The sequence below is a fragment of the Struthio camelus genome, chromosome Z (assembly GCF_040807025.1).
Source record: "Struthio camelus isolate bStrCam1 chromosome Z, bStrCam1.hap1, whole genome shotgun sequence".
Classification (NCBI taxonomy): domain Eukaryota; kingdom Metazoa; phylum Chordata; class Aves; order Struthioniformes; family Struthionidae; genus Struthio; species Struthio camelus.
Window position 1 is genome coordinate 70,304,445 of NC_090982.1, and position 288,358 is coordinate 70,592,802.

The 288,358-nt window shown below is 36.9% G+C and overlaps 2 protein-coding genes and 2 long non-coding RNA genes across 6 annotated transcripts; 1 reads left to right on the top strand and 3 right to left on the bottom strand.

Moving 5' to 3' along the window:
* Window positions 1–872: 872 nt before the first annotated feature.
* Window positions 873–73,032, bottom strand: LOC138064448 (integrin alpha-1-like). 2 transcript variants are annotated; one of them, XM_068927047.1, is made up of 30 exons: window positions 72,867–73,032; window positions 44,160–44,280; window positions 42,374–42,486; window positions 41,336–41,424; window positions 41,131–41,245; window positions 40,337–40,464; window positions 33,845–33,993; window positions 31,592–31,742; window positions 29,661–29,826; window positions 25,470–25,543; window positions 23,790–23,934; window positions 22,621–22,763; window positions 21,129–21,272; window positions 19,386–19,640; window positions 18,829–18,959; window positions 15,735–15,898; window positions 15,409–15,545; window positions 14,309–14,419; window positions 13,677–13,762; window positions 13,339–13,474; window positions 12,231–12,311; window positions 11,553–11,629; window positions 10,775–10,864; window positions 9,658–9,760; window positions 8,008–8,121; window positions 6,059–6,163; window positions 4,818–4,922; window positions 3,572–3,664; window positions 2,877–2,993; window positions 873–2,117 (listed from the first exon to the last, which is right to left on the bottom strand). In XM_068927047.1, exons 1-30 carry the CDS (start codon window positions 72,892–72,894, stop codon window positions 2,073–2,075), a joined length of 3,516 nt encoding a protein of 1,171 aa, XP_068783148.1. In that variant the 5' UTR covers window positions 72,895–73,032; the 3' UTR covers window positions 873–2,072. The 2 variants fall into 2 exon arrangements, with proteins under 2 accessions (XP_068783148.1, XP_068783149.1); XM_068927048.1 differs by lacking the exons at window positions 41,336–41,424; window positions 72,867–73,032 and having other exon boundaries at window positions 41,131–41,285.
* LOC138064449 (protein pelota homolog) lies at window positions 63,380–67,091 on the bottom strand. The gene is made up of 2 exons (XM_068927050.1): window positions 66,259–67,091; window positions 63,380–65,073 (listed from the first exon to the last, which is right to left on the bottom strand). Exons 1-2 carry the CDS (start codon window positions 66,982–66,984, stop codon window positions 64,642–64,644), a joined length of 1,158 nt encoding a protein of 385 aa, XP_068783151.1. The 5' UTR covers window positions 66,985–67,091; the 3' UTR covers window positions 63,380–64,641.
* Window positions 73,033–86,591: 13,559 nt separating the features above from the next.
* On the top strand, window positions 86,592–207,467 carry LOC138064749 (uncharacterized). Of its 2 annotated transcripts, none has more exons than XR_011138006.1 (3): window positions 86,592–86,757; window positions 149,533–149,741; window positions 207,283–207,467. It is a non-coding gene; the product is annotated as an uncharacterized lncRNA (long non-coding RNA). The 2 variants fall into 2 exon arrangements; XR_011138005.1 differs by lacking the exon at window positions 207,283–207,467 and adding an exon at window positions 158,531–158,680.
* Window positions 176,422–220,265, bottom strand: LOC138064748 (uncharacterized). Its single transcript, XR_011138004.1, has 6 exons — window positions 220,084–220,265; window positions 213,995–214,127; window positions 201,424–201,524; window positions 197,929–198,001; window positions 177,432–177,549; window positions 176,422–176,887 (listed from the first exon to the last, which is right to left on the bottom strand). It is a non-coding gene; the product is annotated as an uncharacterized lncRNA (long non-coding RNA).
* Window positions 220,266–288,358: the final 68,093 nt, after the last annotated feature.

The window sequence follows — 288,358 nt, forward strand, 5'->3', positions numbered from 1 at the left end:
AAGTTGTCATTCTGTGCTCAGAACCACGTTAACACGTCTTCCAGATCGCTTCAGATCAGGTACGCTTTCAGATGTGCAGACGAGCACATCAGGCAAGTTTATTGACTCTGGTGACTTCACCGCGACTCTCACAGGCCCTGCAAGGCACAGCTACCCGCAGAGTTCCCACTGAGGGCTTTGCCCTCTGCTCTGAGTCACCCTACTTTATGCAAACTGTTATTAAAAGCCACCTTCCCACAGATGCAAGAACAAGTTACAAACGATTTCAAACATAGTCATACTTGCTGCATTCACATAAGTTTCAGCCTTTCTCAGTAATCTCTAATTCAGGAACTAGATAAAAGGGACTTAAGAGTGATAGCATCTTTTAAATACTAAAGCATTTTCTGGCACATTTTCAGAGTTGTACTTGCCAGCACGTATAATGCAACCTATGGTCTATTTTTAAAGAAAAAAAATCTTCATAAAATATATTACTTTTTAAGCTATTACCAAAAACCAGTGGAGCCTATCAATGAGTTACAACCTCTGCAAAGATTTTTTTCGTATCAGTGAGAATTGTACCAAAAAAAAAGGAATAAATTATGCTGGCTTCTTCAGCAAGACAAAGGCTTTTCCACAAATTATAAAGGCACTCCTCAACCTTTTTTGATCAATTGGCAATCTTGTATCATGCTGATGCAACATCGCACCTTGCCTACTCGCTTCCACTTTCTTCTGCTAATTTTGTGTTGCTGCAAGGAACGTGGGAAGGTCTCAAGGACAAGATACAGCCCATGAACCCTTGTTGTAGAAGGAAAACAAGTGTGTGAAAGAAAGGAGGAAGTTTCCTGTTAAACTGAATATTCTAAATAGGTTTAAAGAAGTACATTGCTATCTACATTTCAGTGTATTCTTATATAAATTTTTAGTCTTTGACACAAAATAAACATCATTTGTTAAGTGCTTATCTAATATGCAAATTCTTCATCACTTCTTAAACTCATAAGTAACAAAGATGAAGTGTGACTGATAATACTAGAAGAAGCTTGCCAGTGCTAAGTTTCCTATCTGTGCTCTTTTGTTAATTATCACTTTGTACACTTTAAACTTATTGGATTAAATAGCTACACAATAAATTTACAGTGATAGTTTATGAAGCACCCTCCTAGCTACTCCAAGATATACAGCAAGAGTCAAACTTCCAGGGTACCTCTAAACATTTTTGCTATAAATATGGACACTTCATTTTGCAGATACAATTGTGCCTCTGCTTATTTAAGTACAGTGTGCAATCAGATGGGCTTGCATATGTTTTGTGCATACATTTTTAGGCCTGCAAAAACTTGTTTCAAGTTCAAACAGTTATGTGATTTAATAGATCAATCCTTAATCGTCCTTTTGACAATAAAAATCTCTTTCTTGGGGTATTCTGGGTATATCTGGACACACCAAAATGAGCAGAAAGAGAGGTCCATGGAATTTCAGTATTTTTTTCACCCACAATCCGGTAGGTGCTTTTATCTTCTGAATTATAATAGCATCAATATACCTTACAGTGTTCAGTGCATTCTCAAAGTCTGAATTTTCTGCTTCACAAACTGGCAGTCCATTATAAGATGGAAATTTGAACATGGTACTTTTTCCTCTCAAAAATCATGCAATGTGATAAAGAGATTGGGATTGCTACATACAAGCTGATTTGTTACATCATTTGGGATAAAAATGATTCCACACACACACACACACATGTGTATATATGTATGTGGGTGTATATATATATATAAAAATATGAATAGGCATTTTTCCCTATTAAAAAACCTTAGACTCTTTGAACTGAGTTACTCTCCAAAAATGAGTAACACTTACAAGTTATGTCCTCGAGTATTACAAAATACGATAAGGATATTTCTTCTTCCTTTGCATAATTCACCTGTGTGTTCAATTTGTTTGCTTGGAGTTGTTCTGCTTCTTTTTTTTAAATGCACTGGAGTTTAGAAAACATTGTGACCACTGCTTGTATATTTGAGTTTGTAATTTTACAGTCACATATTTGAGGCAGACCTGAGAAAAATTTCTGTAATTTTTTTTCTTCATTTCTCCATTTTCTTCTTTAGTGGTCTTTTGAAAAATCCAGCCTACAGAATAGAAAAGAATTATTTAATAAATAGGATGCTGAAAGCATACAACTCATATTGGTAGCATTCACATGCTGGTTCTTATTAGTATTTTAATGTTTATGGATAAAGTAAAAAGTCCTTTCATTCTTTATCTGTGAAGTACAACATTGTTTTTCCTGGAACGGAAAAGCTAAAGAGACATCTCATGAGAGCAGACAAATTGAGTATAGTTAATACACAGTGAGTGACTGCTGAATCATTGTTATGCTCACAAAATGTCAGAGACTAACAAGCTTAACTATAGTTGATACTCAGTTGAATAAATAATACTTAATTTTATAGCTGTCAAATTTTTCAGGAGAGTAGGCATATTGAAATTTATAAGATGTAACATTCTAACTTGAGCATCAACTGTATATTTAGCTTGGAGAAGACTGCCCACTTGTGGCAATGCTTAAAGCACAAGCTTAGTATCTAGTGAAAAGAGAAAATGGCCAGATTAATAAATGCCACAGCTGAAGTTAAAACAAAAAACCTTTGGAGCACTAAAATCTATTTATATTTGTCTTTTCATAACATACTGGCACTACAGATGGCAGCTGGTGAGCTTTGCACGTTACACTTGGGAAAAAATGCAGTTTTATTAATTTACCTTTTCTACAAGATCTCATTCTGCTTAAATAGATAATATCTATGCAGTTCTAGTTAGAGGAAGAACAAGGCAGAGAATTTAAGCATAATCGTTTATTTTCATGAAGATGAGAATGTGCAGCTTACCTTCCACAAAGCAAATATAAGCAGTGCAAGAATCAGGAGTCCAGCAAAGACACTGAGGAGGATAACCCATAAGGGGACGGTACCCGGTTGCAGTTCTTTGGAAATCTTAATCATGGTCTGTGAAGTGTTAAGAATGTAAAAAATAAATAGTATTTCCCTCTAAAGTGTCAACAGAGCAGCATAATCAGTAGGCACTGATTTTCCAGAGTGCCATTTCATTTTAAATACAGGAATTTGTAGGAGGGAATTGTGAAAAAAATCTCCAATATCAAACTTTGTACTTACATATCTCACAAGGTGTATTAATTTAATTAGTAGTGGCCCTGCTGCTCGTCAGTAATCATTGCTATAAAGGATTTAGGGAAGAGTACCAAAAATATGAGCAGTAAAAGTGGATGTTAGGGATTTTCTTTAGTAGAGTCTTTATCACTCACTGCCTGCCTCCCTGAAAGATGGCAGTGATTAACAAAGCCTCTAAACCAATTAAATTAAATTAATACAAAAGGTTGTGTGGATACTAATTTAATTCTAAACCAGGTTTATCTGATGTAAACGAAACTGAAATAAGGAACATTTAGACCAGGACCGTAGCTTATAACAGGTAGCAATCAGTTCACTAGTAATGAATGATTATGGATGATTCAGTAGCAGAGTAAAGCCTGGAAGAGTAAATCCATGAATTATCCTGTGCTTACCTCTAGTTTTTGATGGTCTTTTCTCAGAATCAGCGATGAGTTTTCACTCCTAAGTAATGCTTTCACAACAAGAGTTAAGCTGTGAATACTTGCCTAGAACAAAAGAGAAATGTCTATGGTTTATACTCGATATTTTGAAGTAGATGGCTTTGTAGAAATAAGAAGGGTGAAAGAAAACTTAAGAATAAAGCATAAAGTTCTGTGATGGATTCATACATAAGGGGGCATCTTTGTTGGCATTGTTAAATAAAATTGGGTAGAACAGTAGTTTTACTATTGAAACTAGAAGAGTGCTTAAACAGTACATTAATCCTGCCTGTGATGCTAAATTCTGTCCATTTTCAAATAGTGAGACTAACAAACAGCATACAGGGATCTCTAGCCCCCCCGGACAAATTGCCCAGAATCCTCAGCACCTGCCAGGATGAACCTCAGGAAGGGCTCAAATTCTGGGACTGAAATAAAAAGCCTACAATTACACCTGGGAGAACTCATGCGGCTGCTGCTGAAAAATGTGTATGTATAAAAGTCAGTGAAGGTGCTCATGTGTGCCACCCTTAGCACATGCTGCAAGACAGCAATATCATTTTAAAAAAGCAAAGATCAGTATCTCAGAGATCTCTAACTAATCTTGACTACTTTGACCACAGAGACAGGCTTTTAAAAATTCTGCTGTGTGGAGGTTCCCCTCCCCTCCCATCCTGTTATTTTCTAGAAAAAGGCAAAGCTATAGAGCAGAAATTTGGTGTTAAAGACTCCTCAACTGAGCAAAATAAACAACAGCCTCATGATTATCATTACCACCAGGCAACACTGAGGTGTGCTCTGAGATCTACTCTCTCTCCTCTGCTCATTTTGATCATAAATCCTTTCTAGACCTGAGAAATCTTTCCAGATTCAAACTTAATAAAAAATGACAGGTTTCCATGTACCCCCCTTACTTCTGATGAATTAGAATTTTGGAGGCATAGCTAATAAACAAAAAAATGATCAGCATTACAGAACAAGCAAGGGTTAGTTTTTCTAATGTGTTTTGAATTTCCTGTTAAGTTCTAGGTACCTACTTTAAAGATAACAAAATGCATGCAAATTAATTTTGAGGAGATTTACAAAATAGCAAGAGAAACAATTTCAAGTCCTAGAGGACTACTGAGACTGAAGATAATTAAAGATATAATTTCAAAAGACACTACAAACAATTTTTTCAAACTCAAGAGTATTATAAATGCAAACGGAATTTACTTACTTTTATGATGGTAGGTTTCCAGACTCTTAACGAAACATTCACTTGAGTTACATCAGATGAGACCAGGGCACAATTTATAGATGCACAGCTGAATGTATCACAGTCCTGTTTAAAAGTTACTAGCATGAATTAATACTAAAATATTTTTCATTTTATTAGAATAAAAACATTTAAACACACTATGTAGAAATCATAGACATGCTGTGACATCAACACCAAGTTGATACGAAATACTGGGGCTTTTCAGATGAAAACTACATTGCAGGAAATTACACGAGTTTTGATTTTTACTCTGTGGTGGAAAGGTCCCAGTTTTTACAGCATAAGGGCATCAGCAGAGCTCCTTAGAGGAGGCATAGCCTGCACCGCAAGAAGTGCTTTTCTGTCAAAACAGCTGTGGATTGTTTGGAGTGTTTCTTAACCTTTCGAAATGCTTAACCTTTCAGATGGGGGAAAAAAGCTAGGTATCTTACTGCCCCGTGTAATTTGCCAGTCTGGAGGGTAAGAGAAGTTCAATACTTCAGAAATATCTGCTAGGCTCCGATTACTTTCAATGTCCTGATGACTAGCACTCTGCAGCCTGTATGCTGAGACACCTAGACCTATTGTTACCTCTGTGAAGGACGTATGATAGCATGGCTAAATCCTCTTGGCATAGCTTAATCCACACCAGAAATTCAGCCTGTACAACTACGCCAGATAGGATGGTTTCCCCCGACTTACCAACATAACTATGTCAGCAAAATTATATTTTGCAATCGTCTATCTCAGCTAGTGTTAAATGAGAGAGGCCAGTCCTTTTCAACTGGGTTGTCAATTATATTTCTACCAGTTGTCTAGAAAATCTCTCAGATCAGTGTGGTAATACTTGAAAGCATTTTTAACTGGATGTCTCAAAAAGTTTAAAGGGAGATGAGAAACCTTCAAAATATTATTATTTGTTAATTACAACAGGAATACAGAAGGTGAAGATTTACTCATCTATCAAATGTGCTACCATGATTTACACATTTGCTAAGAATTGGTCCAAAATAACACTCCTCCTACAGTTCTGTAGCCAGAAATAATAAAAACATATAGTCAAGTCCTATGTAAAGATACCTTTTCAGGATATGAAGACAAACAAAGTCATTTTCCATGCAGTTTGAGAGACATTTTTATACACTTATTGCAGAAATACTCAGCTCAAAGATCTGGGTTAATATCTATAAGTGATATATATATACTTTATATAGGCTTACCATAATTGTATCTTTTGTAGGTTCTTTTATTTTTTGCAACACAAATGGTTTTCCAGAGCTGATCTTTAAAGGGTCTACAGGATGACTAGTTTGGCAGATAGCATTCTGTTAGAAGAAATACAAATATTATTCTTACTGACTGAATATCCAGTCTTTAAAAAAAAAAAAAAACCCAAACCAAAAAAAACTCTTTCCTGTAAAATCTAAAAGTTCTGGAGACAAGATAACATTAATAATATTTACTAACTGTACTAAGTAGCTAAATGCAATAAAACTGCACATTGCGAGAATGCAGAAGAGCAAATTCAGATGGCATAGCTACTGGAGTACCATTTTTCAAATAAGTGAACTTTTTATGAGATAATTTAACCTAAACTCTGCCCAGCTACTTAAACATCTGCTATAGAAGCAAACATGAGCTTCCTGTAAGATGACTGCAATACGAACCAGTAAGAGCTGGCTATTAAGAGAGCTGAACAGCTTTTGGACAGGAATAAGCTTTCAGATGTAGTCTGAAATCTTCTACAATCTGCCTTTTTTTGTGTTTCCTTTATGTAGATTGTTTTGAGCTATGAGTGAAGAGATGAGTCCCCTGAAAGATAAAGGACTTCCTAATCCCTAATATTTACTAGAGCATTTATGTTAGGCTAGATCTGCTTAACTGCAGCAAACAAGCTGTTGGATCCTGCCTCAGTCCTGCTGCCTGGGGAGGAGAGGGTGCGGGGGCACGGCTGCCTGTCCCTGCCTCCTTCAAAGCAGCTGGTAAATCCTTATGTCTTCAGTAGGAGGGGAACAGTGTTTTTTTGGTCCCTTTGGTTTTTTGGTCCTGGTCCTTTACTTTCACAACGCTAGCAGGAAGAGGGGTAGTGAATTCCCTGCAGTGAACTTTGTCACAATACTCTAACTAGGGTGTAGCTACAGGCAGGTGAATTATACCTGAAGAAAAAAGCAGACTTGTAAAATTATGTATAAACTTAGTTCTAATATGGTGATGGGCTAGGAATGAAAATAAGGGGGGGAAAGGAATTTAGGAACAGACATAATTTCTTTGCATTCTAAACATGAAATATTTTTGTTTTAAAATGAATTTTGAACCTTCATTTTAACCCTTTGTTCTGTTTTAAGTGGTGCAATACCTCAAAACTAAATGAAATATTTGGGGGGGGTGGTGGAGGTATTTCTGAGTGAAAAATAACAAAAAAAAAAAAAGAGCTTCAGGTCACCACTTAGTGATATTTGAGTTGTTCAATCACCCCCTTATTCGTGCAGTTCTAGTTTTAATATCTACAGCTCTGGAACCATGGAACTTGCTGGAATTGAGATCTCCTCCAGCTGCTCTGGAGGAGTGAAATGGAAGAACTAATCACTTTTGAAAGATGGCTGCAGTGAAGAGCATTGGAAAGACATGACCTACCACACCTTCAAGATGTATCAGTGCCTCAGCCTAGGAAGAAGTCAGAAGATTGCTAGTTCTGGAGAGCAGCTGTACAGGAAGGCTACTTTCAGGAACAGAAGAGTACTGAACAGGAGACTGTGATCTAGATTTAAACAGCAGGACTAGAGAATTCTCAGTAAGAACTGCTAACAAAGGAGATATAATCACAGGCTCAGTAGGCAAAACGAAGTAAGAAATCTCCCTCTCTGATATCCCAGCCTGGACCTCTTGTCACTTGCCAATATATCAAATTAATCTCATTTTCTTCAAATTAACACTCAGTGCTCTTTTAAGTTTGCTTGTTTCCTTTTGAGAAACTTTATGTTTTTGCCTTCCTATGCACACCTTTACCTTCTATTAAAGCGCTAGCATCTTGTCTTTTAGAATTAAATCAAGATTCACCTTGAAGGTATGCATAAATCCAAGTATTTGCAGTTTGCAATTCCTTGCAACAAACCAAAAAACTTTTCCACATTTAAAACATCAATAATTAAAACATAAATTCCTGGCTTACGCTGGAATGTGACAATGCAGTAAGGTAAAGAAGAGTGTTCTTGACTGATGTTTCATTAGGAAATAAGATCTGCAGTGTGAGGTTTGGCATTGGGAAGTGTTCTCCTTTTTCAATCTGTAAGAAACAAGAAAAATATGGTTTGGGGGTTTAGATTAGTACTTTCCTTGTTTTATTGGTATATGATTGTGGGCTTTTCCTTTTCTGTGGTGTTTTTTATTTTTCTTTCGTGGTTTTTTCCCTCTCCACCATCAGTCACGGCAAAAGTGAGTGTGATGAACACTATTACCTTTTCCCCAAAAGCAGCCTGTTCTGAATTAGCAGATGCATTCTCTTGTGGTTTTTGTAATAAAATGTTTTACTGAAGGAAGCTAAGAGAACAGGAGGAAAGGGGTATTTTGACATCAATTCCTTCTTTTCATCTTGTTTTATTGTATCTACTCACCATCTGCAACTTCTGTCTAAGCTAATTTCATTATAATTTTTAAATAAAGCCCCCAAAATGCTTTAACATAGCAGAGGAGCCGCCGCTGAGAAGAGCGGTGACTCCTTGTGGTTCCTCCCCAGGTGTGCTTAGGCAACAGCCTTCCTGCATATCCACTCCCTCCCCCTCTTTCCCCTAAGAAGACATGCATTCCCCACATCACAGGATATAATTATAAACTGCAGCTCCTTCAGAATAGGCCTTCTATGGCAGGGGATGGAGAAAAGGCATCAGTGGAATTCTTGGCAGGCAAATTGGTGATCATGTCTCAGAAGCAGATGAGCTTAATAAATACTCAAGATCCCTCTCAATTTTTTCTTCTGCCTGCTTGTTTATGATAAGCTGCTTGCAGAGATCAGTTACTCTTAGTAGATCCTAAATGATACGCTCTGCAGTCCAACAGCTCCCTTCTATATTCAGAAAGGTAAGATTTAGAAATCAGATGAATAATGTCTTAAACATCCACCAAAAGCCTTGGAATTACTGGATTTAGACTTTTTAGCTAAAAAGAGAAGCCAAGTAAACACTGTAGGTCGGCTAAGATATACAACAAAACCTTTGACATTGCTGTATAGAGAGAGCTAGACCCTTCCATCACCCATTTTTTATAGACAGAAAGTTGATGATATAGAGACTTTTATTCTTTGAATAGGGGACCCTTGTTCAGCTTTGGACACGACACTGGGAAATAGGGATGCTTTCAAAAGAACTAAGTTCAGTCCTACTAACCCTTGAGACTGGCCTTCTGGTCCACCAAATATCTTTTCCATTCTGAGTGATTTTAGTTGCAATGTTCTTGCAATTAGGAAGGCAATGTTCTTAGAGCATGGTATTTCTCTTTTTCAAAACTGATAGGTTTTTGGAAATACGTGTTCCAAACTGTAATGAATTTAGGTCAACTAATTTACTAGCACATGCTTTCCCTCTCCTGCTAAAGGCAGCAGCCCTAAAGCCCACTGGAATTATTCCACAGACGATGGACCACACTGACTCGCGTTATTCCTAAGCAAGACAGCAAAAAAAAGAGTTAAGCACAAAACACTCATATAGAAGGTTTAATGTATTGCATACCCGCTACTTAAGTAATAGGTTATCACATTAAGTGAGTCAAACTAGGTGAAAAGATTGGAAGCCAGCACCTGTACCACGTAGTTTGAATTGTTTCTTACCCTGTAAAGTAGAGTAACCTCATCCCCAATATTCTCAGTTGTGTTAATAGCAGTAGGGATGGTATCGTTTGCTGCAATTATAACATGGTACTCTTTGGGAACACTGCAGGTTAAAGAACAAACAAACAATAAGCAAAAAAACCCCAATAAACTCTACTAATTAATTATATAGATCTTTTCATTATTTTATTAATTCTCCGAGACTAGTTTTGCCACTAAAGTACAATTCATCCATTTTCTGAGTAGCACTGTTTAATTTTAAACTAATATGTATATTTCAAATGTTTTCAGTTAAAACTAGAAATAGGCAAATATTGCTCCCACAAATGATGCTTCAGGGCCTGGCTATGCCATCCTCCTTCTAGCTACGCTGTTCCTTATTCTAGTACTGCCTTGTGAAACAGCAAGATTCCTAAAAAAGAGAGAACAAAGAAAAAGCAGAGCAAAACCAGCTAAGCTCAACCTTGTCCCATATGGGACAAATGAAGGCTGGATTTGAACTCTGAAATGCATCCAAAATGAATTTAACGTAATTATTCACACTCACACACCATGCACTGTATTCTATTGACATTATTTATACATACTATACCTGTTTTTCAGACAGAATTTAACTGAATTCCAGTTATTCCTGAAAACAGTGTACTACAAGACCTGCATTAAAATCTGTGTCTGAACTAATAAAAAACCCTCAAAGAAACTAAAATTACGGATAATTTTTGAAGCTGGAAAGAAAACAGCATACCATGCATTACCACAGTGATAAAAATTCCTAGCTGCCGGGAAGCTGGAAGTATGCTTTCTTATGTGTCTGAAATACTCCGAACAAATGGACCAAAGTATGAGAGAGTCAACAAAAGCTGCTGTTGTAGTCGTAAACTGTAGATCAAATTTAAGTAGATAAGAAGAAGCTACAGCCTGACAGGGACAGTGACTGCTCCATTATTTCGTACAGCTACTGTTTCAATTAAGTCTGTGCTTCCTGTTCAAGAGACTAGAGGCTGTCATATCTAGACACTTAATCAAGCACAGCTCAACAGCAAAATAATATTACATTATCTTTGAACACCTGCTATTTTCTATGCTAGCAATTAGAAGCATGGAGAAGCATGAATACCTTACAAATATTAATCCTACTTCGTATTTTACTGGAATTGTAACGTGTCCTCTGTTGTCAGTCAAGGTCTCAGGTGGTTCTTCACTGTCACTGAAACAAAACATGTGCCACTTGGATCAGATTATGGTATTCATCTGCACACACACAGTAGGACTACCGGAGAGACTGAAATACTTACAGTTCTGCATACAAAAACACACTACTCACTTCCAGTTAATTCTTAGATACTAAAAATAAATTTGAAAGGCTATTTCCAGCAACTAAAAAGGTAAGTCCTGCATGAGCCCCAGCTCAGGGACGCATCTTTGTTAAAAAGAGAATACAGACCGTAGCTGACTGAATGACAATGGATCACATCCCGGCCGCTACTCTCACACCACCCCTAGATTTTCCAGGAACAGCAAACACTGAGGGCCAGCGTGTTCCACTGACCCACCCAGGTCTATCAAGGCAAACTTGTGCAGTGCTGGTGCTGTTTAAGGGCTGGGCCCTTCCATAGCATAGACCGCAATTTATGCTAAAATCTGTAGTAATTTTGTAAGTGATTAAAACTTTTCTGAAGCTAAAACTCCTGTGAATTCTGATTCATTTGCGACTCACAGGTGCTGGAGGCAAACAGCTGTTTAGTCCGCTTGACCTACTGCTTGTTACTCTTTAGCACCTCTCTAAAGCTGCCTGCTCTACAGATTATTTAACCTCTTCTGAGTTTAGAAAAGTAATCCCTGTTTTACTACAAAACACAAAGAGCACAAGATAAAAAGCAACAACTGCAACTAACCTTGTTGCATATACATGAACTGTAGCATTTTCCAGGAGATAAGACGCATTGAACTGGAATGATATTTTGAAGGAAATCTGTTTGAAGAAATAAATTACACATTTTTAAAGGCAATAAAGGAAATAAAAGCACAGTAATAAGGTTTCATCTGATGAAAAGTGAGCTAGATTTTGGTACTCGTATCTGTGGAATCATTATGCACATTTTAATCCTTTTCTATGAAGGAATCTACTTTTTTGATTTTGCCCCAAACAAGAAGGAAATCTAATAGTCACCACTTTATTAACAATAGCTTCAAATTTTCAGAACTGAGAAATCTCAGTAAAACTTCTTACATACTGTATTAGAAATACATAGCTAAATGTTTCTTAATAGAAATCGGATGATCTTGCAAGCTATTACCAAAACCATTTTTTTCTCCACTGTCTGGAGAAGGAACTAAATGCCAAAGCTTGGTAACCACAGTGGAGATGACTTGCCTAGAGAAGGCTGCTGGAATTTCACTTACAGTGTATTGTAAAACACCTAAAGTACTGAGCAAAACTGTTTATAGTATAAAGAAATTACTACTAGGTCTCACAAAATTTCCTTACTCATTATAACTAAGGCCAAGGTGGGCTATCTCGGCCTTAGAACAGCAGAGAGCAGGGAAAACTTCCACGCATGAGAACATTTTACCTCTTGCGCAGGTTTTAGAAATGGATATCCCACTTTACAGGTGATGTTGTGATTAGACTCACAACTATCTTTCTGAATATCCTAAACAGAAAAGAAAGTGAAATCAGTTTTTTGTAGTTTGAGCATGTGCAAACACTTGTTAAATTTTGACCAGGCAAATAAATCATCAACAGTTTATCAAACCTATATATCACTGTCACTTTTCATCATCAGAACATTTTAAGAGTTAAAGTCTTAGCTGAACTGGAACTAAAATAGGAAGCTACAACATCTGCAAAACAGTTCCCACCTGTGGACATCCACATCGGTTAATTGCCATTATTACCTTCCAGTGAAAGTGTTTGCAATGTTAGCATTTATTATATGCAAACTGGGCATCATGTAAATTAGTCACAGGGCCTAACAGTATACAGTATTTATGTGTAATTTTGGAAACTGTGTACCTAACTTGGGAACAAAAATGACATTCATGCTTCATAAATTATGGCCACAGGGTCACAAACAGTGCTATGGACCCTTGATTTCTCATAATATTCTTCAGGTAACAGCAGGTTTGTTGACCGAAAACAAACTTCTCAAATGTTTACCACCTGAGCTGGGGTGAATTCTTAGCCTACATATTGAGCCAGGCCCTTCTGTGAAGGTAGGCAGAAAAACAGTTACTTTGGAAAAGATCTCTGAGGCAGGGATGAGGCAGGCACTGAGCTGTGCTGCCTTTCCAAGACAATGCTTTTCCTGTACATATGCAAAAGGAGAATTCAAGGAGCACAGGAACTGTACTGAAGACTAATGAGGCACATCTGGGTCTATAGATGTACAAAGGATTTGCGATTTTGGTATTCATCTCTTAGATGCAGGCGTTTACTTTCCGTCTTAGTGCCATTGTAAAACTTGTGTCTGTCATTAAGGGAGGAGAAGCCATAGTCCACCCAGGTCAAAATAAATACGCTGTCTTAGATGTATAAGTGAGGATGGCACTCCCAATGCCAGCTCTTCCAATCAACTGAGAGGATGCCAGAGCAGTAAAGTTCAGGCCTTAATATAAAGGATTCCTCAGATCTCCCTAGCAATATAGATTATGATAAAGAGAAAAGTAAAAAATTCCTACCTCAATTCCAGCAAAAATAATATTTGGAGAATACTGAACCAAAACTCTGGTATTATAGGCACTGTCTTTTTTGTTCTTGACAGATAGTTGGATGGTGAACTTATCATTGCGTGACTTCACAATGAATGGAGAAGAGCTGTAAAATAAAATAAGTTTGTTGGACATCTTAACTTTAAATCTATTTTTAAAATAAAAAGGAAATTCTTTCTGTGGCCAGACTATTTTGTTTCTGATTTGGAAACTATGCCATAGCGTTATCTTATTTGAGCATAGAATTTATAATTTACATAGAAATTTTGTACAGATATCAAGTGATACAATAAATCCAGTGTGGTTACCTGTCTCCAGCTATGCTCGCTTTTACATTCAGAACAAGATCTGAAATGCATTTATTTTTGGCTCCGCAATCTTTTGTGAAAGGAATCTGCAACAATAGTAATTTCTCAATTTTATTACATTATTATCAAAATTAAATACTTACATTTAATTCATTATCTTATTTTACATAAAAAGGTCTTCTGTCTGACCGTCAAAGAAGTCTTTTCTAATACTAATCAGTACATGTAAAATGTGCAGGTGAAACATAACCTCACTACTCACTCCCTTAGAAGTTACAAACATGTAGGTTACAAAAAGAGTCAATAGTAAAAGTATGAACAATGCCTAGCACTACCCAAAGTATATGACTAACATTCCCCTGCTCTATCCACATAAAACAGACAGTAAAATGGCTTGTACTGTCTTTTATCTCCTGTTAACTTTGGACAGCTTTAAAACCCAGTGCTGGTTCCCCAAGGTCATTGAACTGAGCTCTTCACTCCTGCAGACTTGTTTGGAGCAAACACCTTCCGGACAGGCTCAGCCACCCTTCCTCTAAAGCCAGTCTACGGATAATACATTCAGATCTTGTGTGGGCTATGAACTCTACCTTAAACACTTTGGTTATTAATACAGACTCTTACTGACTTACATATTCATATATTGAATTTGGAAAGTTGCTATCAAGAACAGGTCCACTCTCTGGGTCAGAAAAATTGAATTCCAGCAAAACCTTTACAGAGTCCTGAAAATCAGGCTTGTCCTAGCAGATAAAGAAATTGAAATTACTGTTATGGACATTCACTTTAATATCTAAGAGACTGAAAGAGGATAAAAAAACCCACAGAATGCTGAAACAAAATATTTTCCAGTCACACTGTTGCCATCTTTACTGTGCTAAGAAAGCATTCAAATGCCTGCAACTGATGACAAAGCATTTAGTGCATAAGCCAAACCTTATAAATACCTGCTGATGTTTTTGTGTGTCTCATCTCATCATAAAAATGTCACACAGCCCAAGCATTTCCAACACAGATTTATTTAAGAATGTCTCAGAAATGTCAGCTTGACCTTTTCTTTTTTTATTGTGCTTAAAGGATCAGTAAGATGAACAGGAGCAGCAGCATCTTGTGTGAGGTCAAAATTAGGAAATGTATTGCATATTCAAGCAAATACTAGGTAACATTTATCATTGGTCTTGAATTCGGCTACAACTGTAAAACTGCTAAGTGTTTTAAATGTAGGCAGCTTATAATATACATCTCTGTTCACTTTGCACATTAGTTATAATCTGGGCAATCTCATACCTGCAGTTGCTAATCACATTCCTGTTTTACAGTGTATTAGTATTATTTATCCCAAACCTACTTTGAGGGTTTTTTGATTATATCATTTCACTAGAAGGAATTGCACCAATATGCAAACTACCCTTTCAGCCCCCATGCTCCTGCTGAGTATTGAATGCATCTAATCTACTAACCACTATGGCTGCTGAATTCACCTAAATGTGTCATGCTCTTTCTAAAGAGAGATACACAACAGAGACAACAGTAAATAGACTGTACATATAAATAGTTTATAACTATACACATACACAAATATACAAATCCTAAATAGTAAAAAATTCCAGGTACACTTAAATATAATTCTAGATGCAGAATTTTCATCCAGTTTATAAATAATACAAAATATTTAAGGCCTATTACAATATCAACATGAGAAAAACATAGCCACTTTAAATGATTTACTTGCCAACATGTAGAAGTTATGTTTAATACACTCTGACCCTTTGATGGTAATATTTTTTTGCATTTTCCTCTCATGGCTCTCTGTGAACAAGCTTCGAGATATTTGTCTTTGTGAGTCAAGAGTAATCCAATACTGTAGACCTGCAAAGGAAGTTCAGATCAGTGTTACGACCAAATTTGCCTCCACACATTCTTTTTTGCCAATTTTGTAAATGCACTTTGAATACTGAACTTAAAAAAGAGTTACATTCCGCTTTTTGAGAAGTAAACTAATGTGAACGTAACAGTTTTATATGCAAAGATTCCTTTGCTTAGTGCTTGTCTACTTACTGGATTCAAACGTATCTTCCTTAGATTTTAGTCTGGCTTTAAAACAAATTGTGGCATTTATGCATACTGTTTTCCTTTTATTTATCTGACAGTTTTGCTGTTGGATATTGATGCTTCTGGGTGTAAATTGCATGGAAACATTTACTTCAGCCACATCACGAGACCTTAACAAAAAGACAAAAAGGGAAAGAATCCCCTGAACATAACAGCAATAACTTTTATAACTTTAAAAAAATGAACTTATAAAATGTGCAATCCTGGACATTAAAATACACATATTTGATGATGTAGACAGGTATTTAATGACATAGTCTATACATACTACTAGCAAACTATATATTAAAGACAAAATGGTCACAGAGTTTCTCTACAGTGCTGTGCTGCTTACAGAACAGATACGAGATTAAAGGAAAGATTTTCAAAAGTGTTTAAGCAATTATAGAGCCAGTTCTGTTTCAAAACACATTTTGACATTTCAAAAAGCTCCATTTCTGAAGACTCAGACCCTTTCTCAAGAGTAGCCACAGAGGAAGAAATTACTTCCCATGGAGGACAGCATATCAGCTCTTAGACTATGATAAACAAGCTGAGACTCACTAGCAACCTGCACCACTTTAGCTCCCCTTTGCCCTTCACTCCTGTGCCCGCAATGCGTTACTTTGCTCTGGCTCAGTTCCTTGTCTGAGCTCAATACACACTATCCCAGCATGCTAAATCAGCCGAAAAGCAGCTGGCAAAGTATCTTTCTTCAGCTCTGTGACTCAAGCAGCACAGGGAGGGGGCAGGTGAGCCCTGGCCGCAGGCACTGGTGGCTGGCAGGGAGAAGGACAGGAGCTGTGGCGGCAGGTCGCCGACCCAGCCGCTTCCTGAAGCAGCTTGAGCAGTTTTTGCTCTTGCTGTTATCCCCTCCCTTAACTTAAATGGATGAATGTTTTGATGCTGCTGCATGGTGGCCAGACTGAGCATCAGGTCAAAGTTAAAAAATGACTTGAAAACAGCATGCGGAAGGGGACGGGGTGATCTTTGTTCGAGCTCAATGCCCCAGCTCCCTGCACGGCTGCACAAGCTTTTGGAAAGAGCGCGAGGATTGGGAGGGACTGCTTAGCCAGCCCTGTCCCTGGCAGACGCGAATGCCAGGCTTTTCTGAATGACGTACGCCTATGTCCATAGCAAATACGAAGCAGTAGGCATTAACTTCAACTTCCATGAAAGAATTTCAAGCAAAAGCATTTTACTTCCCACTTAAGACGGTCAGCTAACACACAGTGACTCGCCAAGCTACACTAACCCGACCGTAGAGCCTTTAAACACCCTGGATCCCAAATCTCATCAAGAATCAGTGGGATTTGCGCTGTGTCCCCAGTCGGTAAATATATTATTTAGAGATTCAGATCTTTAGAAAGAAACACCCAAAATTTTTGTTACTTTTGATGCTTCCAACATATAAACTGGCAAACTCAATCCACGCTTCAGGGACAATAAATTATATTAATGTAAAGGATCAAAAGCTGCTGTAAGCACTACATACAGCTGGCCAGAAAAATGATTCTTTTACTCTTCTGAAGACTTACTACAGATCAGACATCCACTGAATCAAGTAGTAGCAAATTTGCAGAAAACATCAATTCCCCCCAGAAAAGCCCTTGAAAGTCTTATTCTAAACAGTGAGTAGTTTGCTTAACATTCTAGAGGTCATCAGTAATGGAGGATTCTCAGCTTTCATAAAAATAAAGAAATAATCTATCTTGTCATTATTTTAGAAAAGAGTTTGTAAATGTCATCAAAATTGAGGGTTGAAGATATAAACCAGGAAATCCCTAACCTTTTATTATGATATTAAAATACAAGTAATGTTTTCTTTCTGTGAGGATTGTGGGTCACAACTTTTAAAAGTCTGGAGTCAGCAACATTGAGTTTCCTTCCAAATCATCTTACAGTCTTAGAACCTGATCCTACAGAGACTTTGAAGCATTCTTCTCTGTGCTGAGAGCTGTCCTACTAATTTTGTGGAGATGAAGTCCTAAAAGGCAAAACATCTGGGAAAGGCAAAGCAATGGGCTAGAAGGGTAAAAGATGAAAAGACTATAACACAATGCAACAGGATATATTTAAAAAGGATTAATACTTTGTGTGACACTTTTGTTAGGCGGTAAGAGCTAAAAGTCAGGAAAATAAAACAGAAATATGGCTTTGCTAGGGAGTTTTCTGTAAGCTGTGAAATGGGAGAAGCTCCCTGAAAATCTCCTGTTTGCAGGAGAACAGTATTAGTCTTTAACTTCTTACGCATTTTTGCTAAGAGATGAACTAGCAGAAAAAGTGAGCAAAGCTGCAGTCTACTGATGCACAGGGCTTCTAGAAAGATAAGTTAGCAGATCAAGGTGAGGAGCAGCTGGCAACTTGAGACAGGCCTTGCTATCCAGCAAGACCTGACAAACCAAATGGTGAGTTTGGTGTAACTGCACAACAGTGAAAGCAATCAGCTGGCTTAGCAACTGCTTTACCAGGGAGAGAATTGTGAAATAGAAAGCTATTAAGTTTTGCTTTAGGAATGAGGGATTACATGTTATCATGTTTGTTTATCTTACTGGTATTTTTTTCTTCTCCCTTTAATAATATATTGTTCGTTAAACCATCTGAATTGTGTTTTGGTAAAGAAAATGAATTCGCTCTTCACCAGAATGTTTAGTGTAATATTTCCAAGTTTCTCAGTAGGGAGCCAAAGTAGAGTTTTCTTAGTAACCCCTTTATATTTGAACCTGCCGTTGGTATTGCTAGGAAGATAATATGCAATACAGTGTAATAAAAAGAATAAATGTGTTTTCTTTCTGTTATACTTTGTTCCACAAATGGAATAAGTTTCTATTTTGAAAATGATCTAGGAGACGATCTTCATACTTGGCTAACAAGGTTCCTAAAATATTTCTGTATGTGTTATTATTATCCATTAAATTTTATACTGCTTCCTCCAGAGAGACATTAAAATATTACGATTCACAGCTAGTGTCAAAGTATGAGATGAAATCTGATATTAATCATAGGCATCACATGATACATTATTATCTTCTACCCTGACAGATACTGTTAGCATCCATACCAGAAGAGGGCAGCACCACCAAGGCCTCCAATAGTGACATCAATCAGCCCGTCATCGTTTAAATCCATTTCTCCATGCACAGACTGGCCAAAAAATTTCACTTTTTCCCCATCTCCACCTGATGCAATACGCTGTGAAAAGCATTAACGGGTTTATGCAGTGTATATTGAGGAATATTATAAAAACCTTCAAGATGCATTTGTTTGCACTTAAGGGCTTTTAAACTCTTCAAATATATTACGTTTTCATTACGGTACTTCTGAAAGGGTTACTATGGTGATGAACACACTATAAATTTTCAGAATTACAAAATACCTAATTTTCTGGTTGTACAGAACATTTTAGATGGTTTCTAATGAAAACATGGAAATATATTTTATAACAATATTAGAGTCAAATTTGGTTAAACCAGACTGAGTTGAAAAGTATAGAGCATTTTAAAAAAGAAGCTGTCATGACAGGTGAAGTCAGTTTGATGCTGTGTTGGAAAGACAAAGAAAAATGAGGATTGTACTACATACACTTATAGCAGCTGTCAATCCTTTTTTACTCCATACCTGTGTATATTTTTTACTGATCGTGTTGCCATGACCATGATAAATATAAACAGCTCCCCGATGATCATCCTCTAAGGGTGATCCTATTACAATGTCATTATATCCATCAAGGTTGAGATCCTTTACTGCAGCAATCGCAGTCCCAAAGCGTGCACCACAAGGCTCATTCTTGAGAATTTTGCAGGTGTCATGTTTTAATGGCGAGCAGCACGTTTGCTTTACAGGTTCGAGACTCATCTGATATTCAAACTTTGTCTGTGGAAGAATAAATTCAGAGTTTGTGGATTTCCATCAACATTTCAGCAATGAAGGTTTTTAAAAGCTCCTGCACAGAAGACAAACTGATGAATTAAATGAAAAATTACATCACATTCATAATGGCAGCATGCTGGAAAAGCTGTGATTCTGGAACTATAATTCAAATGTTCTTTTTAAGAAGCTAATGGGAAAGATTCTCACGTGCTCTCTCTCTCTTCCCCCCTCCCCCTTCCCCCTCCCGGATTTAGATGTTTATATACATTTCTTGAAGTTGCAGGTTCACATGAAAGCATAGTATCATAACAGTATTTGAATGATATTATAATTAAATCACTTAATTCTTAAGCTGGTGTACAAATTTTTTCCACAGGCGGTCTCTTAGTCTGAGAAGCAAGCCAAATTTATGATGGATCACAGATGGCAGTACTGTAATTCCAGAACAAAGCCAGCATTTCTTTTACAGAGGCTGAATTCTGTCCTCAGTACGCACACACACTCAGTACATACATGTTCCATGTCCTTACATATGTATTCTGGCCAGCAGTGTCCAATGTGCATGAATCCTAAATCAAAACGCCAAATACGGTATGCTATGTATCCAGTCTTTCCAAGAAAGAGTTTGTCCCCGTGGGTTCCATGTTAGAAATGAGCAGCAGCAAAAAGTTGCTTCATCTCCTTTGTTTGGAGATGGATAAAAGGAAAACAGATTTCAAACCCTCGCATCATTAAAGGACGTGGAATTCTTGTTTTCTTGCCAGCCCTATTTGCCAGCAAGTTGTTGTTAGCAACATGCATGTAGAGACTGGAACCGTTCCTTGTCAAATAGATCCAGTCCCCTCAGGCCTTTTTCCTGCAATAGCATTTTAGGATACCAGTGCTTCTAAGACCTACCTTCATAATGGTTATAGCAGTCCTTGGTACTACACCAAAAGAAGAAAGAAAGAAGAAAGAAAAAGCACTCATAGACATCGAGAAGGAGAAACTTATCTATGCACAGTCTCTGAAGTAGAAGTGATGTACAGAACGCTCAAATTCCCTTCAGGGACTGTAATAGAAAAGAGATTTAATACTGAAAAGCAGGGAGGGGGAGTGTGACACTAACTTATGGCTATATACAGGAAAGACACAGGCAGAAGCTAAGTGCAGTTATCACATACATATACCAGTCTGACACAACTGAGTTAACTGGAAGAGCTCCCTAATGTGTGAAAGCAAAAAGAAAACGTGGATAGAAAATTAACCCTATAAATCTGCATTTATGCCACATTGCAGTTTGCAAGACATACTGCTTGTCTACATAAAATACTATATTAGAAAAAAGGTGAGAAAACAAAAGTTTGAGAAAATTTTCCAAAAAATAACCTGTATTATACTCTCCTAATTGTCAGAATTATGTTTCTTCATTTTCAGCAGGCCGTCTCCTTCAGCTCACACTATCATATTTGCTTAAAATGTCTGTTCCTGGCCAGTAAATGTCATCCTTACCTTGTTCAGAGCATACACATACACTTTCCCTTGCTCCTCTTTTTCAGTTCCCATATACATAGGAGCTCCAACAAGAAGAAGGTCTGTAAATGAGTCCCTGTTGATGTCAATTGTGGTAATAACACCCCCAAAATATGACCCAATCTGCAGGAAGATATAAGGTATAAATCAGAGGCACAGTCAGCAGCATCATGCAAGATTTCCTATTCAGAGACCTGTTTTACAGTTGCTTCCTGCAATGTCAAATTTTAACCGTGAAGGCTGAAATTTTCTTTGCTACTTATCAATTTTTTTGTTTGTTTGCCTTTGAAGCTTGGTTTTTGTTTTGAGGTCTGTTGTTGTTGGATTTATTTAAGCACAATCCAAAAAAACTTTTAACTTTCTTGAGTCTGAAAGGTGCAAATAGTATCTCCTACCTGATAAGGGGAGTGGGACTTCTCATGTTGTATTTAGAAATGGAATAGAAATGTCTTTGGGATGCTAATTTCTCTTCAATCCCAACAATAATTCATAGAAGAAATAGGAACACAGAGGGAACAAAATCAATGCTTTTAGGCTGGCCAGGGAAAAGGGTAGGGGGATAGATAAAATGCCCTAAGACAACACAATGCAGACAGTCTCCAAAATTCCCAAGTCACCACTGAATGCAGAGGAACAGGAGCTACTCAAAGACCTAGAGACATACACAGATCGGGCACAAGGTGTGGGATTCATCTGATTACTTTCAGCTGACAGCTAAGCTAGTCACGCTGGATTTGCTTTGTAGTCAGCGTAAAAGACAGTCCCTTCTAGCGCATGATGCTTCTTGTCCCAGAGAAGGGCTTTACATAGGCCAGATCACTTAAACCTTAAAAAGGCATACTTTCCTAATTTTCTGCCTGTTCTAACGGGATCTAAGAATGATTAGGTGAGCTGTACACACCAACTCTAGAGGTTGAAAATTAGGTAACCTGAATTCTACTGAAGGAATACTGGACTGCAACCTGAGGAGACTTGAACAGAAAGGTCTTTCAACCCTCTTGTGTATAATATTATACTACCATCTTTAATTATGTGATTACATGTGATTTTTTTCCTGCAGGAACAGCTCTCAGTGAGTTGCTACTCAGTACATCAAGCAGCTATTCAATATTTTGTGCTATCCCAGTTGATGATCCTCCATGAAACCCTCCATATCACACCCATTTCCCACCCATGATATACCCCTTCCATTCAAAGCATAGAGAAAACTAGGAGTGCAGAGATTGCAGTAACCACTTTGATATCAGCAAAGGTCTACCCCACATAGAGAAAATTTCCAAGGGACTCTGACTACTCTAAGTCCACTTACCATTCTATATTCGATCAGAGCATCTACTTAACCTTTGTTTCTGGTCTTGCTTACAACTTACAGTTTCATTTGCTCTTCTGATACAGAGTTCTCATTTGAAATCACTACTTCTGCTTCTCATGCCATATTTCTCTTATATGTTAATCATAAATGCATACTCACTTGTTCTCCATTTAACCTCTGAAGTACTTGTACCTCTTTTCCTTCCATTTTATAAATGATAACTTGGCCAGTGTGATTGTATCGAGGTTGCCCTGCTATGTATAGTACGCCTCCAGGCGTCAATGCTGAGTTCACAGTATATCCTAGGAAACAAAAGAATTCAAGATGCAGTACACATAGCACACGTCAGAAATACTTGCTGTGATACAGAGCTTTTTTAAGGCTTGACTCTACAATTAGATGTTTAGCAATACTTATTCTAGAGAATGCTAGTTAAGTCAAATAAAAGGGCTGGATGCGTATTTACCTACAGTCTCACAGAGGCATGAGCACCATTGAGTCATTAAACCCGTTGACGGGATGATATGTCCTAACTTCAGCAGTTTTTGACACTGTTCACTTTGCCATTCTTACATACTCTATGATGATGATGGTACTGATGAAATAACTGGTAAATAGCTAGTTGAAAAGCTTCTTCCAAAGAACAGTTGTCACTGACTCTGTTGTCCCTGTCAAACTGATAGAGCCTTCCAAGCATGATTCTGGGGGCATTTTGAACCTACTTCTACTTAATATTGTCACTAACAATTTGGATGATGGAAGACTTATGAAATTTGCAGATGAAATAAAATGGGGTGGGGTGGGGTGGGGTGTATAAAGCCTCTCCTAGAGGACAGAGTAAGGCCACTGAGTTGCTTTTCTACAGTAAAGGCTGAGAGGAAAACAGTAGTCTGCCATTACGCAAAACACACAGAAGGAGGTTTGTGGTAAACTGTTGTTCTTGTCCACTGAGTGAAAGACAGAAAGAAAGAAACTTCATTTTCAGCAAAGAAGTTTAAGATTCACTATCGTATGAACATTTTCTAGCTACGAAGGCAGAGAAAACCTTGAGAAGAATTCTAGGGAAATCCTCCGCCCTGAACAAATTAGATAGCTCTACTGAGGACAGTCTAGATATGCTTAAGGCTGTACGCATTCTTACTAGTCTTTTGCTTGCAGAAGTAATGCTTTTTTTTACTTTTAAACAGCAAAATATTATACAGATGACACATCCATACATTATACATTTTCCTAGACTCCTAGAAAATAGGATAATCTTTATTAATGAGATTTGAGAGAGGACTTGTAGAATTTGTTGAGAAGTGTTATGAGATACATATTTCTCTTACCTAGATAGGCTGCAAGGGGTTCATTTTTTTCTGAGCGCCTGTCACGAAAAGTGTCATTAGTTGGCATTGAAATACTGCTGTCCTTCACCATGAGCACTGTGCCATTCCAGTCATATGCTCCAACTGCTCCAAGCATGACCCAATCCTTTTGCAGAGAAAAACAAAACACCCTGTTCTTTACATGAACCAACTCGAGATCTGCATTAGTCACGATGTTCATGTCTAGTTAATGCTTCCTATATGTATGCAAGGTTTAGCCCTACTTTTTCTACTATAGTATGGTGCCCCACAGTCTTGGTATATCTCCCCCTCTTTATTAAAATCAAACACAACTAAAAAAGCATTGGCCAATCAGGAAAAGCAGCACAGTGAAACATGACTCCTGCGATTTCAGTCCACCATTTCATGCAAAATAGAAAGACAAAGAGGAAGCAGCAAAGCTCATTAGAGAATACAAAACTTAAATGCATTCCTCAGGTAAACTTTTAGAAAATTGAACCTTTCTCTGTGGAACCTGTGAGGACTGAAAGAGAGCCTCTTGTCAATGATGTCAATCGTTTGCTGACCTTTTTTACATAAAGCCATGAATATAGCCTTCTAAATAAGAAAGTCACCAGACACCCTGCACCTATCAAAGTCCCAACAACTGAAGACTCACTTCTGAAGTGAGACTCTGACGGTAGCAAGATAGTTCCTTGGTATCTTCAAGCATCTGCTCTACCGAATAGACTATTTTGCAAATCTTCCTTGGGCTCTCTATAAGGATAATAGCTCTTTCTAGGGTCTGGTACACTGGCTGAATCATAATGTAGAATTTCAAAGTTCAGAGAGTGAAAATGGATGGAGAGTATTTCTGTTAAGTATTTATGTTAAATCATACTGAATAAGGTTTTTTATTCTCTGTTTCACCAGTGATATGCTGACCTGTATACAAAGCCATGTTAAAGGTCTTTTACACGTGAGTCAGTTTGTCTTGCATTGCTCAGTGTTTGCTCAGTTCAGTGACTCTCCTATCGTGTTCTTTTCCACTGTCACTACTTTTTAATATCTCTAAAGCATAAATTTTTCCAGTCCTTTTGATCTCATTTATAATTTCCATTTCAATTGCATACACTGAGCAGATAAACATAATGGGTACTTTTTATTTTTCAAAAATAAACAAATATTTTCTGCCTTAAAAATTCCAAAGGATTTTTGCATCCCAGTTTAATAAATATTTACCCCTTGAAAACTGAGACATTCAATGTATTAATGGAACCAATAATATGTTGTGTCGCTAAAAATGCAGTCATATCTATTACAGAAACTATCCATTGTATACATCTTCTGTTTACATTTCAACAACTCAATACAATAACTACACAGTAATATTTATATAGAATAGTTACAACGCTATTAGCATTTTACATAATATTTCACTGATAAGAAAATGCTATGTGCACATAAAATTTAAAGTTAATGTGAACGAGGTACTTATTCTCTTAAGAACTCATTGTTTATAATTATTCTTTATATATATTCACAAAGACTAACTGAATTACAGGAAGATCCAAAACTTCCGACAGCAAACAAGTAACAGAACTATACAAAGAATTCTGAAATAACTCATTCCAAATTCATGTTATTGCCAATAAAAATCTACACTGAAAAAGAATTTCTATTTTTAAACAGTTTGTTTACCTGAGAATAATGAGCACTGAAACCAGCTTGAGACATCTCCATTTCAAATGAGGCTGCCTGCTGGTCTGTTGTTGCTATTAAACAGAAATAAAAATAAAAAATAAAAAGTTTTAAAAATAATGAAATTCAATTTGAAAAAACTTCTGAATAGCGTAACGAAATGTTGATATGACAGTAAGGGATAACATAATTAACCAGAATATTCAGATAACATATTAACCAGAGTATAATTTGCTACAGAATTTTACAATATATACAGAAAGTGCATTGCATATTAAATACCACCATTAAGTATGAGAAGCTGTTTCCATTTTAAGGCCATGTATTACAACTTGTCCAACAAATATTTCTGGACTGAAACTGACCAGATCTGACCTCAGGCCGATGGTAAATATGTTTGGAATGTTTGATTAAGATGGTTAAGCCATTTTCCACTTGAGCTAAGTGAAAAATAAAACACCATCCATGTAACTCTGGCCTTGTATTCACGTAACTAAAAATTTGTAGGCAGCTGGTAAAATTTAAATGAAAAACATTTGATGTTTAGATTGTATGAACCTCCGTAAAAAACAATGTAGGAAAATTTCAGCTGTCCAAAATTCATAAGCTTCAGGGAGGGGCTTGGGAACTGTAATCCTTCTCAGAAAGTTGCATGAAAATCTTCCTGTTTCTCTTATGTGACTTGGAATAAAAAAAGGAGTCAAGTGGTTTAGCATTACTGTCACTATTTTTTCAGGTAGTCATATGCCACACATTAAACTCCAAAGGGACTTCAAGTTTCTTTGTCCTCAGGTACACAGGAAATATCTTCAGGGATGAGAAAGGTTTGTCTTTTCCTCTACTTAGAAGCAATACCCAATGACTACTTCGCCACGATAAATGCTGAAGTAGGTTAACTATATTCTGCATATTGATTCCTCCCTGAGAGCAACACATGGTAACAGGAAGAGGAGGGGAACTAGGAAATCTGTTCTGAGGCTCATCCAGGAAGAATTCACAATCTGGTACCAGCCGAGTAACGAGGCAAACTTCCAACTTCCAACAGCGGGCAGGAAACTGACGTGCAGCACGCCACGGCTGCGCCAAGTTCAGGCAGCAAGACTACCAAATAAAACTGAACTGAACTTGTGAAACTCGGCAGCTGAACCACACAGGTTGTCCACTTGGACGTGGTGTCTTTGCCAACTGTGGAGATTTATGACCAGCCATGGAAGGGAGGGAGACATGATCTCAAACACAAAACGTTTGACATGCAAACACAGACCATCAAATTTCACAAGATGTAACTGCTTTGCTAAGTCTGAAAAAATTATAGTCCTTTTTAAGTATTGCATTCCTAAGCTGTGTATTTGCTGATAATTAATATTTTTCAGTGATAGCATTAATCATTCAATAAAGGATGCTCTTGAACGATCTGAGAAAGACAGGACTCCTCTAATTTCAGGCAGAGGACAATGCTGCTACTGTTAATATATGCAGTTCTGAATGCTGCTTAGATAACAGCCCGCACTCTTGACTTTCCATTGAGTTTCAGACTGCCAAGCATTCTACAAAGAATGTTTTGTCAAAAATATTTGTGCCAGCCTACAGACTGGATAAAACATAAAACTGCTGTTAAAACCAGAAGTCCATGCCCTTAGACACAGAGGCATATGAAAAAGATTATGTGTAAAAATGCACTGGTTGTCAAGTGTGGGTTTTTGTTGGATTTGATTTTTAAACTCTCTCTCATTTTTCCTTTGCTGATTTTTTTAAAGATCAAAACCAAAAAGGAAACAAGAAATCCAGGAGAAAATCAATGTACTATTACATTAGTAGGAGGCTATTCAGATTGAAAACTTAAACGCATTCAGATACAGAATTCCAAGAATCAAGTTTCCTGTGACATCCCTGTCGTGTACAGAAGTTAACTCAGCTACATCGTATACAGTTAATTAATCTTTTCCAAATTGCACACATCCAATAAACTGGATTTGTCACAAGAAATCTGGGTGGGACAGAATTAATCTATTTTTCTCCAGCATAATGGAGACAGTTGCCAATCTAGAATATCTCCTGAAGTGCTTTGGGTGGGACAGGAAACCACGGCTGAAGAATCAACAGAAATGGATTTAATCAGCATCTTATAGTTCCAGCTTTACTAACCCTGGGTACAACTCAGCCTCCCTAGGTTTTGACATAAAGCTAAGATCCCATATTTCAGTTTCCATTCCGATTTCCCATCTTGCCATTTCTGTGAATTCCACAGGTAGAGTAGTGGGCATAATTTCTTGTCTTGTATAACAGATATCTTATGTAGAAATCTTAGCGTAGACTCTGATTTCCTAGCATAGATCTAAAAAGGGAAAACTAAGAATCCAAGGAGTGTGGTGAAATTAACTAGCTCCTCTTAAAATTTTTTGTTTTGAATACATATTTTTTGTAATACAACCACGTCTATCTAAAATAAAACTATTTCTACAATTTAACAAATCAGTTTCATCATCTCCAACACAACATTTGTTTGGATATTTTATTAAGCTATATAAATTGTTCAGTGATCAAATGCCTTCTCATTTTTTCTTCTGCTTAGAGGAACAAATTACTATCATCAGTGAGAGGGTTAGAGCTCATAATATAAAGCATCATCCATCAACAGGGAGTTGAAGTCAGCATAGTTCACTTCACTATTTGGGCAGGTTGGGGTCCTATGTGACAGCTAAGCCTATCCAACGGCTACCTACTGCCGAAAAGTGGAAAGGCAGAGGTGTGATGAAGTGAGACTGTCTCTCTCAGTGGCATCTAACTGTTCTACAGGTTTAGCTGTAACATGAAACCTAAGTCTGAGCGCACACCGCTGTGCTGATGTCAAGAAATTCAATCACTTCAGATTTTATAATCTTATCCTTAGTCCGTTGTCCTGGACTAGTAAAGCAGTTGGTTAAGTTTTTATTACATATCTAATATATTGAATGGGTACAACTAACATATTTTTAACATAATAAAAGACAATGAGTTTTCTCACTTTTCTAGCAGTACAAAGCACAAACTGAAGACTAACTTTTCAATATTTTGTCCCCTTATGTTTGAAATATTATCTCTAACTTTCAACCAACTAGTTTTTCACTGAAATTTTATTCTTCCTATTGAACAGGGGCTTAACAAAAGAGCCCCTATTCAATAAACTTGAAAGTACTTAATGAGCTTAAGTGGGCTAAACTTTGGTCTTTAGAGAGATTAAGTTCTCTACAAATAAATTTGTTTTGCAAGTGAGGAAACAAAATATTTCATGAAAGGAAAAGGAAAAGTAAAAGAACATATAAACCGGACAAATGTCTATTAATAACCCATTGAAAATAGTAATATTTGATCAAACTATCAAGATATCTAAATATGTCCAAGAAGCATAATTCCAATTTAAAATGGATTAAAATAATCTGGCATAGCTGAATTATTTACTGACATTCAAATCAACATTATCCTTTGTTCCAGCTATAAACTACACTATGCCAACTACTTGGAAAGTTGAGATGTTGAAAAAAATAAGTCCGAACAGATATTTTCCTTGTATGACACTAATTCTTTCAGAGAGGGCCAGTATAATTTATAATTAATAAACGTAGTCTTTCGTTATTAGTACCGTACTTGAAACAAAAAAGTCGGACAATGTTGCCTAATTTGGATGGAGAATGTAAGCAGACATTATGACATGGTGACTTTTCCCTACTAAAACCTGGAGATCAGGAAAACTTCCAAAGTAAAAATACATGCTGCTAACTCTATACATGAAGTGCATGTTAACTTGTATATCAAAGTAGTACATTGTAATTAATAACTAACCAAAAAGAGAACTTAGAAGTGTTGGAAGATGAAAATATGATCATGGAGTAATCTAGGATATGCTCTTGCAATGCTCCTTCACCTAGCGAAAGGCAACCCTTTATTTAACCTGGGCTAAAATGGCAATGGTTACGATAGTGACCCTTCTTCTCCTTCTAGGCTGCTGTCTCCACCTATTCTAATCCATCGGAACATATTTCACATCATTATCTACCTTTTTTGATATCTATTGTTAAATATCTTTATGATCAGCATGATAAAAATATACATCTTATGCAGCACAATACATAACAAAGAAGATAAGAGCAAGTGGTCTAGTATTTACTTCAGCTGTAATGCAGGCATGAAGTAAAATGTAAAGAAATGTCATACCTTCCAAGGCAAATATTCTCTCTCCTAGTGCTTCAACAATAGTTATAAGAGCTAATTCATCTGAGACGTTGAAGAAATGTTTTTCAGTAGGCTCACTGGCAATTGATTTTATTTCCTCCACAAATTTCTCCGTACTTAAATTTCCTCTGCTGTAGCTGCCAAGAATCTGAAAAGAATTTAAAAAAAGTCAAGGATACATTTTATACCTTAAAGATAAGTTTGAGGCAGGCTGTCAGAGAATATTAGGAAATCATTCTTCACCTTAATTTGTTCTATTAAAACCTCCCTCAAATTTCTAGTCTACATTGATTTAAAGCCATTCTTTTCCAGTGAGAACAGAAGTGTATGAGGTCTTATTTTTTTTTCTGAAAACACCTACCATAGCAACCAAAGCAACTGTATGGTGTAATGTCTGCTATCCTCAGCTGTCCTTTTTTCCCCTTTCCTTATAAAATTCTAATGACTTGTTCAAGTAGACCTTAGTTTAGAAAAAAAAAAAAAACAAAAAAACCTCAAAAAAACAGAATACACAATTGCAGTGGCTTCTGCATAGGTGCTACCAGTTCTCCTTATAATGCAGTATGTGGACAATTAATGACACGCCTAATTAGGCACAGGATAGTTGCTCTTTGTTCCATGCAAAACTATAGCCCTATAAATACATATAACACCACCACTTCCATTCAGTGTTAATGACTCCATTGGGGTAAAAGACTTCAGACTTAGTTCCCAGCTTTAACGTTACTGCCATAAAAACTCAGCGTGCCTCAGAACAAAATGGCTCACTTCTTTAATTCCCAGACTGAGGAATACTTAACTGAATTTCATAGAAAAACTTGCTCTATACACTTACTAGCTTTGAGAAGGGAATCAAAAACAAAGTTCCACGTCCTAGCATTCCCAGGCACTGGAGCAACTGAAATTTGGTTCTAGGCAGGAATTTTATTGCCAAAAATTACTGAGTTTCAGTGAGGAATTTTTATTTAATGATCTCTAGCTTTACAAAGAAAACTACTGAAAATTTGTGTGCTACTGCAGTCAACTTTAGTTTCATGCTTTTTTTTTTATTTAAAGACTACCTCTTTTTTGAAAATGTTTGGTTCCAAACCACCCCTTTGTAGCCAGTAGCCTCAAGCTGCTTGAGCATCTTATAACAATGCTTCCAGAGGTTAAAGGTACGAAGAGGAAAAGGAAAACTTACACTATGTCATTTGGTTTTACAGTTGGAAATTATTTGCTCTGCATTCAAAACTATGGAGCATTGTAAGACAGGTGTTCTTGTTAGAAAACATAAAGAGACATATGAGCATAGGAAAAGAAACAATTCCAATATACTATAAAAATCAACCAGAGAAAACAGATGATTCCTAAATACAACACAGTAAAGTAGAGAGTTCACACAAAATCTGTCCTTAATGTCTTCATATTTGTCTGTATGAGTTAACCTCCACCATGCTCATCCTCCCACTGAGCTATTGAGTTCGCTTAACATGAAAACAAAAACTTTAGAATCCCAGCACACAGAACAGCTGTGAATAAACCTGTTTTTTTGTTGCCGGTTTATTTCTTTAAAACATAGCGGGTAATACGTTTTTAGCAAATGCTCAGAAGATTCAAACTAATCCACTCCGTTCACTCTTGCTGCTAGCAAAAAAGACTACATTTTATAGGCCCCTCAATCTCTTTCTCCTTTTCTTCACACACACACACCTGCCTCCACCAGGAAGACAGATAGATTGCGTTTTCTTATGTGTTATAAAATCAGGAAGCAAATTTTAAATTTGTTAAGCTTTTCACCTCTTCTTTTTTACCTCTCTCAAATGATTATACTTCCATAAAGATTATGCGAAACAAACTTTTTAACAGATATTACATTTGCAAGATGAAACATGCTTTTAAGATTCATATTTTTCACATTACATTTCACTTACAGCAATAGCAAATCTCTGAATGTTTTCATCTTCACAATTATCAATCACTTCTTTTAATCTGTAGTTGTCATGTGATTCCCCGTCAGTCACAATAACCATTACTTTTTGTACCCCTCTTCGTGCTCCATGAGCCTCAGTAAAAGCCTCTTTCCTAAAGAGAGTATAAAAGGTTTGGAGAAGGTCAAAGCCAGCAGTTAGCGCATACATCATTTTACATAATCAACCACAAACTAAAAGAAATAATATTAACCAGGAAGCTGGAAAAGGAAACAAATATTAACCATGAACAAATACAAACAACAACAATTGGAACTTGTATTACAGTTTGCACCCAAAGAGCTTCACAAGTATTAATTCATTACTCACACATTTGTGACTGATGGTATAAAACAACGGCAGGCGGTGAAGAATTCTTCTCCTACCCAGATAAACTTTCGTCACCTTAAAAAATATCCTGCTTCCCTTCCCCCAAATCTACACAAAGTATTTCCACCCTATAGCAGCACTTCAAGTGTTCAGAGTATTTTATTCACCTGCCAGCACCTCCCCACATCTACAAGGCAAAATTTGATGCTGTGGATGTGGCAGAAGCAGGTTGCAAAAGAGTGGAGGCAGACAGGGGCGACCTGCTGACTTCTACAGCTGTAGCTGGGGGAAAGGGACACTGATGTTTTTGCAGTGCTTTTCTCACAGGCCTGGGAAAGGCTCTAGTTATACAGGGGACCAGAAAAAGTGAGGCTGGCTTAGGGATCTGGAGGAGAAGCTGAGTTTCCTCTTAGAAAAATCTCACAGAACTCTTCTATCTGACACTGCCCACATGGGTAAAAGCATAAAAGCAAAGATCCTCCTTTGACAATGGCCTAAAGTGGATGTGTAGTAAGAGTGCAAGAACAGAGGAAGCTTTCACTCATACTTCCCCGATATACAAGCCCGCAACAGTCTGTGGTGCTCAGAGACTTTTTGAACCACGTGTGGCTTCCGTATATTTAGTAATTCTCAACTGGCTCTGCTTTCATGAACTTGATCAGTCTCCTTTAAGCCTCTACTTGAATTTAAATAAAACAGCTGCTAAATATGTAGGAATTTCATTAGATTAAGTAGTAATATTAACAAAACTTGGGTCAGATAATCAGAATAGTTTATCAAAAAATGCTGCATGTTTCAAGTATATGTTTTTTTGGAAAGGGAGAACGTATTCTTTTTTGGAATAAAGTCATGCTGTCATGCCAGAAAAAAAAAGAGAGAGAGAGAGAGAAAAGAAAAGAAGAAAAGTGGAAAAGAGAAAAGACATAAAATGTTTAACAATGCAGATCATTGCTATATTCATGTACGGCAGTGAGTCGGTCTATTTTTAGGTAACCTTTTGTTCTAATACTATCACTACGAGCGTTTTAAATGACTCTGGAAACAGTTTTCTTGAAATGGACAACAAATAGCAAATTTCCACTGCCCATTTTAGCAAACAGTAGAAACTACTGATTTCAGTGAGCACAGAATCAGGTCAACACTGTGTGGTTTTGAAAGTGTCCCTCACTTTCTTGTTTTCTAATTGTACTCTGACTCCTTATCTTTCTCCTACTCCATAACCGGGTCTGATGAGCTAGAAGTGGGAACAGACAGCTGCCTGTATCACTCATCTGGGAGTTTGATTTTGTATTTACCGTCTATTCTGCAAAAGTCAAAAAGGATTTCATTTTGCTTATGAAGGAAGCATTCCTAAGTAATACTATTGATGCAACAGCTCTTTAATTTGCCAATACTCAGAAGCTTCACAGATTTGAAATATAATGTTTCTAGACTTGCTGACAACTATGCTTTCAAACCCCACAGTAATCTCGGCCTCAGCAGGAAGATAAATTAGCACTAACAAGTTCTATTTTTTTTCCTATAGAATTCTCCTCTGCAAGACTTGATTTCCTCTATCCCTCTGCACTTACACAATTCCTACCTGCTCCGTGAGAACATCAAAAATTTTCAACACTTTACTTAGGACTACAAGCATGTTCTGTGTCTTTCTCTTTCCCTGTTTCATCCATTCAAGAGAGAGCTGCCTTTTCAAGGGGCTACGCACAACTTCTGTAGAGACTGGACAGTCTGTCTATCCACTGTCCTCCTAAAATTGGTTTGCTTAGCTAAAACAAAGTTAGATGCCAGCCACATCTTATTTCTGATGTATAAAATCCAAACTATCACCATATCTGCTTATATTTGTTTCTATCTTATCCAAGACTTCATAATATTTTACGAACATACCTTGCTGTATCTATTCCAAGGGCTGTCATAGTCTGTGTACCACCCCTCTGGACTATTCTTGTGGCTGCAGCCATCACATCTTCTGTTGTTGAGTATGTATTAAGGAAAAACTCATGGACTACAGTTTGCCCATACTGAACAACTCCAACCTGAAACATATAATTCATGTTAAAAATCAGCCACCCTTAAAGAAAACATCTGTGCCTCGTCAGCCTCCTTCAGTGGGGAAAATGCCCTTCTGTACATAAAGCCAGGAAAATTGTGTGTTTCCCCCCAAGAATAAACAGCAAGACTGACTAATGCAATTTAATCTCATGAAACGTTCTGAAGTCTCTGAATTTTTTATTAAAAATAGGAACAAAGGAAGAAGCGAGCTCAACTCCTTGCTGTTCTCGACTTGCAGTAATCTGACATGCAGCTCTGCTCTCCTCTAGGCCATGGCAGACCAACGCCCTAACCACCAATTTCAAATTTCCAAAATAGTTTTCCATATAGCATACAAGGCCATGTTTCACTCATACTCTTGTCCTACATCCAACAGGCTATTTGGACCCTAAACCTAGACTAGAAATAGCACTGCAATGACAAATTTAGGCCCTTAGAGTGAGAAGAAGACCACTGTGACCTTCTTTTGATGAAGACAACAGGACACTAGAGGATGTGGCCCTCCTCCCAGCAGGAGGTAAGCCAAAGTAAGAAGCTTGACAAGTGCTTGAATAAAATGATGGCTCCTGGAATGGAGGAATGAGGTAAAAGCTCAAGATGACCTCAGCAGGACAAGTCTTTGTATGAAAGATCAACACATGGGATTGGAACCAAACCACAAGTGCATGAGGGAACCTACTGCAAATATGAATGTAAACTAAAAGGAAGATAAGCAATATTCTTAAATATCAATTAATTTCTGTCATTCATCTCAGTCTGCTTTAATGCTCTGGCAGGATCTTGACAGCTTTTACTGAGAAGAATCCACACAACGTTCCATTAGCATATTTCAATTTTATGTTACGCTTGGCAATTTATAGGTGTTATTTAGGATAATGTAGTATTATATGGCATATTTATGTCTCACTCATCTATTATTAAAAGCACTCTAGCATTTAGGTATTGAAGATCAATAAGACCTGTGATGTTTATGCAGTCATTTTATTTTACAGGTGGCTTAGTACGTACTTGGCAATTGCTTTATAGGTGGTTTTTGAGGTATACTTTTATATATTGTGCAGGTTGTGCACAATGCTCATTTGGAGACCTTCATTGCTTGTATTTAAACCAAAAGGGTGACTTGTAAAAGTGTTACAGTTGGATAAACATCTCATACTCAATACTGATACCATCGTTATTATAAAAAGATAACTACATGAGATTATGGATATAATAGTATGTCGTAGCAAAATCTATCCTGCTTGATTTCTGTATCCTTTGGAAAATACAATCAAATTGCAAGAACAGATGTAAGTCCAAATTTACGACATGTTGCATCCTTTTAAAATATTTTGATTCTCTCTCAGAGACAGGCCCTTATCCACCTATAACTGAGAATGCTCAGAGGCTGTTATGTTCCTGTGGATGGCAGCATATTGATTCCGCCCAGTGTGTATCTCTTGCTCAGTTTACACAAAAGGCTGGGGCACACAACAGTGTCATTGCTCCTAGGAGTGGTTCTGTCTGTATCCGAAGCTGAAAATAAAAATCTTAACCCTTTGCCTTCAAGGCATCTATTTTGTGGCATATATGTAAAATGCGAGAAACACTCTGAGCATACTCACTGCGATCATTTCTGTTCTGCAGATTAAGTCCATGACAGAGTTTTCTCTCTCTTCTTTTCCATTTCATGTGGTAGCAGCTAGCAAATTATTTTTAACCTGTCGTTATCTCTTTTGTACAAAAAATCTGAACAAGATACTTTTGGTCATTTAAAGAGATCACCATTAATTGGTGATAAATGACAGGTTTTCATTACTCTTGCTCTGTTGGGAATAGGAAGAGTGCTTAATGTGTTCTAGGAACATGCACAAGTGTAGCCAGGGAGTGGTGTATGCCTGCAAACCATACGTGTGCATTCTCGGACTCCTATTCTGCAGCTTTGAGGATTTTATTGGTACCAATGATTAAATTAACTGTTGGCTGCTGCCAGGATTGGAGTGGAAAGTGTCTGCCCGTCTTTCATGATACTGGGAACCCATGTAAGATCTTGTCTTTTTCCTAAAAGAAGGATTAAAGGCTGAGACACTGAGTTGTACCATTTCCTGTTTGAAAGGAAACACTGTCCATGATCACAGCAAGTAAGCATTTTGAGCATTTCCTTCTCAGGAAGTGAATAGGAAGAACATCTGAATCTGAAAACTGCATTATGCTGCATAGCTTGTAAATCAGGAAGGAAGTGGGGGGGGAGGGGCATGCAGTTATCTCATGGGATACAATTGTTCCGCGGGACCCTTTCCTAGGACTATGTTTGAAAACACTGATCATCATGTTCTGCATATTTCATGGCATCAAAGATAAGTCATTCCTCACAAGGGGTAGCGTAAGACTTCCCGGAAATGGCAAAATATGACTAGGTTGTATGTCCCAGTCTCCTGAAAGATGATAGAATGAAGCCCACCTTTTAAAATTAAAATTACATTCTAATAGATAGCAATGATGGTTTGGGCTTTTGCAGCCTTTTCATCTAATGAAAAACTATAAGTGACACAGATCTCTGTGATGTAAATGTGCCTTTATGGCACAATAAGCTTGTTCAAACTCCATAACTTTAGCAAGACCCAAAGATTGATACTTACAGGTATTGTAAATCTTGATTTGCTTGGTTTAATTTAAATCTAGAAAATGCAATAGTATTACACAGAAAGACGTAAGTCGGTTCTGTTCCAGGACACCTAATATTTCTCCCAGCATTACTGACCACAATCTATTGAACATCTTTTTAATTCCTAAGTGTATGTTCCCTTCCCTAGCATTTCATGGATTTTATATTACACAAGGGAATAATTCTTTAATTGTCTCAAGTTCCTGTGAAAAAAGTGTTGTAGGAGAGAACAGGCAAGTGGAGGATTGCTCTACTTTGAGACAAAACATTTTTGAGGGCAATTACTTATTGCTGCTCTTTCTATTTGCGAACACAATCCCTTATTTGGAAAGTATATTCTGGCTTTCCCAATAAAATATGAAACAATTCTATTCATTAAAAAAAAAAAAAGAAAGGAAAACCGTTCAGTATGAGACAATGATATGCTAGGATTTTCCCCACTGGGATGTGGAGGAGAATGAGAAACCTTTCTGGCTATAGACCACTTAAATCATAGTTAGGGTAAAAGAATACCAGAGCAGCCTTGGAAAACACTAAAGGACAATACATCACATTGTATGGGGAGCTTGCTAAAAATTCCTGAAACAAAGCAAAGTTGAGTTAATTCCATTACGTTTTGTTTGGTCTATAACGGTCTATAACTCGGACAGAAATTACCTTTAAACCATTCTAAAAGCCTTTTTTCATGCTGAATCTTTTTTAATATCTCTTTTATGCATTTCCATTCTTCTGGAGATAAAAGCAATTATAAGATCTAAGCTGCATGATCTAAGTGGCATGATTTATTAGTCTATTGATACAGTCCCTTTCGAGATATAATAAGGTACAGGCCAAACACCTGTAGCTGCCTATTTCATATATTAATGGATCAATAAAATATGTCTGAAAATTTCTGAATGCCATTCCAATATAGCTCTAAAGATGGAATTAAACATATTTAAGTACTCTATTTTCTCTTTTGATAGTCCTCTACCACAGAAGGTTGCTATATATATCCTATATATAGGATTAAAAATACACCCTCATATTAAAAGGACAATTATCTTTTTAGAAGTTAAAAGATGGGGAGAAAAGTGAAAGTGATCTTGCTTTGCAGTTATATTAAAATGGGGAATACAGCTGAGAGAAACATTTTGTTCCTCTTTTTTGTTCAATTTTTTCTCATTTCCTTCCTTCTTTTCCTTTCATTTCCATTTCTCTGTCTTTACTTTTCTTTTAATTCTCTTATCTCTGCTTCAGAATAAGTATCTTAACCAGTAACAGAGTTCTGTGGGTTTTTTTGGAGAACAGCAGGAGGAAGAGAAAGAAGTACTTCTGGAAAAAAAAAAACCAGCAAACTTTTTTTGCATCTGAATCTTCTGGCTTTCACTTTCCAATTTTCCAAACCTGGTGTGTTTCTAAACTGAGGTGTTCTCCTCTGACTTGCCGCAAACATAATGACCTTTGTTCATGGAAGGGGTAAACAAGAGTGGAGAAAAAAATTTTCCAAGCCTCTAATCAAAACATGGTTTTGAACAAGTCACACCCAAGCTGCTACAGAGTTATCCTGTAATCATCTCATTCCCTTCCCATGCAAGAAAACACAGTCTGAAGTCAGTGGAAATCCACTTAATTTCAGCATGCTCAAAAACACCAAGAGGATGAACATGGTAAAAATCATTTCAAACAGACAGAAAGTAAACAACTATTCCTTTATTTCTACCTCACTGTTCCCAGAGGGGAGTGACAAACCTGCTCTGTCTTTTCTCCTCCTGCCTATTTAATAGTCCTCTAAACACAGTTTGTGAGAAAGCAGGTGGACTCAGTATAAACTTCTCGTCACTACCTTTGGCTATGCCAATTTTCTCAAACAGGGTGTGAGGAGAAAGCAGAGGGGCCAGGGTGTACTTGTATTCTGGAGAGGGGGAAAGATAAGAAGTCTCAAGAAAATTCCATGTAGCTTTTGCCTTCTATTTCTACTTTTTCAATCTTGCTCTCCCCTTCCCTTTGCCATTCTTATTTACTTCTCAAAAGTTTGTCTTTAGCAACCAGTTGCCAAAGCTTGACTTGTGCTTCAGTGAGGGAATAAGCGTTATGTTTGAGAAGAGGGGTAGCTTTGGGGTGCAGGTCAGCAAGTGGACCTTTGGTGTGTGAGCCGCACAGACAAGACAGGATTCCAGAAATAAAAATGAGAGAGGTGTGGCAATGTAAAAATTTGAGAACTGCAGGGTGAGGAAAAGGGTGAGAGTGCAAGAGTTGATTGCCCTGTGTACTATTCACATGAAGCCCTTTGGGCATAAGGCAGTGATGACTTCCATGCAGCCGCTGCCCTGTGCTGGGAAGTTCAGTTTGAAATATCTTCCCAAGATGCCACATGTTTCAGTAATCACCAACTTTATGGACCAGGAAGAATTTTTTCTCCCTTTCTGGTAAATTTGACAAAATGCTTTTCCCTCTTCCTCACAATATGTGGAAGAAAAGTGTGTTTAGAATAACAGGACACAATTGTAAAGCTGAGAGTTTATAAGCAAGCTGATAAAATTTTATCAGCTAGTGTTCAGTATAGCCAACAGGAGAGTTGGGTGTTAACTTCAAAACCTTTTAGCTTCGAAAATGAAGGGGATACTCTCTGCCAACGGAGTTTACAGAGTCTTTACATCTACACACATTCTCCTTTGTGGAGGCAGTCTGAGGAGATTCAGATAAGAACTGGAAATTTGGAGTGAACCTGAAGTAGACACAACCCTAAATACCAGCCTGCAGCATGTGAAATATCATAGAGGATCCCGGAAAATCATTGATTTTGGGCGGGAGGAATGGGAGAAGTGAAAGGAAGGCCTAGTTTCTTCCATTACTGTTAATAAAGCTCTCCGTGTTAAAACACATCCCCATGTCTGTTACCCTCTTCTTTGAGTTTCGTTCAGATTGCTATTTACATACTCTGTTCAGCAGACTGTGAAACATATGTCAGCTCCTCAGCTGGGGTAATTGGTTGTAGCTCCATTAATTCTGATGGAACTGTGCTGATTTATAGCAGCTGGGAATTTGGCCTGCTCCATTTATTATATAAATGCAACTTCTGCCATTAATAACAAAGACATGCAGCTTTACAGTCACTCATTAATTATGATTTCAAATGTTTAAAAGCTATATGCTTAGAAGCATATAATTAAGTACATATTAAGCTATATTAATTAAGCATATATTTTATATATTTATCTTAATTAAGCACATATTAAGCTGTATGCTTAAAAGCTATATGCTTAGCGCTCCCTGTTACAAAATTTTGAGCACTGCTTCAAAGATCTTGTAATCCAAGACTATTTGAACCACGTATGTGTGCCTTTGAGGAGCAGTAATGACCTTTGTGCTTTGAAGAAGAGAGGCAAGAAACGGTTGTGGAAAGGAAGGAAATGGGGAAGGACAATGTTCAAACTACCTCACTTTATACACTTAACTTTTGTCTGCAGATTAGAAACTGAGTTTCTCCAAACTGCCTGAACCGTTAGGGAGAGAAAAAACTTCCCTGACACAGTTACTTAGAGTAAGAGACTGACGTAGTTGTGATTCCAGCTACTCTGTTTCAGTATCCCACTGCCATAACCTCTTATAATTGAAGAGTTTCACAGATGACGCTCTCATCCCATTTCCTTTAAATCCTATTTTTCTGCAAATTAAACAGAGTAAAATACCCATCATTTTACCTGTGTTTGCTGGGGACCTATATCCATGTTTTTCAGGAGGCTGTTTAGGAAGGCTGTGACACTCTCCCATGGATAAATGCTGTTGGAACCATCAAGGACTATGACGATATCCAACTGGGTCTTACACTCTGCAACACAAATTGCCACATAAGAATTGACACTCACAAGGATCAAATCTATATTCACTCACAGCTCCAGTTTCTGTTGTGATTAGTAACAGAAATACATCCTTTTATAGTGGAGATGAAATGTCCTGTTTCACACAAACTGTAATTCACCAAATTTGTATCGTATTTTACAAGACTTGGCATTCCCTTTATCAGCAAGGCACCTTCTTGTAGGCAGAAATTTAAGAATGGGATTACACAGTCACATAATTGGAGTATTCATCAGTAACCTCTGCCTTCTTCAATTTCACACTCTTCCTGCTCGATTTTCCAGTAGACCAGGTCTTTCAGCTTTTATCTATATTACTAGATTGGGTATTAGATCTTGAAAACATACCGTCATTACTGGAAAGGAGCCTTTTGGCCATAAGTAAAAAACATAAGCAACTATTTTTAGCTATTATGTTTGGATGTTACATAGCTCTCTAATGATTGTTTATACTGAGACAAATTCCAAAAGTAGCAAGAATTTAGGTTATATACGGACAATGAAAACATTTACTTAACTTGGTAATGCTGGTAGCTAAGGAAAGTAGTTCATGCTTTTTGGTATGCCTGTATGTATACATTTGTCTTGCTTGGCACTTTGCATTTTCAGACACATAAGAATTCCTGCGGCATGCATACCTTGCACAGACGGAGCAATGGCCTCGACAGTTTCAAAAGTGGAGCTGACATTAGAGCAAACTCCAGTTGTGTAATGCAGACGCCCACACTTATAAGCATAAAGAGGTCCACATGCCTTTAAAAGATGAAAAAGGATGAAATGTTTGGTATGGTACCTGGGGAAAATACAGACTTGTTTTAAAGTTGGCAATAACTCCTTTCTTACCAGAAAGCCTCCTTTTGGGTTAGTCACTAAGGTTGTTCCAAGAGTCATGTTTTCTTTTACTTCCATGACGTTAGGAACTGAAGTAGCAGCTATAAATAGATTAAAATGTTAAGTATTTGAGAACGTGAAAACAGAATGTTAAAGTATATATCCGCTAGCATAGAGCTTCCAGCTTCTAAAATAAAACACAGACTGACATTGGTTCCATCAAGTATTTTAGCACCCTTCCTCCTCCTCCTTCAATTGCAAAGAACAAGAAAAAATTCTAAGACTGGCTTTTATCCCAGAAAACTTGTCTGGGTCACTGTCTCAAATAGTTTTCTTGAACCGCAAAAAAGAAAAAAGTAAAAATAACAGCACAATGAAAGGAAGAGATTACTGGTCACAAAGTTTTGTTAATTAGAATAAAAACACTCATTTTTTTATCCTGTCCTGATATATATGAATTACAACTTTCATGTTTGCTATTTTTATTTTATATTACTGACATTTAAGTTTTCGAAGGAAAAGAGGAGCTAGAAAATAATGAGACAAATATTTAGTGGAATTCATATTTGCAGGAAGTCTCTTCTTGTCTACATCCAGTATGACTTGACATGAGCCAAAGAATGATGATTATTTACCTGAACCACATTAAGGTGCTTCAGCCTTGTTCTGGCTAGTTAGGTTCTCATCAAAAGCCTGCTGATGGCATTACAGAGGCTCTTGGCTTCAAAAAGCCTTGGAAAGGATAACCCATTAAACTGTACTCCACAACCTTTCTGCTAGGACTGCTGACCACAGTCAGCTAATGCCAATCCTAACAATGTTTTGGTAACAGAGCCAACTGCCCATTCTAACATTATCAGCATGTTTCCCAAAGGGCAATGAGATGCCTTTAATGGAAATAGTTTTGATGTTTACAAACACAGCTTCCTTCACATTTAGCTCAGGAGTCCTAAACAAATTTTTGCTACAGAAACATTTTTTTAGTCAAAAATCTCCCTTATTTGACCTCTACTATTCTTCCACATGACACAGCTTTATTTTCTTTCATACCTGGTAAGTTCAGCTTTATGCAGGGTGATTGGCTGTCCTTTCCTACAGGGCATTTGTATACATCTCCTGTTCTTTTCTCAGGTTGGCCAACTAATGGAGAACCAATAAGTACCCTGAAAATGAAATACGTTATCTGAATTTTCTTTATTCTTAACAGGCAGGAAAGCTAGCAAATAAAACTTGCAGAGAGCACAGCTACAGCAAGCTCTGCATGAAGAGTATAGGATATAGCAAGAAAAGCATCCATTATGTAAGTTGAGGTACAAGGAGAAGCAGCCATTCTGTTTCCTCTGTAACAAAGGACACCGAAAGGAAGTGTGCCTATGTACCGAACCGTACAGCAGAATAACACGAAAAAAAAATACCACTGGAAAATAAAAGGAGTACTGGTTGATGAAAAGTACTACAAGTAACAAAGGAAATATCTGCTTTATTTAATACCTCCTTGATCTTTAATGTGTTTCAGAAAATAATGTATTTTTAATGCTAAGGAGAGACCAAATGCCAAAGCAGATACTTACAGGTACCCAAAAGAAGAGTTTAGTCTTAAATAACGTAATTGTATGTACTTTTCACAATAACACTTTAGAAGCAAGCACCACGCTCTTTTAAGCATCCCTGACTTCCGTTTAACTGCAGAGAAGCTGAGTGTGCTTGACAGCCCATGGGAGATGATCAGTGCTCAGCAGGACTATGCTCCCATGCTGCTTTTTTCTCAGAAAGAAAGAGCAAACCCCGTGAACAGATAGAAGTGGTCTGAAACGCTATTTTGTTTGTTTGCACTGGGGTTTTTTTTAGGGGACTCCGGTTTGCTTGAGAAAACATGCCGGCCAGACTGCCAGAGGCCAACAGGCCCAGCACTCACCGAGCGGATTAGCTCAGGCACTGCACGACGGTCCGACCCGCAGCCAAGCAGCCACACGCGCCTACTCACAGGCTGCCTGGGGGGATCATAGGGTTTATTGAGAACATCAGAATAGCGGGGCAACCCTTGGAAAAACAGAGAAATCTGCATAGAGCGATGTCTCAGGATTCCCCAAAGCTTTTATCATTCAGTCGTTAATTCAGTCCTCCAGCCAGTCGATAACCTGTGAAATTCTGTCTGTTTGTTCTTAAGAGGGAAAATCCTTTGTAGCTGCTTACCGAAAGACTGAGAAGCAATGGTATTAGTGAGCACATCAAAATGCAACTTTTGCATTTGGAAAGCTCCAAGTGCCAATGCCAAGTAAAAGACATTATTAGTCATCTAAAGGGGAAGATAGAGCACTGTATTACTAAATATTCTTGACACAGAAATCTTCCTATTACTTTAAAAAAACTCGTTGCAGATAATCACTGACAGAAACCATTAGAAAAAATATATAATACAGATTAGTTAAGTAAAGCGGAAGCAATTTCACTGGTGATACATTAATATAGGAAAAGATAGACAATTTTATTCAGCAAACTGAAAAAAACTGGACTCAGACACAGCATAAAACTTTCTAATCTACAGCAGGGCAGTGATTTACCTGCTTTGGGTATCCAGTTATGTCTTTGAGAAAATGAATAAAGAATTGAACTTTGCATCGGTCAGTCCTTTAGTCTCTGCAAGTTTCTTTGGGACTGCCAATCAGTTTAAGAAATATGATTAAGACTGACAGAAACCAACCCTCACTTACGGGGAATACTTACCAATAATAGCAAATAAATACTAGTATAATACTACCAATAATAGTATATAAATAATGGCATCTGAGTCACTGCACATCTGCTAATTTGGAGTTTACACTTAAAAATAACTTACCATTTTCCTTCCTCATTTTCATACTGTTGAACTGTGTAGCCAAACATGTCTTCCACAGGCCCACTGAAGGTCATTGCATTTTTCACATCAACGTTGGAAGAGCCGATGAGCTGAAAGAGAGCTTTAAAAAAAAATATGTAGCAATACGCAAAAAACCCAAGATTTTTAAGAAAGCAAGGTTTACAATAATAGCAACCAAAATAACATTAACATTAGTAGTAAGTAAAATGACATTTTAGTTATTTTTACTCATTTTATCTCCATGCATTTCTAATGTGAACAATTCACCAAAAAATGTTCCTTCCCTTACTCAAGGTAGTAGTTCTCAAGTTCTGATGAATCTGAGAATTAACTAACTTATTTTCAATAGTTGCATAAGATACACATAGCAAAAGAACATGGAAAAGCTTCAGACATATTTAATTTTACTCTATATTGGAGGAAAAATAGTTTTTTTCTTAATTCTATTTTAGAGTGCCAATAAAACTTCCATATTTGGAAGACAGCACAGGAAATTTTTCATATAAGCAGATGTTGTTATCTCAAAAGTACTCCTATGCGACTACATACAGAAATCTACCGTTTACCCCGTTAAGGAAGGTCACTCTAAAACAGTGTTGTTGGACTACAATAAGATCCGTCATGAGAGGGTCTCTTCGGATTGATTTCCCATACACTAATACTCAGTGACAATCATTGAGGAAAATACTGCAAAAATATGACTACACAGTGAACTTCAGAAAGACAAAGTGCACAGTGCAAACATCCCAGCTTGAAGTGATAATCATATCCCAATGTGAAGCTCATTAAGAAACCAAAATTGATGTTTATTCATAAAACTAGGATTATTTAGCTTTTCTTCATTGTATTTTTTTCCTGGAGTGATCTCTCCACTCTTGTGCTGTTGAAGTCAATTTCAAAAACAACCACTGACTTCCCTGCTGCAGAGCTGTGCATTTAATCCTCAAGAGTCAAAAAGTAGCTGCAGTTGCAGAATGACCTCCACTTGTTATAAACACAACTTTCATTTCATTTCAGAGAAGCATTTCATGATCATTTGCTGACATTTAACAGCTACATAAAAAGATCAAAATCCATGATACTTGCTGCATGTTGAAACATCTAAATACTGTCCAGATACTAAAACACACTAGTGTTATTCACCACTGAGACGACGATATTCGCATAGAGCTTGTTACTATAATTAGGGTCCCAAATGTTCAATGCTAATCTGTCTCTCTTAATATCTTATTTCCTGTGCAATGTCGTACAATTATCACAAAAGACTATTTATCAGTGAGTAGGTATTTCCGGTTTCACTGGACAGCAAAAAAAAAAAACAAAACCATAACAACAAAAATTCTTTTGTGTTATTTTAGCTTTTCTCCCTCCAACCAGAGCCAGGAAATACAAATAAGTGGACCAATTGAAACAGAGTTTACTTTTATTCCTTAGAAAAGATTCACTGCAAACAATAAGAAAAGTTTAAAGGTTAACTGACTGAGGGAAATAATTTGCTGGAAAAGTAATTCATGCATCTATTGTCTAAACTTCTTAAAAGTTTTCCGTTAAACAAATTCTGGTATGCCTGCTTGTGTACAATAGGTGTTTCCCTCAGCTACTTTCTGTCATCAAAGTATAAATGAAGTGACAAAATCTGCCTTTTGAAAATTCAGTAGAGTTAACATTGGTTCCAAGCTATTCTGTTAAACCTCAGGGTAAAAATAATTGCTACTGTTGATTTTCACACTGCGTTGGGATTTAGGCTGCTTCACTAAAGACTCCCAAGTTGCCTCTTTGACAGTGAAACAGTTCTAATGAAATATTCTGCTAAAGCAAGAATCTAAGTTCCTTATTTAGTCAAAGAAGAAAAGGGGATGCTAAGTGTCGCCTTGCCTCTTAAAGACCTCCAGAAGCCTGCTCACTTTAATCCCTGAAAAAGATAGAAGAATCTCCTCCTAGAGGTCTCCAAAGACATGTTTCCTCACCCTTGCTCACCTTACAATAACATGTAAAATGTATTTTAACAGGAAACACTAAAGGCCACAAATTCCAGCTCATCTCTGCAAATATAGTCTCCTAAAGCTACCAAAGGTTACACGGGCATTCTGTGCATGACTGTGTATGACTCCATCACGATTCCGTCATCTGCTGACAGACAGGGAATTTCTTCACAAAAATGAAGCATTGACAACTACTGTGATTTTTACAGTGTACTCACTGTACCAAATGCTTGTGAAGTTTCATGAATCTATGTTAATGCAGCATTTTCAAATCTGATAATTTTAAAAGAATACATTTCTAACCTTAACAGCTACAAGGAAAAGTTTAAAAATGTGAAAAGCGAAAACAAAAAAACTAGAAGATAAAGAAAAAATGCCAGCCGTTTGCTACTAGCCCCCAAGTCCTCATGATTCTGAGTGAGGTCAAATTAGAACTGGCTACAATGGTAAAGAGTCTCCCCAGCTAAAGGAGCCAGGAGGGGCCACACTGATCACAGACGAGAGGAGGTGACTCTCCACACAGCAGGAACTAGCTCTGTAGAAGCCGCAGGCAAAAGATGTTATGTAGATTCAAGGGGTAACTGAGCGACTCTATGAAAGAGAAAACTACTGCAGGTTACAAACCACACAAAAAGCACATCTGGCTCAGGAAATCCCCTCAGCTGGAAACATTCGGAAGCTGGAAGAATGCACAAGAGGAATATTGCATATGCTTGTCTAGGTCTCTTTCCTCTAGGTTATCTACTTACATTCACTGCTAGAGACATACTGGACTAAATGCAGTCTTGATCTGATCCAGTATGGCTACCCTTACGCTCTCTCAAATTCTTGTTCTATTTTAGCCAGGAATCAGGTGCTTTAAAGTCTGCTTTGGTATACAAATCAAGTTTTAATATGCAAACGTATTATTATATGACCTTCTGTGGATTCCAGGGGCTATGCAACAGCATGAACTTACTGTTTTTGAATAAAAGTGTCATGATCAGCAGCGTAAGATTAAATTATAAATAATTAATAAATGTAAAGATATCTTATTTCATTTTCCACAGATTCTATAGAAGGAAATCTTACTAAGACACGTTCAAATCTGCAGAGGGTAAATGGAGAATGGAGTTATGGTGACCCCCATTACATGGTCAACTGATAATAATTTACATCCCTCACTTAGAGCAACCTAGCACTCACGATTTATTTCATTTTCAGTGAAAAGAATATTGCACAACATAAGCTGATGATTCACAACATGCAAAAACATTGATGAGCATGACTGCAAAAATCATTTTTTATATTAATAACACTATTTAGCTTCTACTCTTCCAAACTTCCAATTTCTGTCTGATATGTACACAATCTCATCTGCGTCTAGCAAAGTTGTGTAGATTAAGTGAAAAGACTATTGGCAGAAGCAGTGGAAAATGCTGAGCTACAGGGAAGTTGAAGAGAATTCTTTTGAGATTTATGTGGATTAAGGAGAAAAAAACATTTTTGTGAGGCATGCACTATTTGACTACACACTTGATGGCAATTACTACAGCTAAATTAAGTTATCAGGATTTTAAAATACTTCACGTCATGTTAACAGAATCAGTAAAATAAAATGCAGATCAAAGGACTAATCAGATCTGCTGAAAACGAATATCAAGAGATAAAACTCACATCCCAGTTTTTACACCCTTGTTCAGTAAAAAACTGGGCAGCACAGAAGACCTAGGACAACCTCCCTCTCACTGCCAATTTGAACTGCATTAGAAAACTATCTGGTGCATGAGGCGTTCTTTGCCGAGCACAGTTTGTATCTACACATCAAAGGTTAACACTCAGTCACCCAGACAACAACCCAAATATTATTTCTATTACAAACCTAAAGTAGTAGCACATACTTGTCCAGTAGCAACTAATACAAGTTTTTCAGTTATGGGATCTTTTAACCAGCCTTTCATGCTGAGTCTGCCTGGCTCTTCTGCCTCTAAACTGTTTGTGCAAAAATGCTTAAAATTGAATTCCCTGGAACCTGTCTGTACGCATATTGCCTGGCCACTCTAAACTCTAGCAGAGAACTACAGATTAAGTACTTCTGTTTTCCCAGAATAGACGGATATAAACACAACCAGAACAGTAGCACGAAGTCTAACACTTGGCTCTTTTCTGAAGATCACCACAAATCACCCACAATAAATGACATCATGTTTACTGACTGAACGCAGAGAAGAAAATAAATTCGGGATAGGATATTTTATCTGTGTACAGTCAGGAGCAACTAACCATTGCATGCTCCATTAGTGGTGGTTATTCTGAGAAATGCTTGTGTTTGGCAAAACTTCGAAAAGAAAAAATTGTGTTTTGTATTCAGCAGAGGTTACATGTTCACAGCGGTTAAACCACACACTACTCTTCACCATCATGTAGTCAAAGTGTTACTTTTGTTCCATTTCACATTTACTAATATAGCATTTCAGATGCCTTTACTATTTCCTCTGCCTTTTGCAAGAAAAGACTGAAACAAAGCAGGTCTGAGTGCAATAAAGAAGGAGAACAAAACAAGTAGAAATTTCTTGCAAAGTAGGTATAACTGGAAAAATATTGGGAAACTCCAAAAAAAAGCTTTTAGGAGAAAAAAATCAGACTACATCTATCCTGGGCAATAAAGGAGCACAGAGAAATTTAAGATGAAGATTAAAATATTTTATGGAGTTCTCTTATTTAGGGACCTCTTATAAAATAAAATACTGCTATAATGTCTTGTATAGCACATAGTACATCAACTGACACTGTAAGCATATTTTAAAGACCTGAAAACGTAGAGAAGTGCATCTGATAAAACTGTACTGATAGCATAATAATATTAGGAAAGATGTCCTAGTTTAGAAGTCAATTATTGAGTGCCTTCTTACAGTATTTTATGCTGATAAAGAAGCAAGACTACAGCATTGCAAAAGTCTGCCCAGCTCAGTTGTGCTTTTGTGAAATACATGAAGCAAATCGCATAAAATCAAGTATCTAGGTTGTTGATGAGATATTCAGTGAAGGGAGCAGGACTGGGCATACTGGTTCAGCCTCCCACAAAAGCTTAATGAGGTGAAGGTGTCAAATAATATCATCCTTTGCATTTAGAAAACTCTTTCCCTTGAGGAAACTGATAACGTTTTCAGTGTGTGGTCTTTTGTAGGCACGTGCAGGCTTGTACTGCTTGCTGCTCCCAGCTAGCTGGAACCAAGCCAGTTATAGAAAAGAAGCGGTAGCGATGTCCTTCGGGAAGTGCAGCACGGAGCCCGGGCAAATGAATTCTCCTGGCATTTAGGTCTTCTAGCTCCAGCAACATTACACTGTGGATTTAGGTTAGAGCTGGACTGCATCTGGCTGGTAGCATAGGAAGATTCAACATGCACCTGCTTGTAAAGACATAGCTATAAAAATACTACTTGTGAAATGATGGGTCAAACACGTGAAAGTGGATTCTTTGCTAGTGCAGTAAGGGGAAGAATCTTCACATTTTATTTTTTGGTTCATATGCGAAAATGCCACTACTGGATTATATAGTCTTGTCTTATGAAAAAGAGTTATAGTTACAGATTTTCCAAGTGGAAGAAAATACGGATGTGTGGCACAATTGCCGTCTGTGAGCTCTGAGGCCAGAGTACTTTGGCCTTACTGCAGAAGGCCAAGGCGGCTGTGGTACGAGTTCATGCTGCATTCAATTCTGGCTGGCTAAATATCAGGGTATTTCAAATAAAGCTGTGTATTTTTTAAAAACTGTTCAACTTGTCAATCTTTTTTCAGTAGAGCTTAAATCAAGCCTTTTATTTTTCAGGGCTACAAAAGAACTTTTGTATAATTTTGCCTGCAGCATTTTTTCTTTAATCTTTAACCTTTGAAGAGCAAAAGATTGGCTGTCTGGAATAAATTCAAACAATTGGAATTGAAAAAAAAAAATTAAGTAGATAAATATCCAAAAAAGACAAATATATATTTGAAAGTGGTTCCAGATTCAGTAGCCACAAGCTTTCAAACCCAGTTAGATGTTTTGTACAACCTGTTAAATAAAGTTTCCTTTCCTGGCTTTGGACCAAATAATTTGTACTGGAGAGAGCTTTAATGCCTGAAAATGTACTGAATCAAAGCTTTGTAATGTGGTCCTAGATGAGTAATACAAAATAAAAGACAAAACTTTTAGAAATATAATAGCAGAGTCCAGGAATATGTGCTCTGCTCAACTGACTGTCAACCGAATAAAACCATTTTGTTTAAAAGCTTGTAAGAAATCCTCTCCTCAGGACATTTCTTAGCACTTTACAATTTCTCACAGAAGGGCTAGAAAGCCTTAAAGATATGCAGTCACATATGGAAAACTGTGTCTTAGACTGGTTCAGATGTATGCAAAGAGGCTTAGAAGTCTAGAAGGTTACTGAAGGCCAAAGGGCAACTCCTAGACAATGCTTCATCTCCTATGATCTCTAGTCCATCTAGAGCCCTTCCATCATCACTTCACTCCATTCAGTTCCCTACAATCTTAGTGTACCTCTTTAGGCCATCCTCCTTTGCTCATTTCCTCTTGAACATCCCACTATAACTTCTGTGTCTTACCATCTAGCTTTATCTACAATCCCCCAGGACCCTTTATCTCGACTTTTTTTTTTTTTTTTTTAATATAACACTATATTTATAGTCATCTATAACTAACTAAAACTTCACATAGAAAGTCTAGTTAAAATGATTGTGTAGTTATTTTCCTGGAATAAAATCCAGGAGCTTAAAAAGGAATAACAGATTAATTTCATGCAAAAGGTTAAGTGAATAAGCATGGGTACTTTAACTTACAGAAAAATGTATTGTTCACAACCCTCTCCAAAACTGCTCATGGACCATTCATTTGGAGGTTTTCCTCTGCAACAAATTTCTCTAGGTTGATAGGAAGAGTCAAGTATGATGTGTCAGATTGTTCTATACAAGCTTTCTACTTGCTCAGGTATGGTGAATCTCAGTTTTGCTGGCTGCTGTGCTGCTGCTGTAAGCTTTCCAATCTGCAGCCTCGTCTCAACCAGCCTGGTAAACCGGGTACAGCTGTCCCTGTGGGATGCACGATCTAATCCTCGGCAAACCCCAAGCTGGTAGCTCTTCTCCCATAGTGATTTCTTCATCTGACTCCACACTGTTAACAGGACTGCTTTTCCTACACTAAAAAGCATAGTTCTTTAAGTATTCTGATTAATTTTATTACTGTTACCCTAAATGAATAGGCTAAATAGGTTCAATAAGAATCTTATGTTTTATCGTGAACAAAAACTAGTAAGATGCTACCTGAGTATCCAAAGCCTTATTATTTCTACAGTGCTATAAAATTTCTAAATATGTCTAAATAATCTTTTCAGATTCCCTGAGAAATTAACTTCTTTAACACTAGCTTAACTGGAGGAAGTAAACCCAACATTTTCATTCTGAAATAAGCAACCTCCATACCTTCTCTAACTTATATAATAACAGAAATCATCTCAAGCAATAGTTTCTTCAGCATTATGCCTGTGATTCAGCCCAAGATGTAGCTAGGTTGTGCAATAGGTAGCACAACTAGCAATAGGTAGCACAACTAGTTAGGGAGGTCAACCCAATCACTACTTGCTAAAAGTATAACTTTCCTTACGCAGCACCCCTCCACTATGGCTAACAATCAGTTAACGTAAATGCATCTTTAAATTAGGGAAGTGTTTTACAATTGCAGAGCTGAAGTTCATGATAAAAGCACATGAAAGCTTGCAGGAATATATCAGAAATTCTGAGGCAGAGATGTTTAAGGGATATATATTCAACTGTATGTTTTATGCCTATCCTCTACCCAAAGGAAAATTAATTTTGATAAGATAGAGAACGACGACTTTCGTCATTGTGGAACATGCTCCTGAGCTTTCATGATCTTGAGAATACTACTATAGCATGAAGGAAAGAAAGCACTGAATACTCATCACACTGTGGCCAAACCTGTGAGCTGGAGTAGATTACTACCTGTCAATTTTCAAATGTGAATTGCAAATGCCATTTTCTACATATTTTTAAGCTTCTTTTGAATCTGTGCTTTGTACTTATGCTTTCTCTTGCCAGCTAGCATGCAATCTTTGAAAAATGAAATAAAAATACTCTGTCAAAAGTTCAGGGAAAACTGCCAAACATTGCAGTCAAATTAATATACTTCTAAGGATGGATATATTGCCACTATGCTGATTTTTAATGTACAAAAAATATAGTTCTGTTAATACAGCATGAATGTGAACCATGGCACAAAAAAGGCTCATGAGTCTATCCAAATGAACTTAAAGTCAACTACCTTTAAAACTCCCCAGGAGGAGAGAAATGATCACGGTTCCTTTTGAACATTCCAGGAAACATAATGAGCACATAACTGATGTAAAAATAATGCCTGGTTGAAAATTCACGTTACTGTCTCCCCACCAGGACCGAGGGCACTTTTGTTTTTGCCTTTCTGACCTATTACCATTATTTGTTAATTAATTTCCCCAATTGCTTTCATGGATTTCTGGGTAGATTTGCTCAAAGATTAGCAGTCTTTGGGCAAATACCAGAGCAGAAGTGCTCTGGTGATAATAAAACCTTTCTGAAACCTTTCTGAAAAGCAGCAACTTTTTCCCTTTCTTTACTTCACAATGGCTACAAATTCATGTCTTTCATTGCCTTATGCCCAGCATAATCACTGGCTCGCTCTCAGCTGAATCAGTAAAAGCTTCAGGAAGAGGAGTCCTCCAGAAGGAAGTGTAAATATCCTAACGTGACCCTCTCACACCCGTCTAGCCAAAGCACTACAAAACTTAAATTCAAGCCAGTTATTATACAGTACAACAAAAACACATGCAGTCAGCACGCAGGCTAAAAGCCATTAGTCCATAGACTGTGTTTATTTGATGTCTCTGAAAAGCATCAATATCAATTCAGCTGTCATCCAAGAAACCTGTAATAGGTGTGGTGGAATGGACAAGATGGAAGGCCATAAATATCTATCTCTTCCTTTGGCCCTACACACCTCTTCTGTAGTGGAAAAATTACCAAAAAGCAAAAAGAGAGCTTGACCAACTTAAAATTGAAGAGCCCAGTGGGAATACAGACACTTCACAGTTAAATCTCAGATGCGCATATTAACAACAAAATAAAAAAATCAACTTGCAAAGTACAATCAAGGTGCATACAGAATGTCTTTCTTAATATTTCTAATAACAGAACTATGATAATTTTCACTGGAATGTAGCAGAATAGTCATTTTCTTATTTAAGTCAACTTCTACTAGAGTAAGAGGGGGTCATTATGCTACTTCATCTTCATATGACTACATAGAAAAAAAAAATCATTTTTTCCTCTACATTGACAATATTTACTTCCTTACTTTAATAGTGACCTGAAAACTCCTACCTTTTTAGCATAAAGAGTTTTACATTATTTTCAGAAGAACTTCGTATATAAAGTGCAGCTAACAACAAGTTGCAGCAAAATGTAAATCAAAATGGTTTTTACAAACTGAACTCCAATTGAACTGCACAGAGAGACACTACCACAGCCTATAACAGAAAGTAAAGAGGTAAACATTCTAGTTAAGTTTAAACCGGTGTTTGTAAATTTAAATAATGACACTTGCAGTTTTCTGAGAGCTGGAGAGTAAGGGATGAAATTTGCTGTTGCTAAAACAAATTTTGAAAAATTAAAAAATTCTTGACATTGAGTTTAGACAGAAAAAAGAGGACCATCATACAAACAGTTCCGATTTTCTGTTGCTTTCAATTCTTTGCAAGTATTCTTTTGCTGTATCATCAATAATATTGTTCAAGATGTTGTTTTAAACATTTTCTCACACCAGTAACTAGAAGTCATGACTACAGTGGGAATATATTTGCTAAGACTTTGCTACAGGCAGTAATGGAAAAGAAAGTCATTATTTGTTGCAATGTTGGAATTCTACCAAGAAAGGGCCCCAGATGCCAGCATTTCTCATATCATGAGGTCAAATGGAAGCGCCTCTTCATCCCCAAACGTACAGCAGATAAATTCCAACATGGAATAGTCTGTTCTGTTGTCTGAGAACGCTGCAGAGCAGATGCTGTCTGTTTAAACATATCAGTATTAACCTACTCAGTAGCAAGATCTGGGCTGTTCTTAACTGTACATTAGCATGGATAATCACAGTACCAGCTATCTACAAGACTTCTAGAGGTATTCTGGTTTGCACCTTTCTCCTGTCCATTGGGGAAAGGGAAGATAATCCTCAGCCAGCCTCTTTCCTTACTCCCCTCTTCAGTTTGTGCTCCCGAACCTATGAATCGTTAACTGTACTAAGAACTCTTTGCTTGCTCCGCATAATTTAAAAAATATGGCTCAGTGACAACACACATTATACATTTTTAACTGAGAAACCCAAGTAGTTAGGAATGTGGGACTGCAAGTGACCACAGTGGTCATTAAATCCTACCTTCTAAGAGCATAAGCAGCCATAAAATAGCTGCCTAATCTAGAAATAGCCATAAAAACCACTTCCACATACCACAAGTCACAAAAGACATTGCACTCTAAGAAAAAACTTAAGAGTAGCAATACAAAGTTAGTTCATTGTTCTACACTCCACTTTGACAGTTGAACAGAAAATGACACAAGAACAACTGGGATTGCACTAGGCAATTCATAAATTGCAGATACCTAAGCAGCTTTACTCATCTCATGGCCTAAAAAAAGCACAACAAAGACTTTTACAGGCTCCTCATTTTCTATATTAGTGTCTCATCTCCAGTTTACCTTCAAAGTGAACATAATCTACAGGCAAGAGACAAAAGCTAGCTTTTATGTGAATGAATCAATGTACCAGTAATTCATGGCATGGCATATGTTAGAAACTTATTCTCTGAAATTCTCACGTGTAACATCTTTGATGTGAAATATACTCAAGATATGTGCCCCTACCATTGTCATTTCACAGTGCATTTTGGGAAATAAAGTCACCGGAAAAAAAAAAAAAACATTAACAGTTTATAAGGAATTTAATATATTTCTTTCTATGTTATATTTTTATAAATATATTTTGTTTTTAATTTCAAAATTCAATACATTCTCCAAAAGCTAGAATGACATCATAAATTATCACTATTGAATAGTAGCATATGGATAACTTAAGCGTAATAATACGCATAATCAACCACATCTACTAAGTCTGAAAGGGAAATGGAAGCAGACACTCTTGCAAGAACAAGAGCACATACACCGCCTTTGCTGTACTGTTGGAAGGATTTTATCTGGAAGCCAGCTGAAAGCATTACAGAATTAATCTCAGGTCTTTTTACTGCAAATGTGCTTTTTCACTGGTCAATAAACAATTCAGGGAAATCTGGAACTAGCCATGAACAGAATATAAGAGGAAGGTTTGTTTCTCCCCCAAAATTAATGTCCGACTGTGGAGGGAGAAAAACATCCTGTTTTTTAGATGCAGTTTAAGATAGAGCTTTCTACATGAATTACCGGTGCTAATACCTTACGTTTCCCACCCACAGCACATGAAGTACATCTGTGATTTTAAGATATCTGTCCAGCTCAGTTCTGTTCAGAAAAAGTTTCTAGAGCTAACAACAGTTCAAGAAAGAATCGGTTGTTCTTTCGAAGATCTGTGTCAACTTCACAGAAGTACTATGGAAGTTTAACTGCGAGGAAATGTTATTTTCTTGTGTAGACATCATTTGTCCAAGGTAAATAGAAGTCTGAGAAGCTAAGGTCAGCTATTCCATTTTTGGTGATATTTAACCATGAATGAATTTTCCAAAGTCAACAGGAGCTGCAAGTATTCAGCAGTTTTTTAAAAAGGACCTTTTAAAAACGGCAAAGAGAGTCATGTACCACTAACCTGTATCTCAATATTCCTAGAACTTTTGCAAGTCTGCGCTTCCATAGCAAAGATCTGCCACCAGCTTTACATAAGTAACATCTGAACTACAGTTTCAGCTGTAGTAAAAGAGCAGCAACTGATCGCTTTCAGTCAGCTAAAGTTTGAAAAACAATCCCTGCTAACCCAGTCCTGACATGAGGTCTGTGTTGCCTTGCAAATTGGCCTGTCTTTTGAGACTCGGTGTGACCATATGCACTAAGAATTGAACTGACACAGGGCGAACTCAGCACTCCACTAAATCAACAACAGTGACAAACTCTCTGTTTCTGTTCAGAGCACAGGGTACAGAACTGCTGAGTTGATACCTACCTATTGCTGGCAGCTACAGCATATTCTTCAGGGTAAACAAGCTCCATACTAAAGAGACCTTTTGCTCTGATTATTCTTACTGGAAGGCTATTCCCACTTCTCATTTTTCCGGTACTAGAAATTTTCTATGTTCCAGCATACATTTATTCCTGGTCAGTTCTTGTGTCAAAATGAAAGTATTTAGCCTAGAGAACGAATTAGTTTTGCAAGTGTCTTAGAAGTAAGAGTGAAAACATTCAATATCAAAACCCTACTGACTAAAGCTCTAAACATTTGCAGTGACAATTTCAGTAAATGTCCCCCCCTTGAAAAAAAAAAAAAGACTATTCTAAGCTTTTATAATCTATCGAGACTAGAAGGACAGGTCTTCAAAGTTAGGAAGGGTTAGATTTGCAGCTGTCAGTGAAACATTAATTTGATTCTTTCTGAACACCTTCTTGATTCTTTCTCGATACTTTCTGAACACAAAAGAGGATTTTTGTATCATAATGAAAACAGCACATGATCGTGCAAATAAAGACTTGCATAAAACACATGTAGACAACTTGCAATGGCTTAAGCAATCATAAATCTGTTGTTTACCAAGATCAGAATGCTTGACTGGGCAACTCAATGACTGTCTGTCAGCAGATTTTTAATAACTAACTTTTGAGACTTTTAAGAGAAAGAAGGCATAAAAACTTGTCATCAGAATGGCTTGACTAGTAGTCTGATTAATTTAGAAAACAATGTTTCAGTTCAAATGTAACCTGAAACATTCGTTAAAATAAAAAAATAATTAAAATCTTTCAACATGATCTTTTTTTTTTTCTGGCTTCCTCTTACTGTTTCTTTTCACTAAACTCCTGTTCAAAAACTCTGTGCAGGGTTTATTTCAATCATCTTTGATTGATTTTCTATGTCTCATTAGAAAGTTTTCCTTTGCCTATCAAGCTGATTGCCACCACAGCACATCTGCCTGTTTCATGAAGCACTACATACTAATTTTGTAAAAGAAAAAAGAAAGAAAAAAAGCTGCATTCACAGACAGGTACAAAGCGAAAAAAAGAAAAGGGCACTCTTTCACAATCCATAGGTGTATCAGTGACTCCACATGTAACGTTTCTGCCGCAGCCCCATCAGAAATTATAGCGACTACACAGTGACAAGATTAGCAAGCTCTCTTGAGCTCTCAATATCTCAATTTCAAGTCTCACGCTCAAGGCTTCTCTACCTGGGGTACCAGCTTAATCCCATTAGCTGGTACCTTCTCGTTGCCCTAAACTGAAGATGAGTTGTTAGAATCAAGTGCAAATATTTGAAACATCCACTGCTGCTCTCTTCAGGGAAGAGGTCTTGTGCCTAGCACAATGTCTCCTCTTTTCCACAGAGCCATAACCTTTTTTGTCTTTCCACACTGCCCTGGACACGGGAAGAACTCCCTCACTGAGCAGCCGCTCCTCTTCTCCCTCCTACCACCACCGCACTGGCACTTCCCAGGTTATCACCTCGCAGCAAAGGCAGCCACAGCACCAGAGCGCTCAGCCGTCCTGCCAGACACTGACACTCGTGCAGGAACATACTTAAAGAAAGTCTATTTAAGTGTCACCTATTTAAGCTTCTCGTATCTGTACCCTACAGCGGTTCAGCAATTTCCATTCAGGAGAGGAATAACCTGCACAGGATAATGCAGTGACCTTTACCTAAGGGAGCAGAAGTGTTCTTAGGGCAACTATTTGGGTAAGATGAATAAACGTAACTAATACTCTCACAGCTAAATGAATATATTTATACTAGTATCAAACACTTGAAGAAGTCACTAGACTAAACATTGCAGATCAAAGATGATACAATTCTCTTTAGCAAAACCTGCTGCAGCTTACAGAGTATAGAAACCTTTGAGGGAAAAGTTCATGATCATTTGTTTGATAACCAACTGTCAGACATCCTAAATGTTGTAGTTGCTACCAAGCTCCTCCAACTGTAAACAGTTCTTGGGGTCTGAAGATATAGACCAAGCCTGCATCCTAAATCATTCCTTCAACTACAAGCTAAGAGTCAAGTTAGGGTATTTTTTAAAATTTATTAAGTTACTATGTTCTTTGGGAACTCTTTATTTCCTCCTTCCTTCCTTTTTCTCCCTCTCTTCACATACATTTTTTGTCTCATTTCCTGGATTTTAAGTCCTTCAAGTAAAAATTCCTCTATAAAAACTTGTCCTAAGTGCCTTAAACTTCTAAGGATTTGCACTGAAGCCATATGGGAAATTATCTGCCTGCTTTTGAAAGGTGATTTGTTTGACTGCCATCAAATTCAAAACCTTTTTGAAACATGGACCTCTATCCAGGACTCTTCTGACACATGAAGATCATGGTTGTAGCATATTAGGCAGGAACAGTCCCAACTTTAAATCACTTTCCTGTCTTGTTCAGATCAGAAATCTGAAAATCATCTCCCACATACCAAGACATATCCCACCTGAGTGGGACAGACAGTTGTGGTTCAGCTGTCTCAGCCAAAATAAATTTAGTTATCTATACAGCGTGGAACAGTACTTACTTAAGAGACCAACAGAAGCGGGAGCATCTTTAGTCTCATGCTAACAATGAATCAGAGAACCATCTAAGGCTTCGTGTCTTTTGTCCCATATGACTCCCTGAACTCTAGACTCTTTGCTATTCTAAGGTTGGCTTTAATTAGAAATTCCATTTTGGACTGGAGGGAAAGAAAACCTGTCAAGTCTGGTATGTACATTCCTAAAAAGATGGACTGGTTTCAACTAACTAAGATTCTTTAACGAAAAGCTATTCTGTCAGAGGATTCCTTATCAGCTCTAAGTTGAATTCTAAGTAATTATCAGAGCAGCATGACAGTAATTACACTGTCTGTGAACACTGCATTTCCAGAATTGAGAACAATAAATTAGAGATCAATATAGAAAAATTTGACAGGAGCTGGCAGTGCTCAAGAACTGCTGCTTAATGTTGCATTTCCCAGAAGACGTTGACTTGGAAGCAGTGTGGCTCTGATATCAGCTCCCCTGTTTCTTGTACAGCCCTCAAGTGGGACAAAAGGAAGAATTATTTTCAGACAGCCGAATAAACAAAAATGATTTCAGAGACCCTTTCCTCACACTCCATTTCAGGCTGAGACACCTTAGGAGACAATTTCTGCCAGAAAAACTATACTGTATTTCTAATACAGTCAAGTTGAGAAGTTTGGAGAGAATAGATGCTACAGTTTGGTTGTTATAATGGAGACATTTCTTTCCCTTATATTCTATATCATGCAAGCAGGGAACTTCAAATCAGTGTCACCATACTATGTGAGTCAAGTAGAAAAAATCTGGCTCGACCAAGCATTATGTTTATTAAGTCACACAACAACTCAACAGCCTATGTTTACTCTTTCCACTGCTGAAAAAGCCCAGACTTAGCCCATGTCAGAGCTTAAATTAAAAATGGTAATATAATCACAAGATCCAAGTGCTTAGGCATTTGCTTAAATCCAAATTAGCAGAATTGTAAGTTCATAGAATACGGTTTTCTTACACAAAATCTGAATACAACAGTCTTTTAATGTAAGTTGTGGCTGTTATAAGAGAATCACAGATGCTTGAAAATCAGATAGCGTAACATCTTCGCTCTCTTCCATTACCACCATAAGCAAATCAAACTAAAATTGAAAAATCATAAGCCCCAACAGCATACAGCATTATTATTTAATGATGTCATAAAAATTTGCAGCTGCATATCTAACAAGAACTGAGGTGGGAGAATAGCTATCAGAGCTGTATCCTCCCCCACTTTAGCATAGTTCTATGAAGAAGAAACTGGTTCTTTTCCCCCAACAATCAGTCTGAAACACTGCAGATCCACCTGCCTTTGCATTTTAAGAACTTCATTCCATAATAAGTATTTTAACTGCATATTAAAAAAAAAGAGGATTCATAAAAGCAACCAGTATATCAGAAAGCAAGAAAAAAATTAAAGTCTGAAGTTTTGCCTTATCTAAAAAGTATGGAGATAAACAGATTTCTGAAGTCATTCCCTTTTTTTTAATTATTAATCTTGAAGGGACTCCAGTTTTTTGTTATAAACAAAGATTCTTAATTGCAGGCCTTCAAATTGCAGTTTCATATTTTGCAAATTGCTTTCCTAGATCCTGTGTAGAAGAAATAGATCAGACTGCACAGAAGTGACTTGCAATAAAACAGCATAAAATTTTTGAGAACATGTTTTTCCTACCACACTAGACATTTCGTTTATGAAACAGACTCATTTTCTTTAAAAAAAATTAGACATGTGAAAACTTCAGAAAAAAGAAAAGTTTCGGCCAACAAAAAAAGATCAAAGGCACATAGTTTTACCTCCCACCTTGCCTTTATAGAACCAAACACAATTACCAGATGGAAGATGCAGCTTCCAGACAGAAATTAAAATAGCTCAAACTGTAAATAAGTTAACTGAGAAGGTAGCTATAATATAATTCCACAGAAAAAGGCAAACCAAGGTCAGCAGCTTAGAAGTTAAATTCAGTAACTCTTCAAAGGGGAAAGACTGATTTTACTTTCAGGGCTACTTCACCTTTAAGAAAATAGTAGCAAACGGTCAAAATTACTTCTGACATGTACATGGCTTTAAAAAAAAAACATGCGGGTTACATCACAAATTGAGCACAACTGCTATGGCCTGTGTTACACAGCTGGTCAGAAAACAGTTAGAAGGATTCCTCTTGCAAGATCATTTATTATCAGCATTTTACTCAAGTAGTCCACACTGGGGAAGGCAGGAAGGAAAGAGATGGGGAACTCCCCAGGTCACGTAAAGTGGTTTATAACTTCACTAAGAGATTTATGTTTTATTTTGCTTTATACTTAATAGGATTCTTTAGTCTATTGCTGGTGGCGACCTTCTGTTTTGCACCAAACTTTATCCTATAAAAATCCACAAAAAACTGATATAATCACAACTAGATTTAAATGCCAAAGGTGACACAACTAACAAACTTGGGTCTGCTCCAAGGTATGAGTTTGCAAGAGAGGCTCTGTGACCTAAATCAATGAAATTATTTGCATCTCTGGAGCTAACTGTAGATCAGGCTTCAGGATCAAGCAAACTTTGTCATTTTTAAAGTTTCCTTCCTACAAAACTTAATAAGTATTAAAAAGTGTTAAAAATAAATGGTTACACACTGTAAACTACTTTATTATTTTGTTACTAATTCACAGAATTACATCACAATCAATTAGGAACAAAAATTAGGATATTGTTTGAAATTACTAAATACTTTAGGCTTAAGAGAACAATTTCTAGTTTATGGACAGATTTTAGCTTTTATATATATATATGTGTATATATATTTCCAAAGAAAGGATAAAAAAAATGTTTTCCCATGGCTATAGCACTTACTGATTTAAACTGCAGATAATGTGCATCTCCTTTGTAAGTGCTATTATGAACAGAAGTTAAGGTCTTTGTTAAGCAAGTATCTTCACCAATATGGACTTTACAACCATTCAAAGTTCCCTTAAATGTAAAAGACACTAACATCCCTGGAATTCTGCCAGGTAAAGCATCTGCACTACTGAGCATAGTCTGCTTTCAAAACCAAGCCCTTAAACTGTTTCCTGAAACAGGATGCACTTGTCTACATAATGACTGTGTATCTATTTTACTACAAAAGTGTTTAAAAATAAAAAAAAAAAAATCCCACCCTTCCATGTTTTGGACAACTAGATATATTTCTTTCAGAGACTTAATGCTATGATAACAGTAGCTATAAAAGGAAAAGATACTATTCCTAAATTATAAAGTTGGTGCAGAGTTTTAACTCTAAATATAAATTTACAAAGAATCACTATGAACACATTTTCTTACCAAATGCTTCCTGTTATGCCTTAAAGTAAACAACAAACAGGTTGCATTTTTTCTTAGTGAAAAACTACTACAAGACACAAGTAAAGACTTGCAGAATTGCCACTGTAACCTTCCTACAATCTACAGCAAAAAATCTTCACCATTTCTTTTTTAAATGGAGTAACTTGGCTCAAGTTGGTTCAAAAGAAGAGCAAACCATTTGACAGTCTAAGAATAGTTTGAGTCCAAATAAATTATATTAAAGTGTTTTAGATCTCTTTTAGTTTTCTAAGAATTAAATTAAGAATTTCCTACTGTAATATAATCTTAAGTACCGTGAGCTTACAATGGCAACAAATTGTCAATACTTATAAGCACAGAAATATTAATATACTAGCCTTTCCTAGAAAGATAAATTAATGACTCATTAGACAGCATGAGACTGCTTAATGCAAGCAATCATTTGTTAAATAATATTTATTGAAGTAGTCTGATTCTTCCAAGTGCTGAATACATTCTTTACACTTAACCTAGTACATAGCACAAATTCACGTGCTTGCTAGCGGGCCAAGTGTTTAGGCAGCTTAGGCAGACTTTTATAAGAACGAACATCATTTTTAAATTAACCAGTTCTAATAGTTGAAAGAAATCTAGTTAAGGATTCTGGGATAGAGGGCATTCAACACCACTCAGGATAAAACTAAGGCTCAAATAACACTGTTGTTGTGTACTCTAAAAGAACTGCTTTAAGGGCTTGTCTTCATTGACAGAAGAATCAACATTCACACAGTCTAAAAAGTGCATGAAGAGAATGCATATTAGAGCCGTACTTTATTAACATGATGTGAAAGACAGGATGGCAGAGGGCTTTTAATGCACACAGACTTCCTCATCAATAGGTCTAGGCTAAAGTTTCAGTTGGTAAAACTTTGCAATAGATTAATATTATCAAAATCACAGAGCTAGCATACAACAGCATTTTAAAGGTTAAAAAAAAAAAAAAGGAAAAAAAATCAATAATTTTCTGAAGTTACTCTGCCTAGACTGAAAGTGGGTTTTGTTTGTTTGTTTTTAATTTTCACTCCTCAATCATTATGTCCCTATCTGTATTTCAGAAGTCTCTGGTACGTTTTCTTAAATTTTATTCTCATTTTTGGCAAGTCTTTCCCATCTTCTCCCATTTACAAAAACGCACCCCCACACAGACACCACTCACACACATAAAGCAAAAGCTTACTTACACACCAACCTTAGGTTTAAGTTAAACAATCCCCTTGCAGGGGATCTTGTCAGAATATGAAAGTAGTTTGTTTCCTCAGCCTAAGATATAATGTTTAATGGAAATAAAACTCATTGTAGTTCTGATAGTACTGTTGTACTGAACAACTGGAAAAACACCATTGATTTTTACAGTTATCAGTATCTCAGGCTGCAGCTATGCTTATAAAATTGTAATTTATATGTACAAGCTATAAATTGGAAATAAATGTTTTTAAACGGGTACACTGGTAGTGAAATAACAGATTATGAAATTATCAGAACTATTAATACTCAAAAGATTCCCAACAGAAACCAGGGATCTGTTTCTGTAAGCCACACTTATATTGATAAGGTTCTGCAGAACTAGGCATGAAATAATTCCAATGCTAATTCATTAGAAAACAGTCAATTGCAAAATACATCATTCCCCTTGTTAGCCCTCGGAACAATCTTCCAAGAAAACATCATTTAAGAGATACCTCAAATGGACTTACTGAGCTCCACAATCTGTCCTACGTCTGCTATTACATCAGGGAGGAAATAACTTAAAAGGTCTAGTTTCTGAAAGATTGCTTCAGATATTTCCAAAATTATGCAAGTGTACAAGTATATCCATACAAGAAAGCTCCTAACAGCTGACATTCATCCCACTCCTCTACCCTTCTTCCTAAGATGTGGAAAGTGAGTACCTAAGAAGATCAAGCTCAGTTTGGAAAGGTCTTATCTGAAGAAGTTTTTAAGACTTATTTTGTAATACTGTTTTCAAGCACTTAAAAACAGAAATAAAGACAGTCTGGCATGTTTCTCCCTCTTAATTTATTATCTTTGAATACACACTCCAAAATATTAAGCTGCCAGTCTGCACGAATATGCAAAAAGAACTGCTTTTGGGAGTGAAATCAGTTTCTTGTACTGCTGAAAGTACAGAGTATAACTTGCAAAAACAATCAGCTCCAATCCACAGTATACCCATAACTGTAATCATAGAACAGATATCCGTTAAGAGTGCTGATCACAGCTTTATATTGTAAGAAATGCTATCAAAAACTTAAATTACATGCCATGGCACATCTGCACATAGTCTTTAGGAAGAGAAGGTGTTTGTTGTCTTTTCAAAGTGAACTGGGAAAAGAAAGGGTGGAATGAAGTCACCATGATCAGTCTTCTTCAGAGCTAGATTCATCTTCCTGGTCAGAGAGCTCAGCAACAGGAAAGCGCAGGATGGCTGCCACCCCTGTCAGCTGCCCAAGCTGCTCCCCAGACACATGAAGGCTGGAGAAGATGCGCACTGTGCCCATGTTCTCCCGTACACTATCTACCAACTTAACGTATCGAGCACGCGTAGCCACATCCTGGTGCCGGAAGAGCTCATCACTGATCAGCAGCGTGTCAATGGCCATGGCTTCATTGGCCTTCTCCACATGTTTTAGACCGTAAAAAGCCCGGTCTGGCTCATGCTGCAGCATTTTATAGAAGTCATCTAAGGCTTTGACCTCACCAGCTGCCTTAGTGTCAGAGAGACGGCTAGTTACAGCTGGGTCACAAAGGGCCTCCTTCAACGCGTATTTATGTCCTGAGGAAGAGTGGACCTACAATAAACACAGTTAAAGATACATTTATTTAAAAAAAAAAAAAAAAAGACCATTTTCTTGATTAACCAAGCACAAACATAGTTTCCACTATACATAATATTTATCTCACTATTTATGCGTTTAGCTTGGGTTTACTTAAAACTTAAATGATTCCTTTTCTAGCAGAGTTCCTCTCCTGCAGTGCCAATTCTAGCCCAAATCCCTCAAACTTTGTATTTTAGGAAGTGTCGGAAAGATGCTTCTCTTATCCAGACTGCTTTTTATAAGCAAGGTATTGTACAAAGCTCTAAGGTAGAGCCATGTGGTTCTACTGAGAAACTAGGTCTTCTTCAGCCTTTAAAGTATTTAAGAAGAGGAAGACCTCTTAAAGTTGCAAGGATATAGTGCAAAAGCATCAAGCCTTGCTTTTGAGGTTTGCAGACATACTAGCTACACAGTTGAGTACATTAAAGCCTTTCATGCTTTCTGTCATTGCTTTGCTATAAATGCAGAAATAGGCTTCTATGTGCAATTTAAGACTCCTAAACTTTGTGCCCATTAAATACTGGGACCCCCAATAGTTTTGAAGGCCTAGACTACAGCCCTGCTATAATTCAGAAGTGATACTATGAAACTTCTTTTTTGTGCTGCTTTTGCCTTCTTTAGTGAATGGAAAATAAGACACTGAAGCAAAGAAATAGCTAAGGAACAGTAAAAAAGTTCGCATAATTTTTACCTTATCGTGGCTGCATAATCTTTACCTATTTGCTACAAAACTAACAGCAACATTAAGTAACCTACGCTACACTCAGGTACTTCAATATTTTTATTTTTAAAAAAAATCTTTAGAAAGTTGTTATTAAACATATATGCCACACAGTATGGCAGATTAACAGCACAGTTGAACCATTTTCCAGCTTGTACTTCAGTCTTAATGAGGCAAAAAATATGGGCTTTAAGGTGGTTTCAAGTATTAAGTATTTTCTCTACTCCCCTTTAAGCTGTCCTAGGAAAGAAACATCCCTGTCCTGCATAACTAGCCTATAATTTCAGAGGCACCACAATAACTTCCTCATGATAAGACAAAGTTATGTTCTCTAGAGAGTGAATTACTTCCCACCACTCTCTTAACTCTCTTCCATCACCACAAGCAGCTCTCAAACCTCTGTAATCACCCACTGTGGAAGTAGTTTAGCCCCTTACCTGCAGGAACTTGGACCTGTTCTCCAGCAGGAGCTTGTTGTCGGTCTTGACTGCCTGCTGAAACATGTAGTCGCAAAACTGCTCCCGTACGAAGCCTGGGCTGGCCACCAGCACACACTTCACCACCTCGAAGTTGATGTGCCGCTGGATCGCCTGCACCACCTGCTCATAAAACCTCTCCAGAGCGCGGTCATGCTGAGAGCAGTTCCCTTTCCGCTTGCGAGGGATGTTCACCTCCACCTTGGCACGCGTGAGGGTCATGCTAGGGGTGACCAGGCAGACGTGAGCCAACCCCTCCTGCATAACCACAGCCGCCACATCAGCGCTCCAGGCCGGGTCGCAGGCCTGCTCGATGCGCTCCAGCACCACACTGTCCCACTGCTTCTTGGCCAGGGTGAACTGCCGGTTGGGCTCCAGCTCGATGGTGTGGTAGGCCCCCATCTTGACGTATTCGTTCTCCTGGATGTTGGTGCCCTTGACCCGCAGCTGGCAGGCCTGCGAGTCGAAGTCAATGGCCTCCACGCAGAGGGTGAGGGTGGTGCGGATGCGGTTGCTGCCCACGCTGCCCGTGGCCGACTCGGTCTGCACCTTGCGGATGGTGGAGGCCCGCAGGCTGTCGCCCACCTGCAGCAGGTTGTAGGTGTGCCACATGTCCTCGGGCTCCTCGGGGATCAGCGTCACCTGCCCCGCGTTATCTTTCTCCAGGTCCTTCCGCACCAGCTTCATCTCGGCGGCCCCCGGCGCCGCCGCGCCCTCGGCTTCCCTTCGGCTGCGCCGGCCTCAGCCCGGGCCCCGCGCGCCCTCGCCGCGGGCCCTGCGCGCTCCCGGGCAGCCCCCCGACCCCGGCGGCGGACACCCGGCCCCAGCCCACGGTGGCGAGGCCTGCGCTCAACCCCGGCCGCGACGTGCCGGCTCCTCTAAACAGGGCTACCGGTCCCTCGCCACGCTCCCTGCGCATGCGCCGCCAGCCCACAGGGGCGCCCCTCCCCCACGCATGCGCACACTCCGTCCGGAAAAGGCGCCGACGAGACCCGCGACTCCCCCGCACGCATGCGCAACTTAGCCGCCGGCGCAGCTGCGTCCAGAGCTGGCGCGCGCGCGCGCAGACGTCGAGCGCGGAACCGGCTCCCAACCGTCAGCGACAGCGGTGAGGGCCGCGGTGTCGCTGCCCGCCCCCGCCCCCTGCCCGCCGGGAGGCGGCTAGGACGGTCGGGAGAGGAGGGGGAGTCGCGGCAAGCCCTGGCCAAGCAGGCTGCAGGGATCCCCGAAGGAAAACCTTTTCGGCGCAATGCACCTCCGTGCTGCGAGGCAGGAGGGGGCCGGGGCCTTCGCTGGCCCTTTCCCCTTTAGCTCTTTACGTTTTGATGCTGTCTTGTGCTGTGTGTGCATGTAGCGCTTCAACTCGTTTCGACAAGAGGTTATTCAGACTTCCAAAAACCTTTAACACACTGCCTCACAGATTAAAGTCAGAGAGCTACATAGATGTACAACTAAGGAGATGTGGAAGGGTACTGTTACAGAGCGAGGAAGAGGCAATAAAGAAGTAGGGCTAAATAGCCAGTTTTAATCGGGGTAATAAGTGAATGCCATATAGTACTTCAGGGTCACGGACTACAGCCAGTACTATCTAACATCTGTAGATGTGGAAAGGAGGCCACTAGTTTCTAGTTTGATCATGTTTACAGAGTGGAATAAAAACCACTCCCAGACCGGATCAGAACCTCAACAGTTATTTTGGCATTGCACTTAAACTCATAACTGAACTTCAGCCTGAAGTGTATGGTTAAACTTACAATAAATATCCTTTTATGCATCCTAGCTTCAGTTACACTTGAACCTATACTGAAACAATTAAAAACTTGACCAGCTTCCTGAAACTATGAGTTATTTCAATCAGACAGTTTTGAGAGACACTTCAGAGACAGCTAAGCACATTAAGTTTGAGGTTGATAAAAGTAACTCATTGGAAAAACCTGTAAGTGATCATTAAAATATAATTAGTTCATTGCATAGAAAAGGGACATGAATAACAATATGCAGCTCAATGTGCAGCCTAGCAGAAAAAAAAATTGCCTAGAGAGCAGGATTAAAAAAAAGTTATAGTGCCATTATATAGATCAACAATGCTGTTTCTTCTGAAACCAGTGTATGATACTGGACACTCCTTTTCGAAAAGAATGCTGCAGATTTAGAAAGAGGAAAAGCAAATGAATAGAAAAAATTATTGCATGAAGGAAGACTGAAAATACTTAATTCATAAAGTATACAAGCTGATGTGCCAAAATATATGTATGTAGAATGGCAGCTGGAATAGAGGAGGTAAGTCTGGAGTGTCTGTATACTCAGTCTACTAATAGAAAAGCAAATTAAAAACTTTTTAACAGAAAAGTTTTTGGATTTTTTTTTTTTTTTGAAAAAACACAGTGTGGACTGGCATGGGATAGCTTTGAGGTCAAGGACCGAATGAGATACAAGACTACTGTAAGCAAAGATTGTCCCATATCTCCCACTGTGATGTATATATAAATTTCAATTATCTAGCATAGGTCACCGATTGGGACAGGACACTGACCACAGGTCAGGTCCAGTGATGTGTGTTCTGTGTTTCTAAGCTTGATACTGATGTAAAAAGACCTTTATCAGATACTACATAGCAGGATTTATTTATGAGACCTCACAAACTCTTTTCCTGTGAACACATGTGCTTAACTGTGTTCGCATGAATAGTTTTACAGAAGGAAACAGGACCACCCGAGGGAATATAATGTAAACACATGCATAATTGTTTGTTAAATTTGCGCTTGCATTATGCTTGTTATTTTGTGTCAATATTTTGTGACTTAGGCAGAGGTGAATGTTTTGTGGCTTCAGCTTTTCTTTAAAAGTTCCTTTCACTTTTGTAAGTGATGCTTGGTGAATTTTCTTCTTTATAATTTTAAAATTACAAAGATAAACCTCATGTTATTCGCTCAAGTAAAATTAGCTCTAGTGCATATTAACCTTTCAAACAATATTTATATGTTTGTACATATTTTTACTATCCATTTACAAAGTTTTCTCTGATAATTCGTTCTAGTCTTCTAATTCTGACATGCAGCTTAACATTTCTTGTGATGCTACATATTTCAAATAAAGGTTTCAAGTTGGCATCCAGTCCAAAAGACAATAAAGATTCAGCTCATGCAAGCATGAAACTTGCTGCCAAGGATAAATAGAGTTGCTGCATTAAAAACAAACAAACAAACAAACCCACCTTGAAACAAGGTTAAAACTCAACATATTAAATTGTCTCTTGTTGCAGAAAAAGACATTTTAAGATGCACTGGAGCCCTTTCTCAAACAAAGAACCATGAGATTTTATGCAGTTACAAAAAATGACCTGCAGATATGTTGTAGCAACCTTAAACTTGAATGATGCTACCACAATTAGCAAGACCACTGTTGATTTACAGAGGAAAACATTTTTTAGATGATGATGATACTTTGCCTGCTCAGGTAAAAAGTAGCTTCTGGTTGTTGTTATTCATTTGAATGCTAAAGAATGAGCAGCAGAAGAAAAATTACATGTCTAAAAATTTAGGAACTGTATAACCATAAGTTTGTAAGTTCATGCTAATTTTGATAAGGTCAAGGAGCGATATGCTTTTGATTTCCGTAGCGCCAAAACAAACGGATAGTCTGCATACAATTTTAACACAGAAGTTCAAAATTACATGTTCTGTTCCTGTATTGGTAAAAGAATAAGACTAGATGCAGAACCCGGGAGTTCTTGCACTTTATCACTTTTTAAAAATGAATTTTTGACATACCAATACTCAGCAATTTGGCATCTCTTTTCAGACTTTCTTAAGCACAGTACAAGACAAGATAAAATAGCATATATTCACAGGATTTTCAGAGCTGTGCTCTTTTTGCAAGATTGTTGTTTTGAAAACATGAGAGACAGTGCCCTGCATCTTCAAGTGTCTTAGACCTCCTTTGTGGTCCGATAGTCTTGATCAGCTGCTTTACAAAGAAGAGTTTTATACGCATTTTAGGCGAGATAAATTTTAATATGAGTCCCCCACCCCTTGTTAAAGCCATTGCAACTAGAATTCATGCAGAGATACCTGAGTCCAGGATAAGAAAAACTAGCGGGAAAGTGTCTCATGCATGGGGGGGGGAATCTGCTGGAAAATGCTGAAAGTTACTCTTGCAAGAGCAAAGGAAGATAAAAGAAATAAAAGGGTACAGATTAAACTCAGAAACTTTTGTATTTTCACCCCTTCCCCACATTGTGCTCCTCTCCTGCCTGTGCAGATTCTGGACAGAAACTGTTTTCTTTTCTGCCTGCAGTTCTGTTTGTATGGCAACTGGCCTTTTCTATGACACAGATGAGTACCCTTGATTAGTACCAACAACAAGATTGTCATCACCAGGAGGGAGAAGGCTGATAATAAAACCAAGGAAGTGAAGAGGAGTTAAAAGTTTAACGGAACGTTTGAGTTGATTTCTTTCTTCCTGTCTGTTGAAATGTAGGGCTGTGAGATATTTCAGCAGATCCCTAGTTCAACCAGGTGAGATGAAATAAACCTCAGCCATCCCTGACAGATGTTTATCCAACTTCATAAAAACTTTTAGCCAAGGAGATTATGCAGTATTTGTAGGTAGCCCCAGTTCCAGTGATTCATTACCTGAAGAGTAAGAAAGTTCTACTGAATATTCCCTAAGCCTTGTGCATAGCAAATTAGGTAGATTTTCACTTGTCCTTTGATGGACAAAGGGAATCAACTATTCATCAGACTTTTTATAAGCCAACATAGGCAATACAGAAAAAAAAAAAATCACAAATGAATACTCTCACCAAAGCAAGTAAGTATTGACTTGAAATAACATTCTTATGGTAGTAATACTTCAGTAAAGATGCGTATTTGCAATGCTCAGTACTCTCTGTCTTTAGATTTCTCTTTTCTAGATAAACCTAATTCCTTCAGCCTTTCTTCATAGACTATATCCTCAACTTTTATCAGGCTTGTCACTCATCTGTGCACCTCTTCAGTTTGTCAGCATCTTTTATTAGTCTTCCTGTACTCTGGACTGTCAGAGGCCTCACCAACACCAAGTTGAATAGAACATTAAATCAGTATAAATACACAAACACACACTTCTATGCACCTCCTGTATAGTACTGTTCATGCATGCAGAATGAGATTTGCCTTTTTTTCCTCCCCCTCTTTCACCAAGAGGAGCAAATGACCAATTTCTATTTTATATTTGGATCCACTGTAATTCTTAAATTCCTTGTCTTTATTTTTATGACATTTTCATCTTGTTTATTTAGGACTATTTGTCTTATTTATCTGAGACAATTTGAATCCCATTCCTGTCCTCTGTAGTGTCTCCTCATATTTTCTAAGTGTATTCTAGGTGTATTTCTAAGTGTAGCAAGTTTTAGAAGAAGAAGAAAGAAGAGGCAAGATTTGGATAGGACCCCCTTGAGATGTCTCCCTGTCTGACAATAAAACTTTTTACTGATGAATCATCTGTTGGTAATACCAGCGGTAACACTGGAAGTCTGAAAGGAAATTTTGGCATGCTCAATTGTTGCTGCTGTACAAAGCCCCCTCTGTAAAGGAACACAAACAAAAGCATATTTTGGGGAGAATGTCATCATGTAATAAAAGTAGTAAAGATATCTATGAACAAGGGCTGAGTACAGACAGCCAAAATACCATGTTAAGACTTTTTTCACATGCTCCCCTATCTGTTCTTTCATGACAAGCATAAGGTAAAAGGGAAAAAAACCCTACCTAATCTTGCCTTTTCCACACTCACTGCCGCTTGCGTTTTGATGATTCTTATAAAATTGATTTCTTCCTCTGTACTGCCTCACTGGTGGAGCTCAGACTGCCTCAGGTTCACCGTTTGTGTGCTAGTTGCTAGCTCAAGGGCTGTTGGGGAGCTCAGTGTCAATGTTTCAAAGCACACGAGTTTCAGCATTGCCTTAACCTTTTTCCCACTTCTTGGAATGCCCTGATTTCAGATCCAAAATGTTACCACTAGCTAGGGAGGGTGTTACTTGCAGTGTTTGGATTGCTGTTTTGCTAAACAAGAAAATAAGTCTCTAAGAATAAATACAACCCTAAAAGGAAATATTACATGTTTGATCTCCGGATCTTTCTGAAGTTAGTTTGGTGCAGTTAACCACTTCCTAACTTCTCCTTTTACCGCTCAGAACATCTGCGGACTAAAGGGAGGAAAATAAACAGCTGCCCTAATTAAAAAAAAAAAGTTGCCAGCTGCACTTCTTTTCCCCAAGAAGTTTCAATTACAGTATTTCTTCTCACCCATTCATTATCATCTCGCAGCCTCCCCCCCCCCCCACCCCGACTGTAAGATTATTTGAGGAATCAAAGCCGCAGTGAGAAACAACCCCAAGCAGTCTCTTAAGAGCTCCTGCTCGCTCGGACAGGGCGTTCCCAGGGCAGGGAGAGATCAAGGGAACGCCGAGGGGGGATACTGCCTCTGGGGGTGCCAGCCCCCGACACACTCATCCCCCTCCTGAGGGCAGGGGATCTCCTTTCGGCGCCTGGGTCTTCCAAGAAGAGAGAAAGGGTTTATTTCCTCACCTGTCAGCATCCAGTAGGAGGCGGCCATGCCTGGGCTCCTGCGGGCCGGGGGCCGGGAGCCCGGGCCGGGGGCAGGGGCGGCGGGAGCGGTGCGGCCGCCGGCGCGCCCGGCGGTGCCTGCGCTGCGACTGGAGTTCAGCGCTCTGCGCCTCCCCTCGCAGCCCAGTTAGGCATTTCCTGTTTGTTATTCGGTCTTTATATTTTTAATTCGCATCAAGAAGAATTTAGCTTCTCCCCCCACCCCAACACACAGTTTCCCTCCCACCCGCCCCCCTAGCCCCAAAGACCTCTGAACTTTGGAAACCCCCCCCCCCCCAATAGAGCAATCCCAGCACTGAGATGTACAAATAAAGTCAGATCTTCCCCCCCCAAACCTCCCGCTGCAGCCTGCGGGAGCTGAGCAGACCTTAAAGGGGCATCTGCCCGCTCCTAATTAATTAAAAGGTGTCTCCCGCCGACCAGCTCTATTCCCGGCGGGCAGGAGGAAGTTGAGCTTGCCAGATGGCTACCTCTCTCTCACTCGTCAGCAGGAGAAACACATCGCTAAGGTAGGGGATGTGTTTGGCTGGTCAAGTTTTATTTCTCTTACATCACCCCTTAAAAACACACTCTAAGGCTGGTCATTTGCCTGCAGGAGGAAGCCACCTACCCACCCCCTCCCCGTTCTCAGTGGCGCTGGGGTTGCAGTAACTCTTAAGAGAGAGGATGATTTTGCCAAGGCTTTGTTACTTCCTGGGCTTTACTGTGCTACTAAAATACTAGACAACTGCCTTTGCCCTCATCTACCCAATGTTTGTGTGGCATGCTTCCTCTGCTTTCCTGCCCACAGAATGACTGCACTAATAAATCACTGAATAAATCACAAAGGTAATAATCAGCCAGGTTCAGGCCCATAAGCAGAGGTTTTCAGGGTTCATTAAACACACAGTGAAAGAGCAGCTTGCAAGACTTTCTGTATTTACCATAGTGATGCTCAGGTGGGGTGACATTCCTTCAGCAGTGTCTTGAGTTCTCACACTGGACATGTTGAAAAATCATTTTGTTGTTTTATAAAAAAGAGACTCCAAGATCCCTAAAACAACAAAAAGAGAGATCAAAATACTGCTAAGCATTTGTGGATCTTGATGCTATTAGAAAAAACACCTATTTTCTTTGAACTGGAGCAAAGGATGTAGTGAATGATTGGAAGTTCTTAGAATTTTTATCAGTTCCTCTGAGGCTACAGCTAGCTAATCATCACTACAATAGTTAAATAAATTTTCCAACTTCTGTTGTGCATTTTATGAGAACACGCTGGGTACACTTTTACTTGTAGACTCTGGAAATGCAGATTTCAGAAAACAGTGCACAATTTCAAAGCTGATTTTAAGAGTAAAGGTCCTGATCCAGCAATAATTTATGCCCATGTTTGACTTTACACGTTATAAAACGTATCTAATTACCACAGTGGGACTAGTCAAAGTTGATGAAATTAAGCACATGTGTAAGTTATGCAGAATGGAGATTTTAGCTGTATTGGTACTGATTTAAGAGACTAAACACGTTTTTTCCATTTAAAAGTGTTATGCATAAAATTAAAGCAAGCCGAAGTTGTATTCAAGCAAAAAGACGACTGAGATTTTGGAAAAATCTGTAATTTCTTTTTTTCTTCCGAGTGAATTTTATTAGTACTGCTAGTTTTACTCCAGCTTCAGAGGGGGCAATGGTTTCCCATGTTGCTTTTTTAAAAACAAATCTTTGTATTCCCTTTGTTTCACTATATTTAACTAAATGTACAAGGAGGAGCCAAGCTCCCTTTCAAATTGCAGTTGAAGGATTTCTTTTTGTGATGAAGGATTTCTTTTTGTGAAACAACTAATTACTCTGAAGGAAAAAAGAGAAATAGCCATGGACTGAGCTAGTCAGTCCAAAAATCTTTGAACTATCTGTGATGTTTGGTACGTAGGTGGGGAATGTACATTCCCCATGTACCCTGATGTATACTCATCATGGTGAAGAATAAGATTTCTTGATATTAAAAAAAAAAAAAAATTCTTGGCATATGATTATTCCTAATTTCTTCAGAAGTATTCTTGCGCTTATTATTACTTTATTCGTTTATTTTTTGTGGTAATGTCCTATGCATCTTGTATCAGGGTAACGTCAAAAGGAAGATACTAGAATAGATGAATCACTGGGCTGATCTAGCATGTCTTATTACCACAAACAAGTAAAACACATCACAGACCATTACTTATTTTGGAATGCCAAACTAATTCAGACAAAGCAAACCCCTATTCATTGCTTGTAGAATAGCCATTCTGCATCATTTCAGTCTTTATTGTTTTGAGTTCATTCGTTCAGGCAACTGCATAGCTAAGTACTCGTTTGAATTTAAGATTTTATACACTAGTAGTAATGAATATGTGTATATTAAGCAGGCATCTCCAGATGAGAAATGCTCAGGCCCAAAAATAGTAAAGATTTTGAGTAATTTCAGTGTCTACACAACAAATAGTTTCAGTAGATATAATAATACAGAAAATCATTACCTATAGTGATGGATAAAATAAAAAGGTGAAATTAATTTCAAGAATGTAACTGTTATACACGTTCTTATATGCCTCTCTAAAATAACACAGAATGATGAGGAAGGATTATTTTCTGGTGCTATAAATTAAGCATGATTTGCCTTTTTGGACTCTGCTTCCGAATTTAATTCCAGCAAAGTACTTCAGAATATGCATAATAAGTACATGAGTAGTTCCATGGAATCTGATGGAAATATTTGTGATTAAAGGTTAATTTAAAGGCTTTGAAGGATTGGACCCTGCAAAGATGACCAAAATTTAAAATTTCAGAGACTAATTCTTCTCCTTTTCAGTCAGGATTTTTCCTACAGAAAACAGTGGAAATGCATTTTGTTCCAAAGGCAAAGTGATGAAAGAACAGGAACCAAGGCTTTTAAAATATTTTCAAAGGCAAGGCAGTCTTCTGAATAGAGTGACTACGGTGTACATGGAACTCATTTTCCATTGAACCTGTTTTTCCATTCTTACTGAGGATATGAACAATTGTGATTCCTTTCATTTGTTAGGTAAAAGGATCTCTAACCTGTAGCACACAGTGAGGAATGGAAGACTGTGGCTTCAAATGGCCAGAAGCATACTTAACTTGCTTCTATTAAAGGAATAGTATGACGTCAATAGTTGTAAGAGACGCAATGCAATATTTGCTGTTTTTATTACACTATATTATGTAGTGCTAAGAAAGCACTACAGAACTTGCTCCTATAGTTTCTAAGTGAAATTTTGTCATTGAAAGCCTGTATTATCATCACTGGTGGTTTACACTGTGCTGTAGATTTAGATATTTACATTTAAATTTTTTCTTACACTTGCTTATGTGTGGTCTCCAAGATGTCCTTCACCTTGATTGCTATGTTGTTCATTTTCATAGTCTCCATTTTTTCCTATCTGATTCCAGGACCATGTTAGAATTCACTTGGCAGAACTTGTGGGGCTGTAGTCTTATTTTTATTATGTCTGAGATGCTCAAGGGCTCCTTCTTGAAGTATCAGAACTAAGACCTTGCAGGATTTGGTATTGTTCCAGCAATACTGTATGCATAAATCTTTTCATGTTTTACAGCTCAGCTTTTAGCTGATACTTGATATTCTTGGAGAATGCCCATGTTCCTGCTCCATCTCTATTAACCAGAGGTACAAATGTGCCAAAAAACCTTTTTACTGTAGAAAGGGATCTTCATAAAAAAATTGTTTTGCAGCTTGTACTAGTCTAATTAAAGTTAGTAGGAATCATGATGGAAAATGCCCTTCATGTTTTGTGTTAAATTTATTCTCCACCAATATCTTTTATGTCTTCTTAGTTTGTCTTTTCTTGTCTATGATAGAGTATTCCTGAATCAAATTAATATACATTCTGTATCCTTACTAAAATAAAATAGTCTAATTTTCCTCTTTAATAGATTGTAAGTATCTCGCATCCTTAGTGAGGATGCTGCTTTTCTTTTCCACATTTTCTCAGGACACTTTCTTTTCAAAATTTTTGCTAAGTTTATAGAGCTTATCGTGATTAAAACTGGCTGTATCACAAAAATACAATCATCTAGAATTCTCTCTAACTTTTTATTCATTTGACCTATTTGTATTTGTGATGACCTTAGAGCTGGAAGAGATGAGTTTGTATGGTGTTATTTACTGTTATAAATCTGCCTCCAACCTCTATTGTATGAGTATCATTTTAGTTTCATGTAGAAGGATTTCTATATGAAATAGCATCTAAGATTCTTACAGAAGATAATTCTACATTTTCATCGTATCATGTACTATTTCTATTTCCATTGCATTGAATCAGCTTCTTACAATGAAAACATTTTATTTAAATCTTGATTCAGTTTTCTCTTGCAACATAGCTTTAACTTTCTGCTTGCTTATTTACTTGATTATATATTATGACAACAATATGTCTTTGACCTTTCTGATGTATTACCCAACAGTAACATGAAATATGTTTCTTAAAAATGTAAGCTACAGATAGGAAAGCACAAGCTGGTTAGCTGTTCAAGTGGAATGAGGTTAAAATCATACTGATCTCTCTGACCGGGGTATTTCAGCCTTTTGTTGTGCTGAAGCACTTTTCTGCAACACTAAAGCCACTGGAGCTCTGGCATTCGTTCTGAGGGGAACGGAGCTGGTAACTTAAAGTTGGGGGGAGATGAGAGGAACAAATTTAGATTTGATTGTACAAAACCAGAGGGCCGAACTAGAAATTGCAATCTATATTTATAAGGCTTTTGAATAAAGATGCAGGTAACATACCAGCTAATGTTGGCCCATCAGTGCTCTAGCTCTGCCTCAATATACGGATGAAATTTTATGAAATTAGGCCAGAATTTAGAGACAGAATTAATTTATTGTTATTGTCATCGTGGGCTTTCTGCACTCCACCTGTGTTTCCTTTTATTAAAGCATTTTAATCGTTACAGTTTTTCTTTCAAGTGGCTACTCCTGGTATGTTGCACAGTATTATTTATTCTTCAGGTATATTACAGTTATGAAACTATGTAAAGGGATCATTCTTACTTCTGAGAGGGTCTTATGAGACCTTTGAAGGGAGACTAACTAATAAATGACAGTAATTTCCCAAAATAATAAGACAGTCTAACGGCTTCTTTAAGATTTTTACCTTGCATTGCATTGCATGCATTCACAGCTGGGCTGCATAATATAGTTACTTACTACTGTTTAGTTACAGAAAAAAGGTAGCTGTGACTGCAATAATCATATTGAAAAACCTTGCTTTGTTCACTTTTCTTTCTTCCTATCCCAGTATAGTTAAAAATTTTGACTCCCATCTTTTTCCCTGATGCATTCACACATTCCTCTTTCATTTCTGTCATTTTGCTTTGTAACAGCTAATGCAAAAGCAACATTTAAATACAGAGCACTGCTCAAGTTTTCCTTTAATCTTTGTGATCAGGAGAAAAATCTTGCTTTTACAGCAACATAAGCCTGGTAATGATGCCCATATGTATTTTATGGCATACATTAAAAAAAACCCAACCCCCCCCCCACCCCATGCACACAAGGAAAATATCCCTGCAGTGCAGAAATTTCACCTTTTGCAATGGTGACATTTTTATTTTTTAACTATGTGCCAAATTATGAATCAACAAATTATGAATATGCCGCAGTCTCTCTATAAGGGGCATCATGTCACTTATGCATATCATGCCTTTTAGATACGTCATGTGTGTGTGATGTCATGAAAACGTGAAGAAAAAGGGGATGCCAGGCCCTCAAGAAAGAGGGTGGCAAGAGATAAGGCTGTCAGGACAATTTATTTAGTAGGCTGCCTGCTCTATGGCCATGTTCAAGCAGCCTTTAGGCAGCCAGGAGGATGGACTAAATGTGAGTAAGTTATCCTTGTGGTCTGGATCCATTCAGTCAGTATAGGTTAGTTAACTCACATTAAGTGTCCTGAGCATCACATAGAGTGAATACTCCTAGGAGAAGAAATTGGAGATCATGACTGTATCATCACTACAATGAGAATGTAACCATCTTGCCCAAGGATTCCAAACTGGGGCATTTTCCTTGGGGTACAAGATGTGGCTGTGAATGTGCCCAAGCTGAGAAGAAAGTGAATTCAAGTCTCCCAATTTCTAGATGAATGCTGTAATCATTAAGTTGTTACAAAGAAGGTAGACACAGCCTCTCCTTCTGGCCATGCCTTAAAAGAGGTGGTGGCAACTGCATTTTGTGAGCAGACCAATCCTGTCAGTTTGTGCTAGGCATGCTCTAAATGTGCCTAGAAGGTCTGACCGTCTAGGAAAATTGAGGGAAAGAATATCTGGTCTGGAGATCTGATCCAGACACCAAAGTGCTTTTGAAGCACAATTCTCAAACTGCTTTGGAAGCAGCACGCTAGCCATACATAACCAAAACGCTAAATGCCTGGAGAACAGACTCAAATAGGCTAGCACTCAGAGTAGGTACCTCTAGATTTAGACAAGAGGTGAGGAAGAATTTTTAGATCAGTTTTGGATGCAAGCACTTCAATTTCAGTTAGGAGCTATTTCAAAAAGCATCATTGGATCTGGATCTTGTGTCAAGCACAACCTCAGCCTTAACATATAGAGAGAAGTCTTACAATATACAAACTGCTGATCTGCTGGAAAGCAGCTCTGCAGAGAAGGATCTGGGAGTCCTGGTGGACAACAAGTTAAGCATGAGCCAGCAATGTGCCCTTGTGGCCAAGAAGGCCAATGGTCTCCTGGGGTACATGAGGCAGAGTGTTGCCAGCAGGTCGAGGGAGGTGATCCTCCCCCTCTACTCAGCCCTGGTGAGGCCTCACCTGGAGTCCTGTGTCCAGTTCTGAGCTCCCCAGTCCAAGAGAGACATGGCACTACTGGGGCGACTCCATCGAAGGGCTACAAAGATGATGAGGGGACTGGAGCATCTCTCCTGTGAAGAAAGGCTGCGAGAGCTGGGCCTGTTCGGTGTGAAGAAGAGAAGACTGAGAGGGGATCTCATCCATGTGTACAAGTATCTGAAGGGAGGGTGTCAGCAGGATGGGGCCAGACTCTTCTCCGTGGTGCCAAGTGAGAGGAGGAGAGGCAACGGGCATAAACTGAAGCACGGGAAGTTCCATCTGAACATGAGGAAAAACTTCTTTCCTGTGAGGGTGCCAGAGCACTGGCAGAGGTTGCCCAGAGAGGTAGTGGAGTCTTCTTCGCTGGAGATATTCAAAACCCATCTGGATGTGATCCTGTGCAATATGCTCTAGAGGACCCTGCCTGAGCAGGGAGGTTGGACTAGATGATCTCCAGAGGTCCCTTCCAACCTCAACCATTCTGAGATTCTGTGAAAATTTAATCAAATGGTGGCAATCTTTCCTGAAACAAAAAATAAGCAGCTGTGTTCCATTTCTGTAAAATGATCCTTGGATGTAACAAATATAACTTAGGACTTCCTAGAAATTGTTTAAAATATATAGTCACAATGAAAGAGGAAGTTCTGCTCTGACAAGACAATAGGAGTTTGTGATCAATAGCTTTTTCTTAGTCTGAAAATTCATCTTCTGTGAAATACAAGAAGGTTACTTTTGCTCTATTCTTCTTCTTTTTAGCTTATTGGCAATTGAGCTATAAATTAATAAGAATTGTACTATGTGTATGTCATCATTACACCATTTGTCTGGTGTCTTTAAACATTTTCTGTTCATGTAAAATATTATTTGAAAAAAGGGAGATGCAGACATGTCTTCCAGCTGTCAGGAACTTATGACAGATTTTAGAGTCCAGAACTATCTCAATACTTAAGGAGCAAGGAGAAAGTTATCCCTTAGGTGGAAATGTTCAGATCTGATGGTTATCACTATCATAAAAGAGGAATCCTTAGGAAAGATATGTAGTGTAATTACCCTGTAGAGTAATGTTGACTCACGATACAACATTTGTAGAAATATCTCCAGAATGACCTGTTTTTTGTACACAAACGGAAGGCAAAAAAGTCCTTATTTTCTATATACATTTGTAAGGCCTAAGGAAACAATTTTTTTCATCTGCCGGTTGTTCCCTAGTGCAACAAGCATGAAGAAATCAATCTGTTCCTCCAGACTATGTCACAAACTTTCTTTTTAAAGAAATTGTGACGCCCCTTGTCAAAGATGGTTTATTAGAGTATAACTGAGTCCAAAATTTGAGTGACCCCAATAGGGTTGTGGTCACTGCCAGAGGCAGAATTAATTTTATTAATAATACTATGCTTATCGGTGAGTCTGTGGATATGACTGGATTAATTTGTGCTTACTGTCTATGGAAATCATGTTTCTCTAGTTGGGCTGGGCTTAGAGCCAAGACCTTGGTTCAGGTCAGCACCCTTTGCAGAGGCTTTAAAGCTAGCTCAGCAATTCAAATAACTCCCTGTGGAGCAATTCAGGAGAACATTCCCCCAAACTCTGCAGCCAAATTAGCCTTTTTGACCTTGGTCAGAACTATTACATGTTGCAGCTTCTTGATTAACTCAGTCTGGCACCATTATCAAATACCTGTGCACCTGACAGGCATCTCTCTGCTTGGGATCTTCAACTTTTTTAGAAGCTTTCCAGGCTCTAGTGTAAGGTCTTGTGTCTCCAGGACATAGTTTAACTGTGAATGCTAGAAGAACGGCATTTGTTTGTTTTCATGAGTGCTCATTGAGTGCTCTTACTATAGTAACATGAATGGTTATACCCTTGATCATGTTTGTTCTTGTTCCCATTTCCTCTCCTGCTTAGAGGCTCATGGCCTTTCTGAAAGTATTTTACCCAGACAGAGAGGAACACATATGTCACAGATGTCAGAACTTTATTTTTTCTAGGAAGCTATTGTCTCAGTTCTCAGCTAAATAATTGTGGCTATTACAAAGCTCATTGAAAAAGTCAGAAGAAAAATATTTTTGTAGGTCTTTGCTGAGATGTTGAAGTGTTCTGTGGAGACGAGATATTTTTCTAGGGATGGTCCAAAGCTGGCTTCTTACCAGCTTGCCTACCTGACGTCTGCCACTTGATAGGCTGTTACGGGGCTAGCCATCAGGAAGCCGTAGCAGTCATGCTTTGTAGATTCAGAGCACCTCATCAGACATGGTTCCTGAGCTCCTGGATTATTGGTCTGACAGGGAGCTGAAAGCGTGAATCCCAGCTTCCAGGCTTATCATTTCTTGAATGCCATGGAAATTGGTGTGTATAGATCCAAAGTAGCCTGCTAGGTAGACTGTACTAGTCTGGAAAGTGAGGCCTGTGGCGCTATGGTGAGATGAGCTGGTCTACATGAAGGATTTCACTCACTTCACGGAGGAGGTTAAGAACTTGGTGGTGTTCTGAATTTGAATGAAAACAAGTTACACAGGATAAAAATCACCTTTTCCAATTCAGCTGCTGAAATTACACTGGCAGTCATTCCTGTAACTTGTATAGTCACACTTGCGCTATTTCATAGCTAGTTTTATAGCTTTATTTAAACTAGCTATATGGTTGAGCCATGAAGCCAGCTACTACTCAGAGCAGCACGCAGACTATCCTGCGTGGCAGGATAAAGAAAGTGGTGCAGCAAGAGGAGAATTTAGACCACAAGGATCACCACAGCGCTGCGGCTTGTAGCTCACAATGCTTAATTTAAGGTAAGACAGCTATCTTAGGTGTAGCTATGGCAATGAGATTCACTGTAGTGATTAGGATGCTGAATCAGCATTTTGTGTGTTTCAGATAGGAAACACCATAGCTATAGAGAAGAGAGGGCCTTGAAAAGTCACTGAGCTGAAAAAATGAAATCCTCTCAAACTGAAGAGGAAGAAATTTTAATTAGAGATCAATTTCTTTTAACCATTATTAGCCATATGAACTGCATCAAAGAAATTTAGGCATCTAGGTATAGGTGCCATAGTAAGATTTTCTAAAATGATTGAGCAAATTAAGAACCTTCCAATTAATGAAATCTGATTTGCTCATTTGAAATTTTGTGCAAGGTATTGGTATGCATTTGTACCTGAACAGATAAATTTATGAATTAATGTCAAGACCATTCTGAACTTAGTGATTTTTTTTTAGTTTTTTTTTAGTTTTTTTTTTAGTTTTTTTTTTAGTTTTTTTTTAGTTTTTTTTTAGTTTTTTTTTAGTTTTTTTTTTAGTTTTTTTTTAGTTTTTTTTTTAGTTTTTTTTTTAGTTTTTTTTTAGTTTTTTTTTTAGTTTTTTTTTTAGTTTTTTTTTTAGTTTTTTTTTTAGTTTTTTTTTTAGTTTTTTTTTTAGTTTTTTTTTTTTGACTTTTCTGTAATTTATCTGCATACAAAGCTTGACTGGCAAATTAGTAAGGCATTGGTTTATAGATCAGGTTGATAGTGAATTCATTCATTTATTAGAATAAAATTAGAATAAGTGGTATAATGATATAAGTAATATAATGACATAAGTATTGTAATGATAACATATGGTAAAACGGGCTTATAATTTGGTGTAACCCTTCTTGATACATGGCATTACCTTTATGCTGCATTTATTGTGTATATATTGTTAATACTGTTTGGTTTTTAGGGACTATTTTCATGGAGAAAAAAGCTTATCCATTCAGAGGAATGCTTTATTTTGTGCTTTATTTAAGCATTCAAAATCCAATAGAGAATATAATATTAGAGTAATCCAGGTCATTCAATCAATTTGATTTTTTTTTAATATCGTGCTGTCTTTACCCTCCTGAGATGCTTTTATGTTATGTCAAATAAGTAATTATTTGGATGTTTCAAAACATATTTTATTGACTTTTGTCAAATCCTTAGGCCTGTGAAATGCGTAAGAAAATCTGTCACAGGGGAAGAATTGTATTTTCAGTGAGATGGCCAAAAATCTATTTCAGGTTGAACAGATTTTAATGCTAAGGGAATTATTATAGCTGTTTAGTTTGACCTGTCATAGAACACAGAGTTCTGGTTTAATTTACTGTTTTGGTTAGAAAAAAATATGAAACACATTTTTGTATAATATTAGATTACACACAATTACATCACAGTTTAATAGATACATTTTATTTCCTTTATTTCAGTTCTGTCTGACTGTTTAGTTATTGCCTTTTCCACCAGAGCTGAGAATTGTCAACTTCCTTTGAGCCAGTAGGACTGGAGGAGAAATTAGGAAACTAAAAAAAGAACAGAATTAGAATTGAAAAGATACTATGCTGTGGAGCTCTGATATCTCTCTGTTAAAATTCTTGTTCTGAACTTTGCCAAAAACATTTGTCTAACCAGGTATTGGGCAAGCTTGACTATTTTTCAACTTCTTCCTAGACTTTGGAAGATAAGCATCAGCCAGTTTATGAATGTAAATATGTGCTTAGAAGTATAATAGGGCAAGACTTGTTCCTGTTAAGATGCAGCTTTTCGCATGAAAATATTCCCATCAGTCCATAAGCTAGCTAGGCATGTTTCATGGTATTAAAAATTGAGTTCAATCATGACTGTGTTTTGACTGGTTTTAGGACATGTGATGCAGAATCAAAATTTACAGATGTAGTGAAAGCACACATTCTATTATGGACTACAGGTGTAAGTTGATTGGATTGGAGTAGATCTCGGGGATTTCAAGAAGGAAAGAGAGAGGGGCTTAACAGACAAGTTTTGTAATATCTTCAAAGCATAAAGAACATTGTGAAGGAAAGGACAAGGTCGTATAATCTTAAATGGCAGGAGATAAAGATTTAAGCTATAAATAGTAACATCATCAGCCTTATGTTTATTTTAAACTCAACCTAGTTTCCTATTAACAAATGGTTTTCTCTCCACTGCCTGGTCTAAACAGTACTCTAGCATACTAGTAAAAAGAAAAGAAAATTAAAAAACAGAAAACCCCAGAACTGTAAAAATTAACTTAATGTTAATGAATGTTTGTCAGAGTTCCACATATAAAAGAATCCTATTAAAGGATTTGATGACCTAGGTTAGCAAACGTGTATATAAAAGATAGCGAATACTTCTGGACATTTTTTACTGTTAATGCATCTCAGAACAAGTTCTTAAAAACAGAGTCCAAACATTTCCATAGCCACAGACTCTAACAGAAAGGATCTTTCTTAGTCCCTGTAAACTAGAGTTCCGTTTACAAGCTATGTTTTTTTTTCTTTATTAGTTATTTTGCATGACGAGTTTTACTTAGGAATGACAGTTAAAATGATGCTATAAGAGAAAAACTGTGGCCATTTTACCTAAAAAAGGGAAATACAGCTTTGAAGAAGTATACACTGTAAGTGATAGATGCCACCTGTAGTCCGTAAAGAACTGCCTACTATGTATTGGCTGTCCTTGCCTCTAGCTGAACTAGATCATGTAAGGTTTTTATGACTGAATGGAAATATTTTTACCTGAACTAGTCACTTTAGGTTTTCCTTATAATCAGTGAAGAGAAACAGGCTTTCCAAATGTGTGAAAGATGTAGGAAGTCTAAAACAGATTAGATGACTCATGACCCGAAGCACCCTTTTTTCCTTCATTGCCTGAAAGGCACTCTGGTGATAGCCAAGATGTGTAAGTCTGCACTGTAGACATGTAAACTAAGGAGCTGAATCTAGCCTGGGAATGAAATCCTTAGTTTAGAAAACTCTATTACAAAACTCCTAATGACTTCATTAGGGACAAAATATCAACGTGTATTCTAAAAAGGACTTGCGTACTGTATAGAAGGTAACTAAGATTGGAAAGACGTTTTTTCTGCTACTAACTTTCCACCTATGCAATTGATGTAGCTCCAAGAAGTTTTTTTTATATGCTCATTTTTTGGGAGAGAAACTTTCTGTTATATTACAGCCCACGTAATAGATATGTGGAGATTTTGTTCCTCAAAGGATTATGAGAAGATTTAAGAGCGAAACCACTTCTGGCGTTATTTATTCAAAGAATTCCAGTGGAAGTTTTCGGGAAGAGAAATGAGTCAGAGTTAAAATGTGCTCGATGTGCATCTATAGTAGTTGCCAATCTTTTGTACATATGTTGATGACGAAGGAAGATTCAGTACTATAATTAGGAGGGGAAAAAAATACAGTTACTTTAAGGTAGCCTGCAACAAATACTGTTTTCACATATCTTTGTGATGGCTGATACCTATCAATGTTCATTGTCTAAAATACATTACACAAATATTGGGCCACACATTACGTTTTGCAGTGAGCTGCCCTATCGTAGAGAAAAAAAAGGATGAATAATGAAGCAGGGCAAAAGGTGTCACAATATGAATAAGGCTCTGGAAATCCATCAGATAGATTTTCTTTTCAGTTTCTCGGAAATATTTGTTTTGGTCCATGTTGTTAGACTGGAAGTGGCATATATAGAATTCAAAGTCATAGTGCCTAGTCTGTCATATTCCTTAAAGGAGATTTTTTTCTCTTTTCATTCTTTTTGTCCTTACAAGGGCCCTGGTGAAATGTAAAAAAAAAAAAAAAAAAAAAAAAAAAAACCAAAACAATTCTGAGTAACTGTAGTGCCTCATTTGGTCAAGAAAATAGTGTTTTCCAACAGTGACAAAATTATTCCTTTTTTAGCTTTTGATTTTCTGGCTTTATTTTTATCCTCCCTTCTTGAGTCAGGGATTGTGCAATTATGCTGTCAGTTTATCAGTTTGATTGCATATCTGTCATTTCCCCCAGTAATCTTTGAACCTAGCAGTGAATTTCAGCTGATTCCATTTGAGGGAGAAGCAGAGAGAGGACTCAGAGATAAGTATGGTCTCAAAAGTCTGGGAAATATTGGTCATTACTTAGAGGACTGAGAGCAAGCTAGAGCCTCATCTCATCCACTGGTTTCCCTGAAAGGTGATGTCAGAGCCTCTGTTTGGCTGTACACATCTAATCAAGCAATACAACTTCTACTGGATAGGTAATTATTGTGCTCCTAAGTTCAGTCTAGCACCAGCACCGTTGTCTCTTGTTTGTGTGTGACTGGGGAAAGATGTGTGTTAGATGTGGGCAAAGGGAAAGAAGGAGAAGTTGAGAATGTTGCAGTAGAGGAAGAGGTTTATGAGACAAATTCAAAGGAAAAAAAACCCAGTGTCCATTAGTTTTATTATTCACAGCACATTTTGTTTTTAAGATTACAAATAATTCACTTCATTTACATTTAAAAGTTTGATGCAAAAATACTAAACCTTTTTTATCTTAAATCAACTTTCAGTTAGATTTGAAAGTGAAAGAATTCTCTCTATTAGAAACAATAAAAGACGGAAACTTTTGGACTGTTTATTGGAATTCTGTGGCAATATCTGGGAACCAGTTGGGCAAATGTATCTGTTTAAAGTTACCAAACAGTTTACATGGCTAATGAAAAAAAGATATTCTGACTTTCCAGCCCCTGTTTTGGAAAATAAGAATATATTTAAAATTGTTAAGAGATCTTGACTTCCGGGTTTTTGTACATATAACATTGAACAAAAATTAGCTATTTTGTATGCTTAAGTCTATCGAATAGCATTTTAAAGAAACTGTTTTGACATAACAGCCATTACATGATACATAATATTTTCCTTTTTTTTTCCTCTATTGAATTTTCTCACTGTGAAGCAGAGGGCTAAAAAGTCATAAAATACAAGAGAGAATCTTGAATTAAAATAGCAGGATTACTGTTCAAAATAAATTATGGTTTGTTTTTAATTTTGAAATAATTAGCAATTTGAATTTGCTGTACTGTTGGAGTACAGCATCTCACATTAGAGCTTTAACTGTAATATGTATTTTTAGTTACTGAGTAAAATAAATAGGAACATAATGTGAAGAGTTGCACTGCATTTTTAAACTGTTTACTTACTATTTACTTATCAATTGTTAATAAAATGAGCTGATAAGTAGATTTGTAAAGTTCATTTTCAGATCCAGCATAACAGCTTGTTTCTGCAGTAACTTGCACATAAACAAACAGCTTTGCTCCTATATCTTTCTGCAGTGGGACTGTACCAGTTGTGCTGTGACACAGACCATTCAGGACTGTAGAGAATCTAACACAATAGCAAGAAAGCAAGGATGTTATTTATATTTTTTATCACCAACATTATTGGGTCACTTGTTGTCTATTTCCTGTCACAGAGGTCAGTATAAAAACAGCTGGTATAACAATTAATAGATGTTATTTTCACATCGATGAACAACAAGGCAAATTTTCACATCAACTTAAGTTCTAGTATCGAGAACAGATACTTTTGAGTGAAAACTATGTACTATACTATGCTAATGGGGAAGCAAAAATGTATGAAGATGTATATTCCCAAGTGAACAGAAATTCAGAAGTAATAACAGAAGTAATAAGAAGTGGGATGGATTTAGAAGCTTTACAACAAAGCAAATTCCTTGTAAACATAGTTTTCAGGAAATTTCGTATGCAAGCTATCCACGCCTTTTCCTGACAATGCATTGTATGATATCTCTGAAACCACAGTTCTTTATCCCATGTCTAATACTTACAAGGATTTTAGTTATCTTAAACAAATGGAGGGTCAAGGCTTAGTCTTTTTGTTTTAAATAAAAAGTGCTGAGGAGTTTTACGTGAAAGAATAGGTGCTTTTTCAAATAATGTGTAGATGTCAGTGCAGAGACTGTCTTCAAGTTTTCTGGAATTTGTTTTCTTAAACTAATCATAGAATAATCATATTTGTGTCACATGCTCCTCAGATCTACTGGCTAGTTCAAGCCTTTCATAGTGCTAGAAATATAAAATCTAGTTTTCTAAGTTAAGTTTGTACTAATCAGTCTAGTGAAATTTCCCTGGCTTTGTTTTTTATTGTCTCAGATAACAATTTTTATCTTATTCCCCCAAAATTACAATTTAACTTTTAAAAATCCTCATTCCATTGAATGGCTAACTTATTCTTTACCCTTTAAGAAACAATTAGCTGTAAAACGTGCACTACTTGATTGCTATAATGTCTAATCTATGTTAATTTTTACCTTACATAATAAAATTATTTGACAAAAGCAGAATTCTTATGTGAAACCTGATGGAATAGAAATATGATCCTTTGAAGACTGGAAAAGGGGCATAAAATCTGAAAGACAGCCACAAATAAATCAGATTCAGCCTTGGATAAAATCTATTACCAGTACAGTGCATATCAGACATAGGGATTACAATCATTGTTTCCGTTACAGTTCTGAACAGCCCTGACCCTGAAAGTCAGTACTGTGGACGATTCCTCAGTAAGTCACTCAATCTGTGGTGAGATTCGTCTTTCCCACATAAAACCTCACTGTCTAATCTAAGCCATTTGTCAAGGCTTGTCTTGCAGTCAATGAAAAGAAGAAAATATGCCCATAAGCAGATCTAGTGTACTTTTCTTGAAACAGCTACAGATCTTCTATACCTTCTTTCTCCATCAACTCTACAGGGAGCCTACCTGCTGTCTTTGGCCAAGAGTTTAACATTTAGATGGCTTAAGATAGCGGAGCTGAAGTCTACCTTTTCTTAAATTTCTACACATGTCTATATTCCCCATTGTTATTAATAGGAAAATATCCATTAGTACAACTGGATCATGATTTGATATAAATGGGCATTTTATTTTATTGCTTGTTTCCTCCTCCTCCAGTTTTCCAGCTTTGGAGTATTTTATTTTCCCTCTTCAAAACCTTTTTTCATCATAAAAATTTGATTAATGTTTTCTTGGAAATTGTTCATAATTTTGGGTGTGTTTCTTTTTGTTCAAGTTAATTAAATTGGAAGTGAAAGTAGCTAAACAATTCATGACCTTGAATAAACTTACGTGATTTTAACACAATGTGAGTGAACCTCACATCCAAAATAAACAATATGGCAAGTTCCTGAAATGATACAACACATGCTGTTAACCATTAGAAAAGCACTGTGTGAGTAACTGCACATCTGAGCTTTCAGGATGCAAATGATTCACACCTTTTCCCACATGCTTCAACATTCAGGCGTACAAAAAGACATTCCATTGCTTGTCTTCCAGCAGGAGGGCTGCAATGATTTATAAAATGAAGACAGAGCTCTTATTTACTGTCAGGTTTCAAGCTGGACAAATAGGCTGAAGATAAGAAGAGATGACAATTATATCTACTGAGGTTTTGCCTTCAACCAAAAGTTAATCCATGGGTGGACAGAAGCTGTATTACCGTAGGATGATGTACTGTAGGACAGCTTGAAGAGTTTCAAGCAGCTATATAGAAGGTCTAATCCTGACAGGAATTTAAGGGAATTCCTCATTTAACCCCAAGAATGTGGAATATTGTCTTTTCTTTTTCAGTTCTTAGCTAGCTCTGAATTAATATTTCTGACATCGATATGTTAAAAATACTACACTCTTTAACTGTCAGTTTTGTTCAGCCTCAAACTGACTCAAGGGTTCTATATTTTGCCAAAAGTAGGATTAATTATATCTAGTCTTTGACATCCAAAAGAGAATTTTAAGATAATTGCTTAAGCTTCTGTTGTAGTTAAAGAAGGAGAGTTTCTTCAAGAGCTGATTGCTCCTGTCTTAAAATAGTTGTTATGAACCGCTCTCTATAGAAGCTCTCTCTTTGAAGTGTGTGTAGAAGGAGCCTACACAGTGCATTTATACTAGCCATCTAACTTATAGATGGCTAAGCCTAGTAATATGAATCACACCCCAAAGGTATATAACCTATTATAGCTTGACAATAAATTTGAATCTTTGCCTTCAGGAAATGAGCCTGAGTTTCACTTGTAAATACTGTCCCCAAACTAACCCAGCTCTTTAGAGGAGTCTTACTCAAAGAAAACAGAACCTTATAAGGAACAGTTGTGTCCAGTCGTCTTCCTTGGAAATTGCCAGCAGCTTTGCTACAATGTTGTTTTCAGATTGGTAAGTCTTTTCCCTCTATGAATAGTTCCAGGGGCAATTACTTACTACCGAACTCCTTTTAATGTGTTTATCATGTTACTGTCTGACTGGAGTATGGGGCTGTGTTCATGGCCAACACATGGATCATTCCAATCTCTGACAGATTTTTGGCAATCAGTGTGGATGACTGAAAAAAATGCATATTTCATAAATGAAATATCAGTTTGTGAAGGTTCTCACCTAACAGAGCTGAAAACTATGGTCCCTGAAAGCTGATTTCAGAGAAACCTCTACTTTCATCTTAAAATGAGTAAGGATTCAGGACTGACATCGTGGTCAATATTTCTTTCAGTAAGTCAAGATCTGACTTTCATTCTGGCAATCACATGTGGGCTGTGCCTCGTATTTGGGAGCTGTCTCACTTTCTGTGATGAAAAATATGGCAAATAAGGATGTGCATTAGGTTTTACTTCAGGATCAGCATTGACTGTCCCAGTTTCAGGTGGACTTCCTTATAAAACTGGAGGAAAAGGCTGCTGGCTTTGTTACAGTTTGGCTGATAATTACCTGATGATTTCCTTTGAGACTTGATAGGAAACTCCAATGGTTGTAAAGATGACTGCAATACAAAAAATGTTTATTTGACTGTCTGAGGTGAAAAAGAAGATGCTTGAGGAGCAAAAGGGTTTTAATAGATTCCCTCCCCCCCCAAACTTCAAGAAGTATCTTTGCTCTTTCTGCCAGTATCACAACAGATCTGAACCTTAAAAGCTGGGGGTCCGTCAGGCATCAATCTTCATATTTAGTCACATCCTTAGGGGTATGGATATGCTAATAAGCAGGGACAATTAGTTTTGTCTCATTTTTGTTTTCCCCCTCTAAATGGAGAAGACTTATACAAAGCTCTTTTATGCTAGAGAATTTTGATAATCATTTGATGATATATTTCTGCATATAGTCAAAAATGATGGGATTCTACAAAAATAAAAATTTGAAATAGCATGTGAACTTTTAGAGCAACAAGAACATTTAGCTAACTGCTGACTACAGTGGCATAATCCTTTCTGCTGAGTCAAGTAACGACCTGTAGTTCCTTTTTAAAGGGAAAGTTCATAACAGATCAAGGTAATTATTACAATGCTCATGTGGACAAGGCCATTTGGCTTTCAACCTTGCAACAACAGTATACTTCCTTGTCCTTTCTATTGTGTAATTAACCTTTATTTTCTTTATATGTTCACAGAGCATGTATACTTGGAAGAAGTGCTTCTTGCCTATGCAAGCAGTCCTATCAAACTAATTGCGTTTATTCACATGAATATATGTGGCTTTCATAATCAAAGACTGCAGGACTGAACTCCAAATCTAAAATGTTTTATTTCTTAGTTTGGATGTATATAGGATATAAATTAATGATTAAGTTAAGATTATTGGAGCAACCTAACATTTTAGAATTTCTTGATTTTTTTTTTGAAGCAGATTTTCTCATATTCCTGTGTTAATATTTATGCATTTGTTACAGAGGTGTTCATGTCCTGTTGCTTTCATCCAAAAGAAACAAGGATATTTACAATGTGACTTGATTCCTATTCAATTCACCCTACAAAATTATATTCATACTTACCGTAGGGTTAATGGCAACATATAAGCAATGGGATAAATCTTAACTTGGCTCTTAACTCTTAACTCTTTTCTCCACTTGGCTATAAAGACCTCAGCAAAAAGTCTCTCACACTGAGTGAAATATAGATTTATGTGGTGCTTAGCTATTAGCACAAAGATTAATTTCATTGACTGTAAATTGCATAGAGAAGCTTATGAAGGAGCAAAGCTGTAACCGAATACTTTAATAAATCTCTGTTTAAGGTGCTACACTGTTTTCTAGATTGGCTTAAATTCATGTCCTGTTTCATGATTTGAGTATATATGAAGCCTGGACTTTTCCTTACCCCATGACAGCTTATTTGATACATTACCCATAAGCAACACTTCTGTTTGCACTACTTTTATCCCACTTCTTTGCGAGTACGTACATGCAGAAATGTTTTACTTTTCTTTGATTCTGGCTATCCTCCACCTCAGTCCTATTAACGAACAGTGGGATTCAACAATGCTGACAACTGTGCACTGCTGCTCAGATGGAGCTGAAGTCTGAGCTCCAGGACAGTGCACACAAGGAAGCTGCATTTCCCAAGTGCTTTTCATGATCTCAGCTGGATTCAAAGTAAGAATCTGTCAAGAGTGTTTGGATAGAAAGTCTTTTTTAGGAACATATGGAATTTTGTGGTCTAATTTAAATAGTGTAGTTTGAAGTTATTATGGATTTGGATCAATGCAGGCCCTTCATTGGGAAGAAAGCCGAAGGCAATAATGAGCACCGTGGAGTCAAGAAGGAGCCCTTCTCCTACCATAAGTAGCAGTTCTGTTTCGGAGAGCAATGTCACACTGCAGTACACCAGATCTTCTGTGAGGAAGACTGTGGAGCACTCTCTACCTGAGGCTGGTTTTCGTTTGCTTGGGAATACTGAAGAAAACTAGAATGAAAAGCATCTGCAGTAGAACAGTCAGAATGAGATCTAGAAAAGAGACAGGAGGAGAGCGCGTGGGAGCCAGGTACCTTACAAAAGATGCCCAGAATCCATACAGTAGCCTGACTGCCACAACACCAGATAAAAAAGATACTTCTGTGGACTCATTCTTCCTTTTCAATTATTTCTTTTAGCTGCTTTATGGTAGTTATTTCTTGCGAAACTTTTTTGGTGAGAGCATGCTTCCAACCAAGGTGCCTTATAGACTGAACTTTGTCAGTCATGACTTACACTGTTTCCTGCAGCTCCCTAGTCACCTCTGCTGTAATGGCCAATTCATTCAATATCACATTGGAGGGAGGAAGTGGAGCCACGGATGTTCTTGGCTAACTCAAAGCACACTGCTTCTCTGTGAGTAAAGGACTGTCAGCCAGTTAGCCTGAGCTAAGAACTATCCAAATAGCAGGGGTCACTCTTGAACTGTGATGCTCATGTCAACTTTCTGACCCCAAATGAGCCAGGAATGAAGTGAGGGGGGGAACAGAGATTGCCAGACTCTGAGTGATCAAATCACTTTTTTCAATGCTCATTGCCATGCTTATTTTATGCTCCTTCAAGCACAGAGAGCTTAGGGGCAATCTTCAAATGTACTCTATCCTCTCCTTCAGTTCTTCCTACTCTGGTGGTCTTCCCATGGTAGCATGATTCAGCTTTGGCCTTAGGATTAGAGCTGCTGGCTATGGGCAGCCATATACTGGACTAAGGATTTATAGACTCTTAAGGACTGACAAACTCGTTATCTTCTTTCCAGGTTACTTGGATACAGCCACTTCCAGATTGTGTTTTCTGATCTCGCCAGCCTAGAACCCGTAGAAACCAGGGAATGCCAGAGAGCAGATACAGACAGGTCAAGAGTAGTATGTGGACTTGGAGTAAGAGTAGGCTGCTCCAGCTTACCCACCAAGACCATGCCTGCTGCAGGTACAAGAACTAGACAAAGGAGTATTACTTCGGATACAGATTTATTGAGTAGAGTATATCTACTGGAGGGATACTTAGAGATACCTAGTGTGAGGGATGAGATAATGGAAATGGCTGTTTCCTTTGGGAAGTATTTGTTCAATCCTGAGCCTCGAGCTTGATGGCTTGTTGCAGGCAGTGTCAACAAGGAGGGTTCAGCAGGGGATGAGCAGAGATAGTGACTCCTCCAAGGGACAGGTCTGCCTGATTTTCCTGGCTGAGCAATCCTGACCAAACTTGTACTGACAAGTGGCATAGTAATGTACAGAACTGATTTAACAGCTGTTTGAGTATTGCCTGAGTTGATGTCACCATGTGCTGACTGAGGGATATATACCAAAAAACTGCACGAGTCTCTCATCTGTCTTTAAAAATTAGCTGCTGGAAAAAGAACAGAGAAAGTAAGCTTGCTGGAGTTCTCTGTAGGCGGCAAGCTTGTTATGCAGCATGCTGATTCCTCTTTGTTTATTCTGAGAGTAATGTACTTGCTAGTTTTTATGACAAGTTTGCTTCATTGGTAATGGCATTTGCTGCTTTAACGCACAGCTTTGTTTCTGGCAGGACACTAGCCGAAATAACACAGCAGCAGCTGGAATGATGGAAGCTGTTATTAAAAGTGTTTATGAACTGCAAGGGCAGGCAGTATCATCTTGGTGAAGAATACATATATTCAATTAAGAAATATGGAAAATGCCATTTATATTTGCTTCTCAAGGCAGGGTGGTAAATTTCAACATAGTAGTAATCCCTGTCTTCCCCATCTCCTTCTCATAGGATTGTAACATTTTTCAGACATGGATACACAGTCTAGATATTACTCTAGATATTAGTAATAAAAAACAGAGGGACATTCTAATGAGAAGAAATCATAGATCTAGGATTTAGCTGCCAAGCTAGGAGCTAAGGGAGCTGAAGGACAGCCAGGCCAATTCTGTTTTGGCTAGCTCTAATAGAAGACAAAAATGTAGTGCTGTTGTGCCCTTTGTGTAATGCTGCCTGTGTCCTTTGCTAAATGTGACCAAAAGTCTGTCAAGAAAACACAACTCTGAATAGAGAAGGGAGTGTTTTGCCTCCCATAAGGAACTGTGCAGGTACCAAGCCTGAGAAGACCCTCTGTGCCGATACTGGTGGAAGCTTGAGTTCCAGTCCTTTGGGTGGCGTATGAGTTGCATGGCTAGAATTTATGCCATATTTTAGACAGGGATGTTAGAAAGCCTATTTGTGTCTTCTTTTCTTCAGCTCGGAGATGATTCTTGGTTCCTTTGTCTTTTAGCCTAACATAACCTGTCATGGCTTAAGAACACTGACGTGGATCTCTGTTTGATGTTGTGAAACAAACAGTGACATTAAGAAGTGTGCTATAAACCGACAAGGCTGTTATATGTGCCTACAGAGATCAATCATTAAGCCTTGTAATTACCTGTTCTAGAGGAAGTGCTTTAGGACAATAGAAGGCTGAAGCTTTGGTGAACTAGGCTAACCATGTTTCCCAGCAAAGATACTCTTGTAGAATGGAAAATTACCGAGTCAGGCAGAAGATAATAAAGGGCTGATGTAAGGCTTTCTGAACCAGAAACTTGTTGGGTCAGCAGTGACTCTCTGATGCACACTACATGCTTTGGTCAGGAAACGGAAGAGATGGGCATGGTGTATGATGTAAATGTGCAGGAGAAGTTCCTGTTTAACAGATGGAGAACTGAGGAAGTACAAGTGGGAGCGGGATCCAGAATTCTGAAGAAATGCCATACGGATGGTGACATCCTGACCACCTCAGATCATTCATCTTTTTTGCTTTATTTCAATTTATTTTTAGCATGATGTGGAAAGAAGACAGGGAAATGGGTTTAGGTGGGATTTTTTGTTATACAGAGCTGTGTAAATTGACTTGTAGAATCCTAAACAAAGTTTTTTCTATACCTACCGCATTTCCCTGCTTATTAAATTGCACTGACATGGTAGGCAGTCTGAGAAAGAGCATATTTCATTTAACTAGGGAGTGGGAGGCCAGCACTGTCTGAGGGCTGAGAGGAGTCGTGGCTCTGTGAAGAGAGATGTACCAGACTCCTAGGAGAAAGAGTGTTGCTGCCTGACGAGGCCAAAGGAAATCTCAGAGACCTCATAAACCAGAACCAGAAAACAGTGTGTGAATTGTGTAGCAGGAGACACGTGACAAGAGCTGTAATCTGTCAAAAAGACAAGACTTCTTAATCTGAGCAAAACCATTGTGCCCAGCAAAAGGAAGGACATCTCAGGTAAGCCGTGACAGCAGGATTAAATACTGAATGTTGACCTTTTTTGAAAATAGATGTATCTCTCTGCTTTTAACAATTTTAAAACATATATGTGCTACTTTGGTATGATGACACATAATCTCATTTAAAATATAGATGCAGATGAAGCAGAGTGTTAAGGGACAAAAAACCATTAAATAAATTGATAAAAATGACTCTATTATTCATTACTATCAGAATAACAGTAGTGTCTATAGCATGTCAGGTATTTTTGACACATCTAGGTGGTGTTGGGCCAGATTCCTAGACAATGTTAATAAGCCCGTCAGCAGTGACATTAATAGGGTTATATTGATTGATATATGGAAAATACCATTTATATTTGCTTCCCAAGGCAGGGTGGTAAATTGCAACATAGTAGTAATCCCTGTCTTCCCCATCTCCTTCTCATAGGATTGTAACATTTTTCAGACCCTGCGAGGGTCTGGCCCTCTCCAGTTCTGCTCTGCAAATCAGAGTAATGGCTCAAGGTAAATCAACAATTTGGCCAAACTTCTATTCCTTTCTGTATTTCTTCTTCACTTTCTGTTGTCGGTATAACTTCCAGAAAAACAAAACAATACTGTGGGCCTGATACTAAGATTGCTGATCTCTAGGGAATCTGTCCTCCTTCTCCCACCCCTTCACCCCCCAACTTGGCTTCTGGATCAAACCTATTACTTAGGAGAGGAATACAATGTGAGTACCTGCTGAGTTGTAATAACTTTTGTTTTGATTGCTAGCAGGAGACTTGACTTTTCTAAACAAAGATATTTTGTAATTAGTTTTCTTCATTTCCCCATACAGCTTCTTTTTCCTCTTTTAGCCTCAGTTTGAAAATTTAGAAGTTGCTATGCTTGCTTGCTAGATAGTCTGTGTTTAATTCCAGGATGAACAACAGATTTGTTAGGAAAACAGTCAGGAAACTTCTTAAAAACCGACACTTGTTTCAGTGCATTATCACTCATAATAATATATTAGTTAATTCACCACTTTTTTGAGGAAAGTGGCCTTCACAGAAAGATAAGTCTTCTGAAGAAATTGTTTTCAACAAGATTTTCTGAAATACTAATCATACAGAATAGTACTTAGCCAGGACAAGGGGAGTTTGTCAGCCTTTAGAAGAAATTGTTCACATTGAGATTGTAAGCTCGTTGTTAATTCATCATATAGATAGTTCCTTCTGCCTGCTTATTGGTATTAATGAGGAAAACTGGGCTTGGTTCTCCACATCACTCTGACAAAATTTCAAAAGGCTTTACTGAGGATCTTCCTTGAGACAAGATTTATAGACAAATCCCTGAATCTGATTTTTTTTCTGCTGAACTGTACTGCCCTTCTGAAGTGAACACAATTTTGTAGCTCAACTTGATTGCAGCAGGACTGGGTGGCAGAATCCTAGGGGGAACTGGGAATAACAGAAGGGCTGAAATTCTGATCTTGTCAAAATCAGAGACAAAATTCCTATTTCCAAATGAGGGAACGAAATTCTTAGGGAAACATTTTTCAAACTTCTACATTTGTTCTATCTCCCTTCTTAACATTCTATGTTAAGAATATCATAATTATATAAAATTTATTAAGAGCCAGGGCTGGCATCAGACAGAGGTGAAGCAGCATCCATTTAGGGAAACAAGATGCTGGGATAGCCAGGACTTTGCATGTGCTGAAGAAGATAGGGATTTGATCTCTACTCCTTTCCTGCTCAACTTTTTTCCTGATGAGGGAAGGATTGAGGCATAGGTGAATGACACTGAACCCCTAATGATGCCTGCAGTGTTCTCTGAAGCACCTAATGAAACCTGCACGTTTCTCTGAAATTCCCATCCACTTATTTCCAACTCACTTCCCCATCGTCCTGCTTACTGCCCCTTATCAATCCTGACTACTCATGAACTCCCCCAAGCCTTCCCAGCCCTTTTCTTTACCCTGACCTTCACTGAACCATTCTAGCCTGCTGAAACTCCTACTGACGTTTTCCAGGCTCCATCCCACCTGCAGAACTTCTTGGACCCTTCCCAGCCACTGCACAAAATTCCTCCCATGTTTGTGACACCTCAATGGCAACTTTGAAGTGACAACTTTTTCCTATGCTGCTGAGCATGGGATTGGCTCTGTTCAGGCAGACCATTACCGAGTTTTAAACAGTAATATCCTGGAATGTAAAGCTTGGATTCAGTACCAGTTCTCAGACTGCAAGAAATGCTATATTTTTAATAAGGTCTCCTGGAGTTTCATTAACTGGAAAGTGCAAGATGAAGAAGTTCTCTCGGAAGTTGCAACCACTACTGCCACACCCCAAATCTGAAAAATAGAATTTGTTTTAAGATTCATTGGAATGTATACATTTCTCTGCACTAGTAAAGAATCTTTACTTAAAAGTGCATAGTCAGAATCACTAAAGGAAGAGCAGTCAATACATGTATGTTCTTGAAAATATCTAGTTTAAGAAGCAATCCCTTTGGGTCAGATCTCCCATCCCTGATGTGATTGCATAAAGGAACTACAGAGCTGCTTCAAGATTAAATGTTAAGAATTCTTCCTGATATGAGAGAGCGCTGGCTATCAGAGAGCCCATGAGCTCATTCTAGATATTGTCTGCTCCACAACTTGCTGGGGTGAGCTACTAATAAGAGCTCCATCTTACATTCAGTTGGCTTTTTGTGGGACTGATGCAGATACTGGAACACTCATAGACTTTCCCTGGAAGACAATCATTTGCATCCTAGAGAGAATGGAAAAAGAAGAAAAAATATGAGGATGATAGGAAGCTATTCCTCAGTCGGACAGTAAAGCCTTTTAAACAGCTGGGCATTAAATATTGTTCTTAATAAAGGCATTTTTTGGAGACACAATATCAGCTCAGTCTTCAAGAAATATACCAGGGATAAAATCAGCCCTTTTTGACTTAAGTAGATAAAGCCATTAAAATATTAAACTATTAAAACAGAGATTTCTAGATAAGGAGATGAATAGTAAAGACTTTATTTAAACTAACTTGCTTTTTAAACTAGCTTCAGTGATGAGGAAATTACTCCTTCATATATTCCTCTCCCTGTAATACTTTGCTAATTGAGGGGTAGGGCATGATCAGGTTACCACAGCTTAACAAGTTGTTTTATATTACTGAGGCTTAAGACTATCTATTTTACTTCCCATTTGCCTTGTTTATGAACATTCACATAGTCAAGTGCTGCATTCCTTATGGCATTAAACCACAAAAATTAGATTGTATAGAGATAAATCTGATCAAATATATTTCCTCAAAATGCTTAGAAGCAAGAGTGTTGTTAAGATAACATTCACACCTTGTGCATGCATGAAGTTGTCAGACTTCATAGTGTGCTATTCTTACAGTGTCACTTTCAGCTATGATGAGCCTGGAGTAGTGAGGCAGACGTTGAAAGAACTTTGACAAGTACCTCAAAATGCAAAGTCTCAGGTCGGAACTGCTGGTGTTATTTTAAATAATTTATTGTGGATTATTATTTTTGCATGGAAAGACTAGAGTTTTACTAACATTTATTCATGGTTTGCTATTTGAGATAATAAACCACTCCAACATAAATATGATTGGCTTTGCCACGTAGAAGCACATCAGTCAGAATAAGCAAGCAAAGTTGTTTTGAATCCCTTTCTACCTTTTGGAATGCATTATGTATAGATATTAGACAAGTGTATATGGACACAGTTGATCAATGTTATCTGAGTCCTGAACAGAGAAATGCAGAGGCTGAACTTTCTACCATGATGAACCCAAAGACTGTGTGCTTATATTTAAAAAATGAGAAGGAAGGACAGAGAGAAGTAATGCTATGAGAAGGGAGGCAATGTGTACTATGGAAGTTTGGGATTACTCGCTTGTAATGAATTCTAAATAAAGGTCAGTGTGAAGAAGGATAGAAGAGAAGTGTGAGATAACAAATGAATACCGTCCTATTGGGCATTTCCAATCAAGGAGGAGGAACAAAATTAGCAGACTACTGCTAAAGTTACTTGGATGAATATTTTGCCTATAATTCATGCATATATGTTATTTTAATGTTATTATTCCATCTAAATTTGTTCTACTTTAGAGATAGACTCAGTGCTTGTAAGGGACAATGTATTTTGTATTTCTTCTTTTCCACCATACATATATGGTGTTTAGAGAGTATCTGTACAGGGGCTTAAACCAATATTTCCTGATACTGTAAAAAGGACTCCTAGGCTGCTTGAAACTGGCCCTTATTGCTGTCGACTAGACCTATACTCCGTCAAGACATATATTTGTCACCAGCATGCCTTCTTTCTACTATAAAAATCTATAAGGACCTTTCTTATAGTTGCTGATACAAACTATGCCACATTGCCTTCAACATTTTTATGAAAGTTAGACAGAATGATGTCTGTAGGAAAAAGAAAATATTCTCCAGAACTTCCAGAAAAAGATGAGATCAACATTTTCAGATGGACTGTGCAGAGCAACCTTTCTTACAGTCTGCATGTTTCCAGATTTTTAGAGGATTCTGCAGGAGAGAATTCTGCAGGAAGTGGAAACTGTGGGCTTGATTCTCCATAGGCAGCAGAAACAAACCAAGTTTGGTCTCCTATGAATGTCCAATTGATGCAGGGGTAGGGCACATCCCTACATGGTATATATGACTGGGAGTGCAGAATGGTCCTAGTTTCAGGCATACTTCAACAGGATAGCGGAGCAGATCAAGTGTGTACCTTGTGTGATAAATAGAAAGGGAGTGTGCCCTTCAGTGTTTGGCTCCTTTCCCCTCTTACTGCCTTGTCAAAGCGCACAGTAACAGTACATCCCACCCTGCCATATCCCAATCCAGCTATGTCACGGCTATCTTAGCATGATCCTCCAAAGGTGCTGGTAGTTTTATTGTCAGCTATTGCAGTGGTCCTAAAGTTGGCTGGCAAAGGCTGGCAGCAAAACTTACGACCACTCCCCTTCCCCTTTTGGAAATCTCCTTTTCCAAATCTCCTTCCCTGTTGACATCAAGCCTAGTTTCTTTGTTCTTATCCCAAATCAGTTTTGATTTATGGCCTCTTTCATTTGGCTTGAATTTGGCAAGCAGTATGGTATGTATTTAAAGTCTTTTCTTGGCTTTGTGTGTACTACATACTATATTGTAAGAAGTAATTTTTAACAATTCTTTCGAGAAAAAAGATCTCTAGCCTCTAACTTGACGTGTTTCTTATAGATAGATCTACAGTATCCTACAGGGACTTTGCCTCGCAAATCAATAATATAGAAGACAAAACTTTGTAACAGGCATTTATTTCAAATAGCCTCCACTACTTTTTGGCAGTTTTAAAGGTTCAGGTCACCACAGACAGAAAAATTAACTACATACAACAGCTCCATATTGCCTGTTCACAAATAAGAACTAAGAATTTAGAACAAGTAGCAAATTGAATACAGAGGGGTCTAATCATCACTAAATAACTCCATTATTGATAACAATGAGGCATGTGGCATGCTGTTTCTATAAGAGGTCCAATTACTTCCTTGCACATAAAGCTGTTCTCTCGAGCTTCATTCTTGCTGAGCTCTGACACTGTATGAACGTGAGATATCCATTTTCTGCTTTCTAGAGTGAAAATAAGGATTCTGTGAGGATATTTCATTTAATCTTTAGCAGAAGCTAAGTAGGATGTGGAATAAGAGAAATCTGAAGAAGAAGCTTTATCATGAAACACACATATGATGAAAAGAGAATTTTTTTTCAGCTATGGGTTCAGCTATTCCTGTTCCAGAGAAACTGAGTTATTTTGTCTGTCTTTAGCATTGTTGAGTAGCATTGTTTCCTGGAAGCCTGACTGTCACTGTTAGATTCTTAGAAATCTGGATTGGCAGCAAGTAGTACACAGTCTAAATACCAAATCTTTCTATATGTGAAAAGGAAAATGAATTGCACCAGTCTAAAGGACATCACAATGCTAAGTTAAGGTGGCATTTCTGGTATTTGGAATGATATCCATTTTATTTAGGCAATGCCCTATCCTCATTCCTGTCTTTGAAATTTACCTTACTAAAATAGACAGAAATTTGTGATATTTTGTGAAGCTTTCTTCACTGCAGCCATGTCAAGCTATGTCTCCTTGAGAAATGAACTCCAATATAATAAAAAGAGGAAGAGCTTTATTATAAGTAGGCAGGCCTAGTTAGTTCATTTTATCTCAGTTCCTCTACAATCTATAGCAGAAAACAGTATGGTGAAAACTATGTTTATTGTTCACTGATTTTATTCCATACTTTACATCAGGGAAACAGACTACAATTACAGTAGTCCTCCATCTTCTTCAGTTTGTGCTTCTTCCTCTTTATCTGTTGCAAGACACATTCTGGATTGTGAATTGAAACAAAACAAAACAAAACAAAAAGCAGAGTGGTGCTTCAATGGTGTTGCATTACCGTGGAATGGAAGTGGGGGAACTAGGGTCTATCCTAAAATCTGATTTGTGTGTATATTAACTTGTGTATATCAGCCTTGCTAACTCAGTATTCTGGCCTTGTTTTTAAACAAGGTATTTTTACATTTTTTTGTGTTTTTCTGTTTGAAAACACATCACGTGCCTTGCGTGCAAGAAGGTGCTTAGACATGAATTCAAGTTTCGTTGTCTGAGAGTGAGAATGCAAAGTAGAAGAATAGTGAGATGGATTTTCCTTTCACTTATAAATGCCTTTCTTTATTAGTGTATCCTTACAAATATATGGGGAACATCAGTGTTTGTGAGGGAATAATCCTTTGGATTCTATTTTTTGCACAAAACATGACTTAGACTCCTTGCTGTTGTACTTGTTCTTATATGCTGAGCAGCTGATGCAAATCATGTGCAGCACCAGGATTTTTAGACTTGAAAACACAGTAGCCTACTTGCTATAGGATAAGTACTGCTGTGTAACAGTTCGCATGATTTTCTTTTCTTTTCTTTTATATTTTATTTACAGAAATAATATATTCAGGAATCACGCTCAGCTTTTCTTCTTGAAGTTGTCAACTCAGGAAATGACAGATATGACTCAATTATTTTCTAGTTTTTCAACTTTAAATGGCTGTCTAGTTACTAGCAATTTTGAACAGAGAATAGAATTACATCTTGACTATAGAAACAACCAAGGCAACAATTAAATATACCTAGGCTTCATATCAATGCACAGTGTATATCTAAAAGACTTAATGTAGTGAAATTGTTGTTAAAGACCCTGCAGTGGTCCTTATTCAGACTGACATCAGTTTCAACATGGATTTTTTTGGATAAAGGTTATAGAATCCAGCCAAAAATACCTCTTGCTAGTGCTAGACTATTGCCATTAAGTATGTGGTTGTTTTTCTCACGTATTTTTTAATTTGTCCTGAAATATCCTAATAGTTCGTAGATTCTGAATCTCTTATACACAAGAATCATGTTCTAAAAGGAAAATGACACTAATGCAGTTATTTTTGAAGTGTCAGAAGGGGCTCTGATTTGCCATGTCATACGTCATTGTGTCTGCTCTTACCTAGATACCCAGAAACTTTTTTACAATTTTATTCTCAGTATTTGCATAACCCACGAAAATGGTCTTGGGAAGCATCATACTGAATCAGAGCAGTTCTCCACTGAAAACACAACATCTTCCTATCTGTAACCAAGACTAACTGGTTCAGAGTAGGCTACACAAATCCTATAGAAGATTGGTGATTAATTCTGTCCTCATCTTCTGGACTGCTATTTAGGTTTGATAGCACCTTAAAACTCATTAAATGCTAATTTTACTAGTCTGTGCTTTACATCTGAAAGCTGAATTTCAGACACTCACTATCGGTAAAGCACTAGTTTCTTACTCCAATAGTCATTAAAAAGAAAATTAGAATTGAAGCGGTGAGGAAAAAAAGATGGTATTCAGTTTATTGTGTTTTGTCTAGAACTAGGAAATCATTAGTTAACATGTACAAATCCTCTTAGGACCAGTAAAATGTTCTAGACTATCCCTCAGATCAGTAGACAGTGAAAAGCTGTGATAAGTTTCTGAGAAAACATATTTTTTGCTGATTGTGGTTAAGTGCCATCTAGCAATAGTGCTTTAGCTGACTTACCGAATTAGATATGTAATTGGTTTTGTTAAGGTTTTACTAAGTTGATATGGGATACAAACTTACAAGAACATACACAAGATTTTGAGTAGAACTTGTAAAAGTTAGTTTTTGTGGCCTATTTAAATGGCAACTGTTTGAAAAGCCATGTACATGACATGCCTTTTTATATCACAACGGCACAAAATAACTTGTCCAGCTGCACTGCAGTTAACATTACTGGTCACTCTGAGATGGCATGCCAGCTCTTGCTAGCTCAGAAGGTAATTCACGTATCTCCAAGGAATGCACTTGAAAATCAAATCAAGGTTGTTTATTTCCTCAGATACAAAGGTCCATGTCATATCTCCAATGACTAAGATACAGCTAATACAGATGCTTATTTTGCCATCTGCTGGTTCTATTTTTACTTAGGAACAACAAAAATATAGATTTTTTTTCTGTACATTTTCTATATAATAATTTTCAGAAGTTGTAAGCAGAAAATAGTTGCCTACTCTAACTGTACCTGTAATGGTTGTTTGATCTGGGCTTTAAGATTTTGTGACATTTTATTTTTAGTTACTCTGTTATTGATAACTATAACATAGCCCTGCTAGTGAATTAAACGTTAACTTTTTTCTTTCCTATATGTGCGCTACAAGTACTTCCTACATATCTTTAAAAGGTTGTGATTTTGGAAACATTGCCATGCTCTTTCATAGCAGAAATAGGATCAGCAGTACAAGTATCTGAAGGGGGAGTGTCAAGAGGATGAGGCCAGCCCCTTCTCCGTGGTGCCCAGCAACAGGACAAGAGGCAATGGGCACAAACTGAACCACAGGAAGTTCCATCTGAACCTGAGAAAAAACTTCTTCACCGTGAGGGTGACAGAGCATTGGAACAGGTTGCCCAGAGAGGTGGTGGAGTCTCCTTCCCTGGAGATATTCAAAAGCCGTCTGGATGTGATCCTGGGCAATATGCTCTAGGTGACCCTGCTTGAGCAGGGAGGTTGGACTAGATGATCTCCAGAGGTCCCTTCCAACCTAAACGATTCTGTGATTCTGTGAAACCTGCTTTCCAACCTGGCTGAAATAATAATTTATGCAGTCTTCTGACCGTATCAATAGGCCTAAAAAGAGGGAGAAAGAAGGAGAGAGGAGGGAGAGAAGAAAACCAAAGCCTATTCTGAACATCAAACACTAATTGCAGCTGTCTGTACCTGAATTTCAGGACAAGTACCTGAATTTCTGCCACAAAGGGAGAATAGTGTTGCCAGGAGCATTGCAAAGGCCATTTGGCATTTCTGCTGTCGGCCCTGCAGCATATAATCACAGGGTGTATTTAAGTTCTCCAGCAATTGCAAGTCTACTAAAAATGTAGTATTCTGACATCCATCAAGCTGAAGGAGTGACAGGTAAAAAATATATCTGAATATAAATTGCATTCTTCCTGAAAGTGCTTTTTGTATAAAATTGATTGAACTCATATTTGAGTAAGGTTTTTCTTTTTTCTTCTTCTTCTTTGCAATTATTGAACTCACTTGGTAACAATAACACAGTGTAATTGTTTTACGAAGCTATTATGAGTATTTAGCTTTGTAACGACTACCTGTGCACTAGTCAGAGAGAAATTTTTCACTGCTGCAGTTCTGAGAGTCTCAGAGCCTTTGAAAAGTGCATGTTATTCCCCTAGGCATGTCAGACAGTTTTAGGGACTGGTGTGGGGGATTTTGAAACCACAGCTGTCCTTCTGCCCTGCCCCTTTTGAAGCTATGTGAATTAAGAGCAATAATCTCTGCTTCCTTCCTGTGATGACATTTCTAGAAGAAATGTCTTTTATCCCTTCTGTACTGCAATGCAGTGGCTTCTAGGATATAGAACATAAAAGTCACTGAGTGGCCTATGTGGCAAAACTTAAAATGAAATGAAATGCCAGCATGTGTGCGACACGGGAGAAATGCCATATCATAGGCAAATAGCAGTTAAGCCCCTACTTACCGCTATTGTTGGGCTTAAGGCTCATCTTCAAGAGCTAAATGATTAAGGTCTCAATCCAACATAGCATTGACACATAGTGTTAATGTTAACTGTACTGGTAATTCTACTGCAGTCGACAATATTCTTCATGTTATACAAGAGCTTTCCAGTTAGGATCTGAAATACGCAGTTATACAGGAAGAATTTTGAAGAACAGAAAAAGAAGCATAGTGTTAAGTCACTAAAGCAGTAACATTATTCCATTGTATACTGAAACATGACTTTTGTTCCTCTTCCGGAAATACCTTCTTTAAAAACTATTTTCCTTAGCTCTGTCTCAGTAGTGGCACAGGGGCAAGACTGAAGGTCAGACAAAACAAAGTAAAAATCCCCCAAGTCTGGATAAAAAATCAACTTGGGTCCTATCATTATAGGAGTCTAGGAAGTCGAAGCACTTAGTTAAAAAATTAAAAGTATGACTTAAACCTGGAAGATGATTTTGTTGTGACATTAGAATGGAAAGAATCTGTGTCTGTCTTTGGCATATGAGGTATGAGGATAGGTGTTTTTGGAGTCTTCTGAATCAGACACTTATTGCTCAGCTTTCTGCAACTGCAAGAATTTGAACTTCATGATTCAAGGCAGTCCCTTTCAGCCCAGTGTCCCATACTCCAGAAAAACCTTTATTTGAATGGCTACAAAATAGAACAGAAAAAGAACAAAGATGTCTTTCAAGTCAATCTCCAGTTTTGGACCATTGTGGACATACCTAAGCATCAATATTTGAAGCATTCTAAACGTATTAATGTGCTTGTCCTTTCAGACTGAATTATACCCTGCACAAGATAACTTGAGTATTTCTGCATGGCACTTTGTCGGGTCTTGGAGATGTAGTTATTTCCCTATTAATTTTGTTGGAAGTTATGTCCAAAAAATGACACAAAACCAAACTTTTTTGATTTTTTTTTGAGTTTTACCCTGTTATGAAGTGTTAGTAATGCATCCTGATTGTTCACCCAATCCAAAAACCCCCAAATTCCACGCTGTTGCAAGCATGGTCCAATGTTACAACCATTTACCAGAGTTTACAAACAAATGTAAGGCTAAAATAATGTTACTGTGCTAAACCACTGCTGTAAGCATTATGAGAGACTATTCTGCATCAAGAGATGCCAAAATGATGTCTCATGGCCGTTCACTGTAACACTTCTTGAATAGCAAGCAGCTAGTGAAAGTGCTCAGTCTGCACTATGCGCTGTAAGATTTGTCTAATGACAGGAGCACTTGAAGGCTCAAAGGATTTTAGGATTAAGTACGCCATGAATATAGGAAGAGACATTTTGTGTCCCGACGTACGTAGAAAGTAGAGCTTGAGAGCAGTCACAGCTACCTCGGAGTTGGACTGAAGCCAGGCTCTGGGCTTGGTTAAGGTAGGAGATGTATTAGTTAAATGGGGCAATTAGGAAGCCTCTACAAGCAAGGCTGCAATGGAGACATAAAAGGAATTTAAAGCTACTTCTCTGATAAAAAAAAAATGGAGCAAAGAAAGATGATATTAAACGCAGGACAAGAGGCCACATTCAGTTGCATAGCTGAATATTCCTAAGGGAGAAGGGAGGAAGGAAAACAGGCCTACATGAAGAGATGCAGTGAAATTAGTCTTGGAGCAAAAATCTTTGGTGATGGCTGATCTAAGATGGTTTATTCCCTATCTCTAGCTGTTAAGTTTACAGATCTCAGCTGGATCCATTTGGTATTTATCCTTTCTCTAGGGAGAGAAGGGAAAAAACAGTCTACAGACTTCCCACTCTTTGAAAGCCCAAAATACTAGCTGTTACACTTCACATTGGCTGACCTCTGCAAGTGAGGACATGCCTCCAACTGGTTCAGCTATTTTCTCAGTAGAGATGTCACTGCACACAGTCCATGTTACTGGAGGAAACTTCAGGCACATCTTAATAAGGACTCTAATGAAAGCAGCTTTCATTTTCATGAGAAGATTCCTTCCAAACTGCACCTGACAAATTAAGATTTATCTTGGACTCTACTGTGTTTAGATTGTGTGACACTGCTAAACCTGACAAATGGCATTACTTCATAAACTAAGCATACATTTTTTTGAAGTAATGCATAAAAAAATGATGCTCTGAGATAGTTCTTTAGATAACTCTGCAGGAACAATAAAACAATGACTTCAAAATGTGAAAGCATAAGAAAGACTGCTCTTTGCAGCCTGTGTTATAGCCTTTATGATCAGGATTTTAACTGTATGTGGTTTAGCCATTTTCCTTGAACTTCAGAACTGTGACAATAAATGTGGCTTAAAAACGAAGATGGATTTTGATTGTGAGAGTATGGAACCTCTGACTGTCTAAGAACTCTTCTCTCCTTGATAGCGCATCAGCTAGTATAATCATGCTATAACTGCATAAGGTTCTGTCATAAAATAGGGAGGAAAAAAAGCATGATAAAAATAAAACTAGCTTCAAAAGAAAAGTACTTGTTACTCCAAAATGCTCCACTGCCTGGACCTTGAAAAGGCCTCAAGATAAAAGGAGGACAAATGAAGGTAATAAAAGGCTTTTTCTTCTGTTCATGAGGCCAGAATAGAATGTCTTACTATTTAGATCAGCAACATTTCAGGAAAAGAAAAGAAAGCTCTGAAAACTATCTGGAGCACCTAAACTTGTGGGTGGATTCCAAGGGGGAGGTTGGAAAAGCAATACCCAGTACTGCCTTAGTGGTAGATTATGTTTAGGACCCATTTTATAAGAATTTAAGAGAGTATTGAAAGCTCCATTTATGTTTGTATCTGGTGTAGCTGGACTCTAGATAAAAGTGCTGGGAACAGACTGAATGAAGAGGAGGCTTGGGGACGTGGGGGATCAGTCTTCTATACTTATTGGTCTGAAGCATTAATCTAGAGCATGTCTATTGTAGTCTGCAGCTGCCGTATGGCCACCTCATATACATTTCCAAGTCCTGATAGCAACTGGTATGAGGTTAAAAATTACTTTTATTCAAGACTGTGTGTATTGCAATTGAGAATTTAGTGGGTGCTGAATCCTTTCAGTTCCAACCAAACGCACAGATGTTGAAAGCATGCAGGTTGGACCTTCTGAAGATACCATTTGAACATCTTGTGGGAAAACTGTACTGCATGATCATCCTGCTCCCTGTATTACGCATCTTGGAAACATAAGATTAATGTTGTGCAGGAAGTGCTCTAACAGGTCAGAAAACTAAACAAACAGCAGTCATGCTCCACTCTCAGGCATTTCTTCAACTTTTCAATTTGATTAAAAACAGAAGTGAGTCCAAGCACCCCTTCTACAGCAAAACCTGCAGTGCAGCATAATGGGGAAGGAAACCTCTGCAAACTCTATTAGAGAGATCTTCTCAATCGTTTCAAGTGGGGAGGGGAGGAGGCAAGGTTTGCCTTCCTGTAAAGGGACACAGTTCCTGTGGATATCAGCAACAAACTGACGTCAGAGTCATCCTGGGCAATCAGCCGCTGATCAAAACTATTCTGCCATGGAGGTATCTAACAAACTTTTTCACAAAAGAAAATCCCCAGGGAGAAGCCTCACAAATAATAAAGCACAGAATCCTATTATGAAAGAAGTCCCTTGTAATCATTAAAGGTTGCATGACATCAAGGCCCTCCCAAAATAAAAACAAAATAGATCATCAGGGAGATTGTTTCTGCTTGTTAGAAGATCAGAACAGAGTTACCAGTTCAAACACTCTAAAGAACGTTTGTCTGAAAATCCATATGCTGCAATTCATTGGACAATGGCCTGCACATGCATCAAGCTGCTACCTCGCTGCTAATATTGGGGGCATGAGAGGGAAAGAAAAGAATTGTTATGGAAAAAACAGTGATGAGACTGCAGACAGAACATACAGCAAATGAGCTAAACTTTTGTGGATCTGTGATTCACAAAAAAAAATAGATGGTGTGTATGGATTCCTAAGATCTGTTAGAATTTCGTATGACACCTCTGCACTGAGACTACTTCATAGGTTACTGAGTGTGGACAGTTGTTGCGATATTCCTAACCAAATCATGGTTTGTTTTTTCCTGAGCACAATAAAGTTGGATGTCTTTAGAAAGAAACAAAAAATGCTGTAGTGTGACAGTGGGTTCAAAAAGAAAGAAAAGCATAAGAATGCTTCCCTAGAAAGGGTAGACATGAGAAATAATCGAACAATCTGTGAAACAAATGAAGAGAATGTATTCTGCTGAAGGAAAAGACTATCTACAACCTGAAGACTTGTCCATTCACAGCATGCAACCTGCGAAGGGAAAAAATGGCCTGCAATTATAACTGAGCTGGAGTTTGTAAATCAGAAATTAGTGGTAAGCCTCATATTATGACTGTGATAAACCAGTCTTGTTTGTCGTTGTTGTTTCTGCCTTTCTGATATATGCCATAAATTTATATACAACTGAGTTCTTCAAGTTGTGGCATAACACTTGACATTTAATTTTGAAAGTATGGATATGGGACATGTAAACTGTCAACAGTGTATCACCTTAACTTACTTAATTAGCACTTACATCCTCTGGAAGAAAAGCTAGAGCGTTTAAGTTGGTCATCAGACTTTTGAGTTTCTTCTGTTAGAACGATCCACCTGCAATGCCTTATAGCAATTTATCCATTCTTTTATCTATTCTGCTTTTGAGGTGCTTCCACCTGGTTGCTGCAGGATTTTAACCTCCATTATCTCATTGTTAGCTTTTCAGACAAACGCTGTTAGATCTTCTCTTAATCTGCCGATTGTGTTTCAAAGGAGATTCCCACAATAAGAATACCTCTATCTCCTGCAAATCCCATCTTATTTTTTTCCCTGTGCTGCCTACACAAACCATTGCCTATTATGTTAAGATAGTATCATCATTGCCTGAACTGCTTAATCTGGCTGTATCCATTGGTTGATTTCTGTAGGCTGTGAGGCCTTTTCAGCCAGGATCATGATTTTCCTTTATGTTTGTCCAGGGATTCTGGGACAGAAGTAGCACTCTTAAGTGCCCTGGAAAACAGCACCAGCACCAAACAACAACAAAGTATTGCATATGGTAGGAATACTTTGGCTGGATGACTATATAAATATATATAAATAGAGAAGAAAGTAATTTTTTTAAACATTTTTTAGATTTTAAGGAAACTAGTGACATTACCAACATGCGTAAGTCAGCCCAACTACACTGAAAGGATTTATGGCCAATTTCATGTCATATTCATGAAGTCTGGGAGTCTTTTGGATTATTTTGAAGGAAATAGCTAAATGGAAATGGTAGTTTTTGTAATTAATGAACTGATATCTGGGATCAGTGCAGGTAGCCCTTATTGAATGAGAAAGGAAGTGAAGATGCCAGGGGGTAATGTATACAAAGAGTGAACAAAGGAAGGAAGAATTGTTTAAAGTAAGCAAATAGTTGACAGAAAGGAAATTATATTAAGTAGTGAAACAGACAGAAGCAGGAAGAAAGAAAAAAAGAGAGAGGCATATTGAGGGGGAAACAATCAGGAAAAAGGCGCTGAACAGCAAGAGAATCAGTTGAAAATGTTTAAAAGATGTGTGTCTTATTGAAACAAAACACTGAAGTTATGGGACATGAAATTAAATAAATTAAACATGGAATATTTTGGCAACCAGGCCAAAATCCAATAGAATTAAAGTAATATTGACGGAGATGTTTTAAAATAAAACATTAAGAAGCAAGTTTGCAAAGAAAGTAGTTGGAAAACATTAAAGAAGATTCAACCCAATATCTGTGTAGTATGGTATTAAAAAGAAAAGAAGCAAACTGATCATGTTTTTCAGTATTGTAAATTGGAACAACATATTAAGCAGCTAAATTTAAAAGATGTACAAATTATAAACTACCAGCAGTAGCAGGAGCCCACTACCCAAATATAAATTGTTTTACACAGAGGACTATTTTTCAAGCTACAAAACCATACCCACCATATCCATGTGTGCACCAAAGATATGTGGTGCACACATCTTAAGATGCAGTTATTCAAACACCCTTTGAAAGATTGAATTCAGGATGTGATTGAGCACTTCTGTGAATGATCTTCGTATACAGAGAACGGTAACAAGAGAGCTGATGTTCTGCATCCAGCCCATAGTCTGTGTAACTCAGAACTCTCCGACTGGCCTTCAAAGGTGATTTAGTTGAAGAATATTAGAACTAAAGCAAGTACTGAACATTAATTTCTCTGTATGGATACACATAGTTTTATTTGGGGGCGTAAATCTGCTTCTGTTCTCCATTTGTTAGACAGCCAATCATTGAATAATATTTTCAGAGAATTTGCCTTAGTGACTTTCTTTTCTGACCAGTAATAGCTAATTCAAAGGCCATCTTTATGTTTTTGTACTTGAACCCAACTATGTTTTCCTGGATATCCACAGGAAGAATTGGGCAATGGACAGTCCCACAGGAATGCCTATCATTTCCTCCAATAGCTTTGTGCATATTCTCCTAGAATGCTCCCAGCTGTTTTTTGGGAAGCCTTGTTAAAAGAAAATTTGTGGTAAAGGCTGCCAAAAAACAGGAATGAATCCAGCCAGCCTTACTGCATGTAAGGTGTGCTGTGTGTGGCACAGTGCTGATATTACGGTGAAGTACCCCAAAATGAATAATTATAGTATTCTGCTGATTTGTATCACGAGAAAGACAGAAAAGAAGAATTTGTGAAGTTGCCTACTATGATCTACCATGCAGTGCCAATTCTTGTTTTCTGGAGGAAAGAGGTAGGGAGGACATGCTGCGAAGAGTTTTGCTCTCTTCCCCTGAATTTTCCAGCTAAAAAGGACAAGTGAGCCTTTAGAAAGGGCAGTCACAGACACAAAGAAAATAGAGATCTAAAGCCAGAGTAATTAGTACATGTGTGCAGGGTTAAGTTCTGCTCTCCGTTATAGCCATGACACAACCTTGTTGATTCTGTTCACACTACCCAAGGGTCAAATTAGCATGAGGTTGAGTTGGTCCCTTCTTTTCTGAATAATATGATCATTTGGAGAGGCAGCTGTAGGGCAGTTTTTAAAAAGAGGTTAATTATCTAGCTTTGTTTCTTTTAGGGCTAACAAAACTGTAGCATTTGACTGTGATGAATTATGGAAGAAGACAGTAAATCCTATGTGGAATAGTAAAGAGAAGAAGATAAAGTCAAGCTTATTACAATTACTAAGGATCACTGAGATGACACTTGGTAGCTAATGATCAATTTACTGCAAGGGAAACTGGAACAGCTACAGTCAGTAGAAAAGAAATATAACGAAGTAAATAAGAAGCATGTTGGATATAAGTATGAAGCAACAAATACAGAAGATAATAAGATCAAGCATAAAGAATTATGATGCAATCAAGAAAGATATGTATATGAAATAAGTCCCAGCTAAATCAAAACTCTTCTCATTACATAAGGAATAAAGATCAGTTAAAAAGATAACAGGGCGTAGAATGTGATTTACTGACAGAAAGAAGCAGACACAGCTAGACTTATAAAAACTTGTTTAACTGAGGACTCCCAAAGATGGTAAAAATAGTTATTTACCAAGGGAAGAAGAAGAAATACTGAAGAAAATGAAGCACTTGCTAACAATGATCAGGGAATTAAAATGTCTGTGGCCTGTGAAAACGTCAGGACAGACAGATCCACTGCAGACCTCCCAGAGAAGTAGCAGGAGAGATAAGAAAAGTTTTAGGAGATAAATAGTAGGCAAAGCCTTTCTAAAGGAGAAAGAGAATGAAGTATTGCCTTTACTTAATATTTCAGAAGATGTATGGAAGATTAGAGTGACAACTGACCTCTGCAGTTAAATCAGCAGACGGTACCTCTGGAAGGCAGCACTGACCAAGATAAAAAGCATGGTGGGTGTTCACGAGTCTCAGAGTTATAACACTAAATTGTTATTTGGGTATTGGCAAATCCTCCATTTATGCCTGAATTTCTCCGTCTAGAAAGTTGAGACATTGATATTTATTACGAATTATTTTAATTACAGCTAATTATTTCCACTTTTTTACCCAAGGAGAGAGGAAATCACCTCCATTAATGAGAACTGTTGTATTATAATCTCACACATACTTTGGAGAATCCCAGCCTAACGTTCTGAAGTTTCCACAGGGCTTTGGGGTCCTCCTGTAGCGTCTTTGACAGAGCTTTGGTATCCACAATCCACATTGTTTTCCTATGAAATTTGGAAGGTTCAGTTACTCTGTAGCTCAGCTCTATTTAGTGAGATAGTCTTCTCCAGGTCAGTTGATTTTTGGTGATTTAATGCACAGAAGAAAGTCTCCTCACTTTCTCTGTACTAGAGGGTTGTTGCCTTATGCTATAGCATTCAGCCAGACAGGAAATACAAAACGCTAACTTCTCTTTCTGAAATTCAGTCAAGCCTATTTTTTGAATCAGTCAGTGAAGCTGTAATAGGTTTGAATTCCTCCATCTTGATTTCTATGCTTAGGATCACAGAAGATTATGGTAAAGTAATTTATTGAAAATTGCTTTGGTTGCTTTTAATGATCAGTGGCGTCCCAGAGACCACTTAAAATTCGTATTGGAGTTGAGGGTTTCTGGAGAGACATTATCATTTGTGCTAACAAGTTGCGGGTTTACTTCCATTTATAAAAGTAATAGATGCATTGTGAAAATAATATGTGTATCAGTATTACAATGGTTTCACATTAAATAATTTCACTGGAACAGCTTTTAAAATTGCACAGCAATAAAGGAATGTAGTAAATAAACTGAAATGCTATCATAAGAGGCTAGGCATTACTGTATATAAGCCTGAATAATTCAGAATACAGTAATATTTTGTAATGCAAAAGGTACATATTAAAAAGGGAAATGGAAAATTGGGAGAGAACTCAAGTGTTTGTTTCATTAGTTTTAGTAGGTTTGGGATAGACCAACACAAAAATCTCGTTGCGAAAATAACTACATAGTAATGAAAAAAAAGTAGAAGTGTTAAATAGAAGTACAAAATATTCTGAATATATCTCAGAAATGAGACCTTTTACAGACTGTTGAAAATTGTCTGCTTCTGTTTGTGGGGAGAATTTGGTCAGATTTCACTTTAGAAGCATTCTTCCCATCCTGAAGTCCAAACTTAGGCACTGATTCCCAAGCTGAGGATTCACTTGGGAGAAAAATTAATCTAACTCTAGCTGAAGTTATCTGAAAGGTTTCCGTTGGCTTTAAATGGGATTTGGAACAGGCTGTGTGTAGGAAAGTAGTCCCTAATCTCTTTAGCAGACCAATTCATCTTTTCTGCTTTTATTTTTTTATTTTCTTGTACTGCCAGATAAGCCGGTTTCAGTTGCTAAAACATGATATTGAAGCAAGAGAAGATTTCTAGGCTAGATTTCGAAGGACAATGCATCCTGGTTTAACTAACTGACATTGAGCAACACATAGTAAATAGTGATAAAACAGTACGAACTAAGCAGAATAGGATCAACCCAAAATAAAATTTGCCGCAAATCATGTATTGCTGCTCTTCAAAGTTGGACTTTGATAGACCCTGATGCAAATTGAATTCTGTCAATATAAGTGGAGAATTTTACCATGGTCAAACAGGTTTGGCCTTGTGGTAGGCCAAGCTACTACTTTTCCACGTTTCCCCTGCTACCATCTCAAGTTCTAATGTACGGTTCTATCATTCTCCCCAGTTATACTGTTATGCTGTTTTCTGGAATAGAAAATGTCACCTGTGTTTGTACACAAAACAATGGAGAATATTTCCAGATATTAGGAAAATTAGATATTAAACATATTTTGTAGTTGAAACAGCACCAGTGCAGTCATGGGTTGTGCAACAATACTATAAACATCTCAAGCCGGTGCACTGAGATACTATTTTTAGGAAAAAACACAATTGGCAAAGAAGGAGAAATTATTAATAATTTCTCATCAGTCATTCTTAATGCCTAAAGCTCTATAGCAATCTTTATTTCTATATGGTACTGGGACTGTAAATGAAATCATTAGTGCTTCATTAATATTTCTGATACAAAGTTCAAGGGATACAACAGTCCTTTGGTTACTGAATTAATTACCTGCAAATGGCAATTGCAAAGATTCAAATGCTAGTTTCTGAATATTACTGCACTTTTCGCCTTGATTCACCATCTATGAGCTATTTTAATATAGGTAATACTCTGAACCAGGGTTCTGCTTTCTGCTTGAACTTATGAAGAGATGATCAGATTATATGGTAATTTTCAGATATTGTAAATAATTTAGAGGATGGAAACAAAAAAAATTTAACAAAAATTAGTGACCAAGTGTAATAAAAATTGTTTTGATGCAAATATTAACACACAAAGTTACGAGGAAACAAAGAAAATGGACACAGAGTCTTAGCTGGTATACTCTGGCTCAGGAGCCTGTTGTTTGATGGATTCAGCCTCCTCAGTGGCAATCAAGCTGTGCAATTTTTGGTTTGGAGATTTTCCCACTTCACCACAGGAGGCAGCATTACCATTAATTAATATTTCTCAAGTCTGTATTTCGTACAACATTCTCCCTAAGACTGACTGAGCTGGAGGAGTGAGACAATAATTCATAGAATTGCTATGCCTTTGCCAAATGAATTAACAGATAATATTTTTGTTTACATTTTTGTAGAAAATAAGTGAAGAGGAGTCAGAAGGTTGAAAGCATCAGAAGGTGTGGGGTGTGTCATTTCTTCACTATAGGCTTTACAAACAGGTGTATACTCATAGATTAAGAAACAGCCAATTTTAGGTGTAACTGTGGTGCACATGTATTTACATTGCCATAAACTTCAGCTATCCCACTTGCTAAACTTGAAAAATTAGAGTAATTGGTCCTTACTAGCTGACACGTGTAATAAGATGCTGCACTGCAGCTATGATGTGTATTATTAATTCAATGTTGATAATCCTGTAGGCCAAGGATGGGGCAAGAAACGGAAGGAAGGCGAAAATATAAAGTGAAAACTAGTAGGACTAAGTTTCAAAACAAGTAAAGGAGCTAGTTCTTCATGCAATAGGTAGTGGACTGGTGGAACTTTCTGCCAAAAGATGTGGATAGTAAAAGTGTACATAGGTTCAAGAGGAGACTGGAAAATGTAATGGAAGAGAAATTCATTGAAGAATTAGATGATTACTAACTACATAGAAACCATCTAGCTCATGAAGATTATGATAGAAGATTATGAGCTGAGAGTACTTGAAGGTTGGAAGCTTTTAGGGAGGGGCATCGTATGTCCTGTTTTTACTTGAACTTAGGCAGCAAGCAGCCTGTAATCATTACTGGAGACAGGTGCTGGGTTTAACAGACTTTTTCTTCCAGGATGGCCTTCTAATGTTCTTATGTTTTAGGGATCAAAGTTTAATGTTTACTGAATATCACCAATACTTCTATTTCCCATATATTTTATGCATAATATAAAATAATAAAATATATAAAAATAATATATGTAACAATATACAATAAAATAATGACTATATAATATTTATAATTACATATAAATAGAATATAATACAATGTACAATTCATATATAACTACATGTTATATATAATACATATAAAATGAAATAAGATACGTAAATATAATGTGTATATAAAATAATAAAATATATAAAATATTCCTTAGGTATACCACAAATGGTGGTAGCTCATCATTCTCTTTTGATGTAATATTCCATGGAAGGATAGTAGTCTTGTTGTATCACTGTTTGTCTCCCTATGAACCATAGTTTCATTAGCAGGAAAGCTTAGACTGAAGGTGTTTAGAATTAAGAGTTTCGTGTGGTAATCGGAACAATCAACTTAGAGTAGCTTTGTTTGCCCACTGTGGGTAATCAAAGTCCCCTGAATACCAGATGTCTTTACTGGGGTGTTCGAAATACAAGTATTGGACAGTTTCACTGACATGATATATGCTTTTTCAAAAAAAAGCATTTCTCCAGGCCTAAAATGAAATCCATATGTGCAAACTCCAGTCGTCTAATAGTGAAAATCGGTGCAGGCAGAAGGGTCTACCCATACAGATTAAACTGCAGGACTGGACTCTAAGTATGTAACCACTGAATGTTTTCACAAAACACAAAACAGGTGGTCAGTGATATATCATTTCGGGTGCCTTTCTGATAGCATCTCATAACCCCTTTAGCAATTTTTCTGCCTTGATACGATAAACAGTGCCATGGATTATGGGGTGAGAACTCTTTGATTTATGAGTGTTTCAAAAAGACAGTGTGTACTTGTTCATCTGGTATATGCAAGAACAAATTCTAGGAAAGGCTGGGTGTCTTGCTTTAGTTTGTTTTGCTGAAATAGTACAAAAATGGAGTTTCAAGTTTTAAAACTTATAAGAAAAAATGCAGAATTTGATGATCTTTTTCTAAAGTCCTATCAAAACTCCTTGAAGTCAATGAGAGTATTAATTTGATTTTAGTTGATTGTGGATCAGCCTTTTACTTATCACGAAAAAAGATATTCTTTTACAGTCAGATTGTATTAGCACAGAACTTTATTTTTAACTCTGCACGTTGTTGATACTATGTTGATTTCTTTTAAAATATATTTTATTTTTTTGTTTATTCTACGTGTCTAAGTGGATTCCTTTTATTCTCTTTTCAATTATTCATCTGTAATGTCTTGTAGGGCTCAGCTGCTTTGTAACTGTAATTCCTCAATTTGTGATTTATTCTCTTCTTACAATTAGTCACTCTTTTTTGTCCTTGTAATACCCTGTTAATGTTTAGAAACATTTGTAGAAGACTGAAGTTATTTCACTGTAGTATTTTTGCATTAAGAATTATGTGGCAGTAAAGTAAATGGTGAGGGGAAGGAGGTCATGTCTTTACTCTTTTCCTCTTTAAAGCAGGAACCAGTGGGTGTGATTAGCAGCAACTTTTAGTTCAGCATCTGCATTTAATTAGAAGTTATTTTCCCATTTCCTAGACTGCTTTGTGTAACACTTTTCTCTGCCAAACATGCAATAAAAGAAGAGTTTCTAACTTTCTCCTCTTTTTTGGCCAACCTTGATAAAACTTAAATATCTGATTTTCTTTAAAGAAGTGATAATATAAGTAAAATAAATGGCTATAGAAAACTATTCAAAGGCCTTTTGGAGTTTTGCAGCACTTATACCTGTACAAGAGAGACTCAGCAACACAGAATGGGGTGAAAAGCTTTAACTAATGACCTACTTTTATCTCTAAGTTCAAATGTTAATTTCAGGTTACTGTAGTTAGAAATGCAGAAGAGCTGTTTCCTTGGTTTCTGGCACATCACTAACACTTTACCATTTATCAAGCATCATAGCTTTGCACTAAGGAGCACCCTGACTTGAATCTTACCCAAAAGAAAGCGCTTAGTTTGCTCTCCCATATAAATAGTAGATCAAAAGCAATTCGTATATACAAGGCAAACCACATCAGGAAACTGTGATTTAACTGTTTAAAATGGAAAGAGATTTTTGGCTTTTTTTTTTCTTAAGAAAATAAGACTCCTTTTTCCTGTGTGAGGGTTATAGGCGCAAAACATTAACATTCACATTCAAATATAGATAAATCTTTAAAAGGTGCAAATGTCCTTTTCTTCATATATTTACTGTAATCAGATACCAAACATAAGATAACTTATATTGAAAGCAGAGTTGGAAACAATATCTTTTAAAATCATTTCTTCTCCTCAAAATCTGCCATCAGGTGTAATTAGTATTAATGAAGCAAAGAATTCCATTACTTTTCACATGAGATTTGTAATTAATTTCACACGAGATTTGTAATTATATTGTTACACTTGTTCTGCTCCTCATGTCTCTGACATCATGCCCGAATACAATGCAAAGATTTTTGTGTTACACATAATACATCCCAACAAAGATCAGTTTGGATGAGTCTATCTGGCTATGCCCAGAACAAGCAGATGAGAAATCAGAAAAAAATTTCAGCAACTCTTCCTTTCTGTAGCGGATATTCATGTGAGCCTGTGCAGATTGAAACTAAGCCTGTTCACTTCCAGATCATGAGAACTGGGAAAGAAATTAGTAAAATATGGAAAAATTATTTAGGAAATTTACATGTTAAAAGTTCAGAATCCTTTATAATAAACTTTATGATTTTAACAGATCTGTTGCAGAACTGTCCTCTGTCCATGAAAGGGAAGGATTTTTCAAAAGCATTCTGCATGTGGGTTAAAATCCCTCTCTAGATACTTAGGAAGGTGATTCCTCTCATCTAAAATCTGAATTGCCTTCTTCAAACATTTGTTGGAGCTTAAACACTTTTGAAAGCATGCCTTTAAGTACAATGGTGCCATGAGCTAAAATACAAACTAAAACAGAGAAAAAAAAATTATGTTAAATTAAGTAGAAGGGTTTTCTACTATGCAGTACATTGCACAAATGCAGACAACAAGGCAGCTAGTATTCCATAGAAGTCTGGAACTTAAGTGGTAGAAAACGGTATTCAGCTCCCAAATTTTTGTTTACCTCTTAAGAGTTTAAAGAGAGAAAATGAACTGTAGTTCATGTGTTGTGAAATAAAATTTTGAGTCTTTCTCTTTAATGAGATTGGGTTACATATTACCCAGATTTTCCCGTCACTGAACTTCCAGGCACAGCGGAATGTTACCATTTATGTCATTAAGGAATGTCTGGAGGCTGTTTTTTGAGGGTGGGAGGAAAAAGCTCTGTGTGGTGGTTTCTTTATTTAATATATGCTTTTCTTATCTGTCCAGACATGCATTGCTTGATCTAAGTGACTCAAATTAAAGTTAGTCTGCTACCTTGTGGCTGTAAGTTGAAATGCCATATCTTCAGTGGTTTGTTTTATAAAATTCTTGGTTACATTGATAATTATCTCACTTGACACTTGAGAAACTCATCCAGAATACTGTGTTCAGTTTTAGACCCCTCCCAGTGTAAGAAAGAACACTCTTGTACGAGGGCTGACTGACAGAGACTATAAATTCCCCATTTCTTCCCACCCTTCTCCTGTCCCACCTCAGGTTTGAAGCATAGAAATGGAACATGGAGAGCATGGGAAAAGACTATATAGCCCATTCTGTTTGAAATATTTGCTATCCTGATTAATTAAAGTGAGTACAGAAGGCTTATCATAAGAATTACTATGCTAAGACTTTGAATCTCTGGGTCTTTCAGTCTTGAATGGACCATGCAAATGTTACTTAAATTCCTAATTGCTCAGGATTCCCAGTTTGTGGTGTCTGACCCTAGAGATGCTGAGAGTAGACTATCACTGACTTAATATTTAAATAGCGTACATATAGTGAGATAGTCTCTTACCTCAGTCTCACCAGAACAGTGACAGTAAGATAATTCAAATAACCAGAATCAGCTTCTATTGCAGGTATTTTGAAAAATACTTTCTATAGCTCTATTTGCTATCCTACCTTCAGATGACTTCTCATTGAAAACAGCTGTCGATCTGTCCCACTATTTGTAACTATCCTTCGCAGGAAGGATGACTCCATTAGCTTTTAAAATAGTATAAAATTCTAGAGCAAAAATTTCTTAGTGCTGTTAACAATAACCATAAATAATGACAATGAATCACTATTGTTTGTCATATGCCAAATATGCAGAGAAGTCTGCAAAAACCTGCATAAATAAGTCTTCCTAACTAAGCCTGTATAACTAGGCCTTCATAACCTCCAAAAAGCGTGGCACCAAATCAGATTTATTGGCTAAACTATCTTCATCTTCTTGTATATTATATGAAAGCATGTTAATTAAACTTTTTCGTAGTGAAAACAGCCTTAATTTATGAGTTCTGTATTCAAAATACCACTGGAGGACCAAAATATACATTTCAGTGTTGGTTTGTACTTTAAACCTTAAATAAATGTTTAATTTCCAAAGTGATGGATGAACTCCTACTCTTTCTAGATAAAATCACTTGTAGCATGGAAGTACAGACCAACCTCAGACACTGACTACTTAAGGAAATTTTATGCAACAAAAGTTGTTTCGGGAGAGTGGCTGTGTCTGAGGAAGCTGCTGATTTTTTTATGGAAATAGCATGTGGCTTGGCCAGCTTATATTTCGGATGGCGCGGGCCTATCACGCAGACTGTATGTGGTTCCCTCTTTGTCGCCACTTGCCTGGCTCTAGACTGGGCTCTGTGTTCTTCACCATCCACTACTGTGCCTCTTCCATGCTCTCTCTGGTTGCAAGCCAGTGCTTGGTGTGCCAGAGTGCTGCTCAGTCCTTCTGTCACCACCCGTGCTTCAGCCGTCACTGCAATGCCCCAGCATGGCCAGGTAGGAACTAAATAGTCTTATAGACCTCTGTGTGGAAGATGTGGCTTCCTCAGCTGCCAGGATTGTGGCAATGCTGTGTCAGAAGCTATGAACAGCATTCTTTACAGGGCCTAGAAAAGTATATGGTAGCCTGCCCTGATACAGTCTATGTATTATTGCTTCCTGTTGAATGAGATTTCACTATGGAAAAAATAATTCCTTACATAGGAAATTCAGTGCATGACCCAGTACAGGAGTACTGGATTGCAGAATGTTTGCGGTGGTCTGGCAGTGCAGGTAGTCCATTTATAGACATCCAGTTTTCAGGGAACGAAAATACATGCAGTTTTTACAAACAAACATTTTCATATTTTAATTGATTTGTGACTTCAAAAAAGTGTATTTTTTAAAGATCCTAATTGCAGTTATATATTTTTTCTGATATTAGTGCAACTCATTACAGGACTGTTTTACAGACATAGTTATTTTACACATTGCCTGGAAGAGGACATTTCAGTTGCGTGTGTCATTAGTTGTCATGATATTCTTAGTAGCTAGAATACAATTTTCAGTATTAGGAAAATGGCAGCTCTTTGTGATATTCAATGGAAAAACCCATTTTGAAGGTGTAAAATCGAAGCCCTTCACTAATGAGAAAGAAATGAACTAAATTCAGAAATTCATTTCATATAAAAAAGAGAAGTATCAGTGAGTACTGAAAAAGAATGCAAAGATTCATTAGCCTGAAATTTTATAAAGACTTTTACTTGTTTTCCTGAGACTGAGGGCTGAAGAAAGTCCTTCAGCACTGATTAGTCATGGAGAAAAAAGGTGAAGAGGTAAAAAACTATTTTGATAAAAAAGATGAGCATATTAAAAATCTCATTATCATAACAGATGATCTAAGTGTTAAGTAGAGTTGGGAAAGATACTTAGACAAATGTTTTTAATTTTGCTATCTTCTGCTTTTCATAAATGCAAAGCTAAATTCAGCCTTTTGTAAATAGGTCCTGCTCTGGAGAATCTTGGGATAAATTCAGGGATAAGTTAGCAGAAAATTATGTTAGAAAACAGAAGAAAAAAATTCTTCCATTCTTGTTAACAACTCAGACATTTAGGTATGGAATGAGAGTAACATGTAAAGCAGATGCCAGATAGTTGAAGATTTGTATGCGCAAACAATGAGCACCATACCTGCACAAGAATATCAATATGTATATATTTTCTTATCTCTTTATACTGAGGAAACCTTCAGCTGGCATAAGAACTTTTATGTCAACTTACTGGAGTAGACAAATACACAGTAGAGGCTTTACCTCAATAAGGAAACTCATTCAGAATTTACCTCACTGCTTACTTTTGGTAGCAAGATACTTCTACAATGTAGAAAATGAATCTTCTCAGAGGAAAGGGGCATGCACATCATTTATTACAGATGAAACATATGCTCTTTACTGCCACTAATTGAATTTCATATCAAGATTTTTTCAATGGCTGGATCACATTGACAAAGAAAGTTATTTATTATCAGTAATGTTGAAGTGGCCAAAACTCTAGAATTAAAAATCTAATTTACTCTTTTTATGGGAAATCTGTGGCTTTCACATTATTCATAGTGGCAGGCTATAGTAAATACTCAGACTGGAATGATAAGACAGCAAAATCATGAATCTGAAATTCTGTTATTTCAAAACCTGCTAAATAAAATGACTTCCTTAAAGCATGGCTGCTGGGTGGCTTGGATTTAAAACTGCATAGTTTGTGTACTAATCCAGTTTTTAATGGGGATATGTTAGCATGGAAACTAATTTGCCTAGTTCATTTTTGACATGGCAGTATATCCTTTCTCTGCTCAGCTTACAGCAAGAATTCCTTAAGGAGGAGACAGAAAATTACTTTTTTCTGTGGATAGACATTGAATGAAATAGGATAAAGATGAAGAACGTGAACTAGACATAAAAGCTATGAGTTCCAAAAGAGAAGATCAAATAATTTTTCCTTAGGATGCACACCCCAAATCATAGATTAAAATTTTGCCACCACAAAAGAGAGACATAGAAAATGCTCTCAGCCAGGCTTTCCCATACATCCTGTTTTAAATAGCTGAACACCAGTTGCATTCAGCTGTTCCTTTATACATGAAATCATCTTTGCATGGTTGAGTGAAAACTATTGTATTTTTAGCTCCCATTATTTCAGTTACATATATTGTCTGTCATGAAAACTTATTTTATTCTTTAAGTGTGTCTGGGACTGTCTTGGGCTTGAAGCATTCTCTTTCATGTTAGTACTTATTATTTCCATCAGTGGCCCAACTGAAGCAACCAAAATCAATTAAGATCTAAAGTTTGCCAAATGGAGAGTATTTGACTGTAACGACATTTGGATGCAAAGGGTGCATTCATTGCAGTCTTGTGACTCTTTTTCTGTAGATCATGCACTTCTCCTCAAGTTAATTCTCATTCCTCAGTGGGAGAAAAAAAGCATTCAAAAGCCTTAGTGTCATTAAAAATTCCCTTGTTCTTCAGAAAGACTTTCTCCCATGAAAGATGAAGGAAGCTGTTACCAGGCTGAGATCTTTGGCTACGTGGGGTAAGCAAAGGAGCAATATCATATCTGGAAAGATTTCCCAGAAGCCTGTGGTATTCAGCATCCTGTGACTACTGTAGGTGCAAACCACTCTGTTCTTATATAATTTTTACGGCTCTGAGCATTTATGTTTTGGGAGGAAGATGTATATTGCTTCCAGACAGGATATTTTTTATTTTCCCTATAAAAAGTCTCTAAACGTGTGGGTTTTGTTTGTTTATTGGTTTGTTTTCTAAGCTGAGAGTAGGCAAGAAGGGCCACTTTCCTCCTTTACCGTGCTACCATCAATGGCCAAGAATTGGCCGATTGATTCTTGGCCAGACTGGAGTTTTTCCTGTTGGATGTACGACTGGCCATGAATCTGGGCCATGAGTCTTGGTCATTTGGCCACTTACTGGTCATTTAGCAATGTACGCTGAAATTAAAGGAGATTCAGACATTTAGGAAACTGCCTAAGACCAAATCTGTCCATACAGCTTCTGAATAGGTGAATAGGTGAAGCTCTAATGCTGAGTTTGGGAGAAAGAAGTTGACGTGGATGACTGCATCCCAGTGCTCTGGAATATCGCAGACTCAGAGAGAGTCTTGTCTGAATAATCTTGGGCATCTTTGGTAATCAGCACTCAGACAGTGCTCTCAGTCTGGCAGATACAATTTGGGGAAGTAACACTGAAGAGGAGTCTGGCAGAGACTGAAGCTGGCTAAACAGCTGTTAACAGAGGATGATGGATTCTGATAGTGTTTTTTAGAGTTTCGACTAGTTGCTTTTTGCCCTGAGCAGATCAGCTAGCTGATTCAGTCCCTTCCTGGATCCCTTTAGCCCTTTCTTTTTTCACATCTTTTCAGTCCCCTTCCACTTGTCTTTGTTTAAGCTATCCCTTCTGTACTCATCCACCAAACTGTAGAGTGTATAAACTGTCTGCAGTGCTACAGTGAATACTGCTTGTATTTAGTTGTTTCTTTTTCCCTAGCTTTTCATTTGTCTTGCTTATGTGGATGCTGTGTTCATAGAGTGTATTTTCGCTATGATCCTGTTTTGTTGCTACTTAGGCACTGCCATAAAACCAATTAATAATGATGCAGGAATCATACAGTGTGTGACTGTCCACATATTGGGTAAAGGTAGGATAGTAGGACTGTCATTTTTCAGTTCAAAGGCTCAGTTAGGCAATAGCAACAAACATTCAGCATATAATAATAATAGCCCAATTATTACATTCAGTAATGTAAAATTATTAGTCCAAGGATAACAGCATGTTCATATGGGTAATGAAAACTGTTAGCCAAATTTTCCTTAACACAAAGAGTCCATCTGGGTATAGGTAGATTTTTGCATCAGAGGTACTCTGAACTCTGTGAAATGGCCACAGAGGAAAGCAATGGTTTATGTCATCCTAAAACAGATTGCCTACAATTGGTTGAATGAGTCATGTCTTCAAAGTGTCTGTTTTGCTCTACTGACTATATACAGAGCCTACAAGGATAGTCTCAGATGTTACATTCTAGATATCTAAAGTTAGGTGAAATGAATCACTCCCAAAAGATCTTGTTTCCTTTTTCATTACTGTTAACAAACACAGAGCCATGAATATGAAGAGTTAGATTTAGATATCTATCAAAAAAGGGGGGGAGGAGAGGCAAAAGAGCTTATTTAAGACCAAGATTTCATAGTTGATAAGCAGAAGGCAGGTGAATCAGTTTTGTTTTTATGTGTTGCATGGAAGCAAAATCTGGCTCTCTATGATAAATATAACCCTCTGTAATGTAGTTATTTTAACACTGTATATCAGTATAAACACTCCTGTTTAGTAAAGTAGAATTCATGCTGCACTCAGAGATCTGAAACCTTATGGATTTACTTAGCAATTCAATTTCTGTTCTTAGCATAAGGAGTTAAAAACACCATTCATCAGACAGAAAGTCTATTGCAATTCTGTACTTGTAGGAAGCAGTGGTGTGACAATTTGGCGATTGTGTATATCCCCACTTGGTATCTATATTTTAACAATAGGCAGAATAGAAAGTCATGCACATAGATTTTGAAGATGTGAGCTCAGGAGCTGCCTCGGACTGAAAACCATTGTATCTATTGCACTCCGCTATAGATATAGCATGCTTGCTACCTCTAATAGCAACAGTTATGTCCAGAGAAATCTATTCATCTGCTGCACACTACAGCAGGACAATGTTTTTCTGATGTAAAGTTTTCCTATAGGAAGTGCTTTTCATCAAAATCTATATTTTCTGTAGGATTGTATCAATCTGGCATTAAAAACTTTGAATAAAATTCCTTGAAGAAAGTTAAAACATTTTGACTTTTTTCTTGTCTTTCAATTTTACCTAACTATTTTCAGTTCAAATTCCTTGCCACTTGAAAGAAAAGATAAATAAAATCTGACTGACCCGAAGTAACATTTTCAGAAATTCCATTTCATGGCAGAATTGCTTTTTGTTCTAATTTTAATAGAAAATAAAAAAAGGGCTGAGAATTTCTTCCCAGCTATTCTGTCTTTACTGCATGCATGCTGCTATTCAATTTGATGTATATAGTTGTATTTAGCCTAGAAAGCAAACCTTGTGTCATCAACAGTTTGTCTGCTAGTACATGCTCTTTCTACATTTGATATAGCTACCTAATTTCAACCACGTTTAAAGAAGGGAAGAAGTCTTAACAATAAGTATGTTTCTATAAATTTTAGTATAGCAGCCGGATGGAGAAGAGGGACCTAGAACACTGCATTCACAGGCAAAGTGAAGGCAGAACTCAGCAATAATATGTTTTATCTGGCAGCAGATGGCCACCAGCTAGTATATCAGACTAATAACATTACTGCTGTTTCTTTTCTGGTGAGGTATATCATAAAAGGTATCTTGTGCGTTGAAGGACACAAGGGATTGAAGAACATAAATTCTTAGGAAATAAGATTTCACAGTTATACCAGCCAAAAAACCCCCAATTTTTAATTGTTAAGACATTAGTCAGCAACTAAGTGTTTAACCTCAATATACAATTGACATTTATCATATTGGATTAATATTATCATATGGGATATGGTTGATGAGATTTGTGATGATCTTATGTGAGACTAGGTCAGGCTGGCAGAGCAGTGGGAAGTAGTTCAAATATTGACTTTGTGGGTGCTCTGTCCTCTAGACAAACCAATGACTTCTGCTTACAGTGTTCCCTGAAGTGGCTTAAACTCTATTATGTTTACAGTATTTCTTATGGTATTGTGGCTAAGCTCTTAAAATACATGCTCAGAAAAATTTAAGTGAAAGAGACCTTTGCATATCATCTACTTGAGCCTCTTGCTCAGTGTAGGGCTAATGTCAATGTTGGATCAGATGGCTCAAGGCAGTTGAATTTTGGCAGCCTCCAAGAACGGAAACTCCACAGCTTATCTGGGTGAACTCTTCCAGTGCTCAACCACTCTCATGGAAAAGCACTTTTTCTTCATGTTCGATTGCAATTTCTATTGTTGCAGCTTCTGATCTCTTATGCTGTGTGTCGCTCATAAGAGTAGGCTAGAGCGCGCCGTCAGGTAGTGGATCTACAATTAGGTCTCTTCTCCAGGCTATCAAACGCCTCAGCATCTTCTCCTACAACATGCTCTCCAGTCCCTGACCATCTTAGTGGCCCTCCTTCAGGTTCTCTCAAGCCTGTCAATATCTCCTTTGTACTGGGGGGAGTCTAAAATTGACCCTTGTATTCCAGATGCAGCCTCACAAGTGCCTAGCAGAGCAGCATAGTCACTTCCATCAACTTGTTGGCCATGCTTTTGCTAATGGAGCTTAGTATATGTTCACTCTGCGTGCTGCAAGGGTACACTCCTGGCTTGTGTTCAGATATGAAGAACACCACTCAAATCCAAATTATTTGTTACCAATCCCAGTTTTTGATAAGTGACTGCAGGAAGCAGCTCTTTCGCGAACTTGGACTACTTTTTGTCCGCTCAAACTAAAATATACAAGCAAACTGGAACACTAACAGAAGTTGCTAATCCATTCAGAGTGTACTGGTCTATGCACTTATGGAGTAGTGTAGAAAGTTGAAGATGTTTTTGTTCTTGTTGTTACTATTCTTGTTTAACTCTCTTTTTACAGTGTATGTCCTCTGAATACTGTGTTTCATTCACACAATACTGTGTGACATGCCCTGACTTCAGTCTTGTGCTCCCTCGTAGCTTTACATGGCTTTGGGGATCTGGTTTACGAGCAAAGTTTGCAGACAGAGAACTCCTGATAATTTCTAATTCTGGGGTTCTAAGGAGTCTTAACCTGACACTTTTGTTGAGACATTTTGCTAGATGGCTTGTTAGCGAACAGTTAGAGTACTCCTTCCTGTCCTGTTGTTGTCATCTTCGAAGATATGCTTCACAAATCTTCTGCCTAGAAATGTTACGTCTACAATGTCTATTGAGCTCTGAGCTTGCTCTCAAGGCCTATGTCACCTCCTGTCCGTGCTGTTAAGCTGCAGGAGAGCTCAGTGTGTTTCACCCTTTTCATTTTGGTAAGACAGAACTATTTGCTAAATACAGGGTTCACTTATATTTCTAGGTAGTCCAGGTTCAAAGTCAGTGGATTCTGTCATTGTGCCTTGGTCTCACTTCAATCACATGGGTAGAAAGGTAAGAACAAAACATAGCATATAGGAGATCAAGCCTGAATCCTCCCTAAAGTCTAAATCATTGGATATATGTAGTTGTATACTGAGTAGACCCAGCATATATAAAGTCTCCAAGCTTCTTTTAGAAGGTTTTTTTCTTTCCAAATTTGATTCTCATCATTAAAATGATCCTACCTGACTCATCATCTCTATAATTATATTGTCATCCATTTCAACCTTATCACCATGCTTCCAGTCATGGTTCCAGTGAGAGTCATATTTTCTGTATGCTTGGCATTTCCCAGGAATTGGCTTTGTGCAACCATTAAAGCAAGTTGCTGTGTTACAGAGAAAATTCCAAACTGCGCTATCAGTGTCTTCCAGATAAGTTTCAATTCAGGGCAGAAATACACATACCTTGATATTGATATTGGTACATGTTATCCCTGTTTTTAGTTTGAGACACTAATCTAGGATCAGGACACATAGTTTGTTAGGACCTGTATGGACACACTGAAGTGACAGAAGAAACAAGTTTATTCAGCAATGATTTGTGTAAGTGACTAGGATATATGGGTACCTTTCAGGTTAGATCCTGTAACGAGGCACATCCAGCCATGTGCTCTTCATTTCAGCCTTATACAAATCAGCTAATGAAAAAAGAAAAAATCCTTTGGAAGACCTAGGAAAAAGGGATTTTCCTCTGCTTCTGAAGCTTACAGAGTAGCAGAGTTCACACTTCGAACAATTACATCCAGGTGCCATGAGTGGAATGTTTCTTTATACTCCATCGTGTATCATTAGCTGCCAGTGCTACCAGTGCTACCTACTACCCTTTAGTCTGTGGACTTCCATCATATTTCTGCTGTCATTCAGCAGCCTTTGAATTCAGAGTGTGATAAAAGAGGATTTCATCCTCCCATCATCCTACAATTAGGATTTCATCACAGAAACTCCGTGTCTTGTGACTAACTGTTGATTAAAAAAAAATTCAGCTTCCTTCCTTGTTTGAAACATGGGCAGTTCTAACACCCAATTTTTAATTGTGGCATGGAGGAAAAATTCAAGTCAATTTTTCGTTTATCTTCTGTCTACATATTTAGACATGCATTTTCTTCATTAGCCACAAGATGGAAGTATTGACCTTTGAAGCTGTCTTTATATTTTTAGCTTGTACTGTGCCAAGCAAGGACTTTGAGAAAATGTTTTGTCCCCTCATGAATGTGTTCCCTGTGCAATAAATTAAACTGGAGTTAGTTTTTGGAATATTTACAAAATATTAGTCAACGTCTTTCCCAATATGAATTCAGCGTGCAAACGTCATGTGCACACTGAAAGAAGTCCATATGACTAAGCATCACACTTCTCTGATGCAGTTTCATACTGATTCTTTTTGAATTCTGCACTGACCTGACACCTTTCCCTTTAGCACTCTCATTCTGCTGTAAGGATGAGTGGAATAACAGATCAAAACACTTCAAGCTGTATTTACATGTCACCGTCTGCAAGCCTGATAGAGAGTAACTTACTTGCTAAAATGACCAGCTCTGAGTAATTTTGAGAATGAGAACCCATGCTAAGAAGGCAAGTGAAACAGACAGTTCATTGTACATACATACGGTACATAGTAATCCCACAGTTAAGTTTTACTACAGGGGTAATTGGAAGAGTATTTGTTCTGCCTTTAGGGTTATTTCTGAAAGGCATGAAGTTATGTCCTATTTCCTGTGCGATACCTAATGAAATGGTGCTTTTTTGAGAACTAAAGGAAAATGGAAAGGAAACTATTGATGCTAGAATTCCTGAGCGTGGAGGAAATTCAGACATGAACCCGCTGGCCTGTGCCCAAAGCAGTCATAAGTACTGGGAAGCTAGTATCTGGACATGAGCAGTGTGACCCACACTCCTCTTATATTTGAAAAACAGCATCACACAAGCGGCCTACTTTTTGTTGTTTAGTTTTTCTTCATCAGAGCAATCTTCAGTTAAAGAGGGGAACCTTTTACTAAGGAGTATGTAGGAGGTGCATGCATACATTGTTACCCATTAAAGGGATTTGTATATGTATACGGATGTCTGTGTACAGTTTTGAAAAATTGCTTGGAGTAAACAGGCATGTGCTTATCTCCAGCCAGCTGGTGCAAGAAAGAGAGGGAATGATTTAACAATTATATACTCTGTGCAAGAACTACAGCAAGAGTATTCAGGCAAAACATCATCTCTAGATTGGCTCATGAGATTAATGTCGTAAAGCATAGTTGACTAATGCTTTTAAAATGTGATAGCCTAATACATTTTCCAAAACATAAAAGCCAGCATTTGCAAGTGAGGAAGTTTAAATCAGATTAGATTGAGCATTGTTATTGTTTTTTGGATGTAAACTACAAAAATTTAATTCTATTTTGTTCTTTTCCATGAAAAGCTCTTAAAACTGATACTGAGTTTAAACTAGCTTAATTGAAAGTAGACACAGTAAAGAAAGAAGAAATGCCCTTGTTCGGTTATAATCAATACCTGTAAAAAATGGCTTAGGTATGCATTTTTCATTAGTAAAATCCATCTTTTCAGGGCCTGCCAATTGTACCTAGCTGTAAATTATTAGCCAACTTTTAACTGTATTCAAGCAAACTGATAACTTGAATCTTCTTGCTCCTATATTGTGGGCACACTGAAAACTGTTGGGCTTCCATTCCTTCCAGGCTCACAATAAGGAATAGAAAGGATGAGTGGATTTGTAGCAAGCAACAACAAAATTGCAGCAGATATATTCGTGCTCTCCCCATACGCCTGGACCTCCTGCTAAATCTGAAACCTTGTATTCCTTTACTGCCATCCTCCTGGGAACGTGATACTATGGCCTCTCCATGGATAACAAAGACTAGGCGTAGGCTTGTACAAATGATTGAAGAAATGTGGCCTAAGACCTAGTGCTGCATTCAAAGAAATAAATAGAAATCTCACTAAGAGAAGAGGAAAGAAAATGCAGAATTTCCATGGCAATAGCATGCTGTCCTATTGACAGGATTGTACTGGGAAGAAGACGCTTTCTGCCTCTGTTCAGTAGTTGTCTGCTTTCTCCCAGACTGCAACTGTAGTATGAAAAATGACTAGTACCTTTTTGTACCGTGTCCTTCCACCTTCTATATATGTTCATAATCAAATCTGTTTGCCTTCAAGTCAGTGAAACATTTGTTTTCCATTTCTGTTAACAGTATATCTATATAACTATGTGAGAATCCTTCCCTTAGTGTCCATTCATAGCAGTTTACTGACTGACAGTCAGTTTACGTCTCCACAGTCTCACTCACAGTCTTAGCATTGTTTCTGGAGAAAGAGTATGGTGACAGGATTCAGGAAAGAGTATTCAGAACCTGCTGAACGGACTACAGCTCTTCTGTAGTCTGCCCTTTCATGCCTTTAAGAAAAGGCTGTCCTAAGCCACCTGGTGCGTTTTTTTATGAGGATTACTTGCCAGGTAGACAAACTTAGCTCAAGGAGGACAAGCAATTTAAAACAAATTATTTGCTGGGTTACTCCCTTAGCAGGGAACTCCTAAGGAAAAGAAGGGCTGTTTTGCTTTCCTGGTGTATTTTATTGGGGATGTAGAGTTTTTGGATGTTAACTGCCTGGTAGGAAGGCAGGCAAAGACCTTTTCCAATTTTGAATTGTTTTGATTAAATGAGAACTCCTTTGATGTAGATTGAGAAAGAGTGAAACAGATAATATGTACTGGAGATGCCACTTTATTTAAATCTGTTACCCAAGTGAATGAAACACCTTGTAATACCAGATAGTGTGACTTCCATAGAAGTTTCAGTAGGATCAATGATCTGTACATACATATAGTTAAGTTGAAGGTAATTGTGAGAGTCAAGCTTCTCTATATTCACAGGCATGAAGTACTGAATTCGAATCTATTTGACCCTCTATGATAAGATGTGAGCTTAAGGGAAACCACAAGCTTAGTGAGATAGCAACAGTCCCAAGTCTCTAGGCAGGGCCATGTCTGGTTTAATAAAGAGCCATGATAGGCTGCAACGCGCATCTCATTCATTTCGGGATTTATTAAAGTGTTTCTCATTGCCTAGTATAGGACACTCTCCACTGGATAAATTAACTTCTATGGATTGTGCTATAAGGAAAACAATTCTTCCTAAGATCTCTATGCACCTAGCTCAGAGCTATGAATTTAGTCTCATAGATAGTGGCATTAAAGTAAGGTATCAAAACTGACTATTGGCACTGGTGTTAAAACTTCCTTCTTTTTGCCTGTCTTGCATACATATTTCAGGTGCACTGGAAGTCCTAAGGAAGCCACCGATCCTTGTCACATGTGCTTATAGAGTTAGTGTTTGAAAGACCTGTCCTTCTATATTCCTGAAATGTATCATGTTACTGCAAAGACAACATTAACAGGATGTAGGACTCCTTGTTGCACTTGAATTTACTTGTTTTTGTTTAGTTATCTCCCCACAGCAATAATATTTGCCATTAGCAGTATTTGTCTGTGGATTTTCTTTCTATAAATGTGACAAAGTATGTTAACAAAGCTGCATCACAGAGATGAGAAAGAGTGGACGTAATCGCCTGAAGAGCTCCAGAGGCATTCCAGTCTTTGATGTGCAGGAGTAATTTAAAAGTGATCTAACGGTGACTGGGGTAAAAATGGTGGTAACACTTAAATTCACTGAAGGCTGTGGGCAAACAAACATATTTCCCATACCTTTTGCAAGCTCAGAAAGTACTGTGGAAGAAATCTACAAGGCAGACCTTGCAGAAGTCTACAGAGCAGAGGTGGAACAGCAACCCAGAGTGTTTCAGGTCTTAATATCTCTTTTACAGTTCTAATTTGCCTTTAGTCTGTCCTCAGGCTGGAATCTGGATGTAGCGGCACTGCCCAAGAAGCCTGCCTGTATGCCCAGGGATTACATATGTTTCATGGGCAGCATGCCCGTCGTCTCTGCACACTCACTGGAAAAGTCTAGGCAGAATAGGAAGGAGACAAGGAGAACTGTGGCTGGAGAGGCAGTGGAATTCAATTATATGTTTGCTGTAGACCCAAACTCCTCATACAAACTGGCCTGACAATTTTAGCTTTAATCATCCCTGTCTGAACTCTCAGTGATATTAAAGATGGGTTACTCCCATCCCTGTTCCTTGTCATATTGTGGGCAAGCATCACTAAATCAGGTATCAAGATGCAGACCTTTCAGAAAACCCAAACACGGAGTGAACAGTTTTTTCCAGTCCTTGAAAGTACATAGGATTGATCTGTTTGCTGTACAATCCCCAAGCCCCAGGCTAGGGATAAAATTTCTTAGAAGAGAGGCAAACTAAATCAATTTTCTTCTGTTACTGGGGTAAAGTTGGTCAATAGCTGATATTTCAAAGTACCTCCATCAACAATTTATGAGATTTATTCAGTTTATGCGAAAGAGCACTCCATAATCATCAGTACACAGTGATGGCCCAACAGGGTGTTGCTAACTGGATATCATTTAATAAAAGTTTTTCAAGTGCTCAGCATGCTTTCATCAGAGGGTGATTTTTGTTTTTATCCTTGTTTTGTATGAACATTAGGAGGTAATCAAGAAGTTATAAAAGTTGATGATTTATGAAGCTTTTGAAGAGGTGGGTGCAACTGTAGGGTGGATATAATGCTCATATTGATCACACTGTTTGTAAAAGCATGATAAGACTGTTGACTAAAAGTATGAATAAAATGAATTTTATGACAGGCTGTTAAATAGAGATTCAGTATCATTTTCATAACCTGGTTTTGGTTAATGGTGTTCTTGGTCAACATGGGGCTTTATAAAGTTGTTAGGGGCTCAGGCCTCACCAGGATTACCAAGTCAAGTGCATAATTCTATGTGTTTTCAGAATTAAGAATGTAGTTACAGTTATGGTATCACTCCTACACCAGCTCTTCAATTTCTTGCATTGCCAGCAGTATTCTTGTCTCTTATGCCATCTTCCTCTTCCTACTGGCTTTGAAATTTTTGTTCCAGGTTTGTGAGCTCACCCCAATCTGCTCCTTGGATATCTCAGTCTCTTCTTGCCTAATAATTATTTATACAGTTCCTCTGCTTTTTATTCCTTTTCCTTTTCGCACCGTGTCCTGAGATTACTTTGATTATTACCTTTATTGTTTCAGTTTTGAAAGCACAAGGGAAGACAAACTCATGACTTATCTTTTTGCATATGTGTTCCTGTACCCTTCAGTTCCCATCATGCTGCATTATCTGCCATTTACAAAGAATTCTCTTAAATTCTTTTTAAAATTTCATAAGTATATCAAATTCAGTCCCTCTTTTTAGCTCTTTTCTCTCTCACTATTACGTTCTTTCATTCCTAGCTACACTCAGTCCTGAAGTGAGTTTTCAACACTTATTTTTCTTTTTCTGATAAAACATCATCAAAGAAAAGAAAGAAATCTTAGCCAAATCTTGGTTTACCATTTTGATACATTTTACCTTTCCTTCTTCTTCCTCTAACTGTTGTCATTGTGTATCCCTGCATGCAGTTGAAAAGCTTGTATCTTCATCTCAGTACACTTTCAATCTGCTAGTTGCTACCTGATTAGGTGAATGCAACCCCTGAGTTCTGAAAACAATCTAGTGCTAGCTTTTAGGACTGAGCAACTTTCCTCTCTTTTTTTTTGTGTGCAGGTTTTTGTTTGTTTGTTTTTCTGATATTGGTACTGACCATCTCTTTACTGGTACATTTATTCCCAACAGTGTTTATATAATAAGAATTTTTCAGATAAAAATATTGATTCACATACTTTTGGAATGAGATTTGATTTCTTTGGCTCATTTATTTTATGTAAATATCTAATATGTTATGTAGCCTTGATATGAGAGTGTCCACTACTCTTAAGAGAAAATTGCGAAATCCATTCTATAGTAATGTAGAACCATATTTTCAAAATAGAGAATGGTGGGTATGTCACTAAAAACACTTGTCAGGTCTGAGGGCATCTGAGAATACAGGTCTGCATTTGCAGGTGAATGTATGAAGCCTCACAGTTCAGATCTCTGCAGTATATGTTCTGCCTTCCTCTTGAAAAATGAGTCCTGTTGAATCTAATCTGCACAAACTACATCTGATGTTGCCAGATCATTTTTCCTCTTTCCCATATAAATAAATGGAATAAAAATCACCAGAATAAGATTGTCAGTATTGTAAGACCAATCTGGAAAATGACTCATTTTCTCATTTGAAGTTAGACTAGATATTCTGATACTCTTCCGTCATTTTCTTCTGGTACAGAACAAAATTTACTGTTACGGTTTTTTTTTTTTAAACTTCAGAGACATTTTAGAAGCAGAGGTTCACTGATGTCAGTTACCGTTTTCCTGTTCATTACAGTAGCTAAGGGAACTCTCTAAGAGCAAAATCACTCAAGGGACACAGCACAGTTGTTGGAAGTTTTTTCAAATTAATTTAGAAAATATCTCCAAAGGTAGAAGTTTCATATTGTTCATACTGCCAAAGATATCAAGGCTTCTATGACAAAATCTTAGTAAGTCTAGAAGTGCCTTCATGGCTGTAGTTTTCATTTCTCTTTAAAATGTGGTTTGATACCTCTTGAGTGTCTCTGAAGCTGGGAAGTTCTAGGACATATTAAAGAACTTCCAAACCAGCAAGGGCAAATCTATCTCTATTCAAAGATCTGCTTCCAAAAAAACACAAAAGACCAAATTTGAGTTTTGAAATTTAACTGCTAAAGACAGTAGATATTTTCGGGTTTGTTATGGCACAGGGATGTAAGGTCAGTCTGAGCACAAGGCAATTCAAAATTAAAAAACGTATGAGTTAGGTTTTGTGCAGTACTTACAGTGAAAGGCTTGCAAGACAAAGAAGAGTGTGTTGTAGAAATTAGAATAAAATTATGAACTAAAGAAAAGAAAAATAAACAAAGAATTTTTGAAAAAAGTGACCTAACATGACCTCACTTAATGTTCACAGATGTTCACAGATGTGAACATTAAGTGACTGTATTTATGGACATTAGAAAGTATGTGGTTCCTTGGAAACCTATATGAGCAATATTGAACAATATTGGAGTTCTCATGTTTTTATTCATAGTGACATGAATGGTAACAACATTCATAAGCCTAATTACTGAAAAAAAACAGGAGCGAAGATGATTGCATTCTTAGATATTTATTTTTGTCATAACAATTAACTAAACTATCTTTTGTAAATCAACTAGCCTGCTGAATCATTTATTTGGCCTGAAACCTTTAAAGACAGGCTTTCTATTACAGGTTATTATCAGAGAGTTGCATCATGTTCTCCTCCTAAAGGTCCTTATTTTCACTTGAACAGACATGAGAAAAATCTTTTGTGGTGTGTTAGACAATGAAAATCAGCAAAAACTTTTCTATGTTATGTGCTGGATACTGATCTTTTTTAGCCTGGATTCCCCCATGATATAAATCAAAACAGCTCTGTTGAAGTCAGTGGAGCAAATCAATCAATACTGGCTAAGGATTTTGTGCCCAGTCAGTGTTTTGATGGGGAGACAGAAAAGGGACACTTTTCACTGTAATGTACTGAAAAACATCATATGTCTTACTGGGTCAAGCTAAAATCACTGCCTCTTGGCTAAGCAAAAAATTCATGCAGTTTTAAGTACAAACAATAGAGCCTTTGAACTAAAGATGTGCAGGCATGAAACTGTTTATTTATAGGGAAAAATGACCCACTTCTCTAGGAACATGACCCAATTTAATCTGCTAGAAAAAAAAAGGAAAAGCTATTTGACCTACATTTTCTGAAGCAAAAGGTGTGTGGCAAACAGGGAACTGCCCATGGAGTTTATGAGACAGCATCATTTACAGGTCACTTGCTCCATGAGTCAGTTAGGATTTTGTTTCTTTTAATAGGCTGTGATTAGAAACATTACCTGAAGAACTTCTGCAGAGCTTTGATCCATCTTGTCACTCCTTAGCAGCTGTCTCAGAGAAGCAAGTGCATTGTAAACATCAGTATCACTTATGTAGACTCAGAGTCTCAGGACAGGCTAGCATAACATTTGGTGATAGTAAAGTACTTTTCTCAGACAGATGCGCAGAGATGGGAGATCATTGATTGTCAGATCTGAGATAATTTAGTTAAAGCTGAGTTAATCTCAGTAAGGTTGTCCCAAAAGCTCAGCCTACAATACCACTGCCTTTACAAATGCGCACAAAAAATATAATCTGATTAGTTTGGATGCTTGGAATGGTGGAAATTTTATATGTTTATTTGCTCTAAAGAAATTCATGCCCCCTTTGTCCATTTAGGAATCTTGAGAACAGATCTCCTATGACTTTGGCCGATTTCTTGTTCTCTACACGTCCATCAGTTTACTGAATCATCAGAGGCAGCCAAAATAGTCACTACAGAAGTATTTATTCATAATATTCCAATGACAACTCTTTCCATGCACTCTCCTCAATGTGAATACCAATGCCGCATTTTTAGAGAATTGTATGAGTGGAGTATAGTCTTCAAATCACGGGGGCTGTTTGTTGAAAGCGCAGACATTTCCTTTACTCTCCTCAAGTAACTCAAAAGCTGGAAAAAGAATGCTAGATAGGTGTTTCTTCCTTTTGTCTACAGAACTGCAAAAGCCAAATGAATCATAGCTGCTTCCTAATCTTTTGTGGAAGGCCCATAGTAGCTGCATGTTGCAGAACGGCAACAGGTTTTCACTTGGCACAAGTTTTAGTTTTCTCTTCTTTATTTAACAGAGATTACACTATGATGTGGTTCATTCAGGCACTGAACATAACTTCACATAAATGTATAATTGCAGTTATGTGGCATGCACAGGACAGGGGTCTGGGCTGGCCTTTCCAACTACCCCTCTTCAGGTCTTAGCTTTATCTGGACTATAAAACACTGACGAAAGTCATACCAGTCTTGAGCAATTTGTGAACAAGTATCCAGCTCTTTAAAAACGAGTAGAATTGGCAGAACTAGATATCAGTTCTCAGACACAAAAATGGAGCATGCAACAAAATTCTCCCAGCCTAGGTGTATACATGACACAAATAAAAAGGAGTCATGAATATCATGGTATCAAATTCCCTTTTTCCATTTGCAAAGATTTTCAGATACAAAATATCTTTCAGTATCCGTCCAACCTGTCTAACTGAAATTTTTGCACATTCTGATGTGATAATTATCTAGCGATAGCAGTTTTAACAGTGATTCTCAACAGGCAAATAGTTAATAACAGAACGAGGTTTTTTCAGGATCTGTACTGAATACAAGTTAGTAGTCTTTGCATTCAGGGTTTAACTGCCCTAAACTAAGGAAACCTCTCCAACTTATGATTGGAATTATTTGCTTGTTTTCTTCACAATGTACATCTTCAAGTTCTCCACTTTCATGTTTGCCCTTGTACTAAGTGTGTTGCTAAGCATTACTCGTATGTCACAATGACAGATTTACAGCCTTGATTACCCGTAGCTTTCCTAGTCATCAACAGTGTGCATTTGAATATGAACCTTTCACAACAGACTCATCTTATTTACAGACAGCATGTGGCTTGCCATGGCCTTTTTAATCTAATGCAGGAATTTAACATTAGAAATCGAAGCTAATTAAGTAAAGATAAGAGCACTGCCTGTTGTTATACAACTGGAAATAAATAACTGAGATTGGTGACTGAGTTATTTAGTCAATGTATTACTGCTAAAAATGTGTTTGGTATTTCCACTGACAAGCACTACAGAAAAAAATAGCCTTGTACTCTTAGAAAAGTTTCCTATTCAAGAAGGATTGTCAGAAGCTCCCGTCTTCAAGGTCTCCTGCAGTTCTATCCTACCCTCTTCTTCCCTCCCTCTCCCAGCACTTCTGCTCCAAGTGGTGCTGCCACTGTGGTTCACCTACCACCCTCACCATGTGCTACCTGGGATCCTCCAAAATGCCAAACAAACATCTGAGTTCAGGTCTGACCCCGACCCTCACAATTTATATAAAAACTTCCCAATCGTTAATTGGAGAAAAAGTACCTGGAATTTTTTCAACAACAGTTTGAAAAATTTTGCACGCTGCTGTTTCCAATGTCATTGGTACATGCAGAGAATATGCTCTCTCTCTCTTAGGATGCTGTTACCCTTTTCACTGACTTAGTAACTAGAAACTGTGAGTGAGGAACACTTGTGAGCATTCTTGAAACCAAGTATAATGGTACAACTCTCAATTTCCTTCCATATTAAGTTTATTTTAAATCAGAGTTCGTTCTTTCAAGACAGTAGATTTGTTTCTAATCACATACTTCCAGTAATTACATTTAAAAAATTAGAATTCTGGCAGTTATTTAAAATATAGTTATTGAAAAATTATTATGAAAAGGTATTCTGATTTTTTCTTCAAAGAATAACTGTGGCCAGTGTAGTATTTGTCAATAAAAAGCTTACACTCATGTTATTTTTGTAATACAATATTTCTTATATTTATTAGCAGATGAATTCTCCCCAAATCCTGCTTTGCAGAATGCAACTTTATAAGTGAAGCAGAGAAGGTTGTTTTCATTTAAGGGAAAAAACTGATTTATGCACATACTAGGTGCTTCTGGAATGGTGTTTGCAGATTCAAATCTTACAGTGCTGCACAATTTGTTATAGAGCTGTGATTCAGCCCTTGGCTTGGCAGTAAGGGGTGAAAAAAATACTGAAAAAAAGGAGATCTTCCCCTCGTATATGCAAAAAACTTAAAATAAATTAACATTTACCATGTTTTCCAAATTACCTTCTTACAGGATCTAGTAATCTCTTTAATAGACATAACAGCATGACTATTTAATAGCATTTATTTTCCATTGTTACTTTTGTGACTTATTTTTGGCCAAATCCTGGTTCCAGGCCAGGGCCTAAATAATTGACAGTTCTCATCAGTGCTTAGTGTGGAGGAAGTGCAGTTGCTTCCCAGGTTGCCATCTGGGAAGAGAAATGCTGTAGAAATTGCAGTAAGTCTTGCGGCCTATATGTTGTCCAATCTGTTTCAGGCATTTTGCCCTTCTTTCTTTTGAATGAAGCCACTGTCTCCATTCCTCTACTGAAAATAATCATCTGTTTTTTGCTGGTGAGTTCAATTATGCAAATTTCATCCTGTACTTCTTTTGGGACTGCAGCCTCTCTGAGCATCTAATCATCAACATCATTCTGCAAAAGCTCCTTCTTTTCTATGCAGAGGATTGCCACCACTAAAATGAGGTGTCTATTCACTCACACATAGTGTATCCACACATAACAACTCTAAATCAAGAGGTCTATCCATCACACAGTCCATCCCTGACTCTTCATCAATGATGCAGCCGTTCACCCCAAATTCAGCTTGTTCCCAGGTCATTTGCCTGAAGTACTCCTTCCAGCACCTGGCTATCTTTATTTCAGAGCGTTATCCCAAGCTTTTCCTCTCCAAAATTATTTTTGCCAAATCTTGTTTCCAGGACAGAGCCTAAATAATCAACAGTTCTGACCATTGTTTAGTGGAGAGGAAATGGAATCCTTTCCCCAGTTTCTATTTGGGAAGGGAGGTGCTATTTATTGGCCCAAATAATTTCGTCAGTCATTCGATGACCTTACCAGTAAGATCTTGCTCCCCAGATTTCCCTCTCAGGGAGAAAACCCTTTTCATTTTAGTTGTCTTCCTCCTTTCTAGTCAACAGTGCTGTCATGCTACAGTTCTTTTTGCATTTGGCAGGTCTCCCAGAATACTGGACTGAAAGGGAAAGAAACCGCACTGATTCTGTGGTTTGCAGAATAGACCAAGACTCCCTATCACATATTTCATGCAGCTGTGCTTTCTTGGCCATCTCTCTCACTTCCCCAGCTAAATCCCAGTCTTTTTTCTCCATTAGCACATATGGATTTATAAGATGATCAGGTCAATGACTCATTGTACGCACTTGTTAGAGTGGATTATTTGGAGGTGCTTTACACCGATGTGGTCTGGCTCAGTTTGGGTGCGTTGGAATGCAGAATTACTTTTCTTGCTGTTGGAAAGAATATATACTTTATTTTATGCTTTCTTAAATATTAGCAGGCTACTTTTCATGCTAAAATGCAGTTTACAGTCATCTGGTTTGAACTAATTTATCAGTATACAAATTGCATACATCACTATTAAATCACTTTTAAATATGTTCACTCTTAATAAACCTATGCTTTCCTCATGGCTCGGAAAAGAAGATTATGCAAATATGGATTTGGTCTGTATGAGTGTATATGTGTATATGTTGATCTATATGTGTGTACAGACAAAATATTGATGTTTTCATATTTAATTTTTTCAAAATGTTGAATTCTGAGGACTCACTACCAACCTTTGCCATAAAAATTATAAAAACTCTTAAAACACTATTAGAATATGTATCAAATAAAGAAATGATGTACACAGGCGCGGGCGCACACACACACACACACACACACACACACACACACATGCACACACACAGCACACACACAATAAATAAATAAATTTTAAATGGATAACCCAAGTTTTATTTGTATCATGCCGCCCAAGGGGGAAAAAAGAGAGGCTGTCAAATCCGTCTATTTAAATTGCAGTAATTTCACAGTTCTTAATAGATTTTGGGAGAAAATGAGACGTTTTAGTATCATTAGCATCCACCGGTAAAGGTTTGGTTTCCATACTCTTTTAGAAAAAAAAAATAGAGGTTATAAGCCCACGTTTCTGATGAAAGAGGTGTATATATTATTGCAGGTTAATGAAGTGTAGCTTTGGGTTTGTAGGTATATGTTCCTGCGATGCTCCCTTCCTTTTTGTCATCATCACCCTGCTTGCACAAAGGAGTGTTTACAACCCTATAATACACGTTTGGATGTGCACAGAGGATATTAAGGAGCCTATAGTGCTGTAAATTCTCACAGTTGACTGCTGCTGTATCTTTCCTAATTCTATAGAAATTAGGTATCCTCTTTACAATAATTATAAACATGTGAAATCAGAAAGTTTGGAAATTAAAAGTCAGATCACACCAACTTTTACACATTGAGAAACTGTTAGTGTGACTTAGTGTCACAGGCTTTTATACCCAGAATGAAATGGCACTCCCTGTCCAGATGGCTGCCCCCATCTCTTCCCTATCTTCCAGTCTCTGTTGTGTGCAGGTGTCAGTCCAATTACATTTCCTGACACCTGATAGCTTAGCTTAGCTGTGGTTTCTAGATCACTGATTTTCCAATGGATCCAGCAAAAATGGTAGAGAAGTGAATGCAGCAATTCTAATTATAACCAAAGTTTGCATTCTGGGTGTAAGGAGCTTCCACTTTTGGTCTGAATAGAGCTGCTTTAAGAGAAACAGGAAAACAAAGAGTAAAATATTAGAGTTTCTAAGAGAGAAGGTGTGGCAGCGGTTCCTTCGGGACTATGGAGAATGGACTCTCCCTCAGAGAATAGCAGCAGTTTCTGCAGAGGTGGGTAAAAATGCAGGGAAAAAAGAAGGAATCTCTGCACTGCAACTCTGATGTCTGGAGTTGTGCAACTAGAACAAGCTTGTCAGGTTCATACCATTTTCAGTCCCTGGCATTGAGACACGCTGCCAGAATTAACTGAGGTTTGTGCACAGCTAGTCACCCATCCTGAATTTATCTTGAAAAACCGGTAAGAGGTTGCATCTGGGTGAAAGATGGCCTATCTAGTTTGGCTGACTACTTTTCTGCCTGTTCCATTGGTTAGTGTGGTCAGTTCACCCCATGCCTTTTCCTGGCCTATGTTATGGTCATGGATATCTTGCTGTATCACTGCAAGGCCTATATTTTTGTAAATGCTAAAATTCACTTCAGCATGTGGCTTTTTTATACTTCATCTTGAGGTTGTGATATGGCAGCACCCTGACACTGAAGAAAAAGATGGAGTGAAAATGAAAGGGTATTTCAGCACACAAATATTTACAGCAAAGCCACACATTATTACTTAGTTTGGGCTTTTCTAACACTGTGGTATGTAAGGAAGGCATCCTTCTTCAGATTCAGGCTGCCATTTCTGTGTGACTGTGATCTGATATGAGTATGTGGGAGTGTAATGCAAAGTGTGGATGAACTTTTCTTGGCTACCTTGCTGCTTAAGAGTTTCTTTCATCACAAAACTTCAAATTAAGGTTTAGTTCATAAATGCCTCACTAATGTCTAGTAAATGGTTATTGGATCTAGCTGCATGTGTTAATAACTTATGAAGTATAATACATCCATGATACATTTTTAATAGGTAAAACATTATTACAGCAGAAAGAAAACAAGTATCTTACCTTTATTTATAATATGATAGCTTACAAGAGTTGAGAAGAAGTCCTTCTTTCATCATGTAATTATCTGTGTACGTTGGAAGGGTGAACGGGGATTTGATTTCCACTGAAATCTTAGGTACTGGCATCTACTGGAAATATGATGATGACTAGATGAAGAAGCAGTCTATGCTAGGACAGAAATGCCAATTATTCATATATCTTAAGACCCGAAAGGGCCTATTATGATAATTTAGTCTGACCTTCTGTATAGCATATGGCTTATAATTTCACACAGAAATTCTTGTTCTGAGCTCCTAACACATTCCTGCGCATTAATGGAATAGTTTTAATAAACCAAATCCTGGAATCTTATTTTGGCACAGAAAAGAAAGTGAGAGTCAATAGAAGGTACAAATACCTCAGTCCTTTCCCTGTCCAACTGAAATCAGTGATAACTTCACTTTAATACGTATCAGAAGTCAGCAAGTGATTTCAGAGCACAACCCTGTATTAATATTCTGAAATCCTGAGGAATGTAGAAAGTATATGCCAAGTTTAAATGTTGTAATTTGTTTTAAATTGATGGAGAGCATTGTAAAATATTACAGCTTAGACTACCTGTAAGTGGTTCATTAACATTCCTTGATTTTATTTCTCTAGAAATATCACGTCTACCGCCTTGGAGACAGTTACAGCATACCTGTTTTACTCTTAGTGTGCTGCTTCTACTCTGAATTTGTGCTTCTATTTTGGCATTGCTTGTCTGTGCCAGAGAAGGTCTTTTAGTGCACACAGTGCCACCGGCCTGCGACGCTGAGAGCCGCTTCGGCTTATCTGCAGGGTAATTCAGATCTTCCTAAGCCTGAAGTTCTCCATGGTTTCTCTTCACTTACTGCTGTCACTGGCTTATTTCTCACCTCAATTATCTGACTTATGTTCATGCAGTTGAGCCTGAACAAACTTTCATACTAAAGATGGGTTTTTTTCTGTTTCCCTTTCCAGTTTTCATCTTCTTGGTTCTTTTTTCTTCTTTAGGGGCAGGGAAATGGAGAAAGAGAAGGCAATTTGCAGTACAGTTTTGTGATGTGGGCAGATGAACAACTTTTTACTGCAGCACTATTTTTGCTGTTGAGCAGTGGATATGTGTACCTTAACTATTCCTGCAGCAGCGAAAGAACAAGAAAGATAGTTGTTGTTTGTATTCCTCTCTCTCTTTTACTTTCTATCACTGTATCGCAGTCGTATCTTCAATTTAGAAGAGCTAAGTTCATCAAAAGCGTTATCAAGTACATTCAGTATGCTGTTTGGCTTTTAAATCTTTTTAGGTGTCAAGATGAACAAATAGAAGATTGTTGTGGCTAAAAGAAATTGAGCTGTAAATTTTCTGTTGTGTATGTTTGTTCTGGGCTGAATCAATTGGTGTGATTGTGACTGAGGCTTGTGATAAAAAAAACACTACAAAATACAATCCTCAGATGGGCCTGTGAATTCAATTGGAGAAAGTGTGATTAGAGTCTTAACTTTACAAAACTCATTAACAATAGCAATAGAAAACCTTTATACAAAGGGAAGATCGATCATTTATGGTTGCTCATGATAATACCCTTATTTGTATTCTAAGTTCAGCTCTGTCCTGATACTTTGTAAATTACATATTAAATATAAAAAATAAATCAGCAAGGAATATTGTATACTTTCTAGGAATTTTTAACAATGCCTAGAAGTTTGGTTTCCAAAACTTGATTTCTAAAACTTATAGAAAAAGCAATATACATTATTTTAGCTAGATCAGTAGCACCAAACCTTGGTGAAAGCAGACACCAGGAAGACCTGCATTTTTTTTTTTAATCTGGTGATGGAGGAGGCCAAGTGCTCCAAAATTCCATACTTTATGACTATGCTTCTAACCTTATTTCAGTCTAGTTTTTAAATATTTTGCAGTCTTTATTGCAATGATAACATATGAAGAAGGTATAAAAAGACCAGACTGTCAGTGTAGGTGTATCAGGCCAACAATGCTCAACATCTCTGAAGGACTTTGTCCATAAATAGTTGTGCGTTTATTTCTGTACCCATGGTATTTAGAATGAATATGGGGGAAAAAAATGAAAATCTAATTTTTTTCCATCTATCTTAGTATTTATTTTTTCTATGTGTTATTTAGCTTAGAAAGTAGACCCAAGATCTTGATTATTTCTCCTTTCACTTTAGAGTCATTTTCATTCATATTTCTCAAGTGTTTGCATTTTGTATATGTTCAGATGTTGGCGTGTCAAAGAAATGCACACATCCCTTTTTTTGCACTGATTACTTTTTATTTTAGCAATATGAAAAAAAATCTCAGTATATTCATAGTATGCCATTTTGTTCAAAATTCATACAGAGCTGTATTAATTTGTACATAGCTGTATTAACATGTCTTGTCACCCTCAGAGTAGATGAAGAGATCTCAGAAATATTCTGACCATATCACCTGAGCTGCTAATGCCATAATAAAATACAAATTTAAAAAGGAAGTATGTATGGGTTTTATTTCAATTTATTTTCTTACTTCTTGGGTAGCCATCACAGAAACTACACAAGCTAACCTGAGGAATGAGTTAGGATTTAATCTACTGCGTCATTAGTTCCTAACTCCTCTACTGTGGTGAAACATAGCTATGTCTCAGATGCACAAGTTCAGTCTGTGTCTGAGTTTTATCCAAATTTGAGCAAAATTAAAGGGATATGTGACAGACTTGCATATAGCTTCACCACTGATGCTCCTCTTCTCTAGCATAAAAATTTGCAGGTGTGGATGTGCCAGGAGTCATCCTGGCAGGTGACTCTGGCCAGGATCTAAGCAAACCTACTGATAGGACAGTAGAGCTATAACTATATTTTTAGGTGATGGAATATTTCAGGAATTCTGCCTGTCCACTGTCTTAGAAACTGGAGTGCTCTTTGAAGCAAGGATACTCATCTTACAGGCTGAGGTCCTCAGGCACCTTGCTAGAGGAATTAATCTGATCTACCATCTACTTCCAAAGGACTTTTTCCACGAAGACGTTGAGCTCTGATGTAGGACATGCAGCAGATAGCAGTGGCACCAACCTTCTCCTGATCACTGTCTGTCCTGGATCATCTCTCCCTCCCTTTGTATTGTTATACATGCACAGAGCCAATGAAATGCTTATGAATTGTGCCATCACTCACTGAAGAGACTAAATTCCTTTGACTACACTGAATTTGCACAAGCAGGCACAGAAGTGGAGGCATATGTGTAATCATGAGAAAAGGACTTGGGAATAAGTCCCAGAAGGACAAGTGTGTGCCATTGATCTCCATTACCGTATAATTACATTGCAGTTTCACTGTGGTTCTATTATTATTTTTAGATATTTACCTTGTCAGTGATTCACATAACCATAAGGATGAAATAAACCCCAATTGTAATTTCTCTTTCCACCTAACAATTAACAGAAACAGGTTTCCCAGAGAGGATGTAGAATCTTCTTCCTTGGAGATATTCAAAAGCTGTCTGGACATATTCCTGGGTAATACGCTCTAGGTGACGCTGCTTGAACAAGGGGGTTGGACTAGATGATCTCCAGAGGTCCTTTCCAACCTCAACCATTCTGTGATTCTCTGATTCTGTGAATTAATATACAGGTATTTTGACATTCTGGTGCATTAGCTACATGATAACATAGCTATTTTTTTTCTCAGTTGCTATTTCTGATATAACAAACTGCCAAGTAGTGCAGTCACAGACTTTGTGTCTGGATTTATTTATTTCCTCATCAGTCCAGGTTCTTACTTTATGTACTTTAATTTGTTTTGTAGTTAGCTGGGTCTCTAAACATATATAAACAACATGCAAAATAAGAAGTCAGAATTCTGCCTTAGTCTTTGTTGCTTGTTCAGAAGAGAATGAAATGAGAAAATGACAATTTGTAAAACTGTAGCCTCTTTCTGGATTTAACTCAGAAGCATGTTGAAACAGGATGTAGCAACTATTTAGAACTATAAATAAGAAGGCTAATTCCCAGTAGTTCTTACATCCTAATTCCTCGGCAATTAGTGTGTATTATGAAATGTATTTAGTTAAAAGGAACAAAACCCAACCTCTAGCCAAACCCTCCTCTAGCAAAAGAGAAGAAGCACCTAAAAATTAACCTTTAAAAAAAGAAGCAGGTTTAGGATTCAGATACCATTAGGCTAATGCTTTCACGGAAACAGAATTATGAGCCAAATAATTTCTCATTTTGTCCTCACTCTTGTAATCTGTGCAGGGTTAGCTACCAAAAGGAAATACCAGTCTGCTGAGACAATGAAACGGAGGACAGCCTATGTGAATACTGTGGATACTTCAAGATATTCCCTACAATTATGTCCCTGCTGATACATTGTCCATCTTCCAGTGATTCTTCTCACTCTGAAATGAAACTGTCAAATCCATAATGAGCCGAAGGAGCATTGGGCTTCTTGAATGATGAAAAAGGTATCTTTATTTTTCTTTTTTCACTTTTTCCTCTCCAGCATGGGGAAATGCCATCCTCTGTGTGCCTGAATTACCCACATATCCTGAGTTTACCCTGAAAACTCATTGTTAGGGCGGCAGATGGCTGGGGACCTTCAACTGCCTGGTATGAGAGTTTTATGAGAGTTTTATGAAAGGCCAGACATGGCCAGAACTCTAAGGGATAAATGTAATCACATTAAAAGAATAACAGTATTTGAAAACAGAGGAGGAAGATCCTGTATAAGCCTAGGTACATTGGGATGGAAACAACAAAAAATATATGGATTCTCTGAAACTGGTTAGTGTAACAATATGGGAAAATGGAGGGGGGGGGGAGTATCTGCATTAAAGTGATCTAAAAAATTAGAATTACCAAAAACTGTAGCTTAATTTTATTTTTTAAGCTATGTTGATTTAATAATAATAAAAATAAATAAATAGTGAAAAGAGAAGGAAAGAAAAAGATATATGGGATTTAAAATGGATTTTTTTTCCTGGTATTTTATTCAAAGGCAGTTTCCTTTTAATTTAATTGCATTTTGAAATCTAAAACTTTGCTAATAATTCAATATCCATATTCAAGCTACACGGTTCACCTTGTATTGGGAAAAGGTGAATTTTAAATCAAGTCGTGTATTGTAAAATATCCTCATTTGTTTAATGTGTTTTTATCTCTTATGATCGTATCATCCCTGATTCAATTAACTCAATGGTGACTCCTGGGTTTTCTTCAGATTTACTGCAGTAGGGTTTTTCTTTCTGGCATATCTGATATGCAGAGGAGTTACCTCCTGTCATTTCATTCAGAGACGGATGGAAATGCTAATTTTCTAGGGAGGAAATCTTTGTCTGCAGTTTTATTAGTAATATGACTCCAAATTATCTTACAGGTGTTTTTCACTGGTGAGGTTAGGCTCCATCTCAATCTGATAAGGCATTCCTAATAAGGGGAAATTAGGCCAGTACTCACCGAAAGAATAAAGTGCCATATGTCTTGACTTTTCATAGTGATCATTAAAACCCAGGAGGGTATGTATGCAGTGGGTTCAGTTCTGAGGAAAACAAAGAAAGTCTTCATGAAGCAGTTGTAGTTTTCTAACAAACAGCTAATTAGGATCAAGATATTAGGTACTCTGCTTAATATAGCAAGAGAAAGAATATGTCTGTGAGCAGAGGACTCTGCAAACTGATCTTTCATCTTCAATCTTGATAGTCTATTTTTACGCATGAGCATAGCCAAACAGGATCTGAGTTGATATATTCAGAAATCTTTGTAAATTAGTGAGAAAAGTGAATTATACCTCCATGCCATTTAATAATATCCCTGTGTTGGTGAACATTTTAAAAAGAATTCTTTTGTGTATATGTATATGTGTGTGTGCGTGTGGATTAAAATCTTTCGAAAGTCATAGACCTTATTTATGAACATTTGCTCGGGTTTTTGCTCACTTTTGAAGTACTTTTATTTTGTAACACTCTTAGGAGCTAAAGACCTGGTAATCCAAATAGTTAGTATTAACTTCACTCTGTGAACTAATCTGAGGTGAACTGTGGTTTCAATCACCTGAAGAAACTGTGATCTTTTCTCAGAAACCAAACCCTAGTCTTTTTTGACGTAGTGCAATAAAATAGTGAAGCCTTTAGAAAGTGACATTGCCATATTGTAGATGCAATTTCATACATGTTAAATGTTTGAGCTAACTGGTATTCAAACAATATTGGCCTACAAAAAGCGCAGAAGTCTTACTGCTGTTACTGAAAGGAATCATTTTGGCTTAAGTAACACTGGATTATATTTCTGGAGCCAAGATTCTCATCATCACAAATGTATGAAACCTAGAAGAAAACTAGGATTTTTGGGGTTATATTGACACTTTGACTGACAGTAAAAACTCTTAGGGTGGATTAAGACCAATTTTAAAGTTTCTTATTCTTAGATTAATTTTGATTTAATACGTCTTTAAAATCTGAGAGAGAAAAGTATTCCAAAATTGACTGGGAAACTCTGTTAAAAATTAGGGCAGCCTCCAAAGTGTTTATGGAGTAAATACGAAGCACTCTGACTCATGTTCTCTAAGCTTTTTGAGAAAATTTCCCCTGGGAAACTACATTTCACTATTTTAAGCATTCCAACTTCTATGTGACAAACGGTTTAGGGCCTGTAAGCCGTTCATTGATAATTACAATTTAATTATTAAGGAATAAAATATCTCATTTGCATCTTATATTTTTATAATAGTGGAGTTATAAAATATAAAGGCATTTGCAGTATGGTTAAAGATGTAAAATTTTCTACCAGGTTTTAGTGATGGATAGATGTGCGAGCAGATACTGCTGCCCCTTAGTGGCCTATCTATGAAACAGAGAATCCTCACTGCCAAGTGACTTTCTGCCTTATCATAACTAGCGTTTAGCCAATGTGTTACATATATTTGTTACATTTTACAGTTTTATTTTAAATGAATGATTAGAACTGTGATTTCTCAAATGCAATTTGTTTTTGCTCTTTATGTTGATTATTACAAAATGGCGATACATTTCAACCATACAACAATACATAAAGGATTAGACGGAATGTGAAAATATATTTTTGTAGGTATGTTCTATTCCGTTTAGCTCTCTAAAGCAGCAAAAAACAGTACCTTGTGGAAAAAATGTGAATGCAGTTAAATGGAAATACCCTACAACCCTGGGAATATTTGTCCCTTTCAAATTGCAGTGTAGCACAAAGATGGCAAAATGCGCTATAAATATAACTTAAGAAAAAGGTAAACGCAAGCTGCAGAAGTCAATTACTTTAGTTTTCAGCGGGGGTAGAATTTACTAACAAATGTATTAAAAAAACAAATGTGCTATGGAAAATATGCAGGAAGCTGTTTATAACACAGCTTCTGGAAGACTGAGGGCTAATGCAAGTGCTTAAATTCAGAGCAAATTAATCAAAAGCTTTGGAAAACACAGTAGTTACCTGAGAGAACTATATGTTCGTTAGTTCTTGGGCTTTCTTTCTTTTCGGAAGACCTATTTACCTTCTTAGAAAATAAACTATATTTTTAAAAGAACTACTATGATGCCTTTTATCTTTGATTTACTTTAAGAAAACATTATTCAAAGAGATTAATTGACAAAAAGAGTGGCATTTTCTACTTAGCTATCTAGGTCTATTTAGCTCTAGGAACAAATTAAAATTTCAGTCTATAGCTTCCAGGAAGGTCAAACATCTGACAGTCAGTATCATATGAAAACTTACTGGTTAGAATGAGGTGCCACACAAATATCTTGATTTTAAGAGGTTCTGCATTCTCAGCACCTTTGAAGAATCAGGCAGCTTGCTGAGGTGTTTGACATACCAGTTCTTAATTTTGAATTTGAAAAATTGTTTTTTTTTCTCACATGGGGTGTAAGCCCCTGAACAAGAGTTTAAATATGGATAACGTCAGTCCAGAAAAAGGAAACGAATCAACTGAGAAGTCTGGATTTGACTGTGGAGCTCTGACTGTGGTTCGTTCCTGATATTGTCTTTTGAGGACTTTAGCAACTGCCTTGTTTGTATTTGGTTCAGACATCTACTCATCACCTTTCTGAGACCACATTAAATGTTTCCAGCAAAGAAACAAACAATGCGAAGGTTGCTATATTACAGTACGATACATTGGCAGTTGACAGTCTGGACTGGATTTAACATTGTTTGCTAGTGGGGAGAGGAAATACTAAAGCTTAAAGGAAAATTCACTTTTATACGCTCAATTAGATGAACTTGTAAAGCAAAAAAAATATTTCCGGTGCTGCAGGAACCTGCAGATTCTTGAGAGAAACTGTAGATAAAAACTTGCAGTTCTCTTAAATTTCACAAGCTTCCAGGCTGTGGAAAACTGTGTAATTATTATCTCTTTGTGAATAAAGACCTTTTTCACACTGTCTAGAAAATGACGGTGCTGCAAAGCAGAGTTTATTTACATAATGGAGAATTTCAGCCTGACAATTACAGTGCATAACCTAGCCCAAAGAGGTAAAAAGATGTGGCAGGAGATTTACTGCTTTAAACAGCCATCACTCTGTACGGTTGAAAATTTTATGAACAGTGACAGGTTTACTAAATTCCAAAAGTTGCTTGCAGTAGTACCAAGGCCATCACGCAGAACTCAGCATGTTGCTCTCTGTTCACCCCCTATGGCACATTATTGGATGAACTTTCTCTGACTGTGAGCAATTTTGGCATTTTGGAACATACTGATGTAAGCCCCGGCTTCTGTCATCGATTTGAACTTAATCTGCATGTTGCATCTTTATTGTATTGCCATGATTCATTTAAAAGCAAATGCTTTTGAGCTTGGCTGGCTGGCTTTCACAATAGGGTGGGCAGCCAGAAAAGGAAAACACTTCAGTGCAGGGTTTTTTTGGCTTATGTCTGGAAGGGAAAATGGCTAAAAACATTAGTCTCCCCGCTATTCAGAGTTTTGACTGCTTTAGCTAGAGGGGCTGGATTCATGATCCATTTACTGTTTCCTGTCCAGCATCTACTTGGTGCATTATGTTCCACGTCTCTTTCCATTAGCTGAGCCCTGTATGATGTCAATTGAGAAGAGCAGTAACTGTACGTTATAAAATCCATGTAATGGTATGACAATGGCAGTGTTATAGTGGCCTTTTACTTTGTTCCCATGTACGTTTTATCATTATATTTCATGCCCAAAGCTCAACTGCAGTGAGAGAAAAGGGTTCAGCTATGGCCCAGCTGGAGTTTTAAATTCTTTCCCTGAAACATTACATAGGGGAGTACTTGATACATGGAAAACTCTGATATTCCTCTGAGTTTACCAAATGTAGGACAGTACTCTCAGTAACAGACCTGACAACATCATGGATTCTTCCCTTCGAAAAAAAAATGGCAAAAAAAATCTTACTGCAGTAGAAATTATATATTGTCAGAATATGCTTTTCTTTATCTCGTGTCACAGGGAAAGCATTTCTGGTGATGGTAAACTAATAACAAAGAAAATGAAACCTAAGATGTTCCTAAGAGACATGGTTACATTTAGATGTGGAAAGGAATTAACATAATGTGATTTTGGAGAGTGGACAAGCAAGGAGGTACTTTGTCCTTTGGTAAGAACTGCATGCTGATTTAAAGAGCTGGACTGTGTTTAGATTGAGGAATTACCAAAATTAGAATCACAGCAGCTGTTCAATTCATTGCATATTATTTTATACCCAAATTTATGTAAAAACATATATAAATATAGATTTGTTATGCTCTCTAAGAAAGCAATTACTGAGTGACTTTACAGTTACTTTCAATAATCACTGCAAAAGATACAGACAAATCCAAAAGAGCAGAAAGAATAATTTGGACTAAATCTGCAAGTCTGTCAGTAGCATATGCCTACACTGTGCCCCATTTCTGTACAGAGTTCCATAATTTCCTATATTGTATAGGTAAAACAAGATTATACATAGACCTGCCAGGCAACTATGGTTCTCCCTCTGGAACCAAGCAAACTACTGTGAAGGATGTCACCTTTCTCACTGCAGAAGACTAGAATCTAACTTTAAAGAACAAGATTTTTCAGCTGAAATAATAGCTAAAGAAAAAAATCTATTCATACCAGTCTTAAAAGTATCATGGAGGCATTGCAACTGTAGTGAGTGTTTTTTCTACTGACCATATCCAAAGTACTCTATGAGATTTATTAGAGATAAATAAATCTAATAGAGATTAATAGAGATTAGAGTGTAGGAATGTCTGTTCAGCATTTAAAAAAGGATTTCCATTCTGAAAGGTCAATTTCAATTCACTGTAGATTTTGTCAGTCTTCATCTTCCAAGCTGATATTTTGGAGTTTCATGTGCAGAAGGTAACAATTTTGCTTCAAAAAAGAAAGAGTATATATTTCTCACTATGTAAAAAAAAAAGCAAACATTTATTAGAGCATCTCTCAATGGTAGAATATGCATGCCTAGGAGAACGAGAGGTCCTGGAAGCAGGTGTCTGTGGACTAGGAAGGTAAAATGTGGATGGGTCACTCGACCACATTCTCTTTGTTGTGTGTAAACATGCACTATGCTGAGCATATGCGTATTTTTATAAAAAGTGGCATAAGGAAATGTTTCACGCCTATCACAGCAAAGCTTGTTTCATCACTGTATCATCAGCTAGAGTAAAATAATATGTTCCTAATGACTTCACGAAAAAAATCAAAGAATCCTTTTAGTAGCTAACTTGTTTTATTTTTCAGTGCTTTTTATTTGAAAAGGAGATGGGATTCCTACTTGTCTCCAAACAGAAAAGATGCACATAACTGGTCATTAAAATTTCCTCCTTTCCTGGATTTTGCTTTACTGATAACTCATTACAGACTTACATGATTATAGCAAACCAGTTCTTCTCTCTTCATAGGATGGCATATTTTAGTATCTCTGCAGGTTGTTCTCCCCTGCTCGTCCCGAGTCCCTAATTCTTTATACAAATAAGACTTTCACTTTTTATATCTTGATTGGAGCTCATGAGAATCATATAAGCAGCTGAAATTATTCTGCACTACCACACAGATTATTAGCCTCTAAGCTTGTAGAAAGTCATCAGAGGAGACCTGCACTTGTGCCAGTCTCTCTAGCTGTTATTTTATAAGTAATCTGGAAGCAGACTACTTCTGATACCAGCGAAGATCCTGGAGATCCAACGCGAAGGTTTAAAATACAGACAAGGAATGAATAGTACTAGCATATACTGAATCCTTGAAGATCCTGAAAACTGCTGAATTGCTAGTGCTATCGGACCCTAAAAGGACCCTCAAGAATGTTTAAATCTCAGAGAGAGTATTTTTTTTATTTCCGAGAGCAGATTCACATCACATTATCTAAAACCTCAGTTAAAAGAGGTTATACATTTATCCCTTCCGGCTTTTTCTTCTGTCTTTCTTAACTATACAGTATTTTGTAAAAGTAGTGGACAAATGAAGATTTAAGAACAGTTAGCTGTCTAGTTGCCATGGTTACCAACAGTAATCGACGCTGATTGCTGAATACAGTAAAATAGAAACAGAATGTACCATTTGAAAGAGGGTACATCTAGAATACGTAAAAGTAAATTAACACTGAAGAAAAAAACACAATTAATTTTAGACTAAGTACCCTACCTAATATAGTTCTATACACAAGGCATATTTTATGGGTGGCAGGGCAGTTAAAGAATACTGTCATCTTTTAGCAGAGGTTTTAAATAACGTGTCTCTTCAGTTCTTCAGCTGGAAGAGTGTATGTGTGTGAACGTGCAGACATGAATATCTGTTATAGGGTAGCAGACAAATAGTGTCCTTTATTCCGGATACTGATGATAGCCTACAATTTCATCTATGCTGTGTGTGGCAAAATGGTTTGGATATTATTCTAGATTACAGACAACTTACAAAGTCGGGCCATCCATTTTCCAAAGTCCTGCCCCATGCTGTCATTTTAGATGAAACACCTAAGGAACATCTGTTACGTAAATATAACAGAAGCAAATAAATAGATAATTGTCTATTTCCATACATAATGAATGTGGGCATCAAAAGCACTAAATTTTTGGTTTTGAGTAACTAGAACACAGGATGTCTCTGAATTTTCATAAAAACACTTTGTTTTGTTATTTTATATTTTTCTTTAACATTTGGAAGAAACTGACAGAACGCTAAGTCTTTTTTATATCCTTTCTTCTTGAATGTTTATTTAACCCCTAGGTTTATGCATAGTGAACCACGTTAGAGTTGACCTTGCTTTGAGGCAGGGAGATGAACTGGTAGGATTCCTCTATGATTTCATTCCATTTAAAAAGGTTTTGTGAGAGACAATCATCCCCTGAGCCGGGACACAGGAACGGGTAAAATTACTCTCATACTTGGCTAGTGCAGAAGGTGGATTTCTATAGCACCGTAGATTTTTTTTAACTGTTAATTTCTTTGCAACGCATACTGGCTACATGGAAATAATATTAGGTCCAATGACTTTTAGTGAGGAAATTGAAGTAGGTTTTCTAAGCACATGTGACTGAATTGAGACATTTAATGGCATTTCCACAAAAGCTCAGCTCCCACTAAGATAAAAAGCTGAATTTTTAAATGAACTGGGCATGTTTGCTACTGGGCACTTTGGAAAATCTGCTTTCTTAGGTGCCCAAAATTGGGCTACCTCATCAGCGGATGTAGAAGCTAAAAACTCAGAGTCCTATTAAACTAAAAGCAAAATCTGGTTTTGTATTGAATTGCCCCAGTGTCTCACGGTAACACATGCACTTATTTTGTTTGCCAACCAGTTAAAAAAGTAGTCTTGGCATAGTGCTCGTCAAGAAGAGAATTCAACAAGAAAGCACCACCAATAGAGCTAAAAGAGAGGAATGAAGAATAGTCAGTGAAAATAGCCATTCAAAACCAAAAACTAACCTGGATGCAATGTAATGCTAGTGAAAAGGAAAGATTTCAATTAGGATGGGGACCTTCATATGAGATCCCAGTGAAATAATTCTGAACAGTTAAAACTAAGAATTACCATGTCAATGAATAAGAAATAACTATCTTTAAGGTACCTCTGTGTTACTTGCTTTGACTCATGCTGCCAAACATTTCCTTACATCCTCAGTGAGACTGAATCAGGACCCTCTATGCCCAGGTGGTTGTGGACATACAGCCTTTCCAGGCTGTGGGATTGAATGTCTTTACTTTCTGTTGGCTTTCTGTAGAATTCCTGTAGTCCTTACAACTCAGTTGGACCCTATCTACATTTTGTTTCTGCAGCAGTATTTAGCAGAAGCCACCACTGTGAGGTCGACTGACCCCTTTCAGAATGGCACTGAAAAGGCAGTTTTGGAAGTTAGGGAAGGAATTGCCAGATTGGTTTTGCCTAGTGAAGCACTGGCTTTCAGAGCGTGGAAAGCACCTCTCCCCTGATTCTCCTGAATCACTTAGGTAAGTAAATGCCAGTTCCCTCATGCTTTCAACAGCAACTTGCTCTAGGCAAGTGGTACTTAAATGACAAAGGCAAGGAGATGACTGTGAATCCTCTGGGAAAACAGGAAGAGGGGGATTTTCTAAGTTTATTTCTTGCAAGGTGAGGACCTACTTTAGATCCTGGGGTTAAGGAATGAAGATGACAGCCCTTTATCCTGCCGTTATTTTTCCATCCCATTTTCCCTTTGATTCTTTCTGTGTCAGTGTAGTACTTCTCCTGTACATCTCCAGGAGATGACAACATGGATGATGTAATCCAGGACTGGCAACAGGACAGAATTCCTTTGTGGGGATATGGAGTTAGGACATGGCTGAAGACTGTGCCCAAACCCAGGAACTTGAGATTACTTCTGGCTGTAATAATATCAGAATAGCTATTGATACTTCACCACACTAAAAGTTTGTAATGAGTTACCTTGAAAAAATGAGTTGGCTTCAGGTGCTAGGCACTAATGCAGAGTGAAGACTGGAAGTTATGCTGCTCTAGAGTGGGAAGCTGTGTGAGAAACCATCCCTATTCAGCTGCTACTGCCCCTACCAGTCCCCTCGCATGGGTCTATGCTGTTGTCATAAAAGTGATTGTAATATTTTAAAGTGTTGTGAAAATGTACGTTAGCTAGGTTTAGACCTGGAAAACATACTCCAGAAGCAGCGTAAATAAGCTTAGCGTTCCATGTATCTGATCAGGGCTGTTTGTAATAGCTCATGTGCTGAGACAGAGCTGAATTGCTGCTGTGACAGCTGCATAGACAGATCCTCATCTGTTAAAAGGGCTACAGAGTTCAAAGTATTATTCCTAAGTTGTTTGTATGTGTGTATGTGTGTGTGTGTGTGTGTGCTTTTTTTTAAAACACGTATACCAGCATTTGCTCCCTATTGCTTTTCTACTGCTACGCTGTGGTAAAATTACATTTCAGTATCATGCTGCCCAGTCATATAGCTGGGAAATTATATTTTTATTTAGAAAAAGAAATGCTACCCCTGCTGCTAGGTAAATTTGCAAGGAGTATTTTGTGGCAGTGACAGTTTCACTCCAGATAACAAAGCATTATCCACAGGTTTAATTTTATTATTGCTTTTAGTTTTCTGCCAAGGATGCCTAATAAGAAAGGTCAAGGTATCATCAAAGCATAGACAGATTTTTGCTGAATGACATAAAACTGTCAGATGCTGAGCTTTGATGTTCCATTAAGTGATCGATGTAGATTACTGACTTTTGGCTAAATGCTGCTCAACTCTATAAGGTCAATATTTGTTAGTTCATTGGTAGAATAATTAATCAATCAATACAGGATGCTTGAAGTCAGGAAAAAAATATTGCCAAGCCTGTATGTCTAGCATTAGTAAATAAAATTATTTCACAACATCTTTGGAGTGTTATTAACTCCCTATGTGCAGAATTTATTTGTGACCATTACATTTCTAGTGGAAGGAAGAAAAAAATAATAATCCAAGTGAAGAGCACTTCTTGTAACCTTGAGCTCCTGGAACGAAAAACCTCTAACAGGCAGAGTGCATCATCATTAGTTCTTTCCTTTCACATCATCACACTCAGCTTGGCAAATAATTACATGCAATTTTTCTATTTTACAGTTGGGCCACATGACACAATGTTCTTTCTTCAAAGCTACTATCCAGGTTCTCCCATTTTGTCTCTTATTGTAGTCTATAGCATTGCCAGTAGCCTCTCAAATGTCTCCACTGGAAGCTTTTACAGCACTGCATGCATGTACAGGGCCTTGCACAACAAGGCTCTGAACTGTCAGCTAGGACTTTTAGACCACAGACTACTGTAATATTGATAAATAGGGACAAAGGGCTTTCATAAACACCCAGGGTATTTTCCAGATATAGCAGGTTTAAACTTCACAATCCCATTAGAGTTTATACCCTATGTACCTTACATTGCTTTCAACTCGCATGCAAAAAGCGCGTATAACCTTCTTGCTTTGAAAGCTCGGATGAGCACTTCTCCAGTCACTTCACATGTCCAGGCTGCTTTCAGAGTGTGAGGAATGAAAGTAAGTCATCCTTCTAAGAGGATTACAAAAAGACATAATTATAATGGAGGATTTTGAATAAGTTTAAAAACAGATCACTTTATATATTTTATAGTTTTGCACACACATATGTCATCTTTTAATGGTAAGTTTCTGCATTCTCAAGCACAGTAAGACCTTGATCTATGCATGACACTATAAAAATAATATATCATAATAAAAGAGTTCTTTTAAAATGATCACATAAAATTGATGGTTACATTCAATAATGGGATCCAAATGTGTTCTTAAAAATTAAGGAAACGCCCTATTGCATGTTTGAAGAATAAGTAGTTAACGCCTGTGGCAAAACTCCCCAAGGAAGGAAGTACACATATTTTTTTCTTTGTATTTTTCTTCTTACCACATGTAAACTCTATATCAAAATTAATTGAAAGAAGTGGAAAAGAAGGGAATTCCAATACAGATATGAGTTTTCCTAAGAACATTCATGTAGAACTTGATAAAAAGCCAGGGAAAAATCAGTTTCCTGTATTTTCAATGGTGAAAGACACACTTGTATTATGTCAAAGCTTAAGAGCTCCATGGCAGCTGGCTTGCAAATACTAGACCTAGATAAAGGCATCTCCCTTTGGAGATGGCTTTGATTTTTAGCTAGACCATGCTGTGATTTATGTAATTCCTCCAGCCATGCAGCATGACAGAGAGATGCTGCAAGGGAGGGACTGAGTACTAGTACACTACAGTCCTTTCCTTGCCACATGACACTGAGGGTACATTGTTCAGAGCAACTGGGTTTGCACGAAGTATTGTGGGGACAGAAAATATGCTTTAAACCCTATTTTTCCTGACAGCAACAGGGAAGGCTTTTACTTTCATTTTACCAATGGAGAAAAGATGCACAGAGAGCCTACAAATCTTGAATTTGTAGGGTAGGGCAGGGTAGGAAACTGCATCCAGATTTACCAAACTATAGGTATATTTTGGATCAAGTCAAAATATGTAAGCCTCTTAGTACTTTACCAAAATTGCCAGAAGTTTGATATACTTTTAGAAGGATTCTAATTCAAAGCATATTCCAGTTATACTCTTCTTGTTTTCTTGTGGTCACCTCAAAGTTATAGATTTGCGAAGCCTTGTTAATTGGTAACTGTATTATTTGTTTTTTTAAGAGGGATTTTATTATGAAAATATTTGCCTGTGATTTGCCATGGTGGAGCTCAGAAAACACAGTCTCAGAGATCTTCTGTCATGTTACTGGTTAGTTTGAAGGTTGCGTAAAGTCAATGTAAGACCACAAATTAGGAGAAAATTCTCTGACATAACTTCTCCAACAAAGGTGACAAGTTTTACAATTCGGCTTTTCAATATATTACCTTGGGGTTTAATTTTTCTGGATATTGCTATTGAATTTGAGGAATGTATTTCTGTTCAAATACTCTAGTAACATTAGAGATCCACTTGTCTTGCTCTGTCATCTACTCATTTAGGTTGAGATGACTCAAGGTGTCAGATGGCCTGAGTTTTACAGAAGGGAAAAAGAGCACTTGAGTAAAGTTTCCTACACACCGTGCTTCACTGGACTGTACTGGGTTACTGTGCCGCAACTCATTATATCACATCACAACTAACACGTCATGACAGAAATAAGTCAATGGGGACATGAGGTCCCACAACACTTAACTCTAGCAAATGTGTACAAAGCAGAAAATCAAATGGCGTTGAAACAGAGATTGTGCCTCAGATACTATAATTTCGTTTTCACTAAGGGCTTTGACACAGTGGTTCTGAGATTTTTACTCTAATTAAAAAAAAACCATCATCCAAACTGTGGCCCCAAGCAGGTATTAAGAATCTGTCTGCCATGCAAGCACAGGAAACTCTGCTCTGTTTGAGCAACAATTCCTCTGAATATCAGAAGCCTCAACAGCAGGTTTTTTCCTTCATATGAGACTGCAAAAAGTGTCTCCAAACTTATGTGTTTCTGTTGTTGTGCTTGCTATTGTACCTCATCAGGATGCAAATATCTCTGTGCTGAGTGCTGTACAGACATACAGGAAGATATATTCTCTGATTCAACATAAGTAATTTGACATTTAAGAATGCTAGTTTTCCTGAAAGATCCAAAAAGCTGCTTCCCCTGGGAATCAGTAAAAAAGAATCTGGGCTTCAGTGAGGGTGTAAGTTACAATGTAACAGTCTCTTTATCATCAGGAGACGCTGAAGAGCCTTTAAAGGAGGTAACATTATTGTCTCAGTTTTATAGACAAGGAGAAGAGCAATGAAGTGATTTGTTCAGAATGACCCAAGAGATGAGTGGCCAAGGCGAGGCCACAGGTAATGCCACTGGAGCAGTGAATAAATGCTACTTTGTCCGCTCCGTGGAGTGCATGTTCTGTGGCTGCTGATGAAGAAGATTTCCAAGGAGTAACAACATGCCCAACATGTGCTCAAATGCACCTGGAGTACAAGCATGCTTAAAAACTGGCTGGCTGTAATCTTTTGAAAATGTTTTCAAGGAAGGTAGTTCTTCAAAACAGTTATGGTAATTAAGCTCTGACCTTTTAAGTTTTTTAACTACTGGAATTGATCGGTTTCTGAAGAATTTTGTGCAGCTTTTCTCAACTTTTTGTCCCCTTTTGGCTGAAAGCATTTATTCAGAAGTGAATGCAAACTTTTGCTCTCTGGGAATTTTATCCCGAAACAATTTTTTATGACAGTGGTATTAAAAGTATATATTAAAAAGTTAAATCCAAGCCAAAAAAAGAGAAAGGTGATCAATCGTTTCCTATTTATCCATCTTTTTATTTTCTATGTTTGGTTGCAAGAAAAAATAAGAGTTATAGGGTTCACCAGTATTTAAAGCTGTGTGTTTTGTCTTGAGGCCTGTCAGACTGAGCAGCATTCAATGTAAAACTGCAAAATTAACAACTGTTAGGAAGAGGTCTTACAAATAGCAGTAGCAAATGTCTCAGGGATCCTTTAGCATGTCTTGATGGCGTCTTTAGCATGAGCTATGAGTTGTGTACAGATGCAGCTTGATACAGAGATGGATAACTGTTTTAAAAGCAGGAAGCTTAGCAGGTAGGTTTTCTAAGCCAGGCAGGTTGCCAATCTGGAGGGACTGGAATAGCAACCAGTGTAGTAGGTATAATTATTTTCTGGCTTAGAGGAAAGTACAGTGCTGTGAAATTTTCTTTACAGAGTGGAGTTTGTTAGGACTAGAGATTTGGAGGTTATGTACATGTATTTCTCAGTATCTTAACCTATATTTTCACATGTTTTTAACAGACAGATATAGAAGAAAGGTTTTTATGAAAGCTGATGGCATACACGTTTGCTAATATCTATTATACCTAATAAAGAAATGTTACAATGATGGAAGTAATAGGCAGCATCTAGATTATGGATTCTGATAGGAAGCACTAAACATAAAAGTGTTGTCCTCCTCTGGCTGCCTGGGGGCTGTCTTAAGTGCTAAGCTTTTGATCATAGTGACAGTTTTAAACCCCTTAAGAAAACTAGAACTGAGAATAAAAAAGCTGACAGCTGTGGTTCACCTCTCTGTCTCTCTTTGCCTTCCTATTATCCTAAACCCTTGAAGATCTCCAGAGAGAGATACAGCTCATACTGCACACATGATGAAACAGCACTCATCATGTGTCCCTTGCAAGTGAACTATATGTCCTTTTTACTTCTGTCAGGTTACTGAAGGCATGACCCTCAAGATATGAGCACAGGCTACTCAAAGAACTAGGATGCTGCAAGTTTATAATATATTTTGTATCCTTTTGTCTGCATGAATTCTGAATTCCAGTTGCTATTGAATGGATATCAGGCACTAGGTAGTTGGTGGTTTACATAAATTAAACTGTGAAACCAATCAACCTCTCTGAAAAAAAGGCCTTGTTAGGAGCAGAAGTAGTTTAAAAAAAAGAATAAATGAACCAAAAAATCATTTGGCAGTATAATAATTATTATGTGATTAAAAAGTTTCAGGATGTATTTGGCCAAGGAATTAAAGCAGATAAAATGTCAACATGTCAGATTAATAGTAAGTCTATCCTAGCTATAGATGTTGTTGCTGTAATTACGACAGTCATAATCATTCTAGAAGAAAAGACAAATCCTTAGGTGTAGGAATACATACATTCAGAATTTATATGCCAACACAAAAGCAGACTTTTACAAATGCAGATGCGTGATTGCAAATTTTGCAGGTATAGCTGAAAAGATCTATTCCAAAAAGAGCTAGTAACAGCTACTGTAATATGAGCTATTGAGGTCTCTAATGCCACCTGTACAAATTCTTTATCACAGTCAGTACAGCTGAATGGCTACATGGGGAATTGCAGAAACAGTAGATGAGCCATTCCACTGACGGCCTTGAAGGACATTGTAATGATCTATTGTCCTTAATCAAGAATTCTATGGCTTCAAAATTCTCTTTCCCATATACCACTTTATAAAGTCACCATAGTTTATGGATCACAATGAGTGATTGCGTGTTTGGAAGCACCACAAGCCGAAATTACACTCCAGCTGTGATTAAGAAACTTTTAAAATTCTTGTACTGTAGATGAAGTGAAAGTAAAAAAGAAAAAAATGCCTTCTGCTACAGCATCTGACAAATCTGCTTCAGTGGAATTCTGATATAGGTTGCTGACAGACTGATAAATTGTTGCAGGCTCCACTTAAAACAAGTTAGATTTCTCTTACTGGTAGGGAAATTTTCTATTGACTTCTGGGATGCGATCAGAATTAGACAGAGCCAACCATGTCCTTGGTAAATAAAATGTACTGTCTTATCTGGTTAGGCTTGTCATTATCCACTGAGTTTCTAAAGACAATAACAGAGTTTCATCCAGTAATCTCTGAATGCTTCTGAGAATTCTGGACATGACATTGGGCTACGACACTAAAACAAACCAAAAAAACCTCCCTCTAAAAGAATCAGTTCAGTCTGAAATACATACTTTTTTGTCAAAATAAAATAAAAATCTCAATCTATGAAGATATTTTGCAGTGTATGGAAACTGGGATGCTACATATAGTGTCATGTGCAGCACACCTGATACACTGGATTTTCTCTACATGAATCTACAGTACTTCGTGCATTTTCAGGACAGATGCAGGAGCATTCTTCAAGAAGCGCAAGAATATACTGATTTGTTAAAGCCTTGTATTGCTGAGGCCCTTGTGTTTTTTGGTCAGGATGGTGCCTGCTCTTGGATTTATGCACACAGTACCAAGAATAGTAAATAAGCTCAGTTAACAGTGATGTAGTCAGCAATGTAAATGTGCTTCAGATTTCCTTGAACAATGTTATATGGGACATTCTCAGTTTGGAGACTGCTGTTCAAGTTCAATTAAGCATTTTAGCTGAGAGCAACAAATAAGAGTATGGAAAAAACAATACGTAGAAGAGAGCAAGCAGTTCAGGATTTTTGAGGTGGACAGCACTGTTGATCTTACTAAGTCCAGAATCAACAAGGAAAATGACAGAGTAATTGTAAGGATTGATATGGCTCCTAGGTCCTTCAGAGCAATGAGAGATATATTTATACTGCAAAAACATGTAATGTATCACTGTAATTTTGTATTTTGCAGCCAAAAGCTTTCTAAGGTTGAAAGCTTAACAAACAGGTAAGTAATGGAGAAGGAGTACTTCAACGCTCTATATAATCCAAGCAAGCTTTAAAGTCTTAAGTATCTTTGTAACTTCCTTTTTAGGAAGTAAGCCCAGTTTTGCAAAGGACTACATATGTACTTTGCTTCATCCTCATACTTCACTGAATTGTGGCTAAAAAGCTGTTGCATCATATGTGTCAAATTTGTCACCATATAATTTTCTTCTAAAAGATGCACAGTTACAATCCTCTTCATATTTGATGATGTTGATAAAACACCATCAACTTTTTAATTACATTGGTAGTCTCAGTTACAGAAATTACATCAAACAATATAATACATTCTAGATTTTTACAGCTTAGTAATTGTATTCTCTACTTCCAAACCAGTCTGATTGATTGCATATACAAATTTAAAACTCAGATCAGAATTTGAATTTAGAGCTCAGCTGAGCCTGTCCTAGACATAGAACAGGCATGGCATGAAAGTCAAATAGCTACCACCTAATTGTAGAGAATATCTGACTCAGGATCTGGTTTCAGGATTGAGACCTATCATACAGCATAGAGTATTGATTTTAGTGAAGTCCATTTAGGATTGCCTTTACAGAGAATTGATAAAAATTGGAAATGCCATATTCTGTTTCTAACACAGAATATGTTCATTAAAGAATAGCATTCAAGAAGTTATTATGTATAAAAATGGTATAGGACAATATTCATTTATATAGGACAATATTTATTTATTTATTTATAATATCCTGCGTCTATCATCCTAATGCCCCGGTTACGGTCTCTGAGAGTTTGCTCATATTTTCCTTGCTGTATTTATAGGTGATGACAACTTTAATAGGCTACTTAGCCTCTGTAATATTCTAAATTTGAGTTTTATTTCATTTAATTTGATTCTTAGTTTAATAGTTCTCATTTTCAGTGTCAGGTCAAAATGAAGGCAGAAGTAATGGATAAAGAGATATTGCTAATAAAGAGATATTGCCACTGTTTATGAATTCTTTTTACAACTGCAGGACAAACTCTATTATTTTTTCAAGAACATTTCAATCAAACTCAAATCAATTTTCATCAAAAACTTTTAATAAAATTAATAATTAACAAATATGAGTGTTATCTATTAAAATAAATTTGCAGTTACTCAGTTATTAAAAGGATGTATTCAATGTATTTGCATGGTCCATGTTCTAAAAAAATCCATCTTAGTAAACAATGTCTTTGTTTTGGTGAAGTTTTCAGTGCTCAACCCAACAGTGTATGTGAGCAAGCCAAATAGTCGACTAGAAACCCCTCAATTGTGAGCGAAGTGGCAAAGGGAAACATCTGATAAAAACAAAACAATGCAAAATCATTTGCTGAATCTTCACTTATTTGTTCCAAAAGAGGGCAGCAAATGTCTATCTATCTTTCTGGTCAGCAGTGGTCACCGATGGAAGATTGATGCAGACCTTTCCTATATTCACAACTTAAAGTACTTTTTATGATCAGAAAGGATTTTTAGGGAAAGTGAACCTGATTGATTGGCTGGTATATGCCATATATGTTATTTAAAATATTAACAGGAGGAAGAGATTGAATGCTGGAATTTTCCTTTAACTTATTCTACATATGGTAAAATACAGTTCAGAACAAACACAGTGAAATAACCAGTGCAATTCCTAATAAAATCTGTCATAGTTTCTTTTACAACCGTATTCAATTTCCTCCTTATTTTCTCTCTCGCATAACACTGAAAACAGAGCATAAAAATAAACAGGTTCCCACTCAGCCCAAAAGGCCATGCAGGGAAAAACGACAGAAACATCTTTGGTAATATGGAATTAGATGCCTTACAGTACAGTGGGGGGATGTAGGACCAATATACATCCTCCGAAAGAGTCAACTAGAAAAAGCAAAGATGAAATAAGTCTTTTTTTCTAAAAGTTTGTACACTCAGGGAAAAATGCTGCTTCTTCTTATTTAGAAACCTGAAAAAAGGGTATATATATATAATTTATAGACTATTTTACTGCTCACATTACTACTCCTCCTAAATATAGCATAGTAATCCTCACCACTATGAATGTGCATTCTCATGTTCACAATGGCATGCACTTATGCATGCATTTGAGTATTTCTTTTCAGCCACCACATTTTCCATTTGTTTGCATGGATGCTCATTGCAAAAGTAGCTAGTGTTTAAAACAGGGAAAAATAAGGAAGGAAAAAGAATTCTATTGCCAGATAAAAGCAAAGAAGTAATTCAAAATCTTTCTAGTTCTTTCTTTTCTTTTTTTAAATAAGATGAACGGAAGTGGGGTTTTAGAACTCTAGGATATATTTTTTTTATATTTAGAGTGACTGACTTTTTAAAATAGAAACCTATGAAAAAATTACGCAATATGTTGAAAATCTTTTGCCTGGCTTTTGCAGAATTAGAAGACTTTTTTGAGACGTGTAGGAATGGTTTACAAGAATATAATGTAGAGCTCTAAGCCAATGTTAGATGACACATTGTGCATTATGAATAAAACATCTTGAAATATGTATGTGGTGGTAAATTCTTATAGTATTGAAATCTTTGAATTCTGTGTGTTTGTTCAGTTGCTTAAACAATTTATTTTTACCATTGAAATGGAACATGGCCTAAAATATGTAAAGGGCGTTATGTTAGAAGGCATGTTAGAAGGCTCTCAGCCTACTCGTTTTCAGTTTACTTTCTGCTATATTAATATTATTTGTCTTCTTAAAAACATTTGGATTTTTTAGATATTAACTCACGTGTTACTAGTTGGCTGGAGGTTGCTCTTAGAACCTCACACGACTATTTAAAATGCTTAGAGTTTGGCTAAATTCAAATTTAAAGCAGATCACCTGGGCCTTGTCCAGTTGAGGTTCGACAAGCTCCAGGAATGGAAATTCCACAGCCTCTCTGGACAACCTGTTCCAGCATTTATCCACCCTCCTAGGAGTGAATTTTGGTCTTTATGTCCAGCTGGAATTTCTCTTGTTAGACTTCATGACTTTAGCCTCTTCTCCTTTCACTGTGCAACTCCCAGAAGAGTCAGCTCTGTCTTGTCAATAACCCCTCTTTGTACAGATACACATCTGCAGAAAATGTTTACTAGAAAAAGCAAGGATGAAATTAAGAATTTTTTCTATCATATTTCTGTAGGATTTCTACAAGACTAAGACTTCTGTAAGACGACAGTCTCATAGTCTTCTGTGACTGGGTCTCCTCCTCTTCTGTAGGCTAGCCACACTACTTCTCTCAGCTTATCATCTCATACCATGCTCCCACCCTGAAGCGTTTTGGTGGACTATGGCTGGACTTTCTCCAGTTTGTCAAAATCTGCCTCGAAGTGAGGGGCACAATACCCAGCACAGTTTTCCGCATGTGCCTTAGTGAGTGCTGAATAGAGGAAAATAGTCACTTCTGTTGACCTGCTGGTTGTGGTCTTACAAATGAAGCCCAGTATCCGTTAACCTGCACTGCCACAAGGGCACACCACTGACTCATGTTCAAGGTGTCATCCACCAGAACTCCCAAGTCCTTTTGTGTATAGCTGCTACCTATGCAGGTGGGCTGCAGCCTGCATTAATGCATGAAGGTACTCCCAGGTGCAGGACTTTAAATTTACCTTCATTGAGCTTCATGAGGTTCCTGTCAGCCCATTCATGTAGTGTGTTTAGGTGCTGGCCTATATAGGAGTATGTCTAAGGAGATATTTTTTCCAAAGCATGCAAATAATTAAGTGCTGTTACCACATTTTTAAAAGTGAGTTAAGCATGTAGACCTGACATGTCTTTGAGCAACAAGACCTAGTCCTCCACTGACTTCACATATTCACTCTGATTTTGATTTTATTGGAAGTTTGGTGACTAATATCCTTAAGGTACCAAGCCACGTGGATGCAAGTTGATTATCAATGAAATGTATGCTTTCTGCAGTGTAAAATGAGACAATGCTAAGTGACATTTAGAATAATAGAGAATATTCTGTAAGAATATTAACGATAAGAGAAAGACAAAGGAACGTTTTGGTCAAATCACTATTCAACAAGTGGGGAAAGCTATTGCTGCATAACACAGAACTTTAAAGTGTCTAATTTTTTTTGTTATGGATTTTCACTAAAAATCAGACATCTGTCACATTTTATATTTATGGAAACAGGCCAAAACTTTGGCCTTGAGTAGGGAAAGGACAGGTTAAATCACTCAGAATGTTCTGTTTTTCAGATCAGCTGAGCCCAAAAAACTTCAAAAGCTGGCTAAATAGCTCAGTACAGTTAACAATAAATGCAGTACCAGAAAACCATAAAAGGGAAAACATGGTATCTGTATTTTTAAAAGGAAAAGGAACTGTTGGAGAATTATAGACCTGTTATGTTAACTTCAATCCTAGAAAAATACTGGAATGAATAATCAAAGCAATGGGTTGCGTGCATTTGGAAGAAAATACAGAAAGGAGTAATGAGCAACACTGATGAGTTACAATTAAATTGTGTCAAACTAGTCTAACGTCTTATTACAGCAGATTAAAAGGAATTGTGAATAAAGAAGAAACAACAGGCCCCATGTGTTCTGACTTCAGCAAGGCTTATATTTCATACAGCATTACTACAAGCTGATCAGGGATCATGGTCAAAACAAAAACACAACAGTATAATTGCAAAGCTAGTTAGTAAATTATAATCAATGGCAGTGATTGACAGTCCAAATGGAAACATGGTTTTGGGGGAGGGAAGACTTTTCTGTGGTCAGTTATCGTTCATTTTTAGTTTACGACCTGGACGATAAAAAGGAGAGAACGGTCATAGCATTTGCTGTTCTTTCCAAGCTGGGAAGATGGCAAGTATGCTGAACTGCAGAATTAGAGCTCAAAGTCATCCTAAAAGATTGTATATGCACTCTGAAATTTGAAATGTTATGTAATAGGGACAAAAATTTTCACTTTATCAAAAATATTTAGCTACATGTAGAGAGTGCAGGGAAACCTGGCTAGGTAGGAATTATCTAAAAAATGTCCCAGGAGTTATTTTAGATCACAACAGGAATACGAGACAAAAATATTATGTTATTCTGAGAAAAAAAAATACTATATGAAGATGTATAAACAGGATTATGGTTTATAAGACATGAAAAAATTGTTCTGCTCTGTTTAGCACAGGGAAAGCCTTAGCTGTAGTATGGCAGCCAGTTATGGACATCATACTTTGAGAGAGATGTGGACAGTTCCAGAAGAGGCTGGAGGAGATCCACAAGAATGATAAGGGTTTAGGAAATATGACAGTTGAGGAAAGATTGAGTCAGATAGGATTGCTTAGTCTAAAGAAAGTTGAGCATGTTGACCTTCAAACAGATATAAAGGAAGAAGCAGTATACTGTCTACAAACACGGTGGGTAGAAAAAGAAGTCATGGCCTAAACTGCAGCAGGAGAGATCCAGGTTAGACATTAGGGAATAAGGTGAAGTAGTAATGATGGTGAAGCACTAAAATGGATTGCCTCGAAAGACTGTGGAATCCTCATCACTGGAGGCTGTTTGTAGTGGTTTAGGCAAAATTCTGGCAGGAATAATTTAGGGCTAGATGAGCCTGTCTTAGGATAAAGGGATTTAGCACAGGGAAGCAGAAATGAGATCCCCTACTGTACAGTTCATTTCGTGAATTGGACTTCGGTGTTTTGCGGCAATTGTCGTTAGGTTCCTTCCCCAAATGATGGAAAACTTCACATTTCCTTATACCACCCAACTCTTTTAGGAATTATTTCTGATAAACATAACTCTAAAAGAATACTCTAAATGTATTTCATTTATGTGGAGAAGGAAAAAGTCACATTTCCTAAGAACTAGGGTAAAGTTATTAACAATATCTAAGTTGGATACTTAGCAAATGGAACTTAATCCTGTGGGTTAGAAATTAAAATTGTTTTGTTTTCCTCCACCTTTTTTCACTTAGAGAACAATTGCTGTTGATATTTCCTTGAATATTTTTTTAATTCTCACTGAATAGCTAAATAAATGTAAACAATTACAATACTTATGTTGCTACTACAACTAATTGTAATATTAAATTCCCCCTGTGAATGGAATTTTAATGTTCTTTGTGGTGTTTTGTCAGCAATTTTCCTGCTGTTTAAAAGATTAGTGTCTAATGGGATTAAGGTGGATAATCAAATCTCAAACTGGAATCTGGGTATGAGGTTTGGATGCCTGGAAAGTACTTCCTTACTGAATATGAATGAAAGATGTTTAGTGCTTAAAGTAGAGACAAATAAATGGAACACCATTTTTTTTTACACTGTGGTATTACCTCAGAGTTCTTCTTGGCAAAGAACTTGGATTACTTTGTGATAGTTAGACAATATGAAGAACAAATCCAGCTCATCCACCAATATCTGTGATTGAAATAACATTTCAATGGACTTCATACTGTATTATGGTATCCAGAGGATGTTTGAATATGTTTTTGCCTGGAATATTTAGCGCAGTGTTGAACCTATTGGTGTTTTAAATCTTAAGCTTTACCTGTGGGCATACAATATTGGAGGTGATGATTTTCAGCTTTCCCATCTCAGATGCAGTTCCGGGCTCTGTGTGTTTGTGTGTGCAGGTGAGAGAGATGGGGAGAAAGGTTATGCCTGATATTAGGTGATGATTGCATGTGATCTGCACATAGTAGCTATGAAACCTGCTTTGTAAACTGTAGAAGAATAAGGGGTAGCAACTGAATTCCCTGTTGAAGTTTACCTACGCATGTTGTAATAACAAAAGGAGAAAAAAGGTCAGTGATATGAGCTACCAAAACTCCTGTTAATTGCTATCATGTCTACTTTGAGTACTGTTTGTAAGTTGGAATACAGTGACAGACAGTAGGCAACCTCTTGGAGACCATAGTCATCTGGAAATTGTCTTGTGTGTTTGGCATGATCTATGGATATGGCTTCTCTAAGGTGTCTTCTGCCCCCACTTCCCTTGCTTTGCTGTTTCATCCCAGGAAAATCACATTCTTCCATTTGAAATAAAAGGATAATAATGTTTATCTGGATAATTGTTAACAAAGTGATTGACATGGGTATTGAACGGAAGACCATACGCATTGTTTGTGGAAACAACTTGAGCTGAATGTTTCTGTTTAGTAGGTAAGAACTGTAACAGATATATATCCTCTGTAATTCGGGGGCAGAGAAGCATATATAACACATCTTGACCATTATTTGAATGCATATGTAGAATTATGTATAAGTAGTACAGTGGTTGCCTTCCCTAAATTATTTTAATCTATTGATATCTGAAGATACACCAACATACAGCAGCACAAATCCATTGCAGTGGCAGGTCTATAAATGACTGTGAAAGTGAACCTATTTAAACTTATATATATTTAAAATTGTGGATGAATACTGGCTTTTTAATGATGATCAGTATATACTGTTATTTTGTCAGGCTGTTTCAAACCTGGCTTAATTCCAGTGCTAGAGCAGTGCAACTTCATTTATTTCAATTTCAGAGTATTTACTCATAATTTCTGGCTGATTTTTCTTTCACAGCTGTTTGCTACTTGTATAGCACCTCTAAAGCAATGAGTTTATGCTTGCTATGCATTGCTATAAGGCAGTAGAGAGTTAGGCCCTCTATATTTGGTACTCTGTTGAATTTTTTTCCAAATAGTCTATATAGACACATAAAATATCCGTAGCAAACTTTAAATGACTTGTAAATGTGGCACATTCTGATTATGTATGCTGTAGTTGTTTAATATATTTCCTGTGTTTAGTGTCTTTAAATTAATCCTTTCTCAGTTGAAATGATGTTTAATTGTTTCCCTTTTACTGAAAAATACTGATTTGTTCTCCATCTCATTGCATTTGTTTTAAACAACATATTCTACTAATGTTTTTGCTTTATCAAACTTTTTGGCAGTAGTTTGTAAACATAGGGCCAAATTCAACTCCTGTTGAAATTAGCGAGAGTTTTCCAGGTACCTCTATGGCAGCTGAATAATGTTCTTAGCATTAACTATTTTGTTCACTTCCTGTTTTAGAATATCTTTCCATGGAGCTGTCCCTGTGCCAAAGCAGACTGTCTCACATTAATGTTTTCTTTACTGGAAGATAACATTTAGCAATGAGGAAATAGTTCTTTTTTCTTTCTGCAGAAAAGAACTGAAGAGCTTAACTTCTTTTATGTAAGAACATATATTCCATTCCAATGCTAGCAGTAGAGTTTCTTCCGACATTTATGCTTTTTCCTCTTGAAAGTTTGATTTTATGAAAACTTTGGCTAATCATTTGGTTTTAAGGCTTTCATACTGAGTGGATCTGCAGATATTTTACTAAAGAAGAAGTTATGTTTACAAGCATAATTCAGACATAGTTTCTGATGTTAAAGCCTAAAACACTAAATGATGATGTCTAAAATTATATTTTGGGGTTTATGCAGTTAGTTTCTCAGATTTGAGTCTAATTTTTCCAAACAAGGAGAAACTCTACATTTCTGGAGTGTCCTGTGTGCTCTTAAGAAATGTTGTAAAATATAATTTCCATGAGAACAGTTTACCTAGGCAGAATAAATGGAGGATCAAATCAATAACAGAAATGGCAGCTGTCAGTGTTTAAAATACTAAGAGTACACGCATATGTGTTTTAGAAAGGGTTTTGTTTAAAGGAAGGAAAACTGAGCAGGAAAATATATTCCTTTAATTTTTTAAAATCACAGTCTACAGACAATATCTTCATCTGGTACAAAATGATGTAGCTTCATGACTGCTGTAGAACAATACTGATGTATATTGTCTGAGGATATGACCCACTGCTTCCAGACTTTAACACCCTAACAGTGTAAACCATACACAGCAGAACTGTGCAGGTGCCAAGGAAGAAAATACTTTGACCACTCCATTTTTCACTTAGCCATATTCATGCAGAGTAAGAGGTGAACTATAGGAAAGGAAAGGAAGGGCTAAGGAGCACTGAAGTACAAAGGCTTTCTATTGAAATGCTGCCCTTTATGGTAGAGGGTTATCTTCTACATAATATATCTACTCTTGATGCATGTTTACCAAGTACGAGGGGGACGAGTGCAGAAGGACTCATTTTGTATCTCAGTATTGTAAAGTATGTTCTTATATACATAAAGTAAGAACAATAGAAATACAGATTAAAGTGATCTTGCAGGACCTAGACATTCAGGGCTTGAAAGACTGTGTAGTGTTGTGGAACTGAAAGCTCAGCCTGACATGGTGAAGTCTGTCCCTAGAAGTAACTGAAATCCTAATCCCAGAAATATCAAGCCAATTATCCCACAGAGTGATGTTCTTCAGCTTTCAGTCAGTTATCCCAGGGTCATTGGTAGTAATTTAAAACAGTGTGCATCTGCCTGACAGTTCTGCATTTTCCTACAGTGTGTTATATGAGGTATCCTTGGGATACTTGCTGTGATACAGTATACCCACACTGTAGTCATGGTTTCCGTGGGTATTCTCCTCCTGATGTGCACAAGAGGATTGAGGACAACTGTGTTATTGCACCTTTTGCTGGTGATGTTACTGATTGAATAATTGCATGCAAACTCTTAGTTCCTCTCCGCCATTTCCCTAGTCATTTTGCAGCCCTTCTCCCCCATTACTATTTTGCATACCAGCTGAGTGATTTCTGATTGCCGATTAACTCCGGTGAAGCTTCTGAAACACAAGCAATTTGCTCAACTTTGAATGTCATGTATTCAGATTCCAAGTTATGATGATGATTGCACGTTTAGTTTAAAAGTATTTCGCACCCACTTTCATTGCTTATTCAAGTCCTATAAATAAGAAAATTTGAAATGCAGCTCTTTTCTACTGCTGTTGATTGACTGAACCCCCTGAGGCATAACTGCTTCCAAAGGGCTTAATGAGATGACAAATTGTTCAGCCTTAAGCTTATAGGAGACATGTTATGAACATCAGCAGTGGATGCATATTTAGGGGCTAGAGATGTGATAACATTTACCATCTGTACAAAGAAACAGTATAATTTATTGAAACAATGCAGGTAACGAGGCATTGCAGGTAGCTCTTCTCTTTCATTTCTCCCCTCTTAATGGTGATCACAAGATTTCACCTATCCATTGGGCCGACAGTAAGTCTGGCAAGCAAGCTCTGTGTCCTTTTCTGCGAAATCGCAGAAAGTGCAGATAGTGCTTAGCTCACTTCATGAACCCAGTACGATTTTTGTTTTGTGACTTACAAATCCGCTGCTTACATCCAGATAGAAGGTAATGTGGGAAGTCTCAAAAAGAGTCTGATCCTTTCTTTGCTTCCTTGAAGGCTGCATCCCCCAGAATAAGAATGCATGTTCTAGTGAGGGGCTTCTGATGTTTATTCCTCTACAGATTCTGCCAAGGAGTGTAAAATATGTGCTTCATGCTCCAGTGTCTCATTCTCCAGCGCCTCATTCTCCAGCACCTCATTCTCCACCCCCTCCAAATGAAGTTGACTCTTGACCAGGGATAGAAGCTTACTCTTCATAATATTCACTTTTATTCTGTTAATAAGAGACAGTGTTATTAGGGCCACTGTTTAAGAGAATATCCCACTCCATAAACTAGATAAAAAGCAGCAGTTATTTATGATCTCTAAGAAAGTAATCATCAGCTGAAAATGATTCCTAATTGTTGCCTGTGTGACCCAAATTCAGGCCAGCACTGGCCAACAGCAAGTATGCTATGAAACAAGGAGTCAAGATCGCTGCACCCAGATCTGTAGCACTGCATTCCCTTGGTAACACCACTTAAATATAAGCAACAGATTTGCTGATGGTTATTTTTCTTTCTTACTTGATTATAAAAATCAATTCTAAAGCTCAGTTTCATAAAGTGCTTAGATATAAGTCATGCTGTAGTGATTGCCCCATCACTACAGTGCAAGGGAGACATTAACAACATTAACTATCCTTGCTACTCCAAACCTATATTATTTTGTATGAGTTAAAGACAAAGAGCAAAACAGGGCATCAAGATGAACTAACACAGTAAACTCTAATACTGGAAAAGGAAGCTTCATGAAAGTCTTTAGATTATAGGACTTACTGGGTGTCATTTTCAGGCACGTATTCTTTAGAATTCCACTAGAGAGACTGGTAACATCCTTCAATTTATGACATCTTCCAGGGAAATTAATTCCTGCTCCCCTTTCTTGCTCCCCCACCTCCAAGAACGAGAATGAGAATTTTAAAGATAACATCTTGAAGAATGCTTTTTATGTACTACTTGAGCTTCTTTATAGTAGAAATGCTACTTCATGAGAAAGAGCTTCAATTCCATTTATAGAAGACACACTTTCTTAGGACAGCCAAGGCAGCAGAAATTTGACATAATTTTCTCTCAGCTTCATGTTTTCTCTCTCATACATTTTGTTAGGTTACAAATCCTGCAGGATAGTATTTTTGTCTTTAGAGAACTGCAATTGAAGGAAAAAAAAATCACTCCAAATTTTTTCAATGTAATATAGGTTATCTGAAAGCATTTCTGAAACCTAAATGTTGGGCTTACATTGACCTTTAATGATATTTTTTAATTTTCAATAAGCATTCATTTTACACAAGTGGAAAGTGCAGTCCTCTGCTATTCTAAAACTCCTGATCTGCAAAAAAAACATCATTTTGAAAATCCTTAGGAATCACTCACAAACTGCCGTGGGCCAAATGCTGCTCTCACTTACTCCTTTGTATACACACAACTGCTTCACTGAAAACCGCTTACACCACAGCAAATGGAAGAGGCTTACTTTGACCAAAGGCTCTACATCCAGTTTAAAATATTAAATAGTTGCATTTGCAGCTCAGTATTTATATTAATAAAACAAGGGTATGGATTATCTGAGAATAGAACAAATTCCTTTTACTTTTATGAACTAATATCAATAAGTGCAGCACTGAAGGAATTGATTCCTTCCAGAATTGACTGCAATTTCAGTCTCTGCCATGGCCTGTTTCACCTTTGTTGCACAATATAAACCGACCCCAACTGCATTTCTTCATCACTATTGGATTTGCTGACTCCATTCGTTTTGTCAGCATTTCTCATGTGTCCATCTGTTCTTGAAGAAAGTGTTTTTTTTCTCTGCCTGCATTATTTGGAGAAAGAAGTTCTGTCTAAAAATTGGTCTGTCTTGCCTGACTGTTTTTGTCACAATTTTCCTCATCCCTTTATAACCTCTCTTCTTCAGGGCCTGCCTGACAATTACAAGTCTTTTAACTGCCTGTGTTTTGCTGAACGTCCTGGTCAGCTGTGAGCACTTCTCCTTAGAGGGTTGCTAGAGTCAGTTTTCAGAGATTCAAGACTCTCTTCTCAGTACCTGTGCTGCTGCCACTACTCCATTCAAAAGGGTTGGAGAATGCTTTTTTTTTTTTTAACCTCCATCATACTCAGCAGTTTAACATCAAATTCTCCTGTGAAAGTTATGCAGATAACAATTACTGCGAAGAACAAAAGGGAGCTTTTCAAAGAAAAATATCAGAACTCAAACTCTTAAAAAAAATTTCCATTCACACAAGGACAAATATAAGAGAATTTCTATGTAATGCAAGAATAAATGCCAACTCCAGATCTTGAAACTAGTTCTAAAGTCATGGATATGACTTGAGATCTGTAAACAGTAAGGAAATGAAAATTACTTTTACAGGGAAAATGATTTGCTTCATCACATGACTCCAATGGCTGGGGACTGGGAACAATCTCATGTTTTGCAAAGCGTGAATGCTATGATAAGAATTTGTAACACTGCGTAAGAAATTCTATTTTAAACTAAGCTTAATTTGAAGATAATAAGAACAGCTACTGTGTGTCTACAAGGTAGCCAGAAAAAAAAAATAACTACAGTGCCTGCAAAGCAAAGGCATGTGCAAGGGCTTTTAAAAATCTTGTGGTGATCCCTTTTTCCTTGTCCGTGCTTACCTTCTTTTGTGTGTTTTACCCTGTACGCTGATGCAAACATTTCAGTTTTGCTTCCTATGATGTTTTGGAAGATCTGAACATGGTCAGCCCACTATCTGATATTTGCTGTTCCAACTAACGGACTAAATATATGCTCATGATCTTACATAGCATTTCTGAGCTAGCTTTTTTGTCTTGAGCTCTCATGAGACTTGGCTCACTGCAAGAATATTGGCTTTGTAGAAAGTCTAAACTCACCTTGGGCTTGGTATTTCTTCAAAAACCATCTGCCATGTCAGCAGGCAATAGAGTTTTACATTGTTTTTTTTTAAATGTTGCCTTGGAAGTTACTGTTTTGACTATTGTCTCTTCTTGTTTCCGTATTAATATCAATAATTAAATCCAGCTCTTTATTTATCATTTATATGGTTATAGGATATAACATGCTTACAATATCTTGTAAGAATATCCTTACAATACTTAGGACTCCCTTAAGCCAAGGGAACATCATCCCTATGCCTAAAAATGTATAATGTAAGAAAATATAAATCATATTCCTTGCTAGTGAAGTTGTGAAAGGGCTTTTTGAGATGAATAAAGCTGAAACAATAGAGTCCTGTGTCTTTTATTTTCTCTTTTGCCTTTATTGACTTAAGGGCCAAAATATCAAACACATTTTGATTAACTGTCTGCTATCTAGAAATGTAATTTCTTTAAACACTAGTGTATTTTCACCCCACTAACATTTTACACCCTGGCTTCTCAATTCAGTATATTTAACCTTGCAAAATGTTCTGCAGTGCAAGCTGTGATCGAAGCAAATGAAAACATGTTGTAAAAATAGCTGATTTAGTGAAGAAAATTGAGGGAAAATTTATTTTCAACTTCCTAGAATAGACTTTTGATGAATCACTATTTGTTCTGAATCATTTATGGAACTGGCTCAGTTTACTAATGACCTTAGCAATTGCTGCTATTGCAGATTTTAAGGTTATCTACTAATCTTTTGTACATTACTAGTACATGTTTGAGTATCACATATAGTTCAGTTACACTTAAACATTTGTGTTTTAATATATGCTCGTCAAAAGGAAGCAAAAGCATCACATTACTATTACAGCATCTTCTCAGCAGTATTTTGCCAAAGCTGCTTTATAATTTTTTTTGATGCATCTATCAATAACATAGCCTAATAGTTTTATAATGCTGTGAAAAATAAGAACAGTATGCAGGTATAATCCCTTTTACTTCTTGCCCTGCTACAGTCGACTTCTGTGATTCATGACTTACAGCCCCTGCTGCAGAACTGACCACAGAGAAGGGATGTTTCCATCTTTTGTAACCAGAGAGTAATGTCCTGGGCTCCAAAGGTGTTGCAGTAGAGCCTGCAGACTTTAGGTAGAAAAGGGCCAGAAAAACAGCCTATCGTAAATCATATGTGGAGTACCTAAATACTATAGTATCCAAAAATGATGACTACTTTTAAAAAGCTTGCCTTTTATTGACCCCATACATCAATAAAAGATTATTGTTTAGCACTGTGAGGTGTGACAGCTTAGCTTTATGAAGAATATTTTGATCTTCTGAATAGGATAGCATAAGATATGGAAATAATTATAATCAATATACAATCAATATAAACTACAGCTCTTACGACTATCCATTCTTTTCAATCTAATAGTCTGTATTTTTTTTTTTGGATGTATTCCAGAATTAGTTATTTGTTTAAAAGGTATTTTTCTTCCAGCTCTTTATCTTTTATTCTTAGGGTTTGGTGTTTATAACATTAATGTAGTCTCTCATATATTTTCATCTCTTATTTCAGTAGTAACAAATTTTCCTAAAGAACGAAGCTTTAATGTCTTTTAATGATGTATCATTTACAGAAGAGTGCTCTGGATGTAGCGTATCCACTTCTGGTTTAATTAGACTGCTGCTCTTCTATGTTCCTTTCATCTTTCAAAATATATCTTGCCATTCTCAGTTTCTACCTTGCATTTCTTCTATCTGATTTCTAATTTTCACTGGAGTTGAAGAGCTCGCCCACTTTTAACGTTCTTTGGCTTCAGAGAGCTTGTATACCAGTTCACAGAAAACAAATACTGATAACAAAAACACGTGATCAGTAAGCTCAGCTATTTGTTTTTCCATGGAACAAAAGAATAAAGAAACATGCATCAGAAATAAGGAGAGGTTCTTTACAATTAAGCATGTGAGAGAAAGAGTTTGAATTAATTGAATTATTTATCTGGTAGTCCGCTTGTATCTACGCTAACACAAACTTTATGATGTTTCACCAACCCTGGAGAGTAATCATATGCTACAACATTAATGAGTTTATCCACATTTTTCAATGGGCTTTGAACACAGTGTTTATACTAATCTTCCAAGTGTCTGTTGATCACAATCTTCATTTTCTTAAGAACATCCAGAGTCACTCTTTTCCCTCTCTTTCATGGTCAAGATGAAGCATCTGTTTCTGCTATCTTCATTATCATCATAAAGAATGAGAGTTTAAAAGCTAGAGGATTAGCAAAAGTGTGCAGCATGCACTGGAGCGATAAGCGTCTTGGAAAATTGGCAGCCCATTGGCAGGTTTTTCTGGGGTACATTTCATTTTCCCACTTTTTTTTTTTTTTGGCAGCAGTATTGTACAACTGATTAGTGAATGACAAATATATATTAAACTTTTTTTTGAAACTAAGAATTTTTATTCTATGTTCACTTCCAGGGAAAACATATATTTTTAAATAAAAAACAAGATTCTCCAAAGAAGTGGGGAGAACAAGTGATTTTTTGGTTCTGATTCTCCTAAATTTCAGTTCTCTGTTTTTCTAGAGGAAAAATTAGATCATGCGTGTTTCAAAGGTTGTTACCACTTCTTAAAGCATCGGTGTGGTTTCATTCCACAAATGGTGAAGAGATGATCAAAGGAGAGTTAATACTCTTTGAACAGTGGAGAATATAACTTTCTATTTTAATAGAGACATGATGCTCTCTGTTAATCAGTGTCTCATACTTGACTGAAGGCAATTTAAGCTTGTAAGTTTTTATGGCAGAATAAGCAAGATTTAACATCTTTAGAACTGTTTTTTTTATTTATTTTTAAATGGTTTGACAAATAATCTGAGATTAATTTTTCTCTCTCTTTTTTATCTTCATTATTAGCACTTAGCTCTAAATTACTAATGTAAAACTGGCAAAGTTTGACAGCTGTATTTGATCTTTGGCTAGTGACTTCTAATTGTTCAATTAATAAAGTCAAGATTTCATGAGGTTCTGTACAAATATACAGTAGGAGATTATTTAGGAATATACACTTTACAGGTAAAAATAAGGTAGTGAAAAAGTAGAAACAATCTCTGCTTCATATAAGAGAACTGAAGCAGAGATAATGATTTACATAGAGTTACTAAGGAAGTTTATAGCAGCCAGCAACAAAATGCAGCAACATCCTGAATCTCAGTGTACTCTTCTCCATAAGGGAATCCTTACAGAATCAGTCACAGCACATAGAAAGAAAACAAATGCCTGGAAAATGTTTTCAGAAAGAAAAATATCTCCCAACACTTTTTCTTACTTTCTATTCTCTGGAATCCTGGAATAAATTCTGCATGTAATTTCTATATTATTTAGCAACAATTAAAATTGTACTTAACCAATCTCTGGCCAGATTTTTTGTCTTTTTATGTACAGTTATAGACAAAATTTAATTGTTAAAATATTTTGTGAAACACTTCTACATTCTACTGTCCACATTCCGGATGATCCTTTCATAGCTGCAACATCACTGCAATTTGGTTTTGATGAAAGATGCACAGGATGATTGTTGCTTTCCAAATGCGTTCTGTTTCCAAGCCGCAGAACTATAAATGGCTACCTGTATTAAGGAGGTTGCTGTCTCCAAATTTCAATTTTAATGACAAAGCTGTCATACTATTTATTGCATATCCCTTCTTTAAGTTCATCTTTGAATTATTGATGACAGTGCTTTGCACAGCTTTTTAAAATCACTCAATAAAATAGTGGATTTTATGCAACAATTTAGTCTCATCAGTGCTATAAATTTTCAGTTGAACTGAGGTCAACATTTGGAAAAAAAAAAAAGGAAAAAAATCCCTAACCACACCTATATTGTTTCATCTGATTAAGTGAAAGTTAATGCTTGGAATCAGTGTTGTTTCTAAAGTGCTCATGAGTAGCTTGGAAATGAGAAGTATACTGTTTTCTCTTTTCTTAAATGTATTTCATATATTTTCTTAAATATTTGGAGGCCGACCCTCATTTCATTAGAGCTATGCCAATTTATACCAGCAAAGATATTGAACAACCTCTTAATGCATATGTCAAATTGTAGATTATTACTAGTTGTAAAATGTTGTTGATAACGGTAGAGGTGTAAGGTGCAAAGGAAGGCAGAAATTGTATTCAGCCAAGGGGCAAGAGTGACTTGAAATAAGCTGATAAGCAATATTAACTTGACATACACAAATAAGAAGAAATTGTTTTTCCAGTTGTGATATCTTTAAGCAAACCAGTTCTTGATCTTACAAGTGCATTTCTTTAAAAGTGCTGGGTGACAGGATGCTGGCTTGAGGCTGTACTGAGCCTCAAGTACACTATTCAGGGTGGAGTAGAGGCTAAAGGGAGTTTAGCTACCACCATTGGCACTGCCTGGTTCAGTGCAATGTGTTCATATATAGTAAATCATATATAGTATGTCACATGGGACTTTAAATACCCACACATCCTCTCCTGCATTCAGTATATTAAAAAAAATCTAGGAACTGTGTTTTTACCTCTTTTATACTGAGGAGAAATAAATTATTCTGATTAATTTTATATGATTTTAATTTTTTTTAGATTCTTTGATGATCTCTGTAAATATTATGAAACTAATGACCTTGTAGTAAAGAACTGAGGACTACATGTAAAATTCTTTGCCTGGTAAGACTATATTTGAAATCAATGGATGCTTTATTTATATGGAGAGTCTAGGACCGAACCTTTAGCATTTCCTTAGGACAAGATCATTGCTTAGAAGTATTTTATAAGCTTCTGATTTTCAATAAATGTAGAAATATATAGAAAACTGTAAATTTTCTGCTTTGTATCCTCTTGTGTCTACCTAAACAGTTTCTCCTAAAAACTTCAGTACAGTATTTTCTCAGTTTTTCCCCTTTAACTTTCCTTAAAATGAAATAGTATCAGAATAGCAAATTAAAAGGACCTAAGAGGAAGCTGAGTGATCTAGAAAATGTCCAAATGGGAACTATTTGTATACAGAGATAAAGGAAAAAAAAAAAAAGCAAATATTGCACAGCCTGGCATTAGATTAGTAAAATGATTCAGTGTTCTAATATGCAGAAGCTGTATTTACACAGGAACACAGAGTTTTGTCAAAAAAGTAATAAATACTTTGAAGAGAGGTTTTAATTCTGCTAATCACAGAGATTTAACTCTGCCAAGACTGAAGCCTTCCAAAGGAAGTGCTGAAGCTGTACTTCCATGCTGAAAATTCTGACACCTTTAGACTTTATTTACTTGTAACATTACATAGTGGTTTTTTATTTTAGATTTATATCATCTAACTAAAGCGCTATTGTGGTATTTAAGGATGATTTTGTTATTAAGGACAAATGAAGGACAAAGGGAGCAAGGAGAAGAGGTTTTACTAGGAATCTATTGTGGTAGCTTCTCACAAGCTTTGCAAAATAAAGGTAGAAATGTGTTTCTACACTTCACAATGCTACCATCCCTAGGGGACAAGAGCTTACATAAAGCGCTTACTTCAAAGGACTCTATGTACTCTAGAAAGCATTTCCCTCTTCTCACAATATGCCTCTGGAGTGTGTGCCTCTGTGTTTTCTTGTCACCCTTTCTTTTCCCTTTTGTCTGTTAGTTCTTTCTACTGTCACATCTGTCTTTAGCTTTCCTTTTTCTTCCTATTTGATTGTTTACGTTTCTTTAAAAGCTCACTACCTGAAATATGAAGACAGGGCACCCTGCTTACGAGAATATGGTGTTCTTAAATAACCGTCGTTGCTCTTACACATATAACTGTTGCAGTCCTCGCCTTTCGTACAGACAGACTAGAGCTGATAAGTGCACTATATGGTTATAACCCACAAATATGACTGGAATAAGCAGAAGAAGCTAATTAGTTCATCTTGAGTTGGGAAACAAAAATTTTGATTCTACTTATCTAAATCTTCACAAAATGCAAAATAACGGGCAGCCTTACTGGCACAGGGGCTTCAATCCATTGATTTCTTGTTAAAGGTTGTGAAATTAAAACTAATGGAAGTGCAGAAAGGCACAAAAGGAAACAGGTTATTATTTCATGAGTAGCTGTATACAGTGGAAAGTTTCACTGATTTCTGACCTACGGGAGATTCAGCAATGTACTACTGCAAATGTCAAAGTTCTGATGTAGCAGAAAAATCAATCTAAAAATCATGCCAAAACTATACAGCAAAAGTATCTGTCAGAACTTTTGTACAAAGTATAGGCCTGTCAGCTCAGAGCTTACAGCCAGTGGCATTTTAGGATTCATCTCGTGAATGACAAGACACTATAATCTCTCGAACAGTCTTGATAAGGAGCAGTACATATCAGAACTGTCCCAGCAGGAACTGATCATCAGGGACTGAACTATTAGTGAGGAAAAGCTTCAACCCTCTTACTTCCACTGCTGTGACAAAGAAGAGGCCTTGTGCCCTTTTGGGAGAACTGCTCAGAGCATCTCTGTTTGGCCAGTGGTTGGACCTGATGCCAGGAGAAACAGAGCTTTCTCTCCACTTGCTCACTGTAGGCATCACTAGGCAATCACCATGGACTTGGAGAAACAGTGCACTTTACTGAGCAAAAGTTGTCATTATAGGATGATGGATAATTTCTTGTATCCTTGTATTGATCCAACCTAATATTGACCAGTAAAGGTTATATTTATACTACCAGCACGCTAGTCACCACTCACCCACACTGCAGGTTTCTCTCCAGGTGAGCTAAATAGCTCCCTTGAGGGAGAAACTGACAACTGCATTTTGTGCCACCACATTCTTCACTTTGAATGGCTATAAGGAGAGGCAGATGCAGCTGTTGGCATGGCCCAGCCTTCTAGCAGGCCTTCAAGCCCCACTGCAGTGGAAGTCTTGACACCATCAGCAGCAGGAGATAGCTGCAATTTTGTGCTGTGAATAAAAGGCAGAGCCTGACTGGCAGTGGTGTGTGGCATGTGAACACGTCCTGCAGCCGCAGGATATGCATGATGCAAACAGACTTGGGGCAGAAGACACAGCTTGTCTGTCAAACCTCAAGGAACTACTGGAAGGGCATTATGTCACTGCTTGCTTCTGCCAAAATGCAAAATGATTTCTCCTACCTCTTGGGCCCTGAGATCTGAACACTGTAGGAGGTACCATGCAGAATATATTCCCAGGACCTACAGAAATTAGGAGGATACTCCACACTTAAGATTAAAATGGTTTTATCTGCAACTCCATCCTTAATCTCTTCATATTAGTTCAGCCAAAGTGCATACTCCTTTGGTCATCTGGGGAACTCTGGCCACGATCATTGTTAAATTACAATCAGTGTAATTTCATTGTAACTGATTCCTTTGCAATGTAACTATTAAAGAACAATGATTCCGAGTAGTTTCTTTAGTAAATAAAACTACCTCTGGCTTGATAACTTTTGACATATTGATAACACTCATTCAATGAAATCAAGAACGCTAAAAATAGTGGGTCTACGCAACTAGAATGAAATTGGAATTATCACCTCAGTCAAACTCATTAGATCAGCAGCAAATATGTCTGCAAACTAAAAGTAATCCAACTAAACCTTACCACCAGTTTATGTAATTTAGTTTGTTAATCTTAATTGCAATATATTAGTCTTAATTTTGGTTTCTTAATCCGTCATGTTAACTGAGCTCCCTCACACAATCAAGGATGCTACAGGGATCAAATAAATTAAAAATACTCCAGATACACAGAGGGCACATAAGCTGTTAATAATGAAAATATGGACCAACAAGGGAAACATACTGATGTAGTGTCTGCCTGAAAGCATATTGATTCTCCAGTACATTAATCCTCTACACTGTAGAATTAATGTCAAAGAATGAGTCACAGGACAAAATATAAGACATATTTTTCGCTGTTCTCCTTTATATTATTTTTAAAAAGTGATTCATGTATTTTTGATTTATTATATGTTAATTTAACATAGTTAGGTTCTAAGCTTGGAATCTGTTTCAGTGAATATTATATACCAACTAATCACAGATATATTTAGTATGGTACATTTACCAAACTATTTATATGTATGTATATATATAAATATAGACACATGTACATAAAAGACAGAAAAGCCAAAAAAGTCATCTAATGATAAAGAGATGTTTAAAACCTGCAGGCAAAAATAATTTGTTTGGAAGTAAACAGTGACAGACTTGTCTGCAAGATGAATTTGCATTAATGTAACTTGAATTAGCTTTTAAATAAGCACAAAAATAAAACACTGAGAAAGACTGTGTATGTCTTTTGAGTGCCTCTCCATTTGGTCTTCTTCCTTACTAAGTTAACTTAAATAAGAATGATTGTGTGACGTTATTGTGGGTTGCTCTTTGCAAAGATTTAATGAAAACTGCTTAGATTCACACCTTATATCATTGCCATACTTTAATGGGAAAAAAATTCCAGATTTCTGAATTGTCTTCAACTTGAAATAATGGGGGTGAGGGTTTTGTGGAAAAAATAATCATTATTGCTAAATGCAAATACTGAATTACTATTAAATTAAAAATACAAATACTAAAGATGTTAGAATATGCCAAAATTGATTTTGATAAATCTGGGGGTTCAAGTATTCTCCTCAAAATTTTAACAACTGTGTTACAGAGAACCTTCCTGATTATCAGCAGTAACTGGAAGATACTACTTCCTCCTTTCATTCCTGTGATAATAGCTGTCCATATGGGCCAGAGAGCTGAAATGGGAACCCCTTTAACATCTTTGGCATACTTTGGAGAGGCTGAGTGCTTGCTGAAGGATCTAGTGCTCCAGTTTCTAAATTCTCCATCCACCTGTGTGGGGAATAAATTCTTGTAATTCTCTTACCTGGAAACCTCACTGAAGATTAAATATGAAAAAAGCAAAAGATTAGCAACATTCAAATTGGACCACACTGTTGAAAAAGTTGTAGGAATAAATTGCTTTATCTGCTTTTGTAAAGTAAAATTGTAGAAATATTTTTCTTTCCCTCTCCTCCCCATTATCCACTGGACCTCCCATTGATCTACCATTGACCCTCACAATGCTGTATTCTGCATACGGCATGCCTGCGTACCTGCACTTTCTAGGGGGACTGCTTCCGCAGTAGAGTGTGCAGCTTGTGAATACTTATGGAGTCTATTTGCATATCAGTTTTCTCCCTGAAACTTGTTTTGTTTTAGTCAAATATTTTAACGGAGCAGACTGGCAAGACTAAAGTTGCATTTTCACGGGTGGCTCAGCTAATCCTATGGCTCTCCACAGCTCAAAGGCAGAAGTCTTGCTCTCTTGTAGCCCTCAGCCACTGCTCCTAGCTGCAGTCATTCTCGCTTCCTCATCTTGGATGCTTCTGGGAGCTCACTGAATGCATTACCTTAACTCAGGATAACTGGTGGGAGTGCAGGGGAAGGAGTGGGACTTGTCCATTGCAGCAGTGAGATGATGTTAGATCTGCTCACCCTGCCTTTTCAGTCTAAACTGTCCACTGTCGGAAAATGAAAACATCTCAGATTAGGTGCTAACTTCTGCACTTGATTGACCCACTCACAAGAAGGAGTGAAAGATTCCTTCCACTCTTTAGTAACCAAAGTTCAGATTTCATTAGCGGCGACAGAGAGCCCTGAGGAAAAGCTGCACACGTCGGCTTTTTAGATTTTCCACAGGCCTTCCTCAAATACTGACATTGCTTAATACTTCTTCCTGTAAGTTTTCCTTTCTGTCTCTTCAGAGCTTTTGCTTATCTGAAAGACCTATTGAGCCTTTTAAGCTGCTGAGCTTTACAGTCCTCAGCCAGCTACTCTGACTGTGAGAACGAGTCAAAAGAACAGCTGTTAACATAGTGTGAATATATACAAGATTACATACAAATAAGTGTGCTGATTCTATAAACCATGTAGAGTAATATTAAAAAAGTGATTCTGATGTACATTAATTGACCTGGGCTGCAGAAATCACGTAAATAAGATTTCTCCAGAATTTCTCCAAGATTTTTTTTGAAAATGTATGTTGAGCTGCAAATCAGAGAAGCAGTGCTTCATACTGATATTATACATTATATATTACCTTTGTATTTAATAGATGTAAAGCTATCAGATTAAATAATCACGTCAGTTTAGGATTTAATTACAAGTTAGCAATAGCTATAATATTTAAAAAAAAAGAAAATTCCACTAAAAAATTGAATTATAGCCTTTTTAAGTTATTTATTCTACTGGTATCCTATTGCTTAGTTAGCGTATAGATAATATCAATCAGTATATTTTGAATACATGATAGTGAAGACTGTAAAATTAAACAGATAATACAGAATGAGAGTAAAAAATAAGATTATTATATTATTTAGAAAATATTTTTCACTAGTTAAATCCCATGGAGTGCAAGTGTCTAAATGACTTTTAAAATTGTTTAATAATGTAGACACAATTAAAAAATCCATCACATCTTCCATGCTGCATATATCCAATTTAAAACCTTGAGAAAATTTTCTAATGGCAATTAAATTGCTGAAATGTAATGGACTTAATATTTGGCTGGTGAATTTTACCCTAGCTAGTATTTCTTACTATATCATGTGACAAATATTTTAGTGTTAGCTGATGCCAAGGGTCTTGTTACCTAGAATTTTGAGAGAATTAGGATCCGTTGTGGTACTTCTGCCATTCAAAGAGACGCTGCTCCATCATAGGAGGTGAAATTTGACCAGAATAAAGACAAAAATAGGAGCACTTACAAATTCAATAATTAAGAAATTCTGTGACAGTTCAGGTAAAGATAGACAAGCTAGGTCAAGGGGAAGTATTTGAAGTTGACAGACAAACAAATGAAACATTTATGTTGGAACAATGATGGGAAAAATCTGGCATGGAACTTTGTCATGAATCATGACCATATGAGACCTACTATTTCAAGAGGCCTCAAAAACATTATTTATCCTCCACTGGCAGCATTTTGCTTGTACTCAGCCTGTCCGCTTTGGAACTTGGGCCTGACATCAACAACAGGCTTGGAAAAGATAAATCCTAATTATTTTCATATTGTTATTGGATAATGCCAAAGTGAAAGTTAAACGTGGCCTGTCAAAAGCATCTGAAAGTCCTATTCAGTCATAAGGAGAACACAATATTCCCCATTGAAGCCACATAAAGGTTTAAACATGATTATATCAGAAACATCAATATATATCAGTAGATTTGCAATCTACTTTTTTGTTCTTGGTTTTTGATTTTTGTTTTTTTCCCCCTAATCTTCGTATTCCAACTGAAGTTTCAGTATTTTGGCTTTTGTCTCAATTGAGAATTGAACTGAACTGCAAAAATAGTTAGAATAGTCTAATGGAATATCATCCTGCTGATAATATCTTTTTTAGTGAGGTCAGTTTAAACTGAATATTTTCAATTCTGAAATAAAGAAATCAAAGTAGACATAAAGCAATTCGTATAAACTCAAAGCTAGAATAATTCGTCTGGCTAAATGTGTGGATGTCTACATCTGAGCAAAGCTCAGTACTCTTTCCTAAAATGGCACAATCTTCTCAACTTTCTTCATAGCAGTCCCTCTGTTAACACTTCATTCAAAAGCCACATTTCCCTTCTTTCTGCAAGGAGCTTGCTCTGAGTTACAGAAGTCCATATGTCTCCAGTGCTTAACAGATTCTGCTGTTAGGAGTAACCTGTTAGCCAGGTTCTTTGGTTCCTCCCTTTTGGAAAGTTCACTTCTGTCATAATCTTGACTGCAGAGAAAATTCAGTGCCTTAGTCAAATTCTTTCAATATATTTTTGAGCTGTATTACTTGCCACTCACTCTTTAGCTCAGAATTAAGCAAATTCATTAGTATCTTGTCAATCAGGGTCTTAAGGTTTAAAACTAATAAGCTATTTAAAAAGGCATCATTCTATTTTTCATAGAGACTTGCAGGAAAAAAAAAAAGACAAAGCCTAAAGCTCACAGATTTAAATCACTCCAGCCTCCTCCTCCCCCCACAAATGGGGTCCTAGACTGCTCTGAGTTTTTTTTTTTTTTGGTAGCAAATGTCCACTGCTGCCCTGATTTAATAATAGATGACTAGAAATACATTTCCTAGGACGAGTGCTTCACAGATTTTCCCAATATCCAGTTGTCAGTGCTAAATAAAATGAATCACATAAGTTAATGATACTCCATAGGTTTCTTTGATTTATAGAATTTTTCTCTCTTACCTTTAAATGAACAGTGACGCATTTTTCTATGGCTAGTCACAAATCTTTGTAACTCTGTATACATATTACTATGTATAGTAGTAACTATGACTCATTATGGAAACTACTCTTAGTTGCTAGCTGGGCTTTGTATCCAAGATTACACCTTCTCGTGGGCCTGCTGTAGTTGTGCTTATATCTTGGGGGTCTGTTCAGTTGTACAGGATGCCAGTACTAAATCCTGTAACGAACTGTGTCCTTTCTTGGCTGCAGAAGCTGAGAGTGGGCAGTATGTAACGACCCAATCTGGCCGAGATAGCGGACATGAATGTGTACTATGAAAATAAAACTTATACATACTCAAATGTAGCTGTCAAGAAAGTATATAGAAACAACAGAATAAGATTTGAAAAACATCAGAGATCAAATTTTTTGTTTTCTGTCTCGGTGCTAAGAGAAAATGGTGTTCTGCTAGTTACACCCTGTTGACACTCTTGAGCCTCACAAAGACCATAGAAAATTGATAATGTATATAGCCAAACTTTTTGGCCAGTGACCCTTACTCTCTTTTGATGATGATAAACATCTAATAATATGATAAACATTTGATATGATAAATCTGATAAACATTTGATATGCTAAACATCTTGGCAGTTACTGAAATAAGCGCTAATGCTGGCTGCACTGAGAACAGGAATGGATCAGGTTTTTTGTTCTTTTTCTGAGGGTGTCACAGAGGGACTGGCACGAGGTTGGACAGGTCACCTTTAATATCCTGGAATAGGTTTCCCAGGGTGTTCATTAATTAGAACAAACTTATAGTTCCTTTCTGGGTTCTACCAGGTACCCTGGCCAAATTAATCAATGAGTCTCGAGCCTGGCTGAGCAAACATTACCTTTCTGATAGTAGCGCCCAGTTAATAGCATTGCTAGGCCAGACCAAGTCATGATAATAGCTCTTCCGGATGCCATCCAGAGCCAATGTCTAATGGCAGAAAAATAAGGGGCTTGTGATGGTGCTACCTATCACATGACTTATCACAACTCCAGGACTGCATGGAAATGGCTGGTCCACCATGGCTGATCAGAAATTGAGTTAATGGTTTGATAAAGTCTTTCTCTCATATCAGATAGTATCATCTAATATTTTAGATATTTTTGGTCTCCCCTGGCCATTCTTAATACAGTCCGAATGATGCTGGAAAAACTGATAGTCTGATCCTGCTGTGGAACGTTCTGAGCCAGAGCATCAACATCGTCTCTGTATGTTGTATTAATGCCACCAAGGATATTCTTTTTCCTCCATTTTCCTCCTGAAAGATGCTGTCCTATAACCCCCAGATAATATTTTGTTTTTATTTTTGTGAGAAATAAAATCCAATCTGCATTCTGAAGTAGCAGGCAGCAGCTTGCAAATATTATAATTCCTTTTTTATTTACAGATGCTGCAGGTAATAGGTACTTCAGGTTTAGTAAAGTGCATGATTGCTTTTTAAACTGAACATTTCTTCATAATAATGCATTGTAAATAATTTGTTGTACTGTAAAACATCACAACTCTCTCACAAGCCTCTAAAGTCCTTAAAAGCACTTACTCTTATTTGGCTTTTAAAAACTAGCTATTAATATTTACATTTGTGACTGTGCACAAATACATAAAATCATTGTAAAAGCCAGAGGTTTAAATGCCTGCCCTTCCATTCACCAGGTCAGAAAGAACTTTTAGATCTGTCTCAGAGGATTTCTTGCTATTACAAATATGAAACTAGGATGTTAAAATGAAAAAGAACCAAATTTAATAATAATAATAAAAAATACTTGCAAGGGACAGTGCTCAGCTTGATGGCTCCAGAGAGTGGAAGGAGATTATGTTAAAGCATAAATGGAGTTTTAACATTTTTAAATCCAGAAGGTCTAATCTAATCTAATCCTTTTCAATCCAATTTTTTTAATGCAGCCTAGACATCAGATTAAAGCTTGCACTTTTCTTTTTTAGGCCATTGAAAACAGAATCAGCATCTGTGCTACCTTTCCAATACTCAACATTTCAAAAGGATTTTTAAATGAATCAGAAATATAATTATGAAAAATAAAAAAGGAAAAGATATAAATTGGATACCAAGTATCTTATTTCTACTTTATGGAGCAATTATAATTCCATTTAGTAAACATACCTTTTCTATTAAATGATCTCCCCCAACCCCCCCCCAAAGACTGTTCCTGGGTTCACACAACACCTTAAATGCAATGGTTTCAAAGGAAGAGGTTTTTTTGCAGTAATACAATTCCTCTACATGATTTTATGCCAATGGCTCTGTAAAATCAATAATTTAAATTTAACTGCTAATTTTTCTAAAAATGATGTTAGTGAAATTTATTAATAAAAAAAGAGAAAGCTTTGCTTTCTTTCCTTTTTTCTGATTTATAGATGCTGCTGCATTATTATACATTTGCAGTCTCAGATGAATCTCAGGTGCTTGCACAGCATGGAGTAAGATACTCTAAATTACCATGACCCGTAGTAGATATAGTATCTCTTCTGCCAGGACACAGATTTTCAAGCCCTAGTTTGCCAGCTGTCCCAGTCACGTGGTAACATACTCCTAGCTGATATAACAAATCTATCTCATTGAGTCAGATTTCTTTTAACAGATTTGTGTCTTCAGAACAAATCTACAAGATTCTATCCAAACTTTTGAATTAAATTAGCGACTTCTCAGGGAAAAAAGTTAAAACACTGCTAGAAAAATGACTGTTGTGTATATTAGAATATCATTTCTAAAACACTCAGGCTTGGCTCTGTTCCTGCTAAAGTAAATGACAAAAATCACAATGAGATTGTCTTTATTAGGCAGACAATTAAGTTAGTGCTGAATATTTTGAAAATCCCACCTATATAGGCTAGAGTTTTCCAACCATTTTGAGATTTATGGACTCCCTCAAAGATTCCTAGCGGCATGGCAGAACCCTATAGAAAAGCTATGCATGGATGCATGAACTGATTTTTCTTCTAGACCTTCAGCAGAATTGCTAGAAATAATCTAGGGGCTCCTTTTGCAGTTCAAAGAATCAGCTGAATAGAATTCCACTAAATGGAGTCCAGGAGTCCATTGAAAACATACAGAAAACCTCTAGACTATTTGTTATCTTAATGGCAGCATTTTCATTTTATTGCAGATATCTCAGACTACTTTTCTTTAAATTAGCTTTGGTGGACAGAATCATGGAAATGTTTTGTATTATTCTGAATTAATAGTCGATTGTAAAGAATGGACACAGATGTGGACTCTAAGTATAGATAAAGAGATATGAATAAACATGTTCACAACTGCTTATGCCATTTGAACATATACATGATTAGCTTTACACTTTAATGATGTTGACAAAATAAACAAAATAATAATAAGTAGCACCGTCTGGTATATTGTAAAGCATTATTTTTTTCAAAGACCCTCAAATTTGACTGCTTAGAATGGTGTGCTGGACCCAAGCACCTATTTTTATGCCAGCATTTAAGATAATGATGAGTCATTAAAACTGCTTTCTTCCCAGGCCATGAGTCTCTATAAACTCCTGCGTCAGCCTGCAAAGAACCTTCAGTGCCTAACGCTGAAGCTACTCAGGACCAATCTGATGGCTAACCAAAAGACTGCCTAATTCAGGATCCATTTACCCTTTCTACTCTTTGTATAACACTGTAATTAATTGGTTTAGGACCCATATAGGCAATATAAAAGACAAAAGAGGGCTGAGTGTTTATAAATGCATATGCAGCAATTAATCACGATATATCATATTTCTCATCCCTTTTTCATGCATAAAGAGGACTGCAGATGAGCAGGATTCAATCCATGCTTATTGACTGAGAGAAAAGCTCTAATGTCACTTCCACATTTTCACTTGATGATGTTAAATGTAGTTTTAAGGTTGCTTCATATAGGACCGTTTTCTGTTTTCTCCCTGTGAAAGATGTGCACCGATATCATAGACAGAAGAAGCAGTTTAGCATCCAGCTGTTGAAGTCCTTGACACTAACTTATTCTAACACAGATATTTCTGGGCACATGAGGACACTTATAACAAATGGTTCTTTTAAACCTTCTGATTTTTCAGGCCAAAATACGTGTGCCATTAATGCATTTCTACAGTGAATGCCAAAATGTCAATGTGTCCTGTGCAGTTTGTTTAGTGACAGATAAGAAAAGCAGGGGGCCTTGATATCATTCAATATTATGACTGATTTTCTCACGTTAGCAGCCAGTGCTGACACTATGCTGTTCTTTTGGAGGTGTTGTTTTGATGGATGCTACCAAGTAACACCAGGGAGGGAGAGAAAGGGCGAGGAGGGGGGAAGAAGGAATAGTAGCAGTGCTGAAATAAATGGTATCTAAATCCTAAGAGAAGCCAACTCCTTGGAAGGATTTTGGCAAGAGGCCTTTTGTGGTTTCTTTTTATTTTCTTTTTCTTTTTTCTTTCTCCTCCTCCTTTCATATGCTTTCCAATTAGTTTAACATGTACTTAACAGGTAGACACATTTAAAGAAATAGCTCACTGCTGCTAAGAGTATCACAGAGGTTGGGCTACATGTGATTGTTTATAACCATGCAATAAGAAGAGTGAAGAACAGAGAAAATCCTGCCCCATCTCTGCTGTGGAGCATAAACAACAATGCTAAAACAGTCCTATTGCTCCAAAGTATTTTTTTGTAGCAAATATTCCCTAGCTTTGCCAGAGCTGTCCATGTAGCAGCCTGAAGTAGATGAAACGAAGGTACAAAATGCAAGGAGAGGAGCAAGTTCAAAAAATCTATGGCAACCACGTCGTTTATCTTCACCTTTCTTTTAACGGAGATAAAGACAGTACTTCAGCAAACATCGTATAGCAGCTACTTCAGGGGAATTTTATAATTGGCAGTGGGTTGTCCTTCCTGTTTTTCCTCTCATTAAATATTCTCTGCAGCATCATTCTTGCTGTTTGAGCTAACAGCTAAAATGTGCCAGATGATAATTTTCCAAGAATGCTCCTTTAAAACACACACATTTCTCTGGCTTTTCTTACTGGCTTTGTGCTAAATGCTGTTTTTAGTGTTTATGTTATGTGTTATATATACTTCTGAATGGAGCTGGAGGAGTTGTTTACCTGAAACTTTTTATTAGTAGCTGAAAAATGAAAATTCATGCCTGTGAAAAGAGTTTGAAATTATGCCAAGTTTGGTGAGTCATTTCAGCCAAAAAAACCTTGGAAAAAAGAACAAAATTCCCCTCCTCTCAGCACCCCAATACATTCTAGACTGGCTTCACTCAAATTTAAGCAGCTTGAAAACTGTAGTATAAAGCAGGCATAGCAGACCATCACTCCTTTGGCAAACTTTGAACTAAGCTTAGATACGCCTGAGCTGTGGGAACTGAGAAAACCTCCCAGATCTCAGTTCAGGTGTATGCACGCTGGCCATATTCTAACTGCATACTCAAATGAAACTTGTGTGTGTACCACAGCCTGCTTTAACTGGAAGAAAAACCGCAAAGAGGGAAATAGGGGGTGTAATACATTTAAATTCACCTTCTCGCTGGAAGAATCAGAGGATCAAAAGTCTGGACTGAATCTGGAAGCATAATCCATCCTATAGTGTAGACATAGCTCTTACTAAACAGGATATGGTAACGTTATCAAAACACTAAGAGCTATCTCTACTGAAGCTTGTTGAAAGGTATCTCAAATATAAAGCTTGTACACTTTTTTTTTTTTTTGCTTAGCACACTTTTGAAAACAGTACAAGTAGGATCTAAAACATTTTAGTTTAACACTAGAAAACACAGTGGTCAGATAACAGCTAAAAGACAAGGTATATTTAAAAGATGCAGCAGTTTAAATTATACATTTATATTATCAAAATGAAATTCCATTAGTGATGGAATGATTGCCTAACATTGGTTTCATGGGTGTATCGGAAGTGCCTGGGGGAAGAGGAGAGATCTGGAGGTATTTAGGTTCATATTTCTACTAAAAAAAATAACAAAGCGCAATTTTGTATTTACTCTAAATTGTGTTACCCACAGGCATAGCAGCCTCTAAGTTAGGGGAGTGCAAACACTCATGGCCAACAATTTGTTTATATCCATATTTTCCTCATTTCACGTTTATAAATGGCCTCACAGAATAATACTGCCCAGTAGGGCAATAGCAAATCCAGATACTCACTTTACATAGTGACTCCTTCTTTATAAGCTGGCCTTTTTACTTCCAAAAACACATGGTAGACCACACTCTCAACCTATGGAAATAAGTGTGACTTTATTAACTTGAATTAAGCATGGCATATTCAATCCAAATCTTCACCTGACCAGCGAATGTTTTGTCTGTGTGCATGTCTGGGCTCGCATGGTCATATGTGCATCACGGTTGGGATCTGACCAGATGTCTATGAATTCATGAAAGAGCTTACTTATGAAATTCTGTCAATACAGACCACTTTCATGTACCATGAGGCTACTGGTAGTTGAACAGGACCAATTACAGTCTTGATTTTCTAGTTGCTGACAACTTTTGGGGCCAACACATGACCCTTTCAGCTGCAGTGCCCCTACCATACACACCTTCTAACAATGCCTTGTTAGCAGCCAATGGGTTGTGGGGCATAAACATAACTGCAAACCAATTTTTTTCCATCAAAGCAAGATATTTAAGACTCATTCTAGCCTAAAAAATATCCAAAATCTTCCTGATTGCCAGCCTTTTTGCATGCAGCCAAGTGCATGATTTAACCCTAAACAAATAAATAGTTAGTGAAAGAAGAACTTCACTGATGGATGCAGGGAGTAGCAGAATGTTTTTATTTTGCTGCTTTCCTCTGCGAAGCTTTTTTCCCCACCCTGACTTTCTGTTGACATTGGTGTTGCTTATCCTTTCCAGCCTCCCACACATATTGATTACCTCTTAAGCTGATGCCTTCTGTTCTCCCTTGACTTGCTGCTTTATCTGGCTCTGCAACACTTGTACATTTTTAGTTACTTCTGTTTGTACACATGGGCCAAATTTATCCTTGGTTTACTGCCAAGAAGTTACATCAGGTATAGAACTGACCCTTTCAATCTGCTTTACTTTACTTCTCAGTTCAAGTTTCCAAACACAAATGAAGAATGGGTCACTATGATGAGGTAAGCATTTATAAGAAAGGATCTGACCCTGCACACAGAGGAAAACACCAAGCCTATAATCAAAGATACAGCTTCTTCATAAGAGTAAACACCTGATTTTAAGTCTTTGTCGGTGTTCCTCCCTTTCTTTCCCTTCATAGCTACCTTATATTCAGATGACAGGGAAGAGGGTATCAAAAGCCTTTGTCAGACTGACATAACCAAAAGTCTGTGTAGCATGGTCAGCTATATGGCCTATTCTAACTTCTTCACAAAATGTAAACCTCTGTATAGAAAGAGATTAGTTTGTGAGCATCTCAGGATTTACCAAGACTCCTTAATCACTATATTTAAATATGTCACTGCTAATTAGGATCCTTTGAAATGTTGATGTTTTTCATGTGGTACCACAATGTCAAGCCTTGCATATATCCATTATGTTATCCATTGTGCAAACAGAAAAATAATTAAGGTATGTATTGGTCTTACATATTCTTTTCTTCCCTTTTATACACTGTAATGGAAATTTTTTAATTTCCATTTTTAAAAATAGATGAAAATGATTTTTTAAATTCATTGCTTAAACCCCAAAATTATAAAACAACTCGTTTATAATCTTGCAATTTTTAAATGATTTCTTTAAAATGATTTCTTCAAAAAACATTAAAAAACCCCCAATATTTTTATATATAATTTCAATAAAAATATTCTACCATTTGCATTTAACATTCAGGATTTTCTTCAGTCATCCATACTGTCTTCTGCTTGTAGACTGTCTCATTTACTAGTGGTAAAATGCATCTATCTACAAATATCCTCCTATCACATTTCTTTCACAAATGTGTATCTGTATAGTAATTTAACACAGTATGTTATTTATAAATATATCTTAAGACATTTCAGTAGCAAGAGTTAGAGATTCTAACTGTTTTGTACTTGCTGAGTATGTATACAAATATTGAGAATTACAAAGTCATGAAGGCTGCAGATAGGGTAAAAGAAAAATGGTTATTCATCAAATCCTATGATGCTAGAACTAAGGGGCAGTTTATGAAACTAGTAGTAAACCAATTTAAAGCAGATAAAAGAAAGTACTTATTTATACAGTAGACTGTGAATTTCTGGAACTTTTTGCCACAAGAGGTTGTGGAGATAGACAGTACTAGCAGGTTCAGAAAGAGTTTAGACAACTTAATAGGCAATAGAACAAAAGGACAGCAAAAGGGCTAAGCAGTGATATACTAGCATGTCAGGATACTGGGGAATTATGAGAAGAACGGGTCTCAGGAGGTGCTTTCCCGAAGTACCTGGGGGTCTCAAGTACTCTTGTGCTCCGCTACTGCCACCGTGAGAATACAGGGCTGGGAAGCTCACCCGTCTGACCCTGTAGGGGTTTCTTCTCTTTGCCAGCGCAGCGTACTCCAGGATCTTTTCGGCATACTTTCAGCACCTCTCCTTCAGAAAATCTGCCCTCAGCTACAGCATGTCACATTAGTTTCAGGGAAGCCCAGGCTTAGGCATCAGGTCTAACCCTGTTTGCTGTGCCAGCCTATCTAGAGAGCAGCCTGCAACTGGTAGTCCTGTCTGAGGCTGACCATTTGACATTACTTGAAAGCATTAGGGATAGACGATGACAAACAAGAGCCAAGCATGCTCTTGTTTGCTACATCAGCAAGTACTTGTCTGTTTAGTATGCTCTTAATCTCCAGCTCTCTTCACCGCCACACTAATGACCTTCTCATGAGTGTAGGATTATATCCAACCACTTTGAATGCTGAACAAGTTTTAGTTGTAGATTTACGTCTTCAGGTACACAGAGAGATCACCACTGGCTAAAGTTCAGTCACACAAATGTACTTCACATTAGTGGCAATTTCTGCCAGATCTGATAAAACTGTGTACTCCTCATTCTTTTTCCACAGATTGCACATTTAGGTCTTGAGCTACACTTGCGCTGCAGAGCATACAGTTTTTGTGGCGTTTACTTACTATATACTGTGTGTGTACATCCAAAACTGATTTGAAGCCTTCTTTGTCACCTTGTGATCCTGAGTTGTCTTTATGCCACTGAGTTCTTCAGCATAAGTTTGAGGAGGAAGCTGTCCCCAAGGGACTGTCACAGCAGCTGAGGGCTGTGCCAGCTTCGAGTGACACTTCAGCAGTGCCCTGTTTCTCCTGGGAGTGATACGGACACCTCTGTGACAGCTTTACAGAGGTGAGTCTTCTGTTAGTACCCAGGAAGTGTCACATCTAAATATTACATATCTCTTGGGTCGTAATACAGCATAAATGATAGAATACTATTTATTTTTTGAAAACTCTTATTCTTTTTACACAGAAAATATCATAGTCCTTGTTAACACAAGCAAAACAGTCTACTCACTGTTACATTCCCATGGTATGCAGAAATGCTACTCAGTTCAAAAGCATCTAAAACATACAGCAACAGAGATATTCATATCGACATAATTTCTTATATAATTTTACTTTCAGAGTTTCATCTATTTCCATTGACTTCTTCCTGTTTCTGGGGAAGACTGGCAAAAACTGATAGACTTACAGTGAAACTGTTTTTCCGATTGCACATCTTCTTCTGCACATCTTTCCTATACATGGGTTTTTCTTCCAGATAATAGCAAAGTACTTAATTCAACTTTATCACTGTGGAAAAAATAGTAAAAATTGTTAAACAGTGCATCAGCAAACTAGCAGATACTGGGCAGCAAATACATTCAGTTGTTCCATTACTTGTCTGTGAAGAGGATAGAAAGGTAATAACATTAAGAAATACTAATGTAATCCTTAATAAAAATTGTCAGAAATTTAATATGACTTCTGTTTTAATTAGCTTCTACAAGATAACATTGAGAATAGCTTATTAATAACAAAATTTTTAAAGATGATGGGCCTTTCTCATCACATTACTACAGGGTTCACTGTGATGCAATTGTCATTTCTCTTTCCTGAAGTAATCAATAGAAAACAATTTTCTCATAGTAATTATAAATATCACACATTTTATATGTGTGGTTACTTGAGGGCTGCATACATTTTTGACTGTTCAGTGTAATGTTGGAAAACTAGGTTACACGACGGTGGAAATTTTGACTTCAAGCAATTTGCGTAATTCCTACCACAATCAATGAGAAACATATGTTCTCTGATGAATAGACATAGCAGACAGAGAATAGAAAGCACCTTGTAAAGATATCTCTAATAATACCATGCAATAACCTAATGAAAATTTTGTTCATTCAAGGAGCAAAAGAACCACAGGTGATGATTCCTTGCTTTCTTTGGGAGATTTATTCTCATCATAAAACACCTCATCTGCAGAAATCTTTTCTCATATTTATCTTACATTCTCCATTTTAAAAACATTACTTTGTTGCACTACTGTATGTCTTTCATTTGTTGCACTATATGCCTCCAATTTTACTTCAAGCTCTTTTTATCAATTGCTGTGAGAATCTGGAATCTCTGGGGTTCTTTAAATCCCTTGATTTCTAGAGCAGGTTTGGGGATAACAGTCCTCAAAAGTCTAGATGAGAAGCAGAACTTATTGAAAGCAGCACATTCTGGTACACAGTATAATAAATTAGATATTGCTGGTACAGTAATTATATGTTGAATGTAGCCTGTAATGAAGGAAGGCAGTTTGGAAGGCTTAACATATCACAGGCTAACAGGGTGAGTTTTCCATATTCAGGTAAAACTTAGCTACTATTTTCCAGTCAGATATGATTTTTATTATATTAAATGAGTGAAGACATGAAACAAATATACCAATAACTAGATGAGAAACACAAAATCTGAAGCCTTGAATATTTTGCAGTTGTTTTTTTTTCCCCAGTGGGGATGCAGATATATGATTTTTTTGTCATAATCCTTATTGTTGACAGATGAGGTTCTCAGACGTGTCATGAGTAAACACCTAGCATTTACACAGCACATCACAAACAAGTCTGTAAAGCTTTGCATGTAAAAGGTTTGAGAAACTGGACCACAGGAATGCAGATTCTGTTGTCTGTACGAGGAAGCTGGAGGCCGAGCAGGGACTAGAACAGCAGCCTCCCAGTGCTCTCACTCTATTCAGTCTCATCCATGTTGGGCCCAGGAAATCCGTACACTACGTATGGACTTTCCTATCATCTGCTATCAGTTTAGATTGCAGCTTTAACTGAAGCTGTTGCAATGGGATTGCTGAGACTGTTAGGAAGTAGGTACAAGCAAACTCTGGTCCTCTATCTGGTTTACGTTTCTTTGCCCACAAACAAGAATCTTTTCTTTACTACTAAAAGAAAATGATTAAAATTAGCTGAGCTTTCCATGGCCTGCCTGATGCTCCATCGTTATGGACAGGAATGAGAGTATTTGTAATGTAGAAAAAGTACACTGAAAAATAATCATCATTACTACAGTCTTGGCACATCACTCTGAAATGAAACATTTTCACTGTGGTGCTGTCCATGCCTGATCACTAAAGAACAGATGGGAAAGCAGTTTGTGTGACCTGGAGCAGTTTGTGTGACCATAAAATCCATACGTCCTGCTTTTAGCATTGGTTGTGGAAGAATATTGAGTACAAGTGTGTTTGTTAGTTTAAAGAATTGCATTGTTCAAACAATATTAAGTTAATTATGTCTCTCTTGATTGGTCAAGTTGCTCTCTTCAGTGGCCCACCAGTTAACATCATTGATTTATCAATGCTCTTTTGATACCAGTCTCCCTGAAGAACGTGCTTTCTGTTGCCAGTGAGGACTGCAGAAAGCAGTGAGGACCTAGTGATAAAGACATAGAAAGGCTGAGGTACACAGGTCCTGCTTTAGCTCTGACTTTGCTGGTAAGGTCTGCTCTCAGGCCTGCCAGGTGCCCAAGTCCAGTGGCAGACCCTACCCACAGCAGAAGATTGAGCAACCTGGACACAGTAAATTAGAGCGTAGGCTGTCTGTATATCCCTATGACATGGTGATAGTGATATAGTATATGTCTTCTGAGGAAGACCTTATGTCTGTTCATTGACTTGTTGAATTTATGTTATCTAAGCTGCATTTCCTCAGCAGCAACTGGGTAACAAGACTGTAATTGAGTCACATACGTGAGTAACACGGTATCAAAGCTACAATGCTAGGGAGTATAGGTCCACCTTTGGGAGTGAAGTAGGCTCAAAAGCATACTCTGGTATGCCCTTAATCATCCTAAGCCTGAAAATGGCCTTGTGTTTATATATTGCAGATGTTATAGAAACTTGGGCTCGAGTGAGTGACCTTGTGTGATGGTTTGGACCTGGGTCTGACAATATATCAGAGACACCTAAATTAACCAGACATCCTTCACCAGAAATGTATCTCATCTTGATAATTGTCACAGAACTCACATTTTTCATGGTAGTTATAAGCTGTTTATCATATCCGCAAAACAACATGAGTATCAATAGTATTGAAGAGGCAAGTACTGGGGCTTATCTCCCAGACACTCAGTGGGATACAATTTCCAGTATCAGGCACAGAGAAAACAGTGTATGTTCTCCCTCATGTCTATGCCTGTCACACGTAAATGTCTCCTCTTCTTTCTCTCAAAAGAGACACAGGAATTGACAAGCTTGTTTGTTTTCTTTTGCAAAGCACACACAGTCTAAGGGTTCTTTCAGTTAATGTAAGAAAAGGATTTTGTCCATTATACTCTTTTATCTATAAGTTTATGACTGTGCAGTGCCCCTTGAATAAGAAAATCGTCTACTATTTTTTGTTCCAAAAAAGTGAATTTATGTGTGTGTGAAATTTGCTGATCTTGTGTGAGCTACTCTGGAAGAAACTAAATCAATGGAAAGCCTGGAATTCTCCAGAGCCAAAGGAGGTGTTTTGTTAAAGCCTCCATGAAAAGAATTGCAGAAAAAAAGATTAAAATGATAGTTCTGTAGTAGTGAGTATTATCAGTCTTAAACCTCTGAATAGCAGTAAGCCTTGACTAGGATTCACATTCAAGCCCATATGATGGGAAATTTTACATTTAGAATTGATGGTACCATGATTAATCACCAATGGATATTGACTAACCACTTAAGATCTTTTGAAATCAATTTGCCTGGAGACATTGATATACTCCTGGGTCACATTTAAATATAAAAAGTTGGCCTCCGTCTGGGTTTGTACATAAGTTTAAACCAAATCAAGATGAGGGGTTGAAGAATTTCTAAAATATCCTAAGGTGGGATGTAAAGGTTTCATTAGGCTAACCTGCTTTTCATACCCTGGCCTAGACTTTTTTTCTGTATCTAACTCTAAAATGTACAGTCTGAGTGCAGTTTTTTAAAAATATACAAAATATTTCATTTGCAGTTAATTTTGTCTGCAATAACAGAAATTGAGGAGCCCAGGTTCCTTACATTGAATATAATTAGATAGCCAGGAACTTTATATGATGCATCTTCATGCCTCTCCCTTATGTGCACATGATCACTTTTACTCAACTCTGTTCATCCTCTACATCCTTTAAAAAATCTCATTTCTGAGATGCAAATTCTCCATAGAATTCTGTGTTGCTCGAAGAACCACAGTCTGAGCTGTAGTTACAGGCACTGCGTTCTGCAGAAGAAAAATTGGAATATAGAAGCAACAGAAATGCCTCTGTGGTGGTGGTGACATCAGAAAATTGCAGACTGTGGTGGAAGGAAGGTCATAAGTTTCTAAGGCAGAAAGTCTTTCATAAACTCACACAGAAGCACAAAGACGGGAGGGAATTTGCGGAAACCTTGTAGTGAAAGGAGTAGAATGTATCTGAAAAAAAAAAATCTTGTCAAATATTTTAAATTTTGGAAATGTATCTGAGTGTCCTGCTGGCAGAAGTGACATCTACATATTAATTCTAACAGTCACCTCTAAAATGTGAAATATTGAAAAAAAATTTATCCACAAACAAATGATGAACAGTAGACATTTTATATGTTCTTAACTTGGGTCCAGTGCAACAAATCAAAAGCACAGAGGTAGTATAAATATTTAAGAGACAATCAGGGTATAACGTGAATAAGGAGGGGGTGGTACAGCTGTGCATCTGTCTAATAATAATGTGAGAAGGTTGTGGCATGTGGATGAATTGTACCCACAGAGCCCTGTGTGGCTAAAAATCTGTAAGGGAAAAGGAAGTAGATAAAAAGCAGTTGAACAAAGCAGTTTTTCAGAATTCAGAAGTTTATGATAAAAATTTATAGAATAAGGATGGATGAAACCAGTCTAACAGTTATATATGCTTTTATCACTTCCTATTGAATTGGCCATGCTTTATATCATATCAGAGAGGAGAATCCACAGGGCTGTGCAGATGCTGTATATACTGCCGGCTCTAGCCAGGTCATAAAACACTGGTTTTGGTGTGTTTGAGTAGCCAGAAAATTTTCCTGATAGAAAAATTGCGGTTCCTGTGAGACAGCCTGAGATAGCAGGGCCTGCAATAGATCCTTGGAGAGTTAGACTAGTGAGGAAGGAATGTCAGGGCAAACAGCACCTTCAAGCGGACCAAATTCCTTAGACTTTAAACCTTACCCAGAGCCTGCAGCTTCGCTCTTTACCCAGCTACACTATTCAAGCTGTTACTGATGTTTGCAGAAGGACCACAACCTATTTGTCTCTTCAAAACCTCTCATATTCCTGTATTTGTCTTTACTAATGTGTGGTAAATGTGGCATGGTAAAAGCACATAGAGCCTGTAAAACATACTTCCTTTTTAGCCTGCGCATTTGGACTCTATGGAGGATTTAGGCCTTATCACCCACTCACTGGAGTCACACGTGAATGCACAGCAGAGATTTGTCATTCAGTTAACCATTAACTGAAAACCCTGATGAACCTGGACACCAAAATTTGTGGCTTTTACGACTTAGTCATCATCCACCTTGAAGGAAGCGAGGGGGACCCATAAATCATTCCAATTAGTCACCCTCTCCCCCCAAAATATGCAGTCAAAGCACTCCAGAAATAAAACCATATGGCACAATCATGTCAGATCTGTTTATATAAGCTGTTCCTAGAAACAGCAGGAGTGTAATACCAGATTTCCATATACTGAATCAATATTTGAGCATTTGAGACCAGATGTTTTATAAGATGCCATTAAGTGAGCAGAGCACATTAGCAGGTTCAAAATAGGCGGTAGAGGGTTCCTCAGACCCTGTGCCTACACTTACATTCCTCAGTTTCACAGCACCAACATGCACACTCCAAGTCAATTTGATTGGATTCAGCAGACCCAAACAGATTGTGACAATTGTGCCTTGGTTTTTCTTCAAGAGTTTTATACATTTAGGACCTGCAATAACAAACTAATGAACTGACTGTTTATTTGAATAACATCTCCTGGTCAATGCGCTCTTTGGATTACGCAGGCTTTCGGAAGACTCATTTTTGCATTGCATTGTTTCCAGGCTGCAGTGCAACGGCTCTAGCTGCACATTAATGAGCTCCTGCATGATTGGTGACATTCTGCTTAAGACAGAAGAGCATACACTATACTGACCAGCTCACCACACAGTTTGTGCAATCATCAGATATGGGTTTCAAATACAAGGTATAAAGTTTTACTGCATTCATAGCATATCAGTTTGGGGTTTAGCTTGTTTGGGAAGAAAATATCAGACGCGGGGTTAAAATTAGATATAAATTATTCTACATGGTGTAACTCCATTATGTCATATTGTATGTGATAGCATGTATTTTTGCATTATGCAGCATTTTAAGTCCCCATCTGAAAAATAAAATGTTTTGCACCCTACTGAGAATTTTATATCTTCCTAAAATATGATGCTTTATATGAATAAATTCAAGTTAGCTATATCAGTTCCCTATGTGGCAGGGTGGATTCATTCAGAAAAAGTGTTAGCTCTTCCAACATTTTTCTCAGAGAGAAGCAATTTTAATGTCTACCAGGAGCTCTTTGAAGCTCTGAGTTTGTGGAGCTGATGGATTACGTAAGTATACCTTACTGCTTTAGTTTTCCACACTTTTCTCTGCCTGCTTTCAAGTGAGCCGTAGCCTGCTACTGGCAAGAGAGTATCAGAGCCTGTTACTATTCAGATGGATTTGGTGCTTCCAATCTGTTTGATGGTATACTGTGTAAGTGCTATGTATTATCACTAGTCATATATAACCTGTAATTAATTCAAAGCAAATTATCACCATGTTATGACAAGTTTCCTGTGTGGACAGAGATTGCTTAAGAAAGCAATTAATTTTAGTGGTTAGAATATGGATTTGAATGGACAGTAACTCAGATTTTGCTTTCTGTATTTCCTTTTGGATAAATCATTTGAAATGTGGATTCAACAACTGAAAATGAAAATCTCTTTTTATTCCTGACAAAGGATGTTCTAATGTCTCTTTAGGGTTCCTATATCAAGAAAAAACTAACTTTTAGCTAACTTAGCCATGGTAAAAGCTGTCATTTTCCATTTCGTATATTTGTATAAATTTAAAAAGTTTGGAGACCCTGGGTCTCTCTGGGACCCAGCTGTTTTCTAGCATTCCTCCCAGTGACATCAGTGCAAACTTAATTCCACCTCTGGAAAATTCTGCAAGAAAATAACTGGCCAAGGGGATTTTGATGCTGCACACAATGGTCTACAGTTCTCAGTCAGCACTCTGAGAGCAACAAAGTTAACACCAATAGGAACGTTTTTTTTAAGTCAGAATGAGACATAGTACTGATCTCCAGAGGTCCCTTCCAACCTAAACGATTCTGTGATTCTGTGATAGTACATTCAGGATCCAGCAACATGCATTTTTAAAAAGTAGGTTTTCAGAACTGAACTGCAATCATTATGTCTTTGTCATCATTTTAATTTTGGAGAGAATGATGTTGTTTATCCACCTTTATATCATCAAATAAGAGACACCGAATAGTATTTAAGTTGTAGCCAATTGGCACCATTTAGTGGGATATTTTTCCTGTAGATTTATCATGATAATCTAATATTTTTGTTATTTTGGGAGATATTAGAAATTACTTGTGAAGTCACTTAATGTTTCATTCTTTCCTTTAAAATGTATATCTTTTGGTAGTGATATTGCAACACTGAATGAAAGTAAAACTTAATGCTCAACGGTTTGTATGGCACCCAGATGTCACAACAATATTACCATTTTAGTATTTGAATGAAACAAAATGTATGAACAGAGAACCTTTTCAGTGAAATATTTTAGTAACTGGAAGTCCCAGCTGGCATGAAAACAAATGTTTAAAGATGGGAATTACTCATGGGATAGAAACTCTTTTTAATATATATACATACATATATACATGCATATATATATATACATGTATATATATATAAATGTACACATATACAAAAAATATATACTATATACACATCCTGTAAATTCTAGTGTCTGTATCACTTTAAAAAAACATTCACAGAGAACAAAAATTGGAATTTTCAACTGAGAAATTAAGGATTATATGGACACCAGAAAAAGATATCACTTTCTTAATAATCGTTCTTCCAGTTTAGTAATAATACATATGGATAAGGCTTTGTCAGAAGTTGAGACCACTGTTAATGTGGTATAGTTTGGTGTAAAGTAAACATTTAACTTAAAAACAATTTATTAAATGCCAGCCTGGCTTGTTCTTTCAACTTTTTTCACCTGCACTGAATTAATTCTTTCATATATACGCAGATATGCATGCAAGTCTTTGTGTGCTCATGCACAACATTTTCTTTTCAAACATGCTTTCTGGTTAGGCTTGTCTTTTAAGGCATTTAAAGTTGCATGTGTTCATTTTCCAGGAAGCTTTATGCGTTAATGATGCATTTTTTTTAATCACACCGCAATTTAAACATGACTGTAACATATAATTAACAATTAATCTGCAACATTGTTTCATAGTTTCACAAAATGAATGTCATTGAATCATGAACTCAATTAGATATGAATACAAGAAACCACATTTGCTGTGCTTAACTAAATAAAGAAACCAAAAATATGCGCTTAAGAAAATAAAAAATACCTATAGGGAAATTCTGCTAAAGTGTTAGAATGGAAAAGGTAGAACTTGAAAAAATGATATCTAAGAAAGTCTCACAGGTATTTTAGTTACCTATAAGGTGAAATGACATTTCAACTTAAACACGGTCAATGTTGCTCTGAATACCAATCCATGTAGTATGGGTAGTTCTGCCTATCCATAGCAAATACTGATTAAAAATAGGCTGCCCTATTAAAAAAAATAATAAAAGGAAACATCTTTTAAAAATCAAGAATGACTCTGCCACACAGAAATATTATTATAGTAAAGGAACCCAAAAAGCAATTAAACTTGTGAGTGTGCTTGTCCCCATATCCAAACCCATTTCATATATACATGGTGATGGCTCTCAGGAATCAAAATAACCAAATGATTCTGGGTTTTAGTGGTAATAGTTTAGCTTTCATTTCTTCACTGAAATATAATCTGCTTAGTAGGAGAGAGTAAAAAAGATAAGAACAGTTTCTTGACTACACTTATTATCATTCAGTGTATCTGTAGAATTTTATTTTCTCTTTCTGCCATGAAATATGTATTCTATCCTGTCTGTCACTACTGCATCTTAATAATTTCTGAATGAACCATCTTTTAATACAACTGTTTTCTAAGTAATCTCTTCATTTGTCTTTTCTGCTCATGTTAGATCCATGGGAAAGATCCATTCGTTTCTTCTCTTTATTAATAGTTTGTCATTGAAAAGCCAATATAACTACAGAGCATTTGACAACATGTTTTGGGATACCTGGCATATCTGATTCAGAAATGGGAAGGGCCAAAAGTGATTTCCCATTCATTTTCCTTGGGATGAGTCTTCTCAGGTACAAAAGTTTCTAGTCCATAGGAGTTAAGCTGTTGAATTTAATTTCATAGAGTCATAGAATAATTCAGGTTGGAAGAGACCTCGGGATGTCATTCCTTGACACTATTTTCACTTAAGTCACTTGAGTTTATTTGAAAAAAAAAGAGGTCACATTCCATTTCTGAGTTCAGTCTTTGCCCTACACAATCTCTAGTAAAAGCTAAAAGGAGAATTAAAAGGATGTAATTAAGTTGCTAATAATTACCTAAAATGTTTATGGAACAAAGCCCTCCTCTCTACCCAACCATATATTCTGGCTGTTCAGGTCAACAGGGTCATTTGAAACTGTTACATATTTTATATATTAAAAAAAAAGACAAAATCAATACCCTGACCAGTAAAATGAATTGCAAGTTTATATTTGGGTTTGATATTCACTGGGTAATTAACTAATTGTGGATTACTGACAATCAACTTTCCTTTCCAAATCTACAGCCAGCAAAAGAGTAGTGTTTTTTTGTTTATTTTAAAATGCAATTGTAACATAGTAGCAAATTTTATTTCCCTCTGACATCCTAATTTTTACTTTTTTTGTCTCTCTTTCAGAATAATAGGCACAGCGAATTAATGCTTGTAGATGTTCTTCACAGCAGGGGAAATATATTAAAAAAAAATCCAAAAGCAGCAGAAGCAGAAGGGAAGAACCCACAAGGTCATACTCTAAAAGCTTCATGCAGTTTAACCCCTGATTCATTGGAATTTTGGAGAATCTCTGCCTAAATTTGGTAGAGATTCCTTTCTACCTTCCTTTCTACAGAAAATCTGAGAACAGAACTGCTAAAAAAAAAAAACAGATGATGAACAGGATGTTGATAGCAGGTGATCTTTGGGAGGGGTACTTCCAAAGGCTCACACATCTCTAAATTAAACCTCTAACTGGGCTGCAGAGTTTTTATTTTACAGCCACTAACTCTAACCAACATCTTAACCCCCAAACCAACTCTTTACCACAGAAGGAGACCAAGAATGAGATCAACCGTTTTTTATTCAACAAATTCAAGACCAGAGCATTCATTTTTGCTGACTGTTATTTTTCAGTACAGTTTGGAATGCTTGGAGACCCCTCTTGCCTGGACAGAAAGAAAAAAGATTTTTTTTTAATGAATGCTGATGCCTCCCAGGCACCTCCTTTTTTACAGAAAATTTTACAGAAGTTGTATATTCCGCATCGGTGGAGGCTTTTTAGAACAGGCTAGACACATCTGTCACAAATAACATAGAAATATCTGATTCTGCCTCTGGGCTAAGGGATGAACTAGATGAACTTCTGAGGTCTTTTCCAACCTTATATTGCTATAATTCTATTACATGAAGTCTGTGTGAGTACAATCAAGAACAGTGCTTTTTGGCCCTATGCTTGATAAATTCCACATGAAGTATAAAGCACACATATTACTTTGCCAAGGAAATAATTCTTCTCTATTGTGACAGTGAATTGAAAGTCATTAGTTGTAAAAACCTACATGAGTAGAAAAAATGTCTAAAACCTGCTTCCACATCTTACACTACTCATTCCTCTACTCTTATGATAATTCATAGTTTTAGGAAAACAGGAAATCACTGACACATCCTCATTTGTATACCAGTCTGTTTTGGAGTGCTGAAATGTCATGCTATAGAATTCAATTTCAGAATTCAGAAGGCTTTTTTTGAATATTATTTTATATCAATTTATAATTTTACATGTTGGGTATATATCCACACTGATGATATATGGTGTATAGACTGTCTTACAGTGCAAAGAGAGGATACTTTGAACTAGGAAATACATTTGCATAGTTTTGCAGTGGCAGCAATTCTGACAGTTTGCCTTAGAAAGTAATATTGTGAATAATACAAAGCAGGTTCTGGTACAGTTAATTCAGGGACTGAGTCAAAGTTATGACATTGATTAAGGATATGTCTCTGGATTAGATCATAGGTGAAGTCCTCAGCCACCTGAAGTTAAGTAATTGCAGGCAGAGTAAATGATCAGAGATGCACTTGGAATGAAACAAGGAATGAACAAAATTGACAGCACATATATACTTTTCGTTCATCCTCTAAAAGTCTAAGCTGTGTCCAAGTATTTAAAATAGAAATCCATACACTCAGTTATGTGGAAGTCAGGATCCATTTGAAATTATCTCTTTCTGAAGAGATTGCAGTAAGACTATAAAGTGTTCTATACTATTTTTTTTTTTAATATTGATAATAATTTTTCCAGATTGCCTATCTGGTCATGAAAACAAGACCATTTTCATGTTAGGGATGAATAAGCACTTTTGTCTGCCTTTTCAATCCCTACAAAGAAATCTCTCCTGATATCAACATTTAGTTCTACAGATAGCTCAGATGTGTCTCCTCAATTCAAATTCTGTTCTTCATACACAAAAAATCATATATACGTATACATAAACTGGGTACTGAGTTGGCAAGAATAGAATACTCTGTTTCAAAGTTTTTTTTCCAATTTACAATATGATAGACACATTCCATTCTGATAGATCTACTCTTTTTAAGGCAGTAACGACTCTGAGACTTCTACTTGTTTTTACTTTCCTGAGAGATAAAATGTTCACTTTTGGAGTTCTAAGAATAAACTATAGTATGAGTTTTGAGAATGTTGAAATGAAAAACTTCAGCTTATTTCATATTAAAAAAAAAAAAAATCTGAGAATTCACCTTGATTCTAAGTTAATTTTAACTCCCCTCCCTTCCCCACTAGAAATTCTGTAATTTGGAAATGCAAACTTTTAAGGGGTAGTAAAGTACATTATATTTTTCAAGAGGATAGCCAAATAATTTGGTCATATATTTGTCAGTTATGTGACTGTGAAAAGCAGTAAAGTTTAGAGAGATAGTAACTCCATTATTTTTAGTCATACTTTTTAATTTTTTGAAAAATTGTTTTACCTTATACCTTATATTGAAATATAGCAGCACTGGGTTTCGCTTAACATTTCCTATGTTTGAAGTTCACTTTGAAATTGTTGGCCACACACGTAAATTCAGAATAGAAAGGTTAGGGCAGAAAGCTAAGGCATATAGTCTGTTTTAGTAAGCACTGATGGCTTAATAAAGTGTATAATCTTCGTAATGTATTGTCATACTGTTTGGTTCAATGCAGAGAAGAAACAAACCTTTTATTTAAAACTTAATCTTCTCTTTATTGTTTACACCTTTAGAGACACGCTGCACATGTAATCTTCAGTCCAACATAGACAAAGTGATCATGTCCTCAAATTAAGAAATCAAATGATTTTCTCCCTACCTTGCTCCCTCAGAGGAACTCCTCCTCAGAGAGCCACGTGTGCTTAAAAGCATAGGGTGAGTCCATTACCAGTATTACCACCTGCTCTCTGTTGTTCTCCACTGCTATACCCTCTCTCTTCGTGGGAAGTGACCTGTGTAAAAGATGGGAAAAGGTGAATTCTCAACACTTCTACAGACAATTTTTAGCAAAAGCAGCCAGAGGAGGAACACTTAATGTAATCAACTATCCATTTTTTTTTTGGTCTAAGTTTGTCTTGTGCTCTAATTCTGTAAGAATGAGCAAGATCCTTTTATGTCCAAGCATGCCTTTTTATGCCATCAGTTACTTGAAATAAATATAGGGAAGCGTACATGTATGTGCCAGTACATCTAGTGGGTTTTTTTTAATCAGTCAACTTTGTCCTATTTGACTTTTCTCCTACATAAGGACTATTTCTTTCAAGACGCCCTTTGATGCATAGATGTAAAGGAATTGATTTTCTAGAAATGTAACTTTCACCAAAAGATTTATTTTTTTTCTGAACTTCTTTCATATACTACATAATGTCACTTCATTCCCCAATGACTTTCATCATTGTCTTCAAGATAATGAATAAGCGGGAAAAATATAACAGTGAAAATCTACTGATATTGAATACTATATCATAGCAACATTGTTTCCATAGTTTCTTGGCCCCCCAGAGTGGAAAAGGGAAAACTTCCCTGGCTTTTAACTCAGGTACGTGTAATTTTGCTTCACAACTAGTAGAAAACGTCTCTGACTTGTTCCTTGCTTTTGCCTAAATATCCATTTATGGTCACTGTTGGAAACAGAATTCTGGGCTTGATGAATCCTTTACCTTAGGCAGATGTTCTTCCATTTTTAAGGTCCTGGAAACACTGAATGGAACCAGCTGAAATTCAGCATCTCCCCCTTCCCTGTCCTCCCCAAATAGCTATAAACTAGGTTGTCTGAAAGTGCTAACTTTGCCAAAAACAGTAAATACATCCATCTCTGTAATTGCTTATTATATTAACATTTTCAGAAGAAGGAAAAAAAAAAGGTAGTTTTAACATATGGAGCAATGTTTTTTCTGTACCAGTCTGGTTGAAATTTTCCAGAAATATTCATTTTGAGGCAAGTGAGTAACATGGAAAATCTTACAGCCAGAGTATAAATCTGAGCAACTGTAATAAAGCTTCTGATAGTTTCCATTGTAAAATCCTGTTTTCAGTTCCCTCAAAATTTGCGGAAATTACAAAATCAAGGATCAGATTATGATTTCTCTGAGTGATACTAAATCTTCTCTTTAGCTCTACCTTATCTAAATTTGAGTAATGTTTGCATTTTCACTTCTCATGTCAAAGCTCCCTTTCTTATTAAAACTGTATTAAAAATTACATTTATCTTCTGTAAAGAAACTGTCATTTTTACTAATATCTGCTATAACATGCAGCAGTAATTTTTTTCTATTTTTCCTCTATTAGGAGGAATTCACTGCAGCTACTAAGGACAAACTGTCCCCTTTGCATCCACAAATAATCCTATTTTTATGATCTAGAACAACACTGAATATTCCATAGTGAGTCTGGCCTTAAGCATCAGGCAATGTATGTCTTTTTTGTTTTTGTTTTTCTTCAAACCATAAGCTGATTATTCCAAAAACATATTTAAAAATTGGGACCAGGAGATTTTCAAAATAATTTAAAAATATTTTATCTGAAGATATCATTATTTCATGCCAGAAAGGAACAGGCCAGTTATTAAATACTTTTGAAAAAGTTCAGCCTAGCTGTAAGAAATGATAGGTGATTAGTTCACATTTCTGAATTAGTCATATAAAAATTCTGATCTTGTGTAATATTGCTTATGACAGTCTACCAAGTAAGTCAGAATCAACAAGACAATTCTTTTTTTAACAAGAATACGAATCTAGTTCGATAAGCATTATTAAAGTTGAAATAATAATAATTCAAGGATATAACAGTTTTTTCTGAATTCCTGAAACCCCTAATTTCCCAGAAAATATATATTTTGGGCACCTCATAGGTTTATAGAAAGGCTAGGTAAAGTATTAGAGATGTTGTGGATAAAGTGGCCCTGCATGAATTGAAAATATATCTAAAAAGGCATGAACATCTTTAACTTATTATAATTTTTTCAAAACTAAGACAAAAATCTAGTGAAACAGACTGAAGCAGGGTAAAGAAGTAGATTGGACAAAGTAGTAGAGACCTGGAGATTCTTGAGAGGGAAACTGTACAAAATATTATTGGCTAATTTTTTGCACAAAACTCTTCCTGACAAGCACTAGCATTCTGTTAAAATGGGAATACAGGTTGCTCCTTGGAACAGATCAGTTAGTCATGGATGCCAAATAATCTCTGATGTATTGCACAGAGGTCTGGGACAAATCAGAGCTGTCAGTTCCTGCTAAAGCTGCCAAAGTCAGTGGTGTTCTGCCAAAAGTGTCTCTGTAACTGTTTACTGTGTATTAATGTAATCTGAAGATGGTCAACAGACCAAGACTCAGATGGAAAACAGTGAGTTACAGGTGTTACTTTTCTATTCTTTCTCAGTGAACACATTGAACTATGTTTAGAATGTTTTCTTCCTGCTTCATCATTTTTATTTCCCGCAGCATCTCTTTGTCTAGAAAGCTGAATATTTGACAAGCGAACAAGAGCAAAATTTAGTTGTGCTTGTCAGAGCAGATATGGCTTGCTTTATGTATATTCAGTTGAAGGTTAATGAAACGAAATTCTTCTGGAGATCCAGATATTGCAGTGATCAGCAATATGGAAATATCTATACAAATAATTAGACAGCATTATGCATAATTCAGGAACATAAACTACATTTGCATTAGAGGGGACCACAGTACCTTGAGGACAGATATGCTATTGAAACCTAAAAAGACAAATAGATGTTTTGATAAATGACCAGTCCCACCCTCTTCTGCTGGTACCCACTGTGAATATGGTACTGTTCTTGTAACAGAGCTTTGGAATTCCTTCCCTTACTCTGGTGAAGTGTGTTAACCTTCAAGAATTGCTGGAAAACCAAAATTTATACCCTCAGTCTACTGAAATTGGTTATCAAAGTACTGAGCACTTACACTGAAAGGACAAAGCGCTCCAGAGTAGAAGTCTTCTCAGTGGTGCCTTTATGCAAGATTTACCTTCTACAAATGTCGTTATGTCTCCTACGTGGGCTTCCATCTAGCCTCCAGAGGAGCAGTTCTCTGGATTAAACATAAACTAGTTCAATTTTAGGGATAAAACTAGACTATATTTAGACAGTAAGACCAGCCAAACCACCCTATTTTTCATGCCTGCCATGCACATGGGTCCTTTTCCCATGAAAACCAAGGTACAAAGAAGAAAGAGCATCCCAATTTCACTGCATTTTGGGTTAGAGAGATAGGCCGGTCCGTTATTCAGATTTAGGAGCTGAAAGTGCGTTTAGTCCCTCCTATGGCCTAGACGTAAGAAATCAAGGGAAGTGTAAAAATGGTCTATACCGCTGACCGATAATCTACTTCCTATTTTCTCTCCCTTCTCATTTCTTCAGATGAAAAGAGAATGAAGAGGCGTACTCCTACATCATCATGTGACACAGGGACATATTGCAGCAGTTAATACTAATAGGTAAAGGGGAAATAACACCTCAGCTTTTGCCCTTTGCCAGTGAATCTGTGTCTACTTACTATACAGCTATTCAAATAAAAGCAGCTAATAAGAATGAAACATGGGAAGCCAGCCAAGTGATGCTGCTATGCAAGTTGCTGGTATTTTCCTACTTATTTCACAGCAAATAAAAAATAAAATAAAATGACATTTTTTAATGTCTAAAGCAGTAGGAAAGTGTATGAAAGAATTTTCCATGTGTTTCTTCAGCTAAGTAACAAACATCAGCCACATGGAAGAAGGAAGCCACATGGGTTGTATCACTAAATAGAAACATAACAGCAAAACTATAAACATCATTTAGACACTGCAGATTTCCCAGTCCAGTGATTTTGATGCTGATAGAGACAGACTTCCTTTGAAAGTGCAATGATCTGCATGCCTTTTGATCAATGTCTTGGGACAGGCTAATATTATTTCACTTTAGGGTAACAACTAGTCTACGCATTTGTTTCTTTGTAGAATACTTGCACATAGGAAAACTGTCAAACAAAATATATGTGATGCTAATGAACTGTGACTGAGACTGCATGCATGTGCATGTCTGTGTGTCACAAGGTGTGTTTACAAATATCTATAGAAAGAATATTTCATTTCTGTCCCTAGTCAACTAAGCCAATCTTCCAAAGGTGCTCAGAGAATATATTTCTGCCTTCAGAGACACTAGGACTGATACTAGGTGTTTCAGAATTGAAACTTGCAAGTAACTGGCCACGTATGATGTTACTTCCTGACTTATATGTGTGCATATATAAATTATATGCAAGCTTAAAAAGAGCATGATTGTGCAGAGCTATTTCCTATGTTTGGTAGAGGAAGCACCTAGTTTAAGCACCTGATTAAACTATGTTTTCTACAGAAAGTGATGCCAGAACACTTGCATGGACATGCAGAAATGCATATGCTAAATCAGTGCTCCACGGCTGCCACATTTAAACTTCAGTCATAGGAATTATAGATGCAAAGATTATCTTTTAACCTTAGCTGGTATAAAACAGTCTTAGTCGTGGATCTGTGCCACTTTGCCTCAGCTGAGCTGGCTTTCTTAGCTCTGCTATGTGACAGGTATGCGCTGCCAGTGGCGGTTCTGTGACATCCTCGAACAGTCAAAGTCAAGATAACTGCAACTTTTGTGACTTGCTTATGAGACTTTCACAGGTTTCTCTTCCTTGGAAGAGAAACTTGTACTATCATAATTCACAGAAAGACTAAAAGCTTAAGGCTCTGTAGTTTATCTTAAAAAAAAAAGATTAAACTACACAGGCTAACATGGTACAGAAGTAGAAATGTCACATTCTTCTAGTTTCCTTAAAGCACAGTGCTCATAACCGTATTACGATATGAACTGGACAGTTTTTGTAAATAGATAAGTTAATCAAAACATTCATTTATGGTTAATCAGCTCTTTGTGACTTCATACCACATCTGACATTCAGTTTTGCTGGAGAAAGTGAAATTCGCACAGGTCAAACCTTTCTTGTTTTGTTACATTTTCAAGCAAAGATGTTTAATTTCTCATAGCGAAATGCTATTCCTAGATAACATTTAGATATATTTAATTTAAAAAAGGGAGAAAAGATGTGAAAATGAAAATAAATGCTTCATATTCTTTTGAAAGAGTCATTCTTCTTGATACATTCATTTTCTTAACTGTTTTGGTCTAGTGAGCAAGGAAAAACAGGTGTCCTTGCAGTTTGGATACAAAGCGTGGTCCCACATATAAAAGTACAGACCAAAAAGAAAACCCTGTAATGAGATTTCTCAGCCAAAAATACTCAGACTGTTTAAATACCTTAAAGAGATTTAAATAATTAATATTACTGAGGGAAACAATGTTGGGTCATTATAAAAGCATTAACCATTTCTTTTTCAAAGCTTCCATCTCAGAAAAGTTTTATGTCAGCTGCTGAATCAAATAATCATAGAAATAGACAGAAAATGAATGTGAATTCTTAACAGTGGCAGAAGTATACTTTTTTTTTTTTTAAGAACAATTTAAGGAGTGAGCAAGAAAGTAGCAGTGGGTTTTTGCTTATCCCAGAAACAGGAATTATTCATCCATTCTCTTCACAGCAGAAAGGACTGGACATCTTAGAATCTTGAAATATCAGCTATATCAGGATTGCTGGATCTGAGTTTACATGCATTTTACACAGGAAAAAGGTTATTACTACTATCCTTCCAAAGTAAAAGAGTCACATTTACCCCTAGACATGAACAGAGCCAGGAGAGAACTAGCGTACTGCTGACAAGAAACTAGAGTCACGTATAAGCGAAAAAGTCTTTGTGGGGAAGTTCCTCTCATATTTTCCTACTTCTTTGTCCAGAACTGTCAGTCTGGCCACAGAGAACAGAGATATCCGAGTGCTAATAGTCTGACCAGGAGTGCTGTCCTAGTTTAAAGTTTGAAGTACTGACCTGCAGCAGGTCTTCTGACAAGCAGTCTTTCCTGTTAGCTGGAAAACCCACCTCTTCTGCAATCACTCTGCTCAGTGATAGCAGCTAATGCTACAAACCTATGAGAACAAAAGGAAGAGAAACATAAGTTCAGATGAACTTTACATACCAGATAAGCTTATTTTGCATAATTGGCAACAACACTGCAGAAAGAAAAAGGAGTCTGGAGTCCAGAAAATGAAATTGTAATAAAGAAACATATTGCCACCAGCATGAAGGAATAGGTCAGAAAGGATTTCAAGGTAATTAAAGAAAGCCAACACTTGTTCACCTTGAAAGAAATACATGGAGATGTAAACGAACAAGAAAAATCTTTCTCTCTTTCTCCAAGAATAATCTCAGGGTCCAAAATTAATAATGGTACATATTTTTACTGATAAATGTGCAACTAAGTAACAGAAACAAGAAAGAGGGAAAAGATGATGGAATTTGAATCTCCCTGAAGAGCAGCAGAGAACTTTATGCTGTGAAAGCCTAACAGTGGGCATGCCAGTTGTTTGCTCTTTGAGAAAGCTGTGTTTAAGAGAACAAAAATGGAGGAAAAGCTATGGTAGTCAGTTTAAAAGAGAAAAACTCTTAGGAAGGTAGTAATTTGGACACTAGAAAAACATTTTCACCAAATAGAAAACCATTTCGAAGCACAAGAACTTAGAAGAAACTCTAACTGCCGAACATCAGCCAGAGCTTTGCCTGAACCAGGACCTGCAGCTGTTCTCCTACGGGTACAGTCATTCACCATGTTGCTGTGCATTCTGGTCTGAACTGCTTTGTATTCTTCGATTATTTCCTTTGAAAGTTTCACATCTAAACATTTAGGCATGATATATTTAATAGTCAGGTGATTTTTTTTCTTTACTAATTTCTACAGTATGATTTACAATTATTCCTTCATCGTAATAATCATAATAGACTTCACCTTCCACCATCTGTTTTTACTCTTCGCACTCTGTTCAGTGTTTCTTTTCACTAAAATCTTGACAAAATAGTACATATTTACCTCTTTATATTTTCCTCCTCTTTTCACAGATCTAAGTTTGGCCTTTCTATAGTTGTCTTTATTTAAGATAAGAGCACATGAATAAGATCTTATCAATTGAGCCAATTAATTATAAGCAAAGAAAAAAAGGAAAGGGGGAAATCACAACTATTTGGGTGAATAAAAGTCTTAACTTTTTAATCTATTCTCACATAACGGCCAGGCATATGACCACACATCTGTCTACAAGGTTATTGTCTTGCCAGTAGCCAGAACCACACAGTAGAGAAAACTGCATACAATCTGGCAACAGATTCACTTCTCCATGCAAGAAATTTCTCTTTAATTTGTGTGCATTACTGTATTAAGCCCAGAAGTGGGAAAAGTTGCTAACTGTAGTTTTGTGTCTATTTTATATAGGAATCATTAAAGAGAAGTGGAACAGAATATGCTCTCCAGATACAATTTCCACCCTGCATCTTGGGCCTTTTAGCCTATCTATCTCTATGTGGGCCCAAGATAGTTTTTGTAATGCCAGCCATAGGGCAAGAAGAGAGTGGGAGGGTGAGAAGCATATGAAGAAGAAATTACAGTAATAGAACTTTGTGATTACCGACTCTTTACCTTGCACAAGCCAGAAAGACTTGTCACCCATGAAGATTTCATTTTCAGTGGCAATAATTAGAAAACATAATTCTTCCATTATCAACAGTTGTTCTCTGTGCCTTTTATATAGCCAGTATAAGCTGTGCAAATTGTATGTGCCAGGAAGCATTACTACCGTACCTCCTTCTTAGCAAGGTGTTTTTTCTTTGTAGATGTGCAAGTAAGAAAAAGCTCAGCCGAGGAAGTATGCTTGGCCCGAACACTTTGCAACATCACATGCCTCCTTTGTACAGGAAGGCTACAGTGACCTTGTCTGAAGTTTGGAAAGGGGAATACAAAGACAAGGCTTTGTACATTAAAAAGCTTAAATTCTTTGCTAAACTTGTGCTTCTTAGTAGGGAAGGGCAAGCTGAAGTCAAAATAATCATGCCTGTATCACTATATACAACAAATGCTTTTACAATTTTGATAAGAAAATGCTAGTAAAAATGTATACTTTAGTTTATTAAAGCATTTGATTAAAAAATGCTTAGAAAATGCATATGAAGTGGCTCTGTAGCTAGAACTAAGATAAACCCCCAACTATTCATGCAGGTGTAAGAACTTTTCACAGAACTTTTTCATTAAAAATAATTTCCTTTGTTTTTGGACTAAATTCTGTCCATTCTAAGGTAATAATATAGTGTAATGTAAATTCAGTTATCTTGAAGAAACCAAACTCATAATCTAGATCTTATAAATTATTCTATAGTTCTGAGGACTAGCGAAAATATTTTTCAAACTAGTTTTTAGAATAAATAGGCAGTTATTAGGAAATAATACTCATTTATAAGAAAAAAGTGTAAATACTATTTATAAGAGAAAGGGTTTTTATTGCTGCAAAAATTTAATGTACCTGATTGTAAAAAACACTCCTCTTTTCCATAACTATTGCTAAGAAAGATGGTGAAGTTTTCCCTAGGTAGATTTGATACATGACAGAGGATTCTGGAAAGCAATGAGGGACATTGTTGACACACTCGATGAGCGGTTAACCCTAGTAACTCTCAAGGAGAGCTAGTTCAACCTCCAACTATGAAGCATCCGTTTAGCTTTCTGCTCTTCTGAGCCTGAAGAATCAACAATATTACAAGCTGAAGAATACAGTTATAGATTTGCTTAGATACATGCAAATAAGAAGTTAGTCTTTAACTCTCATTGGGTGTCCAGAAAAACAAACCATTCTATCTAGCCATAGAGTAAAGTAATATTTGCATATAATATATTTTCTGGGATCACTCATTTATGATTTAGAAGGTGTAAAATGCTTTATATTCTCATAACATCAGCCCCTCACTACTGTGCCAGGTATCTGAAATCAGAAAATTGATCACCACGTGGCAGGCAGCACTTCCTCTAGTTCTGTTTTTCAAATCTAGTTTAGCTTAAAACACAGAAAGATCCTCTGTGATGCATGGCCATTCTTAAAATATAGAACTGATTAAGTATCAAATTCTAGAAAAGCAGTATTGAGAAGATTAAGTTACTCGCAAAGAGCATAGAAAGAAACCCCTGTAAGTCTCTAGAAAAAGCATTTGGAATGTAGTCCTGAAGACTAAAATGCACATACCATTCTACATACTCAAACCTAGGCTTTTCTTTTACAAGACTAGTGAGAATTATACATTTCCTCACCAGAACAAAATTTGGTCCTTCTTCTCCCCAATGTTATATATCTTCAGACTTAGTAAGCATATTACTAAGTTCATAAAATGAAAAAAATTTCAACAGAAATTGTTAGTTTCTTGCTGTTAGAAAGTTTAAAACCTACCTACATTCAAGAATAAGAGCATCACTTCTAAAACAAATAAAAATCATCCAAAACAGAGATAAAAAGAAAAAAATATTCCAAGGATAACTCTCAAAAAATCATTTCTAAGCAAACATTTACACAATGCAACTCTCCTACTCTTGAATGAGGCTTTCATGGATGTGGAGCCCAAAAAACACACAGATGAATTACATCCTTCATTACTACCACCCCATTTCAATCCTGCATGGCTCCCTGTTAAAGGATTTCTCATAGACTTGTTTTTTATTTGCTTTTTACTATTGCTGTCTAGCTATTTTCCCTGTTAGGATGCTGTGTTATCAGGCTATAGAAATGCTCTACTTGTATTTCAAGATCTCTGCTTCTTTGAAGTTACTCATTCTTTATCACTTTTTTTCTTAATAACACACAGGAAAGAACTTTAAGTTAGTTCATCCTGTAGTTTTTTTCTGACTTCAATCTGCTCCCTCCAAACAGTGTTGAGAGAATCTAGTATCATTATGGTATTATGGAATAGTTAGGTATTTCACTGAACTTAGGTCTATGACTTTGAGTGAAATTTATTATTCTGAATCAGCTAGCTAGGTTTTCTGCATAATGTATGGCAATTTGGAAAGAGATATGAAAGACTCAGTGAGCAGGAAACTATTTAAAACTATCCACCAGGTACTGATACATCCAGAAGGCCATTTCTTGGCAGATCTTAATACAGTTAGCTATAAAATATTTTCCCTCTTGGGGATCCCTTTCTGGCATCAGAGCTTGTAACCATCTGTTGAGCAGAGGTGCTTCCACTTTTGCACTGCTATCACCCTTCTATAGATAGAGTGAATTCACCACTGGAAGTGGGAGAGTGTTTTCTGGGGAAAACTCTTATCTCTCACCTTGGTTTTGATCAATCAGTTCTATATAAAAAAGTTTCAGCTAGCCTGAAATTCTTCTACAAAAGAAACAAATTGACAGAATACTGGTGTCATTTTCTAAATAACTGAGGGTGTAAGTTTTCTGCTGACTTATCATGCAGCTTTTCAGTCTATGATGTCTCGTTATTTCCATGATGATTAGAAATAGCTGATTACTGATAATTCTCTGCTGTAATTATTCAGTTCATTTTGCTGTTGTGCTTCTCCATCACACTTCAATTCTATATTCTTTTGACGTGTCGGAAGAGAAATGGAGGCTGCAAAACGTTGTAAATGCATGTCCCATCTACTGGCTGAAATGATTTATGGTACTTGCAGATTTTAATGGCTTCCAATTGACAAAAGAGATACATCTTTCTAGGGAGGAACACTGGAAAAAATGTAGTATGTGAGGAAGCTTATCAATTCAGATACCTACTAGGCTACAGTTTCAAGTTTCATTTTGTTTAATTAAAAGCTTTAAATGAACTTGAACAGAAATTAATAATAATGTTTCCTGAATTGTTTTATATTTAAAGACTTTGAAGGTCATTCTGGAAATTACTTATTGGGAGGGAACTGCACTGGTAAGACTAAGACAATAAAGTTCACAGTATTCCTTCCTCTGATCCATCTCAAAGACGTCTGTCTTACTGCATAATGAAAGAGTGAAATGGAAGTGTGGAATCAATGGAAATTATGCCTTCAATTACTCTTTAAGTATTCAAGCTTAAATATTATTTGACAAGTTACATTAAGTCAGCATTCATTGAAGGTGTAGAGTTTTGGCACAACCACTGATGACAGTTACCAAGAATGATCTTTATAGTGAATATTTATTGAAAAGAGGACTGGATTACTAAGTTTTGTTGTGTTTTCCTAAAGAATAACTGTAGATAAGTATATACCTGTGAAATTTGGTGTGACAAAAATAAAGTGAGTGCCTCAAGAAGGAATAATTTCCATTGGATATTTTTAGAACTAAGGGTTAACACAAAACTGGAAGGAAAATTTCGTAGGTGAAGAACAATGGATCAAAACTTCTGAGATGTTTATTGCTTTTTCATATTTTCTATTCCTTTATCAAAATCTTAGATGAATAAGAAATTTTATTTGTGAAAACCTTTACTTAATCAGAAAAAAACATTGGATCAAAGGGGAAGAAGCACAGATACACTTTAATATAGATTTTCATCATGTTAAAAAGTGTAATTGCATGTTGGTAAAGCTTTGAAATCAGTGTAAAATCTGACTTTTGTTTTTCTGGAAAGCAGGTTTTATTCCTACAGTCAGACACACAAGAGTGTTCTCATTGATTTAGCATTTGAGGAATATTCAGTATTTTGGTCCACTATTAAAATTGGAGGTAAGTAGCAGTGCTAAAGTAGTAAATAAAAGAGTAAACTCATCTGTCTGGTGTTCCCAGACAAGCAATACGAGGAATAAGTTCTATACTGTCCACACTAAAAATTGGTAAAATGCATTGATCTGCATTCAAGCTAACCACCTTAGGTAAATAGGAAGAAAAGCCCTGAAAAATTTTGAATTCTGGACTCTATAATAATATTATGATATATATAATATAATAATGTTATTTTAAAGCTTAAGAAGGCAGCTGAATGTAGTAGCATAAAATGGATTTTTGCCTTTATGTAAGTGATAAATAAATGGCATTTTCCTTTCTTCCCACATTTTAAGTGTGCTGAGGAACTTGCAAGTCACCAGTCTTATCAGGAATTCTCAAAAAGCATTGCACAGTGTTAAACTTCTGGCTATTGAACTCAAAATATGGTAAACAGCTGCTAATATTTTTCAGCCAAATTTCATAGCAAAATATATGTATTTTAAAGTATTTAATGTAGCTTAATACAAGTATTTTAAATAGTATGGGCATCATATTAAAAAGACTGCTTGGGTACAGCACTACAATGCCTTAAAATCATCTGCCATCATTTTGTTACATAGTTATTGAGTGTAGTATAGGTGAAATATTTCTGTACTGTGCACTTTTTGCTTGCATCTTCTTTCAGAGACACTATCTCAGTCTAATTGGGCCATAAAATGTACTTAGTGTGACACTATATTTTTAGTGACATGCTTCAGCAGTTTCAAATGGTAGCATTTCAGGAATTTCAGAAGACCACAGGACCTTGTCAACTAGAGTTTGTCTTGACAGCTGGCTGCAGTCACCAAACCTGGGAGGTGTCACAGAGCTGGGGGTGACCTCAGGAGGTCATCGACTCTATCCCCGTGCCCCAAGGCAGGATCAGCTGTACCTCTGTTATTCCTTTCTGATGTTTGTTTAATTTATTCTTAAAGTCCTCTCTAGGAGAGGAGATTCCAGCATCTCCCCAGGCAATCCATTCCTATGCTTCCCATGCTTAGAAAATATTTCCCATGTTTAACCTACATCTCCCTTTCAACCTTCCTATCCACCACAGGCATGAGGTGATTATTCTTCTCTGCAGCAGCTGTTATGTGTTTGAAGATTCAAAAAGCATTATATCTCAGTCTCTTTCTTTTCCAGACTAAACAATCATTCCTTCATTTCTTTCCTTACAGGGCAGTTATTCCCAGATTTGTGATCATTCTTGATGCCATTCACTGGATTCTTTCTATCTGACCACGTTTTTCTTGACATCTATAAGTAAGCCTAGCAGTCCAGTGTTAAACTGAATGCAAAATATATATCTTTTGTTGAAGGTTGTGCTCCTGTTTATCATAGCAAAGCGTCTCTTGAGCAATGTCATGAAACAGTTAACACTTGTTCAGTTTGTGAATCGCTCAATCTCCTAAAGATCTGACATCTAGCCAGTTATTTCCCTGTCTGCTCTTGTGCACCTGGTTGTTGATGCCATGTGCAATGACTTGTTTCTCCCCATCCAAAAACTTTTTTTGTTTTCAAGCATTTGAATTAATACTTGTCAGGTCCCTAGCTACTGGGGAAAACAAAGGTCCACAGTTTATACTTACGGGGTAACAATATTAGGCCTTATATCTTGTTGATATAAGTCTGGTTGTTCCCCCTTGCCATGCTCTTGCAGGGTGATGGTGTCCCTTGCCAGGTGCTTGCTGTCAGTGGAACACTTTCTCCACAGCATTAGAAACAGCATATAACTCGTACCCCTTATTTCTTGATGTTTGTACTTCCTAGAAAATATATCTTGCTATGTGTTTTTCAGAAATTACACCTAAAACTCGTATTTTTCTCCTGCTGCCTCAGTGCCTTTCTTTGGGCTAAACCATACCAAATGCTGAGAGTGGAAAGCATATGAGTTAATATAAAAGCTGTACCTTCCTTGGTAGATTATTTTCCCTCTTCAGGCATTTCACATCCAATTTGATATTTTAAACGGTTTATCCCATTTAAGGGTGCTTCCTCCCCTTTCCCCCATGAGTGGGATCAGACAATTTTGTGGAGGTGGAGCAGCACTGAGCACTATCTTCTGCATTGCTGCGATGATGTTTTTCATTTACAATGAAAAATAGCCTAATTTAGGAATATTTATTCCTTTTGTGTCACTACTATTGTTGCTTCGTTATTTGTATGAGCATGAGGGGCTTGTGTGGATGGATAGGAAAGGGTCTGTCAGCATGTTCTGACTTTACAGGAAAACATAAGGCAGAGTGTAAATGCCTTTCTTCTCCAGTTCTAAGAGACACGAAATGCAAGTTGTTGCTTTTTCACATTGTTGTAAATTTTATTTTGGTGGAGATTTTTCTTAGAGGAAGAATGACCTTTGTGACAAGCACTTTTTAAAAAGTAGTTCATCTCTACTTTAATATTTCAATTAGATAAACTTTTCTTAATGCTTAAACTAAGCAATAAAGTTACTTTGAACTTAAAAAAGATATAACATATATATATGTATTTACATTATCTTTCATTCATGCTCACTTCAGAACTTCCTAGCTGAAACAGGAACACAGTATGTCAAACCATTGTCAGAATGGCTATTCTTATATCTATTTAAAAATGTAAAGTGTAGAAAACCTAGGTTTAGAAAATGTTAGAATTATGTTCTTAAATGTGCAAATAGTCCTTATGCTAAAGTGACAGCCACGTTAGAAATCCTATCTTAGCTCTCAATGGACAGATGTCAAGAATCACTTAAATTATACTAGTACTGGTAGCGTTAATATGAGCGTGCTGGTTCTACCAACTGCCTTGTCTAAGCTTACAATACCAGTGTGGAAAGCAAAGAAATATCAGTAGTTTTAATCATACATGTTTATGTTGCCCCCTCCAGTGTAAAGTACAGCTTGCCCTTAGGCTGACCTTTACTTCTAATCAAGGAACAGATATTAGGTAACTAACAGCACCTAAAAGCTAAATGCTTAATTGTAAAGAGATGATGGAAGTCATCCAAGTTGGAAATAAAATGTTAGATTAATGTTGTTAAAGCTATGCGTCTTCCTTGTTTGAAGATTACGAGCTCCTTTGATATTCAGATTCAGAACAGAGTAGAAGATGTGTTGGAATAATCTAATGTGTGCACTATGATCTTTAAGACAAATTCTTTACAAAGGAGACCGTTAAATTCTTTAGGCTTAAAATAATACTTTAGGAAGAAGCCTAGTGCCTACTACATGCGCAAAACTCTGCATATGTTGACCTGCATGTATGTGGTAACCCTGACATTTCTTGGAAGGTCTGGACATACTGCAGAAGTGGAACATGAACCAGAGATCTGGTCATGTGTCTGAGAAGAGCTGTGCTATAAATCGCAGAGGACTACATCACAAGTAAAATAGCCTACCTGGCTAGGAATCTATTTTCTTACGCTAAGAAAGAGACAAAAATTTTGAATTTTATTTGGGACAGTGTATATATTGTAAAGAAAGGATAACTATTGGAACAAGCTAGTAAGGGGGGTGATCATTTCTCCATCTATCAATGTCGTCAAATCAGAACTTTGTACCTGGTGAAAGCAACCTTCCAGAAGAGAAGTAGTGCAGGTACTTGTCTTAACAGCAGGATAACCCAGTGAAATTTTGTAGCATCAAAAAAATATAATTAAATGATTCCTATCAAAATTAAGAGAATCTGTTAATCTTAATACATCCTTTTATTTTGAATAAAATATACTTCCTTCACTTGAAGGAAGTACTGAATCTCATCTGGGATCTAGTTCATACATTATTCAGAGGGAGCTAGAGACTAAGGTTAGAATACTTCTTTATTTGGCTTAGAAATATACACCTGTTTCACTTGCTTTTAGCCTAGGCCATTGCCACTTTGATAAACAGGTCTCTGGTGGCTTATCTTCACATGCGTAAACGAAAGAAACATCAGACAAAACAGGCAGGAGTGCCCTTCAACTTCATGCTCCAAAGGTCTCTTTCACCCTTTATTCTTTGCATTTTATGAGATTTCGTAGTTTTCATACCCTGGCAAAGGCTCAAGCATCTAAAAATTGGCATTTTTTTAACTGTTAGCACACTCCCTGCCATGATTTTGGCTCAGCCTTGGCCCACCTAAAACTATTAGCTGATATCTGGGCTTGGTTATAGCAGCAGGATCGGCCATGGGCTGTCCCCTATAGTCAGGATAAGGTGGCTCTGTTTTGGAAGAGAGGAGTTGAACTATATGAATAGAATCTGTCTTGTGCCGCTTGTCCTGAACACCCATTTTATCTGGTAATGGACGAATACCCTGTATGCCCACTATATCTGGCATGCTATTTACATCCCTTAGCTAGAAGCCATGCATCTCAGTTGTTTCTTATTACCTGTTCATTGTTTTGTCCCAGATCAGGAACAGATGCTTTCTTTCATCCTAACTCTGCAAATGAGTAAAATGGTGAAATTGTTCTCCAGTGTAGATATTTTTACAGAAGAGAGTAAATATGATATTGTATAGAATAGAAGAAAGAATGTGTGCAATCATACATGAAAACAGACATACATGTAGTGTGCATATATGGAGCTGCACTGAATGGTTTTATTTTATATATATATATATATGTATGTATGTGTGTATACACATATATATGTGTACACATTTTACAGAATGTAAATAGAAATCTCAGGCTCTTTGTCAAACCACAGAGCGCAGAAGTGGTTATTGATTTTGAGACCGTGTGGTATGAGGAAGACACATAAATATTTTTTTAAGAGGGTGCACAACACTTTTAATTACCTACCTAAGACTGAAACTGTTGATTATTTTATCAGGACTTGTTGCCTGTTTGTAAAGGGCAGAGTCGAGAGGGGGAACAACAAAAACTGTTATGTCAGCATACTTAAAGAAGGAAATAAGAAAACCTTAATTGCATGTTCAAAATAAAATTGCAATATATTTTTCACCAAGAGTGACTGATCTAGAAATTGTTCAATAATCATTTGAAAGCGTATGTTTACATTTGTATTTTGTCCTCCTTAGAATTTGTCTGCATCCAAAAGTAGAATAATGAATAAGAAATAGATCTGTAGGGCAGATTCTCAGGTGGTGTAAATTGTTATAGTTATGGACTTGTTGCAGTTTACTGCAGTTGAAATCCAACTTTGCTTTTTACATAGAGCAACTGTCAAGTAAAGTGTCAATAGAGTTGAAAACAACGCTTATTTCACCTAAATTTTTACTTCTGTTTAATCTTGGACCATCTGGATCAAAGCTCTTCTCGTGCTCTAAGGGATGCAAAATTGTGGTTACATCTGACCAGATAACATCCTATTTCAAAATTAAATTTCAACTTAGAACAGGTGCTGTTGCATCAATTCATTGGATTTGGTGTAAGTTTAAGCTGACCGATCTCCATGACTGCTGAAGAAGAGGAACAGAGCTTTCCCTGCTTACCCCACAGGACGTGGAGACCATGTTCACCTAAAAGGAAGAGAGGAATGGGATCTTAGCCAAGCCATACACTGGCAGAAGAGGCATAGCGTCTGGTACTATGGCTTTACATACAACACCCTTACATGCTCTCGCGGACATTTAAAGTCAGTATCTTTCAGCTGTTATTTTCACTTGTACTCAATAATCAGTCTTCATTCCGTAATGTGCTGGTGTAATTTCTCCCATTATTTTAGCTGAGAACTGTATTAGTGTTTTACCTGTTCTTTAAGAATGGCTTCCATTTTGTTTTAGAAAACATAAGTTCTTATGATATGTAAATTTTTGGAAAGGTATGCGGTATCACTTCTAAGTGACCATATTATAAAGCCTTTTGTGATTGCCAGTAGTAGTGTTATAAATCTAACTATTTTCCATAATAATTAAATAGTATCTCTCCAACCCCAAGAAGCCACAGACCTTTTGTCATCATTAGACAAAATCAGGCCGAGTGTAAACACAGTCTAGTTTCCTCCATGTTTTTATATTTGTATGCAGCAATTGTCAGCATGTCGGCAGTGGACGGTGATAAAGTGCATTTTTCTGCTTGGGTGGTTAGCCCTTTCATTTTTACAAGTGACAAAATAAAAATCTGTTGAAGAGTGAACATGCTGCTTTCACTGTGTCATCTCAGCCCTGCAGGTCATTTTATTATAAAAATGTAAAAATCCAGTCAATTTTATTTAATCAGCTGAAAAGGAAAAGTGTTTCCAGGTCATTAATCAAGTGCTCCTTCTCTGTGGGACTTGTCTCTTCAGAAACTGCCATCTGAATCATTAATAAAGCTGAAAAGATTTTGTGCCAGCGGGTTTTTGAGAAACCTAGATGTTATCAATATAACAGGAGCAGAGTAATTTAAGGTCAACAAATAAAGCTTTGTATATGCGCTGCTTCAAAACCTTCATCTTATCTATTAAAACAGTTAATTAATTATTTATTTTAGAAGCATTTAATTGTTGGAAAACATGCAACTGTTTAGATGGTATTTGATTATATATTCCGTAATTATATGTTTTCTTTAACGTTACCTAACCATATATTTACGGTAAACTTTTATGTGAATTGATCAAAACAAATGAGACAGTAAGAAGAGATAATTACTACTGTATCTATAATAATAATGATAGTAATTAAACGGCAGAGAACTACATTCAAATAACGTCAAGCTTGAGACTTAAACCCCTATTAACAAAGACACTGAAGGCACTTATTCTGTGTTTAACACATTGAGCTCCACACATGCCTAGGTGCTGCAGCTCATGCTACCTGTGGCCAAATCTCAGTGTACTTCTCCTGATAGGTGAGGGAACATACTTTATTATCCTGTGAATATGTGAGACTGAAAATTCTTCCATCCCACATAATGGGCACCGTTAACGTCTTACAAAATGTCAGAATTGATAGACTAAAAAGAGAGAAGCAGAGCTGTAGAATAATGAGGAATGCACTAACTACAGCGCTCAAAGGCCCATCCACATTCTCACCTGGTTTGGGAAGGCTGTGTGCTAATTCCCCGTCCTTCCAGCTGCTACATCTGTTGTGCGTGGAAAGTGAGTAGTACCAACAGGAGCGATCTGAGTGTAATGAATAGCCTGATGGTTAAGGCTTTCATTTTGCGTGGAGAACATAGACTCATGTACCTGCTTTTCGTCAAATAGAACAAGCATCGGAATGCAGACTCTCTGCCTATTGGCTGTTCAGGATTGGTCTCTTGCCCTCAGGCTTCCTCTGAAAACTGCTTGCTTGGGTTTTGACAAATCTCAGCATGTTAAATGAAAAATTCTTTCTGCCAGGAACTTCCTATTCAGTCTACTTATGAATACACTGTTATGTCTGCATTTAAACCAATTAAATTTGTAGTTTGAAGGACAGAGGTAATTGCTTGACTTACATCTTTTAGATGTCAGCTGAAAATTTGATCTAGATTGCATTTTCTGATTTGATTGACCCCAAGGAATTGATTAGCTAGCATTCTCTAATTAATTCTAATCTTTTAATAGAGGTAAGATGTTAAGACATGATAGATAAGAAATTAATTTTGTTTGCTGAAAGTGCTAAAGCTATCATTTCAAAAGCTGCGTAAATACATTTCTGTTCAAGAATCTAGCTGTCTGAAGTGTATGCCTATGGGTGTATTTTAAACTATGCATATTCTAATATAAAAACTAAGATAAAGAACAGATCCCACATCCCTTTTTCTCTGACGTTTTTAAGATACCTTGGCTCTTGGGCAAGATAGATACCATATAGCTGAATTAATACGTTGATCGTTTCACATTGAAAGTTCATGGGCTGTTACAGCGCAATCCTGAATTTATTTTTGCCAGTATAAATCAGATTGTTTTTTCCTCTGAACTATAGGCATGTAACAGCTGATGCTAACTGTCATTATCCTCATTACATATAGAATGTGACAGCGTCTCCTAGACTGAGCTCTAGTTCTATAGTAAGATTACAAACGCACTGTAAATGCTGCATGACTCTGTGGACTTCCTTGCTTACCTTGGACTTTGCTTACTGTGGAGAACACTTACATTGATGCAACTGAATGAAGCTTGGCACATAGGTTTACAACAGGCCACTGAAGAGCCGGAATCTAATTGCATTTACACTAGTTCAATTCACTTAAAGAAAGTTGCTTGTTTGTACCTGTGTAGCAGAGTGAAAAAGAGCCCACAGGTCAACAGCAGCAGTAATTACTTGTCCACTAGGAACTGAACTGAGGCCACCAATTCATTTCACACAGTTGACCAAACAGTCATTGGATGGTAATGACTTCTTGTCCCTAGCAACTCAGCCTATTCCTAGCAAGAACCTAGTAGAAGGCTTCAGAGGCCATTTACCAATCCCCAGGACTCAGTGGCTCGTGAGACTGGTAATGTGTTATGAAATATCTCACCATCACAAAGTTACAGTTTTGAGTGTTTGTTGTTTTTTTCTTTCCTTGTAGTAAATTGCTGAAGGTGTCCTGCCAGCTTTGGGAAAGGGTATCTTTACCCTGCTGTGATAACTTAACATGTCACAGAATTTTGCAATTCAAAGCATATTTTTTTTTCTTTTGTATGTCATTTTACCTTAAAATGAAATTTCAGAGATGTTTTAGTCTTACTATAGACTAATCACTATAATGGTCATTTTTTTTAGAAAAAGAGCCATACAAATAATCTCATTTTATCACTTGTTTTGTTCCAAAGTCACCATTACTATGATTAGTCTATATTAAGGGAAAATATCTATGAAATTTCATTTTAAGAGAAAGGAGTTAAAAAAAAAAAAACTATCTTGAATTGCAAAGCTCTGCCAAGCCCTAAATTATCACAGCAGGAGAAAAGATGCTATAACAATGACAAAACAACTACCAAAGAAGCTTAGTCTCAGTACAAATTAAAATTCCTACAATTTTTCTGTAACAGATGTAGTAATTTTTCAGTAATTATTATTAATTATTTTTGGCAAGAAAGTATCAACAGTTCTTTTTTAACAGTGTTAGTTGCCATCAGTATAAATCTTTCAGGATTCATTTTCATGCATGCATATACTTTGCACATCAGAAAGCCAGAGACTTGCAGTTGTAAAATAGATTAGAAAGGGATTTGTAGCCATGGAATGATGTCTAGTTCCAAATCCACTGGTTTTCTGGTTTTACACAATTATACAAATGTGTATTCAGCCTATAAAGTTGCTCATTAGGTGATTTGTCAGTAAATGGATGAAACCGGTTGCTAAATTTTTTTAGTCATAGCTATATTCACTTATGTATAAATGGTTGAAAATACTCTTATGTGACTATTGTAAATATAGCAGCAGATATCTGTATGCTGTTTTTTTTTGAATAACCTTGCAGTTACGTGCTCTAGACATTGACTTTTTTACTTCAACAAACTCTTTTGACTTATTTTAACTCTTTCCCGCTCTTGTAAGAAATCTGAAGCTATTTCTCTTTCTATCTCACTTGCATTCAGAACATTTGCCAAAATAAGAATATAATCTAATGTCTTTTCATCTTTCCTTGCCACATGCATAATCCACCTTTTTTTTCCTCTCCTCCCCCCTCCCCCCCAAGCCATGGGTGACTACAGTTTTACACAATATTTCAGATGAGGCCATATCTAGACTTTGGGAACTTACATCCGTGCTCTCCTGTTACCAGAAATTCATTGTCTGACACCTCTCTGTGCTTACAATTTCCTTTTTCATGGCTATAGTACAGTCACATCCCACGTTATCCTGTAGTTACTTAACACATTCAGGTCTTGCCGCTTTTTTTTTCTCCTCTAATAAGAATTCTGTTATACAGTACAGTTTGCTATTGCTTCTAAAACTTTATAGAGCTTTTTCCCTAGCTCCATTGTTCTTCCTTGAGTACAACTGTTGCCATCTCCCTTGCTTGTGACCGCGGTGTTCTGCTACTGATTTCCATTTAGTGCTGCTTAGCTAACGATTACTTCTGTGAGATTGTATTACATGCTTGACTGAAGTTTATATAGATAAGATCAACTTTACCTGCTTTGAATAGTAGTATTATAAATAAAAGCACCTCTATTGATGACACATATCAGTTAGTTGATGTACGTGCATTTTTATCCATTTTATTTTTCTTCTCAGTATCTTAGAATACTTGGTGGAATAAATAACTTTCTTATTTGTTTTGAAATCCTATAAAAATCTCTCCTCTCAATTTCAAACCCCTCCTTGACTTTTGTGTTTTCTAACTCAGTTGCTTTCTATGCAAACAAAAATAAAAATTTTGCACTTGATTATACACATAATATACACAGCAACAGCCTGTAGATTGAAATATAATATCTGCTAGACTAGATTTAATTGCCCCTATGTTAAATGTTCGCTACACTGTATTACTATAACCATTTTATCTGCGTTTTTTTAGCATGAGCATCTACCATGCAAGGAGTATCTGTGGTACATACTGCAAAAGTGGAAGAGCCTCCCAGAAAGTGATATTGATGTCTTCGAGAACTTATTTCTTGGCTTTCTCCTTCATTGAGTAACTATAGAGTTTTCTCTCTCCTGCAAAGATATCTAGTAATGATTTCCCCACATCTATCCTGCACTTCTGCAGTTTAAAGTATTCTAGGATTAGTCAGTTTCCCAAAAGTGTTGGTTCCTGAAAAATACAGATAGGGAAAGCCTGTATTTTCACTACGGCTAAGGGATCCTCAAGCCATGATGTCTCACTGACATTCACCAAAACAATAATAAGTATTTACTTGCCAATTTTATAAGCTGAAATGAATTAACCTATTGTCATCTCAGATCCTCCCCCCTCCACCCCTTTTTGGTATATTTGGCTTTGGAAAGCAGGAGAATATTATAGCTCCTTTCTTCAGGATAAATCGCATGGAATTGATATTTCCTAGCTTTAAGATACATTTTTCACAATTAGGAGATCAGTTTTTGAATTTTCACTTGTAAACTTTTTATTGACTCACATTGGAAAAGTGAATATTCTTGGATTTTCTGAAAACTAGCTGTATAATTTTTGGAATTTTTCTTCTCCTTTTCTCCCGCACCACAATGCCTCCCAGTCCAGTGTGTCTTCTGTCTAGATTTCAAAGTGTACAGCTTGTTAGAAAACGACTCTTTCTCTCAGCATTGGGGCATAATACTGACTTGATAGGAAAAATCAAATCCCTAAATCAGATTTAACTCCTAAAAATAATACTTCAGATGCTTCACCACCATAATTCTCCTTTTAGAAATAGAAGCCCACTACCTTCAATTTTCCTGAAGAGCAATTCCTTATGTGCAAGCCATTCCCACTCAGGGAGTGCAGCAATGAGGGGAGGGCTCTGTCTTCCACGCATTTGTGGAGAAGACTTTGTTGATGTTGCAATAAAATGTTTTCACTTTAAAGGCAAAGTGCTACATGCTAAGAAATTGTAAAGGTGCCTACTGGCACATTAGATAACACCTACATGGTTAATAACAGAAAAAAAAAATAATTCTGAAGGTCAGTTGTCACAGCTGCAAGTTACCAGCTGGATGGACACTCAGTGATTGTTACCCAGGAATAGCAACTTGGAATAGTAAATCCTCACTTGTGCTCTTATCCAGCAAATGGAAAGGCTCCCATTATGGGAGCCTTTAATTTATGAATTAAATTGAATATTAAAATAGCTGATAAACTCACTGCTATCACTCATTTACTTTAACATGGTTAGGAAGCCAAAAAAAAAAAAAACTGCCTGTTTTTTCTACATACATAAAGAACTGTTTATCAAACTGTGATACTTTTTAGGATAAAAGCAAATATAAGGACAGAACTATTATATAACAATAATGTAATGACTTTTCTTTTGCTAGAAGCTTTTTCATTTATACACATTTGTTTTCTACTGGGAACATGAAAAACCTATTCTGAAAAATTGTCACTGGCCCACCGAGCTGTTAGTGATCTTGGAGCTCCAATTCTGACAAGTCTAATCACAAAAGGAAAGAAATGTATTAAAAATGCATTAATGCATAAAGCTATAAGATGCATGGGAGAGTAAAGGTTTTGCCAGCGCAGACTTTTGCATTTCATCTTCTATTTATCATGCTGGCCCTTAAGTGGGATAATCTTATATATAGCAAATCATTAATATGTTTAGTTGTCTGCAGAGCTGTAAAAGCCACTTGAGAATGGTATAGAGAAGTTGTTACTGTTTTCTTTCTGGGACAAAGAAGGAAAGAAGGAAAAAGATTTGTCTTTACGACAGCATTCTTTTTTTTTATGATGGTCATTCAAAATGAGAGATGATGCCATAAAAATCTGAGACTAATAAAATTTCTTCAGTCTGGTGGTATGGTACCAAATAATCACTATGTATTAGATTTCAAATTAAATATCAAGAATTTCTCAAAAAAACATTATTCCATGCAGGGTATTAACTCAGTCTATTTCAGTCCATTTCTTTTCTCCCCTCCCCAAAGTGGAATAATTTATTAGTCGTTAATGTATGGTTGTATGTATTGCGTAGACTTCCTCTATTTCATTCTCTAATACATTAATCAATGGTTTTGACTAACCTTTGCCTTTTTTATTCTTTTTCTTCTCTTGTCTCTGATCAAGTTCTGAAGATTTTCTATGGACAGCTGTGTTTGCCACAGAAATTTTATTGCACAAAGCAAGTAATGAGTATCATGTTTTGTTCGTGGTGTCTTTACCATAACTACTTATTCCTTAGGTCTTTAATTCACAGAAACCGCTAGTTGGCAATGTAATTATGGATCTCTTAATACCTGAAAGCGTGAAAGCAACCATTTCACTTTACAGGTATCATAGGTGAAGAAGTGATACAAGTAGATCCTTTTCTTTTGACCAGTCTATCACAAGTTAGCATTTTTTTTTCAACCTTTGTTCCAAAATAGATGTTCTGATAATGGTCCCAATACTGTTTATCCAAGTTAAATATAGACTAGACCTTATGCAGAAAAGTGGAATGTGTTTAGAAAAATGCTCTATTTTTCACTAGCTATTTAAAAAAACCTCTCAGACATTCTCTGTGAGAATAAGATAAAGGTGAGATGAATCTCGCAACTAATCTTGAATGCGTTACTTAACGGAAGCAGTGATGATATCACTATTTATGCTTCTGTAACTTGTAAACTGATATTACCATTGCATTCGAATGTTTTATTACAGTCTATGTCCCCAGTGTGGATGAATCAAACCAAAACAAGAGACAAACTTAAAGCTCTTTTAAAAAGTCTGTATTGAATGTAGTTAGGTTTGAATGAGGACAATGATAAAAGACTCTCCTGGAGGTTTTAGGGCTGTATACTGAACTGGAAGTGATATGGACTACCTGTAGCCACTTGAGAAGAAGAAATGTAGGACAAACATGAAAACACACAAAACTTCAGCCAGGACTCACATGGAGATGCAAGTTGTGGGGATAATGCTTCTGTCATGACAGTCTGCTGAGGAAAAGAGGAATTGCACACAAAAGCAAGAACAAGCTGTTCAGCATTCCTCAGACCTTCTCTTTGATTAGAAAAAGGTTCTCATTTACACACATTTAGTCCCAACTGTTTTAGTAGACATAAGGATAATTTTTAGTATAAAATTTCTATTCTAATGGGTAATTTTCCTTCTTGTTTTTTCTTCAAAATAATGTTGTATTCAAGATTAATGTATTCACTTTTCTTTTACATTTGCTTTATTTTGTTTCTACATCACATCTGTAAATTCTTGCTACATGCTACAGTAATGCATTAATTTGACATATTATCTGTATTGCTTTGCTCTTTGTTTGTTCATCACATTGAAAACTTAGGTTGTACAATAAAAATGAAAGTCATGAAAGCTTACTTTATTTAGAAAAGGTTTCTCATGATTTTCTACAAAACACCTGGGAAAGATTAAGTGACAATAGTAAGTAATTAGATAAGTACAAGAAGTAATTAGATAATACCTTTTCCTTTTGGAAAAATTGAAATAATTCTAAAATTGTCCCTTCCTCCAAATGAAACACTTAATTCAGAAGGGTTAATGACTTCTATGAGGAAGGGATTTTTCATTTTGATTAATTTGTACTTGCTTTTGAAATGGTTTTGTACATACACCATCCCCTGGCCTAAATAAACATGGTATAAATTTGTTTGGAGGCTCCTTCAAGGAGAGGAGGTGAATGTGTTAGCTGTGAAAAACATTGAGTTTTTAAAGATTTCTTTCAGAACTTTCACCAGTACTGTACCAGATGGATGTTTTGCTAAATCTGCCTAAGGGACACCCAGACATGATTCTTGGGTGTGGTTCAAATCTGGATGTCATCAAAAGCAATTTGTCTTTGATAGTTATTAAGTAGACTTTGTAGGATGAGTTATTTCATTCTGATTCTAGATTTAGCATGAACACTGTTTCATACACTGTACCAATAAGGTAAGGGCACACCAGGCATGGAAAATCTACTCATGAGAAATTAATTGAAGCTCTTTCTGAACAGTTATGCACCTTCTTGGCTCTTGGCTTATTAATAGATAAAGGAGTTCATGCTCCAGGCTTTCAAGAAACAGAATATTGAAATACCTTTGTCAATATATATAATCTTTCATTTTACCTAATTCATGTCAAATGTGACATAGCATCTTGTTAGATGTGGCTTGGAAGCATTTTTCTTGCCCAGTTTTGTGGTGCTACTTATCAGTGTCAGGAGTTTGCAGTAACCGTTCTCACCTCTCCGCAAGACTTACAGAAAGGCAAAGGAACCCTTGTTCTTTTCAAAAGAATTTTTATCTCGGCATTAGGAAGAACCTTTCTGTGACATAACTGTGCTTTGGAGATCATCACAAGAAACAAAAGCCCAGCTGAACCAAGTCCCTGGAAGCTTACTCAATTTACTTTAGAGAAGCACATTTTCTTTCCAAGAGACACTGAGATTGGTCTTTTCCTCTTAAGTTACGCAGAAGTGGAAATGTTGTGGCTTCTGCGGGTGTGTCCAGATCGCAGTCTGATGTCTTATTCAGTAGGACATTGTGCTGTAGAGGCTTTTACAAGGTGTGTGAGTCTGTGTCTGGGGTATAAAGGAGCCCTGTGTGACTTCAGTGCTTTTTAAAAGTCCTGAAAGGTTCAGATAAACAAGAGCAAATAAAGTATATATCCTCTATACTCCCTGCAATTACTAGCTTAACATACCTTCTGAAATTCATTAGACATAATATGGTCTGCTCAGACCTTAAGGGAATATTCTTCCGCTTATCATTTCTAAAAGGATAATTTCATTTCGACCCCCCTTGGTCCTTTACTGTAAAAAACACTTTCATAAAACTTGTACTGTATCCATGATGCACTCCAAAGCTGATTTGAGAGTCTGAAAACCTGTTGTAAGGAGTAGCTCTGAGAGTCTGGGAAAGCTCGCCCAGTGGGCAAGCTCTCTTTTCTTACAAGTCACCACAAATTTACATGTTTGCTCACTTCCAGCAATAACACCCCTGAAGCTGTACTGTCAGAGTTCTACTGTCAGAAGAAAAGAACCTCTCGTGCCTAACTATGCTCATTCCCTGCCATCCAGACAATATTTTATCGAAATGCAGGACTTGTCATGCATCTCTCTCATTTTCCTCACTTGTTGTCTAGCTGATGCTTCATTCTCCAAATTATAATAATAATTATAGCAATTCATTTCAAAGCAGGACTTTTGCCAGCATTAGATTACATCAACTGTTGCTATAAACAACGTAAAAAAATCTCCTAATTATCTCAACTATATGAAAAACACTGTGCTATGTGTTTATTTCTGCATCTGCATGAACAGTTTATACTGACAAGAGTCTTTCCTGTGTATAGTTCGGTCATTTCTGTGGTAGGAACCACCTGAGGAATCTCTTTTACTCATGTAAAAGAGACATACTTCAGGAATGCGTATTAGTAGCATACAGACAAATTATCTACCTGCTCCATTAAATCAGATGTAGCATTTTATCTACTGTTTTTTTTAAACAACCTTGTTATTGTTTTTGTTTCTTTTTGATTATCATTAGCTAGAATTTTAATACTGGAGGCTCTTCAGCCTGATTATGCTGTGGACACCTTAGGATGTCGATCATCTCCTCAGGCAGCCTGGTGTATACCAGGGAGCCAAGAGGAAATACCTTGATTGTAAAGTTATCCAGATTATTTTCAAATAATTGCAAGATAATAAAGCACTGAACTGATATTCTAAAATGCAAAGCAGCAATCTTATGGTTATACTGATTTACAAAGACATGGTACTTCTTGTTGAAGTTTAATTGTATTTGTTCTTTTTTTTAGATCCATTTCTATTTCTCTCCAGTAGCATTTTTTCTTGTATATTATATACAGACTCTTCTGTCTCTTACTGTGTTAAAAATCCTGTCTAAATTCTGTAATATTCAGTAAATATTCAGTAAATATTCAGTAAGATTCAGTAAATCTCACATCATACATTAAGTAGAAGTAATATAAAACAATTCAGCTATAATTAGGATTTATTTCTTTCCCAATGGAGTGTTTATAGATTTTGGAACTCTATTATGAACTACAGACAGGATCATATTCTGTATTTTTTTCTCCCTTCTTCCCTAAAGTTTTTCCCTAAAGTTTCCCAAAAGCAAGTCAGATTGGATAGTAGGTTGTAGGATTTTGAACACAAACTATATGTATGCCCTTTTTTTTAAGGATCTAGTTTTTCATGGCAGTATTTTGAAGCGGTATCGTTACAGACAGTAGCATTCACTAAAGGTTCATCCTATTTCAATTATCTCAGAAGTATTTGCTCAATTAATTGTTTCAACAGTTGCCTAGGTTTGTTGACACAGTTCAAGGCACCCATTATGGAGAAGGGCAAGATATTGAGGCATCCTGACATCAGAACAGACTGATGATCTGCCTGACGTATCGTTTGCCTCAGATAACATTCACTGTGGTATATATCAAAAGACGTAATATAATTTCCCAATATGTAGTTATGAAGACCAAACTGAACTGTGTGAGGTCATCTTTATGACGAAAGGGCCAAATCCAAAGCCAAGTGATACAAAATGGCAGTCTTGTGGTTGATTTGAATCTGTTAGATCAGGTCTTAAAAAAAATGCAAAGCTCAGCATTCTGAGCTACATTCTACATTTGTAGCCACTGATTTTTCTGTATATTTAACATAAAAAACACTTAGTATATGATGGCATAACATATTATAAGTAGCAGATTTAGATCCAATTTACATCCGATTTAAATATGTAGGTTTTTTCTAAATTCAGGAACTCAGCATGCACTAAAAGCATGCACTATTATTTTTTGTAAACTGTAGAATAGTTAAGAAAAACTGATATACCTACAGATAATATGGTAATAATAATATAATGTAATAGTGGTTGAAGGGTGCTGCAAGTGTTAACAAATAAGAATATTTTACAGTTTTGTCTGTAACAATACTGTTTCTCCCCACTGAAATAACAATAAATGGAAGCGTCCTATTATTTCACAAAATAAAGGAATCCTATAGCAATAGGATTTGAGTGTTAAAATATAGTAGTTGGAAGCAAAAAAAGAAGTGTTACCCAAAGTCACATTTCAGATTGTAGGTTCATTGAAAAGGGAACTTGAGTTAGGATATGAGGAAAGCCAAAAATCAGAATGCTTTGGGGGTCTCACATGAAGGTCAGATGCACTGAGTGTGTAATAAGCAGGAGGCAATGCAGCAGCCATTATCTTCCCTCTGACAAGAGAGCAGCTCACTGACCTGGCATGCTGACAAATGGAGAGGAAAACTCTGCTCTGAGATGTAAATTCCCCACACAGGTCCCTCATGAATATCTTGTCTCCAGGATTCAAGCCGCTGACCTGGAAAACAAGGTTCCTCCCCAATCAAAATGACAGGCAGAGCTGGTTTCCTGTTAGGAAGACTACTAGGTGTGTAAAAAAATTATGATTTCTGAGGAGAAAAGAATGAGATGTCACACAGAGCAAAATATTACTTTCAAATGGTCCTCTGCAGCTCCCTTGAATGGCAGCTGTTAAGAATTCAATTGTGTGTGTGACACACTGCAATGCAGGATGGAAGTTCTGTTGGGGACCAAAAATGAATAGAAATTTTCAACTCAAATACTCATTTGAGAATATTTGAATATCTGTCATTCTTTATAGCCTAAAGGTTAATTCTTGGAAAGAATTTCCATTAGTAACATAAATGGTAACCTTGTCAAATCCTCTTATGTAATGCATCAATGCTGAAAGACATACTCTGCAAAACTGTACTATTAAATACATAACCTTGGTTCATAGTGAATTTATACTTTTAGCAGGTTCCATGATTTGTCAATTATTTGTTTAAGATGGTTTTATGGTATTGTATATGTTTTTGTGTCAGCATGAACATTTCATAAATGTTACTATACTGTTTTTTCACGTGTGTGTTCCATTGCTACACCTTCTTTATTTTGTAGATATTAATTAAGAAAAGCGTATGATATCACTGCCCTCACACAAGATAGCTGGCTGTCTAAGGAATTCTGTCCTATTAAGAGATCTCAGTTCTGGGCATGTATACTTAGCTCACATCAGGATCTCTGTTTTTATATTTCTGTACGTTCTGATTTCTTGTAGAAGGTAAAAATAATTATAATTCTTGTTTATGGAGGAGAATTTGTCTCTTAATTTACCTACGTTCCTGAAGCACACTATGTGCACCATAAATATAAATCTCCACTTAATAATCATAAAGATACGAGGTCAACAGCCTAAAGGCACTTTAGTTCTCTTATAGATAATTTTATTTACTTTAAAAAATATGTTAAAACTACAGTAACTTATTTCATAGATTATTTCTTTTGCTACCGGGGCTTGGCTCTTCTCGGTTTGAACACTTCAGACAAAGCAATGACACTTTTTGTAGAAATATGAAATAATTTAATACCTGTCATAATGATGAAAGCTGTTTTGCCTTAAAATATTTTCAAAAACTTTTGATTCCATTGAATTGTGAATTTAAATAATTGTCTTTGCACTTTATTGTGACATCTCCCTGAATTTCATTTTGGTTTTACCATGCACTGCTCTGGTGTCTTTATTGTTTCTTTTTCTGGAATGTACTGATTGTATTATAGGACATAGGATGCTTGCATCACTTCCTGTACCAGCGTTAGGCACTACAGCTACTATTGGGTTTGATATGATTGATGCTGATATCTTGCTGCCTGGTACAATCTTTGTTTCAAAAAGCATGGTTTGAATTTGCACGTGGAGTTTAGAGAGAATGAATATGTTAATAAGCGCCAACCTTAGGTTGCACACTCAAATTACTATCAACTGTGCATGCAATTTTTCCAGGCTATTTGTTCTGAAAATAAGTACTAAATTATGCATTCAATTTAGTGTCGTGTATGAGTACAAAAGATGAACTTGCTCAAATATTTCCAGATAAGAATATTTGTGTAGACAAATATGATGAAATTCGGTTATCTGATATAACTGTGTTAGCAGTTTAAAAACAGGGAAACAAAAAGCTTTCATATGATATTGGAAGGTGGTAATCCAGTGCTCCAGAAGCAGGCAATGGAGCCTGAGACTTGTAGTTGATTCATGTAATTCAGTTATCCAGTATCAGACCCTTTCAAATCCTTTACTCTGGGTAGAAGACCCCCAAATACTAGTAGAAAATAATTAGAAAAACATTATTTGTATCTAGCCTACTGAGGGATATGTTATTAGGAAAGTGTGACAAGCACATAGCAGAGACAGCATGGAGGTGAGCTTGCTGAAAAATGCTTTCAATTTAATTATATTCCATTGGATTGAACTACTGCCAGTATAGCCCTGTCTGAATTTTTAGGAAGGAAATAAATTCTAAATTCTTTAGAATTTGAAATATAGCAAAAATTAGTGGCATGGCAGTCTCAAATTAACAAGATACTCTTTTTTCTTTTTTGTCTTTTAAGTGCTGTTGCACTTTCAAGCAGAGTAAAGGCAAATGTTTCTGTGCCTGTAAATGTTCATAGCATTTCTTTCAGGGGACCCATCGTAAACTAGATATTTATTTTATGTAATAGTCTGTCTAAAACCCATAGGTGAAAAGTATTTAATTGCCTCTGCAATTAATTTCATGTCAGTCACTAGTTGACTTCTGCAGAAAGCTTAGTTAATCCAATGAATGCCACCAGAAATTCATTGTAAGAAATTCATTGTAATTGAGAAGTGGAGAGAAAGGCTTATCTTGCATACGCTGGAGGTTCTAAACACTGTCTATTTACAGAGCATAAAACACTCACCTATGCTGAGGAAATCTTGAGGACGCTTACCTAACAAGAACTATCTTGAATTTTTTTCCTCAGAAGGAAACTACGTTCAGTCACATATATAACTAAAACAATATTTGTCCAGCTTCATCACATTGTTAGCATCCTGGGTTGAGTACAATTATATGACTTGCACTGAATGGCTGTATACAAAAAAGAATTTTTATAAAATCATAAATATAATGCTTAGAGATAATACACAAAAATAGGCCTTGGAAATAAATATATTTCACTGTAGCTATGCAATACTTACTATAATCTTAATATCTGTTGATTGGATATCTTTAAAAAAGAATCGGGCCGTTACTTTCATCAGGAAACACTGATTTCTCAAAGTTAAAATTTTTACCAATATCATCAAAGCTACTTTCAAAGTTATCATATCCCAAATGGATTATCTCATCAAAAAAAAAGAAAATAGAAAATAGTAAGGCGTACCAGTAGTAAGGAGTTCACCTGAGGAGGGAGGGGAGAAACTAGCTATTCTGTGATGAGCCAGTCTTTCACATGAGCTCTCATATTGCAGTGCGTATGCAGGATTAAACACAAAGGTCGGTAATAATTTAAAGTCAAGTATTCCCTGTTCAAGTGGAATATTTTAACTGGTAACCAAACAAGGCAGTTTATACTATTGTAGCTTTTTTATTTTCTGTAAATAAACCTAAACATTATTTGATTAAGTACTAAATTTTTGACTGTTTCTCTCTTTTCCTTCTCTCACTTCATCTGTCTCATGCTTCTCACTCTTTTAATTAAAGATCCTGTATTTGATCAGAATTTGGCCAGATGGATTGATTCAAAGTATTCTGCCAAATCTGGAACTAAACTGAACCTAGACTTGTTTTCTCAGATTGACTCCCAGTGCCAGATTTTTCAGAAATTTACAGCTAGCTTTGATGCATAACATATTTAACAGCAGTTCCTACACTGTCATTGGTTAGTTTTTTGGAGGCTTGATCCCTTCGGGTTCTGGTGTGGAACATGATCAGTGTAAATAGCTTTTTGTAAAGTATAGGCATTGTACAAGGCACAAGTGCATGGCTTTCTGAAGTTAATTCTGCCCACTAGGATAAGTAAAATTGAAAAGGGAGTACCCTGTGAAAAGAACTCATTTAGTATAATTAAATTATGCATAAGCCTATTTTTTAATTGGGTATACCACTCCTCTCTTCACTCTTTTTACTTTGCTCATTTGAAAGGAATAAGGCAACAAGCACTCAGAGGATGGTCCTGAAAGCTCGTGTAATGGGAGTTGCAGTGCCTGCATTCTCCGCTTATGGCTCTGCTGGAGCACTCAGCCTTGTGTATCCCTCCATGTTCCTTCTGAACACTTCTACTTGTGAAGCTTTAGCGTGAATAAATGCAAGTAGGTTTCTGCTTGTTTTAATAATACAAAGCCAACCACTTCAGATGAAATCTTCAGTCCAAACAAAGCCATCCATATTCTTATTCAGCAGTGTGACTCCAAATAAAATGAGATTTGTGTGATATAGGTATGATTTTTCTCTGGGACTGTTTCTGTGCACTATGAAATTTTGATACTAGGTCTCTTTTCAAACTTTGTAGCCAGTCATTTGATTAAGAATGTATATATATATATGCTGTATTTGTGGATAAAAATATAATTCAGAAAAATGTTCTAGAAACATGGAAACTAACGAGTATTTGTCATACAAAGTTGTATTTCAATGATACCTAGCTACAGGTTATCAAAAGCTATATACAAAGCTGTATGGAAATATAATCTCTCTTATTTGGTGTTTAATGTGTTATACTTATTTGTTGTAGCAATTATTATAATGGCGGATATTCTATTGATAATTTCCAAAAACGGGGTTTGTGATGCATATCTGCCATGAGCTTGAAGTAGCAGCCAAAAAGTATAAATCTGCCAGTATAAACTGATTGCTCTAACTATGGATGCCTTGAAGAGTCATAGGAAACAGCTTTGCAAAACCAATACTGCTGAGTTTTCCTGAACGAGAGCGAAAGTTTCTACAAATATGTTTCTACATAAGTTTCTACAAATATGGCATAATTTATAAACATAACGGGGTGATGACAATCTCATTGCAAAACTTCTTTTAAATTCTGAAAATAATGTGGGAAATGGCACAAGAGCATAGTGTATTTACAGTTTTATTAAATAATTTGTCCTTAGGATTGACCCTGGTTCTACTGATTTTAATGATAATAGGTACACGTGCACCTTTGTGTTAGTTGGTATACATATCTAAAGTATTTCTAATAGAATAATAAAACGCATGGATAGAACGTCCAGATGACTTTCCTTTGGGATTGGTATATAATGTGTCCTTTACATTCCATTGACTCCATTTTGGTTCATACGTTTAATTAAATGAACTCAGTGTTCTTCACTGCTTTGATGTCCTTTGATGTTTTATAAGCATTCATTCAAATTATTTTGCTATTTAAAAGTATTTACTGTGTCTTTCAACATTAATAAAGGGCTTGTGAACTTCACTATTATAACAGCAGAGTGAAAATGATATAATCATAAGAGGAAAAGTACTTGCATACAGTCTAACAAATATTTATAGTTATGTTATATTTATAATATATTTATATAATAACTAATGTTTATATTAGTTACTTGCATACAGACTAACAGATATTTACAGTAGTATTATGTTATATTTATAACAAAGATTATATTATGTAACAAATATAACAAACAGGCTGCCTCAAAGAAGAAGACTATAACATCTGTTTCTCAATGTTCTGTGTGCACTAGACAGACAGATTTAAACATCATCAGGAAGGGCTTATTATTGATGCTGAATGTGCTAAAGCTTCTTTTTTTTGGCTACTGTGCATACATAATGTGCAATGCAACAAAACTCAGGTTCCTGCAATACAGCCCTGGTCAGCTTACTGTTACGGTACATGAAGAGACCAGTGGAGGCCCGGTGGGGTGCTCTTAGTCAGATCCTTCACTATGCCTATAGCATTACTATGGACAGACCTCCCTCCCTGGAACAGATTTTAGCCTTTGAGGAGGAGCATAGAAGACCTGAAATGAGGATTTGAATGACAGGGGCGTCTCTGCTCTTTTAAGGACTTTGCTGCTTGGAGTCACCTGTCTAAGTCTATCTCAGGCTTGTTCCACTCAGATGGAGAAAGCAAGGATGGTAGGGGATGGTGTCAGGGAGATTTCCAGATGCCTTGGAAAATTTCCTCGGCTGTGTCAAAATGCCTAGAGGTGGGATTCATGTGGAAGTCTCCTAATTTGAGAACATAGTTCTGTGCACCGGGAGGTGTGGGGTCATGGCTTTCACGAGAAACGCGCCAAGCCAGGTGGCCTAAAAGGATAGACCTAATTTGTAGCATGTCTGCTCTGAATACAGTTAGGAACCCTGCATCTGGTTCCTGGTTTCTGGTTGGCAGCCTCTGGAGTATCTGTCGTCTTCTAGAGATTTTGATGTCACTTTCCTTGCTCAGTGATGCTGCCTGACATAAACCTATCTACTCTTTAAATTTTATACTTTTATACACCTTCCACTTTTGGTTTGTTTTTTATTTTTCTTTGATTTTAAAATAGTTGTTCTTCCATCCACAAACAAGACATTTATTTTGCAAATGTTTGTTACTAGATATGAGCCTGAGTCAAACAGATTGACAGATTCAGATCAGATCAATGTGAGGGTGTTTGTTTGAAACTTGTGGTGTTTGCTCCCTTGTGATGGTCAAAGAGAAGGCTAAAGTTTGGGTGAAGCATGAATACTATAAACAATTTGGTCTAATACAATATTTACCTTACTATAACTCTTACTAGGTCATGTAGAATGTGAAAGAATAAATCTTTATTTTCCTTTCTCATGAAGGTCTTCTTTCTGTAAAGTAGAAGAGTAATTTTGCCCTAATTAAACCTATCATATCTGCCACTATATTTACATTTTCGTATATTTTATGCCATACTACATAAGTCATAATTTTCTATCCCTGGTTAATATAACACTATGAGAAACTCAAATGTTAAAGAAAGGATGATTTCACTAGGGGTTACTTCCTCCGCTGCAAATTAATGATCAAATAAAAAGCTAATAAATGATGTACAATGAAAATCTCTAAAATATCTTCACAGAAGTACCACTGATATTTGACTAAATAGAATAATTGTTCAAAATGCTGTGTTAGGTTCAATTTCATCCTGTTTTGTGTTTTTGAAAAACTATGAAAAAAGAGGAACAGAATCCCATCAGATGTTTGAGGGTAAAGTAAATAGGAAATAGGATTGAATCTCTGCATGTTTAAAGTAGTTAATGTGTAGACAGAGCACTTTTGTAGAATTAGTTTGGCTCCTGTTCAGAATCTAGCAATATCCATATTAAATTTCCACTTAAATCTCTTGTACACACAAATAAGTAGAGGATTAACATATTTTTTCCACTGTGTTCTTCGTATTTATCTTGATGGCTAAGTACTATATAGAAAAAAAAACCAGAATCCTCATTTGGGCCACAAATGAATTATTTTATAGATAAATAATGAAACATTTGGTTTTAGTGATAAATAGAGCCACATTTGTCTAAATGTTTTCATAATGTTGCAAAGGTTAAAGAGAAAATGCAGCTAGCTACGGAAGAGTTGATATTTTTTTTGTTTCATTTAGGCTATTTTAGAAGGACCGAAGGGTTTCATCCTGTGGCTTCTGTGGTCAAGATGGAGAAAAGCAATCCTGCTAACATTTACAGGAGTTGGACTGGGCCCTATGGCATTAGTTTTATGCTTTGCAACTGGAAGGAGGGCAAGAAAAACAACTTTCAGAGATGGTTTGAATTTCAGGGGAGGGGAAGCTCAGTCAGAGAGAGAGTTGGACATTTTTCCATTTGAAAGAAAATGTCAATGTGAAGAGACTGAAAACTGGACAGTTCATGAAGAAATAATTTCAAAGTTGCTTTGAATTTAAAAAGTATATTGAAAGTATATTGCTTACACTGTACTTTGCTTCTCTTCTCCCTATTCTCCAGCTATTTTCTAATCTCAGGTAATCACAAAATAAGGGAAAATAAAATTTGTTTCATAGGCTTTCCTTTCTCTACACTATATCTTTAATTCTATGTCAGACTTCTTGTTAAATACCAGATTTGCTGTACACTTCCTGTTTACTATGAACCTTGTATTAAAATAGGATTATTACTGTTTCACAAAAATTCTAGATTTATACTCTCCCACACAAGGACAAGGTGAAATGCTGATTGCTCTGGAAATTATGTAAAATGTTATGGATCTAATTTAATATGATTTTATAGAAATTATTTATTGAAATACTTTAAAAGGAGATTTATTTTACAAAGTTGGTATTCAGCGCTCTATAAATCAGACCTTAAAAGTGTGCCATGATGGAAAAACAACTACTGAGATACTGGAAAATCACTACCTTTTTTTTAAAGTTATTTTATCTGGAAAATATAATATTTATTGATGTATCCTGTAGATATTATGCTGGACAATTCTTTAACAGATATAATTTCCTATTTAATACAACAATTTTTTTAATTTTTAGGAGATTCATAATTTTATGACAGGTGACAGGATATTTCACTAAGTGGAATTTAGTAGGCTTATGCATATTTATAAGCATGCTTTTCCCAACTGTACAGCAGAAAAACAATTTCAGCTGTTTTCATATATGGTAGCTTACATGGTTTTCTATATTGTATTTTTTCCCCTTAAATGTTGTATTCTTATTAGGTAGAAAGTGTGAAAATTAGAATATCTTCTCCTAGTACTCTAAAGGCTGCCAAATACCACCCACAATTAGGAGAACACCAGGCTCTTTGCAGACCACCCTTCAGCCATCACAATGACAAAATAATTGTAGAACTAGTAAGATTAGACAAACTGCATGGGAACAGGACACTCAGCCTTTGACAGAAGCTAGCAGGCTATTAAGGAAGTAGCCAAGTAGTGGCATGCTGTTCTGACACTTTTCTTGCTGCCGATGAATACAGAGTGACTTCTTTGAGTGAATGCCAAGGCACAGTGATTAGCATAATTAGAGCATACCTTTGTGACACAGTTCTATCTGTGCGAAGTTCCAGTGAGCAAGGCTTAGTCACAATTGCTGATATGCCTCATTATCTAAATATACAGCTTCTGAATTCAGAGGCTGTCAAATGAGATGGAGTAAAACTGCTTGCCTTGATACTGCTTGCCCTGATATTGCCTGATTAAAAAGTTAAATCTATCTTTTTTCTCATCAACTTAGAAGAAAAGGTTGGCTTTACTACCTGACTTTGTTCTTTGTATTAACAGCTGAGCCAGCTAGAACATTTTTCCTCTGCAAAACTCCCCAAAGCACCAACTGCCTAAACAGCAACACATGTAAGAAAATTACGCTAATTACTACCCTATTGTAGGTCTAACTGAAGGGGCAAAGCACCCTTCAGTGCATAGTCCATTGTGCCTTTTCAAATGTACCAATGAATTAAAGCATGATACCGCATAGGTATGATGCCTCAAGCCCAGGAGTCTTTAAAAGCCTACATTGGAAAATCTATTTAAAGAAAAATAGTCTAATCCATTATATTATAATAATAGTTCTTTCCCTTCTAAAGAGAACCTTTTAGCATAGTTAAGAAACTTTTCTCCTAACATGCTCTCCATTGACGGCTGCTATTTTTTTCACTCTTCACCTCTCTCCAGGTCTCTCAGCTTCTCTATCTCACTTGCATACCTTAGATAAAATGTAACTAAGGTTGCATTTCTTGAGATGGATTCTTTGGTTCATTATGCCATAAAGCAGATTTGAAGTCTATGTCTATAGAAGGCTAGAGCATGGAGTAAATCCCCAGACATCTGCTAAGGATTTAACCTGCTAAGAGTATATTAGGTGGGCTATGAGGCTACCAAGATGTTATCTTGTGCCCTGACAACTTCCTTTACAGCCAGATCAGCTAATTCCATGTGGCAACACATTGTGCAGGGTAGACATATGTTTTGAGTGTCCAGAGAGGATAATTGCCCCATGCAAGGTGACTTTGGCAGCCAAATCATCGAAAAGGCAATCCTTACCCCAGCTGTTCCTCCAACAGTAGTGGAGGAGGTGGGAGGTTGGTACATCTGGAAATTATGTACAATTTACCCCTGCTGCTGTCCAGGCAGAGGTCTGAAGGGAGCCAAGAATGGCGGTGGTGGCCAGTGCTCCACAAAGCAGCACAGCATCAGGAGTGCTACCTTGATTGATCTCCATCCTGTCAGAGGAAATGCAGCCTGGGAAAACTCTCCCGGTTGGACACCGGATGTTGACACCACTATTTAATCTTTGCTGTCGTCCTCCACTTTGATCCAGATTATCCTTCAGATCACAGGCGGATGCTGCTGTGTCTCATATGTTTGTAAGAATTATCTGTTTTCTTCCTTCTGTGTAGGTATAGGTCCATTCCTCTACTCCTTGTCTATTCGGTACAACATACAGTGTTTTTTCTTAAAATCCATTCTTTGAGACAATAATTATCTTCAGCTATATATTGTACGACAAAAAGCATAGCAGATCATGATGCTTTTGGATGTTCATTGGAACTGATCAAAAAATAGGAGTTCTGCTATATTTTAATAAAAAAATTGCAGTTTAAATTTTCCTGAATTTATACGGGTCCAAAAGAGCCCAATCCTATTTTTCGTGATGTTGTTTACTGACAATTTAATTGCAAAATTTCTTGCAACTTTTTTTTCAAAATCATTACAGAAGATCCTCATTTTTAGCAAGATATAGTTTCTAATAATGATATAATAAGGACTGAAAGTGAAAGCAGCCATTTTCCATTTAGATTTTTTTTCAGTTCTCAGATGAATTATATTTTCTTCACGAAAAAATTTTTACTTTGCTCCTTAAAAAATAAAACAAATATACAAAAATTATGTTCACAAGCCATTATAAATCTCCCAAGATGAAATGTGTTGCAGGTTTTGAACCATTTGCCCCTGAGCCATGTTTCTCAGGGTGGGCACTTCTTCCAGTAAGTTTCTCTCTCTACATACAAAGAACCTTTTGCAATGAATGTAAGTGCTAAACCAAGACTGAAGTCCTGGTTCTGTGACAAGCTTTTTGTGGGTAGATGATTTTACATGCTAAATATTTCCATGATGGAGATATTTTAGGCAAACACAAAAGACACTTTTCATTCATAAATTACTGTCTCAATTTTTGGTGTAGATAATGATAGCAATCACTAAAAATTAATTACAAATAATCTGAATATAAATACTGCTATATAAGAAAATGAAAGGAGAGAGCATGAATTCAGTCCATTTATAGAATTTCAGTAAACGTTTCTAGGCAGGTTAAGTAGGGTTTTTTTTAAAGATGCCTTATGAAGAATATAACTAATTACAATTTAGACTGGAAATAGATCTTCAATTTTCATTTGTGTGTAACAATTATTAAAACACAAAGGAGTCTTATCCTTTTCCCACTGAAGTCTCTAGAAAGATGGTCACTGCTTCACTGATATCAGGTTTGCAAGCCTCCTCTGCCACTAACAACAGTTTTCCTCAACCTCTACGTATTTCTATGTGGTAACAATAAAAAAAGACTAAATCTTTCTCTGCCCTAGGTTTAACTTCTGTTTGTCCAAGGCCAGATGCTGAAACAAGGATAGTGTCTAAAATGCCCCCCAAACCACTTTAAATAATTAGGTTTATGTTGTCTTTCATTGCAGTTGCGGTCAAGAGAAGGCCATGTTTACCTATGTTGTATCTGGAGGAAGACTTGGAAGAAGGTCTCCACCGCAGAGCCTGTTACAGAGACTGTAATGCTGCACTCACCTCCAGGGATTACATCTCATTAAAGACAGAACTGAAGAGTTCCAGCATCCAAACTGAGTATTTAAAACACTCTCCTGTTGCTCTTGTTAAAGTCTGTGGATGCCTGATTTCACCAGTTGCTTCCCTGTTTAAATTTTTAAATTGTCCTGAGAGTTTGTTTCTATATCTTACCACAATTGCCCTAATCTGAGCAGTTCAGCACATGAGACCAGGTGGCTTCCAAGATCTAGATATTTCTCCAACTGTTTTATTTCCCAACGTGTGTAAAGAAGAAGGGTGATGGCACAATTCCTGCAGTGATATGAAAGAGAAGAGTGAGACCCGCTCACCCCTGGCTTTCAGAAACTGACTCTGTGCCTGCAGCTTGCCTGCTCTTCAGGGGCAGGTTGGGATTTATGATTTTTGCTCTGACTCACTGGTCACAGTCTCACCATTCCCCTGGAGAGGAAATACCTGTGTCAGAGCTGAAGGCCAGTACCCGCACAGTGCTCAGTTTTTCCTGGGGAGCTCAAGCAATTTTCAGCTCAGTTTGTGGATTTTCCTGTACATACTGCAGACACTAACTCTTCTCATATCCTGTATAGGGTGTCTAGATACCAATTTTTTAGTCTCTACATAAGCTGGTACATAGGAGATGTAAAACAGTGAAACATATAACAAGTTTAATCCAGTTTGACTCCAAAGCCTACTTCACATTTTAGAAAAAACAAGGATCGTCTTCTCCAGTGCTGTCATAGTCATTTTCATTAGCATAAAACAACAACAGAAAGAGTTAAGCTTTGAGAGCTCATTTGTTAGTATATATATTTATTATACAGTGCAGGAATGTAAATGGTTTGTTCTAAGCACCTCATGAATATTTTGTAGGAAAAGAAATGCTGCTTTCTTTACTCTAGTCTTAGTACAGGACAGATTTCTAAACAAAATAATACAATTCAAAGAAAGGGGCCTTCTGAAGTGAAGGAGGTCAAACCAGATGTTCATAATGAACATAAATTCAGTAAGTCCAAAGCCTGGGAAGCCAGAGAAAATTAAGCAGATGATGGATTTTGTTCCTTTTACATATGTGGGACGTGCTGACATTCCAGGCACAGTATGACTAATATACATTCTACAAAAAAAAAGAGTTTAGAATACTTTGTAATTCTAATAAGAACAAATCCAAAATAAAATCTGCGTAATGTTCATGTAGTGCTCTGAAAGATCAGGATCAGCCTCTTGGAGAAAGCCAGACATATGCAAAGTTTAAATCTTCTCTGTCAGAGGATACTAGACTTTCCGTCTAACTTCATCATCCCATAAAGTTATTGGCTATTCTGATGCCATTAGGAAAGTGATACAACCAGTTGATGTATTTAGCTCTGTCAGAGGTCTCAGGTAGGTTAGTTTTATTTTTACGACGGTAAAAATTGTCATAGCCTTCACCTATACACCACTGCAAAGTTTAGATAAACATTTCTGCACAGAGTTATTTATCACATTCTCCATTCTCTGGTATTGGCCAGGACGTTTTGTAAGTTATGGAATGTTTAATAACATTTGAAAAGGATTATTTCTTTGGAAGAAGACACACACTTTCATGAGCTACATGAAGAGTCTTTTGAGCTAGACATGTACTTCACACTTGACATGAACTCAGGCTTAATGCAAACACCGATAGAGTCATTCTTCTATATTAACACATTCTATCTTCACAAGTTTTATAACTTTTATATTTGAATGACTTTTTAAGGTCCAAACTGGAGGTCAGCTTGAATAGAATGAATTGTACCTAAATCTTTTCAGTAATAAGAGGAACAACTTGTAGAAAGGCATTATTATAAACAGCTGTCTTTTTCAGCAATTTCAACACTTGAATAGACAACTGGAAAAATACATTGTGTGGAAGAATTTTTAATTTTGTTTTTCAAGACTGGAGTGCACGAAATGCCTGATGTACTGGGGAGTGATTTTGAAGTGGGGGACCTAGTGCTGTGCCACTACTTGCACTTGGAGACCAGCTGTGCCAGTTGCTGTATTGGAAGAAATGCCTGCTGCGAATCCAGTCTGCATGTGTTACTTAATTTCCTGAATTATCATATTCTCCTAATCAGCTTCTGAGTTAAGGACCAAAATTGAGGATCCAGGTGAGCAGCAAGGATTTAATGTCTAGAATGAAATAGACTCTTCTATCATTTTATTGTTGTGCAATCTACTGGCACATTTATTTCATGTATCTTGTCTTAGCCACTGAACACTTCTTTTGATTCCACTTCATCTAATTGATCTAAATGATATTTCACAAGCTCAAGAGACTTAAGCGGTTTTATAAGAATCAGATGAGGGCACATCTACCAGGGATCTGCAAAATAAATAAATTTGTAGCTCCAGTGAGTGGAGATGGTTGAATTGTTCAATGTGAACAATGCATTTGCTGTTTTTGTCAGTATATGTAGTGTCCTTGATTGTGCTGAATTTTTACATATAGGTAACTGCTTGATTAAAGATTATTTAAAAGTAGAGCTTGATTTGTTACTTTAAAATAGTACTGATAGATTTCTTGAATAGAGGATCAAGGCTGGAGTATGCCTGTAGGTTTTTACATGTTGTCTTATATATGCCATAAAAAGTGTGAAGAGGTTTAGGATTCATGCTGTAAGATTGGTCACAAAATCACACAACTCTATCCTTGACTATATGAATCAATTTATGGAAAAAACTACAGGATGAAAAAATTACAAGACCAGAATCAGACTTTTTCTGTGTTTAAGGAACTACACAGTACAGTGTTTTTATGGAAAAACAAAAATATTTCCTAATGGTTACAAATGAAACCCTTTTTGTTTATTGCCTATAAACATCTCATAAGATGTGAGTGTGAGTCCACAAATCTAAGAAGGAATAAGTATGTTAAATAGGTTTTGGATCATTTTATCATTTTTAATGAAAAATGTATCATAAGATCGGATGGGCACAAATGTTTGACAATTTAATTACTTCAGTTTGGATAGCAGCATATGATAAAATGTTACTACTTCTTCCTGGCTATACAAAGATTTTAAAGTACTTCTGGTAAAATGCGGTAGTAGCATACTGAAAATAATTTAAATGGTCTCTGATGTTATCTCAAATCTTCTTTTAGAAGAACTCCTGCTGTTATAAGAATGTTCCTATTTAAAAGATGAAACCCACTGCCTGTCATCACTAAGTGGCTACAAATTCTGGTGAATAGTTAGACATGAATGGATACACAAGAGCTTATTTATGAGAGCTACAGCCAGCTTAAAGGGGAAATTTTAGGTACACCATATGTGCATTGGAACTACTTTGTATTTATTCTGAGTCTGGTTTTTCCCTTTCTACAATGCTGGATTGCTTTACACATCTGGTTTAATTGCATATGAGTATCAGACCTATTGTACCTTGGCAACTTGCTGCTAGGAGTTTTGAAGCCGTATCCTTAAGATGTCACTGAGGGAAGTATGGGTGTGTAGTGCTCAGGTCTGTGAAGTCTTGTCCTGTTGCAGTTTTCAAAATGCAGGGAAATAAGAACAAATAAGGTGGAGCACCTTATAAAACACAAGCCTCGCATGAGTGCTCAAGGAGACAAATTGGGAACAGCTTGGACTACACTTTAGGTTTATTCTCTGCTTTCAGTGTTCTGTGAATGATAAGGACAGCGTTGAAATGGTAACCCTTTCACAGGTTGGCTAACTTTATCAGTAGAGGGACAGACATGTCCTCTTGTTTCTACTGATTAATTTGTTTCTGCAATAGTGTTACAGGTGACTATTTCTTTCCGTGTTAAACAGCATCAGAAACTTTAAGGCTTTTATAAACTGGAAACTGTGCCTTGAAAGACTGAGGGTCATTTAAATATTATAAATTGAGATTTTTCTTGTTTATGTCTCTAACAAACATAAACCCTTATTTTAGTATAAAAACTATAATTCGGGCCTCAATAGTTGGTAACATTATTCTGTATGCACTAATACAAAATTTCTTTGGCTATATCTTTAACTGTCTTCAGTTCTAATATAAAGAAAGCCATTAAGCTGCCAAGCAAGGTGATGTGTAGCACCTACACCATAAGAAGATCTAGCCTGCCAGTACATCTAAACTGCATGTTAAGGGCAAGACTTGATTATGTATCAGTCTTCTGCACTCACTTGAGTTCCCTTACAGAGACCGTTATGTAGCACATACCAAAGTGGACTTCAGGTGTACACCAGCACTTAGTAGGTTTGCAGACGACACCAAATTGAGGGTAGGGGGAGATATGCTGGAGGACCAGGCTGCTACTCAGGGGAATTTTGTAGGAAATAGATACAGAGATGGGTCAATAGGAATCTCATCATGTTCAATAAAGACAAAAGCAAAGTCCTGCTCCTGGGATGTAATAACCCCATGCAACAGAGCAGGCAGGGCAACAACTGGACGGAAAGGAGCTTTGCAGAAAAAGAACCAGGGCTCCTGGTGCACAAGTGGAATGTGGCTCAGCTGCACACCTTTGCAGCAATGAAGCCTTAATCAGATTTTTGGCTCTACTGGCAAGAGTATAGCAAGTGAGTTGAGAAGTGATTCTTTGCCTCTATCTGGCACTTATGAGACCACATCTAGCATGCTGTGTCCACTTTTGTGTTCCCTAGTACAACAAGGACACTGGCATAATGGAGTGAGCCCAGCGGAGGGCCACCAGTATAATAAGGGGAATAGAGTACATGACACATGAGGAAAGGCTAGGACATCTGGGTTTGTTCAAACTAAGAAGACAAGCATAAAGAAAGATCTTACTGCAGTTTTCAATGACCTAGCACTACTTTATAAAGATGGAGCCAGATCCTTCTTCTAAACTTCACAAGAACAGGACAAAAGAAAATAGTCACAAGTTTCAACCAGGGAAATTCTGTTTAGATATCAGGAAAAAGTTTTTCAAGGTGTTCAAGCTTTGGAACAGATTGCTCAGAGAGGTTATGGAATCACCATTCTCAGATATTTTCAAAACTCAACTGGATAAGCCCTTAATACTTTGGTTGAATTCAAAGTTGGCCCTGTTTTGAGCAGGGGCGTTAGAGTGACCTCCACAGGTCGCTTCCAATCTAAATTGTTCTGTTTTCCTGTGGTTCTGTGTGGATGACCAGCAGCTAGCAGAGCGAAATTAGTGGTATGCCAGTGATACAGTTGCATTCATTTAGGGACCTTGCATAAACACAAGATGTGTGGATCTGGTTATATCAGATTACAAGACCAGAGTACACACTTTCTTTTTGTACACTTTTCATAGAAGAATGGGGTCTGTGCTTTCTTCATTCTTCCAATAGCACTAGCCTGACACAGTGTAGATGTCCACCACATGAATGGCCCAGTTGCATTCATTTCCCTGTGCAGCATCTTTATTTAGATCACAGGTCTATCCCTGCCTTTTCCCCAGCCACTGCAGTAAGACTTAGCATGCGACTGGATGTCTGCAATTGTGGGCAGCTAGAACCTGACCTCACTGTAGGTGTTCTCATTCACATTTCTCTGCTGCTCTAGCTTGTGTCCTCCTTTATGTCTAGCAATAGTTTCTTACCTTCGCTTTCTTTTTACCTTTCTAAGATCAAAATAACTCCAGTGGAGCTACTCCAGACTTACTTCAATATAATAAAAATATCTTCTTTTTTCCGTACAGTATAGTGAAGAATGGCATATGTCTCAGCTCTACAGCAAAATACTAAAGTCTAATAAAGAAAACTCTTAACATTCCCCTCCAACATGTATTTGGCCAAATGCAAGGAGTGAACTGCCAGTTCTAATGTAATACAACCACACTATCATATATATTGTGGCATCTGAACTAAGGTAATTATTCACAATAGAACTTACGTATTCTGTCATCCATAATCCTTTTATTTATTGTGCATCATGTTGGACCGTACATTTCTACTTTCCCCCACTCCCCATAATTGGCTTGGGTCAAGATCCTAAAGGAAATTTCCTATTTTTTGTACATTGTAAACTGAAACAATTGTCAAGGAAAGTAGGACAGCGCTACTGAAATATACAGCCACTAAAGAGTGTACAGTTTAGCCCTTTTGAAAGCAGTCACTGAGAGAAATAAACCTCAATGGATTAACTCTCTGGGGTCTGCTTAATGTCCATTTCACTCAACTATCCGTACTATAGAAACCCTTGCACAGTATTAGAGATTAACTCAGATGAAGTTACCTACTCACTGGAATTCTAGCAGCCTGGCTATATCTATGGCTTCATTTGAATTCTGCCAGTGACACACATGCATTTTGCTTTTTAAAAAGAAATTTGCTATCTTCATTGGCCAATATCTATTTTACGTGAAAGAATAACAGAGATTAGATGGCAACTGTTTACATAACTGCTAATTTAAATAACTGACAATGTATTTGAAAGCAATTCCTTTTTCAGTTGTGTTAGTATTAAGTAGAAAAGTGGATTACTGTGATAATCAATGTTCTTTTCTTGTACTATACCTGAATATGACCTCAAATTGCAAACTTGCCATTTGTTCAGTTTTGTAATATTAATCGTTTTAAGTAAGCTCACAGTCTGCAAAACAGTCTAGTTTTTCAGTGTTAATACTTGTTTGGACTAAACAAGTCTGAATATTATTCCATTGAAAGATGGGTTTAACCTGCTTTGGTTAAGTAACTATTCTATAGCACTGTACATCAGTACGATAAAATATGATTAGATAGTATTATTTGACTTTAGCTATTTAATCAGAAAAAAATGGTTTTTTGTGTGGGCAATTTATCATCGCTTTAAGCAGCAGAAGATATAAAGGGAAACCTATTTCATGTTTTATATTTACATTTAAATCCACTTACCTTTTACGTGTTTTCCATGGATATCCTTGACATTTTGGTTTAATTATGAGAGATGCTTTTGTTTAAATCATTGTGTTACCCTCTTAGCCCAACTTGTCCTATTCCATCTCCTTTTGCTATATGATCCAGAAATGAAGTCAAAATGCCAAGGTATAAAATCTCTACCATTTCCATGGCAACAGAGGTATGATTTAATGAATACAGGATTTTATTTTCTAGGGAAGATCGGGTAAATGAGAGAAAAAGACACCTTCATTCAAATATATTTTATTTCAACTTATGAAGCATGATATAAAGCTTTAAGTTATGTCCTTGCAGTACGAGATCTTGTTGGACAAAGCAAAATAACAACTTACTTGTTCAGTACCCAAATGGAAATTCTCTGTGGAAAAAGTAATGTGCTCAAGAAAGGAGGGTCAGTGACTTAGCAGCTGACATGCTTCTGAGTCTTCACTAAACACCTGCCTCTGCAAGAGGATATGGAGGATATGGTTGAAGGTGCACTCTTTGGGATGGCATCTAAACTCATGGTTTTATACATATATGGGTGACATCCATTAAAAAGGAACCTTATTGTACCTGAATTTTTGACTACTCTTACGTAAACCATGCTGCAGAAGGTTCTTCCTGTAAGTCTTATTTTGCCAAAAAATAGAAACTCAAGCTAAAATGTGTTTAACAACAGACACTGGAGTTTTCCCAACATCTTACAGCTGGGGAAAACACATGGGCCTTGCAGGTCAATAAACTGAGACTATTATTGACCAAGAGGATGAGAAGTGAATTCCAAAGATGACGCTAATTAGAGGTCCCATGGTACTATGTGCAAGAGTAGGAACATCTGCTACTGTGTCCCAGTCAAATTAGAGGTTAGGTAATTACTTTCTGGCTAATTGATTTCCTGATTAATTTTAGCTGGATTTAAGTATTTGTCATGCTTTGTTGCTGGTGTCAGCACAGTGGAGTGAGCCACTGATGGGTGAATTGTTCCTCTGGTTTGGCAGGGGTATCTGTACATGTGCTATAGTTCTGGGGAGCGTGCTGAGGATTATGAAAGTAATTTGTGTTTGAATTTTGTAGTCAGTGGACTTAAGCGTTGCCTTAGATGCTTTACTTGACAGAGATGTGTACTATAGAAGGTCAATATCAGTTCTCCTGAGACAAACGAGAACTCTACTGAATAAATCTCTTGAATTTCTCCACTTTTCAAAGGATCTGTTTATATGAATTATTTTAACTGTTATGATGTACAGATGCAACAGCTCTACTTGCTTTAAAAAGCATCATTAAAGCGTATTCCAGATGACTGTGTAGTGTGTTTTTTATAATGAATTTAAAATCCCATTTACAAGTAGGAGTAATTCAAAGTTATCTAATGTCTGATTGGAAAAATGATAGGAATATTTACTAGACGATATGTCAAGACACAGAAATAATTTAACTGCATATCAGTATACGCTATTTTCCAGTTACTTAATATATTCCAGTTTGGGAAAAGCATGAGTTTTATACTGGTAGATATAAATAAATATATATATTTATGCATATATATGAATGTATTTTAGAAGGAAAAAATGAAACATTATCTATATGGTATGAAAACCACATATGGCATTATGTGAGACACATGTGGCAGACTAACAAAATGCAAGTCCTTTGGTCTGATCACTGTACTCCTGATAGCATCTTAAAGGGGACTTCTGTTGAGCTAAACTAAGTGAGTATCAGATTTCACCAACTGTGCCTGACAATAGATTGTGGCTAAGTCTGACAAGGCCCCTGGGAAAGAGCACTGCCCTCTGTCACCATATGGCCTGAAAAGGATTTCATACCTGTTACATTATCCTGAGGAGGAGGATTCATTGCTAAATCTACGCAGGCTCATTCCTAATCCCATGAAACTAACAATCTGTGAAGGATATCTTAAAGATGCTTACTGTGAATAAGCATATTATTCAGACTCTCAGATGTAGTTTTCTTCTGTGTATTGATTTTCATTATCCAATGATTACACTCCTCCATTGAAAAAATATTCTCAAAAAGATTAAGAGAAGTGCTTAAACTCTGTTGCAATGTATAAACATCAATTGACCTTAAATTTAATCTATCAATTTACTGATATTTTAGGACAATTTGTTTATCATCCAACAGGTGTATCATTTCCCGAAAAGAATCCTCACTATAAACTATATTTTTCTTGTTTCTAATGAACACTTTCAAATTTTCACATAATGACAAATGATGCTGAGCACCATTTTTTTGGTCAGAAATTTTCTCTTTATGGCATGTGTAATCTTGATACCTCATCCAAATAGTTTGTTGCACAACTAAATGGTTGTGTAATATCTAATTTAATGCAGTTTTCAAGATATTTGCTGCCCTAGGAGTTTAATATGACTGAAAAAAAATAGTTTATAAGTCACTCTAATTATTAGTAAGTACCTTTTTGACACTTCTGTGACAGAGACGTGCTCTGATATCCACTTTATGGCAACCAAAACCAGTAGTTCTTCAGGGATAGTGTAAATGAAGAACCTCTATTTAAAGGAATGAGGAAATGAAAATCCTCAGATCATCTTGCCCTTCAAAACAATACTCCACCTTTGTAACTCTTCCCCTCACTTTCTTTTTGAATGCCTGGGAGTGGGTCAGAAGGAAGGGAGGAAAGAAAAGCACAGTGATGTGTATGAAGAGCATCAGGTTCAAGGGGATGAGAACTGTTGGGAGAGGAGGAGCCTTCCAAGAGCATGTCTTCACAGCAGTCTGTTCATACACATGCTCCTGGCCCACCTAAGTTGTGCTGCTTCTTGTGGCGGACCAGGACTTGTATTCCTTCTCCTCCCTAGACTAATTCATTAAAAATTTAAAAAATATGCTGTGGATATACAAGCTGTTCTGACAATATACAGAATAAGTATAGCAGTCTCTGAAATGCTTACTGAAAAACTGAATGGCCATGCAGGAGCAGGTCTTTCTGTAGTCTAACCTTTGTGGCCATTATCTTTCAAAGTCATTGGTTCATATCAAACGAAGCAGGTGGTCACTGTTCTAATACAAAATCATTCACTCCCCTGCATACATGTTTGTCCACCTCCCATCCTTTGAAAGAGCCCCAGAATATGTTCAGCTACACTGTACCTTTTGGAGAAAGCTGTGGACCCTGACTCCTTGCTCAGTCATCTACGCAGGTGGCTGGAGCTCCACTTCTCTCAAAAAAAGTTTGCCCAGCAACCTTTGCTATGTGCAGCTGTCATATAAAATGTGAGCCACAGCAGAGAAAGTCCTGCTGTGCAGTGAATCACGAGGCACTTGACCAGGATTTAGGAGGTTATGGAATGAAAAAGATAAAATATCTACAGATGACTTGTTCTTTAGCCCTGTCCAGCTGGTAAAGTCAATGGGCAGTCAGCAACCTTGAATGTTTATTTCTCAAGTGTAGCACGAAAGATGTCCCATCCCGTTTCCTGACATCCCTGCAGCATACAGTACACTGACAAAAGCCTCAGACATAAATACTCTTCTCAAGGCATGCAGGGCTGAATCAATCACCTAATCAAGCAGACAAAAAACCCCAACCCATCACTATATGAGAAAAAGAATGTGACTGATTAAACTGAGGAATTTCTAATCCTGAATTGTACTTGCTTATACATTACATTATAGTTTGAAAGAAAAAGATTATGTTGATATAACAACCCAGTGGGTGTTTCTAGAGGACAACAAAAACGTGTTTATTGCGATCTCTCACCTGCATATTATAATCCCCCAGCTGAGTCTGACTGGCCTTGTGAGAAGTCCAGTTTCAATGGAAAATGACACAATTTGCTTAACAACCTGCATCCAAAAATTACACATAGGCCAAGAGTTGGGGCAAAAAGAAGCAGAGTCAAGAAAAGAACATGATGAATTCTAGGTGTAGTTTCCTCCTCTGGTGTTTCAAATGTTTTAGATCAAACGGCTGAGTAAAAAGAACCAGTTCATCAACCAAGCAATAAAAGAATTTATTTTTATGATGCCAGCGCAGTTTGTTTGTAGGGTGGGTAATCCCACAGCACACTGTGCTGTGCTGCAGAGGTGTCTGAGAGAGCAGGTATACCAAGGCAGGCATAGAGCGCTCCATGCACGCACGACTGCTCTTAGACTAAACGCTGCTGAGAATTAAAAGTGAGAACTGGGTCTTGGTGTTTTGTGCGCCCAGTGTTTTCAATCTATATTTCCCTCAAACATAAAGACTACGTTATCAGAAATACCAGCACTGGATGTATGGATGCCTTTAGATTTCATTTCTGTTTTCTATTTGTTTGCTTTAAAGAGTTAACCAGTTTCTTCACAAACTGCCGGAATATTATCTATTTGAGTTCTTGTATCTCTTCTGTCTTTGTTCTGCATTTCTTTCCTGTTTCTGTTATTCCCATTAATTCAGCCCCTGTCTATTGCAATATTTAACAAGTAAATAATAGTACGTCAACAATACTGAAATGTATTAAAATGGTTTTAAAATGAAGGCATTTTTATGCCATTAGTCAGTACTGAAAATATGAATTTACTCTGTGTGTGTGTGTGTGTGTGTGTGTGTGTGTGCGTGTGTGTGTGTGTGTTTAACACTTTTCTGCCTTGTATGGGTAAGGAGGACTGTCACATGCATACAAGGGAAGCACTACTTCCCTGTAGCATACAAGGGAAGGCCTTGTGGGAGCCTTTGGAGATGCTGCTTGCTGCTGCTCCCTCAGCACCTGCACAGTTCCAGGTGTGGCAAAACACTCTGTGAAAAAGTTATTGTGAGGATTTGGTTTTTATTCTTTTTAGTTTTTTTGAAGGAAGAAATGAGAAGATGGGAAACCTATCAGAGGTCTCTGGAGGTTATATCAGTGAGGACTGATAATAGTAGCTGGCTGATGTATGGAAACTGCCATGTCAGAAGACATTTCAGATGAGCTCCACTGTAAGAGATTCCACCTTTGAAAGTAAAGATAAGAGATTGGTGTCACCAACAAGCTCAGGAAGCTCTCAGCTTCCTTTCTTCTGTAGTCTGCTGCAAAACAGCAAATCAAAGTTTTGAACTTTTTTTCCCCATAACTTGATAATTCTTTTTGGATTTACCTACTGCAAAAACCTGAACATCCTGACACTTCTGTGAGTTCTCTAAGGACTTTTTCCAGACCTTTAAGCAGTAGTTGCTCAGTCTGTAAAACCTGTATGCTAAACTATCTTCATTCAAAGAGTTTGCAAAGAGTAGATCCTTTCTAAACATAACAAGAAATATTAATAATAAAATATTTCCCTTTTAAAGACTATTATTAAGATGATCCCTGTATATACATCTACAACAAAAAGCAAAAGGACATACCTCTTTATAAATTATATACATAGATATTAGTATTTAGCTTAGATTTTCAAAGCCTTTTTTAAAACCTGCTAAGTGATGGCTACTCTAACTTTTAAGACCACCACAATTAGATATCCACTATGTTTACAAGAAAATTGGGGCACAATAAAAACATAGATTAAAATCTACTGAAGAAAATGCAGCAAATGAGAAATTATGTACATAGAGTTAAAAGCCATTGTAAAAGGACTATGATGACAAAGAGCAGAGGAAAGCCAGGAAGAGGCTAATTTTTGTGCAAAAAATGTTATATCTTGTTTTTTATACTCAGGAAATTCTTTTGCCATGACTTTTTTTGATTAACTTTTGGAAAAATGAGAGCTTAAATCATATCACAAGAAAAATGGAATCAAAATCATGAAGTAACTTGTAAACCCCAAATAACTTGACTGATTCACAAAACCACAAAATCTATGGCTAACCCTTTCAGAGACTGTGTTGTACAGTAGTTTCAAGTCTGGTTTTGGTTAAGAAATAATGCTATCGTAATACTTGCCGAGTTTCTTGCATTCATCCAAGTACCATAAAAAGTAAACTTTCAAATTATCCTCAGTAGTTTTGCAAGGGTATTAGACCTTTCATGAAGCATTTTTCTTCTTTGAAGTTTTGGCTATAAAATTGAGCTAAGTTTCTCAAAAGCATGGGAGGATAAGCTGCAAGAGACTTTCATTTGCAGTTTATACATGCCACAAGAAGAAATTCCCTTTTACTGTTTAAATCCAAATGTTCTGCATTTCAGTTTATAAGTGAGGAGATATTACAAAGTCTATGATTCTCTGCATCAAAGTCTAGATTGTAATTATTGAATCTTGGGATCTGCTTTTGTTTTTCTGTTAAGAATAATTCTGTTACCTGCCTCCCCTGTCTTGCCTCACTCTCCTCCATCCCCGAAGATCTATTGTCTGTAGAATAAAGTGCAAGGCAGTTGGGGATTTTTCTATTATCTTTCCCCATACTTTTTTAAAAACATAGATTTTTTGAATGATCACTAATTTGGTCAAGTGACATCTACAATATTCATTGCCTGATCAAAATTCGCTCTGAGACTCAACTGAAAAAATAATTCTTTCTCACATTCACATATTTTCTTAAACAGTATGGCAAGTAACCACTTACTCGGGCCATCTAGTTGAGACCTTTCCAAAATACTTTGGGATGTATTTGGTTAACTTCAAATGCTTAAAAGAGAAGAAGTTCTTGCAAATGTGAAAATTGGTTCCTGGACAAGGAGAGAGATGCAAACTACTGCATGCAGGATCTAGTGGACTGACTTGTAAAGCTCAGTGGTTAGATACTCTTCTTGACAGGGGCTGCCTGACTGATCAGCACATGTGTAACTATGAACTAGTCTCAGGATGTGCTGCTACTTGTGGAATAACATTTTTTTGGATAGATGCAAACAGCTGATATTTTGATGGTAAGGTGACCACCAGACATTTTCATCTGTTTGGGTAAAACATTCTGGTTTCAGCATCATCAACTTGATTTCAGAGTACCTGAACAGACATATTTGTAACTGCTCTTGATTTACATGAACATAACTGAAGCCAGATTTGGGCCATACATGGGCCATGTTATGCACCTGTCTACCTTATATTTTGATGTAGAGAAGGTATCCACAAAGAACTCTCTTGGGGACCTTTACATGATTTAAACATTTATATAGACAGCCTGCTTAGGAGTGACTAACATCAGCCTTAAGCCAAATCCTCTGGTCTGGGATAAATTAGCATACTTTTTATTACCGCTCACTCAGACAAGAGCCTGGGAATACCAGTCAGCTTCAAACAGGCCCCATATCTTAAGGAAGAACAATTTCAAAGGCCATAGAACTTAACCGTGCAGATTCATTAGAGATCTTGATTAGTGATTCATTCATTAGTGGTTTGCATTTGTACTGCTTTTGCACTGGAATTGTGATGGATACATGAATCATTGCCTGCTTTATACATCCAACTAAGGATTTCACATGTTGCTAATAATCAGAAGACCTGCATACAAACTGCAAGTTGAGTGGCTTCCAATATGTCCTTCAAAAGGGGCTGGCAAACTGAAAAAGAACTTGTATCATATGTAATTAATAGCTTTTTATTGCCAAAACTCATTTGCATCAAGTAAACTTAAAAAAACCCTATAATCATCATTTTCCAGTTAAACAGCAGCTTTTTCTTGACCTCTGAGATTCTATAGATGTAGTCCTTTAGATCTGGCTGTAGCACTTCACAAAGATGCCCTCAGTTTTTGTTCCAAGTGATGAGGTAAAAGCCATTACCCCATTGCTGAGTCCATAAATGATCACAGCAGTGAACCTATTTCATTTAAAACAAATTAGTTTAAATTAACCTCCACAGCAGAGAACAGCTGAGGATGGTAACATTCAAAACTGCCAAGATGATATCAGCAGCTGCCTATGCCTTAACCAGCTTACTTTATTTTGCACCCCTAATTTAGACGAATACTGAGATAATAGTGAATTTTCTGAATATGGAGGAAAAGGCATATCAGAAAGTTATCCTAGGATAATTAGAGGACTATTAGAAACAATCTGAGTATGTTAACAGCTGTCTTTGATAACTAATAGAGGACAGTTAACACTAGCAGAGCTGCAAAAGACAAACACAGGGTATGGAATTATCATGGAAGTAAAAGATGGAATTATGTTTGGAAAAAAATTTGGAACAAATAAACCAACCGTAAACATCAGGAGAACAATAACAACAGGTGTCACATAGCTTAACTTCTGATACTCAGATGCGTATCATCAGTACTCCAGAAAATCTTAGCCTGGGTGCACGTACTGTAGTGTAAGTCAATGTACTCTAGAAGTAGTGACTCATGGTTCTAGACAAAAGGGGCTTTATGGAGTTGTATCCTGGACGTAGTCCTGTTCAGCACTTTCTGTATTTTCTTAATGAAATAGAAGAGGAACCTGCTAAGTCTCCTAGTGCCACAAAGGTAGAAATGCCAATTATATAAAGAACGGTATTAGAGTTCAAAATGATTTTGACAAACTGCAAAAGCCATCAGGTGAATTTCAGAAGGGAAAAATGTGAAGTGTTACACTTAGGAAGGCATAAACAGCTGTAGAAATATAAAGTGCAGACAAACTGATAGCAGGTTTTCAGAAAAAGATGAGAGTTATGGCAGATCACAGGCAGAATATGAGCCAGTAAGTCCTGGTGCTGTGAGAAAGGCAGAATCACTGCAAAGTGTACGATCTCTCCTTCTGCTTGATTTTGCATTGCTAAGGCCTCGGATGGAATATCATGTGTCCTTTGGAGACTACATTTCAGAAAGACATGGCGGAAACAAAGAAGACCCAGAGGACAGTTAAGAGAATAATCAGAAGCCAAGAAAACACGACCTCTGACAGAAAAAATGATTGTCTTGGAGTTGGTTCATGTAAATGAGAGAACATTTAAGAGAGGGGGGTGATTGAAAAGGCTTCAAGAGTATAAAAGGCTGTTGTTAAGAGAAAGGGAGTAATCTATTGTCCATTTCTATAGTAGACAGAACTAATGGGTTTAAATTGCACCAAGGAATATTCATCTTAGGTATTCAAAAGCTTTTTAACAACTAGGATAGTGAAGCATGGGAATGGATGGCCTGAGGAAGCTGTGATGTTCCCCTCCCTGGAACACTTTAACTTATCACTGATTCCATGATATATGTTAGCTTTCTGCTAACATCACTATAACACAGTTAATAGCATAGCATTCTTCTGTAGCTTAAACTGCTTAGAATATTTGTATTCTTTTACTAGAAAATTCAAACTTTTTAACATTTTAAACTACTTTCAGGAAGCAATTAGCTTGAATTACTTTCCTGTTTTTTTCATTTTCTTCCTAAATATTTCATTTCAATAATTTCCAAAATTGTAGATTTGGATTAGAATTCTTAATTTGTGAGTTTAGAAATGAAGGTTGATTTTAATTTTTTTCCCCCTGTCCCCAACCTCCACTCACACATCTAGTGAGAGAAAGCTGCCGATTGTAAGCTACAGTTAACAGCATCAAAGTTATCACTGAGAAGAGAGAGATGGACTGTAGAGTTTTTGTGCATTTGTTTTTCACCTTCAAACTTAAAGGGGAATAGATAAGCTTATGGATGGCAAACCACCTGAGCAAGCTTAGCGATGACCCAGCATTGAGAAGGAATGAAAAGGTGTTATAGAGGATTAGAACTCTTTCAATAATGAAATATGTTTTCAGGAACAGCATCTTCTCTTATTCTATAAAGAATTCTATATCTTCTCTACTCTATAATAAAGTTACCATCAGATGACCAAATAAGGAATTTGGCAATAAAGAAAGGATAATAAGGAGAAAAATATATTTAAAAAATTGCAGGCACTCTTTTCCTTCCTAGCCTACCCTCACTATGTCACTTATATTTTTAGGCCTTAGTAATGTAACTAACTCTTTCCAGATTTATACTTGCCATATATCTTTGTGGATATGGGGGAAAAAAAAAACCTGTCAGACTTCCTGCTGTACTGTACAGCAATGATGTTTGTTTGTCATTCTCACCAGCTCTTTTGGCAACTTACAATATTTAACATTGATTTCATACAGAGTAACAGAAAAATGACACATTTCATGCACCCCAGCCCTTCTGGCATAAAGGTTCATTTTCAGATTACAGTTAGAATTAGAACTAATGCTGGGTCCTTGCCTACTCTGAATAGAAAACTTCAGGAAAGTGACTAATGTATAAATGACATTCGACTTAGCTGGTACAATAACTTTAATAGCTTATAGATGATAGAGTGGCCCAGGCAGGCAGCGTGTTGGTTCTGTGACAAACATTGATTAGGCTTGGAGAAAAAAGTTTATGAAGAGAATCAAATATTTTGCAAGTATTTATTAAAAGAATTCACATGTCCCACTAATAGCAATATGATGAAATGATGTTAATGTGAATATCATCTTAATCCTTAGGAATTTGTGTTCTGTCTTTCAGATTCAAATGGATCTGAAATATTAGAGAAAAAAAGCAAATGTGAGCCTCAGTTTGGAAGCTGCAGCTTTATTAACTTCTGCAATTTCTCCAGCCTATTTAGAAAAACTGGAGAGCAGGATGACGACATTAGTTGTGACGTGCCAAGGGAGATAACAGAGGTAGAAGAGGGAGAGAAAGTAACTGTGATGGGAGACTTTAATTACCCCCACATTCACTGGGCAGATGTCACAGTAAGACACAGGGCAGTGAGTAAGGTTGGTCACCATGACACAATGACTGTTTCATTATATAGCTGATAAGGGAGCTCATGAAGAGAGAGAGAGAGAGCTCTTGATGTGGTGCTTAATAGCATGCAGGATCTCATTTGAAATCAAAGTTCAAAATTAAAGTCAACATGGTCTACTGAAAGTGTCAATAAACATAATATAAGGGTGATCCAGTTGCTATAGTCCATTTGGATTTGTCCACTTGGACAAAATGCCTTACCAACGACTGTTAAGGAAAGTAAAGAGTTATGGGATATATTCATTTTCTCAGGGGTTCAGCAAATAAAATCTTTTTATATACGTACAGGTAAGCTACAATGATTAATTAATATTTTGTGAAGGACTAAGGTCCTATGTAGGTGAGTTTTATATGGTTTCTAAAAGATTGGAACATTCCAATTCAAGTTCTTAACTGTTAGTGTTTACTGACAATAGTAAACACTAACTGATGGATTAGAATATGGAGATCTGTTTTCTTCACTAATGATTTCTGGTTGTTTTATTAAAATATTAACTTAGTTTTAGGCTTCAGATAACAGGGGGTTTTTTCACTGCTACTAAAGAATACCAACAAAAGTCCTTGAGGAATTTAATAATTCTGAATTCAAAACATAATTTGAGCAACATATATGAAACAAAGCCTAAAGCAATTCATTGAAAAACAAGGATAAAATACTGAATAGCTTCTCATTAATCAAACGTCGTAAAACTTGCAAATTGAGGGAGAAGTCATATGGAAGAGTGAAAAAAGAAAAAAAAAGTGTATGCTAACATATAACAAGATTACATCATAGTATATAATACCAGAGTATTGAAATAAGGGTTATCTTGATTATTCTATGCCCATGTTTTAGGTGCTAGATTTTTCAACCTCTGTTTTCTTTAGTAATATTTTTCTGTGCATGATCTTATTGCCTACTAAGGAATAAACATGTTATGGAAGGCTGACTGCTGCTAAATTATGTTGAAGAATCTCCGCACAGTTGTTGTCTATTTCTAGAGATGTCTTAAACTCCATGAATGACTTACTGTATTTTACATTAAACAGAACTGGCTAAAACACTGGAGTTGGGGACCAGAATCATAATTCCCACAAATGCTCAAACCAATAAGCAGTAATCATGCTTTTTTATTTACTTTCCCTTTTCTCTCTCTTCTCTACCTCTTTGGCCCAGGTAATCTTGGATTATTTTCTCTACGTCTTCAACAAGTATGAAGAGTTCATTTAGCAAATAACTTAGTGACTATTTTATGGGAGATGGGACATATAAATTCAAATCTTGTTTGGCTGAAGATGAAGCTGAATCTAAATCTCCTGCTTATTCTAGGAGAGCTCTCACCACTAATCTAGCTTATAAAAGGTGAGTACCAACTCTCTCTCTTAAAAGAAGAGAATGAGCCCTTCACATTTCTCTGAAGGAAAAAGCTGTAGTCACCTATTTTCAGAGAAGTTTCTGGGATCCGGATCAAAGCAGGTGGAGACGCATGCTCCACCTCTGAAAGCAGATGGAGCTACCACCAGATACAAGTTGCTCTTCACAGGTCTTAGCAGAGTTTGCTATGTCTTCTGTATCCTGCTCTTTATTGGAGCCTGTCTGCTCTAAACAGTTGGCATTTCTAGCTATATAGAAGTTTAACTTGACCTGCTGATTTTTGCTGAAGTAAACCTATGACTTTAATAATTTCAGTATACTTGGAAGATAATTTTAGCAGAAGTTTAAGTGTTCATCTGCCTAATCTCAATTTACTCCGATAATGTACTTAAACTTTAGGCTTTGTAGTGTGAACATTCAATTATTTCAAATCTTCATAAGATCTAGCTCTAAATTAAAACTGTTTTTCCTTCTTATTTAACTACATATTCTAGAGATAGATACGAGTTTTACAGCATAGCTAATGTTACTGATGGGATCCAGGCTTGATTAATCTGAAGAAGGATGTTTTGAGCCCACTGTTTCTATAGAATTGCGAGTAAAATATTTGGTGTGCACTCAGCAATGACATAATGAATGACTTAACAAATTGTGAAGCATTTAGCCCACAGGTATAAATAGACTAGTCTCAAGAAAAAAAACAGGGGCATCTGTTTGAGAAAAAGTAATTTGTCCTAATCTTAAAGTAATTTCTTGGGAGACATCCAGAAAGTGAAATATGAATTGTACATCATGGGAAACAGTTCACCTTTTATTTCATTTTCCAATAGAATCCTATAAAGATGAAACCAGTACTGGTCTCCAAAACTTGAGAATTCTAAACTAATTTCTCTGAAATTAAATTTTAATAGAGCTATTCTTATTCAGTACAACTCTGCAATAATACTATAAATTTGGAATCAATTTTATCCATATATTTCAAAATTCTATGCAAAATTGTGCAGCAAAAACACTCCAGCGAAAACCTGAAAAGGCAACTACAAATTCTTAAATTCTTTTGCAAGCACTCTTATGAGGTCTGTTATTTTGCAAAAGGAAAGCTACAATCCTACACCACAAATTCTGTTCCATTTGAAAAAGTGTTATTTTCCATACTGTAACAAAAGCAGGTGCCATGTTAGATCAACACAGCGTTGGTACGTGTTTTGGCAGGTACGATGAGCAATCCTCTGTCATGAAAGATTACCTTCTGACTAATGATGATCACTATAAACAGTTGGGCTCTATTTGACTGCGTGGATGGTGGTCCCACCTAGCAGACAGCCCATGCATATGTTTTATCTCATCTTGCCTTTCAAACCTTGCATGGAGTTAGATACAGAGCTGGAAGAAGTTTCAGAAAGTTATGAGGAAGGACATGATGAATAGCAGGCTATTAAATGATATTGCAACAAATAAAGCATAAATACAGGCCTTTATCATCGTCTGAGTTTATCTATGACAGAGAAGACCTTTTTGAAGCTGTATTTGGGAGCTAAAAAATGAACTGCTTGACACATAAAGATAACAAGAGGCTTCATCTAGATTCTTATTCTTTGGCCTGTTGAGACTGCACTGAAATACCCAGCTGAAGCCTTGATAGGTGTTGTAGGAAGATCTGAGTATTTTCACCTGTATACAATAGATTCTATCCAAAACCTCAGTTCCTTGCCTGCACTGAAAATTTTGAAACAAAAATAGGCTTCATTTTTTCTTCCAATAACCAGAAAATGGAGAAAATTTCTAATGCACATATCAGGTTTTTGGAAAATATTTTTTTTTAGAGCTTTTACCAGGCTGTGTATTTAGGTACGCAAAACATTCCAACATGCGCAAAATAATTATTAGTTAAGTTTTCTATCTTTATGCCTCATCAGATTGCAACAATTCCAGTTATTTTCATCCTTTGGCCAAAGTCTTGGAGCAAATGTCATTTTTTTATGGGAATAAACTTGTTTGTACCATACCTGAGGACAGAGATTTGCACTGTATATTCCTTAGACTAATATTTCTTTGTATGTGAGCTCACTGGATTGTATAATATTCGAGCAATCATCTTAGTGCAAAATATCACTATTTCTGTTACTGATTATTTGTTCCTTGCTCCTCGTGGATCTCACCTTTGTAACTCCATAAGTTTTTTTAGATCAGTGTACAGTAGTCAGACCACTGATTTTGCACATTAGCACACATGCAAACTTTTTATGTCTCTCTTTTATTCTCTCTCTCTTTTCCTTCCTTCCTTCCTTCCTTCCTTCTTTTCTTCTTTCTTTCTCTTTCTCCCTTTCTTTCTTTCTGTGGATGCAGGGAAAACCTTGTTTTAATGACCTTAGAATGTATCTGTCTATCACCTTTCATCTGTGGAACTACACTGATGTTACGACTTGTTTTATTTCCCACCACTCGATGGTATTATTTTTTGCTTTTGGTGTGGACTTGAGCTTAATTTTGAGAGCAAATTTTATTTGCAGATTCACAGAAAAGAATATAATTGAGGGGTATAAATCTTGGGAATTTTAAAATCTGCCTATTTTCTAGACAGAGAAGCTGCTACAGAGATAGCAGATCAATGCTGAAAAACTGAGAACATACATACAATACGATTTTTCCCCCCAGTAAAACTAGCACTTAAGCTAGTCATACAATCACATGTCCTTCATGGCAAAGTGAATGTTCTTTGCAGGTATTTGTTAAAAATTGATGTAAAGTTCTCTGGCCCTTGACATTTACCATTTTTCTTCCATCTATTAGATAGCTCCTCTTAGAATACAGGAAAAAAAATCTTATTGTTGTTTCATACATATGTGCACAAACAGGAGCACCTGCCTCATATTCTATGTGCTCTTGGATACATTGTACAAGTACAGTTGTAGCAACTCCTAATATTATTTCCTACAGTTATTTCTAACAGGCAAAATGTCTTTCTGAAAGTGTAAGAGGCTAGCATTTGTTTTTACAAACCTGGTATTTGTAAAATATGTTCAATGTGAAACTCACTAGGCTGGGCATTTGTTCATGCATGCTTTTGTCTAGCACCCAGATGTTTCTTGAGGTTCCAGATCTTCTCATGTTCCAGTGACATAATTCCTCATCCCATTCTCCCCCACACCCCACAAAGTCATAATCAAAAATAAAGGGTACCAGCAATATCATTCACAAATAGCTGACTGAAATTCTATGATCTCTAACATATGTTTGACCTTAACCTTTGGGTATTTGCTTTACTAGTAAACTGTACTTACCTAGTAAGCTTACTAAACTGTAACAATGAGTGTAAAGGCCCTAAAAAAGAGATCTTGTATAGAAAAGCTATATTTTATCATATTCGATATTTTAGACTTACCTGCAAGATTCATATATAAAATTGTGCAATACTTTTTTTTTCCCTGAAATAGATTTATTCAGAAACTTGCAAAAAGAGGCAATTCTCAATTAAAATAAATAAAGGGCAATTTCTCTAGATTCTCATTTAAAAGTCCCAAATTATTTCCACAGACTTTTTGCTTTTAAATTATAAGAATATCTTGCAAAGATCTCATATCATATCACATTTCAATGTTGAAGTACATCAGAGAGAGTGTAAACTTTCAGATATTAATGCCAACAACAATTGCTTGGAAGTTTCCATTAGAATCTGTTATTTCTGAAGATATTTTCTGTATTTAACAGTATTATGACTTCTACGGAAGTGGATGAAGTTCAGAGTGAAAATGCAGTTGATTCGTCTAGTTAAAATTTTGAGTGGATTTTAAGGAGATCAAGCTCATATAAATGATATCTTTGGAATTTATATCCTTACTGTTTAGGCCACCTTTAATATTAAGGGTCACAGAGAAACATGTAGGGGTCTCAAATCCTTAGAGGAAATCGTGCCACCACATTCAATAGATGTCTCTGCAAACTTGTAGGTGCCTCGTACTATGGTGATGGTTTCATACAGGAACATGAAGTATGTTGAATACAGGAATAGTATGAACTATTCCTGTAGTAACAGGAAGCATGATATATGGGCACTCATCAGTGTCTTGCCTGTCTTTATTGTTATTTTTTTTCTTTTTATGGGGAGCCTAATCTGTTTTGGTGATCATACCTGTAATGCAGTTTATAAATATGTATGCTTTTTAAAGAGCAAATAATGTCTGGGAGCATTGATAAAGCCTGGAAACATTATCCCAACCCCTTAGAATTTTTTTTTAACACTGAAAGCACCAAAAAGTAGAAAAGCTAGAACTTTGCTTTGAAACTCAGATTGAATTATATTGTTCCAAATGAATATAGACATGTAAAAAGGCTTATCTGTACAGGTGGTTCATGTACAGGAAGCAGAATTATACACAGTTTGACAAAAGGTCAAAAAGGAATAAATGCAATTCTTTTTGAACTTGACAATAATTTATTAGAGCTTTGCTTATTTTAAGTAACAAAATGGCACACTAAGGCTTCAGAATTCTCTTTTGTATACATTCATTTCACCATCTTGACTCAGTCTGAGAATAAACTGTCCACAGTGAAAAATAAGGAAGTTAATGTTGAAAGATAGTTAGTTAACCCTTTGGGCAAAATTTTGAGGTGAAACTGTATAACTTGACACTTCATTCCCTTCCCTTCCCTTCCCTTCCCTTCCCTTCCCTTCCCTTCCCTTCCCTTCCCTTCCCTTCCCTTCCCTTCCCTTCCTTTTCCCTTCCCTTCCCTTCCCTTCCCTTCCCTTCCCTTCCCTTCCCTTCCCTTCCCTTCCCTTCCCTTCCCTTCCCTTCCCTTCCCTTCCCTTCCTTTTCCCTTCCTTTCCCTTCCCTTCCCTTCCCTTCCCTTCCCTTCCCTTCCCTTCCCTTCCCTTCCCTTCCCTTCCCTTCCCTTCCCTTCCCTTCCCTTCCCTTCCCTTCCCTTCCTTTTCCCTTCCCTTCCCTTCCCTTCCCTTCCCTTCCCTTCCCTTCCCTTCCCTTCCCTTCCCTTCCCTTCCCTTCCCTTCCTTTTCCCTTCCCTTCCCTTCCCTTCCCTTCCCTTCCCTTCCCTTCCCTTCCCTTTCCCTTCGCTTTCCCTTGCCTTCCCTTTCCCTTGCCTTCCCTTCCCTTCCCTTCCCTTCCCTTCCCTTTCTTTTTTCTCTTCTTTCTTTTCTTTCCTTTCCTCTCCTCTTCTCTTCTCGATTCTCTTCTCTTCTCTTCTTTTTTCTTCTCTTCTCTTCTTTCTCATTCTCATTCTTTTTCTCTTTCTAAGCAAAACTCCCATTAAGAAAAAGCTTTATGATCAAGGCATGTTTTTCTCTAGCCTGAAAGTCTTGTACCTTTGAATGCTAGTGACATCTGAGGATAGACCAATGAGAAGAAATTAAAGTACTTCTTTCTAATCCACTTGCAATAATTATAGTTGATTTGCAGCATCTTTGTTCTTTCTAAGTGTCAATTGATTCCAGTATGTACTGGAAAGAAGAAAATGGCTTATATATGAGAGTAAATTTCAGAAATCTTACTATGACTATTTGTATGGTTGTGTTCCAGCCAACTTTAATTTTTATGCCAGCAATTACTTCTATTGGATGATTTATTCATGTGAGTACGGGTTGAAGAACTGATCATGATTAGGTTTGGACACAGATGCAGCATATGTATCCAGATGTCTAAGATCCTCAAATATGCACGTGAGGAACTCTAAAGGCACAGTCTTTTAATTCTAACCATGAAGAGATTAACTGCATAGAAGCAAATTTCACCATACTATGTTTTATCAGTTTGATAAACAAGCAGAGTCTCTAGGATTTTGGCTTTGAATACGTGGGCTATTTCTACATCACTCTGTCAAGTTACCCGAGAAAGATACCAGGACTGGAGTGCTCAGCCTATGTCCATACTTCACTGGTAGTTTCTTGCCACAGAAACATACTCAAAGTTTCAGAGAGGTGGACCATTTGGGAAAGCCAGCTGTCCCAAAAGATCCTACAAGGAACTAGCCAGGTCTTTTCTTACTTAGCTTGTACCTCACTTACCAGCTCAAACACAACCTCCTGGCCAGGGCAGCCCTGCAAAAAGGAACTGGGGATCATGCTGCTCCTCCAGTAACATCATGCAGCAAAAGGCTTGTGGCAACACATGACAGAGACTGCTGAAAGGCATCATGTAGGCTCTGATGCTAAGTTACTATCACAGGAGCAACGTTGCACTATCCAGCAGCAAGCAAGGGCCAGGCTACCACAAAATGGTTGGGAACCTTGCAACTAAATTCAGGCTCATTGTATTTTTTACGTTACTGGAGCACACTGTAGAGATAGCAAATTCTTGCGGAGATTCACTTAGGATAATGTAATTTCAGGTTCAAGTTTTCTTTGCCCATGCTGGGAAACCATGGGTCAACATATTTTGAAAATTAACAGAGGGCACTTACCCTCTGGACGCTGGACACAACACCCATGGCACATTTATTCACGACATAGCAGTTCAACATTTTCAAGTTCATCATTTGCTGTGATCTTTGCAGAGAACTTTAGAACTACATACTTTTCCAGTACACTTACTATTGTCATGCAGCACGTGTTATATCACAGGAACCCTATGGAACTGCTGGTAACCTTTTTCTTGTATGAAAACTGACCAACTATTTTTACTCTATTTCCTGTCTTTTAGCCAACTTTTAATCTGTAAGAACCTGTGAAAATATAATTTCTTTTAAGAGTCTTTGATAAGGGACCTTGTCAAAAGCTGCTCAGATATTCAAAAGCTTTCTGGAATTCATTTTCAGCTATGAAAATGGCCTACCTTCCTTGATAATCTTAATCATCTATTGACCCTACAGACTCTTTGGTAGGCTTCCTACTTCTCAGGTATTTGAAAATCTGCTTGAGTTGTTCCACAAAATCTTTTTTTGGCCTACCTTATTACAGTTTTGTGTTTAACTCACCAGAATTAATGTTCCTCCCTTTTTCCTGTTTTGACAGGATTCCTGCTTTTTGAAGATTTGTATAATTTTAATTTCTAACTACCTCCTTCAGTCTGCTTTAAACATGTCAACTCTTTTTGGTTCTTCTAAAATCTTTTTGGTGGGTAGTAGAATCTCCTCTGACAATTACTTGAACTGTCTAATATGATGTATTTAAGATAAAAAAACTGTGTCACCTGAAAGCATTTCATACCTTTTGCTGGATTTTAGTTTTTTTCATTTCCTTCTAGCAAATATCCTTCTTCCTTATGCAGTTGATGCAAATTAAGTTAAAGATCTTCTTTCTTGTACTGACTGGCTTTCTGGGTAGTCTTCTACTACACTTTCTCTTGAATAACTGATGAGGTCTAGGCTGGATGAGACTGTGCCCTCTACCGTGAGGGACTGCCCTGACAGGGACTTCTTGGGTCATTCTGTGTGCAAGTCAAAAGTTTCTCCCTTTTTCCACGTCTCTCCTGAGAAGAATTCTGTCCCCTTAACCTAATAATCAGCCACAACTTCTTTGGTCATTGCTGTTTGTTTTGACTATAACTGTGCAGGACAGCTTAGCAGCAACCTCCCCAGACAGGTTCCATTTCCAGAACTTAATGAAAATGTGTTGCTGCCCTTTGGTCATCTTGGGTTAGGAGAACCTGAATGACCATACAGGAGTGTCATTATTTATTTTGAACGATATGACTTGTAACGTGTTTATGCCACTGTTAAAGAGATTTTGAGGGTGTAAGAACACTGAAGCAGAGCATACAGGTTTGTGGCCCCTAGAGCACGTGACGTCTTGTGGAATAAACTGAGTAAAATGTCTGCAAGGGCACACAGGAAGCTCACAGGTTGGAGATAACACTCTCTGGCGCACTATCTGGCATGCTCTATCATACGCTCACAGATGTTCAAAGACCTGTATTTCTGAACATCTTTCCAGAAAGAGAATTGCTGAGTACTGAACTTCAAGAAAAAACCTGTCCTACTTTCAGGGGCAAGAGAAGCCTTCTTGAAATTTACTGCAAGCTGGAGTTTTTGAGCACTTGAAAAGTCTGGACTCAGCTTTTTAAAAATCTAAATTTAAAGGAAAAAAAATCTAACCTTACAATATATTCTTCAAAAACAAAGGAAAAAAGAACAATGCACATATTTTTTTCCTGAGTCACTGCTGAAATGCAGAAACACCTCTAAATCCTTTCTGAGGATCAGGTTCCCAATTCATCACAGATTAACATCTGTGTGAAGGTCAGGATAATTTCCTCTCAACTAATAGGAAAAAAAGAGTTCAGGTTCGGTCACAGAGGCTGACTATATTGAACATATGTGCATTTTTAGCTACAATTTTCTTGCTCTTCTTCTATAACACAACTCATAATTCATCCGAATTCTTCCCTTGAAGTTTCTAGCTTTCCCCTTTTCTAGGATAGTCCCTCCTCCTCTTTGCTCTTGTTCTTTTTTTCCCTCTTGTTAATTTTTTCTTTACCTTACTTTTCACTCTCTCATCTCCACTCAATGCACTTCTACCCATGCAGCACAGTCCCAGTAACATCCACTTTTCTTAATCTAGGCCTCCTCTTTTGCTGTGGTTGGAAGTGAGGCTAAGCATATCTTTGACTTGTCCCTCAGCTGTCACACAGTGCTGTCATAATCACTGGCTTTCACGGCATATGGCTGAAAGACAGCAGTGAAATATCAGTCTCATCAGCAGTACATATTCTATAGGAATCTGCAAAAAGTTTGGGTTTTATGCTAAACTTTCAATAATGCAATAGTTTAAATGGTTTCTGAGAGTGGGCGTAGAAAGAAAACACATTGCTAAGCTGTGCGTTTTATCCTGAGTTTCTATTGGTCCAGTCAAGCAGCAGGCACTTCCCTGTAAGTAAGTCTGCTGACCTCCCCTCCCCATCTCTCTGAGCACCCCGATACTTCTTACTATGGAGCAAGGCTCAAGGACAGTCAGGTGACTACCTGCAGAATGCTATTTTCATATTGATTAGGATATACCATCTATAGTGTGATCAGTCTTTCCAAAACATATCTTCTCCAGGTGAAAATCATCTTCCATGACTTTTGTGCTTCATATTGGTAGCCTTGGGACTAAAATAAGAGCTTGCTATTGGAAAGTAGTCAGGACTTTCTCCAGATTGTTAAACAGTTTTCTCCTTCCTTAAATTCCTTGGTTCAGTCATAGATGGGACTATTCACCCTGGATAACACAGTTCCCTGGCCTCACAGACACAGTAAGTGAGTAAACAAACATGCCTTTCACTAGAGCAGTGAGAGTTGCAGTCCATGTGCAAGAAAACTTCAAAAATATTGGCACTTGAAACATCTGCAGTGGTGCTTTTTCTTCTGTGATTTATTAAAAACTTCCAGCATGATCTTTATTTCCTTCACCTTTTAAAACGGTTTCGTTCTGTGCGAGGAAAAAATACACTCAAACCTTAACTTAAGACTGAGTTTTGTGCAGTTTTCTTTCAGCAGACAATTCAAGTCTAACCAGTCCCCTCCATGCCCCTCTCCCTCTTCATACCTGCTGCAGGGCTGCTCCCTCAGCTCGTGTGGCTCATGCAGCTGTGCAATGAACTGAACTACTTCCCTAAACGAACTGCCACAGGGTTGTTTTTTAGCTAAGTTATGTTTAACCTAGCTCAGCCCCCAGTTCAACTCTCTACTATGGCTACATGAAAATGAACATCCAGGGACAGAGGGAATCATACTGTTACAGCTGCTGCTTCCAACTAAAGAAATGATCCTGAAGCCACAACCTCAGCATCCGATTTACATGTCTCGGAATGAGTAATTTCACCAGATAGCTGACGTACTAGAGTAGTAATCAACTTGAAGAAATAATCAAGTAATGCTGAGATACCGACCTTAGTGTAAGGTATTAGTATTGGGCATTTTTTTGTGTACCAGGACAAAATACAAAGGGATATGAGATAAATTCTTTCTATCTCATAAACTGAGAAACTCTCCCAGTATCAAGGCAGTGGAGAGATGCTTCCTTCATAGACAATCAGAAAAGGCACACTAAGATAAAACTGATCTGTGAGTAACAAAGGGCTCTCCCTAGTATGCAAATACATTTTTTTATTAATTAAATATTGTATTTATTCATGCTAGGGAGTTAAAGTAATATTACAATTTGCTTTAGTTATTTTAATAATTTGATATTCAGAAATTCTGGCAATAAGCTTGTTTAGATGACAACTAAAGTAATTTAATTGAAAATACGTGGTTCAGAGCATGATTAATACTGTAGCACTAAAATCCATTCTTCCTACTCTGCTGTGTATGTAGCACTCAAGTACTCATGTTTTGCTATGCTGAAAATGCAGTTGATTGAGCTTAGTATCAGTATGAACAGAAGGGGGTGGTGTTACCTCAGCTTGTGCAAAGCTGTGCTACCTAGAAAGGAACAAAAAAATTACCATTAACTTCGTTAGTTACACTGAAAGAAGAATAAAATACCTAGGAAAAGAAATGAACTGACATTGTTTACGTTAAAAGAGACTTCTAAGATATTTTATTGCCATTTGATATATATTTTTTTCATGCTCAGCCTTGTGGGGTTAGCTGATTTATGGAAGACACATGAAGTGTGCAGAGATATTTAGAATACAATTCTGCAGCATCACTACACAACACCCCATTTTTCACGCTGTGTTGCTCTTGAAAGTCTGTTCTATGTGTTGCACAATAATCTAGCTATAAGAGGTACATAATTTGGGATTCAGAAATCCCTCTCTTTGTGCCCAGCCAGTTGAGGTGAGTCAGGTGAGAACTGAAAGAAAATGAGGCAGCATCCCACAGCGGTGGAAAGCACTGTAGGTAGGTACCTGCAGCGACAGCGTCGCACAGCCCCACGATGCTGCTCACCGTGAGAGCAGAAGCAGGTGACCACCGTCCCTCGGCTGCCATGAAGCTGCAGCACAAGGAGTTCTGGTGGGAATCATTATGTCACCGGTAATGTCAAGTCACACCTCTTCTCCACATACAAATCCACTGGACGAAGATTTTGATGAGCTGTTGGTAGCAAGTGAAGCCATGCTGTGCCATTGAGACCAGGAAGCATGCTGGGAGCTTTTGTATAGACGGCCTTAGCAGGAAAGGCCTTTAGAATTTGTGATGCTTTTTTTGTGTAAAAGAGAGAAAAACCTTCTGATAATTCTTTTGCAAAGTAGCAATTTGGTTCTTGGAACTGGATATTCAATAAAAATGCCATACTATAACTCGTTAACACAACAATAGTTACATATACAATACTTAACATGTAAATAAATATAATCACAGCTAAATTTGAATAACAGGAATAAAAGCACGTAAGGGTAAATATGTTCCACTACAGAAAGTTACTAAAATATCATGTATCAGCTGAGCAGAATACATTTAAGAGTTATGTGAAAAAGAGGTCCACTGCTATTCTAAGGGCTTGTTAGACTCTAGCTAAAATAGTTAGTATAAAGGAAAAGACCAGTTTGCCATGAAGTAGTTGACAAATAGACTCACATCCAAAACCTTTCTCTGATGAACAAAAGCAACTTTTTTATCCATCATTTCTCAGAAGGCTTTGTCTGTATTTTTGTCCCCTGCACTGTTGATAATTTTGATTCACAAGAATGTCAAGCTTTTAAAAGGTTGTATTCTCTTCCAAAGGTGAAACTGAGTGTTCCTAACATCATCCAAAGTGGTGTGAGGAGAAGAGAGAGTTTTGAAAACATGCATTTACAATTCTTTGAAACTGTAATAACCACTTGGAGTGTATTATCACTGACCTTTTCTTGTGAGTACTCATAATTGCAGAGAGATTAATTAATGAAGTTTTACTAAAATGCTTTGGAGATGTAAGATTCCAGATACTGTAAGTACAGTAGAAAATCTTATATACTGTCTGCTTATCTTCTAGACAGTCTGCTAAGGGGAATATGTATGCACAATAAAATACTGCAAACTGCAGAAATAGTAGTAACAAAATAGGGTCTTAGTGGATAGGAAGTGTAACATGCAATTAGTAAAGTGTTTATTTACACAGATCATCTGCTATGCAATCTTGATAGCTGATGGCTTTCAGAGATACCAATAATATGCTGGTTTTGTTTCCTCTAGCATCCAAGAAGTGCTACATGCTACCCGGAGGAAAGTCTGTAGTTTCAACTCACATAAAAGTAATCTTCAAGCACTTGGTTTTCAGGCCCGCCTAGTCTCATATTGCTCATCATAAAAAACTTTAGTTTGCTTGATGTTGCAAGTTAATATGGCAAAATGTTACTGAATTAGCCAAACCACACTATGGGACTAGGAATACACTTTAATTGCTCTTATTGCCAATTTAGCGATGGATTTAAGCACAGGCTTAATTTTAAGTATATGTGTACATCCTATTGAAATCAATATGATTTATACCTATATTTATTTGCTGAATTGGGTCCAGTAAGGAAATATGACTAATCTCCTGAATAAAGGACATAGGAGTGAGTCTAAGTTACTTAATCACAGTCTGTTTATGGTGAAAATGTTCTTTTTATGTCTTCCTTTTTTTACACTTAAAAAAAAAAAAGCCAAGAAGAGACATTCAAATTTCAATAGTACAACAATACTTTAATTTGTGCAGTAACACCTTCAGTGTTATTCTTTTTCTTGTTTGAATTACTGACATCTCCCACCCCTCAGTAAATCTGTTCTCAACTCGGCAAACCCTTTTAACTGTGTTCTGTTTCTGCCTTCTTCCTCCTCCCTCCTCTCCCCCCAGAAATCTGTTCTATTTTGAGTTTGGAAAAATTATACGGTTTAGAGCTGAGTAACCAATACAAAGGAAAATTGTAGTTTGAAAGATTTAGGGCCAAACTCCTAACTGATGTTAATCACAACAGCTCCACAGCAGTCATTGGAGCAACATGAGCTGAATGCTGGCTGGGGATTTAGACCTTAGGTTTTGTTTCGTTTTGTTTTTCCTCCTTGTAGAATATCTAGAGAGGAATTAAAGCAATTTTCTTAGATTTTCTATTAAAAACTGTTCAGCAACTCAGTTTGTATTTTTCTTTTGCTGTGTATTGCAAAAAAGCATACGTAACCTTGATACTCCCTACCTAAACTGCAGGTGAGTAGAGCTGTTTTGGCCCTGTAAATCAGTTAATATAAATAATTAATTCTTCAATTATTTAATTAGTTAGTAATTAGTTAATATAAACGAGTATACTTCTATGAAAAGTGATTAGTGCGTGCAAACTCATAAGAAATATTTCTTCAGTTCTAGATTCTGAAGTTCACATTCCGTGGTTATTTTAATCTCTTAATGTTAATAGCCTGCAGAAAGCACGTACAGGGAAAATCAGAATATCTGTTTTTAGGAAAAATCTAATCTATATATATAAATGCAACAGTAGTTCAAATCACACAAATCACATATTGTAAATCATTACACAAAAAAGAAGTCAATTATTAAATTCATATTGTGCACAAAAAGTCTCCTTCCCCCCCGCCAAACCACAAAGATAAAGCAAATAGAGAAACTATGGAAAGGAAATGACATTTCCAAAGAATACAAAATGAAAGACAATGAGAGAAAAACATCAGCTAAAATAGAAGAATAATCGTAACAGAAAAACAGAGGCAACATCTACACCAGGTATAAAGCTTTGTTTCCTCTTAATCTCTTTGCTTGGAACCAGTCTTTTAAATTTTGTACATCCTAAAATTTGCTGAAGCAGTTTATAGAGATTGAAGCTTAAAACTGCCTATTCTGACTTTCAAAATAGGCTACTTTCTTAAAATGGAAAAAAGAAAAATTTAATTCTATACTAAGTTCCAAATGATGCTCCCTTGCCCTTACAATGCAAGCCTAGCTAAGAGCAGAAGGCTCTGATTGCTGCTTTGCAGCATGACTGTCCAAGGTTGTTTGTATCCTGCAGGTAAAAGTAAAAGAGAGATGATTAATACAATAAACCACCACGGCAATATTTGTTCTATCCATGGAGCTAATTAAAAATCTAATTTATGTTGCGATGCTAGCTGCCTTTTTATTTTTGCTCTGCCTGGCATTGCTGTAATACAGTAGGATGCTAGGGATCTAATTGAACATGTCTTCTACGGCTTTTATTTTTACTAGCCTTCTTGGAGGACTCCTAGAGAATGAAGCATGAGGTTATTTAGTGGGACCACCATAGCGAGTCTTTACTAAACACCTATTTCTCTGATGTCGTTTACGTATACGAATTTGCCTGAATTAATTGTAGTGCTGCTTATGGTACGAAAATTAACCAACTGCTAGCATTTCTGCTGCAGGCATCCGGTTTCAGAAATCTATAAATTAGGTGTAAAATTATCTCTGAATTGAAATGTAGAGTATTAGTTATTCAAAACTTTGCTCTGCTTAGAAAGAAAGAGGCTTAAGCTGTATTCTACAGCCAATTTTCAAGAAGTTATAGCTGTATGGTACATATTTAAATTGAAGGATAATTCACACGTAGAAGGCTGTAAACCCATATACAGAAATTAAATATGTGAACAGTAACAAAGGAACAACTTCTATTTTGGTTAAGCAGCCTCCGAAGACAGAAACCTATGATTAGTGATGAGCAGCCTGAATCGGTTTTAAGACTTGCTCATTTGTCTGACCATCTTACAATTCAAATTTGTACTAAAACAGTCTGGGGATGTCCCATTGGCAAAATTATGTAGCAGAAGAGAGAGCAGCTAACAGAAGACACTGCAAGGAATAGTTTAAGTCTTGTCAGTTCTTAAGTAGCTGCCTGTCCTGTGGTATCTCCTTTAGGGAAATCAAGTTTCTAGAGAAGGAGACTAGTAGAATTTC

Coding starts and splice junctions, on each gene's coding strand:
- LOC138064449 (XM_068927050.1), bottom strand. CDS start 66,984: ATGAAGCTGGTGCGGAAGGACCTGGAGAAAGATAACGCGGGGCAGGTG. Junction 65,074..66,258: donor ACAGGTCCAAGTTCCTGCAG/GTAAGGGGCTAA, acceptor TGTTTATTGTAG/GTCCACTCTTCCTCAGGACA.
- LOC138064448 (XM_068927047.1), bottom strand. CDS start 72,894: ATGGCCGCCTCCTACTGGATGCTGACAG. Junction 13,475..13,676: donor GCGAGCATAGCTGGAGACAG/GTAACCACACTG, acceptor TTTATTTTACAG/CTCTTCTCCATTCATTGTGA. Junction 6,164..8,007: donor CTGCATTGTCACATTCCAGC/GTAAGCCAGGAA, acceptor TTCTTCTAACAG/AATGCTATCTGCCAAACTAG.